The sequence below is a fragment of the Stegostoma tigrinum genome, chromosome 1 (assembly GCF_030684315.1).
Source record: "Stegostoma tigrinum isolate sSteTig4 chromosome 1, sSteTig4.hap1, whole genome shotgun sequence".
NCBI lineage: Eukaryota > Metazoa > Chordata > Chondrichthyes > Orectolobiformes > Stegostomatidae > Stegostoma > Stegostoma tigrinum.
This window is the reverse complement of record NC_081354.1, coordinates 54,001,598-54,230,504: the sequence shown is the minus strand read 5'-3', so window position 1 is coordinate 54,230,504 and position 228,907 is coordinate 54,001,598. Positions and strand designations below refer to the sequence as shown.

At 41.3% G+C, this 228,907-nt stretch overlaps 3 protein-coding genes across 5 annotated transcripts in view; 1 reads left to right on the top strand and 2 right to left on the bottom strand.

The window, feature by feature from the left end:
• Positions 1 to 10,845, bottom strand: part of LOC125467596 (lecithin retinol acyltransferase-like) — a 19,846-nt gene extending 9,001 nt beyond the window's left edge. Inside the window, exon 1 of the mRNA XM_048563711.2 lies at positions 10,265 to 10,845. Within this exon, the coding sequence (XP_048419668.1) occupies positions 10,265 to 10,720 (456 nt within the window). The 5' untranslated portion in view covers positions 10,721 to 10,845. The remainder of the gene's footprint in view (positions 1 to 10,264) is intronic.
• A 15,113-nt stretch (positions 10,846 to 25,958) lies between these two features.
• On the bottom strand, positions 25,959 to 159,843 carry lratb.1 (lecithin retinol acyltransferase b, tandem duplicate 1). Of its 3 annotated transcripts, none has more exons than XM_048528468.2 (20): positions 159,367 to 159,843; positions 156,098 to 156,198; positions 153,990 to 154,059; positions 148,514 to 148,644; positions 137,151 to 137,239; positions 127,047 to 127,146; positions 110,204 to 110,247; positions 107,063 to 107,140; positions 100,683 to 100,879; positions 97,207 to 97,271; positions 94,860 to 94,966; positions 89,125 to 89,233; positions 88,621 to 88,720; positions 53,940 to 53,979; positions 52,615 to 52,666; positions 50,930 to 51,041; positions 37,320 to 37,403; positions 32,110 to 32,233; positions 30,202 to 30,292; positions 25,959 to 26,683 (listed from the first exon to the last, which is right to left on the bottom strand). In XM_048528468.2, exons 1-20 carry the CDS (start codon positions 159,698 to 159,700, stop codon positions 26,606 to 26,608), a joined length of 2,106 nt encoding a protein of 701 aa, XP_048384425.1. In that variant the 5' UTR covers positions 159,701 to 159,843; the 3' UTR covers positions 25,959 to 26,605. The 3 variants fall into 3 exon arrangements, with proteins under 3 accessions (XP_048384425.1, XP_048384433.1, XP_048384441.1); XM_048528476.2 differs by having other exon boundaries at positions 89,131 to 89,233; XM_048528484.2 differs by lacking the exon at positions 156,098 to 156,198 and having other exon boundaries at positions 159,367 to 159,460.
• A 45,934-nt stretch (positions 159,844 to 205,777) lies between these two features.
• fgg (fibrinogen gamma chain) lies at positions 205,778 to 220,686 on the top strand. The gene is made up of 9 exons (XM_048543595.2): positions 205,778 to 205,953; positions 206,043 to 206,084; positions 206,189 to 206,372; positions 206,490 to 206,574; positions 213,189 to 213,319; positions 214,197 to 214,330; positions 214,423 to 214,607; positions 217,412 to 217,689; positions 220,076 to 220,686. Exons 1-9 carry the CDS (start codon positions 205,882 to 205,884, stop codon positions 220,252 to 220,254), a joined length of 1,290 nt encoding a protein of 429 aa, XP_048399552.1. The 5' UTR covers positions 205,778 to 205,881; the 3' UTR covers positions 220,255 to 220,686.
• The last annotated feature ends 8,221 nt before the right edge of the window (positions 220,687 to 228,907 follow it).

The following is a 228,907-nucleotide window of genomic DNA, read 5'->3' as shown; positions in this document are numbered from 1 at the left end:
CTCTTCAGACTCCAGCGAATGTAATCCTAACTGATCCAATCTTCCTTCATACGTCAGTCCTACCATTCTAGGAATTAGCCTGGTAGGATGACATACAACACTTTTGTGAGTCACTAAAAACAAGCAAAACCCCATGAGCTCTCCTCTGCATAATGTCAGCACACACTTATTCTCAGACTAGCACTGAGACACAGAAAATTCACAGTTCAAGTGAACGTGTTCATACAAATTGAGTGCTGCATATTGAAGCGTTTAGTATATGATATTGACTCAGTTAAAGATTGGTTTCAGCTTTGCTGCTGCCTCATACAGAAAAGAACAGTCTACTGTTCGCTGAATCCAAGCCACTTGTTACAGAAAAGTTCTTCAGCGATTACTTCAACTAAACCACAGTTGAGACTTTCAATTAAACTGGTGCCAATGAGTTAATGTACCTCCTGGAGGACATGGTACAGATTTCCAGAGTTGCTATGCCTGCTCAATTTGTCTCTGCCACTTTCACCATTTACCGTCAAAACTGACAAAAGGCTCATACAATATCCAGTCTTAAGGACATAAAGCAAGTTCAGTCACGAGGCAGAATACACGAGACAGAATTCTCAGCAAGGAAAGCAAAATAAGAGGGCCATGATGCTGGAATAGTGATAAAAATCAAGGACTTTAATTGTACTTTGAATAGGAAAGCTGGTGGAGGAGCAGACAGATTTGGATGATAAGGGTTTGCAGAATCTTAAAAGTGGCCTCAAAACTGCACGCAAGGTTTCCAAAGCTCACAAAATTAAAAGTTTGGATTTTGGTAGGAGATGTGAAATAGAAAATTCAGAAAAATGGCAACATAACTTTATAAGAAAACCATTGCAAAATCACAGTTGCAGTGCTGCTTCTGTTTTCAATCTATGCATATAACATGGAAGGCAAAATATTGGGTAAAGCATCGATTCACCAAAATGCTATCTGTTGCAGAAGCACAGCTATAAAAAGAAAGGACAATTGAGATTGTGGAGTGATTTCATAGGAGTGTTTAAAATTGTGAACTGAGAATACAATCAGTTTTCAGTGACGAAGGGATCTAATAAAAAGGAACATGGGTGTGGCATTTGGACCAAGGTTTTCCTGATGCAGGTCCCAATTAAATGCAATTGAGTGAAAGAAATGGAATAGTTGACTTGCTGCATCTTGCTTGCTCTCTAATTATGGGAACATGACTAAGGTTACCATCAAAGTGTTGAAATTTTTGGGACTTCTGACTCATTCTATTACTGCTCAGTTTGAGAAGAAATATTCCTAACTGAAATACAATTTGTGCAGATTCAATTGTCTGGGAGTCCCTTCCTAAACACTTTACCTCTCCTATTGCCCATTCTTCCTTCAACCCCTCTTTCAAAATCCCACTTCTCCGATTAAGCTCCTAGTTACACTGCCAAACAGCTCCCTTCCTTTTTATCTATTGCATTTGATCAACTAAAAATATCTTGATGACCCCAAGCAATATCTTTAATTCCCCAATAACATCTTCTCATGCCTGCCAGAAGTGTGAATGCACAACAGCATTGGAAGTTATAGGTCACATCAGAGTTACTAAGCAGGAATTGAAAAGGTTTCCGGTGACTGTGAAGCCATACCTCAACAATGGAAACAGGTGGAGAAAATGTTATTTCAATTGTTACACTTGAATAGTCAAGTTGTCAGAGTATCTCATTATAAGATACTATACGACAGAAAGTGTGGCTCCATTTAAACGTTAGAAGATAGAATTATTCTGTGGTATGCTTAGTTGCAATGTTGGATGAATACTCTGGTCACCACACTATGGATGTGGATGTCAATGCTTTGGAGAGGGTACAGAAAAGGTGTACCAGGATGTTGCCTGGTATTGGGGAATTTTAGCAATGAATGATGGGTGGATAGACTGGGTTTGTTTTCACTGGGACACAGGAGGCTGAGGGGTGACCTGATAGAAGTTTGTAAGATTGTGAATTGCATGGATAGAGTGGAAAGTGTGAGGTTTTTTTCCCCCCAGGGTGGAGGGGTCAATTACTAGGTGGCACAGGTTTAAGGTGCAGGAGGGCAAGTTTAGAAGCGATGTGCAAGGCAAATTTTTCAAACAAAGGGTGGTGAGTGCCCGGAATATGCTGCCAGAGGAGACAGTGGAAACAGACACAGTTGTAGCATTCAAGGAACACCTCGAAGAATACTTCAATAAGAAGTGAAAAGAGGGATACGGATCCTCTAAGTAAAGACAGTTTTCAAATGGAAAGGCAAAATATATCGGCGCAGACTTGGAGGGCTGAAGGACCTGTTCCAATGGTGCATTTTTCTTTTTTTTTACTACATATTACTGTAATACAAACCAGCTCGTTTGATGTTAACAGCAATCAAAAATGCAATTGTAAATGTTTTATATCAGAAGGTTCCTTCATAATGCATCTAGCCCCAAAGTGACTGGCCGAAGAGACAAGTTTAACAATGCACAAAGATGATAGAGATTTGTCAGCATTACAACAACTAATCTCTTTCCCCACATCACCCCCAATCCCTGGTCAATATCTCCAATCTCCAGAAAATCTCAGAAATGTCAAACCTGGACTGATCCCAGCACAAGAATCCTGTAGTCTAATTCCAAAACTGAATCTTGTAAAAATGTAATTATTGTATGCAGTACTGTAATGAAGATTCAAGAACATGTAAGTGTATTTCTTAAAGGATTTCAAAATTAATTAATTTATTCTTTTTCTTTAAAAGATGTACTTATTTTTAATTTGTCCTTTTGAGTTTTGCAGAAATTAATTCAAAAATGTTTTTACATTATTTTATGAAATAAAAGGTAATCAGGAACAAAGTTTCCATTATTTTGATGAAAATTAGTTAGGGCCTAACAGACAAATGAAGTACAGCTGTTGCTGATTAGCCCCTGACCTCATGTTACATTGCATTAATTTAAATAATGTTCATTAATCTTTATACATATAGTTAAAAAGCATGTTTCCTTTAAAGTAGCGACTGAAAACATATTGTATGTTGAAGGAATTACCTGCCTACCAATGTGTTTTGCTTCTAATATAACGTTGCAGTTGAAAATCTTGTAAACAAACAACAATTATATTTTTGTAGAGTCCTAAACATTGTAAAATGTCCCAGGCCACTTCACAGTAACATTCATGAACTTTGACGAAAAGCCACAGAGACATTGGGCAGGTGAACAAAAGTTTGGTCAAAGAGTTAAGTTTTTAGAAACTTTTAAAGGAACAAAAGTGAAGTTGAGAGACAAAGAGGTGTAGAGAGCGAACTCCAAAGATTAAAGCCTATACACATAAAGGTACAGCTATCAATGCTGGGGCAGTTAAAAATCAGGATATTCAAGAAGTTAGAATTAGAAAAGCACAAAATCAGAAATGGGGGGGGAAGATCCACTGATTTAAAAATGAGGATAAGAACTTCTTTGAGGCAAAGGTGCTTCTTAGCTGAGAGCCTCTATAGGTCAAGGGCTAGAGGGGTGATGGGAAAAGACTTGGTCCAAGGAAGGGCACAAGTAGCACAGTTTAGGATGGCCAGATGCATGGAGATGAATGTGCAAAACTGGTCAGGAAAGCACTGGAATACTCAGGTCTGGAGGTAACAAAGGCATGGATAAGGACGTTTCAATCGCAAATCAGCAGAGACACAGGTGGAGTTCGGAAATGAAACAGAGGTAGAAATGGATAGCCACAGTGATGGCACAGATTGGTGCCAGTCAGCTCAGAAGCCAATGACATCAGGATTGTGAACAGTTTGATTCAACCTCAGTCCATTGCCAAAGGACTGAGATTAATGCAGTGACTAGGCATCATTTTTGTAGCAGGAGTAAATGATAATGGCTTTGGTCTTTCCCAAATACTCAATGTTGCACAAGCAGTCTGACAGTTTAGAGACATATTGGAGATTCAAGAAAGGCAACGGATGTGGAGCTATTGAAATAACTCCACACAGGTTGGTATCCTGCACCAAGTCACCCTTTATTTACACACGGAGAGTCCTTGACGCTGATCCAGCTCCCTCAGAGCCAGCTCTGAGAGTGAAGAAAATCTCTGACACTTCTGTTTATATCTGCCAGCTAGGGCTCTCTGATTGGATCAGAGTAATAGCCACATTCAGGGAACTCATATTCTATGAGGTCCACCTAGCTGAACTCATTACAATCATTGCACTAGATATCCTAATTTTTTGTAGTCTACATTTTACTTGTTAATAAATGTACAATTAATAATTATTCTTCATTAGTAAGTGAACAGTCTACAACTTTCTTAAAGTGTTCTAGCTTCTGGAAACTGTTATTCCTGTACTTCACATTCATAAGACCATAACACATAGGAGTGGAAGTAAGGCCATTCGGCCCATCAAGTCCACTCCACCATTTAAATCATGGCTGATGGGCATTTCAACTCCACTTCCCTGCACTCTCCCCGTAGCCCTTGATTCCTTCTGAGATCAAGAATTTGTCGATCTCTGCCTTGAAGGCATCCAATGTCACGGCCTCCACTGCAGTCCATGGCAATGGATTCCACAAGCTCACCACTCTCTGGTGAAGAAATGTCATCTCATTTCAGTTTTAAATTTACCCCCTCTAATTTTAAGGCTGTGCCCACGGGTCCTAGTCTCCCCGCCTAACGAAAACAACTTCCTAGCGTCCACCCCTTCTAAACCATACATTATCTTGTAAGTTTCTATTAGATCTCCCCTCAACCTTCTAAACTCTAATGAGTACAATCCCAGGATCCTTAGCCGTTCATCATATGTTAAACCTACCATTCCAGGGATCATCCGTGTGAATCTCCGCTGGACACGCTCCAGGGCTAGTATGTCCTTCCTGAGGTGTGGGGCCCAAAATTGGACACAGTATTCCAAATGGGGCCTAACTAGAGCTTTTTAAAGCCTCAGAAGCACATCGCTGCTTTTATATTCCAAACCTCTTGAGATAAATATTAGGATTCCAGAACAAAAGTAAAAAACTAATATATTTAGCACATTTGTTGAATCTTAGACTTAATGTTCACCCAATATGATAGTACTTTTAAAAGTAATTTTAACAAAATGTTACAAGGGTTCTGAGGTTTGCGTTATACATCAAGTGGATATTGTTAAGTGCCTTATACAATTGTCAGGTCATTTATATAGAACATGGTGTTGTCACTTACTTTCCAAATGGACCTGGTGCAAGGTTGATTCACCATTCAAACAGATTATCACCTCTTAATAATGCAAAACACTCTGAAACAGGTCCACTAGAAGTTAAGGCCACATTATTTTATTCACTCACAGTATGTGAGCATCTCTGGCCAGGCCAGCACTTATTGTCTACCCTAACTGCCCAGTTAAGAGTCACCAAAATGTTGTGGGTCAGGAGTCATATGTAGGCTAGACCAAGTAAGGACAATAGATTTCCTTCCTTAAAGAACATTAGTGAATCAGATGGGTTTCTCTCAACAGTCAACAATGGTTTCATGGTCATCATTGGACCTTTAACTCCAAATCCCTTATTGAATTCAAATTCCACCATCTGTCATAGTGGGATTTGAACCCGGGTCCCCATAATATTAACTGATTTTGTGGATTAATGGTCTAGCGATAATACAGTTAGACGACTGCCTCCCATGTAAACTAAGTTACAGACTAAAATCTCACCAATATTGGACTTGGGCTTCCGAGCTTTTTGTTCACTTTCAGCCCAGTCCGCCTCCTCCACGAGCTCACATTACTTTCTTAGCCCATGGTCAGTCCTTGCTGGATGATGCCGTGGAAGTAAGTAACAGATGAATAACTTTGGAGTCACTGCAGGATATTTACCTCTGCATGAAAATGGTGTGGTCCAGTGGAATTTGGGTAGAGATGTGGGCTACAATCCGTGTTCCACAACAATCTGGGAGTTTCTCACTTGGGTATCAGTAACCAGAAACAACAACAGAAGCTGCTGGAAAAGCTCAGCAGGTCTGGCGGTATCTGTGAAGAGAAATCAGTGTTAATGTTTCAGGTCGCTTAACCCTTCCTCAGAACTAAGTTAACCTGAAATATTAACCCTGATTTCTCTTCACAGATGCTGCCAGACCTGCTGAACTTTTCCAGCAGCTTCTGTTGTTGTTTCTGATTTACAGCACACACAATTCTTTTGGCTTTTAGTCAACAACCAGAAACTCAGTATGATCGTGAATCTAATGATCACTGACCACTTTGCTTCTTTTGTCAAATAACAGTAAAGCTGTGGATTACCACAGACTGAAGGAATTGTAACTATTGCTATTGTATTACTTGCATGATTCAGATCTTTCACTGCTACAACATGCAAAGTCCTTTCTTATTCTCCTAATGCAAAAAACTGCTGTTAGGAGCCTGGATAGGTATATTCAGATGAATGAGTCTTTATATATATTTTAAAACTGCATTTGATTAAGAAACAGAAAAGTGTTGTTGCTGTCCTTCTATTTTGTGTTCTTTCTGATCAATTGTTGGATGAGTTAGTCTATCAAAGATAGGTCTGAAAATTATATCCAAGTATGTCTTGGGAAGACCTACTAGCACCTCTCTGATGAAGGGTCTAGGCCCGAAACGTCAGCTTTTGTGCTCCTGAGATGCTCCTTGGCCTGCTGTGTTCATCCAACTCTACACTTTAATATCTAGCATTATGTAATGTTGCTATTGTAGCCAAAGACAAAATGATGTCTGTCATGTAACTTTAGTGCAATTTTTATTTAATGAAACAGTGCACTTGATTCTGAGATGAATGAACAAAGTCATATCAGATGTGAGCATGCGTCCCATGCAATTGTACTCAACTTTCTCCCAAGTGTAAATATCGAAGGAATTTGCAAGCTAAAAATGAATTTCCTAGCTGGGAAGTAGCAGCTGTGAACAGAGTGTTCTGAGAAGAGGCAATGCACTGAAATATTGTACCAACAAAGTGCCAAAGGCAATTCAGAAAGGACAAAAACAAGCTATGATGCAATGATGCAATGATACTTGCGGATCGAAGCAGAAATGGTAACAGGTCATCAAATTCTAACACTGAAAGTTCTCTCCAGGCAAGGAACACCAAAGGGATTATCAAATGAGAGAAACACAAGTGGTTGACTTGTGTGAATCAAATTTTCATTGGTGTGGCTTTGATTTATTCCTATAATGTACAGAGTGAGTATTGCACCCTCAGATGTGCTGTCTCCCAACTGCATGTTAAAACAAATCCCCAGCTGCCTGTCTAGAACATTATTTCACTATGACCCTGGGGGTATTCCCAGCATCCTGGCCAACACTGCTACTCAATCAACACCATGAAAGATAAGTTAACCTGGCCATTATCACATTACAGTTTCAGGGAGTCTGTTGTGTGCTAAATGTGTTTCCTACATTAGTAGAGTGGTTAATCTTCAATGGGTACTTTAATGGTTGCAAGGCTGTTTGGTAACTGCAAAAATTGTGAGTCTTTTTTTTGGTAGAATTGAAATGTAGAATGTTATACTAAACCTGAATGGAAACTTGGTTAGATCACACTCAGCATACTATGTGCCATGTTAGAAAGGAGGCAGCTGTGTTAGTGCGGAGAAAATTTACAAGGATTACACCAGAAATGCAAATACATTCACATTAGAAAGGGACTGAATAGCTGATTCTGTCCTCTCAAAAAGACTGCAGAGAGACCAATTCGAGGTCTTGAAAGTGGTGAAAGGTTCCATGGCGTGGATACAGACAGAAAGTTTCCTCTTGTGAGAAGCAACTTGTCATCAACCTAAGATAATCATCAAGAATTGCAGTCACCCAAACAGTGATGAGAATTTGGATCTCACGATCACAGAGAATAATTGAAATCAATAATATTGAGGCATTTAAGGAGACGTTAGACAAGTAAATTGAAGTTACAAAAAAGTTTGGGCAGCTACTGCTAAGACACAGCTGGTAAAGACCACCATCTACAGTCTTTCTGCCAAATATAACAACGATCTGTTTAAGCTCTGAGACCCTGTTGCTGCCTTTGTGGGAATGTAAATAGTTTCCTTTCACAACTAGAAAAGGTCTTTGACTGCAACAGGATGAGGAATGTCAAATTCCAAGGTATCTTTTTCTGCAAAGTTTCTGCTTTTGACCTGTACTTATAATTTATGAGTATATTTTTGCAATAAAAAAGACAAAGTTACAATAATTGATTTAGATGAAGAAAGATGGAGGAGGCTGAAGTAAAATATAAATAACTCCATGGAGTGAGTGGATGGACGTTATGCTTTTCCTCTGTGTGTATATTTGTATCTCATGTGTAATGGTTGTTGAATTCAGAGCCTGTGATTGTGTTGCTTCAGCCGAATGTTTGGTTTCAGTAAAGTGATTATTGCTAGATCAGAGGTTGGCTGAAGGCATAGCATTGATATCAATATCGATGGTCACATTGCAAAAAACTGCACTCCATTCAATCTGGTTAAATGTGAGGTATTGCATTATGGTACAATAAACAAGAGTAGGGCTTATACAGTTAATGGTAGGGCATTGGGTGGCATTGTCGAACAGAGGGACCTGGGGTGCAGGTACATAATTCTTTGAAGTTTGCATCACATACAGACAGGATAGTTAAAAAGGTGTTTGCACGCTTGCCCTCATTGCTCAGCCCTTTTGAGTGTAGGAGCTGTGACATTATGTTGAGGTTAAACAGGTCATTGGTGAGGCCTCTTTTGGAATACTGGGTCCAGTTCTGGTCGCCCAGTTGTATGAAGGAAATTATTAAGCTGGGGAGGGTTCAGAAGAAATTCACCCGGATATTGCTGGGTATGGAAGGTTTGTATAATGAAGAAAGGCTAGATAGGCTGGGACTTTTTTTCACTGCAGCGTAAGTAACCTTATAGAGATTTATAAAATCCTGAGCTGTACGGATAGGGTTAATGATAGATGTTTTTCCCTCTAAAATGGGGGTTTCAGGAGTAGGAGTCCACATTTTTAAGGTGAGAGGAGAGAGATTTAAAAAGGACAGGCAGGGCATTCTTTTTACACAGAGGGCGGTCCCCATGTAGAATGAACTTCCTGGGGGAGTGTTGGATGTGGGCACAGCTAGAATGTTTAAAAAGATACACAGATAAATACATGATGTGGAGGTGCGGTGTTGGACTGGGGTGGTCAAAGTCACACCACACCAGGTTATAGTCCAACGAGTTTATTAGAAATCACAAGTTTTCAAAGCGCTGCCGCTTAGTGAATAGGAAAGGTTGGGAGGTATAGGGGACGGGAGAAGGCAGCTGAGGGCTAGTTTATTTTGCGATTTTAGACTGGTTGGACCGAAGGGTCTGGTTCCGGCTGTCTGACCCTATGACTCTATATTCCTCTGAGAAAACGGTGCAAGACCAACTGAGACTTTGCTCAGCAGAAGAGTGGAGGTAAAACTTGCAGGACGGATCGGACGAAGCAGAAGGATAACTGCAGCCGGAGAACGCCATTCATTGCTGTCGTGGCTAATCTTACAACTCAGCACCGCTTTCTCCCCTTCCCCCTATCATCGATACAATTTCCACCAGGATCCCATTGGGACGCTGTGTGGTTAAAACACAAATCTTGCTCTTTACCTGCCTGTTTATCAATGAGCTGTCCCTAACATTTCAAGTCGCTTTCCGAATGGTCCACAGCGATCACCAACACTGGCGATAATGCAGCTCATCGCTAGAAATTATTTTGCAAGCCCCTGTCAGGAATCGCTTTGCTCCTGACAAATTGTGGCGGGGAACCCGGCGCTTTGCTGTGCTCGAACACAGAGTGCATTCACTTAGAGAACCGAGTGCGCTGGAGACACGCCGCCGATTTTGTCACGCTTCCCAGTTCCTGCTGCAGGCTCTAGTCTCCGAGGGGAGCTGATACCATGTGCCTGCACTGTTCTCAGTCCCTGCTGCTGGTCCTTCATGGAAAACATAGGAGTTTGCGCTCGGTCAAAGCGGGCAATTTTGGTCTATACGGTCCAGGGAAGCATTCGAGGGTATTATAACTGCCACTTTAGTTTCAAATCCAAAAGCATTTGCCAATCATTAATTACTATTAGAACAGAAAGTAAGGGCTTATTGCATTCAGGACAAGCCTCCCATTGATTCCCCAAACCACAACCTTTCAATAGGCAAACAATCTGAAATGAAGTTAAAGCGATAAATGCCGATGGAAATAAAGTTGGTGAGATTAAGCGGTTAAACAGGATTGCAGAAAATGAAAATGCATTTTATCTAAAGAAGAGACTCAGTAAAGATTAATGCTCAGGCCGGCTGTACCCTGGGGACTGTACCTTGTCAGTCTGGATGCTGACTGCAGTGCCGTACCTACAGTGAGTGACAAAATGTTCACAGTTGTTCCAGAGCAGGCTGTACTCTGTGCTTCCCACCAGTTTCTCTGCTCTCCTCGCCACCTCTTCCCCGGGAAGCACGGGGCTCTTGCACACAGAGTCCATGTGGTTCACCAGGATACAGGCTCCATAAGCAAAATCCTCCACCGAGTCCACCCGGATACTCGCCGTCCTGCAGATAACGCCCAGGATCAGGCGCTGGTTGGTCACCACCTCCCGGATCAGCTTCTGGTCATTGGTGAACAGGGGCAGGATGTCGGGCATCAGGTGAGCCACATTCTGCCCTCCCAGATAAATCCCATAGTGAGTGAAGAGAGTGCGGGACACCTCCAGCAGGTCACCCCGCTTCAGGGAAGAGGGCTCGCACCAGTTGGCATTACTGTCCGAGTCAGAGGCCATTCTCTCTCTCTCTGTCCCCTCAATCTCAGCTCTGAGTGCTCACTCACTGTGTACTCACACTTCCCGCCACCCCCACCCTAGTCCCTGCGCGCACACACACACACACAATCTCTCTCTCTCTCTCTCTGACAGTCCCCCTCTTTTCTCTCTCTGCTCACTCATTCAGTTTTGTCCTCTCCGTGTCATTTATACCTCATACATGGCACTCACCAAAACACAGAAGCTGATTGGTTAAGGCTGGGATATTGGTGCTACTCAGAGAGAGAGAGAACGACAAAATGAGAATCAATCTCTCTCTCTCTCTCTCTCTCTCTCACACACACACACACAAACAATCCTCTCTCTCTCTCTCACACACACACACACACACACACACTCCTCACTCTCTCATACCCACCCAATCCTCACTCTCTCTCACACACACCCAATCCTATCTCTCTCACACACACACACACAATCCTCTCTCTCTCACACACACACAATCCTTTCTCTCTCTCACACACACACAATCCTCTCCCACACACACATACACAATCCTCTCTCCTCACACACACACAATCCTCTCTCTCTCTCTCTCACACACACACACACACAATCCTCTCACACACACATACAATCCTCTCTCACACACACACACAATCCTCTCTCACACACACACATACACAATCCTCTCTCTCTCTCACACACACACACAATCCTCTCTCTCTCTCACACACACACACACTCCTCTCTCTCTCACACACACACACAATCCTCACTCACACACACACAAACATAGAATCCACTCACATTCTCTCTCTCACACACACAGAATCCACACACACGCACACACACACGCGCACACACACACAGAATCCACTCACATTCTCTCTCACACACACATGCAGAGAGAGAATCCACTCTAACACACACACACACATAGAATCCACACACACAAAGAATCCGCGCAATTACATACATACACACACACAGTCTGAATCCACGCATACACACGTACCCTGAGATAGTAAATCAATAGAGCGGGGGGTGGTTAGTCAGACAGTTTACCCATAGAAATACGAAGAATGAGAGAAAGAGAAATGGAATTCACATCGAGAAAGGTGTCCCACGGAAACTGAATCTAAGATAGAATCCAACCAGTGAGTGACTGGAGCAGTTCACTCACAGGCACAGTGTGAAAGATTCTATCTACAGTGACAGTTGGTGAGTATCCATTGAGAGAGCACAGAGAGAGAGAAACAAATCCACCCAGAGAGGGAGAACGACAGAGAGAGACAGATTGCACCACAGAGAGTGAGACAAAGAGAGATGCCACCCACATGGAAGAGGTGATGGCCTAATGGTATTGTCACTGACTCAAAATCCAGGGAAAGGTCTGGCACACCTGGGTTTGATCCCCAGCACAGCAGTTGGTGGAACTTTAATGTAACTATAAAACTTGGAATTAAAAGTCTAATGATCATGGAACCATTACCAATTGTTCAAAAACCCCATCCCTTTAAGGAAAAAAATCTGACATCCTTACCTGACCTGGCCTACATGTGAATCCTGACCCACCACAATATTTTTCCATCCCCACCCTTGTCTGCCTTCCGGAGAGCCCACTCTCTCCGTGCCTCCCTTGTTCGCTCCACACTCCCCTCCAACCCCACCACACCCGGCACCTTCCCCTGCAACCGCAGGAAATGCTACACTTGCCCCCACACCTCCTCCCTCACCCCTATCCCAGGCCCCAAGATGACTTTCCATATTAAGCAGAGGTTCACCTGCACATCTGCCAATGTAGTATATTGTATCCATTGTACCCGGTGTGGCTTCCTCTACATTGGGGAAACCGAGCGGAGGCTTGGGGACCACTTTGCAGAACACCTCCGCTCGGTTCGCAATAAACAACTGCACCTCCCAGTCGCGAACCATTTTAACTCCCCCTCCCATTCCTTAGACGACATATCCATCCTGGGCCTCCTGCAGTACCACAATGATGCCACCCGAAGGTTGCAGGAACAGCAACTCATATTCCGCTTGGGAACCCTGCAGCCATATGGTATCAATGTGGACTTCACCAGCTTCAAAATCTCCCCTTCCCCCACTGCATCCCAAAACCAGCCCAGTTCGTCCCCTCCCCCCACTGCATCACACAACCAGCCCAGCTCATCCCCTCCCCCCACTGCATCCCAAAACCAGCCCAGCCTGTCTCTGCCTCCCTAACCTGTTCTTTCTCTCACCCATCCCTTCCTCCCACCTCAAGCCGCACCTCCATTTCCTACGTACTAACCTCATCCCGCCTCCTTGACCTGTCTGTCTTCCCTGGACTGACCTATCCCCTCCCTGCGTCCCCACCTATACTCTCCTCTCCACCTATCCTCTTTTCTCTCCATCTTCAGTCCGCCTCCCCCTCTCTCCCTAATTATTCCAGAACCCTCACCCCATCCCCCTCTCTGATGAAGGGTCTAGGCCCGAAACGTCAGCTTTTGTGCTCCTGAGATGCTGCTTGGTCTGCTGTGTTCATCCAGCTCCACACTTTGTTATCTTGGATTCTCCAGCATCTGCAGTTCCCATTATCACTGATACAATTTTAACCTGCTCAGAAATAACCTGCTCAGTGACACCCAGTTTGGGTTCTGCCAGGGCCACTCAGCTCCTGACCTCATTACAGCCTTGGTTCAAACATGGACAAAAGAGCTGAATTCCAGAAGTGAGGTGAGAGTGACAGCCCTAACATCAAGGCCTCATTGACTGAGTCTGTCATCGAAGAGGCCTAACAAAGCTGAAATTGATGAGAATCAGGTGGAAACTGTCTGCTGGCTGGAGTCGCACTTGGCACATAAGAAGGTGGTCCTGATTGTTGGTAGTCAGTCATCTCAGCTCCAGGACATCTCTGCAGGAGTTCCTCAGGGTAGTGCCCTAGGTCCAACCATCCTTAGCTGATTCATCAATGAACTTCCCTTTCATTAGATCAGAAATGGGGATGTTCACAGATGATTGCACAATGATAAGTGTCATTTGAACCCATGACCACTTCTATGTAGAGGGACAAGGGCAGCAGGTACTTGGGAAAACCACTGCCTGCAAGTTCCCATCCAAATCAATCCCCACCCTGACTTGGAAATATATCACCATTCCTTCAAAGGCACTCTGTCAAAAAGCTATAACTCCCTCCCTGGCAGCACTGTGGGTCTACTTACAGCACGTGGATTGCAGTGGCTCGAGAAGGCAGCTCACCAACACCTTCTCAAGAACAACTAGGGTTGGAAAATAAATGCTGGCCAGCCAGCAATACCCGCACACCATAAATGAATTTTAAAAAGAGCACGTTTGGAGGCAATACTGTCCTGATATTGTTACTGGATTAGCAATCCAGAGACCCAGGTAATGTTCCGGGGACCTGGGTTCACACCCAACCCTGGCAGATGGTGGAATTTTAATTCACTAAAAATCTGGAATTAAAAATCTAATGACTTGCAGAATTGAATTTGGTTCACTAAAGTCCTTTGGAGAAGGAAATCTGCCATCTTTACCTGGTCTCAGCTACATGGGACTCCAGAACCACAACAAAGAATCTTAACTGTCCTCTGAAATAACTGACCATAAGACCATATGACATAGGAGTGGAAGTAAGGCCATTCAGCCCATCAGATCCACTCTGCCATTTAAATCATGGCTGATGGGCATTTCAACTCCACATCCCTGCACTCTCCCCGTAGCCTTGATTCCTTGTGAGATCAAGAATTTGTCGATCTCTGCCTTGAAGGCAAACTGCTCAATTGTAGCAATTACTGGAAAGTCTAAAAATGAACATGAAGCGAGACATAGCACCTGGCATTGACCTAGGCACAGTAAAGATAATGGCAAAAACAGTCCCTTTGACTCAGTAAAATCATCCTTACTAGTATCTTGGGGCTAGCGCTGAAGTTGGGAGAGCTGTTTGATGGACTAGTTAAGCAACAGCCTAGACATAGTCATACTCAGAATCACAGATGCACACATGATCACAGCCCTGGATATGTCCTATCCCACTGGCAGGACACAGCCAGCAGTGGTAGCAACACTGTGGTATACACTTGGGAGGGAATTGCCCCGGGCATCCCTAACATTGACGAAATCTCACGTCATTAGGTCAAACATGAGCAAGCATACTTCCTACTGATTACCGCATACAATCCCCCACCAGCTCAGTTGATGAATCAGTGTTGCTCCATGTTGAAGAAGCACTGAGGGCAGAAAGGGCACAGTGCATACCCTAACTGGGTGACTTCAGTGCCTTTGGGGAAACAAAATGCCTCCTTCACGTTGCAGAAACCCTCCATCAATTTGTGTGGTACTATCATTATGCTAAATGGGCTAGACCGTGAACTCAAGACTGGGCATCCATGAGGCATGTGGGCCATCAATAGCAGCAGAATTGTGCTCCAGCACAAACTGTAACCTCATGGCCCGGCATATTCCCCACTCAACCATTACTACCAAGTCAAGCAACCAGCTCTGGTCCAATGGAGAGAGTGGAGGGCCAGGAGCAACACTAGGCGCATACCCAAACCAGGTGAAGCTATCAAACAGGATTACCTGCATATCCATATGCATAAGCAGCAAGTGATAAACAGAGTCATGCAATCCCAAAACCAATGGCTGCTTTGGCTTTCCCCCACACTCTGAAGATGTGCAAGTTAGGTGGACTGGTTGTGCTAATTTGCCGAGTAGTGTCCAAGGATGTTTCAGAGATACTAGGAACTGCAGATGCTGGAGAATCTGAGATAACAAGGTGTAGAGCTGGATGAACACAGCAGGCCAAGCAGCATCAGAGGACCAGGAAAGCTGACGTTTCGGACCTTCATTTCTGAAAAGGGTCTAGGCGCGAAACGTCAGCCTTCCTGTTCCTCTGATGCTGCTTGGCCTGCTGTGTTCATCCAGCTCTACACCTTGTTGTCTCAGTTTTGTTATTAACTGTGATCTCTTCTTGTTCTTAGCCACGGGATCCTTAGAAAGCACACATTTTTAAAAAATTAAACAAACCAGATCGTTTGCCATGGTAAAACAGTAGGACATCACAGGGACACTCTCATTGCAAAAATATTTTATCCCTGAGTAAATATCGGACTTCCAAGGTGTGTAAGTTTAAAAAAAGCACTGAAACCTTATAAAAACATAAACATTAGTAAGTTTGGCAAATCAGTAGAGTTTGTACTCGAGGGGTTTGTGATGCAATGGGAGTGTACTCACCTCTGCCAGACTCAAATCCTACCTGTCCCAAACATGTCTGAACAGATCTACAATTTGTACTTCATTCCAGTCAGACATTCATTGGAGCTGATCAAAATGTGGGAAGAGAAACAGACAGCTGGGTTCTAACAAGGCTTGTATAGAGTATTTTTGACGGATTTTTGTGATATGTTTTAGTAAAGTTTTAAGGGTATGATGATTTCAGTGTTCATTTCATGTCCTCCCCTTCCCAGGGTATTAGTATCATCTTTTACCTGAATCAAGTGACAGGACTTTGGAGAAACAGTGATGGAGAGATGTGGGTAGATGTTTTTAAGCTGCTGCAGGTATTACAGTTGAACCCAACCTGTCCTTACACAATAAGAAAGACTACAGGCGAAGGCTGATGCCTCAAGCCACAAATATAACCAGACATTTTGCTGCTCAAGCAGGTTTCAGCCCCCGAGACCTAGATTCTAGTCCCCAATTGCTCCAGAGGTGTGTCAAAACTTCTGCTTTATTTTTCACACTGGTGTATTGGGCTCTTCTATTGTTGAAGTTGAGAATATTTGGGAATGCTCTTCCTCCAGCAAGTTGATTAAATGTGCAGTACCATTCATGACTAGATGTGGCAGGACTGCAAATGATAGAATGATAGAATCCCTACAGTCCAGATAGAGGCCATTTGGCCCATAGTGTCTGCACTGGCCGTTCAAATAGCATCCCACCCAAAACCTCCCAACCCTATCTCCATAACCTTGCATTTCTATGGCTAACTTGCTTAACCTGTACATCCCTGGACATTGAGATAACAAGATGTAGAGCTGGATGAACACTGCAGGCCGAGCAGCATCAGAGGAGCAGGAAGGCTGATGTTTCGGGCCTGGACCCTTCTTCAGAAAGGGGTCTAGGCCCGAAACATTGTTTCTGCTCCTCTGATGCTGCTTGGCCTGCTGTGTTCATCCAGCTCTACATCTTGTTATCTCAGGCTGATTGAGATTAGTTTACCACATGGTCCCAGATGGAGCGAGATCTGTTAGGTATGTTTCATCTCTTTAACTGTGGCTATTCCATCAAACGACAGGGTCATTTTCGAAACACACTTTTACACCGTTTTATTTTTGACAATAATAATTTAAAAATGAGCTAAAATAATATTTCAAGACATTTGGATAAGTACATGATTAGGAAAGGTTTGGAGGGATGTAGGCAAGGAGCAGACAAGTGGGACTAGTTTAATTTGGGATTATGTTCAGCATGGACTGGTTGGACCGAAGGGTCTTTTTCTGTGCTGCATGACTCTAATTAACGAGAAGTCTTTCAGTTTAAAATACAGAGGAAGATTGTATCTTTTTTAGTGTGTCCAAAGTGCTGAGGCCATTTGAACAGAAGAGATCAATTTAAGAAGCCAGTTGATATAGTGTGTACTAACAGTAAATGTGAGATTCATTACAACATTTCTAACACTTCTTAACACTCCAGCAGATGTTTTAAAACATAAAAAAAGGTGCTGAAACAAAATCGGGAAGTGTGGAGAAACACAGCAGGTCTGGCAGCATGTGTGCACAGAAAGCAAAGTTAACGCTGCGAACGGTTCACTGGGCCCATAAGACTGACTGTTTCTCTCTCCACAGATGCTGCCAGATCTGTTGAATTTCTGCAGCATTTTCTGCAAGATGTTTTAAGTGCAGACTTAGTATGCAAATACAATGTCCACAAAATTAACATTTTTTAAACAGTCATTGTATGGACCGCTGTTAAGAACGTTATTTAGCCGTGAAAGTGTACACTTTGTTGGGAGCAGACTAATGTATAGCCAGACTTATTCATGCCGTTAGAATTTGCTATTCAGGATAAATGGAAAGATTTGTTTGATTCAAGTGATTAATCTCATTCCTATATTTAACTCGCTGTTGTCCGTCTAGTTCAGATAATAACCAGCTTCTGTCCAGGCGTGCCATTGTGTTGTGACCGACCACACAATCCAGCTCAGCCGCTGATGGAAGCTAGTCGTTAGATTGCCCAGCTACAAGCAGATACACCATTAGGAAAGGCTTTCTCTTTGTGTCAGGTCCGGCGCTAATCCATCATGCGAGAGGGGAAGTTTGGAAGAATGTTCTCAAAGAGAGGGGCACGTTTAATTCGACAATGACTCTCAGCTTGTAACCAAACATCCTTCAGTAATGCGGCTAATTGACTTGTGACCCACTACGGCCCTGGATCTCCTGCTTTCCACTGTTGAGTGTAGTGATGGATGGCACGGCATTAATCTTACGTTGAGAAAAATGATGGAGCTGTTCTCTTCTCATGGCTTCCAGCCTTTGCCTGAGCTCTGCAGAATAAAAGACGCTGCCACGATTTATTGTCCCATTCGTTCCCGCCGCTGTGCCCCTTCAGAGAGTTTGGGACTAAACTCAGAGAGGTGCCTGGGATTCGGAAATTGGGCTGGGGGGAGGAATGGGTAAGGCACATTTAGCAGTTTATTTACAGTTTGGGGAAACCTCAAGTAGCAATTTCACAAAAAGGATCGGTTTCCAGAAGAGAACGTTCATTTAAATCGACAGAGCAGTGTGAATATGGTCCTGGCCACACCTCCTTTGTTAATCCCAAAGGTAATCTTGCTTCGAGTATTATTTGCGGGCAATGCACTTTGATCCCTGGCATCATGTTGCCCGTTCGTAAAAACAATGTCCCGATCAGTTTTTTAACGGCATAGTTTGAACCACTAAAGAACTGGGAGGCAAAGGGTATTCTAACAATCTGTGTGAGGTCCCTTTCGAATCATAATCGTTACACTTTGACTTTATGATATTTCCTGTAAACAATATAGATGTTGCAAAGATTGAGAGTTTGAATGTGGCGAACGACACGTAATAGATAGTTATCTTTGATAGCGACAACATGCTTGTGAAATAAATGGATTGTGTTGCTACAACTAGAAAATTATTACCAGTTTCACAACGAATCAAGAGGCGGGCCTCAATGTTTTCAAACAGAAAAAGGAACTTAGTTGGTATAAAAACAATGGGCATTGGCAGAGGGTGAAGCAAATGTAATTATCCAAGAGGAGGAAAGTCTCTCTTAAGCGTATTGCACTCTCAGAACAATCGAATAAATGAAGGAAAAGTGGGTTTGAGCCAAACGCAGTTACTGAGTCGGAAATTTTGACTGGTTTCATGCCCAATGTAGCCAGATTTTCTGTAACTGTAAACGGTCACATTTGAAGCAAAATGCACCTACATTATAAATTAATTCCCACGATACACGGCTTATCTCTAATCAATGGTACGTTCAAATTCATTCGGAGACTTGCCCACACTTCTGTTTTTTTTGCGGAGGTTGGGAGAAGAGACGGGAAGTGGATGAGGGCAGATGAAAACACACACCAATGACTGGAAATGACCTCTACACCAAAGTCCGTTTCAAAGGGTGGTTTGAGTAGATGGTGAACAATACAGACTGGTTAATGGTACATTGTTGGGAAATAATTTGAATGCATCATTTGATTGAATAAGCTGTGTTAATCATGTTGGCGTTTAGGATTCTGTTCTGCAGCAGACACTGTCGGAAAGGTCCAACGGTAACCATCAAAATGACTAAAATCAATGATATAAACGGAACCCAATCGTTTCAAGCAATTGACCTGGTTCAGGTGAGAACGGGTTTGCAAAGGTTCACCAGAAGAAAATATCGAATGAAAAGTACCTTTTCTGAATTGAGACGAGGCATTGGCTACTTCCGTCATGCTATCTGACAATAAATAGTGTGCACTTGTGGAACAAAGACAGTGACAGTACCTCCAGGCCAGGAGGTTTAAGTCCTACCATCGAGATGTACATGTGCTTTGAGCACATTGCTTTATGATTTAGTTTTTTATTTTAGCTGAGAAAACTAATACACTATTATTTTCCCTATCAATTATGCAAACCAGTCTCTGCATTGCCAGCGCAGGTAGAGGACTCAAGTGTGAAATATCAATGCAGACTGCACACACTGTCTCTGAGGCTTGATATCAAAAACATAGAAGCTAGGAGAAGTAGGCTATTCAACCCTTTAAGTGCTTCACTATTCAATACGATCAAGATTGATCATCCAACTCAATGCCTTCCTCCCCATTTTCTCTGATCCCTTTAGCCCGAAGAACTGTATCTAACTTCTTTGAACCATTTTATGTTTTTAGCTTCAACTGCTTTCTGGGTGAAGAAATTTCTCCTCATGTCAGTCCTTTATAGCCTACACTGTGACTCTTAGTTCTGGATTCCGTGGATATTGGGAACACCCTGCCTGCACTTACCCAATCTAGTCCTGTTAGGATTTAATTGGTTTCTATGAAATCCTCATCATCCTTTTAAAATCTAGTGAATATAGTCCTAATGGAGGCAAACTTTCCTCATACTGCCATCCCAGGAATGAGTCTAGTAAACCTTTGTTACACTCCTTCCATAGCCAGATCAACCTTCCTCAGATAAGGTGACCAAAACTACACACTTTTGGTGAGCAAAGATGAAATTTGCTTTAACACTTTTTTCACATTTTACTCATAATCCATTTTTTTTCAGTCCCTTGACAATGAACATTAAATTATATCTTTAGCATAGATCACCAACGTCACTCAACAATGAGATGCTTTTAAAATTGAAGTTAAATTTCTCATTCTAAATGGTACCACTGTACAGTAAGTAGTAGATCCTGAAACATAGTTATAACATAGTGCATTTTAAAAATGCCTATAGACATCAACTATTTGTTACTTTTTTGCCATTGTAATTTTTTTTCTGCATTTATAATATAGACCTTTACATGGAAGTGAATTCATTCATTGCACAGTGTTTCAGGAGCGTAGTTGGTGTGACTAAGGCTCAGTGAGTTTCTGACTATATTTTGGAAATTGAGTTCATAGTGGAAACAATTTCCTTTAAGGGTCACTCCATGGTTTCCCTACATGGATGCCGCCAGACCTGCTGAGTGTATCCAGCACTTTCTGTTTTCGTCCCAAAATAATATGTTGTGGATTCAGCCAAGAATCAGACGAGGAGCAAATTATTGCCGATGCTGGTATCTGCATTGAAAATAAAAATGCTGGAAATCACAGTGGGTCAGGCACCAGAGAAGGAGCAAGCTAACGTTTTGAATCTAGATGACTCTTCATCAGAGCAGATTTTTCATCATCTAAAACTACCATTTCAAAGGACTTTGGTATAGAGGACATTCCAGTAAGTGGTGTGTAGTTCCATCTGCACTCATCCACTTTCCTTCCCCTCAGGCCATTTGGATCAGGTTCTCAGGAAGGGCCACCAGTTAACTCTTGATTTTTCTTCACAGATGCTGCCAGACCTGCTGAGCTTTTCCAGCAACTTCTGTTTTTGCTCTTGACTTAGAGCATTTGCAGTTCTTCCAGTTTTTATTTGGACCTGGTGACGCGTAATGAGGCAGATTCAATAAACAATTTCAGACTAAAAGACTCCCTCAGAAATAACAAGCAAAACATGGCAAAATTTAACGTTCAGTTTTAGAGTGAAGAACTTGGGTCAGAAACAAGTCTGCTAAACTTGAATAATGGCAATGACAAAGGAATGAGGGCAGACCTGAGGCTGCAGTGAACTTTAAAAGGAGTTAAGTAGAAAAGATGCTGAGTAACAGCAAATATATATCCCAGTGAGGATGAAGGGGACCAGCCGACCACAGTTAACCAGGGAAGTTAAAGACAATATCAAATAGAAAGAAAAATATATGTAATGTGAAAAGATTTGTGGTAAGCCAGGGAATTTGGTAACTTTTAATAATCAGCAAAAGTAACCAAGTCAGTGATAAAGAGGGTGTAAATAAGCTTTCAGGGTGAATTGCAAGTCATACTGAGGATAGCAAGAACTTCTTTAAATATATGAAAGAAAGAGAGAATCCAAAGTGGACATGGGTCCCTCTGAGACCATGGCTGGGGAATTATAAATGGTGAGCCAGGAAATGGAGGAGTTGAATAAATACTTTGCATCAGTCTTCATTGTGGAAGACAGTAGAAGGAATAGCATTTCAAAATGACTAAATAATTAAGGGGAAAAAAGAGAAGAGGGAATAAATATAATAGCTATCACTACAGAAAGTGTTAGGGAAACTAAAGGAGCTAAAGACTAATCAGTTCCTGGGACCTGATGGGATGCATAATACAATATTAAAAGAAGTAGCTACAGAGAGCACTGGTAGTAATCTTCAAAGAATCCTTAGATTCTGGAACAGTCCCATAGGGTTGGAAAGTTGCTAATGGAAGATCTTCAGTTGCAAACAGGAGACAATAATTAGGTAATTAAAGGCCACTTAGCTTAACATCTGTTATTGGAAAATGTTGAGAATCTATTATAAAGGATGTATTGGTACAGCATTTAGAAATGCATGATAAGATCAAGCAGAGTAAGCATAGCTTCATGAAGGGAAACTCATGCCTGACAAATTTACTAGAATTTTTTCAGGAAGCAACAAGCAGGGCAGATAAAGGAGAAGCAGTGCATGCAAAGCTAAACATTTGGATTTTTCAGAAGACCTTTGCTAAGGTAACACATGTTAGGGTATGTAATAAGAAGTAGTATATTAGCATATAGAGGTTTGGCTAACTGATGGAAGATAGGGAGTTGGGTTAAGAGGCAGAGTGCATTTTCAGAATGTAACTAGTGGAGTATCAAAGGGATCAGTGCTGGGGCCACAATTATTTTCAATATAATGTTAGTAACTTGGATGAGGAAAATGAATGTAACATAGCCAAGTTTGCAGATGATAGAAAAATAGATGAGAAGGCAAGAGATGTGGATGACATGAAGATTCTGCAGAGGGTTATAGACAGATTAAATGAATGGGTAAACAATTGGCAGATAGAATATGATGTGGGAAAATGTGAAGTTATTCACTTTGTGAGGAAAAATGGAGGAGCTGAATATCATTAAAATGAAGAAGGAATGCAGAAAGCTAACAACAGAGGAATTTGAGAGACCTCATGCAACAATCATGGGAAGGTGGCATCCAAGTTCAGTAGGTAACAGGGAAGGCAAATGGAACACTCACCATTATTTCAAAGGAAATGGAGTATAAGTGTAGGAGGTTTCACTAAAACTATACTAGGCTCTAGTCAGACCACAACTGATAGTGTGAACCGTTTTGGTTCTCTTCTGTCAGGAAAGATACACCGGCATTGTTGGGGGTCCAGAGATTTACTAAGCTGATATAGGTATGGAGGGACTGGTGTTATGAGTGGTTGGGCAGATTACGCCTGTACTCATTGGAATTTATTTGATTTTGATTTGATTTATTTATTGTCAAGTATATTTTGTTATGAAATACAGTGAAAATATTGTATAGTGTCTCCACTCTTCACACCATCTTAAAACACAGAAGAATAAACCAAAATATAGAATATAAAGGCAGAAGAATACAGAAATAAACTAAAGGTGTTCAACTTTATTGTCCTTCTTGTTAAGTGCTCCATTACGGGCACTGGGCCTGGTGGCCAGGCATGGGTCCTTTCACCACGCTCCTGCAATGCAAGTCACCACTCTTCAAAACCATCTCACCTCCACTGACACCCTTGCTGGACCTCACCAATGCAGACACTACCACTGCCAGGTACCGCACCAGCCTAAACTCACCTCTGCCACCGCTTCCATGAATCTGCGCCGGATGCAAACACTGCTGGCAACCCAAATTTCATCTCTGCTACAGCAGCCATGAGTTGGCAATAGGACTGTATCGTCAATGCGCCCAAACTCTCTCTGACGCAGCAACTTCGAGTCCATGCTGGGCCTACTTGTCGCCATGAGCTGCCAGAATCTTCAACAAGAGGTAAGTAAATTAAAAGATAAAAGAAAACAAGAGAGTAAAAAACAGAAAAGAAGCAAGAAGTGGATGGAGTGGCTGAGCCCCAGGCTCAGAAGCCCCATTCCACTGCAATATTACCAGAAGATGCTCGGAAGAGCGAGAGGTGACCTTATTGAAACGTACAAGATTCTTAGGGATTTGACAGATTAGATGCAGAAAGATTGTTTTCCCTGTGGGAGAGTCTAGAACTGAGGATATACTCTTAGAATAAGGGGTTGCACATTTAATATATAATTGAGGAAGAATTTCTTCTCTCAAACGGTAGTAATTCTGCAGAATTCTTTACTGCAGAGGGCTGTCGAGGCTTGGTCATTACGTATATTCAAGGCTGAGAGAGACATTTTTAATCAATAGGGAAATTAATGTTATAGGTAAAAGGTAGGAAAGTGGAGTAGAAGATGATCAAATCAGTCAAGATCTCATTGAATGGTACCACAGACTCAACGGGCTGAGTGGCCTATTTCTGCTTCTACATTTTGTGGTCTTAAAGAGGCCACATAAATTTGGCACACTGTGGACAGGAAGCATGATACTATTTCCTGACCACAGAACCCTCAAAGAAAATCATGGTTTGGGCTTGATGATACGAACAGAGACCTGAAATGCTGTGGAATTTCAAATGAGCAATCTTTGATGTGCAAAAGATACATCATTTCCCAGAATTTATCAATGCTGCTGATGAAATAGGTACGCAGGAACATGAGATCATTTAGTCCCTCAAGCCTTGCTCTACCATTCAATAAAATTATGACTGATCTATGGCCTAATCATATGACATTGCTATTGCCCCATATCCCTTAATAAATCTGACCAACAGACATTATCAATTGATCTCAGGTTTGTAATTAACTTATCATCTGCTGTTTGCAGAAGACTGTTTACAACTCCACCATTCATTCAGTGTAGAAATGTTTCTCACCTTCACTTGTGAAAGGCGTGGCTTTACATTTCAGACTCTGTCCCCTTAAGGATATTTATATTTAAAGGAAATTGCAGTATAAATTTGAAAAGCTTCAATTTAGGTGAACTTCATTTTCTTTTTTGTAAAAATAGGTATTCTCTGTCACGTTGGTAGATGGCTTTTTGCACATTTGGTTGGTACTTTATAATTTCATAAAAGATTGAAACAGTGCGATTGTCCTGCTTTAGATTGACATTAATAATGGAATAATGAAGTAAACTAATGATCTTGGCCGTTTCTCTGAGTAAGAAAAGAGGGAACTATTTGAATTGCTGACCCTTGTGAGATTGGTTTCTAATACTAACACAAAGTCATTAGATAATAAAATGTGAGGCTGGATGAACACAGCAGGCCAAGCAGCATCTCAGGAGCACAAAAGCTGACGTTTCGGGCCTAGACCCTTCATCAGAGAGCTGTAATAGCTCTCTGATGAAGGGTCTAGGCCCGAAACGTCAGCTTTTGTGCTCCTGAGATGCTGCTTGGCCTGCTGTGTTCATCCAGCCTCACATTTTATTATCTTGGAATTCTCCAGCATCTGCAGTTCCCATTATCTCTGATACAAAGTCATTAGAGATGGCCAGGCAGCCGGACTGATTGGTTTGCTTCATCTGGTGTAAATGGGCTGGTAATATGATTGTGAAGCCCAATGCTCCACCGAGAGAAATATCGTCTGGTCAATTTTACGGCAAGAAAACCCTGGGAAAGTATGTGGCATGACATGGGAGTCTCTGGACTCCCAGTTACTAACAAACATCAACATTGAGAAAGAGGCGCTGGAAAGTGGGTCAGTGATCGTGAGGCTGATGGGTTCCCAACTCTGGCAAATTCAACTCAATATATTTGTTGGGTTTGGAGGATTACACGGATTGGAGGTTAAATCACGTGAAAGTGGCCAAACTATGGCCTATTCATGAGGACCAAGCTTACAGGCTGAAAACACCATCAGAATTTGGTTAAATTGAAAGGGAAACAGTTGCTGGCTATCTGCAAGTGTGAATTTGGGTTAAATTCATTTCCATTACCATTTTTCTGACCTATACTTTCACTGAAGAGTACAAAATGTAACTGTTACCAAGTACTGACGATAGAATCTGTCTTGAGCAGTTATCGCAAATGGAAAATTGTCTTTTTAACTTCATCTTTTACCCTAACCTCCCATTCCTTTCATCTAAATGCAGCCAGCGAGAATCTTTAAACACTAAAATATTTAATTACTTCATCTGGTACAATTAGAATCACCTTTATTAAATATGTCTATTTACAGTGCATTGAATCTAAATTCAAATGTGACTTTATTAAGACAGAAATGGCCTTGGGTGCATGGAATCCGATTTAGAAAATCATCTCACTGATTCCGTCTTTTGTGAAACCCGCCTTTTCAACTGACCGACTACAATTACAATACCACCAATAGCATCTTGTCCATAACAGGCTTCTGTGCTTTATTTTAGGTGTTTTGTAGCTTTCGATCTGTTATTTAAATTCATTAATTTGAAAATGTCAAGTTACAGAAAATACAAAGGCATGTTTGTTCATTAGGCCTGACAGTGGCAATATTTTAACAAAGCATCCGCAAACTCGATTTACTTAAATACAGAGTGCAAATCCCATATAAAGAAACTGATTCACCATTTAGTTTGCAACTTAATTATTAATATACAAACAAACTTAATTAATGTTGGGTAAAGTGTCAAGATAGTCAAAGAAGGTTTAGAAGTGACAAAACTGATACTTAAAAAAAATCTGCTTGTTCTCTCTATCTGCAGAGAAAATAAAAGTGAAGGTACAGTTATGGTATCTTTGCACAAGGTACACCATCATGTAGGACTGCAGCAGGAACCCCCACAATCTCCTGACATCCCAGATCTTGGCTATTCGTCTATTAGAGTCTTCAGATCAGGAACGTGTTTCAATTGAAAGTCCAGTAGCATCTGTCCATACGCTTTGCCCTGGAAACATCAATTATTTTTCATGAACATATAAGAACATAACAAATAGGAGCAGGAGTGGGCCATCTGGCATCTGGAGCCTGCTCCACTATTCAGTAAGATCATTGGTGGACTCAGCTCCACTTACCCACCTAATCACCATAAACCTTAATTCTTTTACCATTCAAAAATCTCTTTGCCTTAAAAAACATTCAATGAGGTAGTCTCAGCTGCTCCACCGGGCAGGGAATTCCACAGATTTGGGTGAAGAAGTTCCTCAACTCAGTCCTAAATCTGCTCCCTGTAATTTTGAGGCAATGCTCCCTACTTCTAGTTTCATCTGCCAGTGGAAACCATCTCCCTGATTCTATCTTACCTATTCCCTTCATAATTTTATGTGTTTCTGGAAGATCCCCACTCATTCTTCTACATTCTAGTCTAGAAACCAATCTGCTGTAGGATAGCAGAGATAACAAGGTGTAGAGCTGAATGTGCACAGCAGGCCAAACAGCATCAGAGGAGCAGGAAGGCTGACGTTTTGGGCCTAGACCCTTCTTCAAAAATGGGGGAGGGGAAGGGGATTCTGAGCTAAATAGGGAGACAGAGGGAGGTGGATAGAAGATGGATACAGGAGAAGATAGGTGGAGAGGAGACAGGCAGGTGTAGCACTTCCTGTGGTTGCAGGGAAAAGTGCCGGGTGTCGTGGCACTGGAGGGGAGTGTGGAGCGGATGAGGGAGTCACAGAGAGAGTAGTCCCTGCGGAAGGCAGATAAGGGTGGGGAGGGAAAAATGTCTTTGGTGGTGGGGTCGGATTGTAGATGGCGGAAGTGTCGGAGAATGATGTATTGGATTCAGAGGATGACGGGGTTTAGGGCCTGTGTAGGTGCGGAAGAGGGACTGTTCTACGTAACCTACAAAGAGGCAGGCATAGCTTGGCCCATGTGGGCACCCATGGCCACCCCCTTTGTCTGCAGGAAGTGGGAGGAATTGAAAGAGAAGTTGTTGAGGGTGAGGATGAGTTTGGCTGAGCAGATGAGGGTGTCAGTGCAGGGGACCCATCGAGTCTGTGGGACAGGAAGAAGCGGAGGGCCTTTAGGCCATCTGCATGGGGAATTAAGGTGTATGGGGACTGCACGGCCATGGTAAAGATGAGGTGTTGGGGACCAGGGAATTGGAAGTTTTGGAGGAGATGGAGGGCGTGGGTGGTGTCACGGACGTAGGTAGGGAGTTCCTGGACCAAAGGGGATAAAATGGAGTCCAGATAGGTGGAGATGAGTTCGGTGGGGCAGGAACAGGCTGAGACAATGGGTTGACCAGGGCAGGCGGGTTTCTGGATTTTGGGAAGAAGATAGAAGCGGGTGGTGTGGGGTTGGGGAACGATGAGGTTGGAGGGTGTTGTTGGGAGGTCACCTGAGGTGATGAGGTTGTGGATGGTTTGGGAGATGATGGTTTGGTGCTTGCGAGTGGGGTCATGATCAAGGGAGCGGTAGGAGGAGGTTTCGGTGAGTTGGTGCCTGTTCTTGGCGCTGTAGACGTCAGTGCACCATACTTCAACTGCGCCTCCCTTGTCTGCGGGTTTTATGGTGAGGTTGGGATTGGAGCGGAGAGCTGCATGTTCTGCGGGGGAGAGGTTGAGGCGGTTGATGTCACGATGGCAGTTGGAGATGAAGAGCTCAAGGGAGGTAGGAGGACTTGGTGTGGTGCCCTGGAGGAGGAGGTGTGTTGGAGGCAGGAGAAAGGGTCAGGAGAGGGAGGGTTAGGCTCGCAATGAAAGAAGTGAGTGCGGAGGTGGAGGCGGTGGAAAAACTGTTCAATGTCCAAGTGTGAGTGGTACTCATTGCTGTGGGTGGAGGGGGACAAAGGTGAGTCCTTTACTGCGGACTGACCATTCGTCATCAGTAACGGGGAGGTCTGGGAGATGGTGAAGACTCCACAGGGCTGGGTGCTGCTGTCTCCTCTCGAGCTGTTGGCTGTGGAGGCGATGGGCGGAGCGACGTCGGCTATGGGCAGAGTATAGTCGGCGTCAGCGATGGGTGGGGCAAGGTAGGCAGCAGCAGCAGTGGCGTCGGCTGGTGTTGGCCTCAGAAATGGAGGCGGTGGCATCAGCAGCGGTGTCGATGGCATTCGCTGTCCCAGAAGTAGTGTACCCAGTGGCAGCAGATGTGCCATCATCCATAGGTGCTCCGAAAGTGGCCACATGGCCGACGGCGGCAGGCACATTGTGGGGAAGGTCCTTGGTAGGGTTGGGGATTTGGGGGATGGGGGAAGCCCGTTTTGGGTGGTAGGCACCAGTAAGTTTACTGTATTTACGGTTTTTTTTTGTGTCCAATAAAGCTGAGTGGAATTGAGAGTTCAGGCTGTGGATCCCATGAAGAATAAAAAAACAGGAGAGGTCCTTTGCAGGTCTGGGAAAGGGAGGGTCTGAACTGGGCTCGGCTTGATTGTAGTGCCAGGAGATGCCGGCGCATTGCTGCAAGTGTTTGTTTCAGGAGTCGCAGGGAGAAACGTTTTTGAAGGATCTCAATGTTCTGAATGTAGACATTGTTGTGGTTGGGACCAAATTGGGAAGGCCTAAATGTGGACGGTAGTCCATTGGGGATGATCCGGTTCCATAGGCAGGTACTAAGAAAGGCAATGTGGCTGTAGTACCTGGTTTGCTTCAGGACATGGTCGAACAGTTTCAGGGCCAAAGAGATTACGAGAGAGTTGCAGTGGGAGAGAGATCCACTGGGGATTTTCTGGAGGGAGGAGGGTAACTTCTTCAAGGTAGGCATCCTTAGAAAAGGCTTCGCAGTGGTGTTAAAATAGTTTCAGAGATAGTAGGAACTGCAAATGCTGGAGAATCTGAGATAACAAGGCGTAGAGCTGGATGATAGAATAGTGTTCAATTAAAATGGTTTAAGAAGGAATATTTAGGCAGTAAGGGGCTCCAGGATGAGATTATACTGCAGACAGGGCTGTAATATTCACAGTGATTGTACAGATCATGGGAGGGGTATTTGCGATACTAACACAGCACCATTTGGAAGGGCATATATTTACCACATCAGTTGTTATCCTTTTAAAAGGGTCGCAGTTCCTGAACTCTGAACTCCCTCACTACCAGCATCCTGGAAGTTCAAACCTTTTATACTTTACAGCAACTAATTTTGCCAAAACAATTCACATTGCAACAAGGTATTTTAATGATTTGGGTAGGGAAGAAATTTCTTTAAAAATTCTAAAAGCAGTGTTGGAAATGTGTAAATACCAAGAGTTACGTGCAAAATCACATTGTAGATGTACCAGGGACCAACTCTTAGCAAATCCTACAACATTAGGTTAGGAAAACCTATTCAAATGCTTAGCTGGTTCTTTGGCAGCTTTCCACATACTTTCTTTGCAATTAGTAATTTATTTAAAATATCATCTAATATGATGGATGGTTTGGCGATGAAAAAATGTTATGTGCAAGAGCACTTCTGGATATAAAAAAATTCGTTTAGGGACACATTGTCAAAACCAGAAGAACAGGCTGAGGTGTAAACTGGTTTTCATACCTGGGGATCACTCCTTAAAGATGCTACGCCTCCTCCACCTAAAGAATTTCTCAGCACAAAATTTAATCCCTGGATACCTGGAAGGTCAAATCTGAGAACAAAGCAAAACATGTCAAAACACATGGAAATGCACCAGTGCTCATGTTCAAAGTATTTCCTGTCACCAAATTGGGTGCTCAATTCTACTCATTTGAAGTCATAGGGTGTGCAGAGTATTGTGAAGGTGTCTGACTCAGCGGTAGCTGGCAGATTTCACGTCTATGTGATTCAAATCTGTATCTTCACCAATATCTTCTTCCCCCACATTTGACAAATGAACATGGTTTTATTTTCAGCAGTTTGTGCCAAAGACACCAAGACTGAATTGACAGTGTAGCTAATAGTCTAAGAGGGCTGGTGGGACTACAATCCACAGCCAGCAGTATTCCTACACAGACAACAGCTCACTGTACTCAGCTCAAACTGCAATGGAAGGTTTTAAGTAATGCAATCACACATGTTCTTTCAGATACAGTGTAAATATAGTAATGAGCTAAACTTCCTGTCATTTCACAAAAAAGGTTTTGCATACATGAAATAAAAGCCAACTCAGTGGCTGTTGGAGATTTGAAATAAAAACAGAAGATGCTGAAGAAACTCAGCAGGTCTGGCAACATCTGTGGAAAGAGAAACATAAATAATGTTTTGAGTCCATTGTGACTTTTCTTCAAAACTGAGAACCTAACTCTGTTTCTCTCTTTACATTTGCTACCAGACCTGCTCAGTTTCTCCAGCACTTTCTGTTTCTATTTACATTTGTGTATCAACTTCCACAACCTCAGAACACCACAAAGCTCTTTGCATCCAATGAAGTACTGTGATGTAGCTGTTGTTGTAACATAGGAATTTATAATAACAATAAATTTTCTTATTGCAGCAAATGATAAGTCTACTCTTTGACAGGGAACCTTTCCCTTGGCTCCTTGTTGTGGGTTGGGAATTTTTTTTAAAATGAAAACATGGGAGAGCAAACTGACTGTAGATAGCAACTAAAGATCTAGTTTCACCCTTCCACCTGCTCCTGAATTTTGAAGATGGTTGTAAAGTTCAAGTTTTCCTTCAGATCTAATATGATTGCTAACCTGGTTGAGATCGGTACCAATCAAGGACTTAATTTATGAGACTGTAATCTTTTGTGAAGCTGACTGCTGCTAATTACGTCAAGTCTCAACTCCAATGATTTTTTTATTCCTTCTGTCATTAATGTGCAATGAATTTAGACTATATCCCTGTCTAAAAGACCAACTTCATGTTACATAGGTGCACTAGAGACTTGCAGGAGAAGAATTTCAAAATCTAATGTGGGTGTTGAGGAAAGTGCAGAGTTTGCAGAGATCAAGAGTTAGAAGGTGCCTGTTCAGGAACTGTTTTTCACCAATTCTGCCAAAGTTTACTGGGTCAAGAGATATGTCTAACTTTGATACTGTTACTGGGTGCCCAAACTATAATGTGCAATGCCTGGTGGAGATGGCTGGTTCAAAATAGTAATGTGCAATCCAAAGAAGAAAATTCAATTTAGTCTCCTTTGTAAAGATGACTCTAATAAATAACTGAATTTGACAAAAGCTTAGACCTACTATTCCTTTGGGTGCTTGTGTTATAATCCGAATCTGCCATACAAATGGATCCCGGGCTACCTGGCATATGGCAGTCAGAGTCTGTCTTACAAGGCCAGCAGGGGCCTGGGTCCATGTATGATTACATTTTTTGAATCACTGAGTTTGGCTGTTTCTCCATGCTGTTTAGGAAGGAGCTGTTCCTTAACTGGTAGATTGAAGACTTTCCCAACAAATATTTTATTTTTGCTTCTGTGACATATTTTTCCATGACTAGTTAGAGTAAGGACAATTACAAAGACAAAGCACATACCTTGTTACCATGCTTGTGTCAGAATCTTCGCTCTGTATTAGGTGTTGGAAATAGCTTTCAACAGCCTTGGCAGTCACAGCTTTCCGTAGGTAAGGATAATAGAGAGGGTGCCGAGCTATGACTCCTGTTGTATGAAAGTCAACAAAGTAAAGCTTGCAGTTGAGTATAGGTGGCAAGAAACAAATGCTTAGGGGTTACAGATGCACTACATCGACTTTTCAGGATACACATTATGTCTAACTGCTGTTTTTGCCAATATTCAAAATTGCTTTTTTTTCTCACATATTTGCCATAATTTTCCAAGAATTTCTATTTATGCATATTGTAAAGGATCAAGAAAACATAAATCCAAATTCAAAATCACATTCACATGCTGGTGGACCATTACTGGCTTTGATTCATAGTCTGACTACTGATTTAGAACAGACTCACAGACAGAAAAGTGTAGCAAAAATAAATCCAACCATTTTATGCATTTGAGAAGTCAGATAATTGATGAAGCCGGCTGTTATTTGAGAGCAGGCACGACAAGCCTGCCACCCAAAATGTAGTGTGTTCTGGAAATGAAGGACAATCTGCAATCTTATAATCTATATTTAAAAAACAATAATATTTTGTATGGATGACATATTAGTCTTTGGTAATGAAATAATACACTCTCTTAATACTCAGATTACCAGGCTTACATGTAATTTGATTAGAAATAAATTATTATTCACCATACTTTCCCTCACTGTATCGGCCTTCCTCAGCTCTACTATTAAGGAACAGGCCATACTGTGTAATACTACATTTTTCAAATTCTCAATTCAGCCATGTCATGGTTCAAAACTGGATTAAAGGATGAAATGTATTAACACAATTTTGAACAAATGGAAATGAGCCAAATTACCTAAGTAAAAGAAAGTGCATAGGTGCTAAGATTGATGCAAAATATAACACATTGACATAATATACAGTCATAGGATAACGATGACACTAGCAAAAGGGGGTGGCACGGTGGCTCAGTGGTTAGCACTGCAGCCTCACAGCGCCAGGGACCCAGGTTCGATTTCAGCCTCGGGCGACTGTCTGTGTGGAGTTTGCACATTCTCCTCATGTCTGCGTGGGTTTCCTCTGGGTGCTCCGGTTTCCTCCCACAGTCCAAAGATGTGCAGGCTAGGTGGATTGGCCATGCTAAATTGCCCGTAGTGTTTAGCGGTGTGTGGGTTATGGAGGAGATGGGTCTGGGTGGGATGCTTCAAGGGGCGGTGTGGACTTGTTGGGCCGAAGGGCCTGTTTCCACACTGTAGGTAATCTAATCTAAAATGTTTAAGGAAGAATGCGTGGATCATCAATTTAAAAAAAAGAAAATAAAAGTGGGAGTAGATGAGAGAGTGCCTCAAGCCTGCTGTGCCATTCAATAAATTCAATAAAATTAACTCTACTTCATTTGACAAATGTAGTTTCTGAAGGTGCAATTTGTAATGTTGATAAGGAGGAGCCAGTGGATGTGATATACTTGGGACTTCCAAAAGGCATTTAATAAGGTGCCATTCAAAAGAGTATTATGCAAGATATAGGTAAATGGAGTTGGGGATAATATTAGCATAGACAGTGAATTTGTTATCAATTAGGAAGCAGAAAATATGGCTAAATGGAACATTTACAAGTTGGGAGGGTATAACTATTAGACTGCTACAAGGATCAACGCTGGGACCTCAGCTAATTGCAATCTATCTTAATGACTTAGAGAAGAGACCCAGAATAATGCATCAAGCTGGTTGATAGTACAAAGCTTCATGGGAATGCAATCCATAAGGAGGCCACAAAGAGACAGGCAGATTAAGTGCGTTAGCAGAAAGATGACAGTGGTAAACTGTGAGGTTATTCACTTTGGTAACAAGATAAGCAGAATATTTTTTAAAAAGCAGGAGTTTTGAAGTGTTAATGTTTAGATGGATTTGGGTGTATTGATACAAGGTACTTAAGCAGCATGAATTGGAACAAAGAATTACTAACACAAATGACATCTTCATCTTGAATGAAAAGGCATTGGAGAATGAGAATAAGGAAGTCTTGCTCAATTACGCAGAGCTTTGGTCAGACCACACATGGAATGCTATGTATAGTTTTAGTCCCTGGATCCAAGGAAGGATATACTTTTCTTGGATACGATAAACTTAAGATTCACAAGATTGAGTCCTGGGAGAAGAGGCTGAATAACTTGGACATAGACAAATGAGAGATGCTCTCATTGAACCATACATAATTCTGAAGGAGTTTGACAGCGTAGACTCAGGTCGTCATTTCCCTGGTTGGGGTTTTTAGAACATGAGGGCACAGCCTCAGAACAAAGGGTCAATCATTTAAAATTTCTTTCTTCAAAGAGTGTATATATTTAGAATCGCCAATCCCACAGTGTTGAGGCTAGTTAACTGTTGAGCATATTTGAAGCTAAACAAATGGAGTTTTGGTCTCCCATATTTAATGCCAGAGCAGGTCTGATCAGTCGCATGATCCATGTCTACTTAAGTAACTCTCCCAGCCGATCACTCACCCCTCCAAAATCTATTACACTTGATCAAGAATTCTATAAGATTCACTAGCTTTTGAGTGAGGAAATCTTATCTTTCCTCATCTCAGTCCAAAATGCCAGCTCCTTATTCTGAGATTATATCCCATAGATTTAGATTCTCTGACAAAGGCAAATAGCCTCTCGGGATCTACCCTGTTAATTCTGTAAGAACTTTGTATAAATGATGAATGAAAAATACAGTTCCAAATGTAACAAGTAATTCTGTGAATTCTGACAATTTATGTTCCTTACACTGAACTTCAAGTACATTCATAAAGAGGGATTCAGTATTTCGTATTCATTCAGGTCGCTGAGATGAAAGTCTAGTAAACTGTTTCTTGAATTAAGTATTGATGTGGAGTAATCAGGTTCAAAGTTATAAGGAATCAATTTAGACAACTGGAACCTCATGTTTTTGGGACAAACGGCAGTCAAACAATTTTTTTCCCCAGATTCAGGAACCTTCACTGGACTTAGGGATACAATTAAAAGCATTGTTGCTCACAAGATTAATCTCAACATGAACTGCTTTTGACCGATTTGTGAAAATAATCCTCCCTCCCAAACAGACAGGAAATGTCACCTTTATTAAAAGTATGCCAGCACAGTTAGTGGCAATGCTTCCCTTAAAACACAATCTGAAAACACAGACTGAAAAATTGTCACGTCTCCTTTGTTCTTTTCCAATAGATGTTGACTATTTAAAAACTAGATGTTTTGAAAATGGTGGAAATGCTTAGCAGATTCAGCCACATCTATAGAGAAAGAAGCGAAGTTAACATTTAATCAAAATGAGAGAAAAAGATGAAGCAGATTTTAAGCAAACGGGGCAAGCACAGGGATGGAAGACAAAAAGAGGGGGCTGGAGAAATTAAATAACAAAAGGGCGATGATGGAAGGCAAGAGGTAGTGGGGGAGGCGAGGCAAAATAAGTAAAGAAACAAAAGATGGGTTTGAAGCAAGTGGGAATGGGAATAATAGAATGTCCCTGTCTTAAAAAATGTGAACACTGACTATAATCTGAAATTGCTGAATTTATGCAGAGTCTGGATTCTAGGAAGCTGTTAGACCTTAAACAAAACACGAAGAGCTGTTTGCCAAGTTTATCTGACTTTAATCTAAACAATGTAGGAACTCACAGAGGGAAAAGGATGGAAAACTTAAGGGATGGGGAATAGAAGCTTGGGGTCAAACCTGCAGACTAAATGGAGGTATTCCACAAACGATTAACTAGTCTGCAGGGGATTTTCCAAGCTGCATTCTTTGCTCAATTGAAAGGTGTATAAGCAAATCAGTGTTTCAGCTGGAAGGAATGTTTGGGCACTGAAGATTAGGAAGAGTAGCTGTGGGAAAGTTCATGTTGCATTTCCTACTCTTGCAGATGAATGTTGTTGAAAGGAGGGAGATTGTTAGGGTTGGTTGAAGATGGTAGCAGGTCATTGCAGAATGCTGAAAGGGGTCTTAGAAGCTGCTTGCTTCCTTCATTTTTTAGTTGGTGTTTGACAATTGGATTAAACAGATGCAAAGATTATACCTGAATTACTCTTTGGCACATTGGCTCAGTGGTTAGCACTGCTGCCTCACAGTGTCAGGCACATGGGTTCAATTTAAGACTCAGGTGATTGTCTGTGTGGAGTTTGTACATTTTCACTGTGTCTGCATGAGTTTGCTCCGGGTCCTTCGGTTTCCTCCCACAGTCCAAAAACATGCAGGTTAGGCGGATTGGCTGTGCTAAAATGCCCATAGTGTCCAGGAAATGTGCAGGCTGGGTGGATAAGCCATGGGAAATGCAGGGTTACAGGGAAGGGGTAGGGGGGTGGGATGCCTTTCAGAGAGTCAGTGTGGACCTGATGGGCTGAATGGACTGCTTCCACACTGCAGGGTTTCTATAATACATTATAACAGTATTACACTACAAGTGCATAATTGGTTGTGAGCAACTTTGAGACATCTTGAAGGAACAACAGTATAGAAGCAACAGCTTCTCGGAAGGTAGCCTGGTGATTGTTTGCTACTAATAGCAGAAACTGAAGAAGTTGGTCTACAGCATTGTGAATGAAGGTGGGGGGAGAGGAGGCAGGAGTGAGAGTCATCAAGGTTTGAGAGCTCATGCAGAATCTATACAACAAAGAATGGGACTGCATTCCTGGTGAGGCTCAGGTTTGGGCACAAGGATGCAGGAAACGTGCAGGAAGCTAACATGTTGGAGGTGAAGCATAGATACTCATGTTGGGGCAGGAAGAGTGGTTCAAGGAGGTGACATCCACTGCAGGTCTGCTGCACTCTTGATGTTAAGTTAGAGACGTTAGACAATATTTAACAAAATAAAGACTCTAATAATTAGCCTGAGTTAACAAATTTACTAATGGGTGAGGAGTGCAATTGGCAATTTACACATAACTATCAGGAAATGTGTAGTCCATGAGCATTGTCTCACTTGTCATGCTTACGGTTTGGTCTCAATAGCACAGGCATGGTTATCAGCAAAACATTATCATCAAGCCACAGTACTGATATTAAATTATGTTTTATTTTTAAAGTGAAACTTAACAAATATAACTTAGAAAATTGCTTATTGAAAAATAATTATTACAGTTATTTAGTTAAAAACTTATCAGAACAGTTGGACTCAGTCATATTAACATTGAATTACCTATATTGACAGTGTTGCCTTTGTCACCACTTCTCGTGTAGGCTAGTTCTTCTAATCGATAATTGCAAGGGCCAGATGGTAAATCTAAAAGTTACAATAATTTAAAGCAAGTATGAAGAGTCAATATGTAAAGGAACATTTTAATAATTAAAAAAAATTTAAATAAAAATCCTATTCATTTTATAACATCTCAGCATGTTATACAATGTACTCAGAATACCATACAAAAGTATTAGGTTAACAGTAAGCAGACTTAAAGTGTGATCATGATCTTAGAGATAAACAGCTTTTTAGTTACTCAACATGAATCCAAAAGTTTCTTTCAACATGAGAAGAAAACAGCAGGTCACAAGATTACTTTAAAAGGAACTTGTTATATTGCTAATCACTTTAAACTTGATGCATGAAGTTAATTCTGTGTGTATACACATAATTAAGGACACTGATATGCAAGAAAGCCTATTAATGAATAGGCTGGGGGATTGGTAGATTAGGACAAAGTGTCTAAAATATTTACTTTCCTTTCTTATGTATATGTTATTTGATAACAATCCATTTAAGATTGGCTAGGGTCAATAATTATAAACAATCTGTTGCAATGACAGTAAAGATATCACCTGAAATTTTGGGTGCCCTGAAGATTACCTGTGCATACTTGAAAACCTATGATATGTTTTTTAACATGAATTTAATGGACCATTATTGAGTATGGGGAAAACGTTCAGTACAAATGTGTAGTGTATATGTGTGGCTCGCGCAAATTTGTGTGCATGTGATAGTCTTATACAAGTAATTTTTAACGTTTTTCTTGATTTTGGAGAAACTTCATTATCACTACCAACGCTGTTGAAACTGCTTAGAAAATCATATTTAAACAAAAAAAATCAAGTGAAACAAAGAATTAATGTTTGAAAAGTGCCAAGCATTATCTTCAGGAGATCTTGATGGGCATTGTGACTGGAATCACTGTTATGCCAGCAAACATTTATAAGTGACAGGATGGATGATCAAATCATTGATTGTTGTCTGTATTGCCTGGCCAGAACACCTGAGAACTTGCTCTTTTCTGAATGATGGGGATGACCAGGGGATTTTTTACATGCACCAGAATAGGAGACAGGATTTCATCTATACAAGGATATTTCAATGTTGTACTTCAATGTACATTATAGGCTGAAAAGTAAGTGCTGGGCTGGTGCTTGAACAACCAGGGCTGAATCTTTTCATATGCCAGAGGAATACCCAACAATGCAGGAACATCAAGAACCTTCACCACTCCACCAGATATGTGCCAACAGCTTCTCTCTGCTGCCTCATCTTGGTGTATTTTATTTAGATCAGAGTCAGGAGTGTCTGCTGGTGAACACTTCACTGCCACATCCCTACAGTTGACCAAGTAGGAAACATCCCACATCAATGTACTTGAAGAACCACCATAGACCAGGCACCTGCTCAGCCTGAGGAAGGAGAGTAGCCCATGGTGTCATCAAACAGGGATTTGAATACCACTCACAAAGTGACACAGGAACATAGGGTAATTGTGTTAGGGGCACTGGCTAACCTAACAAAGGCTGCTGGACTGCAGACATGTAGTTGAGACTCTGCTGCCACAGGCATCTGTGCCTATGCCTACCTCCATCAACAGGCGGATGACTGCCATGGAGGTCTAACAGTGTCAGTCTGATAGACATATGCACAGACCTGCATTCCATTGCTCGAGCTATGAGTGCTCACCATGAATGGTAGGGTGATAGGGTGACAAGGAACCTTGCCTGGTTCCCTTTCCTCATATGAAGACAGGGTGGTGCCAGTAGGGTAAGGCACTGCAGATGGCGCCCAGAAGATTCTTCCTGGGACACTCAAGAGATGGCCAGGCCATCCACTTGCACCCTGCCTGCCACTCTAAGCTCTGTGGGAACTCAAGCCAACTGCCTCTGGACAGGACACACTCAGCAGGACACTCTGGGCCTTTTAGACAAAAGCACCCCAGGGTGCGTGACCAAACTCCAAGGACAACTGTCCCCCTACATCCTAGTTGCTGAACTTGGCACTGCAGATGTAGTGGGAGGGAATAAAAAGGTAACAACCCTCTGAGGGCACAGGTGACCATCAACGTTTTCACATTTGTAAATAGTATTCATCTTTCACCATCAGCCATAGGTGGAAGTCTTTGTCTAGCTGCAACTACAAATTGAAGGTACACAGCTCACCTGTTCTTAGAGCTACACAATTTTCCACGGTCCATGGTGTGAAGTGAGCAACTCCTGCATCCTGTGCAGGCAATGGCTAAATCACAGGTGATTGCTACTTTCCAGGTGAACAAATATTGTTATTGCATCACAGCATTACTGGGATTCATTCATTATCCTACTTGGCATGGTCAGGGGTGCTTCAGGCAAGCATTTGGACTGGACACAGTAGTTTAATACCTAAGGTTCACAAAGTATCTATAACTCATGGTGTATTTCAGCTTTAGCGTATAGATGTCTGTGTAATGGTGTAGAGTTTTGTGGGGTCTCGCACTGTTCAAACTTCCTCACAGAAAGAAACATGTACCCTGCCCACTCTAGGTGTGTTCATAGACATTTCATTTCCATTCCCTTTAGGATCAATGTTATTGTCTTCTTAAACTCCCAGATATGAACATTCCCTTCTTGGTAACCCTCCACTAAAACTCCACAGACTTTGCACGTGCCCAGGTTCTGAACTAATCCATCGAAGTGCCTGCTCTACCATCGCCCCACATTCCTCAACACTAGCGACAAACTCCATCCCCCAGCAACATCAGTAAATATGCCAGGTCTAGTAGAGTGAACTACCTTATTGTCTGGATTGCTAGTTCATTGTCATATCTTCTATGGCACTATATTTGTCCTAAACAGAAGATGGAAGACAATTTAATCGCATGTAGACATTTTTCTTTCCTCTCTTTCAGTGAAGTAGACTTTCATTCTTTATGTAATGTTTATAAGAAAAATATGACTCAATGGCAATTGGATATTGAGCATAAAAGATTATAAGATGCAATGTGCTGAGTTACAACACATTTTGCCATTGGTCCATTTGAAAATAATTTCAAAGCTCAGTTCATTTAAAAACATGGTGACTTGTCTGCAAAAAACTTTCAAATCAAGAGTGCTTTCTAGGAGCATATCTAAATATCCCATTGAGCTGTGCAACATAAATGTCCCTGCCCTAAGGTGAAAATCCCAGTATTACTAGTAAACTTTTCCAGAATGAAGCAATCTTGTTTGGGACAGATGGCAAAGGTTACTGAGCTAACTTTACAGATAAAGCTAAGCCTGTTGTTAATTATTACTGCATGTTTATAAGTTCACTTCCTAACTCTTTTTGAACTTGTTTGATAATCTTACCACTCATCTTACATTTAAGCAAAAACACTGTCATTCCAAAAAAATGTCATTTTTATATAGTCTAGAAAAATTTGAATTCCTTTTAAAAAATCTTTGCAACTGGTTAATTGTGAAGTTGCACAAAGCTTAGTACTGTAATGAACAGAACTCATCTTCTCGACAGCATTTGTCAGGTAAACGTGCACACTTGGGAAATGGCGCATTCTAACATCAATAATTTGAAATAGTGGATTTGATCGCCAAATAATTCAGGCATTAAAACTGTAAATACTCATCTGAAGAATTAACCAGTGGTACTTTTCTCATTCAGATACCGACCAGCTTGCTATGCAAATGCAGAAAGTTTAATTTAACTTCCTGTATTTAGTCTTTGTTCTTTTTGAACAAAAAAAAAGTTTGTAAGCTCTTTTTTTCCCATTTAGATTTAGACTATTGCCTCTAATCTCTTGACCTCTTTACAGGCTTCTTGCAATCATCAACATTAGAGCTGAACACAAGAGGCCAGCTGTGAGTGACTACATTTGATCATGGGTGGTATCAAGCAGTCCAAGTAAAGCTAGAGTCAAGGGGAATTGGGGAAAACTCCTCGCTGGTTGGTGTCATACCTGGCACAAAGGAAGATGGTTGTTATAAATCAATCATCTCAGTTCGATGACATTGTTGCAGAGGTTTCTCAGGGTATTGTCCTAGGTTCAACTATTTTCAGCTGCTTTATCAAGAGCATACCTATTATGGTAAAGTCAAAAATGGGGGCATTTGCACTATGTTTGGCACCATTCCCAATTCTGCAAGATACTGAAACCATCCATATCTAAATGTAGCGAGAACTGGACAATGTTTAGGTTTAGGCTGATAAGTGGCTAGTAGTATTCACACACACAAGTGTCACACAATGACCATCTCTCCTTGACATTCAATACCATTGCTGGATTCCCCATTGTCAACCTCTTCGGGTTACCACTGACAGAAATGGAGCTGGACTAGCCATATAAATATAATGCTTACCAGAGCAGGTCTGAAGGTGAGAATTCTGCAATGATTAACTTGAATCCTAATTCCCCAAAGCCTGTCCAGAATCTACAAGGTACAAGCCAGGACAGTGATGGAATAATTCCACTTGTCTGACTGAGTGCAGCTCTAATGACATTCAAGAAGTTTGATGCCATTCAGAAAGCCTTGTTGGTTAGGACTCCTTCAACAACTTCAGTGTTTACTCCTCCATCAAGGAGGCACAGTGTACAGAGTGTACAATTTACAAAATACATGGCAGCAATTCACAAGGGCTCTTTCGGCTTCTAAAGCTTCTCCCAACTTCCAATCCTGTGGCCTCCACCAACTAAAATGACAAGGGCAGCAGTTACATGGGCAAACCAACACCTTCAACTTCCCCTCCAAGACATACACCATCCTGACTCAGACTATATATCTCAGTTCCTTGGTAAAAATTCTGGAGCTCCTTCACTAACAGCAAGTGTACCCACACCACATGGACTGCAGCAGTTCAAGAAGGCAGCTCAGCACCACGTTCTCAAGGGCCATAAAAGCTAGCATAGCTAGTGATAAGCAATTCTGTGAATGAATAAAAATAAACTACATTAACAACCTAGTTAAGATTCTCAGTACAGCCTATAATATGGTTGATTTACATCTGCTAGAGCTGACACACATTTTTATCCAGACTTCGGCTCTCTGCAAACAATGGAATATGCTTAAGTCTTGCACCATTTTTGAAATACATCAAAGCTTTAGAGGCCTACAATATCCCTTTGCTTTCTCCATGGCAACCCCTCGACCAATCAAGAGGTGAATTTTCAGCCAATTCGTACCCTTTTCTCCTGAAGTATAATATGCTGTAGTTGTTTGAAATATGGCTTTCTGTTTTTAATCGTAACGCGTACAAAGTGCAAGTTCGGCAACCTGTTCCTTTTCATCAATACATCTCTTTTCAGCAATATTCATGTTCTGTACTACCAACAGACCAATTGCTTCTACTTAAGCTCAGCCCCAATAGGAAACATGATCTACGTTCAAAGCTTTCATAATTTTAAATGAGCCATCAAAAGACCCAACCCGATAACCCTTTCCTTATGTGCATACCCATGAATTTCTAGTATCATAAATTGTAAATCTTCTTTGTACTTTCTCCTGTGCCTCCATGCTTTTACAATATAATGGCCAGAACTACAAGTAGCATTGTATGTGTAATCTAACCAGCATTTGCTATGTGTTTAATGTAACTTCACTAATGTTCAATTCTATCTGTATGGAAATATAATCCTAGTGTTTGGTTCCCTTTAATGACTAATCACTGCAATAACTGCTAATCACTGTCACTACCTTTCATGACTGGTGTATTTGTACTCTGCGATCCCTTTCTTCCTCTGCATTTTCCTAGTAATACGTAACCTCCCGATTTTTCCTTCCAAAATATACAACCTCACATTTATCTGCATTGAACTTCATTTGGCAATTATTTGCTGACAATTCCACCCTCAGGCAACTATCTGCGTGGAGTGGGCACATTCTCCTACATCTGCGTGAGCTTCCTCCGGCTGCTCCAGTTTTCTCCCACAGTCCAAAGATGTGTAGGTTCGGTGAAGTGGCCATGCTAAATTGCCCACAGTGTTCAGAGATGTGTAGGTTAGATGAAATAGCCATGTTAAATGCAACATTACGAGGACAAAGTTAGTGTGGGGGAAAAGGGGTCTGGGTGGAGTGCTCTTCGAAGAGTCGCTCTGGACTTTAATGGCCTGCTTCTACACCGTAGGGATTCTATGACACAGCAAGCTTATTACTGTCCTCTTGTAATGTGCTGCAGTCCTCCTTAGATTTGGCAATACCCCCCATTTTGGTATCATTTCGGAATTTAGAAATTGTGCTTCAAATGCCAAAGTCTAAATTGTTAATGTAAATTGTGAACAGCAATGATACTTGTAGAACACAACCTCCTGCCTTTTACTACACCGTTTTCTATATATACAATTACCAAATTGAAATAACTGAAAATTATTCATTTAATCTCAGCATAAAGGATACATTGTAGCTTTGAAGCCCCAAGACTGGAAAGAATGCATCTGGCAAATTATATTTTTTTTAATATTATCTTATATGCAAGGAGGATATTAATGCTGGAAATCTGAATATTTTCTCCTTTCAAATGAGGTAAAGAATCATAGAGTTCCTGCACAGAAATCAACTACTCAGGGAACCAGGTCTATGCTAGAAATTTTCTATTGTAAGGGAATGAAGGGGAAACCAGCAGATTCTATCCATTTGTAGAATGCATTTGAAAAGGTGCCGCATAAGAGGTTATTATACAAAATTGGAACCCAAGGATTGGAGGCAGTATGCCAGTATGAACTGACATTAGTTCAAGGAGAGAAAATAAAGACCTGGAACGAACAGGATATTGTTAGTTTTACAAGTTATATTTAATAGGGCTCAGCTATTTAAAGTCTATGTTAATAACTTGAAGATGGAATCAGGTATAGCTTAGCAAAGTTTGCAGTTGGGACAAAGTTTTATGGGAGAGTACAAGGAGGGAATGATGGAAAGAGGCTGCAGAGGGATACAGGTAGGTTGGGTATGTGGGCAAAAACATGGCAGTTATTGAGGCAAAGTGTGAAGTTATCCATCTTGGTGGAAAAAAACAAACAGAGTAGTTATTTTAAATAGTGAAAGACTTGGAAATATGTGCTAATAGACCTGTGTGTCCTTGCACACAAATTGCAGACAGTTAATATGCAAGAACAACAAGCAATTAGGAAAACAAATATATAGGACTACGGATAACAAAGTGTGGAGCTGGATGAACACAGCAGGCCAAGCAGCATCTCAGGAGTACAAAAGCTGATGTTTCAGGCCTAGACCCTCCATCAGAGAGGGGGATGGGGTGAGGGTTCTGAAATAAATAGACAGGGGGAAGGCGGATCGAAGATGGATAGAGGAGAAGATAAGTGGAGAGGAGAGTATAGGTGGGATAAGGTCAGTAGGTGAGAAATGGAGGTGTCGTTTCATTACTCAATTGCATTTTTTTGGGAGATGGTCTTGAATTTGCACACTCTTCTCCCTCTCTTGCTATTTACTGGAATAATCATTCTTTATCTAATCATGAAGTGATTTATTCCATGTGACCATTTAACTTATCCATTCTGGTGAACAAATTAACTTTTCATGTTTCACATCAGAGCTATAATCTCTCATGTCCAATAAGAAGATCCTGATCCAGGTGAACCCCCCACCTCATCTTTAATACAGCTTCATATCCTTCCTATAGTGGACCATACAGTTGGCTGGATGGCTAGTTTGTAAAACAGAGTAATGCCAATGGCACAGTTTCAATTCCTGTACCAGCTGAGGTTACCACGAAGGACTGTCCTTCTCAACTGAAGCGTGATGACCCTCAGGTTAAGCCAACGCCAGTCTTTCCTTTCTAATGAGAGAGCAGCCCTATGGTCCAGTCGGACTATGGCAACTTTACCTTTAATAGACCACCAAAATTGCTAATAATTAGCTGTAGTTTAACTAAGGTCTCATACAAATTCAATGTAATCTTTTTTTTTCTAATACATTATTCTAAATATAAAACCAATGACTAGTTACAATTTTTATTGATCTTATCCACTTGTCAGCATACAATTATGTCAAAGTCTCTCGACTCCATTTAAAGCGTATTTTATTTTTCTATTCTTATTTTTAAAAAGAATGTTTCTTTTTAGTTTTCCTTAGTTTTACTTGTGCACTGAAATGGGAAAAGAACTGTGTTAAAAACCAAGGATTGCAGAAGGCTTGCTAGACTCAGAGCCATTGGCAAGCTGAACCTGCCGGGTGCTTACTTCGGTTGCATTTTCCCAATGTTTAGCTTGCTTGGTAATATATGAGTCTGAATTATTATGAGATGATTTAAACTGCTACAAGGTGTTTAACAAGTGTTAATCTCTATCAATTGGCATCTTGCCACTGCCAAGTAAGAACCTCAATGCCACTTCTGAAAAGAATAAAAGGTGGAGTGAGATGATCTTGTCATCAAGGTAGGTATTACCACATTTGTTGCCCAATTCTGGGATACATCTTGCCAAAGGCCAGATCTCTGAAACTCCGGTAAGAGTCTGCCTAGTACTTCTGCATGAATAGTCAATCCATGTAACAAAATCCCTATTCTTCCAGTTTGCAATGTTATTATCTGCTCCTTAAGTGCTGGTTGCATTTTCTTTCTTAAATTTGAGGAATTCATCAAGGAACCTCACCTTCAATTCATCTTATTTTTGCTTGTTTAAGCTTACATTTTTGCATCCCTTTCATCTCCTTTAATTAACTGTACTGACGTAATTGTTGTATAGGCCAACATTTGTCTATGTAATTTTATTTTATTCACTTGTGGGATGTTGGCATCGCTGAGTGGGGCTAACATTTATTTGCTCTTATAAAGGTGGTGGTGAGTTCCTTCTTGAACCACTGCAGTCCACATGCTTTGGTAAACCCACACTGGCAGGGAATTCCAGGATTTTGAGCCAGTGCCACTGAAGGAACAGTTACAGATTTCCAAGTCAGGATGGTGAGTGGATTGGAGCGGTATTTGTAGGTGGTGGCATTCCCATGTATCTGTGCCCTTGTCCTTCTAGATGGAACTGGTTGTGGGTTTCGAAGGTGCTGTCTAAGATGTCTTGCTTTCTGCAGTGAATGCTTTAAATGGTACACTGGTGATGGAGGGAACAAATGTTTGTAATGTGGTGCCAATCAAGTGGGCTGATTTGTCCTGGATGCTTTCAAGCTTCTTGAATGAATTTGGAGCTGCACTCACCCAGGAAAGTGGGGAGTTTCACATTACATTCCAGACTTGGGTCTTGTAGATGGTGGACAGGCTTTGGGAGGTCAGAAAGTGATTTCAAACTTCTGACCTGCTCTTGTGGCCACTATATTTATATGGCTAGTCCCGTTCAGTTTGTGATCAATGGTGACCCTCAGGATTTTGGTGAATTACTGGTGGTACTGCTGCTGACTGTGAATGGATGATAGTTAAATTCTCTCTTGTTCAAGATTGAATGGTATTTGTATGCTATGATTATTATTTACTTATTACTACCACATTTCAGCCAAAGTCTGGATATTGTCCAGGTCTTAATGCATATGGACACAGACTGTTTCCGTATCTGTGGAGATGTGAGTGGTGTTGAACATTATACAATCGTCAGCGAACATCCCAAATTCTGACCTTATGACAGAGGGTAGGTCATTGATGAAGCAGCTAAAGATGACTGGCTGTCCATCTGGCATGGGGTTCTAAGTGATAGTCAGTAGACTTATTCTGATGGTTTGGTTATGCAAATAAGTGGGTGTGGATTGACTGGTTTCTTTTGTGCTTGCTAGTATTAGCCCTGCTGCATTTTCCTGAAGAAAAGAATTGCTCTGATTTTCTTAGAATCAACTTCAATGCCCTGAATGGAATTGAAATCAGGTGAAACACATGTTGAACAACCACTCCAACGTAGCTAACTTTCTGCCGTCAGTGGAAAGTTACTCTGCATCTACTTGGCACATCTTAACACTGGTTGCATTAAGAGAAACTTCAACCACAGACTTTGACTCGCTGGTTATTTCAGGCAGACAATCCATTCAGTGTCAAAAATACAGGTAGTTTTATGATGAGATCTTGAGCTCCCTAAATTCCTTTCCAAATTCAGTTTGAAATTCCCTTGATTGCGTCATGAGCTTATTCAGTGAGTTGTTGAGTTTTCTAGATCAAAGTGGCTCAGTTTATATCTGCTTTCAGCGTCATACAGATCTACAGCACAGAAAATAGCCTTTCGGCCTAACAAGTCTGCGCCAGTCAAAACCAAGTGCCTAACTAGTTACTACTCTGGCTGCAGCATTTTGGCAAGTAACCAGAGGGACTCCACTATCTGTGGTATTGCATTTTCAGCAGAGAACTCCTGACAGGTATGGCACTTGCATATTGCTTAGTCAACTCTAGATGGCTCTCTGATGGAGGGAAGTACATTATAATACTTACACTTTCCTCGTCATACTTGGAGATTTGTTTTAACAGAAGACTCTAAAGGGACTGAAATCTTTTTTAAAAATGATAACAGTCTGGAGAGGAGAAAATCAAGTAAAAAGAATGAGCCCAACCATTGTATTTTAAGAGGATTTGTAAGTAACATGAAGTGGAACAAATTTAGAGCTGCTTCTGCCATCCTGGTGTTCACATGGTACAATAATTTATGAGTAGTCAATTTCTATTAATTTATTTACAATGGAGCCAGAAATTAAATGAGGAATACCACAATACAGGAGACCTTTGGGAAATAGAGATACCGGTCAGCTACTTCCTTCCAAGCACACTACATTTACCACAAATCATATCTCGACTAGCTCATATATTAGATCACAAGATCTTATTTTCTGAAAGGAATTAATCTAACTTGTATATGAATGAATTAATAGTATATACTTTCACTATCTCAAGGAAATCTGTTGCTGGAAGGATCTCAACATTTTGAAGCCCAACAATGGTGAATTGAAGAGGAACTTAAAGAGATTAAAGGGAGTTTAAAGAACATGCCATAACCGAAAATAATAATAAATGACTAGACATCCTACATGATAACAAATACCCCACGTACAGAAAGTCTGCAGATCCTGACTAGCTTCATTAGTGACTTTTGGATGGAATACAATCATCAGTGCACATGGGGGATTGGCAACAGGGAGTTTGTGGAATAGATTGACTACTTACTCAGAAATACTGGGTAAATTTCACAGGGATCTGAGAGATGTGGCTATGTGAGATGTGTAGCAGAATTGGACAACAACTGAGGCAAGACATCTCACTCCATCTTTAATGCTTTTCACAAGCAGCTTGGAGATTCAGTGCAGAGATACCAACTGACAGCGATTAACACTTAGAATTATAAAATGCCTCCAATCTGGAAACAAGCCATTTGGCCCATTGAATCCCCACTGACTCTCTGAACAGCATCCCACCTAGACTCATCCCCTATCCTATCCCTGTAACCTTGCATTTCCCATGGCTAATCCATCTAGCCGCTATATCCCTGCACAATATGTGTAATTTAGCATGGTCAATCCATCTAACTTGCACATCTCTGGACTGTGGGAGGAAACCAGAGCAACTGCAGAAAACTCACACAGACATGGGGAGAATGTGCAACCTCCAGACAGTCACCCAAGGGTGGAATTGAACTGGGTCCCTGGCGCTGTGAGGCAGCAATGTTAACGACTGAGCCACTGTGCCACCCTGAACCCAGGACCCAGGACCTCTCACATGCCTACAATGTACAATTCCCTAAGTGAGAATCATATGCCTAGGTACCTTAACCCACTTGTTAAACACCTTCTCAAAGGCAACTAGGGACAGGCAATAGATGCTGCAAGTGATGCTCATGTCCTGAGAATGAATTAAAAAAAAAAGCAGAAGACACCTTATTATTATTCAGACTCCCACCTTACCAAACAAGCTAGCATTAGGAAAATGTGACAAGAAAACTAAAGCACCTTGTGGATTCAACTTGCTGTTGGCTCTGAATGACCTTCATTGGACACTGAGCACCAACATCTCGCAGTATGTGTCATGGGCACCAGCCACATGCACCTGGTGTCCATGGATACTGGCATCTGACATTCCACACTGTAAGAACACTCACAGGCCATTTACTTACAGTGCATTTCAACTTGGGTTGCACTGGCAACTCTCATTGTAATGCTGCTGCAAGGACACCACATTCAGGGACATCCATCCAGCTCATGGGCCTGACCAGGCTTTTCACTCAATCACTTGCTTTGACCCTACCTGGATGTGTGCAGCACCCTGCCTTGTCGTTTGCGCTTTACTCCTCAGGCTGAGATTCCTCCTGTGCCATTTAATGTAGAGTTAAAGCCTGGCACAAAGAAAGGAACCTTGCCACAGTTATCAGCAGATTTCAGTAACAATAACAGGGTAAAGCCTTTGCTTAGGGCCCCTCAGCATAGTAACTCAAAGGCAGCAATATCAATCCAGATCCTGCTCACAGTGGCAGAATTAATATCCTGGCTTTATAATGGGTGAAGAGCTGAATGAGAAGCAGAAAACCAGCCCTCTGCTCTACAGTGGGCTGTTTTCCTCATGGACCTGGTGAGAAGCTGGTATTATAGAAAATGAAAGCGGGTGGCACTGCCACTATGTGGTGAAGTTGGGGAGATTTCAGAGCGAGTGAGTAGGCAGCACAGAGGGCATGCAGGGTTAGTCATTTCAGGGGTTAGGTGGGTGACAGCAAGTGGGAGATGATATTGCAGGCATTAATGAGAATGGTAGAGCATAAACTTTGGTGGGAGAGGAGTACAGTAACAATGATAGAGGGAGTGAGAGGTATCAGAGAGATGACAATGGCATTAGCATTGGTGATGGAGAAGGACACTGATCTTCTTCTTAAAGCACTGGGCAGCCCTCTGGACTGTAACTGGTTTAAGCTGGTTGGCAACATCAGACCAGGCTGGCATAGTTTGGGACTGCACTCTCCCCTGCTGGGCCTGGGAAAGAGCAAGTTCCAATCAATCCGGTGGGGTGTCCAGGACTCCGCACACAAAACCAGGTGCTGATTTCTCCTCGTGTGCTATGTTCAGGACAAATGTCAGGAACTGTGCAGAGCCCCTCCTAACTGACAATCCTTGTCTGGGTACATAACACCCGTCGAAAGTTGATGTAGGCTAAAGAGATGCTGAGTTCTTACAGAAATAGCACATACAAAGAGAGGCAGAAATTGGACATGACAGACACCATAGGGGCAGGGACGGGGGCAATTAATGAAGCAAGTTTGGTAAGCTACGGTGAGGAAATGTGTTGGGCCTCATAGCGAGGACCCCTCCAAAACGAACTGACGCAACTCAATCGTAACCGAAACAAAAATAAGATTTAGCCAATTGTTTCAACATAGATCAGTTTTGTATTAAACCACTTTCTGAAACATTTCATCTGGTTCTACTATTCTGGAAAAGTGAATTCAAATATCATGTCATTGAGAGAAAAAAATCTTGAATGTTCAAACAGAATGAGTTCATACTTTTTTCTTCAGCGTATCTGGTATTGTGTTTTAAGTTTGTGTTCCCTACATCTAAACCATCATATTATCTAGAGTACAAAATGAATATAGAGCTTAGAGAAATAGAGCACAGGCAAAATACAAAAATGAATCAATTCAGCTAAAAATGAAACACAAGATAGACAAAACACAAATTACATACCTTTTAGATCATCCTCATTCTGTTCTACATCTTTCTCTAAAGGAGGTAACGGTGGATAGTTCAAGTCCTCTTTAAATATTTCAACATGCTTTCCATCCAGAAATATATCAATCTGCAAAAAAAAACATACTGAACAGTTATTAGAAAAAGGTGTCTAAAAAAAAAATCACAGGCTGAAGACACTTCAAGGTTGATCAGGTGAGTGTTACTCCAAAAAAGGAGGACTGCCCACAAGAAATGCAGGTGAAGAGAATGCAGGCTGGCAACCATCACTTATATTTTTGCAGTGCTTTTATACTTGCACATTCAATGTGCAGCTGTAACATAGAACCTAGATATGATGCGAATATTCTTATGCTTTATTCAGACTGAAGAACGAGATCAAGTTGAGAGACTCAAAAGTGCGACAATCTTTTCGAAATAACATCAATTAACTTTGCCAAGAGTTTCAATGCCAAAAAACAAAGTGAGACATTTGGTTGATAGTGTATATATATTGAATGGTAGCATTTTAAAGGCTAGCAAGAACAGAGTCCTGTGAATCCTCGTACACAAATCTTAGAAAATGGGAGGACAGTTTAACAGAACAGTTACTGAAGCAAACACAATCCTGAGGAAGGGTCACCAAACCCCAAACATTAACTCTGATTTTTTCTTCACAGATGCTGCCAGACCTGCTGAGCTTTTCCAGCAACTTGTTTTTGTTGCAATCCTGAGTTTTATAAGTGGAGGCATATGTTACAGAAGTTAAGAAGCGTTGCTAGATCTACAGAAATCACTAGTTTGGTTCTGATGGGAGGACAGCGTCCAATTCTAGGCATCACACTTTAGGAAGAGTAAATGCTTTGCAGTGGGTACAGAAGCTACTTATTAGAAAGGCTCCAACATGAGAGAATGCGGTTATTGGAACAGATTGGAGAATCTGGGTGTGGTATCTCCTCAGAACATGGAAGATTAACAGGACCTTTGATAGAGATGTTTAAATCATAAAGGGTTTATTTTGAGTAAATAAAGATAAACTATTCCCAATGAGTGATAGGTCAATAACTGTAGGAAAGATTTAAGGAGATTGGCAAAAGAACCAGAGGCAACATGTGTAGAAACTCCCTTGCCCAATGACTGGTTAGGATTTGGAATGCACTGCTTGGTAAGGTAATAAATTGAACAGCAGCTTTCAAAGGGAAACTGGATAAATAATTAAAGGAAGAAAAAAAACTGCACTGATATGAGGAAAGAGTGAGTGAGTCTGACAATTAATAGCTTCTGGAATAGTGGTGGTGTTGTGGATGTAACTTGTTTCTATCCCAATGTGTTTTTTAAATGGGACAAGGGATTGTGGAAATGAAAGTTAAACTGAATGCAATCTGTACTTAAAAGCCTCCAAGCTTTTGCACCAGTTACACCAATATTGGTCAAAATGTGCTGAAATATCAAGTGCAGTCAAGAGCAATCCCAAGGCCAGGAATCAAAGCTTCAACTCACTACCTTCTGATTCATAGCAGAACATGCTGAATGCTTAAATAATTTAAAATGCATATCGAATCAGAATTTATAGAAAAGAACCCCAAATGACACACACAATTTGCATAATGCCAATTTGCAGGGCAGATTTAATTTGGTAATGTTGACTGAACATGTTTTTCTACGCAGATTTGGCATTTTAGAATGTAACACAATTACTATACCGCAACGTTCTGTTTTGGATGTAAAAAGAAGAATGGCTTCAGAACAGGAGACCTATGAACAAGTAGAAAGAACATTTAGAGTTGGTTTATGTCAATTTATGAAAGTATAATTTGTACAATGATTTAATTACAAAATAAATCTGCGGGAAGTTGCAGCATCGATGTTCAGTATTGAGACTGTAAAGCTACTCCATGACCCTTCTCAGTCCAACCCTACTTCCTTCAATGCCCACCCTTAGAAAAGTACATATACAACTATAGTTTCAAAATCCCAATTTTCCAGCCTTCGGTGTTCCAATCATTACAACATCTATCAATCTGCTCACCTTTCAGGCTGTAGTTACCAATATAACAATTACTGTCTTTCACCCTGGTCATTCATCTTGGTACACTTCTTGTCTTGTGTCCTTTAAAGCCAACGGCAGATATGAATGATTACAACAGACACCCACACTCCATGGCACCTGCATCCATGTTACACTTCGTTAACGTGTTGACTGTTAATTTGTTTTATAACATGTTTTAGTTAATTTGATATTTCCAGGGAGGTAAGTTTGCAATACTGAATGATGCCAAAAGCGTGAGCTCAGTTCCTGCGCTGGCTGAAGACTCTTCTTCTCCCCTAACCAACGCCAGTCATCTCTCTCGAAGGAGAGAGCACTCTGTGGTCTGCTAAGACTATAGTGACCTTACCTTTATTTCCATGGATCCTTTAGAAAGTACCAATACTCAGGGTACATGCACCAACAGCGTGCTAGATATGATCGATATCCAGTAGGTAGCATATTTTAATTTAAAACAAGGCAAATTGCATATTTCCAGTGGTGTACAATACTTACCACTTTGTGGATTTTGAGAGCAGAGACCTAGATGATGTAAGTCTCTTCTTATTTGTTCTCTAGAAACAATCATCAGTTCGCATGCAACAAAAATAAGAAAGCAGAAAGCGAATGTTGAAGAACTCCACTTCAGAGATACACTCCAGCGTGTCTGGCACTTTTTCTAAAAGTGCACTTATTCTCATAGTTAAAAATAGGCCATTACTGCATTCACTGGGCATACAATAGTTACCTATTCTGAAATTCAATTTTCAGACATCTTAAAATTTTAGAAGTGCACTCTTGCTTCAAAGAAAAGAGTTTAAGCTTAAAATCAATTACAGGTAGCATTCACAGAAATTCTGATCTGATGGAACTGTTTACTGGTGTATAGAGAGTTGTTCTAAGACGCCAAATAAGAATTAATATTCACATTGCATATACTTATTAATTAATTTGGTCTTTGAACTAATCATATTAATATATTTGTCAAGCTGGAATACTTACACCTTGGGTCTTCCTCCAACAATTCCAGTTAGACCTGGTGCTGTACAAAACAAAATAAAATATTTGTATATAACTGAAATATTTAACTGGCGCTATTAAAAGCTTTCAGATTCACTTCCAGTAGATTTGTGTTAGGGTTTCAATTGTCTGAGAAAGAAGGGCATGGTGAGGAAGAACAGGGATAAGGTGTAAAGGGGTTATACTCGGCAAAGGGGAGGGAACACCCAGTCAGCTCTGCTTGAAAATGCCAATGTGTGATTGTCTTGGCATGTGTGATAAAATAACAGCTTAAGAAAGACCATAGCAATCTTACTATTATAAAGAGAGATAAACAGTGAAAACAGCAAGTCATCTAAAGTCTGTACATTTTTAAATAAATCCAATGATACCGAATGATCCTCCTCTTTAAACGATCAGGATAAGACACACCACATATAAGAAGCGCTTAATTTTCCTAACTTTGGTTCATTCCAAATTGACATCCAGGACAGGGAGGATCTAGATCAATAGAATGTAAATGATGCCATTTGAGTAACTCTCCAGTGATACCAACTTTCTAGGGCAACATCTCAAACCCAGCCCACAAACCATCCATTGTGGTTTAGGGTTTCTTTTACATTCATGAATGACATAATTGTGACCCAGATAAAGTCCTATAAAACACTTCAAACTATTCAGCACAATATGTTAAACCATCAATGCCATAACAGCTTGAAATTGTGAGCTGTTTCATAAAGAAAGGCCGAGTGTGTCAATGAAGTTTCAGAAGCTGGATCTTGAAGACAGTAATCTGAAATTATTCTCAGTTTCATATGGAGCAAGTTAGGGAGAAACAGGTTGAAAAATCAGTACATACTTATCCAGATTGTATGCATAGATGGGTCCAGAATTCTGGACCATCTAAAAGGATTCTGTATAGGGAGAAAGCTCTAAAGTCAGGAGAATTCAGGAACATTGTCCTCATAGAAAGGATAAATGAAAAGCTGGGGAAGAGGGTATCTTCGGCACAAGATGGAGTGTTTAGACCAAATACAACAATGGGGAAAAGCAGTCCAGGTAGAATGGATGAATTTGATAATGTAGAGACAATATCTTTGCTGTAATGTCAGTCCAGCTTCTCCTTAAAGCATTGCCTCAAACTTATCAATTTTATTCCATATATTTCATCCAATTAAAAGTATGTTTATTACCTTACTCTCTTCATTATGTTGCTTTTAATTTCTCCTTTACTACATTTTTCTCTTTTTCTTTTCTGACAGCCTTTTGTTTCTCTCTAAACTCTTGTCCTGCCTCTTCCATCCCTCATGCCACATTAGTTTAAATACTCCCCAAAACACCCCAAGAGGTTTCTCAGAGGGGACACTTTGTGCAGTCATGTCGCAATGAAACTTATTGAGCTATGTATAGCCCTTCTGCTCACAACTGACCTCATTTTGATCCATTAAGTCCTGGAGTATGAAACCCTTACCTTCCAGGTCATTTCTCCATCCATATTTTTACATCTTCTATCTTACCAAGGCTCATGACCCTCAGAGAGGAAAAAAAGTCTAATCTTTGCTTTAAATGGACAACCCCTGCTTTTTAAACAGTGACCCTAGATTCTCCCATACAAGAAACATCCTCTCCACATCTATCTTGTAGAGATCCCTCTAGATCAGCTTACGCTGTCCAAATTTTCTTCATAAGCAAACTCGCACATTCCAGGTATTATTCTAATAAAACCTCTCTGGACTAATTTCTCCTACCTTTTTTGATGATATTTTTGCATTTTTAAAAAATATTCTGTCAATTGCTTGAATTGTCACTTAACTAAAAGAGAAAGTAGACAATTGTACAAGATAACACTATCTTTAACATTTCTAGTTATCGATGGATGGTGGGCCTGTCCTTAGTATATTTTTATTCATTGGAACATATCTATTCTGAGTATTCTCAAATATCCTCTTAAATGTCTGCTACTGCATCTCTATTGACCTAACATTTAAATAATTTGCCAACTCTACCTTCATGCCCTCAAATAGCCCTTACTTAAATTTAAAATAATGGTTTCAGATCTGCTCCTCTCTCCCTTGAATGGAATGTAATCCTCAATCTTTTTATAGTCTCTGCTATCCAGGGCACCTTCACTATGAAATCAATAATTAATTCCACCTCATTGAATAACATTAGGTCTTTTATAGCCTGCTCCCGAGTGGGGTCCAAAAAGTACAGGTCTAAAAAACTATCCCCAAAACATTCTACGAACTTCTCGTCTGGGCTATTTTATCCATCTAACTTTTTCAGTTGACACATAGATTAGAATCTGCCATAATTCTCACCAGGTCCTTCTGATAAGGTCTCATTATTTCTTACTTTATGCCAACACTATTCTGTTGTCACTGGCTTGTATTCCACCCTCAAAATAGCTTCTTGCCTTCATTTTTTGGATAGACATTTTTTACCCAAAATGTTTCCACATCTTAGTTTCCTGAACTTAGATCATCCCTCTCTATTGTACTAGTACTTTCATTAACTAGCTGAGCCATCCCTACAAGTTGCCTACTTTCCTTTCATTTCTTAATGTCTGATACTCTTCAAGACTCAAGTCCCAATTCATGTCAGCCTGCAGCAATGTCTCTGTAATGGCTATTGATCGTATTTATTCATTTCTATTTGGAATATCACTTCATCCATTTTGTTTTGAATGTTACCAGCATTCAAATACAGTCTTTAGTTTTATCCTTTTACCCTCTTTTGTAAATTCTAATCTTATTTGCTGGTTGACTCTTAGATTCGCACTGTATCTCCTCCTGTCATGGTCTGTTTATTATTACCCATAACAAGAGCTTTCTCTTTGGCTTGATCCTACACTTTCATTTACCACTGTGGGTACCCTGTGGGTCCTCTTATTGCTGCACATGAATTCATACTTTCCTGTCACTGATTACTGGCCAACACGGACAATTCAACCTTAAGAGGTGTGATTGCCGCTTGATACAAAGAATCTTGATAACTATCCCCCTCCCTGGTGTGTCACAGTGTCTGTAGTACACAGTCCAGTTTCCAGTCCAAAGTTTGAGCCGAAGCCGCTTGAACTTCAAAAACATGCCATAAACGTGCTTGGTCTGGGCTAATCTGGTTTCTGGAAATCCCACATGCTGCAATTGTAACATCTCACCTGTCCAACGTGTTCTAAAGATCTATTCATTATATTCAACATTATATTTAGCTATGTTTTTACATATTTTATGAACCTTACCACTGGCTGCTACACCATTTTGAACCTTCAAAAAGTATAAACCTTCAGTGCTTATCAAACACTCACTATTTTCCACTTTACCATGTAGGTGTTACCGTGATTTTACTGGAATAGTGGAACATGGCTAGTCCTGGAGCACAGGTCTTCAGTGCTACAACTGAATTGTTGGCAGGGACAAAGTCTTTATTGTATTCAATACACTCAACCATTCTTGAAATCACAGAGAATGAGAAACAGAAGTGCAGAAACCGTGGTGCGGGAACATAGGATTTAGAATGGTGTGGACCTCAGGAAAAGGCTGAGATGGATAATCCACTTAGCACTTTTGGCTGAAGATTTTTGTTAGTACTTCTGTCTTTATTTTTGCATTGAGGCTGTGGTATCTAACATCAAGAATGGGATATTCATGAAGTTCCCTTCTCCCATTATTTGTTTCACTGTCAACCAGCATTCAGTTGAGTTTAAGAAGACTGTAGAACTTTGACCTGATTTGTTGGGTGTGGAATTTGTATAGTAGACCTCTGGTCCAGAAATGGCGGCTATGATTCAGGGCTTGGTACTGTTGACGGCATTGAATTCTTCCACTTAGAGTCCATCCTGTTTCCTGTTGCCATAAGTATGAAAAGATCCTAAAATTTTCCCCTTCATCATTTATATGTCCAAGTGCCGTATAACTTCTTGTTTAATCTTTTGCTGCGTGGCTAAAGAACTGAACACAAAACATCTGTGATTTGTTTTTCTGGATACTTTTGTCTAGTAATTGAAGAAATATTTGCTGTGTGTTCTATGTTTACAATTGACAATCTGATTTCATTGTGTAGACAAGTCAGTCATTAAAAAGAAAAAAAAGGTCATGTTTACTGTCAACCAACAATCACTATACTGTAATCTGGCAGGCATTCTAGAGTCACACAACATGTGTGAGACATTTTAAGGAGATACAAGCTTCCAAATACTTGAAGAACATTTTCGGGATTCAATTAAGTCTTGTCCAGTGACGAAGCCACTTCCCAGCGCAATCTGAGTGGAATCAACTGAACTCCACAAAGAAGCAGGAAATTTAAAACCACATATTTTGCTCATACTTTCAGGAAAAATTATGCTGCTCCATGATTTAATTTACCTGAAATAGGCCCTTTTCACAGAACTGGCCCCACCCTTAGGGAAAGCTCAAAATTCATGCCATTGCACTGATTTGGGCAAGCTCTTCAAATTATGTTCATTCTCTTAGTGCATAGTTGGGCACATTTAAAAGTTATACAATATAAAACATACTCAATTTGCTAAGAAGCTGGCTGGTGTACTATTAATGGTTCAGCGACTTTTAAATCAAGTTACTCATAAGTTGTGGACTTTTGAGTTCTTAGTGTGGTTGTTTTCATAAAACAGCATCACGTTGTTTTTCTTACATAAATCAAGGACTTTTTATTAATGAAGATAAAACAATTGTATTCTATTAACAAGTGTGTTACTTTTTGAAACGTCTAAAATTTGTGAATACTTAAGTGAATTTTAGCAGGATCTTAAAATATGAACAACTCATTTTCAGGTGTGTATTGGGCAACATTTCCATTTTGCCCAAAGTTGAAATTTTATGACAAAGTGGAATATCTTAAATTCCCAACTTGCGCTCTCTCTCTCTCTCTCTCTCTCCTGTAGCAGTGACTTATCCAATGTACAGTTCACAATGGAACTCAAGCTATCCAATGCCTTGCCATTTTATCTGTGACTTCAGAAAACCAGCATATCAACCATGACATGGAGAGATGAGGAAACTCAGAATGTACGACATATTCTTAAATGAGATCCATACACTTGCATTTTCAAGCAAGAACCACTGGATAATGGTCAGCAGATGAAACCTTAATTAGTAATTTTTTTGTGACCTGGGGACACTAAGACCAATTATTGTCACAAATGTCACAAATTCCCAGGGTCTGTGGTATCCCAGTGTCAATAATCACACAGGAAACACAATTGAGGACAATAAGAAGTATTTCTCTCACTTCCAAAACTATCACTTTCTGAATAAAGTGGCATGCACTGTGTATAATTCCATGGGTGCCCTCTGGCTAATCAGTATGTTCAGCTACTGTTTGCACACATAAACTAGATTCAGCACAATTGCAGAATATTTTGAACTCTTGTAGACTGTAAAGAACTATTTACAAGTACAAATTAATTTTAATTTTTTACCCATGTAATAACGAAATATTCTGTCAAGTGACCCCAACATTCAAGTTCACAGATGAAAACAGGTTTTAAAAGGTGTCTGTCATTTACAAACAAGGAACAAGAGTAGGCCACTGAGCCCTTCAAGCCTGCTCCACAACTCAGTAAGATCACGGCTGATCTGTTAAAATTCAATTCTACATTCCAGCATATCCTAATAAACTTTCATCCCCTTGGTAATCAAGAATCCATCTACCTCTGCCTTAAAAATGTTTAAAAATTCTGCAATCACTGGCTTTTGAGGAAGGGCATTCACACCCCTCAGAGATAAAAAAAAGTTTCTTCATCCTGTCTTAAATGGATGACTCTTTATTTTTAAAACTGTGATCCCATTATGAACGTTCATCATTAAAATGCACCATTTTATTGCATTTTCCCTCTTGACTGAAGAAAGTGTTTGCTTGCTAAGGTACAGTTTCACAAGAATCACTTGACCTCTGCCACCTTTCCTAATTGCTTTTAGTCATATTTCAATTTTCACCATAAGAGTAATTGTGAGCAGGCTATTCAACGTAAAACCCATCACAGGAGTGCCCAGTCTTATCCTTACCAGTGTTAACCCACAACCACCTTCAACATGATTTGTGGAATCGCAGTAAGAAACCTGGCTGATTTCCTCTCTGTAACCTAGGACACTGGGGCTAAGTATGCACTTAGCAGTAGTCAGTTTCAAGACTGCAATGCTGCCTCAATACCAGGTTCTGAAAAGAATAAACAAAATGTTTCTAGAAAAATCTTACTGTAAATATTTGCAATCATTAAACTGCAAGCAGGTTTTAAGCCAATTAATTTACATTCAGATAAGCCCAGTGGAAGACAAATGTCTTTTATTAGCACTGTGGGGGTAAAAGCCTGCAATTGTGGAATTATCTTGCCTAGGTTTACTTATTTTTTTAATGAAATTAAACCAGATTATTTTTGCCTGTTTCAAGAAATAAATTCTGACAAAGTTTTTTTTAAATTTACCTTGCAATTAGGATATCATTAAAATAAAAAGCACTGGTCATGGGACATCAAATGCTTTGGTTTCTCTCTAATTTATCACCTATGAGAGCGCATTGAATTTCAGTGGGAGCGTGGGGAAATTTCTTAACAGGATTGTATGTAGGTAACCAAAACTTTTTAAACCATTCTGCTGAGAAAGACACCTGCTGTTTATCTGATATGGAGGCCATACTGCATTCACATACTTAAAGGGAACACCAACACTTCAGGATCACCAAGCATGCACAGGAATACTACTGAAATTTAACCAGCTAAAACCATGCAGCCTACCAGCATGGAGCATTTATAAATTCTGGTGAGGGCAGAGAATTGCAAGCAATTAAGAAGAATCACAGTTCCACCAGCTTTTCTGCAGTTTCAAGATGCGTTACTGAGTCAGACCAATGGGTCAATTTGCAAAGTGCCCTGGGTACTACAAACCTGCCAGATACTGTTAGCATACCCTGTAAGATTGGTTTGATTCCAATTCCCCATCACATGTTATGACTTCTTGGAACAATCTCAGGCTCAGAGCTTCCACTTATTTGTCCTTAAAGAAAGACCATGAGATAGTTGATAAAATGAGCTGCAGTTACTTTACGACTGCGAGAATATCTAGGTCTAGGAGACAGTGAAGGAAGAGGAACCAACCTGACGAGAAGTAGCTTAAAATATTCAGGGGATGAGGAGGTGAAAACCTTCGGATAACTTACTCAAAAGAGAACTTACAGTGGAGACACTAATTAAATACAGACATAAAGTCATAAAGTATGGAAACAGACATTTCGGGCCAACTCGTCCACGCCAACCAGAAATCCCAAACTAACCAAGTCCCATTTGCCAGAATTTGGCCCATATTCCCCTAAACCCTTCCTATTTATATATCCACCCAGATGCCTTTTAAATTTGTAATTGAATCCACCTCCACCACCTCCAGCAGCTTGTTCCGTACAAGGGTCACCCTCTGTGTGAAAAAGTTGCCCCTTACGTCCTTTTTAAATCTTTCCCTCCTCACCTTAAACCTATACTCTCCAATGTTGGACTCCCGCAGCCAAGGGAAAAGATCTTGTCTATTCACCCCAACCTTGCCCCACAAGTTTTTACAAACCTCTTTACGGTCACTCCTCAGCCTCTGGTGTTCCAGGGAAAAATGCCCCAGTCTATTCAGCCTCTCTCTATAGCTCGAACCCTACAACATCGGCAAAATCCTTGTAAATCTTTTCCGTAACTTTTTGAGTTTAACAACATCCTCCCTATAGAAGGTCAACCAGAATTTAATGCAGTATTCTAAAAGTGGCCTCAATGTTGTGTGCAACCGCAATATGACATCCCAACTCCTAAAATCAATGCACTGACCAATGAAGACAAGATTGCCAAACTCCTCTTTCTCCATCCTGCGACTCTATTTTCAAGGATTATACATTTGTACCCCTAGTTCTTTGATTGGCAACACTCCCCAAGGCCCTACCATTGAGTGTAAGACTCCTGCTGTGGTTTGCCTTACGAAAATGCAGCACCTCACATTTACCTAAATTAACTTCCATCTGCCCATTGGCCTATTGGATCATGGTCCTGCTCTGTTCTGAGGTAATCTTCTTCGCTGTCCACTATATCACCTATTGTGGTATTATGTGCAAACTTACTAACCACGCCTCCTATATTCACATCTAAATCATTTAGATAAATGATGAAAAGCAGTGGACCCAGCACCGAACTTGTTGCACACCAGTGGTCACAGGAACTTGCAGTCTGAAAAACAACCCACTACTACCATCCTCTGTCTCTCACATTCAAGCTGATTTTCTACCTAATTGGCCAGCTCTCCCTGGATCCCATATGATCTAACTTTGCCAATCAGTCTACCATGCAGAACCTTGTCAGATGCCTTGCTGAAATAGACATAGATAACATCTACCAGCCTCCTTCATCAATCTTGTTTGTCACTTCTTCAAAAAAACTCAGTTAAGTTAGTGAAGCATGATTTCCCATGCACAAAGCCACGTCAACTATCCCTAATCAGTCCTTGCCTTTTCAAATGCATGTAAATCCTAACCCTCGGAATCTCTTGTAACAACCTACAAATGACATAAGGCTCTTTAGTCTACAGTTTCCTAGCTGTTCCTTACAATTTTTAATGATGGCACTACATTTGCTAACCTTCAATCTTCTGGCGCCTCACCCGTGGCTGCTGAAGATACAAATATCTCGGCAAGAGGCCCAGAAATCTCTTCCTTAGTTTCCCACAAAGTACTAGACAACACCTGATCAGGTCCTGGAGATTTATCTACCTGAGACTCCAGCACCTCCTCTTCTGTAATATGGACTCTTTTTGAGATGTCACGAGTAATTTCCCCAAGTTCCCTAGCTTCTCTGTCTTTCTTCACAGTAAATACTGATGTAAGTTATTCATTTCATATCTCACTCATTTCTTGTGGTTCCACACGTAGATGGCCTCACTATTCTTTAAGGGGCCCTATTCTCTCCCTAGTTAGTCTTTTACCCTTAACATACTAATAGAATCTCTTTGGATTCTCCTTAACTGAACTTGATATAGCTGTCTTATGTTGTCCTTTTACCCTCTTAAGTATAATTATACTGCCCTTATGCTCCTCTAGAGATTCAAGATTTTAAATAATTAGTAAGTTAATTTCCAAAATATTCAGGGTTACCACAAATTCCAGAATGAGGAGACATGAGCATCAGCTTCGAAAAGGCAAGATGCAACAACAGTGTGGGTTGTAAATATAGGGCACCCTTTTCCGAGCTGGAAAGATTTTCAGATGTGGATAGACATTTGATTCGTATTTGAAATCGGATCAGCAAAGCCGAAACAGTATTTACTGACCTAGTATTTTCTACATTCCCATGCTGGAATAATGCAATTCCAACTAATTAAAACACAAAATAAAAGCCGAGTAGTTTAATCAGCTCTCTGTCCTCAATTTAACTACAGCATGTACTGGATTATTCATTACTGCGTGATTTATACTAATTTTGCTGATGCATTCCAATTGCCAAAAACTGGTATAAAACAGATTTCGCTAGCATTAATCACCTTGTGAATTCATTACCAAGAGCAGTTACAAATTTGGAGACTTGAAGTTATGAAACCCAAGTTCTGTAACATATTCAGTGAGGCCATAGAAACATTTTCAAATTCACAGAATTAATCAGAAATTACAAAACAGGCTGTTTGCCCAAACCAGTCTGTGTTGGTGTTCATCCTGAACATAAACAGTAATTGTAACGTCCATTCTACTCCAATGACTCTCACCTTCGACCATTAATCTAATCTATTTTTAAGAAGGGTGAAAGAGAAAAACCAGGGAATTACAAACCTGTTAGCCTAACATCTGTGATAACAAGGTGTACAGCTAGACGAATACAGCAGGCAAAGCAGAACAGAGGAGCAGGAAAGTTGACATTTCGGGCCTAGCCGCAGAAAGGTATGGGCCTGAAACATCAGCTTTCTGGTTCCTCTGATGCTGCTTGGCCTGCTGTGTTCATCCAGCGCTACACCTTTTTATCTCAGATTCTCCAGCATCTGCAGTTCCTACTATCTCACTCTAACATCTGTGATAGGGAAATTGCTGGAGTCTATAATCAAGGATGGGGTAATTGAACGCCTTGAAAATTTTTACTTAATCGGGGAGAATCCGCACGGATTCCAGAAAGGTAGGTCATGCTTTTTGAAGAGGTGGCCAAGGTAGTGGACAGAGGAATGACTATGGATGCTGTTTATATGGGCTTTCACAGGCATTTGCTTAAGTACCATGTCAAAGACTGCTGACTAAGGCAAAAGCCATGGAACTGAGGACAAATTACCAACGTGGCTGGGAAAATCGATGAGTGGCAGGCAATAGAAAGTAGGGACAATAAGTAGTACTCTAATTGGCAGGATGTGACCAGTGATGTCCCACAAGGATTGTGTAAGGGCCTCAATTGTTTATCAAGATTATTTACTAACAACTTTGATAATGACATAGTAAGCAATGTATCCAAATTGGCTGACGCCACAAAGTCAGGTGGCATTGAAGATGGTGTAGAAGGCAACATAAAGTTACAAAGGGACATTGGTAGACCAAGTGAATAGATAAAATTGTGACAGATAGAGCTGGAAATAAGCAATGTGAGGTTTTGGACTGTAAAAGTTTAGATCAGGGTGCTTTCTAGATGGTATGAAGCTAAATACATTGGTGGTCCAAAGATACCTTGGGGCTCAGATGCAGAGATCTTTAAAATATCACAATCAGGTGCAATCAAGAAAGCTAATGGAATGCTGGCTTCACATCTAGAGGATTGGAGTATAAGGGTGCAGAGGTTGTGCTGGAGTTTTACAAAGTCCTAGTTAGAGCCCACTTGAAATACTATGAGCACCACACCTGAGGAAGGATATAGTGGCCTTGGAGGGAGTACAACATAGGTTTACAAGAATGATAACTGGACTTCAGGGATTACGTTGAGGAAAGATTGTACAAATTTGGCCTCTTTTTGCTAGAATTCAGAAGGTTAAAGGATGATCTGATCGAACTCTTCAAGATATTAACAGGAGAAGACTTGGTATAAATAATGATAAACTATTTCCTCTGGTTGGCGTTTCTAGAACTCAGGGATATAGTCTGAGAATTAGAGTCAGACTGTTCAAGAGACATGTTAGGAAAAACGTCTACACTCAAAAGGTGGTGGATACTTGGAACTCTCTTCCTGAAACTTCAATGGATGCTGGATCAGTTGTTAATTTTAAATCTGAAATAGATGATTTTTTTAAGCAAAGAAATTAAGGGAAATGGGCAGAAGGCAGCTGTATGGAGTTAGGCCACAGATCAGCCATGATCTCACTGAATGGTGGATAAGTTTGACAGGCTGAATGGCCTATTTCTGGTCTTACATTCTTAAATGATGACATTGTTTCAGCTTCAATCAATAGCTCTGGTGGTCTGTACCACGATCTCACGAACAAAGTAGTTTCCTCTGCTCTTTATCCAAATAATCTTGTATTTAACCTTACAGTTATATCCTCTTACTTTACGCTCCCTACTTGCTATAATACATCAGCTTACATCTACTCTATCTCATTCATAATAAGTAAATTTCTCCATCATATTACAACCTTATCTATACTAACAAAAATATCATGACCTGCTTGGGGTTTTATATCAGGATATTTTAAGAAATTTTTCTGGAGTTAAATATCCAAATATGATAGGGATAAATAAGTCTTGTAAATATTGCACACAACTTTTAAAGAAAATATTGCTAATTAGTCAAATTCAGAATGTAAACAACAATATACAAATTGCAGTAAAGTGAGAGCATTAGGTCACCAATACCTCAAGCCGCACCTCCATTTCCTACCTACTAACCTCATCCCGCCCCCTTGACCTGTCCTTCTTCCCCGGACTGAACCATCCCCTCCCTGCCACCCCACCCATACTCTCCTCTCCACCTATCTTCTCCTCTATCTATCTTCAGTCTGCCTCCCCCTCTCTCCCTATTTATTTCAGAATCCTCTCCCCATTCCCCTTTTCTGATGAAGGGTCTAGGCCCGAAACGTCAGCTTTTGTGCTCCTAAGATGCTGCTTAGCCTGCTGTATTCATCCAGCTCCATACCTTGTTATCTTGGATACTCCAGCATCTGCAGATTCCATTATCTCCCATTTTCTGACCTTTTGTTTCTTTGATTGCACTATAAGTTATTGTGGGCCTTTAAGAATTTTGAAAAATACCCAATTTCTTTTGTTGCTGACATTTTGATTATCTATTTCATTCAAAGATGCTAAAGCATAAAGACTTATGTGGCCATACCACAGTTATCCAAGTCAATCCAATAGTCTTCTTAAATGACAATTACAAGTATAGTACAGTTGGACGAATTATTTCAGGGACAGGGCCAAGAGGACAACTACATCCAGGTAACCAACCCATAATAGCAAAGGAATTAAGTATTCCAGATAATATGTTGAATTTTTAAATGGATTATCAATTAAACCCAAATATCATGCATTCTTTCTTTAAAACTAGTTTTATCGTATTTACGTAGTTTGTAAATTCCACTCTTGATTGCCTCATAAAGGAAATAAAACGTAAAAGGGAAAATATTCCACTGCAGCTGTAATAGCTACCATGTGTGTCAACACTTTTAACTGTGTTTTCTAATTAAGGGTGCAGTGAATACTTCATAAGTGGTAATGAAAACATTGACATTTTACAGTGAATTCAAATATCTTACATAAATTGTGAATCGAATTAATTTTACACTTAACCCATATTTATACTTCACTTTAATCTCCTGATGCACAATTTCAAGATTCAAAGCACTGCTCCTGCTTATTTCTCACCAAAACTTAATTGTTTGTGCGATGTATATGGCTTAAGATCTGCAAGAAATCATTACCCCTAATGAAATGACTCATAACAGAGTTCCTGGTGTCTTCTCAGTTAAAGTAAAACAGTGAAGGTAATGTCGCCGTAGTCCCAGGGGTCCACTGCTACTCTCTCATTAGAGAGAGACGATTGGTGGTGAGTTTAACCTGAGGGTCACCATGCCTCAGGCAAGGCGAGAAGTTGAAAAGGCAGGGCCTTGATGGTGTGTCCGCTACTGTGGGTTAGCTCAGTTAGCAGGATAGCTGGTTTCTGATGCAGAGTGATGTCAAGTGTGTGGGTTCAATTAAGTATAATAACATAGGATTCAATTTAAGGTATAATGCAGAATACCCAGCCAAGGGAATGATAGTGTGTCTGAAGAACAGTAAGTCTGAATTCAAGTGGAGGTATGAGTTTGTGCTCAGTTTAAATAACAAAGGACAGGCACAATGAGCAGAGCAGGAAGGTATCAGTCCAACTAGTTGTTGGGATTATATGATAATTGAGATCAAATGATAGATTGAAAGTGTTCAATGGCGTAGCACAGTATAGGTCTAACAGAAAAGACTTGATGTTATCAAATTTTCTGCCACTTATGGCTCCTTAGTTTTCTTGAAAATGTTCCTATTTGAAACTATAGCATATTGGAGCTCCTGGTATTATGGAATCTACTCCATGCGGCAGAATTTGAAACACTGGCTTTGTACGTGCAGAAGCAAATGACAGCTGTCAACACATTTTTGGCTAATTGGTAATGTTAGAAAACACCTGAATGTTCCTGGGGTTTTAAACACAGAATCACACTATATGTAACACAATATGATTGTTAAAACTGGGTCTGTCAAGTGTAAACTGCTGTAACATAAAGTCGACATGAATCAATCCGTACATTTAGGCTGTTAGTTGGGGTAAATGATAGTATCGAGCACAAGAAACAAGCAAGAAATAGATCCTGAAGGTTTAATGAATGAACAATCGCATTTTCCATTAAATATTATGGGATCTTCAGATCCTAAAGACAGTGAACGTGGAGTTGGATAGGTGTACCTTCTCTCTACTTGAATTAAGTTCTGGGTGAGAAGGCTTAAGACTGACAATCACTCTACCTCATATCAAAATGACATTCTTAAATGGTCAACTAATGACTATTTAAACCTCAATGTTTTTTGTCATTCAATCATGGGATGTGGCTGTCACAGGCTAAACCGTCATTTATTGTTCATCCCTGAATGCCCAAAGGGCCGTAAAGATTCAACGATGTTGCTGTAGGTCTGGGCTCATATATAGGCCAACATGACTGGTAGAAGTAAGGGAAGGCTCTCTCTGAAGAGTCAGCTAAGGCATCTTACCACCCTTTGAGCAAGACACCTGGTGAAAATGGAAGATTTTGCTCACTAATTCTGTTCCACTATTTTGCTGTCGGAACTTACTTTGCAGAATAAAAACAAGGTCAATTCCTATTCAAAGTGGATTGTTGTTTATTTACTTTGAGACCAGTCGTGATTTCTTAGTAGTAAATTTTCTTTGCATTTTGTTCTGTCCATATATGATGTGTAGTTCTAAATTGTACAAAGTTTACAGCATTCATGTTAAATGACTGCGCGCACATCTGATACAAATTACTTCAACTGACTAAAGATCGTGGGATTCAAACATCTATAACCAACTATTTCCAAATGCAAGTTCCCATTAGGAGTGAATTTTTAGGCCCTAAATCAAACTGCACCTTTTAACACAAATTCCATAAGGGTAAAGAATTGAGTTCATTTGGCATGGTAAATATTTACGTGAAAAACTTAAAATTTACTATGTACTTCTGCAACCATATTAATAAGCTGCTGAAATGCTAGGATGATGGGAGGCTGCAAGAAGATAATTAAACTATCGCAGGCTTTCTTAATTATTATATTTAATGGCTTTCTGCCATTAGGGAAGGAATATCCTGGGGCTAGTAAAATTTGCAGGAAGAACAAAATGTTTCCTACTTTGATTCAATATCTTCCCGTACTCCCCTTTATATTTGTTGGTAAACAAACAATAGATGCTTAAAATACAGCCCGTTCAGTTCTCAGGGGCAATTAGGAAGGGCAACAAGTACCAGTCTTGCTAATGAGAATCCCATTTTGTGTTATGTCTCACGGTCAGTATATATTTAAGAGATACATTCATGACATCATGACTATCATAGCATGTGACCCGAGGGTTAAAAGGAGGGCACACTACAAAATGCAGGCTACTCTTTAGGACCTTTTGGCATAAATTGAGCCCAAATATTATGTGCCTGAGGAATGTAATGTTCGCATACAACACTTAGCTATAATAAATGTCTGTTGGACCCTTCAATATCCTGATATTGATGCCTAATTTCTTAAATTATGACGGATAACATATTCATTCCCACATCAGATAAAATATCTTGCTGGAGGCAAAATCATATCTCAAGAATAAATGAAAAAACAGCAGATGTTAAATTGTACACACAAAATATTCATGATGTGACCTAAGACACAAGAACAAAAATGCATGAAGCCAGGTGGAAAACTAGGAAGGCTAAGAAGGAGTGTTTGATGTAAGATATCTTGAAACAATATATTGATAGCTCAATTAGGGAAAGGGCTGTACTAAACTTTGCATAGGGTAATAAGTCTGGTCAGGCTATTTAAGTTTCAGTGAGGGAGCATTTTGGGAACAGTGATCATAGCTCTTTCAGTTTTAATTCAGTTATGGATAAGGATAAGATTGGTGGTCAGGTGAAAGTACTAAACTAGGGGTCGGCTAATTACGACAGTATTAGGTAGAAACTGAAATTAGATTGGGGAGGGGGAAACTGTTGAGGGTACATGCACACTTGGCATGTGGGGATTCTTTAAAGGCCTGTTGATCAGAGCTCAGTATCAGCATGTTTCTGTGAAGATAAAAGCCAAGAACGGCAAGATTCAGGAACCCTGAATGACCAAGATAGTGAAAGTTTTGTCAAAAAAAAAGAAAGCACAAATAAAGCTGAAAAAACTGAAATCAGATACAGCCCTTGCATGATATAAAGGCAGCAGGAAAGAACTTGAACATGGACTTAGAAAGGCTAAAAGATGCCATGAAATATTCTTGGCAAGTAGGATTATGGACAATCTCAAGCCATTTTACACATATACTAGGAGCAAGAGGGTAGCTAGGGAAAGGTCTGCTCGAGGACAAAGGAGGGATTTTATGCATGAAGCTAGAAGGAGTGGACGAGGTCCTTAATGAGTACTTTGCATTAGTATTCACCATGGAGAAGAACATGGATGAAAATAAGATTAAGGATGCAAACGTTAAGGAGGTGTTGGTATTGGGTGTCTTCAAAAGCTTTAAGGTAGGGAAGTCCCCAGGGCCTGATGAGATCTAAACAGGAGGCCTTGACAGAAATCTCTGTAACTTTTTTAGCCACTGACAAGATCCCAGTGGGCTGGAGAACAGCAAATGTTGTTCCTTTGTTTGAGAAGGGCAAGGGGGATAATCTGGTCAATTACAGGACAGTGAGCCTTATATCAGTGATCGGGAAATTATTGTAGAAGGTTCTTAGAACCAGGATTTACTTACATTTGGAAAAGAATGGACTTATTAGGGACAATCAGTACGGCTTTATTCAGGGGAGGTTTCGTCTCACAAATCAGCGTTTCTAAGGACGTGGCGAAGAAGATTGATGAGGATAGGGCAATGGATATTGTCAAATGGACTTTATTAAAGCATCTCACAAGATCCTTCATGGTAGTAGGCTGATCCAGAAGATGAAATCACATGGGATCCACAATGAGTTGGTAAGTTAGATCAAAGTTGGCTTGGTCATAGAAGAAAGTTGTGGAGGGGTGTTCTTCTCTCTGGAGGTCTCTGGCTAGTGGTGGTCTGCAAGAATCAGTGCTGGGACCTCTGTTGTTTTTAATATATGTATAAATGATTTGGATGAAAATGTTGGTGGTCTGATTAGTAAGTTTACAAATGACACGAAAACTGGTGGACCTGTGATTAGTGAGAAAGGCTGTCAAAGGATATAGCACAATATAGATCAGCTGGGTAGTTGGGCGGAAAAACAGCAGATGAAGTTTAATCCAATATGTGTAAGGTGATGCATTTTGTGAGTTCAAATGCAACAGGAAAGTGTACAGTAAACGGCAACTCAGAGGAATCTTGAGGCGCAGGTGCATAGCTCTCTGGAAGTGACAACACAAGTGGATAAGGTGGTGAAGAAGGCTTACAGCACACTTGTTTTCACCCATCAGGAAGTAATTAGGCTAGATTTGGAGTATTATGTGCAATTCTGGTCACCACACTACTGGAAGGATGTAGGGGCTTTGGGGATGGTGCAAAAGAGGTTTACCGGATTGTTATAACACAAGAAGGGTCCAGACCCAAAACGTCAGTTTTCCTGCTCCTCTGATGCTGCCTGGTCTGCTGTGTTCATCCAGCTCGACGCCTTTTTATCCCAGACTCCAGCATCAGCAGTTCCTACCATCTCTTACCAGTACGTTGTCAGGATTAGAGTGTATTAACAAAAGGAGTGGTAATGGCTTAATGGTATTATCGCCAGACTATTAATCCAGAGACCATGGCAAGATTCTGGGGACCTGGGTTCAAAACCTACTACAGCAGATGGTTGATTTTGAATTCAATAAATATTTTAAATTAGGAGTCTAACGATGGCCATGAAGTGATCATCATGAAAAGCCCATCTGGTTCATTAATGTTCTTTAGGGAAGGAAACTGCCACCCTTACCTGGTATGGCTTACATGTGACTCCAGATGCACAGCAAAGTGGTTGACACTTATCTGCCCTCTGGGCCAGGTAGGAATGGGTAATAAATGATGGCCTGGGAATGATACCCACATTCTGTGAATAAGAAAAAACTTGAATTGTTTTCACTTACAGCATTAGAAACAACCTGAGGGAAGCATTAGAGACAACCTGAGGGAAGTATGTAAAATTATGAGAGGCGTGGATAGTCAGAGTCTTCTTTCCAGGGTTGAAAACGTCAAATACTAGAGTGCATAGGTTTAAGGTAAGAAGGGAAATGTTTCAGGGAGATGTGTGAGGAAATGTTGAGGAAAGTTGTTTACACAGAGGATGCACGGTAGCTGCCTGGACCATGCTGCCAGGGGAGGTGATAGAAACAGACATGATAGCGACATTTAAGAGGCATTTAGACAGACAGGTGAACCGGAAGGGAGTAAAGGGATACGAATCATGTGCAGACAGAATGGCATCATGGTTAACACAGACATAGTTGATCAAAGGGCCTGTTTCTGAGCTGTACTGTTCTAAGATTAGGGGGAAAAAAAGGAAATAATACTCATTTTCTGAAAAGAAAAAAGAATTCTGATGTTCTTACCAGGTCTGGCCTACATTTGACTTTAGACCCACAACAATGGGTTGACTCTTAAGTGGACAATTAGGGAAGAGCAATAAATACTAGCTTAGCCAATGATGCCCACATCTCATGAATGAATAAGAAACATCTTCTGCAATAAGAAAAAGGGAAATGGTTAATTTCACTTTAGGGCTGTGAAAAATGGTGTCTTACATTTTGGGAGGTACAATAATAAAGGAATAGGATCCTAAATGGTTAGATTTGTGATGATCTAGGGAAAATAAAATCTTGGGAGTGCAGATAATTGGAGCTTTAGAAGTGGAAGTACTGGTTGAAAAGGGCTTAGAAAGACAAATATGGTCCTGGGCATTGAATGTAAAAGCACAGAAATAATGGTAAATTATTCTAGGGCACTATTTACACCAAAGTTAGAGCAATCCCATTCGGGATTCCCTATTCAGCAAAAGATGTGTGTAAGATTGCTGAAGCCTTCAAAATGTGGAACTCCTTCGCTGGAGCAAAGAAACATAACAGCGTTGGGGATCTGAAATATTTTCAAAATTATGAAAAGTTTTGTCAGAATAAGTTAGTGAAAGATTATTTTTCACTGGCTTTAAATAATGCTCATGGGATACAATTGTCCTAGGATGCCAACACTTGTTGACTTATTTTGAAATAGGATTACAACTAATGACAAGAGATCGAACTGTCATGACCACCAGGTTTGTTTCCATAATGTGGTCAGTCAACTAGTTAATACAGCTTGATCAGCCTCCTCTTTAATTTGTAATGGTTCAAATTAAAGCAGGCCAAAAGTGAAGCCTTTGCATAAACGGCTTAAAGGTTAATTTATTACATGTCATTACTGCAGATGAACGGTTGATTTTTAAAAAAAAGCTTCCAGAGCAGCAGATTTTGGGGTACACAAAGGCTTTTGGCTCCTGGCTAAGCAGACATGGCACTTTTAGCTGCCTAGTTATTTCATAGCAGATAACTAATTGTTTCAACATGTCTCTTTCTCTCACTTCCACCCACACTCCCTCGTGCTTCCTGGCTGGAGGGGTGCTCTCTTCCAGATAGAATTGGGCAAAAGCAGCAACTTGCCTTTTTGAGTCATTCTTAACCAACAAGATAAACTGGCTGCAGATACTGGCGATCTGTACAAAAGTTACATCTTCCATAAAATATGCAAATCAAATCAGTAGCAGTACCATAGGCGAGTATTTCTTTGCAGAGTATATGGGACAGTTTTATGAATCAATATGTTGAGGAATCAACTGGAGAAAAAGCCATTCTGGACAGAGTATTGTGTAACCAGGAGGGAGAAATGGATGATCTTGTTGCGTGTGAACCCTTCGGTGAAAGTGCCCACAACAGGATAAAATTATTCATTAAGATGGAGAGTGACACAGTTGTTTCTGAGACTAGGAACCTGAATTTAAATTAAGGCAATTATGATGTTATGAGATGTGAGTTAGTTATGATAAATTGGGTATCAATATTTAAAGGGATGATAGTAGTTAGGCAGTGGCAAACATTTAAAAAGCCTATGGACGAACTACCAAAACGTATTCATCCCAACCTGCCATAAAAATAAAGAGGATACATGATCAGACCACGGCTAACAAGGGAAATTAGGGATAGTATTAAATCCATGGAGGAGGAATACAAATTGGCCAATAAAAGCAACAGATGTGAAGATTGGAAACAGTTTAGATTCTAGCCAAGGGAAGTGATTAAGAAGGGGAAATAAAGGATGAGAGTAAGCATGCAGAAAACATACAAAATTACAGTAAAAGCTTCTATAGGTATGTGAAGAGAAAAAGAATAGTAAAGACAAATATAAGTCCCCGACAGTCAGAAACAGACAAATCTATAATAGGGGAAGAAAGAGATGGCAGTCCGATTAAATGCATGTTTTTGTTCTATCTTCACAAAGGATGACATAAATAACATCCCAAAATTATGAGGGAGGAGGGGTGAACAGGGCCCAATGGGAAGGAGGCATTGAAAGTAACTAATATTAGTAGTGTGGTGGTGTTGAAGAAAGTGGGATTAAAGGCAGATAACCCTCCAGGGCTTGATAACCTTCATCCCAGTGTTCTAAAAGAAGTGGCCCTAAGAATAGCAAATGCACTAAAGATCATCCTCCAAAATTCTATACAAAATGGATTCCTATGGATTAGACGATAGCTAATGTAACCCCACTACTTAAGAAGGGAGGCAGACAGAAACCAGTGAACTACAGACAGATTAGCTTGACATCAGGAGTGGGAAATATTGTGAAAGATGTAATAAGTTGACCACTTGGAAGATAGTAACAAGACAGGACAGAGTCATGGTTATGAAGAAGGGGAAGTAAGGTTTTCAATAAGGTCCTATATAAGAGATAAACAAGGAAAATTAAAGCACAGGGGATTGAGAGTAATGTAATGACCTGGATAGAGAAGTCCTTGGCAGACAGGAATCAAAGAATAGAAATAAATGGGTCTTTTTCCGAGTGGCAGACACCAAGTTAATGAGGTACCACAGGCATCTGCACTTGGGCCCCAACTATTCACAATATCTGTTAAGTATTTAGATGAAGAAACTACACATCATTATGTCTAAATTTGCAGATGACACAACGCTGGGTGGGAGGGTGAACTGTGAGGATGCAGAAATGCTTCAGTATGATTTTTGAGGAGTTGATTGTATGGGCAAGTGCATGGCAGATGATGTGCAATGTGAATAAATGTGAGGTTATGTGCTTTGTTAGCAAAATTAAGCAGGCTGATTACTTTTTGAATGACAATAGCTTGGGAAAGAGGAAAAGGTGTAACATGACCTGGTTGTCCATGTACACCAGTCACTGAACATAAGTATACAGGTGTAGCAGGCAGTGAAGAAGGCAAATGGTATGTTAGCCTTCTTGGGGAGATTTGAGTACAGGAATGGGGGCGGGAGGGGTTTCTTGCTACATCTGTACAGGATATTGGTAATACCATAGCTGGAATATATTGTGCAGTTTTGATCTGCTTATGAGACAGGATGTTCTGGCGATTGATAGATCACAGAAGAGGTTTACCAGACTGATTCCTGGGATAGCAGGACTAACATATGTGGACAGACTAGCTCAGGTACGACTCTACTTACTTGAGTTTAGATGAATGACTAGACTTCATGGAAACCTATAAAATTCTAACAGGGCTAGACAGGATAAATGCAGCAAGGATATTCTCAATGATTGGGTAACCCAGAACGAGCATTCACAGTATAAGGATAAGGGGCAAACCTTTTAGGATGAAGATGAGGAGAGATTTCTTCACACAGAGAGTGGTGAGCCTGTGGAATTTTCTGCCCTAGAAAGAAGGTGAGGCTAAAATATTAGGAGATAGTAAGGACTGGAGATGCTGGAAGTCAGAGTTGATAAAAGGTGGAGCTGGAGGAGCACAGCAGGTCAGACAGCATCAGAGTAGCATGAAAGTTGATGTTTCAGATCGGAACGCTTCATCAGGACAGTGCCAGTCCTAATAGAAGGTCTCAACCTGAAATGGCGACTTTCCCGCTCCTGCACTGCTGTCGGACCTGCTGTACACTTCCAGCTCCGCATTTTATCGAGACTAAAATATTGACTGTTTTCAAGGAGTTAGATATAGTTCTTGGGGATCAAAGGATATGGGAAAAAGCAAAAACAGGGTCCATAGTTTAACTGATCAGCCATAGATCACATTGAATAGTGAAGCAGGCTTGAGGGGCTGAACGACCTATTCCTGCTCCTATGTTTTATATTTCAATAAAGCATTAGCATTCTGGAAGGAGCTTCCCTTCCACCAGTGGTTTTATGCAATGCTCAATTTACAGTCTGGTAATGAGTAATCAAGGATTTTGTCATCTCCTGATGTGAATCATCACAATTTTGAGGACCGCACTCTTTAATCCAGTAAACTGTGATTGATCGTAGCCATGTTTTAAGATTCTTTTGTCCATTTATAATCAGATTTTTTTTTTTTAAAAACAAATGTGTAAGGCTTTGTATCAGTGATAATGGGAACTGCAGATGCTGGAGCCCTCTGATGAAGGGTCTAGGCCCAAAACGTCAGCTTATGTCCTCCTGAGATGCTGCTTGGCCTGCTGTGTTCATCCAGCTCCACACTTTGTTATCTGTGTAGGGCTTTAGCAGCTTTTCCCCGAAAAATGACTGGGCTATAACTACAGTTGGGAGATCTATTTAATCAAGTCAGTCTCTTTGTAAATAAGAAATGTGTGAAGCATCATCTAAGTTGCATGTATTGTGCACAGAAAGATTTCACATTACAGCTTCAAAATTCAGATAGCAAGGGTATCATAACCTGGCCATGCACTTGGATTCAATTCATGACCAACGTGAATGATATCACAAACAATTTTTAGCAGCTCTTTCAAAATAAATAAATCAGACAAACCTAGATTTTCTTGCCAACTACCACTTGCTTTATCAACCCAGCTGATTGCTGAGTTGTGCAAATGTATAAGGAAAAAAATTTAAAAAACTGACAACTGGGTCCAATCTTAACTAATTTAAAAACATTTATTTAAACAAAATTAAAATCAGGCCTACAAATATTTGGTTATTTTAATAATTCTAAATGAAAGTCCTTGGTGGTTTATGATTAAGGTTTTGTTTCACATATGTTGTCACTGATGTTCTTCTAACAAAGTTCTCATTTTCTACAGAACACAATTCAAACATCATCTGTATAAATATGTAAGTTGCTTTGTGAAACAACAATTTTGTTTGACTGAAAAAAATGCAAAGGAAGCTCAATAATAGTCTAAAATCAAAAATGATCACAGTTTAAAATTCGTTTTTATAGTATATTTGTTTTCCAGTACAAGGCACTGCAATGAAACAGTGATAACAAGGTGTAGAGCTGGATGAACCCAGCAGGTCAAGCAGCATCAGAGCAGCAGGAAGGCTGACGTTTCGGCCCAGACCCTTCGTCAGAAATGCAATGAAACAGTGCCTACTTTTAACATTATGAACGGTCAACATACACACAATAACATCAATGAATGGCCATTTTACTCAATGGTAGTTTGATTATGGTATATCATGTATGAAATGTTACAATTGAACCATATCTCAAAATAGCTATCCCATAACATCTGTGGCTTATGACACTTTGGAGAATTAAACTTTTCCAGTCCACTGTAAGTTGCAGAAATTACATGGCTAGACATGGTTAGACTAAGAATGATAACTAGCTAAATTCATATTTTACAGCAAAAGGTTGAAAACATGTTGGTTACCTGACTTCAACATCTGGAAGTTCTTTCTGCCACAACAATAGAGAGCTTACACCTGGCAATCACACAGTATCAGCATTACTTTACGCATAAACTGAGTTCTTAAAAGTATAGTTAAAGGAAAAGTTACAGATCACCATTTGTTGTAATCAAGTGTTCTATATATTATAAGTTACCTGCTGGCATTAGGTTAACTAATTTATTCAAACCATTAGCCAAATTTCCTGACTGCAGTGGTATGAGAATGCATCTGTTAAATACAGAGAAGTATGAGTTGATGTACTTTGGCAGAAGGGGACGGAGAGAAACAATATGTACTTAATGGATGGCATTTAGTCATGGTGCCATGTGTACAGGTTGAGAAAGCAGCACAGAATGGTCTCCTGTGACCACTGAAGACACTCATGCATTTGTAAAATGTTATAGAGGACATATTGAGTGACTGAACTGAGATGCTGCAGACTGCTCAAAGGTTTATGAATGTTTCTTTGATGTACATGCTCCCGACACTGTTTCAATGAATGGAAGCATAGAATATTGAAAGTGAGAAATGAGGTCTTCTGTCAATTCCCCCAGCCCTTACAGTACGGAGGTGCTGGAGTCCCACTTCAGCAGCAACTTTGTTCCCACCTGTTCATCTTCATGCAATCTGGGTGCTGTGGTTTCTTCTTCCTCAGAGTTCTGGTGCTCAACCCGCTGCCGGGCAAGACTATGTCACACGCACCACACCACAGAGTTGTGAGAGACCCTCTTTGGGTTGTATTGAACAGCTGTATCATTATCCTGCCCTTATATCAATGATACGGGCTGAATATTCTGGCAAATGGCCCACATCATAAACCACTCAAAGACTTTCCACTATCTACAAGGCTCAAATCAAGAATGTGAGGAAGCTTTCACTACTTGCTTAATTAAGTGGAACCACAGTAACACACACTATGCACCTAGCACGGCACAATTCCCTTGAATATTTTACGCTAGATCCAAATCCTTGTATAATTGGCATTCTATGTTTGCAGCATGTGCAGAAAACTGCAGCAATCAACTAATGTTCCTTCCTTCTTTGGAACTTCTAGTACAAAGAAAAACATGAATAGAAATGTAATGGGAACACACCTCCAAAACCTTCATGAAGTCACATACATGACGACTTTGTTGTTACCAGGTGAAAAACTTCGGATTCCCCAAGACCATCACCAAAAAAAAGCAGTAGATGAAGTCGGGCCGTAACACATACCATTCTGGGCAACTTAAGATTAGCAATAAATAACAGATTGTGATCTTCATTCACATCATGAGAACCAGTACAAGTGGAAAGCCAATACAAACAATATACAAGAACGGAAGCTTGTTTTGCCATTCAATATGACTACGGCTTGTCTTTTGACTTTTGCATTCCTGTCTATACCTGATAACCCTTGATGGTCCAACCTAATGAGAATCTATCCACTTCTAATCATAAAAATATTCAAAGACAATGCCTTCTGAGGCAGAGAGTTCCAAAGTGCACAAACATCAGAAAAAAAAATTCTCCTAACTCAGACTTAAAGGGTGACCCCTTATTTTAACACAACGTTCCCTAGCTCTGGACCCACCCACAGGAGGAAACATTCTTTCCACAACCACCCTGTCAAGACCTTTCAGGATTTCATAAACTTCAAACAAGTCATCCCTTGCCCTTCTAAACACCAGTGGAAACAAGCCCAGTTTGTGTAATCGATCCTCATGAGGCAACCAACTCATTCCATTATTAATATAGTAAACATCCTTAAAATGTCTCCAACAACTTGGTAAATAAGGAGACCAAAACTACATGCAATATTCAAGATGCACTCTCACTAATGCCCTGTTCAATTAAAGCATAACATCATTATTTTATGTTCAATTTCTCTCTTAATAGAGGGCAGCATCCCATTAGTTTTCCTGATCATGTGCTGTACCTGCATACTAACATTTTGTGACTCAGAGTACAAGAACAGTTAATTCCACTACTAGAATTCTGCAGATGTTGTCTGCTTTTTTTAAAATCAACTTCACATTTGCCACATTTATACTCTGTGCGCCAAACTTTTCCTTGATCACTCAATCTGTCCACATCCCACTGCAACTGCTGTATGACTTCTTCACAACATTACATTCTATCTACCTTGCCGTCGTCTGCAGATTTAGATACCATGCATTTGCTTCACTCATCTAAGTCACTGTTGTCAATGGTAATAAGTCGAGGCCCATCAATAGACCTCTGCAGGACTCCACTTGTCACATTCTGCCAACTCAACCAAGACTCTCTGTTTTCTGCCAGCCATCAATTTTCTGTCCATGTTAATATGTCACCTCCTTCACCAGGCGCTTTTATTTTCCACAATAATGTCTGATATGGCATTTTTCAAATGCATGATGGGAATCTAAGTATAATACTTTTACAGACACCCCATTATCCTTAGCTTGTGTCACTCCATTAAAGAACTCCAATAAACTGCTAAATATGATTTCCTTCACATGCAACCACAGTGACCTAGGTAAAATCCTGAAGGGGTCTGAGCAACGTGAGCGTTGGTGAGATATATGTCTGAATCAGTCAGGCAATGTTCATCTTGACGCTGAGATCATCTCGCTCTATCTTTAATGCTTTTCATGAGTTGAGTAGCAAGATTTTCGGAAGGCATCGCTCCGATGCCAACTGATGCCACAACTCACCTCATTAATATTCAGCCTCCCATCTGACCAAACAAGGTATGTCAGGAAAATTTAACAAGAAAACCAGAGCTGGTACATGGTGGACTCAGCTTGCTGCTGGCTGAGAACCACCTCCATGATGTCTTCGACCAGACTGCAGCCCATAGCACAATCTATGGGTCCCAGATGGATACACTCCTCCTGTATGGGCACTGGCATCTGCCAGCCCATCATGACTACCCTGGAGTTTCTCTTTTCACCGGAAATGCACTCTGGAAACAGAATTGTATGCAAGACTCACCAATAACTAGTGTTGAAAGGATGTAGCAAGGACAGTCTGCACATAGCAACAGGCACCCAGCTCACAGACTGGACTAAACTGTAAATTAGGGATGCACGTTGGCTATTTCAGCACTTGCTGACTTCATGCCCCCTGCTGGCTCACAGCAGACCTACCTTCTCATGCAGACATGTCAATTAGCGCAGTCACGAAAACAGGCCAATTAGCGCAGTCACGAAAACAGGCAGCCTGCCTTGCTGTCAAGGAGTCCTCAGTCTAGAAGACACATATTCTCCCCGTGTCTGCTTAGGTTTCCTCCCACTATTCAAAGATGTGCATATTGGGTGGATTGGCCTTGCTAAATTGTCTCTGGTGTCCAGGGATGTGGAGGCTAGATGGATTAGCCAAGGGGTTATGAGGTTGGGTATGTGTCTGTGCCTGGGTGGGATGCTCTTTGGAAGGTCTGTGCGGACTCAATGGGCCAAACGGCCTCATTCTGCATTGTATGGATTCTATGATTCTAATTTTTGGGACAGCAGTCCTCACTGACATCACAAAGGCACCGGTCAGTCAGTACAGTGAGTCAAGGGAAGAGAGCGGGAGTGTATGTGTCCATGTACATATGAGTGTACACGCATATGCGCATGCATAGGGCTAATAAGATTGGTGACATGTACAGGCACAAGTCAGTTGGTCAAGGGGGTGGGCTAAAGTCAATCACAGATCCATCCACAGAAATTAAAGGGTGAGGGAGAGGCAAGTGTGATCTTTGCAACGGCACTGGGTCTTGGCCAGACATCCAGCCTCTTGACAAGGGCATTTTATAATTGTGAAGTGGTGCTGGTTCTGTGGTAGGGCAGCGGGTGGGTGGTCTATACAATGAGCTGTCTTATCAAAACAGTTTTGGGCAGTGGAGTCTCAAAGGTATATTATGTTGCACCACTGTATTGAAATATAACTCACAGACACAGCTGCTTTAAATTAAAATGATAATATGAAAGTAATGTTGGAAAACACTTCTGATTATGTCACAACCAGTTTTAAAAATATAAATGAATCTAGGATAGCATTCCTAAAGACTGAAAGCTGACGTAACCTCAAACACTGAAATTTCTCAGAATCAAAATATCCATTGTGGTTCCTTACAGCCAAAATTAACTGATATTAATGAATTCAGATGGCCATTTCTTCACAAGTGCTGTGGAATGACCTTCACATCAAAATGACAAATTCATCTGTAAAAACCAAACAATTTTATGTGCCACGCAACAATCTTGAATGGAAAGGAGAAAAACCGAGGAATGAAATTTGCCTTTCCAATTTTCCAATGTCTGTGTTGCTTAAGTGTCCAAGGTTAATTTCACACCTGGTCTTTATAATTTCAGTGCGCTGCCCAGTACCATGTTAGTATACCATTCATGCCATGGAAATATTTCCCCTCCTTAGAAAGGTTTATATTCCGTAAGCTCCTGGGAAAATATTCAACTTAAGAGTTTTGTAAAGAAAATAAGACTTTTGTGGATTTTAATTCAAAGCTTTTGGCAATAAGTACATTGTATCATTATCTGCTGCACTGACTACCAACAAACACCAGCTCTAGGAATTGACCTATTTCCTTCAGCAACTTTGGATTTATGCCTCACTTCATTCATGGTGTATAGATCGTTCTAATGAATGCTTTTGTGTTAGTAAATGTGACTTATTGCTGAGTGATGTTTCCAGATTTTAATAACTGTGTGGGAACAATCGTTACCCTTTCCCTTTCATTCTTTTAAGGTAATCCTAAATTTATGCCCTCGTTACTAATTGAAGAAACAGTGCAAGCATCTTACTTTAGCAAAACAAAATTTACATAATCCTTTTCATGTGCTTGAACTCGTGTAGCACACAATCATTCCACCCAGAACTAAGCTTATGTTGAAGAGGCGAAGAAAGATCATTGACAATATAAACAGCAAAGTTTAATGAAGTACTCATGAATTTAACTGTAAGTCTTATGACTGGTCAATGATCTATCTCAAGGAAATATTTTCTGTTTCTGCAATTTTTCAGAAGAAAGGAAAAGCTGAAACAAATGGTTCCAAGGGTCTCACAGGTAAAACAAAACTAACTTACAATTGTGATTTGACAACAGACAAAGATTTGTACTGACAAATATTTTAAAAAGAACAATTTCCATACTATGACTTTTAATTCAAACTGTTAAATACACAAATATTACTGAAGTAACAAAGTCTATTACATTCTCTTTCTAAATGTTTCTTTCCAAACTGTCATCTCTAATCACGACAGACATGAAGAGAAGTTTTGAATTTCACCCTTTGGACGTCAACGGAACAGGGTGCAGAAAGTAACTAGCAGGATAGAGAGTTAAGGTACAAAAAATACTTTTAAAGATCTATACGAAAATCTCAAAGGCATTTGTATGGCTGCTGTTCATGGAGGAGGATAATTGGTTTGATCAAAGCCATGTTGTTACTCATGTCGAAAAGGGAGCATAAAGAGCCAAAGAAACTACGCGTAGAATGAGAGTGCTGTGCCTATAAACTTCAACTGGCACCATCTAATCCAAACCTAGTTCCTGCTCTTATCCATATCCTTCAGATTCTTCATTCCCGAGTACTTATCAAAGTCCCTTTGAATTACAATTGCCGTCTCGACCTCGATAGTCACGTGTGAATAAAACTGACAAATTTTAATATCTATTACTAATTAATACTTCTATTTCTCTCAATTTTTGACCGTAATCCTAAATTTACACCTTATTATTAGTTAAAGAAGCTCAAACAATCATGTATTTCCCTTTTATAGCTTTAAAAATCTCTGATTAGATTTCTTCCATGGAACGTCTCTCCCACTATTAGAGCACCATATCTGCAAGCTGATAATTTACCATTTTAGGTACTATTTGGGTGAATACGCAGAAGTGTTTCAGTGGGACTAGACCTATTTCATGTATAATAAGGTAATACATTAGTGGGACAGAGATGAAGTACGTTTGCCTGGCAAGCAATGGAAAAAAATTTGAGAACAAGCTTCTCTGTCCACGTGGCCACTGGAAAGTATTGCTGGCAAAGACTGGAGAGAATAATTTATCTACATCCCGTCTTGGCCAAGCAATGGCATGCATTATGAGAGAAATGTGGAACTAACAAGGAGCAATAAAGATAAGACCATAAAGAGGAAACAATTTGGCTCACTGAATGTGCTCTGATCATGGCTGATCTTAGCTTTCAAGTCATTTTTCTGAGCCTCAAATATCTCTTGATTTCTAGGACATCAAAAATGCCTCTATCTCAGCGTTAAACACAGTTGACAATGGCATATTTATAACTAACTGAGCTAGAGAGTTCGAAAGATTCACAATCCTTTCATGAGGGAGTTTTTTCTCAACTCAGTCCTAAACACAGTGCCAGGGACTTATGTTCAATTCCATTTGTGGGTGACAGTCTGTGTGGAATTTGCATGTTCTCCCTGTGTCTGTGAGGGTTTCCTCTGGGTGTTCTGGTTTCCTCCCACAGTCCAAAGATGTGCAGATTAGGTGGATTAGCCATACTGAATTAGTCCATAGCCTTCAGGGATATATAGGCTAAGTGGATTAGCATGGGAAATATGGAGTTACAGGATACAGTAGTGGGCTGAGTCAGGGTGACATGTTGTTCAGAGGGTTGCTGCGGACTCGATGAGCTGTTTGACCTCCTCCTGCATTGTAGGGGTTCTATGATTCTATAAAGGATTGACCCCTTATCCTGAGGCTGTATCCCCCTCATTGTAGATTTCCCAACGAAGTGCAACATCATCTATGTTTACCTCATCAAGTCCTTTCAGAATCTTAAATGTTTCAATAAGATCACCTCTCATTCCTCTAAACTCTAGGGGATATAGGCCCAGTTTATCCAGCTCCTCACAACAATCCCTTAACCCAAGGGAGCAACCTTATCAGTACTGGCTCCGCACCACGTATATCCTTCCTGAAATAAGGAAATAGAAATTCCACAATTGTTGGTGTATCTGCATGAGGACTTCATCTGGCTGTCTGATCATCAACATTTGCACTTTTTAAGATAATTCTGCTTTTCTATTTAGCACATTTTTGTGGTCCTTGTAGAAATGAGAAATTTTAAGAAATTTGAGCTCCCAACAACCAATTTAAAAGAATACACAAGAAAATTTCAAGTTTTAAAATCTTTATTGTAATGGGCAAACTAAAAGCAATACTGACCAAACATTATCTTAGTCAGTAATTTACATTGTTTTGACTGTTTCTGGAAGAATGAGCTGATAATCAAGTCCCATTCCACAATTTACAAAATGTTTAAACTCAAACATCAAAATGGCCAATTGCTTTCCCTTTAGTACTCTTGTGCATAATAAAGAGGCTTTCACCAGGCTTCTTCAATAAACTCAAAATAATCTATTTTTAAAACACAAAACTTATTCTTCAAACAATAGGCAAAATATCTAACCCTTAATTCAGAATTAGAATTATATCCCCACTGCACTGCAAATAAACACATACAGAACAAGAATTGTTCTGCAGAAATCATACTTCTTTTAGAAAAGGGGAAAATACCCTAACAGAGATTGATAGGTTTTTGTTAAGTTCGTGGGGTTGTGAAACATATCAGTTATAACCGAATGGCAGAGCAGATTTGATGCGCTTAATGGCCTAATTCTGCTCCCATGTCTTATTGATCAATGGTCTGTAAAACAAAGACAGAGGTTTATGAATTGTCAGTCTGCTGAGCTTCTTGTTAGCAAAATTGAATTGCCCTCAGTGATATACCAACAGAAAATCTTGTAAACAAAGTTCCAATTTGAATGAAAGTCGAGCTGGATTCAAATTACTGGACAGTGATCACAGTTTAGCATTTCAGGGTTTGCAAAATAGCTAAATTACTAAGGTGTTAGCTTTGTCAGGTTCTCAAATTTTAAACAGGAGGAAGAAAAAAAGAGATGGCGCTGTCTGACTGCAACTTGCCATTTTTTTTCTTTCCAACTCCTCATGTTTGGAGCAGAAGCCAAAGCCAGACACAGTTGCTAAGCAACCATCAACACAGAGGACCCAGTCTCTTCCAAAGACAGGCAATCCAGCAACTAAGCATAATAAACCTTTTAATTACAGGAAGTGTCCAAATAGTTCAATATCTTAAAATGCAGGGTTTTCCTACACGATCCATAAAAAAACACACACATATTCCTAACAATATCTGGATTCAAGATTCTGACTTTTTCATTCCCATTGCATTTTCCCCACCTTCTTCTCCCATGAGGGGTAAGTTCCACCCTGACTCTTAGCTGGACACCATATTCATCCAGGACGAGTACAAATTAACTCTGGGAGGCTCGATTCCCTTCTTTTCCTTTCTCAGCTTGATAACTTCTAATCCCTAAGCTGTATTTTATGGTTAAGGTTAAGCTTGAAATACCTCCCTCTTGTCAATTTTTTGTCTCTTCCAGCTTTTAAATCCTTACAAACAAGGGCGCTTAAAGTTGTGATCTCCCTCCCTCACTGTTTTGTGGTCAATTTCAGCGGAACTTACTATCTCTATCCTTCAGCACTCTCTTCTGCTTGGATTCTGGTAGGCTGGCACAGTCTGTGAAGTTCAGAAGTATTTTAAGAAAACACCCTGCAACACACACCAATCTTACAATGACTTTATTAGACTCTCTCCCTCTGAATATCTATTTCCATGGTGTTGTGAACCCATAGGCCTTGCGTTCAGGTATGAATACTAAGTAGGTATCCTTTAAGTTCCTAGTCTTGTTCGATCATGAAACCAAGCGGACAGTTTCAATTATAACCAATTCCAAAGCCGGATATTAATGACTTTCCTGGGATTTTAGACATTACGCATGAATTTTCACTCTTGGGTTGGAAGTGCAGGTTAGGGACAATTCCAGCCTCCACAAATCTGACCCAGGAAAAACTGTCCTGTATAGCTGGATTTTAGTTCCAGTGGTAAGTGTAAATACTGTGGACTAGCGGCAAATGACATAGAAAAGGTTTGGGCACTTTCTTACTGCCTTGTGTGGAGGCGGATTGGGTGGAAGACCTGAACCAGCACATTGTCAAAGCAGTGAAAAGTAATTATAGAAAACAAACAACTTCCCAGCCCTTACCTGTCACAGCCTCTCACCCTCATGTGACATTCTTGATAACATATGGTATCTCATGCCCCAAGACCAATTCCCTTCGTCCCATAGGTCCCTGATTCCATGTCATCCTATACTCCTCTACGTACTCCATGCTCCTTTATACAATTCATGCCAATCTATGCCCCTCTACCCAACTCTACGAAAACCCTTCACAGCGCCAATTTGCCCTAATTAGCCCAGGGATCAATTTAGTCACGATGCATGTCAAATGTTGCCTTCCAGCCTCCCCAACTCCCCAACTTTGTCCCCTTCACCCACCACACCAATTCAACCAGTATTCACCAAGGAAAGGTCTCACAGCAAATTTGAGTTAGGATAAAATTCTCAGGAATCCTAGGTTTAACTATCCAAAAAATCTCAAGTGGATAAAAACTAAACTACATTTAATATCTCTAAATTTTTTGCAAAAACTGGCACTGGCATTCAGACACCCCCGTCAAAGAGTTTATAACTACTTGCAGCTCATCAATCAACACGTGAACTGACAGACACTGATTGTGTAACTCGCTGCATTCTCATTTTACTCTTTAATGGCATGATACCAAAACTTACAAAGCTTTGCATTTCTAACAATAAATATATCAGTAAACAGAGCCATAGAGTCATAGAGATATACAGCATAGAAATAGACCCTTTGGTCCAACTCTTCCATGCTGACCAGATATCCTGAATTAATCGAGTTTCATTTGCCAGCATTTGGCCCGTATCCCTCTAGAGCCCTCCTATTCATGTACCCATCTAGATGCCTTTCAAATGCTAAGTGTACCATCTTCCACAACTTCCTCTGGCAGCTCATTCCTCTGCGTGAAAAATTTGCTCCTTGAATTCCTTTTAAATCACTGCCCTATCACCTTCAACCTATGCCCTCTAATTTTGGATGCCCCTATCCCAGGGAAAAAGACCTTGGCTATGCACCCTCTCTATGCCCTTCACGATTTTAAAACGCTCTATAAGATCACCCATCAGCCCCCAATGTTCTAGGGAAATTAGCCACAGCTTATTCAGCCTCTCCCTTTAGGTAAAACTCTCCAACTGTGGCAACATCCTTGTACATCTTTTTTGAACCCTTTCAAGTTTCACAACATCCTTCCCATAGCAGGGAGACCAGAATTGAATGCAGTATTCCAAAAGTGGCCTAACCAACATCCAGTACAGCTGCAACATGACATCCCATTTCCTACACTACTGACCAGTAAAGGCAAGCGTACCAGTCGCGAAGATGATGCAAGCTTTAGTGCAAAGGGATGAATGTATCACTCCAGATAGTGTCAGTGCAACCCAGGGAGATATGGATTTCTAAACAAAGCTGTTCTTACCTCAGAAACGTGAAGAAGTATTCATACATCCACCAAGCCCGTTTCCTCTTGCCAACTTTTTCCATTTTCCCATTCTTCTCAAGGCAGTGAAACCTTGATGGGATGTAGTTCCATAAATACTAGTTGTCCTCAAGTATGTCATCCAAGTAGCCATAATCTACACCTAAGCTCTAACAGTGAACGCTACGTTGACAATTACATTTAGATGAATGGAAACATTTTAAAAATTACAATGCTGAAACTGGACACTTGCCATTAAAAACTTTTACATTCAATAAGAGGTACCAATCAAAGCAATAGGAAAATATGAAGCATCTTGAATTCCCTTACTAGTTTCCTCGCTCAAGTCCCACAACAAATACCTATCCACAAATGGAGGGAATTAAAATGACAACCCATTCTGCAACTGCACAGAGAAAAAGATAACATAATGGCAAACTGTGTGTTGAGGGCATGGGAAAGACCTTCTGCCTACTTGTTTAGTTGTGTAATATTAATCAATATTGACCTCAACCCTGGTGCATGTTACATGTTAATATTAACATGTGAAATTATATTGCCAATGTCCGATCCCATGGTTGCAATTTCCAAAATGCCAGTACCATAATTGCAAGAAACAAGCTTTTCTTGTTTTCTTTGTCTCTCTGAAAACTTAAAATGAATGATTATTTTTCAAAACATTTCATGAAATTCCCACAACAATTTGTAATTTATTTGTATTGTTTAAATTTCTACAATAAAATTTATGGGAGGTTTGAAATAAATCTAGATTTTACATTGGTTAATTTTTTCCAAGCAAATACACAAAAAAGTAATGCCCACTTACCCATTCCAGTACCAGCTGGTGCAATTTCACGGGAAAAGATTTCCAGGGCTTTCTTTTGCATGTGATGAACAGCCAGCCATATTACAGCTTCACGAGAACTCTGCACAACCAAAGCACAGCACTTCCACATTAACTGGTGACTGTCCAGATGACAGGGACAAAAGGCGATGTTTAAATTAATATTCCACTAATTTCTGCACCCAATATTATTAGACAAGCAATATTTGTGAAAGTTTACTTTGTAAAAAGGGAAATATTTGGTTACAGTTTAAAAATAGCATAAAGGTGTGAATTTTAAAGGGACAAATGTGTGACAAATCAGTAAAAATACCATAATAAAGAGAAAGAGAAGCTTAAAAGAACTGTCAATATTCATTGCATGGACGTTTGCAAATTTGATCATTTTAAAACCCAAATTGCCAAGATGATGCTGGCAATAGTTGCAAAATGTTTGAAACATTGATCACTACACCCATATATGGTTTATAAAATCACTTCACATACACCTGCCTTGTTTACTGCTTGCTTTCCATAGATTTCTTCAGATCCCAAAATCTGAACATTAACTGACTTGAAGTCATCCAAACCCATCTGTTGGAATATGCATCGCACCCTGCATGAGTCAACAAATAAACAGAAAGGCTGATTTAGAATCACAAATTTCACAACATACATGTATCCATGCAAGTAGACAGAATTTTACGTTCCAATGGTGTAACTTCTGTTTCTTAGAAAGTGGGAATGGAAAAAGCTGGCAACAAGGATAGCGCAGCGGATAGTGATAGAAGTAAAATGAATTCTCTGCTGCAATAAGGCTGATCAAATGTCAAGTTCAATATTTTGTGTTTTTTAAAATTCCTTTTTAATTTGGGATGCTCTCCAGCAGAATTTGTGGCCTGTCCCAAATTACCCTTGAACTGTGTGGCTTGTCAGGCCATTTCTCATGGCAATTAAGACTCCAGACCCATGGCAGATGATGGAGAACAAGGAGAGAAAGGGCATTAGTAAACTAGACGGGTGTTTACAACAATCAATTATAGTTTTTTGGCCACTATTGATCCCCAAAGCATTTGTCTTGGCCTTTGGATTATTAGTCCAGTGACATTACCCTTATGCCATTATCTCCTTTTATACTAACTCTTACGAGTCTCATCATTCACATCTCAATCTTTTCCCAATAGTATTTATCTTCTACAATTAGATATAGTGACTATGTTACAATCTAGTATCCCAGGGGTCTGGACCAATTTGCTGGAAACCCAAATTTAAATTCCACCAAGTAGCCAGGGAATTTAAATTCCATCAATTAAATAAATTCATTTCCTCCACCACTGGTGGCCAGGTTGCCTGTCGTTAATAAATCCATAATTTTCTAAATGTGAATAAATCCTGCCCAAACCACTAACCTAAGGATCACAAGCTTGTAATTTCCCAGATTACTTGTTGCCCTTCTTAAACAAAAGAACAACATTGGCTGTTCTCCAGTCCTCTTGGACCTCTCCTGTGACTAAACAGGATCAAAGATTTCATACAAGGCCCTAATAATTTCCTCTCTTGCCTTCCTCAGCATTCTAGAATAGATCCCATCAGGTCCTGGGGACATGTCTACCTTAATGCTTTTCAAAACACTCAAGAATTCCTCTTTTTTTAAAACTGATATGCCCTAGCCACCATGTTCTTCTCCTTTGTGACTGTCGATGTAAAGTATTCATTAAGGACACCATCCACTTCCTCCGGCTTCGCGTCCTTTGTCCTTGAGTGGACTTACACTTTCCCCAGCAATCGTCGCTCATTATATATGTGAAAGTGGGTTATATATAATATAGGATTTCCCCCAAAATCCTGTTTGCCAAGGACATTTCTTGGCCCCTTTTTGCCTTCCTAACTACTTCTTTAAGTTCTTTTCTGCATTCTTTAAATTCCTAGAGGAGTCTGTCAGTCTGCAGTTTCCTAAGCTTGCACATGACTTTTTCTTTTTGACAAAGTTCACAATCTCTGTTGTCATCCAGGCTTCCTAAATCTTACCATTTTCATCCTTCATTGTCACAGGAACATGCTGGGTTTGAACTCGAATCAACTGGCCTTTAAAAGATTCCCACATGATTGTCCAAACTGCTGCCCCGAGTCTACGTTCCCCTGTTCTTACCTAATATTGTAATAGTTAGTCTTTCCTCAATCTAGTACTTTCACCTGAGGACTACTCTTATTCTTATCCGTAAGTAACCTAAAACTTAGAGAATCATGGTCACTGTTCCTAAAATGTGTTCCCACTGTGACTTTGATCACCTGGCCAGGCTCATTTAACAATACCAGGTTGAGTATGACCCCTTCCTCAATTGGACTATTTACACATGTTTCAAAAGAAAGTCCTGGACACACCTAACAAATTCCTCCCCATCCAAACCCCTGAATTAGGAGATAATACCGGGCAAGTTAAAATCACCCACCACAACAAACCTGTAGTTTTTACATTTTTCCATAATGTGTCCGCATAGCTGTTCCTCAATCTCCTGCTGCCTTTGGGATTGTACTATATGCCTCCCAAAGTATTCATACCTTTCCTATTCCCATATGGCCTCACTGGATGAACCCTTCAAGGTATCCTCCCTCAGCACTGCCGTGATATTGTCCCTTACCAGTAATACAGCTTCCCCACCTCTTTTACATCTTTCTCATGCCTGAAATATCTAAATCCTGGAATGTTAAACTGCCAGTCTTGGCCTTTTCTTAACCAAGTCTCTGTAATAGCTACAATATCTTGGTTGTATGTATTAATGCAAGCTCTAAGTTCTCTGCATGACCTGTCATACACCTCATATTCAAACACATACACTTCAGACTGCCAGTCCCAACATTTAGTAACCTCCCAGTCTGTCCTTCCTTTTAGCCTTATTTTTCTTAGTCTCTAATTCCTTCTCAGTCATTTCACTTGCTGACCTATTGCTCTGGTTCCCAAGCCATTCCTTTTTGTTAATTCAAAATCCTGGAACTCTTTTCATAACAGAACTATGGGCATGTCTGTATCATATGTACGGCAACAACATTCATAATCATATAACCAGAATCACCACTGCAATCTCAATGACATCTAACAATGGGCAAGAAACACTGGCCATGCCAGTGACATCCAGTTCACAAATACGTTTTAAAACTCCTCCTTCAAAGAAACAGAAACTATGAGCCATTCCATTAAAGCCTGTTGCAAAAGTAGAAACGGCATACTGCCAACATTGCCATTTGCTTTAAAGCTAAGGTAAAATCACTGTGGTCCCAGAAGACCATAGGCTGCTCTCATTGAAGAGAGACGACTGGTGGTGAGTTTAATCTGAGGGTCACCACACCACAGTCGAGGGGCAGGACTGAGAAGGTGGGACCTTTATGGTGACTTCACCAGTAAGGGAACTGAACCCCGCTGTTGGCATCACCCAACATCACAAGCCTAATTAGCCAACTGACCTGCCACTCCCAGTAGCTGGATATAAAATAGCATGTTGAAAGTGACTGTATTACCTCGTGATTCTCACTTGGTATCTGCTCATATGCTATCGAGATTAAGAAAAGCTTCCCCATCATGCCTGCCTATTCGAAACGGAAATGTAGGTTGATCACCTACGATCTAACACCGTGCAGAAATTGATCATTCTTCAATGTGCTCTGTCACATTACTTTCAAAACTACTGCAATTTAATAGAGGAAGTATTCAGGTTAAATAAAAGAAATTTAACAACAAAGTTCATTTGAAGAAACTGGAGGTACAAACTTGATTTGTTCTCCTAAGATTTTTATTTATTCATTCATAGGATATGAGCATCACTGGATGGGTCTCAATTTATCGGACTTTCCCAAATACCCTTGAAAAGATGATCGTGAGATGAGTTCTTGGACCCTGCAGTCCATTTGGTCTTGGTAAACCCACAATGCCATTGGGGCTGAGTTCCAAGATTTTGACCTAGCAGCAGTGAAGGAACAGCGACGTACAATAAGATGATGAGTGGCTTGGAGAGAAACATGTAGGTGATGGTGTTGCCATGTACCTGCTATGGTTGTCTTTCCAAATGGAAATGGTCATGGGTTTGGGATGTGCTAAGGAGTCTTGATGAAATTCTGCACTGCATCTTGTAGGTGATACTCAATGCTGCAATCGAACATTGATGGTGGAGCGAGTGAATATTTGTAGATGTAGTGTTAAGCAAGTGAGCTAGTTTGTCCAGGATGGCGTCAAACTTCTTGGGACACTGTTGGAACTGCATTCGTCCTGGCAAGTGAGGAGTATTTCATCACATTCCTGACTTCTGTTTTGTGGACGGTGGGCAAGCTTTAGGAGTCAGATGATAAGTTACTTGCTGCAAGATTTCAGGCTTGCAGCCACAGCACACATATGGCTAGTCCAGCCCAGTTTCTAGTCAATGATAATCCCAGATTACTGTTAATGGGGAATTCATTAATGGTAATGCCATGAAAGTCATGGGGCAATGGTTAGATTCTCTGTTGCAGAATGCAATTGGCTCGTACTTTTGTGGTAGGAGTGTTATTTGCCACTTGTCAGCCTAAACCTGGATACACAGTCCAGGTCTTGATGCATTCGGACATGGACAGCTTTATTATGTGAGGAATAACGAATGCTGAGTATCCCCACTTCTGCCTTGTAATGGCAGATCAGTCACTGATGTAGTAACTGAAGATGGTTTAACTCAGAAATAATTCTAAGGAATGCAAACCTCTAACAACAAAAACCATCTTCCTTTCTGACAGTCATGACCCTAACCAGTGGAGATTTTCTCCCCAATTTCCAATGACTTCAATTTTTCTAGGGCTCCTTGAAGCCACATATGGTGAAATGTGGCCTTAATGACAAGGGCTGTCATTCTCACCTCATCTCTGGAATCCAGCTCTTTTGCCGATGTTTGAATCAAGGCTATTCTGAGGTCAGGAGCTCAGTGACCCAAACTGAGCGTCAGTGAGCAGGTTATTGCTGAGCAAGTTCTGCTTGATAGCATTGTTGATAACACCTTCAAACACTCAGCATAAACTGATAGCGCAGTAATTGGCCGTGTTTTTTTTTGTCCTGCTTTCTGTATACAGGACAAACCTCAGTAATTTGGGTAGATGGCAGAGTTATAGCTGTACTGGAAGAGTTTGGTAGGGGTGCAGCAGGTTCTGGAGCACCATCTTTAGTGCCATTGTTGGAATATTTTTGGGGCCAACAGCCTTTGTAGTATCCAGTGTCTCCCCTGATTTCTTGTTTTGATATGGAGTGAATTGTATTGGCTGAAGACATTTGTGACGCTAAGGACCACTGGAGGAGGCTGAAGGTTGTTGCAAATGCTTCAGCTTTATCTTTTGTTCCGTTGTGCCGTGTTCCCCCATTATAGAGGATAAGGATATTTGTGAAGCTGCCTCTTCCAGTGAGTCAGTGATAATGGAAACTGCAGATGCTGGAGAATCCAAGATAATAAAGTGTGAAGCTGGATGAACACAGCAGGCCAAGCAGCATCTCGGGAGCACAAAAGCTGACGTTTTGGGCCTAGACCCTTCATCAGATGAAGGGTCTAGGCCTGAAACGTCAGCTTTTGTGCTCCCGAGATGCTGCTTGGCCTGCTGTGTTCATCCAGCTTCACACTTTATTATCTTCCAGTGAGTTATTTAGTTACCCACTATTGTCAAAACTGAGTGTGGCGGGACTATACAGTTGAGATCTGAACCATTGGTATGGAATTACTCAATTCAGCCTATCTCTCGACACTTATGCAGTGTGGCACACAAGTAGGCCTGTTCATAGGCAAATGAAGTCAATCTTACTTGGTATTAATCATACGTTAATCAGCACATTTCACTTGTGAAATGATGAACTGAGAATGAATTATTCAACTGTAAACACATATTAAAGGCATTTTTATAGATAGTGACTATCTGGGAAGTGACTGTGAATTGGGTGTGCAGGTAATCAGAAGCTGGAAGTGCCTAATCTATAGTGAAAACTGACAGCAGCCAAGATTACATAATGTATTTTGAAAAAAAAAGCTAATTTCTGCAGTCAAGATGATTTTAAAAAGTTTGAAATATATGTACAAAGTAGAAAATTTATTTTTCTATAAGAACAATTTTCAGTCTATTAGAATGGGAGTAACTTCGAAAATATCATCTTCATTCTGGTGCAGACACAAGAGACTGTGGCCCTTTTCTGTCCTGAAATTTGCATGTTTGTATGTGTAAAATAATTTTCTAATTTTTGAACATACCTCTTCAAAATATTCTCTGCTGTTTTTCTTCCCTTTTCGACAGCTCGTGATCCTCCAACTGGGCAGACAGCTGTGGCTCGGTACCCATCTAAATATGTAGCACAAACCTAAATACCAAGTAATTCAAAAAAAATGAACAAATTCTGATGCGAGTTGTTATTAAAAATATTTATTCAATGTCATTGCATCATGCTATTCCAGCCCAAGATGGCAGTGGAGTGGGGCTCCTCAGCTTTCTTTCTTCTTTCCTTGCTTTTTCCTCTTGAATTTTTAGTTTTCTTTTTCTCTCTACTTATCTTCTGGGGGAAGTTTGGTTGTGGAGGCAGTGGTGGTGACAGCAATGGCTGGGGTCCCAGGGTAGGGACTTCGGTGGTTGGTGTGCCCAGGCAGAACTCTGGTGTTTGGCGGCATTGTGGGAGCAGCTGGGGGCCCAGAGCATGGGTGCATCAGAGAAAGACTCTGGCAGCCTGTGGCAAGGCAGCTGGTGAGCCCAGATGGTAGTTGGCAGCTTGGAGGCTCAGGGATCTTGAGATCAAGCCCAGTGTGGGAGAGAAAGGATGGTGATCAGCAGTGAGACAGCAGTGCGGAGGCATTGGGATCTAGAGATCGAGCCCTAGTGGGGATACCCTAGCATGGAGTGACTGCAAACCCAAAGCTAAAGGAGTGCTATAATTTGGAACTTTTAACTGTATTTCTTATTTAGTATACACTGACAAGAACTGTAAGGTTGAACTTTTAACTTATTTCTTCATTTTTCTACTTTTACCTAAGATTTTGCACCTGGCTACCTTGTACCTAAGATGGTGCCATGAATGGCAACATTATAAATTTTCCACTATTCTCCCGTATCTCTTTACTTGAGTACACATGACGATAAAACCTAATCCTTATTCATTTAAATTGAAACTATTCGAGGGATGATCAAGAGGAAGGAAAGCAATGAAACATTAGATCAAAGAGCACAGAAATTAGGATGGTCTAATTGTGAATAAATATGGAGGTACCTCACAAAGCTGATACCAGGGATATGAGGCATTTTTATGAAAAGAGAGCAAGGAGAATCAGGCTCTTTACTCGAGAGCAAAAACGGTCAAGAGGCGATGTAAGGGAACTATTCAAAGTTACACAGGGTTTTGGCAAAGTAAAGCCAGGGAAAACAATTTCTACTCATCAGTGAGTCTGTAAAAGTAGAGCAAAATACAAGACCATCACTAAAAAGTAGAAAGGAGGCAGGAAAATTATGTCTTTTTAAAACATAATTTACAACATAAGTGAACATTTACTACTTGAAAAACATAGCTTTATCATTGTGTGCTGGCCAATAGCCCTTACTCAGTCAACACCACATAAAAGAGATAAATTAGATTTCAGTCGTAATAGCATTTGCAGGGTCTTGCTGCGTACAAACTGCCTGCCATATATATCCAAAATAGTAACAGTCATTGCAGAATGTGGTTTATTCTAAGCACAGCACTTTACACGACACCATCCATTACATAGTGCCTGAATGCCCTCTTCATAGTTCATCATCTGCCAACATTACTGTTTTCCACAGAACACATAACGTTATCTTTCACAAAATGCATAGATCATTCTACACAGAAGTCATAATCAATCCTGATACAATGAATTTCAAGAAATTGTCTGATTTATTCTTTTTTGAACTCATTCACAACATATGGGCATTGCTGGCTAAGCAAACATTTATTGGTCATCCAGAAATTGCCCAGAGAAAAGTCATGAGTCAACAACCTTCTGTGGGTCTGGAGTCATATGTAGGCCAACTAAGGAAAGCTTCTTTCTCCCCTTGAAGGGCATTAGTGAACCAGATGGATTTTTCTGACAATAGACAATGGCTTCATTGGACCTTAATTACAGATTTCTCATTTAATTCAAATTCCACTATCTGCTATGATGGAATTTGAACCTGGGCCCCAGAACACTACCCGAGTCTCTGCATTAATAAAGTTGCTGGAAAAGCCCAGCAGGTCTGGTAGCTTCTGTGAAGGAAAAAACAGATTTAACGTTTCGGGTCCGGTGACCCTTCCTCAGAGCTGGGGAGGGTCACCAGACCCGAAATGTTAACTCTAATTTTTCCTTCACAGATGCTGCCAGATCTGCTGGGTTTTTCCAGCAACTTTACTTTTGTTCCTGATTTACAGCACCTGCAGCTCTTTCGGGTTTTTTTCTCTGGATTAATAGTACAGCTATAATACCAGTAGATCATCATTTCCCCTATATTATTTATATATGTAATTTGCATTATAGAACAAAACTGATATGTTTGTAACTGCTCCTCCCCCATATATTTTGCTTAAATACTTGCATGCAATGACTTTCACAGCACCTTGTAATTGTCAGATGGAGGCATTCCCCTTGCTCCCTGAACATGTACTGCTCCACCTTCTACATCTGCAAACAACAGCAAAAGCAGTTTGCTTCAGTTCTGGCACAGTATCATAGGAAAACAATTTGAATGGATTTTGTCATATAAATAAAAATATATTTTATAATATGTTTGCACACAAGTATTACAGAACTTAGCAAGTTTTTACAGGTAAATATGACCATAAATGAAAAAAAGACTAAGGACTATACACTTCCTCATGTGATCAGTATGAAGGATTTAATAAATGCTAAGTTTCCTTTAACTCAGATGGCCAATTTACATTTTGAAAGACAAGTAATAAGCTTACGCAAGTAGAAAAGGAAATCACAACATAATCTTGGAACCAGGAACAGGTGCAAATATTGCTGTACCTAAAGTTATAATCATATTGTACTTCTTGGTCTGAAATCAGTAACTGCAGGCACAGCTTAAATACCTTGTCTGAACTGCCAAGGAGCAAACATAATATGAAGAACTCTGATTCATATTTGTATACTTTAACTGTGTTCAGAATACAACTGCAAGGTTTACACTGTCATTATGTCTTCCTCAGCTCCATCGGATTGGGTGCATGGTGAAGAGACTAGTTTGAAAGGGCATTCTTTAAAAAGTCAAACCTTTCAAGAAGGAAATTAAGAGGGAATTTCAGATATGAAGCAGGGTTGGAGTTTGGAATTTTCTTGATCAAAGAGCAACTCACATTAGATCAATTGACTTTCGTTATGTTAAGTTTTTAAGGGAAATGAACAAAGATTGATTTTTGGCATTTGATCATAGATCATTGATTTTTTTCCTCACATGGAGGAACAAAATACCTTGTTCCTGTTCCTATAGCTCTAGGTAGCTTGATCATTTATCCAACAGAACCAAAAAGCCATAGGTACCTTTAAGCATGATTTAAACCACCACTGAAGATATACTGAAGTAATGTCAGGTCAATCTGGGCAAAGACTTCCACTAGCAGGATTTCACAGCATTTGCTGTTACAATTCTCTTGAATCAGGCAAGGGCCAAACTTTGGAGTCATATTAACTGCTGAAACTACTTTTTCATTATATGAGAGTCATGATACAACCTTAACATTTAATACTTATTTCCCCCTCTTAAATCTTTTCATGGAGATGCAATGACAAGTGGTTGATCTATCACAGTCTTAAAGTATCAGAATTTTGCTACAAGTTGATGTTTACAGTTGCAAAAATATCAGGTTTTTCACCGATTTCAGAGAACAAAATAGTGTTAAATTCATATTAAATGCTTATAATGCTGCTTAAACAAACATTTACATTGGTAACAGCTCACAGTAAACAACAATAATTTCCCAAATAAGAGCACATTTTGCTTCATTATCTGAATGCCAATTTTTAAAACAAAACTTCTGCATTTTTCCCACTTAGTTATTTTGACAGCATGTAAATAGAGAAGTTCATGTAGAAGTTCAGCGAGAGTTTAAATGCTATGAACTCGTTCATTAAGAATCTGAGGGTTCAGTTGCAGTTCAGATCCAAAACAGACTTCACCTGGTCGGCTGAAAAGTGGAACATGCAGCTCTTATCGTACTGTTTATTCATTTAATTATCCACAGCAGCTGGCTGCATCTAAAATAATTACAGCCTACTCATAGCTTAGAGCTTGTTAGCCACAGGAAATGGGCTGATGATTCAACTGGTTTACTATCAATGTTAATATATTTGTTGATCGTAGAGCTCTCATGACATTGCTTATGGAGATGACATGTGGATAAAAGAGCTGGGAAGGATCATGAAAATGTCGAATTTGTGACTGGGGGTTGGCAGTTGGTTGAGGTTGAGAGATTGGAGTGAGGCAACAGAAAGATAGCTCATCGAGTTAGGACACTATTTGGGCGGTAGTTAGCGACTAGACCATCAATGAAGGAACAGGGGTTAAAATTGAAGAGGTCAAAAAGTTGAGAGCCAAGAGAAACTCCTGCTAGGAGCCCTGCATCAACACAATGACAGAGAAGTGTTTACATTGGAAATTCTCATTATGTTTACATAATTCTAATTATAAATTAAATTTTGACATATGAAGTACTATGAAAATTGTCACAACAGGAAGTTAAGCTATTAAATGCTCATATTCAGAAGGTTCTCCATAATATATATTTGCAATATTTTGATTTTTCCTGAATTAAGCCCTCCGTAGAGAAGGATTAAAACCTCCCAAAGAAACAGAGAAAATTAGGTGAATGGGTAAAAAATTTTGAGCTAGAATTTCCATCCACTCATTGGCACTCGGTGTACAAACCTAGACCAAAAGCCATGTTGTATATTTTCGAAAGATCCTGCAATCACAATCCCCTTTCTGGAGCCTAGTAAATAGGTCCTGTGACTCTCCTTTACCAAAAGGGCTATATTTCAATGGTGGCAACCTAATGTTGGTCATTCCCCTCTCCCACTATCACAGTATCAATATCACCGCACCTTCTTGACAATACTGTACTTATGTACATTTTCTTAAAAAAAATTAACAGAGGAAGGTTTTCCAAACTGTTTGGCAGACTTATCCCAAAAATACAGACATACAAAGTAAAACATATCAAAAAAAACACACAATGCATCAATTTGTTTTTCATTTATAACCTCCCTTCTAAGTCACATTGGCATAGACTGGTTGGGCTGAATGGTCTGTTTTGTGCGATATACCCTATGTACACAATATCACCAGTCATGATGATGAGTGGTCAAACTGTTCCTGTATCTGTGAATGTAACTGCAGAGCTAACCATTAAAAAGTACCTTCTATCGTGCTGAAGTGGCAAGCATCCACATAGTGTGGACATTTAATGGTTCAGATCTTCTTGCCAAAGCAATGTTAAGGCTATGTGCATACCATACAGCAGTTCCAGGGAAGGCTAAGAGCAAAAGTCTACATATTATAGTACAAAGTATACTGTTTTGCTGTTAGCCTGGTGAAATAGTATGTTGTCTTGATGCACCAGTCAAATGTATGAAATATCATATGATAGATATTAACTAAACAGCTCACAGAAGGTTAAGACTATACATTTCAGTCCAAGAATGTTTTTTGATGGCATGATACTTGTTCATTACTGTCAAACAATGCCTCTGAACTAAAAAATGAACTACTACAAATGTGCAGTCTCATTCCTTCAGTTTTTAATTACAGTGTTTAAAAAAAAATGAACTTTTTAATGTCTTTAGAATCACTGGCTGTTGGAGCTCTTATGCTGTGGAGTTTTGCCCAAATGAAATAAAACTGTAAATGCCAAGACTCATCTCTGTGTGTAGGTATCTTAAAACTTGAAATAAGCACTTTTTCCATGTTTTCATGATATGGAGATCTTTTATGCACAAATCACAATTTTAAATGAATATTGGTAGACTGAAATGATATCAATTTAAAATATAGTTAGTTCTGTGTACATGGAAATGGTGATAGAAATAGCAGACCTGGCACTTCAGACAGGGTGACCTGGGAGAAATCACAGATGACATCAGGCAATTGGTAATGCCGGGGATCACCGATTTCATAAACAAGCTGCTCGGCAACAGTACCAAATGAAACCAATCCTCCAGTTTTAGGTGGTTTAGAAAGGACAAATCTTCCATCAGAGGCACACTCAACCACTGGAAAACCAATGTTATCCCTGAAAAATGGATGTGACATGGATTTAAACAGGTTAGCAGCTTTTTATTCAAGTTAAACAAGCAGTACTATCTCATCAAAAAACCATGAACTTGTAAAAAAAACTAACATATTCACAGATTGAATACACCATACAATTCAAAAAGGGACTCCATATCCTTCTTACTAGAAGATTAATTTAGAACAGATTTTTTAAAATGACCAGATCCTGATGAGAATGAAAGGTTGAATGCTATTCCCTCAAGTTCTGAGTGTTTACAGTTCATTACTGTTCTGATTCTGATCTATAATCTTTCACATTTACTTTCTGGCTTTCCTTTCAGACAGAAGCTCAAGACAAACTCCACAAGCAGAGCAATTCTTTGGTGCCTCAGAGAGTGATCACCCTTTAATATTGAACCCAGGTACTGAGTCTTTGATATCTGGGCATCAAAACCAGCCCGTTCATGCTCTCAAGTGATATCGATGTAGGTGTATTTTTGCAACACTGTGGGCAATTATAGCTACCTAGATAATAAAATGTGAGGCTGGATGAACACAGCAGGCCAAGCAGCATCTCAGGAGCACAAAAGCTGACGTTTCGGGCCTAGACCCTTCATCAGAGAGGGGGATGGGGTGAGGGTTCTGGAATAAATAGGGAGAGAGGAGGAGGCGGACCGAAGATGGAGAGAAAAGAAGATAGGTGGAGAGAGTATAGGTGGGGAGGTAGGGAGGGGATAGGTCAGTCCAGGGAAGATGGACAGGTCAAGGAGGTGGGATGAGGTTAGTAGGTAGATGGGGGTGCGGCTTGGGGTGGGAGGAAGGGATGGGTGAGAGGAAGAACAGGTTAGGGAGGCAGAGACAGGTTGGACTGGTTTTGGGATGCAGTGGGTGGAGGGGAAGAGCTGGGCTGGTTGTGTGGTGCAGTGGGGGGAGGGGACGAACTGGGCTGGTTTAGGGATGCGGTGGGGGAAGGGGAGATTTTGAAACTGGTGAAGTCCACATTGATACCATTAGGCTGCAGGGTTCCCAGGCGGAATATGAGTTGCTGTTCCTGCAACCTTTGGGTGGCATCATTGTGGCACTGCAGGAGGCCCATGATGGACATGTCATCTAAAGAATGGGAGGGGGAGTGGAAATGGTTTGCGACTGGGAGGTGCAGTTGTTTGTTGCGGACTGAGCGGAGGTGTTCTGCAAAGCGGTCCCCAAGCCTCCGCTTGGTTTCCCCAATGTAGAGGAAGCCACACCGGGTACAGTGGATGCAGTACACCACATTGGCAGATGTGCAGGTGAACCTCTGCTTAATGTGGAATGTCATCTTGGGGCCTGGGATAGGGGTGACGGAGGAGGTGTGGGGGCAAGTGTAGCATTTCCTGCGGTTGCAGGGGAAGGTGCCGGGTGTGGTGGGGTTGGAGGGCAGTGTGGAGCAAACAAGGGAGTCACGGAGAGAGTGGTCCCTCCGGAAAGCAGACAGGGGTGGGGATGGAAAAATGTTTTGGGTGGTGGGGTCGGATTGTAGATGGCGGAAGTGTCGGAGGATGATGCGTTGTATCCGGAGGTTGGTGGGGTGGTGTGTGAGGACGAGGGGGATCCTCTCTCGGCGGTTGTGGCGGGGGCGGGGTGTGAGGGATGTGTTGCGGGAAATACGGGAGACGCGGTCAAGGGCGTTCTTGATCACTGTGGGGGGAAAGTTGCGGTCCTTGAAGAACTTGGACATCTGGGATGTGCGGGAGTGGAATGTCTTGTCGTGGGAGCAGATGCGGTGGAGGCGGAGGAATTGGGAATAGGGGATGGTATTTTTGCAGGAGGGTGGGTGGGAGGAGGTGTATTCTAGGTAGCTGTGGGAGTCGGTGTGCTTGAAATGGACATCAGTTACAAGCTGGTTGCCTGGGATGGAGACTGAGAGGTCCAGGAAGATGAGGGATGTGCTGGAGATGGCCCAGGTGAACTGAAGGTTGGGTTAACGCCCTTGACCGCGTCTCCCGTATTTCCCGCAAACGCCCTTGACCGCGTCTCCCGTATTTCCCACAGACGCCCTTGACCGCGTCTCCCGTATTTCCCGCAACACATCCCTCACACCCCGCCCCCGCCACAACCGCCAAAAGAGGATCCCCCTCGTTCTCACACACCGCCCCACCAACCTCCGGATACAACGCATCATCCTCCGACATTTCCGCCATCTACAATCCGACCCCACCATCCAAGACATTTTTCCATCCCCACCCCTGTCTGCTTTCCGGAGAGACCACTCTCTCCGTGGCTTCCTTGTTCGCTCCACACTGCCCTCCAACCCCACCACACCCGGCACCTTCCCCTGCAACCGCAGGAAATGCTACACTTGCCCCCACACCTCCTCCCTCACCCCTATCCCAGGCCCCAAGATGACATTCCACATTAAGCAGAGGTTCACCTGCACATCTGCCAATGTGGTATACTGCATCCACTGTACCCGGTGTGGCTTCCTCTACATTGGGGAAACCAAGCGGAGGCTTGGGGACCGCTTTGCAGAACACCTCCGCTCAGTCCGCAACAAACAACTGCACCTCCCAGTCGCAAACCATTTCCACTCCCCCTCCCATTCTTTAGATGACATGTCCATCATGGGCTTCCTGCAGTGCCACAATGATGCCACCCGAAGGTTGCTGGAACAGCAACTCATATTCCGCCTGGGAACCCTGCAGCCTAATGGTATCAATGTGGACTTCACCAGTTTCAAAATCTCCCCTTCCCCCACCGCATCCCTAAACCGGCCCAGTTCGTCCCCTCCCCCCACTGCACCACACAACCAGCCCAGCTCTTCCCCTCCACCCACTGCATCCCAAAACCAGTCCAATCTGTCTCTGCCTCCCTAACCTGTTCTTCCTCTCACCCATCCCTTCCTCCCACCCCAAGCCGCACCCCCATCTACCTACTAACCTCATCCCACCTCCTTGACCTGTCCGTCTTCCCTGGACTGACCTATCCCCTCCCTACCTCCCCACCTATACTCTCTTCACCTATCTTCTTTTCTCTCCATCTTCGGTCCGCCTCCCCTTCTCTCCCTATTTATTCCAGAACCCTCACCCCATCCCCCTCTCTGATGAAGGGTCTAGGCCCGAAACGTCAGCTTTTGTGCTCCTGAGATGCTGCTTGGCCTGCTATGTTCATCCAGCCTCACATTTTATTATCTTGGATTCTCCAGCATCTGCAGTTCCCATTATCTCTGATACCAATTATAGCTACCTTGCTACTTTCTTAACTGAAAGCTGCTTAATTCCATTAATCTCCTGCCACAACTTCTGCAGCAGATTGTCAGACCACTCAAGAAGAGGCCACTTTCAGTATCCTATGCCAGTTCCCAAGGAGTCTACTGATCTCTCAAGAGAACAACATGTATGGAATTTCCAGGCACTGCAAACCAGCATGGGAACTTCTTGATCTCAGTAATTCCACACAGCATCCCATTATATTTAACAGTTTCATCCCCTCTATTCCCCCAAAAATTCTGTTTTAAGTGTGTTGCACTTCCAGAATCTGGAATATTAATGGGTTTTAGCAGTTTTAAACTTTTTTTCAGACTACCAAAGACAATGATACTTGTGTTTTTGTGCTTAGATCTGCAAAGTATAAGTATTGACACACCAGCAATAGTAGTCATCTCAGAAGGTTAGATTCCTCCCACAGTTTCTTGTTCATTATACAATGTAGGATAGATCAAACATTAAGAATCAGGTGAGCAGAAGTGATTGAAGGTGGTCAAAAATGGTCACAATTGCAAAGACATTCATAAAAATTATATTCTTACATGTTAACAGCAAAGTGTGGAGCTGGAGGAGCACAGTGGGCCAGGCAGCATCAGAGGAGCAAGAAAGTTGATGTTTTGGGTTGGGGCCCTTCTTCAAAAATGGGAGAGGGGGAAGGAACATCTGAAATAAATACAGGAGGGGTGGGCCTGGGGAAGGTAGGTAGAATGGTGATAGGTGGGTACAGGTAGGAAGTGGTGGGGATTGGTCAGTGAGGTGGGAGAAGCAGATGGGTGGGAGAGAAGACGCACATGTTGTGTCAGGTCAGGGAGGCGGGGATGAGAGGGAGGGTTGGTCATGGGATGAGGTTGGAGGTGGGGAGATTTTGAAACAGGTAAAGTCGATAATGAGGGTTATAGGCTCCCAAGGCTGAATATGAGATGCTGCTCCTCCAGTTTGCAGGTGGCATAATTGCGACACTGGAGGAGGCCCAGCATGGACATGTCATGCAGGGAGTGGGAGGGGGAGGTGAAATGGTTCGCGACTGGAAGGCATTGTCGTTTGTCGCGAATCGAGCACAGGTGCTCTACAAAGCGGTCTCTGAGCCTCCACTTGGTCTCATCAATATGTGGACTTTACCAGTTTCAAAGTCTCCCCACCCCAGCCGTGCTCCTCCAGCTCCACATTGTGTTATCCCTGACTACAGCATCGGTAGTTCTTACTATCTCTGATATTAGTAGCAAAGCCTGATTTCAACCAAGTTAGGGATTCTCACATTTGTTATGGATTCTGAGAAGACTGATAACTGCTAAAAAAACTCTTGAATTCCAGTGACTTATTTAAAAGATCTCATAACAAGATTTCACATTTTAAGACTGATCAACAAACTAAAAGCAACAGTGACAAAATACTTTTTTTATAGGCAATTTATACTTATAACTAGAGAAAGGTTTCCCCATTCTACCTTGAAAATGACCAAACTTCCTCCACCATGGTTATACTTTACCCCTTCAACAGACACTTAATTTTCCCAGAATCAGTCCAAAGCTATTTTCCACTTCCAATAGCCTTCTTCCCTTTATCTTTCCTACGACTGACTTTCATGAGCAGGGTTCCCCGAGTTTTCCTCCTTTAATGCAAGATAGGCAAATTTTCCAAAATCATTCAAATCTTCACAAATCTGGTCTCTTCAGTCAGAGTGTGGGTTAATTTAGACAATACATAATAAAGACAGCATTTTGAGGTGGGACTTGTCCATCCTCTTTGTTCTTTCCCTCCTTTTGTCTCTTGCAGGGCACAGCTATTCTGAAAGGCTAACAGTTATCCAGGCTGTCAGCCAAAAAGACATAATAAGTCTTTAAAGGGTTTAGAGATTGACACTTGGACTGGGAACAATGAATGGAGCTTTTATTAAAAAAATGGCTTTAACTTGGTGCAGACTTATGAATAATTTTAAAAGCTTTGTTTTACACATCCCTTTGGCACTCTAGGATTCATGCATCTACACAGTGCATGGTGGGTAAATTGCATAAAGGTATCTTATCACGTTATGGTGATGAGGGTCCATGTAGGGTGGGAAGAGGGGCATACTTTGGCATGGAGAAGAAGGGCCATGCTTTGCTGTTTGGAGGAGTATACCTTAGCAAGGTTTAGAAGGGTCAACAGTGTTGTTTGATGATCATAGCCTGCCACACGTAGGCATGAGGGACTGTGGAGAGTGCTTGGGGGAATTTTTTTAAAGCATGAACTGGGTACTGTGCATCATCAGGTTACGTGAACATGTTGAATTGCGAACCAAGCTCGAGGGCTGATTGGCCTATATTCCAGTTTTCTATGTTTCTACGAAGGATGTGAGTGGAATGGAATGTATTTTGCGAGCACAACTTCATCAAGGTGAGCATGAAAAGCCACGTGAGGATGTTTTGGGAGCGTACCTTGGCATGTGGGGGTTGTGGGTGTATAGATTTCAGGAGTGTTTTAGAATGCCTGAGGAGGACCTTTTGAAACCTCTGTCCACCTATATTGATCAGAAATGCTCTTTCCATTGTCTATTTTCCTCTCAGTAAAACAAAGTGGGTCCCTTTAAAAAAAATGCTTGCTGTTGGGAAGAAGACAGAAAAGATCACATGGCCCCCATTCCTCCATTTTATCCTGAATTAAACAGTCCCAAAACATCATAACCTCATAGAATTTCATATTTATATATAATTACATACTAAATTCCTTTTCAAGTTATTAAATAAGCCAAAATATACTCCAGTGTATAATTACATCTAAAAACTGGCTTCTATTAAATTGACATTGGTTCATTTATACAATCTGGAAACAAACAAGGCAGCAATCAGAAAGACAAATACAGCATTTTTAGCTGAAATGTCTAGGATTAGCGTAACGGTACGGACATTACACATATATTTAAATCAAGAAACGAGTTGCGGATTTTTGTTTTGAAAAAGAGGTAAATATAAAGATTAGTTTAATACCAGCCAGGAACTCGGTGCCAATCAGTAAATACTCCACCTGTAGACTGGGCTCCACACTCTATCAGGTGACCTGCAAGACTAAACATCAAATTAAACAGTGTGTACCCACAAACATATTTGTGAGGTAAATAAAACGAAAATTCAAAGTTCACAGATAAAAACTCAGTTCAAAAATCCCTCCATCACTTCTGAAACTGTGTTAAATCAAGAACAAAAACAGAAGTTGTTGGAAAAACTCAGCAGGTCTAGCAGCATCTGTGAAGAGAAATCAGAGTTAACGTTCCGAGTCTGGTAACTCATGGAATGGAAGGGACAGCGGACCTGAAATGTTAACCTTTTTTTTTCTTTCACATATGCTGCCAGACCTTCTGAGCTTTTCCAGCAAGTTCTGTTTTTGTTCCTGATTTCTTGCATCCACACATCTTTCAGTTTTTATTGTGTTAAATCAAATCCTGATGAAATAGTTGGAAACCTTCTCCCCCTGCTGACTGCAAGATGTATTTCAATATTAATTTCAGGAATCTTAATGGTCTCCAAAAGTCTGTGCAAAATTATCCTTGAATTAACACAATCTGACAGTTTTATTCAAAGAAGTTATTCAGCAGGGCTAGTGTGGGCAACTGGAAAAATGGCATGTAAGTCAATCCTTCTTTGAGGCTGTCAATATATAGTCTAAACATATTAATCTGGATTTAGTCTGTATCTTTCATAAGATGTAACGCCAATAGTTGGGCATCTTATGGGGAGGGAGAGAGTGAGTGATGTTGCATGCAGATGCTTTTTTATCTTCCACTTCCAGTTCAGAAGGCCATAAGACTATTGTCCTGGCTTGCTGTCAGGCAGAAAGGCTAAGTGCAAGGGGCTGCACCTCAACCCCTTTCAGGACAGTGTTTAACAAGTGAATGAATTTGAGGGTGAGAGTCAAATTTAGGAGGAAGAAAAGCACAGGGTTCAAGGTTGGGTGTGGGTTGGTTAGACGACTGGGGCAACCAAGGAAAAGCAAGGAGGAGGGAGGCCAAAAGTTCTCTAAGGAAGCTTGAGGGATCACTCCTGCTCCTCCTGGCTCTCTAAAAAGCACATAGCTAATTAGTCACATCTCCATTTAGGTGACAAATTTCCAGAGCCTCAGAAAATCATTTCGGTTACGAGGCTGCCAACTCATTACAGAAGCCTGATGATACAAAACATGGCTATGTCGTTAATAAGAAAGACCTATATTCTGCTTCATTTTTTAAAAAAAATCTTCCAGTTTTCTTTCTTTGAAAAGCCACTAAGGGAGAAAACCTTTAGCCAAAAAACAAACGAGTGTAATTTGTTCAGGTTTCTGATGACAATACTACAGAATGGGTTAATCTCAAAACAGGAAGAGTACGTGTACTTTCAGCATCACGTTCATTCAGCTTTGAAAGTCTTTGATCATACAACCTCATATTGCACCGTCTCTTCAACCTCTGTAACATTGTCCAACTTTATCTGTTTCAGTTCATCAACTGCTGAAGCCTCATTTTTTACCTTGTTACCTCTAAACTTGACTATCCCAACATACTTCTGGGTGGACCCTTACATCCTACCCTCTGAAAACTTGAAGTCATCCAAAACTCTGCTGTCCATGATTTAACCTATAGCAAGTGCTATTGCCCGTTTCCTCTTTACTTGCTGACTTGCATTGGCTGGGAGTCAAACTTAACAGATTAATCTTAAAACAGTTACGCTTGTTTAATATCCTTCAAAGTCTTGGCTCCTCATCTATGTAATTCCCTCCAACTCTGCAATCATTTTCAATACCTAATTCTTGAGCATCCTCAATTTTAGTTGCTCCAGCATTAGTGGCTATGCCTTCAGTTGCCTCTGCCCTCCTTACGACTTTCTGTCTCTCTGTCTTACTTTCCTTCTTTTACAAATTATCTCTCTAACCGATCGTCTAGTGAAATAGCTCCTTAAGCGGTCGTATTTTGTTATATGATGCTGTTGTAAAGTACCTTGGCACATTTTATTACATTAAAGGGACTATAAAATATTAGCATTGGTCATGCCCTGGTTGTTAACTGCAGTAGTTCTAGGTCCATGGGAAATAATGAAACATGAGCAATCTAAAGAATTAAATTATACCTGTAGACACTTCCATCAACACTAAGCTACAGCTCAAGTGTGCAAGATTTATTGACCAATTCTAAAGCCATTATCCAACTTAATTATAAGTTAAAGTTAGAAGTACAATGATGTTCAAGTCCCACATGCTCCAGAAGTGTGTAATAACAGGTCTGAATAGGATGATTAGAAAGTCAGGTTAAACAAAAAGGCAATTTATAAGCATAATGGTCTATTGTCCAATGATATGAAACTATAAAGATTAGACATTAAGTGATATCATTATGTGGCACCAGATTGGTATCAAGATAATCCCTTTAATGAAACAAGGCCCCAGATTATTCAGAGAAGATTCCTCCTTGCTGTATCAATGTATGTTTTATCATTTTCCAAACTGGTTAACTTTATAGCATCTGTAAAGAAGTGTGTAAAATCAGTGACCATAACACTTAATAACATGGTGTGGAGTTGGAGGAACACAGCAGGCCAGGCAGCATCAGAGGAGCAGGAAAGCTGACGTATCAGGTTGGGACCCTTCTTTTCTGAACAAGGGTCCCGACTCGAAACATCAACTTTCCTGCTCCTCTGATGCTGCCTGGCCTGCTGTGTTCCTCCAGCTCCACACTGTGTTATCTCAGATTCCAGCATCGGCAGTTCTTTCTGTCTCACAATATCACTTAAGTTTGGGGATGTACTGTACCAGTGGCAATAGTGCTGGGATATATGCAAGCTGGTTAAACAGTAATTAAAGAATGAAAGACCAGCAATAAATCAACTGTTAACTTCAGATATGCATATTATTTTAAACTGCATCTGACAGAGATCAGCAGTGCTCTTACTATGTCACGTAATCACATTCCAATATTTTAACACGCAAGTTATTTTCAATTAGAAGTGAAGAAAATGTAACCATTTTTAACAGGAATAATTTCCCAACAGACCATCTTTCAAACACCAAGCTGGCAGTAATAAATGTCTATCAGAAAAAAATAACTTTAAAAATGAAAACACATAATCCAAAAACAGAAAGACGTAGCACAGAACAGGTTTTACCTTCCAGCAGCCAACAGATCAAACTCATTTTGCTTCCAGCCAAACTGAAATAAAATATAAACTCAACATATTACCAAAACAAATGAACTTGGAAACACAATGAAAAGTGAAAATAAATACGAATGAAGGAAAACTTGTTGACCAGTATTACAAACAAGGTGCAAAATCAAAATACTGCATAATGAGTAATATATGGTACAACAAGGTGTGGAGCTGGACGAACACAGCAAGCCAAGCAGCATCAGAGGAGCAGGAAAGCTGATGTTTCAGGTCTAGACCCTTCTTCAGAAAAGGGTCTCGACCCGAAACATCAGCTTTCCTGTTCCTCTGATGCTGCTGGGCCTGCTGTGTTCGTCCAGTTCTACATCTTGTTGTTTCAGATTCCCCAGCATCGGCAGTTCCTATTATCTCTGTAACAAGTGATATATGCTGTCAAGATAACAACTTTCAATGGATGGGTCCAAATATTTACATTATAGTGATAGGGGCTTCAATTGTAAGAGGAATAGATAGGTGTTTCTGTGTCTGCAATAGGGTTAGGGTTAGGGTAACCCTATCGCAAACGAGAGTCCAGGATAGTATGTTGCCTCCTTGCTGCAAGGTTAAGGACATCGCAAAACAGCGCAAGACATTCTTGAAGGGAAGGGTGAACAGCCAGCTGTCGTGGTGCATGTACGGCACCTACAACATAGATATAAAATGAGATGAGGTCTGACAGACTGAATTTGTAGCATTAGGAATTAAACTGAAAAGTAGTACCTCAAAGATAGTAATCTTACGATTGCTACCAGTGCCACGTGCCAGTCAGAGTAGGAATGACAGGACAGCTAAGACGATTATGTAGCTTGAAGGATGATGTAACAGGGAGGGATTCAACTTGTTGGGACATTGGAACCAGTTCTGGTGGAGGCGTGACCAGTACAAACTGGACAGTGTGTGCCTGGGCAGGACTGGAACCAATGTCCTGGACGGAGTGTTTGCCCGTGCTGTTGGGGAAGGTTTTACCTAATGTGGTAGGGGGATGGGAACTAGTGCAAGAAGTTGGACAGAAGTAAAGTGGGGACTGAAACAAGAGACAGTAAGGGAAAAAGTGAAAGTGGAAGGCAGAGAAACCACAAACAAAAATCAAAAGGTGGGGGGTCACATACACCATGATTCAATGTGAAAAAACACAACCTGAAGGCTCTGGGTCTCAATGCAAGCAGCATTTGTAATAAGGTGGATGAATTAACTGTGCAAACAGTTGTTAATGGATATGATGTAATTGAAATCACAGAGACCTGGCTCCAGGGCGACCAAGGATGGGAACTCAATGTCCAGGATTATTCAATTTTCAGAAAAGATAGACAGAAAGGAAAGGGAGGTGGGATGGCACTGCTGGTTCAGGCGATTATCAACACAAAGTAAGAGAGGACATTACCCTGGATGATGTGGAATCTGTATGGGCGGATCTGCGGAACACCACAGGAACAAGATGTTGGAGGGAGTTGTGTACAGACCACTGAACAGTAGTTGTGAGGTTGGGGATAGCACCAAAAGGGAAATTAGAGATGCATGCAGTAAAGATAGAGCAGTTATGGATGACTTCAATCTACATATCAATTGGACGAATCAAACTGGTAACACTGCGGAGGAGAAGGATTTCCTGGAATGTATGAAGGATGGTTTCCTCAACCAATATTTTAAGGAACCAACAGAAGAGCAAGCCATCCTCGAGTGGGTAGTGTGTAATGAGAGAGGATTATTTAGTAACCTTGTGGTGCGTGATCCTTTGGACAAGAGTAAACATAATATGGTAGAATGCTTCATTAAGATGGAGAGTGATACAGTTAAATCTGAGACTAGGGTCCTGAACTTAAAGAAAGCTAACTTTGATGGTATGAGGCATGCATTGGCTAGGACAAGCAGGCCGAGGATACTTAAGGGGTTGACAATAGGTAGGCAATTGCAGATATTTAAGGAACACATGGACGAACTTCAACAACTGTGCGTCCCCATCTGGTGAAAGGGTAAAACAGGGAAAGTGGCTCACCCATGTCTAACACAGGAAATCAGGGGGTAGTGGTAAAGAAAAACAGGAAGCATATAAATTGGCCAGACAAAGCAGCAAACCTGTGGACTGAGGGAAATTTTAAAACTCAGCAGAGGAGGAGTAGGATTTAATTTGGAAGTGGAAAATAGAATATGAAAGTTGCGGAAAACATAAAAACTGATTGCAGAAGCTTCTATAGCTATGTGAAGAGAAAAAGACTGGCAAAGACAAATGTAGATCTCTTGCAGTTAGAATCAGGTGAATTCACAATGGACAACAAAGAAATAGCAGATCAGTTGAATAAATACTTTGCATCTGTCTTCATTAAGGGGGGCATCCTGCAGAAATGCTAAAGTACAGGAGTTCAAGCATGAAGGAGGCGCTGAAGAGAATCCTTATTAATTAGGAAATGGTATTAGGGAAATTGATGGGGCTAAAACCCAATAAGTCCTTAGGGCCTGATCTCTGCATCCCAGAGTACTTAAGGAAGTGGCCCTAGAAACAGCAGATGTATTAGTGATCATTTTCCAGGGTCCTGTAGAGCCTAGAAGGGTTCCAATGGACTGGAGGATAGCTAATGTAAACCCACTTCTTTAAAAAAGAGGTAGTGAGAAAATGGGGAATCGCTGGTTAGCCTGACACCAGTGATGAGCAACATGCTGGAGTCAATTATTAAGGATATAATAACCGAGCATTTGGAAAGTGGTGACAAAATTCGTCTGAGTCAGCCTGAATTCACACAATCATGCTTGACAAATTTTCTGTAATTTTTTTGAAGACGTGTCCAATAGAGTGGTTGAGGGTGAATCAGTAGATGTCATGTATCCAGACTTGCAAAAGGTATTTGACAAGTTTCTACACAAGAGATTAGTAAGGAAAATTAAAGCTCCTTGCATCAGGGGTAATGAATTGATGTGGATAGAGAACTGGTTGGCAGACAGGAAACAGAGAGTTGGAATAAACAGGTCCTTTTCAAAGTGGCAGGCAGTGACAAATGGGCTGCGGCAGGGTTTAGTGCTGGCACCCCAGCTGTACATACATTAATGATTTGGATGAACGAACTGAATGCAATATCTCTAAATTTGCAGGCAACACTAAGCTGGGAGGCAGTGTGTGCTGTAAGGAGGGTGCCAAAAGACTGTAGGGTGACTTGGACAGGCTGGCTTCGTGGGCAAATACTAAGCGGAAGCACTATAACATGGATAAATGTGAGGGCATCCAATTTGGTTGCAAAAACAGGAGGCAGATTATCTGAATGGTTACAATTTAGAAGAAGGCGAGGTGCAATGAGACCTAGATGTAATGGTGGAATAGTCGCTGAAGGTTGGCATGGAGATGCAGCAGGCTGCGAGGAAAGCTAGTGGCATGCTGTCCTTCATAGCAAGAGGATGAGTATAGGAGTAGGGATGGTTTGCTGCAGTTACACAAAGCCTTGGTGAGTATTGTGTGCAGTTTTGATTCTCTAGTCTGAGGAAAGACATTCTTATTGTTGAGGGAGCCCAGCGAAGGTTCAACAGACTGATTTCCAGGATAGAAGGACTGACTTATGAAGAAATACTGGATCGACAAGGCTTGTACTTGCTGGAACTTAAAAGAATGAGGAGGGATTTCATAGAAACACATAAAATCCTGATGGGACTGGACAGGCTAGATGTGAGAAGAATGTTCCTGACGTTAGGGAAGTCCAGAACTAGGGGTCACAGTCTGAGAATAAGGGATAAGCTATTCAGGACTGAGATGAGAAATAATTTTTCACCCAGAAAGTTGTGAACATGTGGAATTCTTTCCGACAAAAACACAGGTCAGATCTCAGTCTGGATACTGTGCACAGTTCTGGGATACACCCTGTAGAATGGATGTGAATGCACTGGAGAATGCGCAGAAGGAGGTTTACAGGAATGGTTCCAGGGATGAGACATTTCACTTATGACGAATAAGTGGAGAAATTGAGACTATGGGTAATCCACCTAAACCTGCACATTTCTAGACACTACAGAGCAATTTAGTAAGCCAATCCACCTAACCTACACATCTTCGGGCTGTGGGAGGAGACTGGAGAACCAGAAGAAAACCAATGCAGACACAGGGAGAACTTGAAAACTGTGACTTGGTTGACTGTCTAAGGCTGGAATTGAGCCTGGATCCCTAGCATTTTAAGGCTAACCACTGTGCCACCCCACCTTGATTTCCTTATAATCATATCTCCATAATGGCTATAAGATCATACCCGTTAACTCATTTGTGTCATTAATTCATTTACCTTGTTCAGAATACTAGACACTTTTAAGTGAAAAGTCATTGATATTATCTTTTCTACATTTTTTCCCTCTTTGACCTTATTTGCTGTTTTTTTATGCTTGAACATTCTGATTTTTCCTGTTCCACTCTGGGTATCATTATCAGAACAGTTGCCCTGAAATGCTGCCAAATCCTTTTGCTTTGTAAGTCTAAGCATTCCCCCTCCTGAACCTTACCCCCATTTTAACTAATTTAAAGGTTCTCTACAGCTCTAGTTACGTGATTCACCAGGACACTAGTTCTAGTATGATACAAGTGAAGCTCATCCAATCAGAACTGTTCCCTTCTACCCCAGTACTGGTGTTATCGCTCCATGAACTGAAACCCATTCCTACTACACCAAACTCTGAGCAACATGTTTAACTCCTTGACTTAATTCACCCTGTAGCAGTATGCTTGTGGATCAGGTAAAAATCCTTAGATTATTACCTAGGAGGATCTGCTTGTTTTCTTTAGCTCTTACATGTTCAAAGTCTTTAGGCAGGATCTTCTTTCCAGTCCTATCAACGTTGTTAGCACCAACATGGATGACAACAATTAGATCCCTTCACCCCCACTCCAAGTTCTCCTCCAGCCCTGAGGAAATGTCCTTAACCCTGGCACCAGGACGGCCACACGACCTATGGAATTCACCTTCCTGTCTGCAGAGATCAGTATCCATTCCCCAGTTTGTACATTTCCCCAGCCACCACTGCTATGACGTTCCAATTTCCTCCCAAACTTGAATGGTTTCTTCTACTCCCAACACTCCAGGGTGTGGAAAATTCTGCCCCATTTATCTAAAGGTTTGATTAATGAACCACACATACACAGAGAAATGTAGGGATATGTCATCTACTAAGCAGTTAAAACAAAATGAATTGACGGAAAGATGGTTTGTCACTGTATGTGTAGAACAACTTTAGAGCAAACCATAATGTAGAAGATATGGAGTTTACATTTCTAACTCAATTCAACCCATAAAATGGTCAAGGGTAGGAACTAAAAGCAAACAAGATATTTCTGTTTTTGAAAAACTGCAGCTTATGCAAAAAAAAATTGTAACATGCATCTATGATATTCAGTTGCACACACAGATTATATGCAGTTTCTACACTTATGCCTCAGATTCTACAAGTGTTTAATCCCACAGGCTAAACAACAATAAAATCACACTTTTGGTTCTCTATTGGGAAGCTCTTCAAATTTCCTCCCCAAAAGATTCAAAACAGGTTTCTTTGATTTGTCACCTTGAAAGTTCAACTTTCAGGAATCAGAGCAGAGTGCTTCAATTTCAATGTCTCTTCTCTACTTTTAAATTAAAACAGAAAAATAAAAGATTGAAAGAAATCAGTATTGGGGTCTAAAGGACTTAAAAGCATCAGGTTATGTCTGGGAGGTCTTGAGTTCACAACCACCCTAAAGAATCACAGTAAGTCAAAGCGGGATACTGCACAGTAATTCCAAACTTCCCTCTCAGTTAATTGTCCAGAAATTTGAAAAATGCTGGTGAGCTGGTATTACACACTTGGTGCAAATGTACAAGAACCTTAGACAATCAATGAAGAACATTAGTTCAGACGTCTGCAGTAGTATTGTGTTTACAACTTCCTAGAAATTTTCTGTCGTCTTGGAAAGCTGAACAATTTTTAGCAAAAAGTTAAAGCATTGGGTGTACACCACAAAAAAAGTGGTCCTTCATAATGGAAATAATTCTCATGTGCCTGATGGCTCTTAGAATGAGAAAATGAAAAATGCTTCAGACAGTAAATCTAAACAATTGCTGGGATAATTTCTTGACAGAAATCTCAGCTACAACAGATGGCAATTATCAACCAATGATCATAAAAAGGAGAGAACAGTAATTAGGTATACTGTTAGGGAAGCCACACTTTCTGTTCCATTTCTTAGCACAAGTCAAACAGATTGCCAGCAGGAAGCAATACTGGTGTTTACAGCTAATATCCCAAAGCTTCAACTTCCTTGAAGTCTCCTGTTTCTTTGATCTGTTGTTCTATCCTGAACACTGAAGCTTGCTGTATGGATTGAGTAAAGTATACAATCAGTTTATTTCTTTCCTGAAACTGCTGTTTGTAATCACATTTCATTGCAAAGATTTATATGCTGTCAGCAATCTCTACTGATCCAAAACAAAAGTGGAAAGTTTGATCTACCTATAAATTCAGAGAAATGTGCACTGGATATATGCAAGTTATGCTAATCACTAAAATGGATAGCCAGAAGTTATATTAATCATTACAGGCTACAATAGAACAAGAGCCAGACAAGAATTTGTGACTCCTTTAGGCAGGAAGTTGTTGTAAGAGATTAAAAACGAAAGCTAGTGGAGAATGGGGGCAAATCCAGAACAAGATGAACACAGAACCATATGGATCTTTGTGCTTGTAAATGACAGCCCACTAATCAAAATTAACACTCAAAGTAAAAGGAGCTTTCACAAGTTCAAGATGTCGCAAAGAACTTTACCACCAATTAAATATTTTTTGAACTGCAATCGCTGTTCTATTGTTGGAAACACAGCAGTTAATTTTGCACAGCAAGCTCCTAGAAGCACCAATTAGCTAATGACCAGACATCTTTTTAATCATGTTTTTGCAATGGTTGGGGGATAAATATTGATCAAGATCAATCTACGGAGTACCAGCAGGGACGTTATGCTAGGATTCAATAAAACACTAGTTATCCACAGCTACAGAAGTTCTGGTTACCATTTTATTTACAAAAAGGATGCAATTGCATATTCGTGTTACATATTCTTGCATTTTGTAGCAATAGCTTCAAATCAAAAGAATAAGCATATACTTTTGCAGAGATAAGTACTAGGGCAGCAAAAATTATCAAAACGAAGGGGACAAATTACAGTATGAGAGAAAGCTTGCTAGAAATATAAACACAAACAGAATAAGCTTCTATAGATATTCAAAGAGGAAAAATGTAAAATGAGCTTTGGTCCTCTAGAGACTAAGTACAGGGAAATAATCACAACAAATAAGGAAATGGCAGATGATTTAAACAGATATTTTGTGTTTGTCACTGATGTAGTGGATACAGTTAACAACCCAGAAATAAATAATTCAGAATCTGGAGGTGGAATGGGGGGTTGTGGGGGTGAGGGGGTGGGTGTGAAACTTAGAGTAATGACACTCACCAGGAAAAAATGAGAAAATTATTATAACTAATAGCTGACAAATCCCAGGTGCTGATGGATTTCATCCTATGTTCTTAAGAGAACTGCTGCTAAGATAGTAGATGTATTGGTTTTAATTGTGTAAAATTCCCTGGAAAGATCCTATCTACCTAGAAAATAGTTAATATGACACTTTTACTCAAGAAAGTAAAGAGCCAGAAAGCAGGAACGACATGTCTGGCAATCTAATGGTTAACAAAGGCAGTCAAGGAGTGCATTCATTAAAAACATTCAAAGCAGTGGAAATAAGTGGTAGGCCACAAAACTAGAATTTATTTTAGGAACCGACTACTGATGACTAAAAAACTAATAAAAGTTTTCGACTGGTAATGAAAGAAAACTGGCAAGAACTTTAAAATGAAACAGCGAGAGCTTCTACAGGTACATAAAAAGAGAGCAGCTAAAGAAGTATGGGAACCTTGGAGGATGCAACTGGGAGGGTTCAAATTATTTGACAAACTAATGGTAGCCAACTGAAGGCTGACAAGCCACCAGGACCTGATGGCTGCATCCTAGGGTTTTAAAGAAAGTGACCACAGAGAAAGTGAAGGAATTGGTCAAAATATTCCAAAAATCACTAGATTCTGGCAGCATTCCAGAGGATTGGAAATTTGCTAGTGTGACACCCCAATTCAAGAAGGAAGACCAACAGAAAGCAAGAAACTATCTTCGATAAGGCATCACATAAAAGATCACCAAACAAGATAGGAGCTCATACTACCAGCACGGATTGAGAATTGGTTAACACACAGAAGACAAAGAATTGGAATTAATGAGTCTTTTTCGGATTAGAAAGATATAAGAAATGGAGTGCCAGAAGGAACATTTCCTCGGCCACACATATTTACTATTTATATTAATGAATGGAAGAAGGGTACAGTATATTGTATCTAAATTTACTGACTATACAAATATTAGTGGCTCAGCATATTGTGACGAGGACATAGGATTCTTCAAGGGGATATGGATAGGTTGGGTGAATGGCAAAATCTTGGCAGATGGAGTTTAATGCAGGAAACTGAGAGGGCATGCACTTTGGTGGGAAGAATCAAAAGGGAGCCTATTATTTAAGTAGAAAGAGACTATATTAAGTACAGTAGGATCTGGGTATTCTTGTGCTCGAAACAGTAAATGTTAGTGTGAAGGTGCAGCAAGTAATTGTGAAGGGAAATGCATTTTTTCCTTAATTGCAAGAACATTAGAGTTTAAAAAATAGGAAATCTGCACAGTGTGTTTGGAGTACTGTGCACAGTTTTGGTCCCTGTATTTAAGGAAGGTCATACTAGCATTATCGGCAGCTCAAAGGGACTCACTACGCTGATTCCTAGGATGGAGGGATTGACTTATCAAGAACAGCTAAACGGGTTAGGCTTGTATTCTTAAAGTTTAGAAGAATGGGAGTAACCTCATTGAAATATACAAAATTCTAGGTGGGCTGGGAGGATAGATGTTGAGTATAGTTTTAAAAATTGAGATGCAAAGGAAAGTTTTCTTCCAGAAGCTAGTGAACGTCTGGAATTCTCTGCACTACAGAATCACTGGAAGTATTTAAAGAGGAGGGAGATAAACCTTTTGAAATAACTGGGATTCTCTGCACTACAGAATCACTGGAAGTATTTAAAGAGGAGGGAGATAAACCTTTTGAAATAACTGGGAATTGTGATCTTTGAGGAGCTGGCCCAAAATAGGAGTTGAGGTCTGTAGCAAATCAGCCATCATCTTATTGAATACCAGGACAGGCCTACATGGAAAAATACAAATAAAAAGGAGCAGGGGTAGATCATTCAGCCCTTCAAGCCTGTTCTGCCATTCACTATAATCATAGCTGTTCATGTAACCCAATAGCCTGTGTTAGCTTTTTCCCTATATCTTTTGATCGCTTTAGCCCCAAGTGGTATATCCAACTTCTTCTTGAGGGGCTAAGTAGACACTTCTGCTCCAATTTATTGGATGTGAGTTTGCTCGCTGAGCTGGAAGGTTAGTTTTCAGATGTTTCGTCACCATTCTAGGTAACATCATCAGTGAGCCTCCGACGAAGCGCTGGTGTTGTGTCCCGCTTTCTATTTATCTGATTAGGTTTCCTTGAGTAGGTGATGTCATTTCCCACATTGGTGATGTAATTTCCTGTTCTTTTTCTCAGAGGATGGTAGATTGGCTCCAAATCAATGTGTTTGTTGATTGAATTCCGGTTGGAATGCCATGCTTCTAGGAATTCTTGTGCGTGTCTCTGTTTGGCTTGTCCTAGGATGGACGTGTTGTCCCAATCAAAGTGGTGTCCTTTCTCATCTGTATGTAAGGATACTAGTGATAGTGGGTCATGTCGTTTTGTGGCTAGTTGATGTTCATGTATCCTGGTGGCTAGCTTTCTGCCTGTTTGTCCAATGTAGTGTTTGTCACAGTTCTTGCAAGGTATTTTGTAGATGACGTTCGTTTTGTTTGTTGTCTGTATAGGGCCTTTTAAGTTCATTAGCTGCTGTTTTAGTGTGTTGGTGGGTTTGTGGTCTACCCTGATGCCAAGAGGTCTGAGTAGTCTGGCAGTCATTTCGGAAATGTCTTTGATGTAGGGGAGAGTGGTTACGGTTTCTGGGCCCATTTTGTCTGTTTCTTTTGGTTTGTTGCTGAGAAATCAGCAGACTGTGTTCATTGGGTACCCGTTCTTTTTGAATACGCTGTATAGGTGATTTTCTTCTGCTCTTTGTAGTTCCTCTGTGCTGCAGTGTGTATTGGCTCGTTGGAATAATGTTCTAATGCAGTTTCGTTTGTGGGTGTTGGGATGGTTGCTCCTGTAGTTCAGTACTTGGTCCATATGTGTTGTTTTCCTGCAGACGCTGGTTTGGAGGATTAAATTACAACTTCCGGGGTGCAGACAAGAAAGATTTCTTAGCAGCGTTAGAAACAACACTGAAAGACAACAAACTCACAGAAGAAACCCATTATCTTAAACTTCAGTGAATATAGTCCTAACTGATCCAGTCTCTCCTCATATGTTGTCGTACCATCCCAGGAAACAGCCTGATCATACAGTCAGAGTCATACAGTACAGAAATAGACTCTTCAGTCCAAGCTGAACATAATCCCAAACTGAACTATTCCAGCTGCCTGTTCCTGGCCCATATCTCTCCAAACCTTCCTATTCAAGTGTCTACCCAAATGTCTTTTAAAAGTTATAATTGTATCTGCATCTACCACTTCCTCAGGAAGTTCATTCCACACTAGAACCACCCTCTATGTAAAAAAATTGCCTCTTGCATCTTTTTTTAAATCTCTCGCCTCTCACCTTAAAAATGTGTCTGCTAGTCTTGAAATCCTCCATCTTATAGAAAGGACAATCACCATTAACTCTACCTATACCTCTCACTATTTTATAAACTTCTATCAGGTCACTTCCCAACCTCCTACGCTCCAGTGGAAAAAGTCCCAGCCTATCCAGCCTTTCCTTATAATTCAAACCTTTCATATCCAGCAACACCCTGGTAAATCTCTTCTGAACCCTCTCCAGCTTGGTAATATCCTTCATATACCTGGGTGACCAGAACGGGACACAGTATTCCATTAAAGGCCTCACTAATGTCCTGTACAATCTCAACATGACTTTCCAATTGCTGTACTCAAAGAACTGAGCAATGAAGGCAAGCCTCCCAAATACCTTTTTAACTACCCTGTCGATATGTGATGCAAACTTTGAAGAATTATATACCTGTACCCCTAAGGTCCCTACGTTCGACAACACTATCCAAGGATCTACCTTTAACTGTATAAGCTCTACCCTTGTTTGTTGTACCAAAATGCAAGACCTCACATTTATCCAGATTGAACACAATCTGCCATTTTTCAGCCCATTGACACTTTCAATCAAGATCCCTTTGTAATCTTAGAAAACCTACTTCATTGTCTACTATGCCACCAATTTTGGTGTCGCCCACAAACTTACTAACCATGCCTTCTATATTCTTATCCAAACCATTTGTATAAATGACAAACAAAAGAGGATCCTGAACCAATCCCTAAGGAACACCTCTGGTCACAGGCCCCCAATCTGAAAAACAACTGTCCACAATTACTCTTCGTTATCTGCCATTAAGCCAATTATGTATCCAATTGGCAAACTTACCCTGAATCCCAGGCAAGGTAACTTTAGTAATTAGTCTTCCATGCAGAACTTTGACAAAGGCTCTACTAAAATCCAAATAAACAATATGCACTTCTCTGCTGTCATCAATCTTCTTGGTAATTTCGTCAAAAAACTCAGTCAAGTTGATGAAACACGATTTTCCTCGCACAAAACCATGGGACTATCTCTAATCAATTTTTGTCTCTAAATGACTATAAGTAAACCTTTATTACACTGTGCTCATAGCTAGATCATCCTTACTTATATAGGGAGACTAAAACTGCACACACTACTCCAGTCTCACCAAGGCCCTGTACAATTGCAACTAGATACCCCAACTCCTGAACTCGAATTTTCTTACAGTGAAGCCCAATATATCATTTGCCAACTTCACTGCCTATGGCACCTGCATGTTTACTTTTTTTCCTATTCATTTGTGGGAAGTGAGTGTCACTGGCTGGCCAGCATTTCTTGCACATGCCTAGTTGCCCTTGAGAAGATGGTGGTGAACTACCTTCTTGAACCACTGCAGTCCTCCTTCTGTGGGTTGACCCACAATGCTGTTAGGGAGGGAATTCCAGGATTTTGAAAGAACAACGATATACTTCCAAGTCAGGATGGGGAGTGATTTGGAGGGGAACTTGGAGGCGGTGGTATTCTCATATGTCTGCTGCCCTTGTCCTTCTGGATTGAAGTAGTCGTGGGTTTGGAAGGTGCTATCTGAGGACTTTGGTGAATTTCTGTAGTGCATCTGCTACTCTGCTACTCTGTATCGGTGGTAGAGGGAGTGAATGCTTGTTATTTCCAGTAACTAGTGCAAGCATACCCAGACCTCGGTATAACTCCCCTTTACCCAATTATCACTATTCAGATAATAATCTGCCTTCTTGTTTTTGCTACCAAAGTGGGTAACTTCACATTTATTCACATTATGCTTCATCTGTCATGCATTTGCCCACCCACTCAATCTCTCCAAATCACTGAAGCATCTCCATATCATCCTTACAATTCATCCTCATACCCAGCTTTGTGTCATCTGCAAACTTGGAGATATTACATTTAGTTCCCTCATCTAAATCAATATATATTGTGAGTAGTTGTCTCTAAGGACTGATCTCTACAGTACTCCACTAGTCATGGGCTGCCATCTAGCAAAGTATTTATTTATTCCTATTCTTTGTTTCCTGTTTGTCAACCACTTCTCTATCCACACCTGTCTATTACTCCCAATCTATGCACATGTTAATCTCTTATGTGGGACCTTATTGAAAGTCCAAGTAAACCACATCCACAACCCTCATCAACTAGTTTTTCTGCTAATGAAATTCTGGAACCTTGTGTGGCAATGTTTCAGTGAATGTCATTAATGTCAGTTGAACTAAAATGATCTATCAGACTAGAATTCATTCTGGGATCTGGCTCAGTGATTAGTACTGTCACCTTACAGTGCCAGGGACCCAGGTTCAATTCTATTCTGGGGTTTGTATATTCTCGCAATGTGTCTGTATGGATTTCCTCCCTCAGTCCAAAGATGTGCAGATTAGGTAGATTAGCCATGCCAATTTACCTGTAGTATCCAGAGATGTGCAGACGAAGTGGATTAGTCACAGGGAATGTGGGGTTACAGAAGCTGGGTAGGAAGTGGGTCTGGGTGAGATGCTCATCAGAGGGTTGGAGTGGACTCAATGGGCTGAATGGACTGCTGCCACACTGTAGGTACTCTACCATTTTATATGGACGCTGCTGACTGGCATTTGAAGGTGTTGAATAAAGATTGTCTGTGCCTCTTTTAAACAATTGGGTACACAGAGGTGTTGAATATTGTGGTAAAGTCTACTGTATCATATGATTCATAAAATGGTTTTGGACATTGCTAAGAGTCCTGGGTGTAGATGACATAGCAGTGGATTATGTGGAATCTTTGAATAAGACTAAACTGAGAAAGTTAGCAAATAAACTGAAGATAGGACTGAAAGCACAATGTTGTAAGTAGGAGATACTGAAAGCAATTTTGCATTTGAGTAGAAAACTGAAGTTGAGATGTCATAGCTGGAATACGCAAAGATACAGTGAGAAATGAAAAAGAAAATTATTAAGAAAGAAACATAAAAATACTTCAGTTAGAGAAAGAATGAGAAAGTGTAAAGATTTGAATTGAAGAAAAAAAAAGAAAAAAGTTGGAAAAGTAAGAGAAAGAAACACTAATGAAAAAAGAGAAAGGAAAACAACTGAAGACAAGAAGGGAAGAAAATTGAAACAAGACAGTGGGATTTAACTTGTCCAGTAGTACTATCAGCTGTGATCATACAGCATTTGATACCACATCAATGGTTACTACGTAAAATAACAGATCATGGTGTAGGGGATAACATGTTAGAGCGAACACAGGATTGGTCAGCTCACAGAAAATGACAGTTGGTAATAGATGTGCTGAGCCCAAAGCCAGGTTATTTGTAGAGTCTGGCTGGGATGACTGTGACCAAATGCAACTAGAGGACAGGTGATGGTTGTATATTAATAATGGAATGATTGGATTAGAATTCGGTTTTTATATGTGTGAGGAGGAAGTAATTAAAGTGTTAAAGTCATATGATGTTTAAATTGGAATAAATTGTGTCAAAACATATGTGCCTGGACTCTGTATGGCCAACATTTAACCTGTTATTTAACGTACCACAGGGATTGATGCTGAGGCCTCAATTTATCTCAAGGACTTGGACAAAGGGACATCAAATATGGTTACTAAATTTAGTGATGACATAAAGAAGGTAGAAAGTAGACTGTGAAGAGGACATACAGATAAGGGTTTAGATAAGGTGAATGGCAGGGGTCTTTTACCTAGGGTGGGGGATTTCAAGACCGGGGGCATTTTTTTAAGGTAAGCGAAGAAAGTTTAATAAAACAAAGACAGTGGTCCTTTTATTTTATTTACTCAGGGAGTGAGTCATGTGCAGAATGAACTTCCAGAGGAAGTGATGGGTGCGGGTACAGTTACAACATTTAAAAGACAGGTGGGACTAGTTTAGTTTGGAAATGTGGCCGGCATGTACTGGTTGGACAGAAGGGCCTCTTTTCATATAGTATGATTATGACACAGAGTCTGCAAAGGGACTTAGATTCACAGTGGGACAAAAATTGGCAGCTGGAGTATAAAATGGGAAAATCTGAATTTGTGTACATTCGCAGAAAGAATTTTAAAAAGTATATTATTCAAATGGATACTTTAATTAACATTAGAAACCACTGCAACAAATGCAAACCTTTCCCTTCCCTCAACAAGATAAATTTTCTGACAGTAGCCCATATTTTGGAAAGCTTTTCCTTCTTAAATTTTCCATTCTAACTTCACCACTCACTTCTTTATCTCCTTTTCTGAAGGCAATGGCACCAGCTGCCTCATAATTCCATGGGCAGTGAAGCTCTTTCATACCTGACTTACGTAGTAGGATAAGCCACTGATTATTATTATTGCTGCCAAATTCCTTTCTGCTCTCACCCAATGTTTGCATCTATGTTTTTGAAGGAAGTTGCTATATAATTGTAAGAAAGAAGGAACAATATTAAGTTTCCTATTTACTTCACTCAAAAAACTAAATTTAACTATAATAACCTAATCCAAAGTAGCAAACCCATCAAATAGTTCATTATTGCAAGAAAGAAACAAGAAAAAAAATTGTATTTATATACCATCTTTCTCAATCTGAGGATATTTTCAATTATTTTATAGCTAATAAAGAATTACTAGTGACATGGGAAATTCAGCAGTCAATTTGCACGCACTGATGTCCCACATACACCAAAATCAAGAATAAACACCCTCTTTCGTTTTTGGTGTCAGCTAATGTATAAAACAAATTAACCAATTTACTTGGGAAGATTCCTCTGCTGTTTTCCAATGGTGTCATGAGATGTTTTAGAGAGAGAAACTGCTTTGCTTTAATGTCTAATTCAAAAGATGGCACCCCTCTCAGCTTATCACTTCCTCAACACTGCGCAGAAGTAACAACAGAAAGCTTGTGCTCATTTCTTTGGCGTGGGGCTTGAACCTTTCTTAATCATAGGTGATATGTTACATAAGGACGTCATGAAACTCATCCAAAACATGTGGCAGAAAGCTTGGTTGAAGCCAGAAGTTTATTTGGGCACAAAATGTAGTATCTAAGTTGATAATTAATTTATATTAGCAGGGCCAATGGGCCGTTTCAGCGCCAAATGAATTGAAGAAAATTAAAATATCATTAATTTTTCTACATCAAGGCATACAGTGTTTTAGCTTTTATTAACAGAGGGATCGAGTTCCGGAACCAAGAGGTTATGGTGAAGCTGTACAAAACTCTGGTGCGGCCGCACTTGGAATATTGTGTACAGTTCTGGTCACCGCATTATAAGAAGGATGTGGAAGCTTTGGAAAGGGTGCAGAGGAGATTTACTAGGATGTTGCCTGGTATGGAGGGAAGGTCTTACGAGGGAAGGCTGAAGGACTTGAGGCTGTTTTCATTAGAGAGAAGAAGGTTGAGAGGTGACTTAATTGAAACATATAAAATAATCAGAGGGTTAGATAGGGAGAGCCTTTTTCCTAGGATGGTGACGGCGAGCACGAGGGGGCATAGCTTTAAATTGAGGGGTGAAAGATATAGGACAGATGTCAGAGGTAGTTTCTTTACTCAGAGTAGTAGGGGAATGGAACGCTTTGCCTGCAACGGTGGTAGATTCACCAACTTTAGGTACATTTAAGGCGTCATTGGATAAGCATATGGACGTACATGGAATAGTGCAGGTTAGATGGGCTTGAGATCGGTATGACAGGTCAGCACAACATCGAGGGCCGAAGGGCCTGTACTGTGCTGTCATGTTCTATCAGTGTGGTTTTCTTGTGTACTATATTGTAATATGCCTCTCCTTCTCATTGCATCAACCACTTAACAGTGTAGCAAATATCATTCCAATTCACATTATTGATCTGTTTGGATCAGCAGCACTTCAGTTAACAATGTACTAGATTGCTATTTTTATATCTGTAAGTTTGTATGTTTAATTAATTAATGGTTAATTTTAAAATAGTATAAAACACTCTCACTGTTCATGAATTAATTAAACAACTTTTCTTTAAATATTCTGTCAATTTATCTTTACCACAATTGAGAAATGCATGATCTAACATAATAATACACGATCAGTGAAAAGCTAGGAACCATAATAATGTACAGTGTCTTACAGAATGAATAAGTGGTCCCAAAGCAATGCCACTATCGATGCATCTGCCAGTTACGACTATGTTGGCTCCAAGATCCAGAGCTCTGCTGATTGGTCGGGCACTGTGCAAATATAAATTCAAAAATACAACAGCATATTTAATAATTCATCATTTATGCTGACGAACCAACTTTACTCAACACCGAAAACAATGCATTTTGTTGAAGCTTTTTGCCTTGTACTCATCAAAACTCAATAGCGTAATTCTTTGCACACAAGCTTATTTAGCAAATGTTGTCCAATCACAGAATTACACCTAATGCTGGGCACTGTTGAGTTTTGCAAGCACAGGCTGTTTGGAATCAATCACTACTTTTTCTGCAATAAACAGTCATAGAAACATACTGTTTGATATTATCCGCCAATATTTTGTTTTGCTCAGTCTACATGCTGATCATTGCACTGACAACTAATTTAAAATCACCAACTGATGCCACCACCAGACACATATTCCCCTCCCCTCCCCTGTCCGCCTTCTGCAGAGATTGCTCCCTCCAGGACACCCTGGTCCAATCTTCCTTAACTTCCAATACTCCCCCACAGTCCCAGGACATCTTCCCTACAATTGTTGAAGGTGTAACACCTGTCCAGTTCCGTCCCCCCTCCTCAGTATCCAAGGGTCCAAACATAACTTCCAGGTGAAGCAGCATTTTACTTGCACCTCATGCACTCTAGTCTACTGCATTTGCTGCTCACAATGTGGTCTCCTCTACATTGAGGAAACAAAGAGTAGACTAGATGGCCGCTTCGCAGCAGAACATCTATGTTCTGCTTGCAAAAAAGATCCTGAGCTTCCAGTCACCTGCCACTTTAACACACCACCCTGTACCCTTACCAACTTCTCCGCCTCTGGCTTGTTGCAGTGTTCCTGTGAAGCTCAGCACAAGCTGGAATAACAGCACCTCATTTTCTGCTTGGGGACCCTGCAGCCCTCCAGACTCAATACTGAGTTCAATAATTTTATGGCCTGAATTCTCCCATGTCCCAGCCCCTACATCACACACCAGGCCTTGTTACCACATAGCCTGCCATTAGACACTACCTACTGTTAGACACTAACAGTCCCCAATAACAACTATTCACCCTCCTAGCCAGATCATTATCAACTTCTTTGTCTGTCCAACAGCTCTTCTCTCATCTTTGAGCTTTATCCGCACCTATCATTCACTTCTAACCCCCTACCACCACACCCCCCCCCCCCCAAATCTGCTGCATATAAAGCAATATTTTCAAAGCTACCATCAGTTCTGAGGGAAGGACACCAGACCCAAACATTAACTCTGATTTTTCTTCACAGATGCTGCCAGGCCTGAACTTTTCCAGCAACCTCAGTTAAAATCATGGAACACTCTCTTTAACAGCACTGTGAACATATGTGCAGTCTGCAGCTGTTCAAGAAGACAGCTCACCACCCCCCATGAAGACTACAAATTAATCAAAACACTATTAATCATGTTGTGGAGGTGCCAGTGTTGGACTGAGATGGACAAAGTCAGAAGTCACACAACATCAAGTTATAGTCCAACAGGTTTAAGTGAAATCATAAGCTTTCAAAGCACAGCTCTTTATCATGTAAAGTCTTTGAAAGCTTGCGATTTTAACTAAATTTGTTGGACTATAATCTGGTGTCATGTGACTTCTGACCATTAATCATGTATCATACCTTTAGAAATTTTGTGCACTTGCTTCATAATCATTATAATAAACTAGGGTAAGCAGCTGTTCCGCTGTTGGATATGAATGTGCATGTGTGTGGTTGGGGGGGAGGAGGGGGGGGGAGTTGGGAGAGGTTTGCGGAGGCGTGTATACGTGTGGTTGAGCAAGGTGTTTGTGTGTTCACGGGCGTGTAGTTTGGCAGGGTTTGTGTGTGCTTGTGTACGTGGTTTGGAGGGGTGTTTGTGTGTGGAGGTGGAATTTGGGAGGAGGGTTTTTGTGTGTTGGACAGTCGCACACGCGCGTGTGTGTGTGTGCATGCGCGCATGCATAAGTATGAGTGTGTAAGTCCTTTGAAACACATATGACGCTTCCTCATGACAAGAAACTGCACATGGAGTTTTACAGAAGGGAGATTGTTGCACCACCACTATCATGCAGCACTTTGTGAACAGGAAAATCTCCTACTCTGCAATCCGGAATTGTGAAATGTCCAAAGGCGTCAAAGTAAAGGACTAAAATGTTCAAAGATGTTAGTGCTGGAGATCAAATACATTTGTTTCATTTCTGTTGGCAAAGATTTTGTAAGGATATTTCTAAGTCTTATGAGAAGGTAGAAATGGTTAATGCAACAAAAACAGAAGTTGTTGGAAAAACTCAGTAGGTCTGGCAGCATCTGTTCTGAGGAAGGGTCACTGGACCCGAAACATTAATTCTGATTTTTCTTCACAGATGCTGCCAGACCTGCTCAGCTTTCCAGCAACTTCTGTTTTTGTTCCTGATTTACAGCATCTGCATTTCTTTCAGTTTTTATTTGAATTGGCTAATGCACTTTGTTTTGAGTTTAAGAAAAAGGGAGCTATAGGATCTTTTAAAGTTTATTTGTCTTGATAGTTAAAACATTTGTGTTTAAGAGCTGGTACAGAAGAATTGGCATCAACGTCTGTTCAAGAATGTTACTGAGGTCATCTGTAATGGACAATATCATCTCAGATAGATAGTGTCCACCTACATCTTTAAGTGCGTTGGAGAGAAGAAATAGGGCCTTTGAAAATAAATTGTAATGTTGAGTGCAGATTGATATATAATGTGAGACTGCACTCAACATACTAACATTTACATAGACAGTAGATAATTTTTTGGGATTTTACACAATTTACACAATTGAATTGACAGGACACATCACCTCAGGAGGGAGGGCAGACACAGAATGACAGCATAATTCAGGAATTTGGCAAACTGTTGAACTACCACTAGAGGCAGCAGTGAGAAAGATGAAAGCACATCAGAAGGGAGCGGATCCCATTCAATTAGGCAGTCGATGGGCAGATGACATAACTAAGAAGGCAGGTAGAAGCAGCAACAATTGGTTTGGAAGAAATATAAATGTTACATTCACACAGGGATAAGGCAGAGGAAGAGATATGTGATTGGAAGACCAAGGATTTGTAAAAAGTGCTGATGACATCTGGGAAAGGGAAGGTAGGGTGGTAGCACCACACTGTACTCAGCATCACCTCACAAACTATACATGGAAATTACACGTAAGTGGGGAGCCATGCTGGAGAGGATGGAGCAGATGCTGGTGCTGCTAAGAGACATAGCAAAACACTTTCAGTATTGCCTAGTATATGTCGAACATAACAGGATGACTAGTCAATGTTTGCAGATTACACCAGCCCAATCCAAACAGATAGTGGGGACAGTTGGAAATTGTTCCAACATAAAGGGTCCCTCCTACTGAGTTGGGAATAAACATATTTTTTGGTTATTATCGACCAACTTATTGGGTGAATGGAAGCCTATCTCTCCTGAGACTATTCAGCAACAAATGTTGCTTGAATAATGGCGGAGAGATAATCCCAAAATAGGGAATACCATTACAAATGGATTCAGGTGACAGAACATATTTTACAGAATGAGTGATTAAGGATTAAGGATTGATTAAGTTACAGCAAATAACTAAAAAAAGCACATGGAACTTTGGCTTTTATTATTAAGGAGTTTAAAAATAGGGAAGTCTAGTTACAACAGTACAGGGTGTTGGTGAGGCTGCACCTGGAGTACTGAGTACAGTTTTGGACCTATACTTTTTAAAAAAACTGGACATACTGGTATTAAAGGCAGTTTGAAAGAGATTCAATAATCTAATTCCTGAGATGTAGGGGTTGATTTGAGAATAGTTAAATAGGTTAAAATTTTATTCATGGAAATTTAGAAGAATGAGGGGTGGTCTATTGAAATATACCAAGATTCTTGGCAAAGTAGATGTTTCCAATTGTGAGGAAATCTTGAACTAGGGGAGATAATGTTACGAAGTGGAGGTTGACTATCCTTTGAAAACTAAGACCAATACACCCAAAGAAGAGTGTAAAAAGTGGTGTAACCTGCCTTTCAGCAACTTCTAGTGGTTAAGTAAAACAAATCCCTGATACTTAATTTAAAATCAACAAGTAACAATTTATTTAGCTAACTCTAACAATGAACAAATTAGCTCAACTATTAAGAAACCAAATAAATCTCTTCCAACTACTAACTACTCCCAAATAAAGCAAGATTCTAATTGTATGCGATTCCAATAAATAGTCCCTCTTACAGATAAAAAAATTAGTGCCTCTCAAAAATACAGCCAGGTTATGTGTGTTCCAGAATGTTCTGTACCTTCCCTATCAATTCTTCTGTCAGGAATATTAACTAGTTGTGCCATTGGTACTATTATTATTTGAATGGTGATTTCTCTAAGACATAGAGGAGGCTGTGACAGCTGGCGATTCTCTCTTGAGAGCTGAGAGCCGTTAGCTCTGGCAGATGGCAGCTAGCTTTGGGCTTTGTCCAACTGCCCACTTTTTATACCTTTGATGGCATACCAATATTTCTTGCAATAGGATTGGTCCTATGTTGTCAAAACCATCAGACTTAATTTTAAAAAGTTTTTGGTATCCAGGTGCCTAGTTCAAATTGATTGACTGAATTCAAAGCATGTTTTCTTGGTAAAAACTGCTGCTTAGCCTGCTAATTGTACGGCCTTTCATTGCAAATATTTCAAAAAACTTTCAAGCTGCTGCTCACAGATATCTATTTTAAATCTCTAAGCACAGAAAAAGCACATGATTTTTTAAAGGGACCACATAATGCTTTCACCCATAGCATTTTACAAACACCACATTCTAACTTCCTGACTCCCAATCCACAAGTACTCTACCTACTTCTCAACAATAATTACAGAATAAAGGGACATTCATTTAAAACTGAGACATGAGGGAATTTCTTCTCTAAGACAATAGTGGATGTCAGGAATTCACTACCCCATAGAGTTATGGAGCCCAAACAACTGAAATTAATAAAATGGTAGATACATTTGAATTATCGAGGACTTGATTCCTGCAACAGGCTTCAGAGACGTAGAATGGTGTACTCCAAGAACAAGAAACAATGCAGCACAGAAACAGTCCCTTCGGCCCTCCAAATCTGCACCAAACATTTTGTCCTTTCATATTAAAACTGTCTTCGCTAACAGGATCCGTATCCCTCTATTCCTTTCCCATTCACGTATTTGTCCAGATGCTTTTTGAATGCTGTTATTGTGTCCGCTTCCATCACCTTCTCTGGCAGCGCATTTCAGGCACTCACCACCTTTTGTGTGAAAACCTTGCCTCATACATTTTTAAACTTCCCCCCTCACACTTTAAACCTGTGTCCCCTGGTAATTAACTCCTCCACCCTGGGAAAAGCCTCATACTTTCCACTCTATCCATGCTATTCACAATCTTATAAAATCTTCTATCAGGCCACTTCTCAAGCTCCTGCATTCCAGTGAAAACAAACCCAGTCTATCCTACCTTTCTTCATAGCTAAAATCCGTCATAGAAGGCAACATCCTGGTAAACCTTTTCTGTACCTCTCCAAAGCATCCACATACTTCTGACAGTATGGTAACCAGACTGTGCACTATATTCTAAGTGTATCCTAACTAAAGCTCTATAAAACTGCTGCGTACCTTGTCTATCCTTGTACTCAATGCCCCTTCCAATGAAGGTGAGCATGCCTTGCCTTATCTACCTGTGCTGCCACCTTCAGTGATCTGTGAGCCTGCACACCTAGATCCCTTTTCATATCAATACTCCTAGGGGTTCTGCCATTCACTGTATAATTTCCACCTGTACTTGACCTTCCAATATACAGCACCTTACCTTTGTCCAAATTAAACTCCATCAGCCATTTTTCTGCCCATCCCTCCAACCGTTCTATATCCTGCTGCATCCTCTAACAATCCTTGTCACTGTCCACAACTCCACCAATCCTAGTATCGTCCGCAAACTTAATAATTAGATCAGATACATTTTTCTCCAGATCGTTTATGTAGATAATGAATAGCAGAGGTCCTAGCACTGATCATTGTGGAACATCATTAGGCATAGCCCTCCATTCTGAAAAGCATCCTTCCACCTCTGTTTCTTATGACTAAGCCAGCTCTGTATCCATTTTACCAGCTCACCCTGATACCATGTGACTTCACCTTTTCGACCAGTCTGCCATGAGGGACCTGGCAAAAGGCTTTAGCTTTACTGAAGTTCATGTAGACAACATCAACTTCTATTCCCTCTTCAATCATCATTGTCACCTCCTTAAAAAACTTAATCATGTTAGTGAGACATGACCTCCCCCTCACATAACCATGCCGTTTATCTCTAATCAGTCCATTTGTTTCTATTTCTTTAATCCTTATGAAGTTTGTAAGTTCCTGAGAATCAAACAAAATTTCATGCCCCCACCACACTCAGAGCTTAGCTGTTGTACAGCAAACGAATAGGATATTAGAGAATGTATGAGTGAGTGTGAGAGACAGATAGAGAGAGAGGGAAAGATAGGATTTGTAAGGGAGTGGGAGTGAAACAGAGAACATGTGAGGGAAAGGGAGCAAGAGAGAGAATGTGTGATGGAAAGAGAGAGAGAATGTATCGGGTATGTGAGAAAGAGAATGTGAGAGTGAATAGAAGAGCGAAGGAATATGACAGTGCAAGAATTAAGGACAGAATGTGAGACGGGGAGAATGGCTGAGAGAAAATGAGGGAGTGAGAGCGACAGAGAATATGCAAGGGAACGAGTGTGTGCAAGTGTCAGAGAATGACAGAGGGAGGGAATGTGTGAGGCCGGGTGTGTGTCTGTGTGTGTGTGTGTGTGTAGAGAGAGAGAGAGAGAGGCAGTAAATGAGAGAAAGAAAGAGAGAAAATGTGAGAAGGAATCAAGCTTAGTTCTCAGTCTCTCCCTGGATATGTGTGCTCTCCTCTACTGTGATGAGACAAAGCAGAGAGTTACAAGTTTGTGAAGTAGCATATATATTGAGGTTGGAATGAGCTCTTTTGAGGAGAGTTCTGTGAAGAATGACTGTGGAGGCAATTAGATGAGGGTCAATGCGAGTGTTTGTTGAGGTGAAGGCTGGAGGTGGCAGCTGGAGAAAAAGGAAAGCATCCTCCTGCAAAATGTGTCAGTCAGAGAAGTGCTATTCAAGAGAAGACTAGGGTGATGAGACAGTGGTGATTGTAGTTGCAAGTGATAAGACACTTGTCTTTGCAGAGCTAATGAAGTCATTTAACTTCTGGCAGCAATTGTCCAAGTCTTCAGCATCACACTCCTGCTGCTTACAGACTCTGCTGTGTACAGGTATATTGGTTTCAAAAGATTGATAGGTCTTCTCCCATCTTCACTGAAGAGGATTTATTTCATCCCATCCACTGTTATCTCCAGTAACAAATCAGAGAATAGACAGTAGCCTTCCTATGTTTTCATTCTATTATCGTGCCATTTTACTACCTCTGCGGTATACTATTCTGCAGCCAGGGTCAGGTGAAATAGAGAGCCTTCTGTAACAGAGCTTGTGTGTGATTAGACCTGAAACCCACATGAGGGATGCTAATATCATGGCTGCTAAACAGCAAAGCCCACTCCTTGAAATAATCACATTTGTAACCTGCTACAGGGTCCATAGGTTGTGTAAAGAGCTAAGATTTGAAATTCCTTTCTACGTGTCAACAGCCAACTGTAGTATGCAATTTACTTTTAAAAGCTCCTTAGCAAAAAAGATGCTTACAACATTGCATTTGTTTATGTTATTCCTGATTTAATCTTCTGTTGGGAGATATTTTAAATTAACCTGCCAAAATCTGAAAAATTGTACAAATTTCCACTGGATCGTCCTTATTCTTCTCAGATACAGTGAAACAAGAGCCAGTTTGTTCAAGCTTTACCTGATATGTCCTATTCCTGACATAATTCCCAGGTACTTTGCAGTACATTTTCTGTGTTTCAATACTTTATTATAAGACCATAATAAGGTGCAGAAACAGAATTAGGCCATTCAGCCCATCGACTCTACTCCACCATTCGATCATGGCTGATAAGTTTCTCAACCCCATTCTCCGCCCTCTCCCCATAACCTTTGATTCCCTTACTAATCAAAAATCTATCTCTGTGCTAAATACTCTCAAATGACTTGGCTTCCACAGTCCTCTGTGGCAATGAATTCCACAGAATCAACATGTTCAGGTTGAAGAAATTCCTCCTCATCGCAGTTCTAAAGTGTCAACCCTTCACTCTAAGGCTGTGCTCTTGGGTTCAAGTTTCTCCTGCTACTGGAAACATCTTCTCCACATTCACCCTATCCAGGTCTTTCAGTATTCTGCATGGTTCAATGAATTCCTCCCATATCCTTCTAAACGCCATCAAGTTCAGACCCAGACTCTTCAACCACTCCTTGTAGGACAAGCTCTTCATCCCTGGGATCATTCTTCTAAAACTAATCTGGATCCACTCCGACATCAGCACACCCTTCCTTAGATATGAGCCCAAAATTGCTCAGAATGTTCCAAATACAGTCTGACCAGAGTGTTATACAGCCTCAGCAGTACATCTGCGCTCTTATATTGTAGTTCTCTTGAAGTGAATGCTAACATTGCATTTGCCTTCCTAACTGCAATCTGAGTCCATATGTTAGCTTTAACAGAATCCTAAACCAGGACTCCCAAGTTCCTTTGTGCTTCAGATTTCTGATGTTTTTCCCGATTTAAAAAATAGTCTAACCTCTAATCTTCCTACCAAAGTGCATAACCTTACATTTTCCCACACTGTGCTCCATCCGCCACTTTGCCCGCTCGCCTAGCCTGTCCAAGTCCTTCTGCAAATTCCCTGCTTCCTCAACATTACCTATTTCTCTGCCTGTCTTTGCATCGTCTGCAAACTTAGCATCAGTACCCTCAGTTCCTTTGTCCAGATCTGGCTATAATAGCACAGCCAGAATTGTCCCAAGCAATATCAACACCAGCAATTCTGACTACAGTCAAAATGTTATGGGTTCAAATTCTACTCCAGGACGGGAATACTTAACTATGCTGATACTTGGAGAACAGCACTTGAGAGGAAACAATACAATCAGAGGCGCTTGCTGGTACAGAACTTAAACAATGCTAAAAATGACACAAGGTTGAAGCTTTTCATCTTGCACGAAACTCCGGACTAAAACGCAACCAATGTTTATTTGAAATGTTAATCCAGGGACTCATATGTGAAAAACTCCAAGGAACAATTCAAAGAAATGGTTGGAAATACTCTCAATGTCTTGTAATACATGTTCTTCAAACAGCATGACAATGAATCCATTAACAGATTAATGATTGTATTTTCTGTTTATGGAACTCACTGTTTGTAAACAGAATGCTCTGTTGGCCCATACAACACAACAACCACATTTCAAATATAACTAATTGGCAGTGAAAGGCTTTTGGACATTCTGAGAACATGCAGCCACTGTATAAATGCCAGCCCTCTCTGTTTTCAAATTCAACATCATTCTCGCGCCCAATATTTTACATATATATAACTAGAAATCATATTTACCTAGTCTTAGCATGGTTGATAGATACTGTTTCACTTACTTCTAGAAGTTAATTTCTTCGAATTAAATCACATTCATCATATATCTGTCCATACCAAGAATCATTGTCCTACTTCAATTTCATATACTCTTGCTCAGTTTAGCATGCACTGAAAACTGGTATCATTATAAACGTCAATGCCAATCCACTTGGACCGGTGTCTACAACTATACAAGTTCCAGAGCTCAGGGCTACTCACATTCCATCAATTTATACAATATAAATTTTGGTACCCTTTTTTTGCTTTGAAAACATCTGCCCCATAAATCTCCCTCTAAATCCAAACTCATTTTAGTCAATATACTGTCCGTTAATGAGGTTTATTTCTAAAATGATAATGCACAGACTTCTCAGAATTCAGGCAGAGACCTTGTACTGACAATGTCTTCGCTCATGCCAAACAGCAAATGTAAAACTGAACTTGTTAAAAACGTGATAAAATACATTATTTAATCCCGGGAATCATAGCAAAAGTAAGTACTCACCCTAAGTATGCATTCATACTTTGAACACTTTCAGGGAAAGGACTTCCATTGTCCATGTCGGTAATGCCTGCTTCTTTCAGCAGATCTTTCTGGCAAAAAGATAAAAAGGTATATACAATTCACAACTGCTAGCTTCAAGAAAATCTTTTTTTTAATTAAAACCTTTCTTTAGTTCCAGTTAGAGACTGAATTACACCTTGATACCCTGATTCAATTATCCCTAAACCTCTATCGCCATCACTTAGAGACTGAGCATGGTTGCACATTTTAACCCCTTGGCTGATCCTAGTAGTTGCAAGTGGTACAAAAAAAGTGCCAAGAATTTCCAGCTGTAGTAATAGGAGGCAGATCTCTCAACATTAATACACGCTACAGAAAAATGTGACAGTTAATTCTGCAATTTTAAATTGACCCTGATCAATTTAAACTAATTCTTTCACTTTGGAAAAGAGGTTAACTTTACATGACTACAGCGATTCTACGATAAAAGTACCTGACTGACTGCAAAGTACTTTGGTACATTCCAAGATTGTGAAATGCACTTCTTTAATAGTAATGGAAACAATTTTAGTATACAAGTAAGTTAAAATACATAACAAAAAGGATTTGTAGTTGTAATAGAAAATCTTGTGTAATTTGTCATTCACACGATGGGGCCATTGTTTCAACCGTTGATTCAGTTGATGGAATTCTCGGCCCCTTTTCCCAGGTCACAGCGATTTAATCAATATAATTACTCCTCCTATCTCAAAGAAATGATATGCATTAAGGATTGACAGAGGTATCTTTGCATTCCTAGGTGTGTTTTAGAGGCCACCTATAAGCGGCAAAGATGAGGCATTTTGTTCAAATATTGACTTTATCAGTAGTTGCGTAAAGGACCAGAGGTAAGCCTTGTGTTTCAGTGAAATTTCTTCATCAGTATGTTTCCAGTTAAAGCACGAAAGACACATTGCTGTTTTTAACATTCGTTCATGGGATACGGATGATATTGGCCAGGCCAGCATTTATTGTCTGTTCTTAATTTCATTGGCTTTGGAAATGAGGTCGAGTGGATCCAGTGCCAATGTGGCAATATTAGGAGCTAGTAATCATAGTGTAATAAGGTTTAGATTACCTATGGAAAAGGAAAAAACAATCCAAATTTAAAAAGTAAAAATTAATGACTGAGCTTAATTTCAATGAGCAGATAATGTTTCGAGCCCAAATAAGATGGAATTAAAGATTGGCAGGAAAAACTATAAAGAAAGAATAATTTGTCTTCGTAGTAGTAGTTTGGATATAGTTGAGGTGCATTCAAACAAAGGGAAAAGGTAGGACCAACAAATCTATGAACGACAAAAGACATGGAATAAAGCTGAAGCAGTAAAATAACGCATGTGACAAATGTAAAGTTGATAAAATAATGGAGAACCAGCTTGATTGCAGAAAATTGACGAGAAAATAAAAAATGAAAGAAGCAAAAACACTATGAGAAGAGACTGCCAACAAATGAAAAAGAGGATCTGAAAGTTTTCCTGACCAATATAAATAAAAGAAGTTTGGTAAATGGATGAGTCAGGCCAATTAGGGACTAACAGTTTTATACTTGGAAGTTGAGGCTATGGCTGACATGATTAAAAAATTAGTTAGAACGTCTTTTACCAGAGTTATAGTGGAGAACATGCTTATTGAAACACTGTACAGCAAGTTCTGCAATAATGCATGTTCCAGCAATGCAAACTGGCTATAATGCGACTGACTAGGGGAATGCTATTTCTAAAACACAAACTTGTGTTGGCTATAACACAATTCCCTCAGAGCACAGAGGAAATGTGTCAACATCACCTGATTGTTCTGCAAGCTTTGTCCTGAGCACGTGCAATGTTAGCACCGAAAGAGTCTCCACTCCAGTATCACGTGATCATCACATTTTCTGTGAGAAGTACAGTACTCCAGTTTTTTGTGCAAATTCCGACATGTTACCCACAAAAATGCAAGGACAAAGTGACAAGAATGTCAGCAAGAAGTGTTCTGTTGGATAAAATTGCCAGTAGTGAACGTAAAAGAAAGGCTATAACATTGGAAGAGAAGCTAGATGTTATAAAGCATTTTGAGCGTAATGAGAGAACATGTGACATAGCTCATGTAATAGTAATAAAGTATAGTAATAACCTTACACACCATTAGAGACAACGCAGAAAAGGTTAAAGCAAGCTGCATTGCTGGAACAAGTCTGAGTGTGAGCAAATCTGAGAGGTCATGGACAAAGGAACTTGAGCAGATGGAGAGGCTTCTCAGTCTGTGGATAGAAGATCAAACGAAAAAGCAATCTGGGACCACTTTTCTCACCATAGAATAGAAAGCCTTAACAATTTATGAAGATTTAACAAAAATGGCAGAAAATACAGCAGATATGCCTGCCTTTAGTGGCTTGCTTTAAGAACTGCTATGTTTTTCATAACGTAAAGTTATGTTGCAAAGCTGCCAGTGCAGACTAGGAACACATGACAGCATTTCCTCCCATAATTAAAAAAAATAAATTGAAGAAGGCGGCTACAACTTAGATCAAATTTGCAATTTGGATAAGTCAGCTTTATACTGGAAGTGAATGCCATCAAGAACCTACATTTCAATGAACGAAGCACATGCTCCAGGTATTAAGGTAGCAAAGGATCATATGACAATGCTACTGGTGCCCACGCCAGTGGAGACTTAAAGCTTAAGCCTGTGGTGGTGTACCACTCTGCCAACCCACGAGCCTTGAAAAGTTACCTTAAGTCTACTCTAGGTGTCCAATTTAGGTCAAGAGAAAGAGGTTGGATGATGAAGCAAGTTTTTTTCTGACCTTATTGTTGATGCTTTGGAAGATGTTTTTAGAAAGTACTGCAGGAAGCAAAAAAATGGATTTCAAGATTCTCCTCATCCTTGATAATGGGCCAAGCCATCCTCCTACCATTGGTGAGCTTCCTGAAAACATCGAAGTGCTATTTCTACCCCCAAACACAACTTCTCTCCCTCTAGCAGCTGTTAAAGCTTGTTATTTAAGGTGCACATTTAAGAGGCTGATAGCAGCCACTGAGGGAAATAAAGACAATGCTCTTCAATTTTGGAAGAGCTTTAACATCAAGAATGCAACTGACATTATTGTGGAGGCCTGGGGTGATGGCAGTAAGGACTGCTAGGATGCAGGGATAAAGGGAACTGCAGATGCTGGAGAATCCAAAATAACAAAGTGTGAAGCTGGACGAACACAGCAGACCAAGCAGCATTTTAGGAGCACAAAAGCTGATGTTTCGGGCCTAGACCCTTCATCAGAAAAGGAGGATGGGGAGAGGATTCTGAAATAAATAGGGAGAGAAGGGAAGGCGGACTGAAGATGGATAGAGGAGAAGACAGGTGGAGAGGAGAGTATGGGTGGGGAGGTAGGGAGGGGATAGGTCAGTCCGGGGAGGATGGACAGGTCAACGGGGTGGGATGAGGTTAGTAGGTAGGAAATGGAGCTGCTGCTTGAAGTGGGAGGAGGGGATAGGTGAGAGGAAGAACAGGTTAGGCAGGTGGGTACGAGCTGGGCTGGTTTTGGGATGCAGTGGGGGAGAGGGGAGATTTTGAAGCTGATGACATCCACATTGATATCATAAGGCTGCAGGGTTCCCAAGCGGAATATGAGTTGCTGTTCCTGCAACCTACGGGTGGCACCATTGTGGCACTGCAGGAGGCCCAAGATGGACATGTCATCTAAAGAACGGGAGGGGGAGTTAAAATGGTTCGTGACTGGGAGGTGCTGTTGTTTATTGCAAACCGAACGTAGGTGTTCTGCAAAGCAGTCCCCAAGCCTCCGCTCGGTTTCCCCAATGTACAGGAAGCCACACTGGGTACAGTGGATGCAGTATATCACATTGGCAGATGTGCAGGTGAACATCTGCTTGATGTGGAAGGTCACACTGCGGCCTGGGATGGGGGTGAGGGAGGAGATGTCGGGGCACGTGTAGCACTTCCTGCGGTTGCAGGTGGAAGTGCCGGGTGTCGTGGTGTTGGAGGGGAGTGAGGAGCGGACAAGGGAGTCACGGAGAGAGTGGTCTCTCCGGAAGGCAGACAAGGGTCGGGATCGAAAAATGTCTTTGGTGGAGGGATCGGATTGTAGATGGTGGAAGTGTCGGAGGATGATGCGCTGTATCTGGAGGTTGATGGGGTGGTATGTGAGGACAAGGGGGATTCTCTTTTGGCGGCTATTGTGGGGACAGGGTTTGAGGGATGAGGTGTGGGAAATGCGGGAGACATGGTTGAGGGTGTTCTCGACCACTGCCGGAGGGAAGTTGCGGTTTGAACACTGCGGGGGACGAGAGAACACATCCCTCACCTTCCTGGACCTTTCTGTCTCCATCTCAGGCAGCCACCTACAAACCGACGTCCATTTCAAGCCCACCGACTCCCACAGTTACCTGGAATACACCTCCTCCCACCCACCTTCCTGCAAAAATTCCGTCTCCCATTCCCAATTCCTTCACTTCCGCTACATCTGCTCCCAGGATGAGGCATTCCACTCCCGCACATCCCAGATGTCCTCGTTCTTCAAGGACTGCAACTTCCCCCTCGGAGTGGTCGAGAACACCCTCAACCACGTCTCCCGCATTTCCCGCACCTCATCCCTCACACCCCACCCCTGCAATAACCGCCAAAAGAGAATCCCCCTAGTCCTCACATACCACCCCACCAACCTCCGGATACAAGGCATCATCCTCCAACACTTCTGCCATCTGCAATCCGACCCCACCACTAAAGACATTTTTCCAACCCCACCCTTGTCTGCCTTCCGGAGAGACCACTCTCTTCGCGACTCCCTTGTCCGCTCCACACTCCCCTCCTACACCACCACACCCGGCACTTGCCCCTGCAACTGCAGGAAGTGCTACACCTGCCCCCACACCTTCTCCCTCACCCCTATCTCAGGCCCAAAGATGACCTTCCACATCAAGCAGATGTTCACCTGCACATCTGCCAATGTGGTATACTGCATCCGCTGTACCCGGCATGGCTTCCTCTACATTGGGGAAACACTCAGTTCGCAATAAACAACTGCACCTCCCAGCTGTGAACCATTTCAACTCCCCCTCCCATTCCTTAGACGACATGTCCATCCTGGGCCTCCTGCAGTGCCACAACGATGCAACCCGTAGGTTGCAGGAACAGCAACTCATATTCCGCTTGGGAACCCTGCAGCCTAAGGGTATTAATGTTGATTTCACAAGCTTCAAAATCTCCCCTCCCCCCACTGCATCCCAAAACCAGCACAGCTCGTCCCCATCTGCCTAACCTGTTCTTCATCTCACCTATTCCCTCCTCCCACCTCAAGCGGCACCTCCATTTCCTACCTACTAACCTCATCCCACCCCGTTGACCTGTCTATCCTCCCCGGACTGACCTATCCCTCCCCACCTCCCCACCCACACCCTCCCCTCCACCTATCTTCTCCTCTATCCATCTTCTGTCCGCCTCCCCCTCTCTCCCTATTTATTTCAGAATCCTCTCCCCATCCCCCTTTTCTGATGAAGGGTCTAGGCCCGAAACGTCAGCTTTTGTGCTCCTAAGATGCTGCTTGCCCTTTTGTGTTCAGCCAGCTCCACACTTTGTTACTGCTAGGACACAGTTTGGCGGAAGTTTCTCCCAGATTTTTTTCAAGATTTTAAAATTTTTGATCTGTCAGAGGGGCTCTCAGGAATCAAAGAACATTGTGTTGATCTTGTAAAGCAAGTTGGATTTGAAGAAGTGGAGAGTGAGGATATTGAAGAGCTGCTTGAATCCCACTGTGAAGACCTCTCTACAGCTGATCTACAAAATTTTGTTGCTGAGGGGGATGTAGAAGCTGGAAATGAAGAAGATAAAGTTCAGGATATAGCACCACGGGAGCGTTCCACTTCTGCTTTGTCTTCTATTGTGAGGAAAATTGATAAGTAGTTTCACCTCTTAGAGGATAATGATTACAATGCAGAACACAGCAGGGTAGCAGTTCATGGAATAAGATCTTACTTGGCACCCTATGAACAGCTTCTTCACAAAAGAAGAAACAAGGCAAAACAATAAAAATAGGATTTATTTTAAGCTAACCCCCAAGAAACAGTCAGAAGACAATGAACCAGAGCCATCCACTTCTGGATTAATTAATTTTCACCCTAACTCTGCAACCAGAACTGCACCTGAAGATGATGGTGACCCTCAGCCCCTGCATTAACAACAGAGCAACCTCAAAAACTCCTCCCCTATCAAGTCATCTTAACATTTTTTGAAGATAAGGTGTTAAATTTACTTTTATTTCAATATTAGATATAATTTAAACATTCATTCAAATTGTGCTGGAGTCAGGGCTTTTGAGTGGCTTTTCAGCAATTTTGAGTAATATTTTCCGGTGGGTCTGCCCTAACTCTGCTTTCCCCACAGGGCCTGTTATTTCTATAGCACAATATTGCACAGGAATGCAACTGTTGTGTTATAGCAGAACCCCCAATATGGGCTAAAAAATCTTAAGGAACTTCAATCTTAGAAAGACTGAGTACGCGTAAAGTTGTGCCGTCAGCAGGACCAGATAGACACCTGTGAGAATGCTGAGGGATTTAAAGTTGGAAACTATGAAGACACTGGTCATACTACATGAATCATTCCACCCCCAGATACTGGAGTGATGTCAGACTGCAGAATTACAAATGTTACACCATTGTTTAAAAAAGGGTGCAAGAACAAGCGTAGAAGCTACCGACCAGTTATCTTAATCCTTGTTGTGGGTAAAGGTAATGAGACAAAATTCTTGAACAAATAATTGTCTCTTGAACAAATAATTAGAGAACAACAGCACTGATTTGTTATGATTGAGCTTTTTCATATGGTAGCAGAGGGGATTAATGAAGATAATGCAGTTAATGTGGCGTATCTGTACTTACAAAAGGACATTTGTTGAAATACTACATGCTACTGTTAGTAAAGTCCATGGATTTAACAGTACAGTCACAGCATGGAAACAAAGCTGGAAGCAAGAGTAATCAGATGGCAGTGATAAAATAACATTTTTCCAAATGAGGAAAGTATGTGGTAGAGTTTCAAAAGGATTGGTATTATGCCCACTACATTTCATGATCTTGTTTATTAAAACCTAGAGCTGGATATCCAAGGTACAATTTCAACATCTGTGAACAGCATAGAAATCAGAAGCACTTCAAAATCTAAGGGGGATGGAAGCAATAGATTTTAAGAGGGTATGGACAGGCTGGTGGAATGGACAAATGCATCACAGATGAAGCTTAACACAAATAACTGTGGAGTGATACATTTCGGAGGGAGAAACATTTTGTGAGGAAGCCTATTTTCTCATATCTCGCTTGGGAACCCTTGCAGCCCAAGGGTATCAATGTGGATTTCACAAGCTTCAAAATCTCCCCTCCCCCGACCGCATGCCAAAACCAGCCCAGCTAGTGTCCGCCTCCCTAACCATTCCTCCCACCACAAGCCCCACCCCCATCTCCTACCCACTAACCTCCTCCTGCCCTCTTGACCTGTCCGTCCTCCTTGGACTGGCCTACCCCTCCCTAACTCCCCACTGACATTCACCTTCACTGGCTCTAACCCCGCCTCTTTGACCTGTCTGTCTCCTTTCACCCTATCTTCTATCCGCCTCCCCCCTCACCCTATCTTCTCCTTTATCCATCTTCTATCTGCCTCCCGCTGTCTCCCTATTTATTTCAGAATCCCTCCCCCTTTTCTGAAGAAGGGTCCCAACCCGAAACATTAAGCATTCCTGCTCCTCTGATGCTGCTTGGACTGCAGTGTTCATCCAGCTTGACACCGTGTTATCTCAGATTCTCCAGCATCAGCAGCTCCTACTATCTCTGTGACAAGATAGATTCAATTGTGGCTTTCAAAGAATTTTAGCTAATTATCTGATGAGAAAAGAACTTGCAGGACATTTTTCCTGTTCACACGGGCAGCTTATTTGACTGACACTCTATCTAACACCTTCGACAATCATTCCCATTACCATCAACGCACAGTTGTACAGTGCTTATCATCTACAAGATCTACTGCAGCAACTCAACAAGCCTTTTCCAAACCTGTAAACTCTACCAACCCAGAATGATTACAGCAGCAACTGCATGGGAGCACCAGCACCACCACCCAGCGAAGTCACACACCATCCTAACTTGGAACAATATTGCCATTCCTTCACTGTCACTGGGATAAAATCCTGGAAGCTCCTCCCTAACAGCAATGTGTATGTCCCTATAGACTACAGCAGCTCAAAGAGACAGCTCACCACCAACTTCTTCAGAGCAATTAGGGATGGGCAATAAATGCTTGCCAAGCCAATGATGCCCTTATCCCATAAATAAATCAATAAAAGGGTCTTCAATATTCTGGACACCCTCGTTAACAATGGTCCAGTTAAATGTTTCTGAGACAGGGACAATACTCTCTCTAATTTTTCTTCAAAGCATAGACTTACAAGTGGAATGTCTAGAACCTAGGTGTTACCACAGAACAAGTGTAGTTTAGACAGAATGCTGGATAGGATGAAGGATACAGCCAAGCATGTTCTCTGTTTTGTTTGGAGCAAAAGAGGATAAATTTAAATTCCTGATTCTTGGTCAGAATTAATGGGTTGTGGTGAAGTATCTGTCTGAACATCTTGACTAACATCAGCTTGCTCATCTACATTGCCCAGGACCTTACTGTCACTGGTTACTAAACAATGACCATATCTGTTCCTAAATGATTTCACAGGAACAGTGGTGTCAAGTAACCCTTTAAAAAGAAACTGTAAAGGAATCTAAAAAGTGCCTACTTAACTGTAGAAATGTTGCATTTATAGTGATAGGCTATCAACCGATAATATCAGACACAAACTAGAGCGTTCATCTGTTGGAAATAATCCTGTGCACTTGTGCTGTTTGTGTGTTTCTTTCTTTGCCACAAGAACAAACCTCATTCAACAAATAATAACGATGCCAGAAAGCAGAACAGAAAGACATTGTTCCTAGTATAGCAGCAGTGGTTGCTGAATTACTGAAATATTTTCAAATGCTCTTCGTTAAGTCTGATTTTCTGCAGTTAAATGATGCAAGAAGATGATCACCTTCTTTTGCTTTCAAGTCCTGAAAATAAGATGAAAATCACAGTATACAATTGTGGTTACGAGGAGGAATAAGGGCACTTAGAACCACACAAGTTCTGAACAGAAGCTATATTGAACTGAAGCATTAAGTCTGTTTATCACTCTCCAGAGACGTTGCCAGATCTGCTAAATTTTCGGCATCCCTCAACTTCTGAGAATGTTTTAAAACTGCACCAATTTTCTGTGTTGCTAGAAACACAACAAGTGCAATAGTGTTTGAATTTACTAATCGATCAGTGTTTTAAAATGTAAAAGCAAGGAATGTATTAAAATGTAATAGTGAAATATTTATCCCATGAGCAAAGAAAGTTCATAATCTTGCAGATATGAAGAAATGTTACCTTCAAACAAGGTGAACTTGGTAAACTCATTCCATAAAGGTTTTAAAATTTGTAACTCGGGTTGTAGATGAGGTTGTAGTCTTGCTCACCAAGCATGTATGTTTGGTTGCAGAATTTTCATCACCCTGCTAAGTAACATAGCTAGTATGCCTCCAGTGATGCTTCACCGGAGGCACCCTGACGATGTTACCTAGCAGGGTGACAAAACATCTGCGACCAAACATACCGTCTCAGTGAGCAAGACTACAACCTCAAACTCATTCCAAATTTATTTCAAACAATACTATTTATGACAGTGTAAAATTTGAAATCTTATATAATTTCAAATAACATTGAAATATACGAACAGTGACCACGCAACAGTCAGGCTGCAAAATTCGACTCCATGCAATCCATTATTTTAGTTCTTTAGTTACATATTACAAATGTTAGAGGCCCCAATGGCTTTATTGTGGGTGTTAATGTGTGGTGGCTGCATGCACTCTATACATACCAAGTACGCAAGTTGCGATGTTCATCAATGTGCAGCACTGATTTGTTGCTTGTACAGATATTTACAACCTAACTAAAGGTTATTTCTTAAACACAACCAGTTAAACATGTATTCAACAGAAGAAAGGACACCTTCTAGTACTAAAGGATATCAACCATTTTCTGATTAGTTGCTGACTAATTTCTACTAGTTCTGCCTGAGTTTGTAGAAATGTTGGGAGCTTTACACTGCTTTTTAAATTGGTGAAGTCAATATGGAGTGAGTGATGCCGCACATAGAAAAATTCTTGGTTTGATTTTAAGGGTTTTGGAAAGCCACTTGCTCCTGAAGCATGTTCTGTCATTCAAAAAGATCATGGCTGATCCACATACTCATTTAACTCCAATATCCTTTGATTTACTGCCTAACAAAGGGTGGCACAGTCAGATCACCTGCTTCCAATTATGGTTATTATCCTCCTTGGCCTGAAGCAATAACAGTGGTATTGAGAGCAGGCTAAGTTACTTCCAAAGGGAGGAGAAAGAAATGGTTGGGAAGTGCTCTCAATAACAGATCTCATCCACCTAGGGTGTCGGGAGAACATTCCTCTTACCCCAGTCCATGCAAAGAACAGTGTGTACATCATTTTCATTCTATGAATGATGTGTTCTCTGACATCTGTCCCTGCTTACAGACAGATTTTCAGCTTCAGAGAAGCCAGAGGTAGTACTGACTGCTGTTGCAAAGGTAACTGTAGCCATGAATTTCATCATTCAATGCTGCAGCAGGAAACATCTCTAACTTCTCCTGGTTTGGCATTCGCTGCTATACTAGGGAGGTGACTAGCACTACCGCTATTGGTTTCCTTTATATGCCCCACGAACTCGATTCTCAAAAATTCTTCTAAAACACAACTGTTCTCTTCTGAGGAAAGTTGGACTGACTGAACTATTTCCACTGGAATTTCCAAGAGTGAGATGGGGAACTTAGCATGTAAGATCCTTAATATGGTAATATGGCGATCATAGATATGATATTTCCTCTTGTCAGTGAAGTAGAACCAGGGAGTGGTGCTTTAAAATTTTGGGTCGCCCTTTTAGGACAGAGATGAAAAGAATTCTTTTTTTCTCTATGGGAACTCTCTACTTCAGAAGGCTGTGGAGGTTTGGTCATCGAACATTTTAAAGGTAGAGGCAAGTAGATTCTTGTTAGGCCAAGGCAATAAAAGTTATTGGTCGTAAATGGGAACGTGGAGCTCCAAAAACAAATCAACCATGGTCTTTTTAAATGGCACAGCAAGCCTAAGGGGTCAAAATGGCCCATTCTTGCACCCCAGTAAAAAGCTTGTAATTGTACCGAAGAAACGATTTTGACATTTTCAATCTTTGTTGATATCCTATTATTTTCAACATACCATCAACATTAAATCATCTCCTGTCACGACGCCAATCTTCAAATCCAGATCTGCTTTCTTCACGACCTGCTGTAGAGCCGCAGCACAAGCGTGAGGATTCACACCTCCAGCATTGCAGACTACACGGATACCTGAAGCAAAAGCTAAGTACCTTTAGGGGACTTGTTTTTTCACTATGTTTGAAATTAAAATATAAGTTTTTACTGATTATTGTTTTGACTTACTTCCTCTTCCAAAATGTGTACACTTTTTTTTGTTTTGCAATTGCCTCTGATTCTTTGACATTTTGGAACTTTTGCAGTTGTGAAACAAGATAGTAAGAGTCAGCCAAGTATCTTACTGTGGAGTCATCATGGTTGAGCCTGATTTGGTTCTTGTTCAATATATACATGCTTTGTAGCAACAGTCGCAGAATAGTTATCAGCAAAGAAAGAACAAATAACCTTGCAATTTTATAGTGCTTTAGAATACACTCATTACCAAAAAGTGCTGTATTGCACCTGTTTTAAGAGCAGTTACTTCTATTTTGTACGTAAATGCAGCTGCCAATCTGCACTCTGCAAAATTTCACAATCAGAAAATTAATCTGCTTTTGGTTGAGTTACTTGAAGGAAAAATACTGTTTAGAGCAGTAGGAAAATTTCCTGCATTCTTTGAATAATACCACATGGTATTTTACACCTATTATAAGCAGGCAGCTTCTCCAGGAATCATAGCAGGGTCAGTGGAGATTGTGCAGGAAACAAATCTGTAGAGGCATGAAATTAAAATCTTCCAAACTGAAACTGAAAGAGATACCAACTGATGCAAACTGGGGAGGAAATGTTGATTTTTGCTTTTCTTTCAAAGCACAGAGTGAGTGCCAATTTGAATTGCTTGAACTGTCCCAGTTGACATCAGTCAGCTTAGTGTCAGCCTGTGACAAAATGTTGCTAAGCTTCAAATGAAGCAGTACATTTTCCAGTTACACTAGTTAAGGAACTGGTAATTTTCTGTTTTTCGGAGAAGGATAATAGTTCAAAAATTATCATTAACTTGTTGAATTTGATTGAAATTCAACTCATTATGGATGCACCTTGTAAGTGTCACTTCGGTAAAAAGAAATTTGGTGCATATTGTAAATAAAACAAACATAAAGTTGTCAAAGCACAGGGCACTGTAGGATGGCTCTCTCCTTAGAGAGAGAGAGAGAGAGAGAGAGAGAGAGAGAGACACACAACTGATGGGCATTGAACCTGAGGGTTACCAAGCCTCAGGTAAGAGGCAAAGTCAAGAAAGTGGAACTTTCACGGCAACTTTGGCCAGTACAGAAAGTGAACTCATGCTGTTGGTGTCACTCTGCATCACAAACCAGCCATCCAGCCAACTGAGCTAACAAACCACCTATACCATATATATGTTATTTGTTACTGTAAGAAACTTGTCCTGTGTTTCATATTTGCTTGACTTTGTTTATGCAGGAACATAACAATGTGCATAAATTGTGTAAGATGGCCCAAAATGAGCAGAAAAATCATGAGTTGGAGCACACAATAGTCTTCAGTGATTTGAGGTTGTGGGGTTGGGGGGGGGGGGGGGGGGTCCATTTCTATTTCTGCTCATGAATATATCTGGGACCATAATTTATGTTATAATCTAATATTCTGCGTTGGGGAAACCAAGCGGTAGTAAGGGAATGGAAGGCTTTGCCTGCAACGGTAGTAGATTCGCCAACTTTAGGTACATTTAAGTCGTCATTGGATAAGCATATGGACGTACATGGAATAGTGTAGGTTAGATGGGTTTGAGATCGCTATGACAGGTCGGCACAACATTGAGGGCCGAAGGGCCTGTACTGTGCTGTAATGTTCTATGTTCTATGTTCTATGTTCTATGATTCACAGGAATGCCCAAGACCTATAACAATGACAGAACAGCTGACAGATATATTAATTCAGTTTAGTTTCGTGAGAATTGGTTGCATAGATATGGCCAGCTAGTAATGCAGTAGTGGGGGCTGAATTTTACGGAGTGTTGTTAACTAAAAAAAAAAGTTGTCATGACAAGTATGGATTCGGAATTTCCTTAAACACACTTACATTTAGGGCGCAACAGTTCAAATATCCCACAATAAAAGACAGATCCAAAATTTGCCGGCTATCTGTGAATAGGTTAGGGCCATTAGGAAATATTTATTTGTTCATTGTTAAAGTTTTTTAAATGAGGAATATCAAGTCTAATGCAAGTCAAATGCAATTCAACTTTAGGCTCTGGTATATTGTTTAATTTCCTTCTATTTTGTCTCAAAATACTGCTTCAGCCTCAGAGGAGCACTTCATACTGCTCCAGCATGAATTTTTCTCTTCTGTCATACCAGTCATCACAATAACCCTTCCACATGATATTGCCAATTCAGTGCTAATCTGTGCTGAAGTCTGGGTGGTGTGAGAGAGAACTAGGGGAAACAAATTTGTAGGTTTTGCAATTTTCTTGAAAAAATAACATAGAAGACGACTCGTAGACTACAAATATGTTTACTACCCCATTCCCCTGCTTCCATTTTTGTAAATCAACCAGAAGGATTTGCTTCTTCTCCCAGCTTACAAGCAGAAGCCGAAGCATGAGGATCTGGTACAGAAACCTGTACACATTGCTGGTCTGATGTAACAGATGAGCTCCTAGTGACTGCTTGGAGTCAGTGGACTGGTGCATATTCAAAAACTCAGTGGCAACTTGAATGAGTATGCCACTACCTTCACAGACTTCTTCAGTAAGTGCGTAGAGGAATGCATGCCGAAGAAATTAATCTAAGTGTTCCTAAACCGGAAACCATGGATGAACCAGGAGACTCACTCCCGACTGATGTCTAGGTCTGAAGTTTTCAAGTTGGTTGACCCTGGGCCTATACAGGAAATCTAGATACAATCTTCCCAAAGTCATCAGGGACGCTAAGAGACAATACCAGACTAAACTAGACGACTAGGCTAACCACATGAACAAATCAACTGTGGCAAGGCTGACACGATATAACAGCCTACGAAGTGAAGTAGAATTGCTGATAACAATGTATCCCTCAATAATGAGCTCAATATATTCTATGCTCGTTTTGAACAAAAGGTCAGTGAAGTGACACCACCTGCCCCCCACAGCCTTGGGTGCTCCTTTACCCACAGTCATCGCCGCAGACGTCAGATTGGTCTTCTTGAGAGTGAACCCACGCAAAACAACTGGCCAAAATGGAGACCCCGGCCATACACTCAGATCCTGCATGGACCAGCTGGTGGAAGTATTTGCAGATATCTTTAACCTCTTCTTACTCTGACGTGAGGTTCTCATCTGCTTCAAGAAGACTACTTGGAGATGGTAAAGACTGCAGATGCTGGAAGCTAGAGTTGATAATTATGGAGCTGGAAAAGCACAGCAGGTCAGACAGCATCTGAGGAGCAGAAAAGTCAACATTGACTTCCCTGCTCCTTGGATGCTGTCTGATCTGCTGTGCTTTTCCAGCTCTACATTTATTGACTCAAGAAGACCACTATCCTCCCAATGTCATAGGAAAACTAGGCAACGTGTCTTAATAGCTATCACCCAGTGATTCTGACATCCATCATTATGGTTAGTAATGGCACACATCAAATCCAGCCTCCCAGATTGCCTTGATCCTCTACAATTCACCGACAGTCATAAAAGGTCTATGGCAGACACCATATCCCTGCCTTATTTCTGGAAATATGGGTAACAAGAATACCTATGTGAGACTCCCATTTACTGACATTGGCCCCACCTTCATCACCACGATTTCAATAAAACTCATCCCCAAACTCTGAGACCTAGCAGTCTGCTCCCCACTCTCCAACTGGATTCTTGGCTTCCTGACCACATTCAGTAAAGATAGGCAACAGCACAACCTTCACAATAATCCTCAACACCAGTGCCCCACAATGCTGTGTACTCAGCCCATTACTATATGTCTTGTACACTCACGACTGTGTGGCCAAATTCAGCTCTAACTCCATTTACAAATTTGCTGATGACACCACTGTAGTGGGTTAAATCTCAAACAACGAGAGTACAGGAAGGAGACAGATCACTTAGTGGCACGGTGTAAAGACAACAATCTCTACCTCAATATCATCAAAATGAAGGAGCTGGTTATCGACTTCAAGAGGCAGAATGGAGGATGTGCCCTATCTATATCAATGGTGCTGAGATGGAAATTTTTGAGGGCTTTAAATTTCTAGGTGCTAATATCACCAATGATCTACCTTGGTCGATCCACATTGATGTCATAGTCATGAAAGCACACCAACACACTCACTTGCTGAATGGTCTAAGGAAATTCAGCAGGCCCACAATGACTCTTACCAATTTTTATAGTCGCACCATAGAAAGCATCCTATCTGGATGCATCACAGCTTGGTATGGCAACTGGTCTGTCCAAGGCCACAAGAAGTTACAGAGCTGTGAACAGCCCAATCCATCACGAAAACCAGCCCTCCTTCCATTGAAATAACACGGTGTGAAGCTGGATGAACAGATTCAGAAGAGACCCGACCCGAAATGTCAAACTTTCCTGCTCTTCTGATGCTGCTTGGCCTGCTGTGTTCATCCAGCATCACACCGTGTTACTTCAGATTCTCCAGCACTGACAGTTCCTACTATCTCTGTAACTACTTCCATTGATTCAGTCTATACCTCCCACTGCTTTGGGAAAGCAACCATCACAGTCAAAGACCCCTCCCACCCTGGTTATACACTCTTCCAACCTCTTCCAGTGGGCAGCAAATACAAAAGCTTGGAAACACGTACTAACAGACTCAGGAACAGTTTCTTCCCCGCCATCATCAGGCTTATGAGCAGACCTCTTACACAGGCAGCATGGTGGCTCAGTGGTTAGCACTGCTGCCTCACAGCGCCAGGAACCTGGGTTCAATTCCACCCTTGGATGACTGTCAGCGTGTAGTTTGCATGTTCACCCCCTGTCTGTGTAGGTTTCCTTTGGGTTCTCCTGTTTCCTTCCAAAGTCCAAAGATAAGCAGGCTAGGTGGATTGGCCTTGCTAAATTGCCCCATAGCATTTACAAATGTGCAGGTTAGGTGGGTTATAGGGGGATGGGTCTGGGTGGGATGCTCTGAGGGTCAGTGTGGACTTGTTGGTCTGAAGGGCCTGTTCCCACAATGTAGAGATTCTATGATCTATGAATTAGAGTTGATCTCTATGCGTGCCTTCTCTGTAGCTGTAACATTATGTTCTGTATTCTGTATTCTATTACACTGATATACTTATGTAAGGGATGATTTGTTTGGATAGCACACTAAACAATACTTCTCATTGCACCTTGGTACATGTGACAATAATAAATCAGATTAAACAGAGGATACATTCAACTTTGTAGCTTTTCACCTTAGGTTTTAAATTACAACAATGAATTTTTGAAAATTACTTTTAACTAACTTATAAAGGCAGTAAGAAAACAAACCATGACTGTCAAAATTACCTCTTTTATGAATATCCTTAATGAATGGGACCATAGCAACCTCCACAAAATCTGGCACATATCCATGATTCTGAAAAAAAAGACAGGTTTTAGTGTTTCTGTACACATGGGAATGCATCATAAATTAAAATGCAAAGACATTAAAATGAATACGAAGCACAGAACATTGATACAGTGCACTGTGGTACACAAAAGAACAGAAATGTGTTCAAATCATCAACCTGAAATGCTAACTGATTCTTTCTCTAAAGATGCTACCAGACATGTTGGGTACTTATAGCATTGTTTGTTTTTACTTCAGAAATGCAGCTTGGGTTTCTCACCTGTGATCAGTTGCCCAGTGAAAGTGAGGTGCCCAACCCGTTCCCATTGTGGGAGAATGAGAATGAAAGGAGAATTGCTGCAGATATGTACTTCTGGAAAAATATCAGAAAAATATAGAAACGAGTCACCTACCATTAGCCAAGGGAGATGTATAATTGACAAAATCAGGGATGTAATTTGGATCTTGAGTGAAAGATTTGAATGTGTAATTTGCCAATTTGATCCTTAAAAGGTGAAGAGACAAGTGGCCTTGGCTAAGGGGCCCAAGGAGCTAAACCTTTAGAGGACAAATGGTTCAGACAGCATATCTCTCATATGGAGACAATTTACTGTGTAACCTGTTAAGATGACAGGACAGCAGGACAAGTCTACTATCTGCATCTGCAACACATTGCGGAAAACTTTGCTGAAATGTGCAAAATCTATAAGATAGAGGAGCAGAATTATGCATTTGTTTAATCGAGTCTGCTTCGCCGTTCTATCATAGCCGACACATTTCTCAATATTCTCCTGTATTCCTCCCATAACCCTTGATCTCCTTACTAATCAAGAGTCTATCTCTGTCTTAAATACACTAAATGTCGTGCTCACCACAGCCCTCTGGAACAATGAGTTCCACAGGTTAACCTGTTAACTTAACAGGTGGCTGAAAGAACTCTCAGCTCAGTTCTAAAGGTCATCCCTTCACTCTGAGTCTGTGCCCTCAAGTCCTAACCTCTCCTATTAGTGGAAATATCTACTGTACATCCACTCTATCAAGGTCCCTCAGCATTCTGTAAGTTTCAGTCAGATCCCTCCTCATCATTCTCTTGAGTGCAGACCCAGACTCCTCAGCTATTCCTTGCATGACGAACTCTTCATTCCCATGATCATTCTTACAAACCTCCCCTGGACCCCTTCCAATGCCAACACATCTTTCTTACATACAGAGCATAAAACTGCTCACAATATTCCAAATGTGGTCTACCCAGAGCCTTAGACAACATCAGCAATACATTTCTGTGCTTGTAATCTAGCCCTCCTGAAATCAACGCTAATATTGTAATTGCCTCCCTAAGCACCAAGCAAGCCTGCATGACAACCTTAGGAGAATCCCAAGTTCCTTTGTGCTTCAGATCTCCAAAATTTTTCTCAGTTTAGTAAATAGTCTATGCCTCTATTTTCCCTCCCAAAGTGCACAGCCTCACTCTTTCCCACATTGCATTCTATCTGTCACTTCTTTACCCACTCTCCTATCCTGCCCAAGTTCTTCTGCAGCCTCCTCACTTTGTCAACACTACCTGTCCCTCCACCTATCTTTGGGTCATCCGAGAACAAGCTTGAGACAGTAACAGTGCCAGGAAATTCATTCAGCAGTTAGGGTAGGGACGGCTTCTACTATTACTTCACTAGACACTTTGGGCTGGATATTTTCACAGGGCTTCCAGGACCTGACTGGGAATATCTGGTCTGTAATTATATTGGCAGTAACACTTTTAAGTATGCGCCTTGCACAGATGAACGAGGCAGGATTAATCACTGCTCCTAGCTGAGAATCTCTGTGCTAGATGAAGAAAACATAAAACTCATGCCACCATAAGAGAACCAACACCTGTCATGAAACACTGAACAATAAATAAACTTTGCGAAGCATGGCCTAGAATTAATTCACCTGCTTCCCTAATGATGCTCAGGTACAGACTGTACACTAATGTCCCCTCAAACACCCCAAATAATATTTGGATACGTGATATACAATGACCTGGCTACATTCCAATTATTTAATGAGAGAAACACATTCTTACAGAAGATTTGGCTTTAGCAGCAGCGAGCAATGACATGGTGATTTCAGACAGGTAATCAAACACCAGAAAATCCAGGTTTCCACCAAACACCAGCTGTGGAACTGAAAAAAGACAAATGAAAATTCTCTTTGAATATCGACTTACAAATCCCTCATTTACAGCCTCCTCTCACTATATGGCATATTATTGTGCTCACTGGATACTGGAGTTTTGCATTTCAGAACAGACTACAAATGAAAACGCTCCTTGCCAGAAAAAAAATACTTTACTGGGAGACTAATATATTTGTAATTCTTTATTTCTCTGGTCTCCATTTTCTGTCTGGTTTCTATTTATCTGATCTCATCTGTTGTGCCCCCACTCCCTTCTCTCCCAGTGTTATCAGCCTTCATTTACACCAAAGCTGGGTTTTAAGACTCATTTTCTTTCATGAACCTTCAAATAAATATCCTTGGCTGACAAGTTAAACACACTGTGGAATTTAATGGTTATGTTTATTTGAGATTTGAACTGTCACATTTTCCTAAAGTGGACAAAAACACAAAACTACCAACAGTGTCACGTAGAATAACATTTCAGGCCAGGGTCACTGGAGCCGTAACATGAAATAAAGCTTTGGCTGCACTATTTACAAAGAGTTGCAATTTTAATAGACAGAAAGTGGTGGAATTTCATTCTAAAGTCTTAAAACTTCTACCTTAAAGACTCTCTGCTTCTTTCCAGATGGAAGCATAATAGTGCTGTTCTTAACAAGTAAATGGTCCAGCAAGATGTACTGAGGAAGAGATACCCAGCGAATTGACAGTTTACACTATCCTACCATTGGCTACTTAAGACAGCAGGTTATGCTGAACCTCCCCATGAGTTGTTCTGATTTCACATCAAACCCACAAAAGTTAGGGCTGCACATTGAGTATCATTACCTTTTTAACAATACTCATCAAGTGCTCCAGGACTGAAAGGGAACAAGTTAAACCATGGAGGCTCATTCCTACAAATAGTAAATTGTCGCCAATTTTTACAGTTTAAATGATTTTTCTACATTTCCTTTCAGCTTTTTTCTTTGGCATAATCTAATTTTTTTTCTTCCTCACCTTTCTATTTTTTCTATTCCTGATTTGATTCTAATTTAGCATTATTCTGTCATCCCTCAATTTTTGTCTCAACTACTCAAATCTCAATGAAGGAAACAGTGTATTAGTCAGTTGTTCACTGATGTTCTACAAGCCCAGTCACCCTTCCAACACTGTTAATAGCCCACACTACCAGTAATCTACACATCAAAATATTTGAGCTGATGAGCACAGACGTAAATCTGCACAGCCATGAGATGTCTCTCTTCAGCATATTCAAGGCCTGTGCTTCTTTCAAGTGATGTCGTTTTCTTCATTTTACGAAAATCATTCAATTTTTGACTCTTAAAATCATACTTAAGGGAAACTTAAAATAGATCCTTACAGATAGATTGAAACACTTGCTAAACAATCATGGTCTTCATCATTTTAAAACATCTTGAATTATTATTTCAATTTATATTTGGTGTTATGTATTTTTAAAATGATAGTGTACCTCATGTAGTTAGTGCAACATGTAGTTGGTACAACACACATCAAAAATAATTTCAGACAATGAAGACAGAATTTCTACCTTCTTCAGGTATTTCAACACACATTAACTAAGATGCACAAGGGAAAATAAATGGAACTGTAATTTCACAACACACTGAAGGAAGTGAATGACCTTTTATTGAAGATTGAACACAACAATCTACTGGGGAATGAAATTAGTTTGCGTCAATGCCTGAGAACAGTGGTTCATATATCTCAATGGTAGAAAATTTCACTTTCCGTATCAATCATCAAGCACCAACTACACTATTAGTCATATTACCATAGTGGTCTCTGACCTCCACATGTCTACGGATAGTCTTCAAAATGGTCAAACAATCTTCATTGGTACAATTTTGAGGTTGAGTATTTTGCAACTCAGTAGCTGACATGCTTACTCAGACTTCTTTTGCAGACAACTTTATAGAACAAATTGTAACATTGAAAACTAAGTGATTGTTGTAATTTCAAACAGCCACAAACCTTGTTACAGGAGAAGAGTTCAAGGTTGACAGACCAGTGCAATACTGAAAATAATCACCTAAAAACTGATAAATGAGAAATAAGGGGAAAATGGTCCTGTGCTTTTGAGTATTCAATGAACTTGCATTGTTTATGAACTTGTATTGTTTTATGACAATTCTATCACATGCAAAACTTCAGTCATTATCTCAAAAGCCTTACAGCAATCATTTTATCCACATAGGACAACCAGGTGTAAAGATGAAACAAAGATCCTATGAAGTAGACAGATGGTTAGGATTATGTCACAGTGTAGAAAAAAATTATGAGAAACTGTGTAACTTGTACACTGCAAAATCAGTTGACTGCACCCTCCAACTATGGACACATAGGACAACCAGGTGTAAAGATGAAACAAAGATCCTATGAAGTAGACAGATGGTTAGGATTATGCCACAGTGTAGAAAAAAATTATAAGAAACTGTGTAACTTGTACACTGTAAAATCAGTTGACTGCACCCTCCAACTATGCAAAGATCCCTATCATCAACTATTCCGAATTGATAGTTTTGAAGAAATAAAGGCAATCTATAACAAACATTCACTTGTTGCTCATAAGCCACACAGAAAATGACTTGAAATTGCTATAACAAATTCCATAACTATTATGTTGGACATTGACATTTTAGACAAATTATTTACAAAATGGGGCTTGCCAGAGATCATTACTACTGTATGGATAATGGACTTCGGTTTGTTTCCAGTCATCATGGAGTTCCTAACAAGTTATAGCAAGTTACAGAATTTGACCCTAGCTGACATAGTAACATAACCCACAATCAAATGGTATCATCAAACAGTGCTCAAGGGCAATCTGCTAGATAGAAATGTCCACCTCAGATTATTGTGAAAATGGAGCTGTGACAGAAGCACATTAATGCATGAATACTATATGGTCCTATTTTCCGCTCAAATTTATGTTCTTAGGATAGTCAAATCAGCAGTTAAAGCTTATTACCAACTTTATCCCAGCCTTGTGCCTGTGATGTAACGCAATCCAAAATGATTCATTTCATTTTGTTTTCGAGGAGGGTGTGGTGTTCAGAAAAAACTAGGTGATTTGAATTGGGCAAGCTAAAAGGTCAGTAAGATTCACAGCGCAAGCAGTGATAAGGAAGAGAGCCGGTGTCGTCTCCTCACCCGAAATCGCAGTGTCCCCCCAAAATCCGGATGCACAACCAATCCGCACAGTTTTCCGCTCCGTTGTCACAGACCGAGTATTCACACAACGGAATTGGGAATTCGGATTCCAATGGGAATGGGATTGAAAAAGTGGATGCCGATAGGTTTTAGTTTCTGAATTCTGATGACAGTAGGAAACCACAGTTGGACGGGACTGGGAATGGGAATGGAATTGGGATTTGCAGCGGGAAGGGCCCGGCTCCCCGGGCGCTGAGACACTGACCGGGCTCAGGGCCCGGGGCCACCACATGTAGGACCTCAGTCGGTGACATATCTCCCAATGTCTCAACATGCCCGGACCCTCGGGTGAAATGTTTTAAAAAGAGAATCGATCAACTTCCGGCAACTTTTTCTTTTCGCCGAACTCCTCCTGAGCCGGAGCCGGGCTGTGTCCGTGCAACAGCGCAGAGCCGCCCCCGGCAGTAACACCCCGTCTCCTTGGTTCCACTACAATGTGACTTCGCAGACAGTAGGTGGCAGACGAACACCACTCCACGTCCAGTCACTTCGAGCTGGCACTGCTCTTAGTCCCTGCCAAAAAAAACACAGCACCAGGATGCCTGCCTTGAAGAAGTTACCCTCCTCCCTCCTGAAAGACCTTAGTGGATCTCTCCCCCACTGCAACTCACTGATATTTCAGAATCCCCTTCCCCTCCCCCATTTCTGAAGAAGGGTCCAGACCAGACATGTCAGCCTTCCTGCTCCTCTGATGCTGTGTTCATCCAGCTCTACATCTTGTTATACCAGGTTAGAGCCCCAACAGGTTTATTTGAAGACACAAGCTTTCAGAGTCTCGCTCCTTCTTCAGGTGTCAGTCCCTGTAATTGCTGCCACCACTCACAATCTGATATTTAAAAGTTACTAAGTCCTGTATATGTCCTGTTCCTGAAAAGATGGTGATTCAGTGAGGAAAATAAAAAGTCCAAGGAGGGTGTGCTGGCAGAATGTTTGACTTGATTATTGTCACATGTATTAAGATGCAATGAAAAGTATTGTTTTTCGTGCTATCCAGGCAAATCATATCATGCACAAGTACTTCAGAGTAATAGAACAGAATGCAGAATATAGTGTTACAGCTGCAGAGAAGAGATCAACTTTAATGTGAGAGGTCTGTTCAAAGATCTGATAACATCTGAGTGGCACAATCCATTGGTAACATTGACTCATTGAGTGCCATATACTCTCTTTACTTCAAATGGACCAGAATAGGATGAAGGAAACATCCTGAACCCTGATTAGCCTGTAATCCTCCCTGTAACTGAATCTGTATTTGTTCATGAAGATCAAGGTATTGAGGGTGTAAAGGCCAGAGGATTGGAAGGAGGGACACCTTAGAATTTTTTGGGAGATACACCCTAATCGCAGCTGCCAGACTTCATTAATAGAGGAGACTGACTCAAGAAAAAAAAGTCTGATATCATCCTTATAAATTCATCAGGAAGCAACATATCTGCCCATGGCAGTGTGATCTCTTGAGATTACATTTCATCTTCACTCCGAGAAAACTCTCCAACATGTGGGCTAGCACAGTGCTCCCTGTTCCCTTCACAGTGCCACAGGCAACTTAAGAAGAAAGAATGGAGCAAACACATCAACATAAATGAAGTGGAGAACTTTCTGAAAGATGAGCGACTGCAGAAGCAGGTGGCCATTGGTATTCTATCTGAAAAGACATTTCCTTTAGCAATGAAAATTATCAACTAAATAATAAAGGAAAATTAAAGTCACTGCAAGGAAGGCTGAACTATTTGGCCCTCAGGTCCAATTCCACCATTCAATACAATCCTGACTAACTTTTGTCCGACTCCACTTTCCTGCTCACTTCCTACATCTGTTGATTCCATGACATACTAAGAATCTGTCAATCTCAGCCTCTAAGTACACACAATGATGTAATATCGACAACTCCGTGGGGTAGACTATTCTGAAGATTCATAGCTCCCTGAGTGAAGAATTCTCTATTCAGCTCCCTACTCCTGGAATTGTGCCCTGCCTCCCCGTACCCATGTTCTAGATTCACCAGACCAGAGAAACAACCCCAGTATCTACCATGTTAAGTCCCTTCAGAAATTTTTATATTTTAATGAGATCCCCTCTCATTGCAATGCAATTTGAGTTTGTGAAACCTGGTTAGCATGGATGAGTTGAATCGAAGGATCTGTTTCTTTGCTGTATGACTGTATGATTTTATGATGTGCATTTGGTGAGCCAGTGCAGACATGATGGGCAAAATGACCTCTATTTGCATGTAATATATCTGTGATTCAATGACATGGAAACCAAAACCTCACACAGTATTCCAGGCATAGTGTCAACAAAAATCCAAGACACCTGTACAAAATTCTTTATTGCTGTATTCCAATCCCATTACAAATAGGTCAATGTGCCATCTGAGTTCATAATTGCTTCTGTACCTCCATGCACAATTCTGTATTCAGGTAGACCAACGTATCGTTCAACATCAATATTTACAAGTTTTGTGATTTACCTTACGCATGGTACAGTACTGATTGGCTGTTGGAAATCCAAACATATTACACCGTTATCCTGCTCGTTACCTCCTCAAAGAATTCTAATAAATGTGTCAGGCATGATTATCTACCTGCCCTGTTGACTTTAAGGTTATATGGACATGCAAACCAAGGTCCCTCAAGATTCTTTGTACTTCCTAAGGTCTTACTATTCATCATGTATTCCATTGCCTTGTTAATCCTCCCAAAATGTATCACCTCACATCTTTCAAAACTAAATTCCTTATATCATCCTGTAGTCCATTGGATGAAGGATTCTGGCCCAAAACGTCAGCTTTTGTGCTCCTAAGATGCTGTTTGGCCTGCTGTGTTCATCCAGCCCCACACTTTGTTATATCATCCTGTAGTTTGGTCTTAGTTATTTATGATGCCGCCAATTTCATCTGTGAGCTTACTGATGATACTTTCTACATTGTTATTATTAAATCATGAATTTAACCACAAACACAAGGGACTTACTACTGAGCCACCTGACACAAGCTTCCAGACAATGAACAACCTTTTGATCTTTACCTTCTGCTTCCTGTCTCCAAGTTTATTTTGGATCAACTTTGCTAAATTATCCTGGATCCCACAGATCCCTAGATCTTCACCATTCTTAGCTACACACCTAGTCACCTCCTTGAAAAATTCAATCAAATTTGTTAGACGTGATTCACCCCCTAACAAAGCCATACTGACTTTACTCGATTAATCTTTGCCTCTCCAAGTACTGATTAATTCCGTTCCTCAGAATTTTTTCCAATAATTTCCAGACCGGACCACTGATATGAGTCTCACTGCCCTGTAGTTTCCTGGTTTATCCTTATCACCTCTCTTGAATAATGGTATGACATGAGCTGTACTCCAGTCCTCTGATACCCTTCCTGTGGTCAGAGAGAAATTGAAAATTAATAACAGAGTCCCGTGCAATCTCCTCCCTTGCCTCCCATAGCAGTCTGGAATATATCTTATCTGGTCCTGGGGGTTTATCAAGAATTTTGTTCAAGTACATCACTGTCTCTCCTTGGTTCCTACACCTACATTGTCCTTCTCTTCGATCAATACAGATGCAAAGTACAAGTTTAAAACCTTAACTATATCTTTTGGCTCCACACAAAGATTGCCACCTGGGTCTGTAATGGGCCTTACCCCTTCCCTGGTTATCCTCTTGCCCTGAATATACTTATAAATGCCTATGGTTTTCCATTGTTTTAATCAGCTCATGTCCCTCCTTCACTCTCCTAATTTATTTTGTAAGTAACCCTCCTCACATTCTACACCAGTGTCAGGCTTCCACTGTTTTGAGGCCATGCTAGCCGCCATAAGCTTCCTTTTTATTCCTCATCCAATCCTGTACAACCCCTGACATCCAGGGTTCTCTGGATTTGTTGGTCCTGCATTCTCAATATTACCTTTCTGAGTGGTACGCACTCCACTGATGTAGAGGTTCCTACAACTAGCTGCTCCCAGTCCACTTACACCAAATCATGTCTCATCAAATTAAATTCAGCCTACGCCTGAATTCAGAATCTTTACTTCAGGACTATCTTTGACCTTTTCCATAAATATCTTAAATCTGACTGCGTTATGGCCATTATCACCAAAATGCTCCTTCACTGATATTGAAAACTTGGCTTCATTCCCTAAAACTAGGCCTGGAACCACCCTTCTATTTTTTAATCATTCATGGGATGAGGGCATCACAGACCAAGCCAGCATTTATTGTCCAGAGGGCAATTTTATGTCAACTATATTGCAATTTGATTGACATTAAATGTAGGCCAGCCTAGTTAAGGACAGCAGTTTCACTCCTTAAATGACATTAGTGAATGAGGTAGGTTTTCCCACCAATGGATTCAAAGTCAATATTAGACTCTGAATGCCAGAATTTTTTTTGTTGAACTCAAACTCAGTCATCTGCTATGGTGGGATTTGAACCCAGGTCCCCAGATCATTACCACATGTCTTAATCAACAGTCTAGGAATAATGCCCCTAAGTCATCATCTCCTTCTTGCAGGATTTTCTTTGAGTTGGCTTAAAAAAAAGTTTTCCTTGATTCATATTAAGAATTCCACCTCCTAACCATTTTTCACTTTGTCTATCCCAGTTAATATTGGGGAATTTGAATCCCCATCCTACTATTACCCTGTTATTTTTACACCTCTGGATTTTGCCGACATATCTGTCTTTCTATCATTTCTTGGTTGTTGGGGGGTCTATAACACTCTTGCAAAAATGTGATTTCCACTTTTTGATTTAAGTTCTACCATGTAGTCTGATTTGATGTACCTTCTAAGAAAACATCCTTCCTCATTACCGGAACTGACTGCTTGATCAATACTGCAACACTAACCTCTCTTTACATATCGCTCTGCTCCCATACCCATGTGTGCCCTGAAGACTCTTCATCCCAGAATATTGAACTGCCAGTCCTGCCTCTCCCTCACACATGTTTCCATGATAGCAAACCACCATGTGTTAATCAACATTCTCAGCTCGACTGCCTTACTCGCAAGACCTTGCATTAAAATAAACACTATCCAGCCTGTCTATGCCATCTTGTGCTTTAATTTGACTGTACTGCTCTGCCTTTCAGATTGACTCTATTAAACTTGACTGACTTGATTTGCCACTCAGTGATGAAAAGCCATGTTGATTCCATTTCTGAAGAAGGGTCCTGACCTGAAACGTCAACATTCCTGCTTCTCTGATGGTGCTTGGCCTGCTGTGTTCATCCAGCTCTACACGTTGTTATCTCAATACCACCATGACTTTTTTGTCCTTCTCAACTCCAAGGATGTCTACAAAGAGGTGATAAAGGTACAGCTTTTATGTAGGTGTATGAACTCATGTATGATACCTTTTTTTGTGCAGCATGCCTAGTGTTCTCTGTTTATCACATCTATTTGGCCACACAACAAGTATATTGTGATGCCAGCAATGCAAAATGGATCTATCTCCATTTGCAGAATAGATGTACAATTGCTAATTGAGAGTGATGCTTCTTTTACAATGTTGCTGGGGTGTGATTTCTGCCAATGTAGCTCACAATTTTGCAGTATCAGACATGTAAAAATATATTCAACAAGGTGTTCTTTGAAATTTCTATCTCTTCCTTGTGGATCTTCAAAAAAAAGGAAGAAGATTAGGTGCTTCTCCCAACTGATGGGATTAAAGATGAAAAGAAATTGGGATTGTAATTTAAGTTTTATTACGTAAGTATATTTCAATAGGATTTATTTTGGATTCTTGAATTCTGAATAGGGTACTGCAATAGGCTGTCAGATGGAAGATTCTGGAATTCTTTTGGGGCCAGGAGGGGAAAGACTCATAGCTTGAAAAAATGCCTTTGAGTTTCAATCAGGCAGTTTGCTCATGTCTTGGTTGAAGCTGTATGCTAAAACAAAAAGTTGCTTCTGAAGAAGGGTCCTGACCTGAAACGTCAACGTTCCTGCCCCTCTGATGCTGCCTGGCGTGCTGTGTTCCTCCAGCTCCACACCTTGTTATCTCTGATTCCAGCATCAGCAGTTTTTACTAACTCTCCTGAGAAAGCAAGTTAGTTTTAGGACAGTTAAGAAAGATGTTACTTCAGTGTAAGGAGTTGAATTTAAAACCAGAAGTGCTTAGTCAAAACCTTAAAGGGGTTATTTGAAGCTGAGAAAGTCTAAGCTCAGTTGTATAAAGACTCCAAGAGGGGACTATCAGATTTTCAAGAGTAGGATTTGAAGTCACTGTTAGATTTAAGCCTTAGAGATGTGAAGAAGGCGGCCTCTGGTGCTTGAGAACTGTAATGAAATGCTGTTGGAATTAATGGGATTGTATCTTTACTGTGTTTCAAAATCTTTAAATATGTACTATACCTAAATTGTTTGATTTACTATATTCAATCTCCATTTAGTTTATACAATAAACTTTTTTAATTGTTAAGCCCAAATCTATAGCATTGTGTGTTTGAGTTTCACCAAAAAAAATCTTGTTAAAATGGGGGAAAAAGCAAAATGTAATCTAACAAACCAGATTTCTGACTTGTCCAGTATTTATATCAGATGGTAACATAATAGGATTCTTAAAAAATGCAGAATTGGAAGATTGAATCAACAGTCCAGTAGAATATTTAAAATTGTAATCCCTCCCCTGTCAGCCACAACAATGTTGACTGGCAGAACAACATGGTACTCCAAACATTCCTACTGTGTTGCAAAACCTGGGAGATATCTCACTTGATGCATCCTTGTATTTACTTTTATGCGTGTTATTTCTAAAATTGCTTTTGAAATGTCTATTAAACTGTGTGAAGGTGCTCAAGACTGGCACAGTGAACTATTTTATGTTTTAATCACTTTTTCAGAGCACTTAGGTCTTTTAAATTTTTTTTTTGGGGGGGACAGCAAAAAAGCAATGATTGTTTCTATATACATTGTTCCCTCAAACTCAGTTTCATGATTATGAAACTAACCAAGGTTTGAATCTTTGTCCAAATGTGTTGACTTTTGTCAAAGAAAATGTAGGATGTCCAACATTCTATTTATTCTTACATAATTTTAAGAGGGATTATTGATATATTCGCTTAATATAAAACTGAGCAGTCGAAGGTTAATTTGTTTTTCTGGGCTGATATGAACCGATGACTTTGTCAATATTTGAAGTTTTTTCACAAATTTATTTTCTTACTCTGACATCTGATTTTGCTGCTTCACTAAACATTTATTTAACAAACAGAACAAAAGTTCAATGCTACAAAAAACAACTTACAGTGCACTGCTGTATGTGGTTTAAAGGAAACCTCATCACTTGTACATTTTGTCCTTGTTCTTTTTGTCAATAATTCACTTGATATCTTTTGACTAAAACCCATAATAAATAAAAAGATTGCACAAACATGCTTTTCTTTTTATTCATTTGTGGGATGTAGGCATCATTGGCTGGGCCAGTATTTATTTCCTGTCACTAGTTGCCCTTGAGAAGGTGGTAGTGAGCTGTTTTCTTGAGCTGCTGCAGTCCACCTGCTGTGGGTTGACCCAAAATACCATTAGGGAGGGAATTTGTTATTTATTTGATAACCATTTTAAAGTTATGAACTCACTTCCTCAGTAACAAATCCTTTCTTCCGCATGATTGTTAAGTTCATTGCTTATATTTTCTCAGCATTTCCTTCTGCCTTTCAAAGGCATCTTTCAAACCATCTGCTCCCAGGTCTTTGTTAAATTTGTTCTGCAGTTGGTTGCTGCAATGTGAAATGATGGCTCAGTCTAGCCCAGTCTATCATTCCTTCTCTATTCCTGCGAAAAAGTGACTGGTGACTGCTCAGCCTTTTAACTGGATAACTCCACTGGACAATAAGGATTTACTATGTTAGAATTAATGTCCAGATTGGGTTAGAAATTAATGTTGTGCTATTAGACACCATCATATTGGGTGTCAGTTATATTGTATTGATATTCAGTTCTGTTGTCTTTATAAAGAGGGGCTGGAGGACTGTAGAGTGGATAATATGCCTTTATTTGAGAAAGACTGTAAGGAAAAGCCTCCAAACTAAAGACCTGAGAGCGACATCATTGTTGGGAAAGTTTTTGGAGGGGATTCTGGAGATTTACATGAATTTGGGGAGGCAAGGACTGAGTAGGGATCGTCAGCATGGCTTTGTGCATTGGATATTGTGGCACACAAACTTGATTGAGTCTTTTTCAGGATGTAACCAAAAGGATTGATGAGGGCAGAGCGGTAAATATTGTCTACATAGACCTTAGTACAGCCTTAGACAAGGTTCTGCATTATTAAAGTTAGATCACATGGAATACAAAATTGGCTTAATGGTAGGAGATAGAGGGTGGTGAAGTGTTGTTTATTGGACTGGAAGCCTGTGACCAGCAGTGTTCCACCAGGAATTAGTGATGTGTCCACTTTTGTTTGTAATTTATATGTAAACAATTTGGATGAGAATTTAGGAAGCACGGTTAGCAGATTTGTTGCTGACACTGAAATTGCTGGTTATAGTCAATGGTGAAGGCGGCTGTCTAGGATTACAAAGGGATCTTGATCAAATGGGCCAATGGGCTTAGGAGTGGCAGGTGAATTTAATTTGGATAATTGCGAGATATTGTATTTTTGTAAAACAAACAAGGGCAGGATATCTGCAGTTAATGGTGGGGCCCTGGGTAGTGTTGTCAAACAGAGAGTCCTAGGGGTTAGATACCTAGTTCTTTGAAAGTTGCATTACAGGTAGACAGGGTAGTTAAGAAGGCATTTAGCATGCTTGCATTCATTGGTCAAGCCACTGAGTATAGGAGTTGGGAGATCATGTTGAGGTTGTACAGGATGTTGTTGAGGCCACATTTGGAGTACAGTGTACAGTTCCAATTGCCCTGCTATAGGAAGGATGTTGTTAAATTAGAAAGGGTTCAGGAAACATTTACTAAGACATTAGCGGGACTGGTGAGTTTGAGTTATAACGATAGTCTGCATAGGCCACTGGAGGGTAAGAATTTGAGGGGTAACCTTACAGACATAAATAAGATGAATAGCAAAAATCTTTTCCCTAAGGTAGGTAAGTTCAAAATTAGGGGCATATTTTTTAAGGTGAATGGTGAAAGGTCTAAAACGGACCTGAAGTGTGACTTTTTCACACATTGGGTTGTTCACATGTAGAATGAATTACCATAGGAAGTGGTAGATGGAGGTATAGTTAAAAAATTTAAAAGACATTTGGATAGGTACATGAATAGAAAAGGTTAGAGGGATATGGGCCAAACGCAGGCAAGTGGGACTAGTTTAGTTTAGAAAGCCTGGTCAGCATGGATGAGATCTGTGCTGTATGACTTTATAACTAAATAGAAGGCTGGGCATAAAATAGCTGACCGATATAATAGTGCCAATGGAGAAATACCCTCCAAGGTAAGCCTCTACCCAATATTTCTTCAAAACAATAGATCCCTGACTTTACTTAACACTTTAATCACTGTCACTTTTGGCATCTAAACTCTACTGAGCTTTTCAGTATTAACTCTGAAAGTATCAGTGACATTTCCAGACACACTGCACAAATTATATCCAATCCAATAGCATGAATCCAACCAGAACTATATGAAAATTAAATAATAGACATTTCTATGTCTTAGTAATGGAGAAGGAATGAGTTAAAGAGTTCAGTTAACCCCTACCTCAATGAGATGATGTGCAGAAAATCGGATAATTGCTATTCAGGGCCTTTGTACCAACAGGGGGCAGATTATGGGAATTAATTGTGACAAACAGGATGGTTGCAGTATTTTTAAACCTTTGCAACCATCAAAACTGATCAATGAATTTGTCTATGCCAGTTCTAATTGAGATGCCAAACTGTTTCAGCCTTAGCAGATTGTAGAATGTTTATGGTTTAGTTTACATCTTTTGGTCTGTACAATTATCATCCTGAAAATACAGTTAATGTCTGGCATTTTCTTTCTCCTCTGGAGAGCGTTAGGAAAGTGGTCAACAGAGCCACTGAAAATCTGTGATTAAAACCTCTTAACCTCTTCAGTCATTTACATCATCTTAAAGAGTCATCGTCATGGTATGAATGATGTTTGGTATTGGGTTTTTAAAGATATTTCTAAATAATGCATACATTTCTTTAGTTATGATTGTGACTTTGATCTATATTTTGATTTTGTCAGCATCTGTACCCAAGTACAAAACTATAGGAGCACAGTAAAAAGTGTAAAATGTCGTCGCACAAGGCACCATCTTAGGTACGAGTACCCAGGTATAGAATCTTAAGAACAATCTGGGAAGAAAGAACAAAGTTACAAGTTAAACATTGCAGTAGTTATTGTATGAGTAAAATGTACAAAATAAGATCAGAAGTTACACATTTCAGACCTTCTTAACTTTAAGTTGAAAACTAAGGAATAAAGCTACAAGTTCAAATATTACAGTCTTCCTTATGTCCTTAGCTATAGTGGGTCTGCACTTCAAGGAATCACCTCCAGACCAGAAGCCCACACCAGGCCGAGAGAGTGCCACATGCTGCTGAAAGTCCACAATGCCGCACGGAGAGACCAACAAGCTGGACCAATGAGACTACGCCATGCCGGGCTGTAGATGTGGCATGGTGAAGATTGGAAATAGTGCTTTAGAAAATGTAGAAGAATGGCTGCCAAAGGCTCAGAAATTGAGCTAAGTAACCGAGCAGTTCAAACGAGAAAGGATTTATTTCAAGATCTTGTCTGTACTGAGTTATCTGATTTCAACTTCCCTGTGCCACAGTGGTAGTGTCCCTTCCCTGGACCAGGGAGGCCCGTGTTCAGGATCCACCTGCTCCAGAGGTACATTATACCATCTCTGAGCAGGTTGATTAGAAAACTGGTTAATAAAAATTCAACTTCCATGGCAGTGAAGGCAACATAATCATTTCCAGTATATCTGGATTAGAGGCAGGAAATTAGCCAAGGCCCTGTCCATTCAACCCTGGTAAGGACAGGAGTGTGGAACTTGTGAGGATGATTGTATCATGTGCAGTATAATGGCTCCATCAGCAGAACACAAATGAAGAGTGATCACTTGTACAGGAAACAAAAGGGCAGCTGCCTTTCAACAAGGAAGACTGAAAATTGGCAGAAAAGGATGAAACAATGCAACACCACAAAACAAGTTTTGTTTAAAACACAGGCAGGTGCCATTATTTTGGCTGAATCACATTGTAAATTGTAATCATTATATTCATTCCATTTCAGTTTACAAGGCCTTTTTGACCATCTACGGCTTAGTAAGAGGCCAAAGATAAATTTACAGAAAAATAAAGCAACCTAAACCATTTATCTCAAAGGAAGAAAATCTGGAGTAATATTGCCCCTGTCTACAATATACATTAATGATATTGATGAAGACATTAAAATTAATATTAGCAAGTTTGCTGACGACACAAAGCTGGGTGGCACTGTGAAATGTGAGGAGGATGTTATGAGAATACAGGGTGACTTGGACAGGCTAGGTCAGTGGATGGATGCATGGCAGATGCAGTTTAATGTGGATAAATGTGAGGTTATCCACTTTGGTGGCAAGAACAGGAAGGCAGATTACTATCTCAATTGAGACAAGTTAGGTAAAGGGGAAGCACAACGAGATCTAGGTGTTCTTGTACATCAGTCAATGAAAGCAAGCATGCAGGTACAGCAGGCAGTGAAGAAAGCTAATAGCATGCTGGCCTTCATACCAAGAGGAATTGAGTATAGGAGCAAAGAGGCCCTTCTGCAGCTGTACAGGGCCCTGGTGAGACCACACCTGGAGTATTGTGTTCAGTTTTGGTCTCCACATTTGAGGAAGGACATTCTTGCTATTGAGGGAGTGCAGCGTAGGTTCACGAGGTTAATTCCCAGAATGGCGGGACTATCATATGTGGAAAGATTGGAGCGACTGGGCATGTATACACTTGACTTTAGAAGTGAGAGGGGATCTGATTGAGACGTATAAGATTAATAAGGGATTGGACACTCTGGAGGCAGGAAGCATGTTTCCACTGATGGGTAAGTCCAGAACCAGAGGACACAGTTTAAGAATAAGAGGTAGGCCATTTAGAACAGAGTTGAGGAAAAACTTCTTCACCCAGAGAGTGGTGGATATATGGAATACTCTTCTCCAGAAGGCAGTGGAGGCCAACTCTCTGGATACTTTCAAGAAAGAGATGGATAGAGCTCTCACAGATAGTGGAATCAAGGGTTATGGGGATAAGGCAGGAACAGGATACTGATTGTGGATGATCAGCCATGACCATAATGAATGGTGGTGCTGGCTTGAAGGGCCGAATGGCCTACTCCAGCACCTATTGTCTATTGCCTATTATCCATACCACTTACAGAATAAACTGGAAAAGAAGGTACTTTACCTTCTAAATTTCCGGTTGAAATGGTGTATGAGAGTTTCCACCCTGTGAGTTCTATTACAATGGAAGCCCCTCAAGCAGCCTGTTAATTCCTTGATTGGCCCATAATTCCCCCGAAGGAGGCACCATGGGTCATTTGGTAGCTCCCTGACAATAATACATCTTCCTCCTGAAGATTGTTACAATGGTCACATTTTGAAGCGGGGTGATGGAGGGGAAGGAAAGTTCTTTTTCATCCCAAAGCTGCAGGACGACTGCTCAGAGAATGGATGTGAACAAAACTCAACAACTTTGAAGTATTCACCTGGAATATTGGGGCTGCAGATTGTTGGTTTTCTCATCTATTTGCAACTCTTCTGCTGGTAGTGGCTCACCAAAGGACTCAATTGCAGGGTAGGGAGAAGATTCTGGAGTCAATAAGCCACCACAAAATGTCACTATCTGAACAATCAGTAGCCAGCTCCTAAAAGTGAGTAATGACAGTGCTGTTATACATCAGAGAGTGTCTTCAAAGCTGTTTCTTCCTTCATGTACTAGAGATTCAGAATTTCATCATTTATACTAACAACCTAAATGAAGAAAAAGAAAATTCCGTATTTAATATTATAAATGATCTTAATTAAGAGTCATAGTAAATTGTACAGATGGTAGCAAGAAATTACAAAGGTGAAGTCCCAGACTAATATTGGTTAAGTGTGCGATCACCCACAATGAATGAAAGACAAATATAGATTTGTTGCTGGTGAGAGTGCGGATCACTAAACTTTACCTTCTGTTATGTTATTAGGATCCCAGGAGAGATCACCAAGTTATGTGCCAATCTGATTAAGGGCCAATCAACTTTATTTTTAATAAAGACAACAGTTGTGATCCAGGGACGTAGTAAGCAAATAAAGCCACAAGACTGCATGGTTTTGCACAAGCAACAGTAAACTTTGCTATACAACATTAGAATAATAGTACAATCTACAATACAAATACAACTTATATCTAACACCCAGAATTTGCATATGGTAAATATGGGTAATATGCTGTGATTGAACTCTCCACGGTGTACATCAAAGAGCAATGTAATCAGGACAGATCCCATGCATTTCTCAGCAACTCTCTCCAGATGTTAATGACACAGTGGATCATTCAAACCATGTTAAACTTCACGAAGGATTACAATTCTTGGCTTTTGTTAACCTGATCATGAAATCCCTCTCAAGTGCTTTTCATACGCTGCCTCAACAACCATATTATTCTGACCCACTCCACTTGGACCTCAGAAACTGCATTCGGTGTTTATTCACAGGCACACCTCTAGCATTTTGCTGACAGCTAGCATCACTAAGCTAAAAGCTGCCCCTTGGTTTTCCCTGAGATATAATCTTGCTCAGATGCATGAAGCAAAATCTGTTTGTGGCATTTCAACCCCACCCCACACATTCTCAACAATACTGATCAATTAATGGCTTAGTCTTCTTCTGATTATGCATGACCTCCAGAGTTTTCTCAAAATCTGACCATCCAGAGGTATTCAATGACTGTAGGACTTCACCATGTACTCCGTCTGAGCCTGTGTAGTTCAGTTGCCTTTAGCAGCATTGCTAACAGCATCAGCACCCACATGGGGTTTGTGTCTGTTCTTGTCTCTTTCCTGAGTTTTGTAGACACTTAAAAGGTATTCAACATGGTGCATACAAAGAATCTATTTCCTTTGATAGCTAAGTCACATTTGAAGGGAACGTAAGTTCCAAATTAAACCAAAACAAAATCACACCTATTGGTAATCCTGTAGAATGGGGGCCTTCCTGAAGGAGATGGACTACCTCTGTGCCAGCAGAACCTCCATCTTGTTTGGTACACCTTTACTGATAATCCTAGGTAGGGTGCTGCTTACCTTAGCATTGCTTGGCTGGCAGTTCCTAGACCAAAAATTGCAAAATGGACCAATTTACCGATTTTACTAGATTAGTGGGGAGTAGAACTAGGAGGAGCTAATTCAAAATGCAGAATATATTGGATTACATTTCATGTAAAGAAATGTACAACACTAAAGAAAGAGTGAAGATGAGATTTATACATCATAAATGTTGTCTAAAAAACAAAGAAGGACTTTATAAAGTGATATTCAAAATATTGGATTGTCTCCAAATGTTTTACAGGTGAAAATATGTCAAAATTGTAATGCATAAACACAGCAATCAATTAAAGTCCCACAAACTAACATAATAATTAGCAAGAATAACAAAGTGTGGAGCTGGATGAACACAGCAGGACAAGTAGCATCTCAGGAGCAGAAAAGCTGACTTTTTGGGCCGAGGTCTAGGCCCAAAACGTCAGCTTTTGTGCTCCTGAGATGCTGCTTGGCCTGCTGTGTTCATCCAGCTTCACACTTTGTTATCTTGGATTTTCCAGCATCTGCAGTTCCCATTATCTCTGATAATAATCAGCAGATATGTTTGTCTTTTAGTGAAACAAAAACAGAAATTGCTGGAGAAACCCAGCATCTCTGGCAGCATCCATGGGAAGAAAGTAGAGCTAATGTTTTGAGACTGGTGACCCTTCATCAGAACGGCATTCTTCTCACAGATTTTGCCAGACCTGCTGTGTTTCTCCAGCAAATTCTGTTTTTGTTTCAGATCTCCAGCATCCGCAGTTCTTTGTTTTATTTTTGTCTTTTCGTGGTGTTGGTTGAAGACTAAATATTGACCAGAGTACTAGGAAGAATTATTTCATCATTCTTTAAGATAGATTTGAAATCTTTTTGTTTCAGCTGTAAAAGCAGACAGTGCCTTAATTTAGTGCCCCATTCAAAAGACAGAATATTCAACACTATAGCACATTCTTGGTTTTATAGGTCAGCATCAGACTAAAGTTTTAATATCAGGTGTCTAGTAAGGGGCTTGCATCCACACCTTCTCTTATAGTGATGCAAGTGCTTCTACCGAACCAAGGCTGATGCCTATTGACTGCTGAGGTTAGATCGCTAATGGTGGAGTTAAAATAGACTAAGGAGCCTTAGTACATTCAAGCAATGCAAAAAACAGGTTTATTAATATGAAGCACCTTTAACATATTAAAATGCCCCAAGGTGCTTTACCCAAGAATTATAAAGCAGAATTTGGCATTGAGACATATGCTGTTAAAGTACATGACCAAAGGTTGGAACAAAATGTAAAAAAAATCTGAAAGGAGAGAGAGAAAAAGAGGTAGAAAGATTGAGGCATTGAATTTTAGAATTCAATGAGAGGGCATGAGAGGAGATAGTCAAGATATTAGCAAAATATGTGAGCTCAGGACTAGGGCAATGACAACAAGTCCAAAACCTAGAATGTAAGCTTAAGGTGGCTATCAACTTTATACTGCTCAGATTAAACTTCAGTTTGAACGTTGCGTCTAAGAAATGGGAAAAATATTTAAGTTCTAGGGGCTGTGCAGAAAATATTATGCCTAAGTTGATTCTTACTGTAAGGAGACCTGACTCATGAGGATACTGGGGATTTCATATGGAAATTCTGGCTTAGAAAGGAAGTATGTGGCAGGTGATCTTATGGAAGTATAAAGGACTGGAAATTGGATAATTTGTTTTTTGAGTCACGTTTTATAACTTGCCCACACCAGTTCTAAATGAGGAGACGAGAAGATAAAATCAGTGCATCCACTTTGTTCTTCTGCTTGCAGGGCAGGCCTGAGCAGCTCCAAGGCTGAATATCTCTCTCTTTGCAGTTCAGCGGCTGACCTACATTTGGAGAACGTTGCATGCTTCAGTCAGCCTTCTCTTTTCTTTAAAAAGAATTAGCTTTTGTAAAATCGAAGCTGCAATAATGCAGTATCATCATTTTGGAGCATTCAGGGTCCAGGAAGATATATATTGTGGAAAATATTGCAGTGAGTCTGTGCTATTAGGGAAAGATCTTCCTGCTTCAGTGATGCCATCCTGGAGCTAGAGATCAGGGAGTGACCAGGGCTGGAAGTTTCTCATTTGATGTTAAAAGTGAGTGAATTTGATAGCACGTCATGCCCCAGGCAGGAAATCTTATGCATTCACAGGCTTCATTATTTATTATTGAAATTTTGAGTGTTTTACTCTTGAATGCCACAAGGAGAAAGATCTGAAGACATTGGGAACGATGAGATGGAGTGCAGGCCAGTCTGCTTCCTGACTGACTGCAAAACGCAGCCAACCTAGCAGATGTAGACAGCCAGGGCAAAGACAGCAACATGGGTCTCATCCATCAGTGACCTCCTGCAGGCAGTAAGAGTATGTGGCTTCTTCGCCATTGAGTTCCTTGGCTGTAGAGAGGAGGACTGGAGTGTGATCTTGATATGGCGAGTTCGAGAATTAATGAGCTGTAAATGTATGGAAATAAGTTTCTTACCATCCAACACTGAGATTCTGAACACTCCACCTAACATGTGAGGACCTAAACATGAGAAATTTTCTCTTTGACAAGAATCTGACTTCTGATTCTCTCCTGATTAACTCCTCTTCCTTGCCATTGTTCTCACCACCTCAGCGTGTTCAACCCAATGTTTCAGTAAGGTTCCAGGAATCTTCCAGACAGACCTTCTGAAGGACTGGAGCAATGGCGGGCGTGGGCTGCCCGGTAGTGAAAGTATGTCTCATTTCTCTGACTTGAATGAAAATGTAGATGTGCAGGTGAGTAAGTTTGCAAACTATACAAAGGTTGGTGGAGTTGTAGATAGTGCTGAAGGTTGTCAAAGGATACAGCAGAAATAGATCAGCTGCAGATGTGGGTGGAGAAATGGCAGATGGAGTTAAATACGTGTAAGCATGAGGTGCTGCACTTTGGGAGAACAAATGTTAAGGAGAAGTATACAGCTAATGGCAAGACCCTGAACAGCACTGATGTACTGATGGATCTTGGGATTCAAGTTCATAACTCCCTAAAAGCAGCCACACAAGTGGATAGGGTGGCAAAGAAAGCATATGGCATGCTTGCCTTTATTGGTTGGGAATTGAGAACAAGAGTCAGGATGCCATGTTGCAACTTTATAAGACTTTGGTTAGGTCACACATAGAGTACTGCATTGACTTCTGGTTGCCACATTACAGAAAGGATGCGGAGGTTATGGAAAGGCTGTAGAAGAGGTTTACCAGGATGCTGCCTGGATCGGGGGATATGAACAATAAGGAGAGGCTATAAAAACTTGTGTCATTTTCTCTGAAATGACAGAGGCTGAGGGGCGACTTGACAGATGTCTGCAAAATTATGAGATGCATAGATGGGTTTGACTGTCAGAATCTTTCTCCCAGAGTTAAAATGTCTAAAACTAGGGGGCACGCAATTAAGGTGAGATGAGGAAAAATTCAAAGGAGATGAGAGGGGCAAGTTTTTACGCAGATAGTGGCAGCATTGTGGAATGCAGTGGCAAGGGTAGTGGTGGAGACAGATACAATGGGAATTCAGTTCTGAGGAGAGGTCACCAAATCCAAAACGTTAACTCTGATTTCTCTTCACAGATGCTGCCAGACCTGCTGAGCTTTTCCAGCAAATTCTGTTTTTGTTCCAAATACAATACAGAGTTTAAGAGATTTTTAGATAAGAACATGAATATGCGAGGAATGTTTGGACATGGATCAAGAGCAGGCAGAAGAGATTAGTTTAATTTGGCATCATATTGGCACAATATCATGGGCCTAGGGGCCTGTTCCTGTGCAGTACAGTTCTATGTTTTATGTTCTCACACATCTCAAAACCCACCTTTCAACATTGCACAATCCCCATGAAAGCCATCATTCTAGAAGCAGCACACCCTCACACCCAGGATTCAGCCCTGATGTTCTTCCACCACACCTCAGTTACATGCATCTTCTGCAGACATGAGCTGTACACAGCCCTAAACACACTTCCATAAACCTACAGCTGTTCGGCTGTAGCAGGCACACCAGCCAAACATAGTTGTGAGGCACTCACTCTGTTGTACGTGGCGCAGGTCTGGCCCATTCCCCAAAATTGTGCTAGTCCAGTCACCTGAGTCATCCTCCACTTCATCTGGAAGTCTAAAGTGGACCATGTCCGCAGGGACACCATGTACAAAACTCTGGATAAGGGGAAGAATAATGTTCCCAATGTCTCCCTTATCCTGATGGCCACCTTTGTGTGTGGCTTCATCAAGCTATACATCGACCTTCGGTACACAAACACTTCTTGTCACTATGAACTGAGGTTCTACCTGTTCCTGGTGTTATGAAGGATGGGACTGGCTGCGGAACGCTCCAAGTCATTTTGTATCCCTGTCCTTTGTGGAGAAAGTTGCAAAGTAAGACACCTTTGACCACAAGTCCATCAGAAAGTGGTCTGCATGTAGCATCCTCAAGACGCTGTGGAAAAAGCAGAGGGTGGATCCTGTTGGGTCGTTCCCTGAGCAGACTGTCAAAGCCATTTGGCAGAATGCCTCATCACCAGAACTTTCCGACAAGCACCAAGACATCGTTTGGCTGGTGGTGAGATGGGCACTACCCGTGAGGGTCTTCGTGTCTGCCTGGACTGGCTACACCACCACACCCTGCCCTTGAAGCGGCAGGGGGAAGAAGTTGAGACTGTCACACACGTCCTGCTGAAATGTACCTTTGCTAAGGAAGTCTGGAGGAAGACACAATGTTTTTTGTTGAGTTTTGTCGCGAGTAGCTCTGCGATGTCGGAGTCACACGAAGACAAACACTGACAGTGCATAGAGGACCATCATCTTTGTGAAAGGCACTCTTTGGTTGGCCCAAAAGGAGACAAGGAGTTGACCTTGACCGAGACTGGCATATTCCAAGGGCCAGGACTACACGTTGAGGGATTCCACTAAAGCTTGGGGCAGCTGCTGCCTAGGGGGAGTGAGGAAAGACCACTGTGTGAGATCTTCCTGCTGAATTTAAATAGGGATCCGTTCAGTTATTAGACCCTCCCAGAGCCTCAAATATATGTAAATATAAATCTTGTACCAGTAAGGAATTGCTTTGGATTTGTTTGTTGGACAGAATCAAACTCCAATATTTGTTTCTTCATTTGCTACTGTACAGGACTGAACTGCTTTAGTGACTATGCATGTATATAAAGACATGTTTATGAATAAAGCATATGTCTGAAATATAAAAAAAACTGACAGACATTCCCTGAGCTTCAGCCCCTGTCTCATGCAGGAGATGGAGGAACGTAACATGTGGGGACATGGAAGGTTGGTGGAGGATCTCTCTTCTCCTGTATTCTCTGGACTTTCAAACAAAGATTGGTGATCACAATGAAACCTGTAAAATACTTAAAGGGATGGAGAGGGTAGATGAAGTAAGACAGTTCCCCTCGGTGGGGAATCTACAACCAGGGGACATAATTTAAAATAAGGGAGATGCCAATTAGGTTTGAGATGCTGAGAATTGGTTTAAAATCAGAGGGCAGTGAATCTTATAATTCTCCACCCCGAGGGACTGCAGAAGCTCAGTCTTCGAGAATAATTAAAGGTTATGTAATTTTGACGATCAATGGCTTAAATGATTATGGGGAGAGGGTGGATGAAAGGCATTGAAGTGTTGAATCAGCTATGATTGTTTTAAATGGTGAAGCAGGTTTGATGGGCAGAATGTCCTACTCCTGTTTCCATGTTGAATGGTGGCAGTTTAGGAAAAGGTGAGATGCAACAAGACCTGGTGTCATGGTGGAACAGTTGCTGAAGGTTGGCATGCAGGTGCAGCAGGCGATAATGAAGGTTAATGGCATGCTAATGGAAAGCTTCCTGCAATTCTGTTTACAAGACTCCCACCTCCAGTGGAAATCAGCAACCGTACACCAGCAATGCTGCAGCCATTACAGAAATGTTGTGTCAGATCATTGTAGAAAGCACAGAAAATGAACAAAATCTTCAATGAAATAATGCCATATCCTCGTTTTCCTCACACTTGATCCCAAAATATATGCCTTGCGTTAAAGTGATTAGATGCAAAATGAAACAAAGAAAATGCAGAAAAATTATAGCTTTTTACCTTGTACTAGCATTTCCAGGATTGTAAAAGTGATTAAAAGTGTAGGCACAGGTATGTGTGTGTGGATGCAATAATGTGAACTCAAAAGCAAATGAAATGTTCATTGTCACTTTTGATTAGTACTCCATTAGACCAAATGTCCTCTATTGTATAATTTTGACAGAAGGATCTAAGCTGCCCCACAGTCAATATGGGCAATGAAATCTCCTACTTATTATCACCAATCTCCTTCAGTTGCATACGATGATTTAGCAGAAGCACTGATGGTTGCAAAGGCACAGAATGTATTTTGGTTGGAGAACTTTAATTTCCATCATCAAGTGTGCCTCAGCATTATTGTTGCTGACTGAATCCTAAAAGACTTATCTGCCAGACTAGGCCTGCAGGAAACAGTAAGGGAACCAATAAAATGCAGCAACCTATTTAAGTGATAGTAGAAACTACAGATGCTGGAGAATCTGAGATAATAAGGTGTAGAGCTGGATGAGCACAGCAGGCCAAGCAGCATCAGAGGAGCAGGAAGACTGATGTTTTGGGCCTGGATACTTCTTCAGAAATCTAAAGTAGGGTCGAGGCTGAAAATGTCAGCCTTCCTGCTCCTCTGATTCTGCTTGGCCTGCTGTGTTCATCCAGCTCTACACCTTGTTACCTCTGCAACCTACTTGTCCTCAGTGATCTATCTGTCACAGATACATCTGTCATGATAGCTTTGACAGAAGTAACCACTGCACAGTCCTGTGAAGGCAAAGTCCCAGCCTTTCAGTAAATATTCCCTGTCTCATGTTGGCTGACATTACCAGCATGTTAAATGGGTTAGATTCAGATTAGATCCAACAATTCAAAGCTGGACCTCAGTGAGGGGCTATGGGACACCATTTTCAGCAGAATTATATTTAATCACAATCTGTAATCTCCTGTCCCAACATTGCCCTCATGCTTTCATTACATTGAGCAATAATTGGTGAGTATTCCTAAGGTGTCAAGGCTGGAGCAATGAAAGGTGTAGGAGGAATGTTGATTTACTGATTGGATATATCTTGAGATGTGGGTGTTCTTGGCAAGGCCATGTTTATAATCCAATCTGAACTCAGTGGTTTGCTAGGCCCACGTCACATAAGCATTTCAGAGCTAATCACTTTTCTATGGCTCTAGAGTCAAATAGGTGAGGATGACAGATTTCTTACTGTGAAGAATACCAGTAAACCTAGATGGGCTTTTGCAACAATCAGTGACTGTTGTCATGGTTACTGAGACTAGCTTTTAACTCATTTTATTAATTACAGTGGCAGTATGCCACTCATCTCAGTACTAAATGGCCTACCCTGTGTCCTTAGACTGTGACCCTTGGCTCTGGATTCCCCAGTCATCAAGAACATCCTTCCTGTGTTTGCTCCCTCAAGGAAGGTGCAAGAGGGGCCGACAAGGGACAGTGGGGAGATCACTTTGAAAAGGGGTGGGGGTATCAAAGCTCAGGAAGTGGAGGCAGAGGCATTTGTAGAGGTGGAAACAAAGACATTGAAATGGGAATCTCAAGGTGCGTGCCCATGTGCTATGGAAGGGCAGAGGGTGTTGTTGGCAGTGATCACCAGTGTGCCCTCTGGGGGGGGGATCATAAAGGACCAGTGATAAGCATTAAGGTTCAAAGTTGTGATTAAGGGGCAAAGAAAACCATTGGAAGTGAAGTTCAATGTAGTGAGTTATCACATTTGGGTTAGAATGGAAATGGGCTATGTGAGGGTAATGTGAGGTGAAAGGGGATGTGGAGACTCGGGATGGGTGGTAGCAGTGGTGTTACCTGTTGACCAGGCAGAGCCCAGTGCTGATAATACTGCATCCCCTGCCATCATCTACCATTCTCTCACTGTGAAAGTGCTTCTGGAAAATAGCAGGCACAATACCCAGAGTGGGCAGAAGCTTTATCACTTTGGTGGGTGAAAGTGTAAGATCCACATTTGCTGAATGCGAGGATATCAAAGAGGCAGATACATAAAGCAGACATTTGTGAACTGTAGCTACGTTTAATTTGCAATTATTTTACCCGCTATTTGCAATGGATACACAGTGAAGTTGTTTCAGGGTTAACTGCTGGTCAAAGGTGGTTTTTATCATCCCATTGGTCATTGCAAAGTGAACTTTGGGATCTCAGTGATGGTGAAGTCAGCAGCAATAACTTAAAAACAGGTTGATTCCTGACCAAAAATGTCCCATCACTTTTGCAACTTCCAAGTAGTCCATTGCTTCAAGTAAGTCTAATAATGGTCCTTACTGAATACAATGAAAAGTCATTCAATGGATGAATGTCTGGGATGGGATGCAAATGGGATGGATTGCAGCACACATTTGGTTTTGATGTTATGTGTTGGTCACTCAGCCAGAACAGTGCCTTTACTAAGTTACTGAGCCTCTGAGGCCGAAGTTGAATGATTGATGGAGACATGGCTCTCATTGTCTGGGTGCAACCTGTCTTAGTGTTTGGAGGAGTCTGAGCAGTCCTCATCTGCTCCTGTGGATACACCACCATTAAGTCTTCGAAGACCAAAGAAACTCTTTTGCTTTTATATTACCAATGATGGCCTCCTTCTGTCCTGTGAATGTCTATGAATAGTCTTGCATGGGTGATGAAGGTATTAAGCATGCACAGTTGTCACTAGGGTCTTGACAGACATTTCTTGCTCGGGACATACAATAGTGAGCAGTTCATGAATCTGGTTAATTTGTACAGACATTTTTCTTTCCAACCTTCAGAGGCAGTGCCTGATCTCACTCTGAATTGTAGAGCATGCTGTATCAGCCTGTGTTACAGTCAATTGCACCAACAGACAGTACGGCAAGGCAACAAATATTTTCCATTGCTTTTCCAAAACAGGACATTGGTGCCGCATTTATAATTATAATTTGCCCTATTACCAAAATTGTTCTGGATAATTTAGAAAAATGCTGTTTTTGTCATACCGATAATTTGAAGGATTACACAGCTGTAACTAACTGATGGTAGGATAAGTTAATGTGGCTGCCAAGTGGACGTTGCAATTGAAAGTGCAGTGTTTACACAAATTCAAATATTCTACTTGTGTAAACTGTCTAAACAAAGTTAACTCTGATTCTGTATGTAATTTACAGAGCTGTCTTCAAATGAAATAATTCATCATATCAATTTTCAAAAGGAAATCAGTCAGAGCTGTGATGGCCAGCATAGCACCGGCTTGCATTGTAACATTTCTTTCCTGTGACATTGCGAACACCTGGAGGAGTAATTGTGAAGAAATAAGCCAATATTCACATTGGTTTCACAATGTACTTCCTGTGTATTATTTAAAGAGCACTTGACCTTACCTGACAAGACCACAAAATCATTTGACATATATTGAATTATAACATCCAGAAAGATCTGAATGTTTCATAGTAGATTTTGTAATTTCTGAACAGAGTCTCGGTTTTTCACTTGCCGCACAGGAATTTCAATGGCTTGTCACCTGCTTCTCAGTTGAAACGTGGACAATGAAATTCTATTGGGGAATCTAGTCTTGTATTCCTGCATCAGATTTAATTCTTTAGGCACATTGTTAACAGGCACTTAATGACAAGCTATTTAAATGTGCAAATCATTATCCTACAGCCAGTTTTCAAAGGGAAATGGGAGGCTTGTGGGAAATGCATGCTGATTACATTTTTTTGAAATAAGCAATGGTACAGGAACTCGTAATGAAACTCAGGGACTGACTGTTGCCCACTCCCAGGCTGTAGTCAGATATATCCCCGAGCATGACCAGCTTGAATGGACCACTGACCACAGGCAAGACCCTGGGCGGTGTGCAGACTATGCCATGACTGATGGTAAATGGACCCCTTAATTGATGGCGGCCCCCAGCCCTCCACCTGACTGGATTAAGGACTGGCCTCCACCCATTTGCCATTTTGCTGATTAAATGTAAAGTGTGTCTGCTTTGCAGGCAGCTGGCACAAGCTGTTGCCATTAATTTGATGTCTCGGTGTGCCATACAGTGTGATATTATTCCCACCACCTTCAATATTATGGGGCTGGCAGAGTATCTGGACCCCAGATAATCTCCCAGCCTCTTCCCATGCATCCTGCTGCCTCCTGCAGAAAGTCACTCATTCTTCATGATGCCAAATCAACAAGATGCATTAGATCCTTAGTTTGATGTTCATGAGTACAAATGAAATAGAGTTTGGGCCTGAGAATTGTTCAGCCTTCCTGTGTGCAGCCTATGATAAGCACTGGGAGGCAATAGCCTAGTGGGGTTATCGCTGGACCATTGATCCAGAGACTCAGATAATGTTCTGGGGGCCTGGGATCGAATCCTACCACAGCTGATGGTGGAATTTGAATCCAATGAAATATCTGGAATTAAGAATCTAATGATGACTATGAGCCCATTGCCAATTGTTGGGGGAAACCCCCTCTGGCTCCGTAATGCCCTTTAGGGAATAAAGTGCCATCCTTACCTGGTCTGGCCTACATGTGACTCTAGACCCACAGCAATGGGCAATTAGGGATGGGTAAGAAATGCTGCCTCTTCAGTGACACCCTCATCCCAGGAATGAATAAAGATTAAAAAACAAAATACCAATGTTGTGGATAATTTACCATAAGTCACCTTTAATTTGGCGACATGTTAAAAAGTCTTATGGACAATCACCACTGAACCAATGATTTAAATTTTGTTGCATGTCACATAATAAGACCCGTCAAGTAAACAAGTTAAGCCTCACAGCCCAACTTTCTATTAGCCAACTAAGGTGGAATGTAGCTGTAACCAACAGTGTCTGTCTCTAATGTTTAGGGCTCAATCCTCACGTAGTGTTGTTCTTTGAAGTTCTCCCACTGAATTTTTCTGGTGTTGGATTCTTGTACAGTTTTATCATTCTTCCATCTTTTGATGTGATATTGTTGATGATTCTTTAGATTCTTTCATCCAAATTATTGACTGTTCCTCTGAAATCATCAAGGCTGCAGCTTGCCTTCTAACCAGATGCAGCTTCCCAGTTCCCTGTTAGAGTTAGCATTGACTGGCTGTTTGAAGACTCAGCTTTCCTGTGATTAACTCCTCAAATTCCTCTGCAGGCATCAGGCTGCAATTTATCAAGCAGATGAGAAAACATTATTTTCATGTCACTTTGACACCTCCTTTTCCTGGAGGGTAATTGAGAGTCACTCACATTGCTGTGGGTCTAAGGTCATATGTAGGCCAGACCAGGTGAGGATGGCAGATTTCCTTCTCTAAAGGACATTAGTGAGCCGAATGGGTCTTTCCGATGATTGTTTCGAGCTGATCATTTGATTCTTAACTCCAAATTTATCCTTTTATTGTATTCAAATTCCACCAACTGCCTCAGTGGGACTCAAACCCGGTTTGTTAAACATCTCACTAACATAACAACTCACCTCATTAACATTCTACCTTATCCATCAAAAATGTCAAAAAGCGAGACAGTGAGCAACTTTGTGAAGTTCATCATTAGCTCCAGCCGGCCAGCACCAAGCAGCATCTCACGGCACGGCCCATGGGCACTAGTGGTACATGCCCCTCGTCAATGGACATTGGCATCAGACATTTGTCAACCTCTCAACCATTACAATACCTCTCTGACCTATTTACAGACCATTTAGGGAACACTGACCTGCATTGTAAGACACGTTAGCTATGCGCTAAAGGCTACAGCAAGGACACTTTGCATGCAGGAACTGGGACCCCGCTCGCAGATTGGACCAGGCCACATCTCAGGACTGCTCAAATGGTCTCTTAGCGCTCACTCACTTAGCACCTAAATGCATGTGCATAGCATCCATGCCTTGTCTTGCTCTCTCATGACTGTGAGCACATGGGCATTTCAGACAGAGCTAAAGGCTATCAGTGTCAACTAGTTCTTTAGCACAGATGGACTGCTTGTCAGTAGGGATCTCTCAAAAGAGTGAAGGGGATGGGAGAAATGTTACACTGTACGGCTCACTGAGAGTCAAAGTAATGGCACTAGTATGTGCCAGCTGCCTGCAGCGCCAACACATTTTACATTTAATAAACAAAATGACAAATAGGTGGGGGGCAGCCTTTAGTCAGGTGGAGGGCTGGGGGACACTATCAATCAAGGTGTTCATTTAGCATCAGTCATGGCACAGTCAGCACACCGTCCAGGGTCTTGCCCATGGTCAGTTGTCCATTCAAGCTGGTCACGGTCAGGGGATATACCTGACTACAGCCTGGGAGTGGGCAGCAGTCAGTCCAGTCAGCACCAACAATCAGGGAAAACATGTGTACCAACTTGGTAAAGATGCCACCTGGGTGAATGAGGAACACATTACATTAGAAAGGGAGTGCTGGCTGCACTCTGACCCCCTCCCAATTCCAGACCCACATCAACAATGAAACTCATCATTGCATTCAGTAGAGTCCATCATTTCCAGTGTTTAATTCATGTGACATGTGACGAAGTGATGGTTTGTGTTTCTTACTATGCTTTTGGATGTTCACAATTAATAGTTCGCTTTTATCTACTGTTGAACTTTTTCAGGTCATCGCTGCTAACTTATCCATCACTGAGACACCAATGTTCAGTTTGCAAGGTTCAAATCACCTTTGACCAGCACTTGAACCCTGAGCGCTTTCACTCAGCCTGCATTGAAAATGGATGCTGGAGTGCCTGCAAGTGAAGTGCAGCTTGAGTTCTCAAACTCTTGCCTGCATTTGCCCGCTCAATATCCTAACATCCAACAAATGTGGATCCACTCTTTCTCCCATCAAATTGACACTGAGTTCCTCCTACCCGGGTATTGCCCCAGCCAGCTTCCAGTTGTTTTCCATATCTCAAGAATGGAAAGGGATTGCAGGAAACATAGTTCATGGTGGGTAGTGTCAATACCAAGCACTTCCTGGTCTACAGGTGCTGCCCCCAGAGTCTCCATGCCCCCTTTACCTCATACTAAGCTGAATGAATGATGAAGACATGGCCCTTGTTATAGGGATGCTAATGGCTCACTTTATGGAGGAGTGTGACCAGCTCTCATGTGCAGACTTAGCCACCACTAATGTCCTCGAGGCTCATACCCTGCTTCACTTCTTTCAATCCATGTTGGTAGTTTCTGCTGAGAGTGATGGTCCCTGCCGTTGGTGAGTAGGTGGTTGCTGTGGCTGCCCTCCCACAGTGCCCAGGGCCCAGGCCAAGCCCAGGAGCAGAAGGAAGAGCACCCAGCTCAGGCAGAGCTGACAGCTGCAGGTCCCCCTCTCCCCTCAATGAGTGGGGTCCACAGGAGGATGTAAGCTTTTTGGCTCGATGCCATTTGCTGGGGTTGAGAAAGGTGCAATGTTGACACAGACACAGTATTTCCTGGGACACTGTGATGGAACGATGTGGGATGCTGGAGTGGGACATGTGGGTGGTAGGAGTGGGAGGCCATTCTCCCTGAGAGGCTGTGAGGGTGGCGGTCACCTTGAACATCTATACAACAGGCTCCTTCCAGGGAGTGACCGGTGACCTGTGTGGGAGCTCTCAGTCATGCACCTACAAATACATCAGTGCAATGATTGATGCCATCTGTGCAAGATCACACCAAGCTTCCTTTCCTCGTCCTATTGCGGGGTCAGTGCTGTAGCCTGGGCAGTAGGATTTGGGCTGGCTTCCCCCAGGGAAGGGTACCATCGATGGCACACACATGGCACTGAGAGTATGGTGTCACAATGCTAAGGGATTCATAACAGGAAGGGATTCCAGAAGATCTGTGATCACCAATACCATTTCCTGGAGGTGTGTGCCCACTGCCCTGGCAGCTGCCATGACTCCTATACTCTGGAGTGCTCTCACGTACCTGGCATATTTGAGGGTCCAGGTGCCTTTCAAGCTGGTTACTGGGGACAAGGGCTACCCACTGTGACCATGACACATGATACCATTGCGCAGCGCCCTGCCTGATGGGAAGCGCTGGGTTAATGCTGCCCAGGCCTCAGCCAGGGCTGTGGTGGAGCACACGATGGAGCTGCTGAAGATGTGGTTCTGCTGCTGGGACCCAGCCCAGGGACGGCTCTCCAGTAATGTCCATACAGAGTGTGCCCCCATCATCCAGGCAGCTGTGCTCTGTGCTGTTACAGCAGGCAATGGGGTGATAGATACTGAAAACCTGGGACAGTTGGAGCAGTCTTCTGAGCAGGAAGAGGTGGACATTGGAATAGAGGGAGCTCTCCTTGTCCATGACAGAGCTCAGCTGCATCAGGCACTACAGGGCAGACAGGACCAGACTGACACCCGGTTCCAATCAATGAGAACGGAATGCAGCAGATCATCATCGACTGTAAAATGGCTGTTGGTCATTATGCAGCATTTTGTTTGCAGTGGGCATGAACTTCAGCCCCTTTTGGTTTTGTTTGTATTCACTTTTGCTTGTTGTAAATAAAAGTTCATGTTTCGTATTGCCTGATTGCTTGCCTGGACGTGACAGGATGTGGGTCTACAGAAGGCACTGAGGATAAACTAGAGTGTGTAGATAGAATGCCTCTGCGGACAGGTAAACTGTGTGGTGTGGTGTTAAACGCTGACTGCATGAGAAAATAGGGTTCCAAGCGTGAGGGTGTGTCAGCGGGTGTGGGCAGTGTGGCTTTGTGGCTGTTGTGCCACTACATCACCAATCGGGGCAACACTGGATTGTCATTGCTTGCACAATGGCCTATTAAAGATGGCGGAGGTGCAAAGGATGCTGGTCCTACAGCGGATGTGTGCTAAGTGGCCAGTTATTCCCGGAATGGTGCTTGGTGAAACAGAGACATGCTAGACATCATAGGGCCAGGTTCGGTCATTAATGAGGAATATTTGGTAAGATTTATTATTAAGCCTAACATCATTAAGCCTAACAGTGAAAAAACATCCAAAATTTTCTACACAACTCAGGCTGAGCCAAAAGATTCAACCCAGGGACATTGTCATTGCACCAGAAGATCCCAGTCTAAAATTTATATCTATATTTATATTTTGAATCGGTGTTCCCTAGTTCTGATCCCGCAATTTAATTCAAGGTCGTTTTCTGTGCCATTTCTCCATTCCCTTAAATTCTACCTGAAAGATCAAACATTACCCATTTTCTTGTATTCATACACAGGATAAGGGCATCACTGACTGGGCCAGCATTTGTTGCCCATCCCAGAGGGCAGTTAAGAGTCAACCATTTTGCTACTGGTCTGGAGTCACATGTAGGCCAGACCGGGTAGGGGTGGCAATTTCTTTCCCTGAAGGGCAGTAGTGAACCAGGTGGGTTTTTCCTCAACACACAACAATGAATTCATAATCATTAACCCATTAATTCCAGATTTTCTTTATTGTTGAATTCAAATTCCACCAACTGTCATGGCAGGATTTAAACCCAGGCCCCCAGACCATTATCTGTCTCTCTGGAATAACAGTCCAGTGATAACACCACTAGACCATCATCACCCCTTCAGACTCCCCCTCCAGAATCAGCCCAATAAAACCCAGCAGATGCTGGAAATCCGAAACAAACACAGAAAACTTTGGAATAACTCTGCAAGCCTAGCAGCGTGTGCAGAGACAGAAACAGAGTTAAAATTCCAAGTGTGTTATGACTCTAATTCATAGATCAGTGGTTTTTCTCCAGATATTTCTCTAGAAATTGGATAACTTCTCTTATTTCCTGGCACAAACATCACTGACCTTTAAGCCCATTTCTCCCCCCTGATTGTGTGATAAATGGACATAAATTAGTTGGATTACCAGCAAAGGTTTTCTGATTTTGCAGGTACTGTACTTGGACCTTCACCATCACGAAGATGACCCAGGTGGATGATACTAGTTGGTTGAACTTTTCAGAGGTTTTGTACACAATTTTCCTAGCCCACCTTCCCACCAATGTTCACCTAAATTTCGGTGTCAAGGCTCCAGGAAGCTTTGAGAGAACTCTATAGTAACTGTTATAGCTAATTCTAAGAATTGTGCTTTTCCCACAGACTCAGCTCTGCTAATTATAGAACCCTTACAGAGCAGGAGGAGGTAATTTGGCCTGCCGAATTTACACCAACCCACTGAAGATCGTCCTACCCTGACCCTGAATATATTTGCTAATCCACCTAGCCTGTACGTCTTCAGACTGTGGGGAGAAATTAGAGCGCCCAGTAGAAACCCACCTAGAGAGGGGGAGAATATTGCAAACTCCATGTAGACTGTCTGCCAAGGCTGGAAATGAACCTGGGTCCTTGGCGCTTTGAGGCAGCAGTGCCAACCACTGAGCCACTTTTAATTATTCCTTCATGGAGTCTCAAATGTCTTAGTTTCTAGGGCTTTTGGTGTCTTCATTTTCCTCTCCTAGAGGCTGCGTGATCTTACTAGGCTGCTGCTGTTACGAGTACCATTTATCTCTAGCTTGTCCTTACAGTCTCTCTCCATCTCCGTAAACTTCATTTCCACTGTGATATACTGTCTATTTGAAATTACAAGTTTTGGAGCGCTGCTTCTTTGTCAGTGGTTCTTTCTAGTCATACCTCCAAAAACCTGGCATATTTCTCTTATTTCCTGGCACAAACACTACTTACTTTTAAGCCAGATAAAAAAAGGTGTAGAGCTGGATGAACACAGCAGGCCAAGCAGCATCAGAGGAGCAGACAGGCTGACTTTTCGGGCCTAGACCTTTCTTCAGAAGAAGGGTCTAGGCCCAAAACATCAGCCTTCCTGCTCCTCTGATGCTGCTTGGCCTGCTGTGTTCATCCAGCTCCACACCTTGTTATCTCACATTCCTCAGCATCTGCAGTTCCCACTATCTCTCTGACAAATTACTTTTAAGCCCTTCTTTTTTCTGTTTGCATGATAAATGAACAGAAATCAGTTGCATTACCAGCAAAGGTTTTCTGATTTTGCAGATACTGTACTTGGACCTTCACCCTCCACAAAGACTAGTTCACCTGATGAAGGAACAGCGCTCTGAAAGCTTGTGATTTCAATTAAACCTGTTGGACTAAAACCTTATGTTGTGTGACTTCTGACATTGACCACCCTAATCCAACACCAGCACCTTCACATCATACATTCTACTGAATATAGTTCTTCAATACAGTGTGTCTCCTCTTTGAGTTTTCACCACGTCTTCCTCTTTGTTGTGTTGATGTCAGAGTAGCATTTCATCATGTACATCATCATCACAAACATATTCTGGATCCAAATTACTCCAAAATGATTTCAAATCATTCCAAAGATGGAGACAGTTAGACGGCTATTGGTGAAATTAGTAAATTCATCGATAAAGAATTTACAGATCGCACATCAACTCTACCATCCATTTTTGTTCATTATAGAAAGGTAAAAGACAGGAGTGGGTGTAGGCCATTCGGCCCTTTGGGAATATTTCACCATTATTTATGATTATGGTTGATTATAGCCTGCTCCTGCGATCCCCCCCCCCCCCCTGCCCCCCCCCCCCCACCCCCCACCGTATGCTTTGATCACTTTAGCCTCAAGTGCTATGTGCAACTCCTTCTGAGAAACCCTCAATGTTTTGGGCTCGACTGTTTTCTGTGGTAGTGGAAACAGGGGGTCAGATACTGAGGGGGAGAATCAGAGGGGGCAGAAACAGTAGTGGCAGAAACAATTGGACAAGATGCAAAAGGTGGAAGCAGATGAAGAAACAGAGTAACCTTTTGACATGAGCTTGTGGTATTTGCTAAAATAAAAACCCAAAAGAGCAATGATGCTGTAATTCAGAAACAAAACAGAAATTGCTGGAAAAGCTCAGCAGGTCTGGCAGCATCTGCGGAGACAAATCAGAGTGAATGTTTTTGGTGGAGTGACCCTTCTTCAGAACAGTGGTATTTGCTGCACTGTTATGTTTTAATTGAAATGGTGCTCCAGGTTTACATTTTCTTTAATGTTTATTATCATGGAAACTTCCATCATTGGTGCTTCTTTACAAAGCTGAAACCACAACTACAGCTCTTATTTACTCATGTCTTTAGTTAAAAGCAATGTCCCAAGGTGCCTCACAAATGCACAAAGAGATACAAACACTGAGTCAAAAAAAAACGGGACTGACCAGAAACTTTATCAGAGATCACTTGGATCATTAAGCAAGGCCAGAATCCCTGGAAAACCAAGAAGAAGTACGGAAATTCTGTATTGCAGAGGAATGGGGTTAAAAGACTTGAAAGCAATAAATTTCTATAGAACAGCATGTAAAACAACTTAAAGCTCTATTGAATATTTCAAACAGTACTACAGAAATATAGCACAGAGATTTCTTTGCTGAGCCTCAGTGTGGAGGTTATAGAAAGTAAGCGGGACTTCCACTAAGGTGCTGGATGGCTTCTCCTGCACAATTACATTCTTTTAAGCTCAATACATATTCCTAGCATGTGTAAATGCCAAATTTTAGTGGCAGGCGTGGATAGGAAGTACTGAAGTCCACCAGGATCTTCCAGGCTTCAAATTCTGGTCATCGTATTTGAAAGTCACTCACACAACCCTTCATTCTCTGCAAGTCAGGACTGTCAGTGGAATTTGGTTCATCACCATCCCTGGAAATGTCGGAGACCTGCCGAGTTCAAATGAACCTAAAGGTTCTCCTGCAGGTTGACTTGCAGAGATGGGATATACTGTTTGCAAGGGATGGCAACAAGAGGAAACAGGGGCATCCAAACTTGAGAAAGGAGGTACTGGCACTGAGGGGGTGTAAAGGAGGTTCACTAGGTTGATTCCAGAGTGGAGAGGGCTGGTTTGAGGAGAAATTGAATAGTTTGGGACTATACTTACTGGAATTCAGAAGAATGAGGGAGAATCTTATTGAAACATATAAAATTATGAAGCAATAGATATGATAGAAGCTAGGAGTTTGTTTCCACAGTGGGGTGAAACTAGAACCAGGGGACATAGCCTCAAAATTAGGGGGAACACATTTAAGACTGAGTTGAGGAGGAACTCCCTCACCCAAAGGCTTGTGAATCTATGGAATTCCCTACGTAAGCATTTGAGACTACCTTGTTGAATGTTTATAAGGCAAAGATAGATATTTTTTTGAACAGCAAAGGAATTAAGAGTTATGGTTAGTGAGTTGGGAAGCGGGGCTGACACCATGAAAAGCTCAATCATGATCTCATTGAACTGTAAAGCAGGCTTGAGGGGCTAGATTGCCCACTCCTGGTTTTATTTCTAATATTCTTAAATGAGGAGTGTCTAGTGGTCCGTGCCCATGCCAACTGGTGATGAGATTGGACATAATGCCTTAAGAGGACGAATGGTCTCTTGCACACTGCTAGGATGAGAGCCACTGCCTACTCAATGGTTCCTGCCCGTATGAGTGCGAGTTAGCATCGTAAGCTTGCTGATGCACAGAGCCATCATGCACAAGATTAGTTGCCAATTGTGACATGCCTCATGTGCAATTATTGTCTGCCACCTCATTGCACCTGCCTTATTGTACTAATTCCAACTTGGTGCTATTGTCTCTCTCACTCTGACATGGTTCTTCCTTCATCTGAAAAGGAACTAAAGACGAAGCAGCTCACAGGCCACAGATCATTGACCTTTCTTCTGAACCAGGGGAATATATACATCACATTGCTCCTCACTGAAGGCTTGTCTGTCATCGTTTTGTAGTACAGAACTTGAATATTGCTGAAAGAAACAAGATAAATGCTGAATCAGAGATTGGCTGTCACCTATTTTGCTGTCATGTACACAAACTGCATCTTTTCCAGTTCAACGAAACAGGTGACTGGTTTTTCTCAGGCCTTAAATAATACGGATCAGAGGAGACAGGAGCACCCAACCCTGCTGAGTCTTCACTATCGCACCGAACCTCCCCCTTACTGATGACGAACGGTCAGTCCTCAGTAAGGGGCTCACCTTTGGTCCCCTCTACCCACACATCAACGAATACCGCTCATGTTTGGACATTGAGCAGTTTTTCTGCCGCCTCCGCCTCCATGCTTACTTCTTTAATAGTGAGCCTAACCCTCCCTCTACTGACCCCTTCTCCCGCCTCCAACAGACACCCTCCTTATGGACACCACCCCAAGGCCTCCTACCCTCCCTCGACCTCTTCTTCTCCAACTGCCATCAGGGCATCAATCGCCTCAACCTCTCCACCCCTCTCATCCACTCCAACCACCCCCCCACAGAACGTGCAGCCCTCCGCTCCCTCCGATCCAATTGCAACCTCAGCATAAAACTCGCAGACAAGGGAGGAGCAGTTGTAGCATGAGGCACTGACCTCTACTTCTCCGAGGCCAGACGCCAACTATACAATACCACCTCCTACCGCCCCCTGGATCATGACCACATGCCCGACCACCAAACTATCATCTCCCAAACCATCCACAACCTCGTCACCTCAGGTGACCTCCCACCCACAGCCCCCAACCTCATTGTCCCCCAACCCCGCACCCCCAGCTTCTATCTCCTTCCCAAAATCCACAAACCCGCCTTCCCTGTTCGACCCATTGTCTCCACCTGCCCCTGCCCTACCAAACTGATCTCCACCTATCTGGACTCCATTTTCTCCCCCTTGGTCTAGGAACTCCCTACCTATGTCCGTGACACCACCCACGCCCTCCACCTCCTCCAAAATGTCCAATTCCCCAGTCCCCAATGCCTCATTTTTACCCTATACACCTGCATTGCCCATGCAGATGGCTTAAAGACCCTCCGCTTCTTCCTGTCCCGCAGGCCCGACCAGCCCCCCTCCACTGACATCCTCATCAGCTTAACCAAACTCATCCCCACACTCAGCAACTTCTCTTTTGATTCCTCCCACTTCCTACAGACAAAGGGGGTGGCCATGGTTACCCGCATGGGCCAAACTATGCCTGCCTCTTTATAGGTTACGTGAAACAATCCCTCTTCTGTACCTACACTGGCCCTAAACCCCACCTCTTCCTCCATTACATTGATGACTGTGTCGGTGCCACCACATGCTCCCATGAGGAGCTGAACAGTTCACCCACTTCGCCAACAACTTCCACCCCAATCTTAAGTTCACCTGGACCATCTCTGACTCCCCTCTCTCCTTCCTGGAACTCTCTGTTTCCATCTCTGGCAAATACCTTGAAACTGATGTCCATTTCAAGCCCACCGATTCTCACTGCTACCCAGAATACACCTCCTCCCACCCACCTTCCTGCAAAAATGCCATCCCCATTTCCAATTCCTTCATATCCGGCGCATCTGGTCCCAGGATGAGGCATTCCACTCCTGAACATTTCAGATGTCCTCATTTTTCAATGACCGAAACTTCACCCCCTCTATTGTCGAAAAAGCCCTTGACCATACCTCCCGCATTTCCCGCAACTCATCCCTCACACCCACTCCCTGCAATAACCACCAACACAGAATCCCCCTCATCCTCACACACCACCCCCCCAACCTCCAGGTCCAATGCATCATCCTCTGACACTTCTGCCATCTACAACCCAACCCAACTATCAAAGACATTTTCCCTCCCCACCCTTATGTGCCTTCCAGAGGGATCACTCTCTCCTGAACTCCCTTGTCCACTCCACACTCCCCTCCAACCCCACCACACCCGGCACCTTCCCCTGCAACCACAGGAAGTGCTACACCTACCCGCACACCTCCTCCCTCACCCCCATCCCAGGCCCCAAGAAGACTTTCCACATGAAGCAAATGTTATCCTGCACATCTGATAATGTGGTATACTGTATCCGCTGTTTCTGTTATGGCTTCCTCTACACTGGGGAGACCAAGCGGAGGCTTGGGGACCACTTTGCAGAACACCTCCGCTCAGTTCGCACTGAACAACTGCACTTCCCAGTTGCGAACCATTTCAACACCCCCTCCCATTCCTCAGATGACGCGTCCATCCTGGGCCTCCTGCAGTGCCACAATGTTGCCATCCAAAGATTGCAGGAACAGCAGCTCATATTCCGCTTGGGAACCCTGCAGCCCAATGGTATCAATGTGGATTTCACAAGCTTCAAAATTTCCCCTCTCCCTACTGCATCCCAAAACCAGCCCAGCTCATCCCCACCTCCCTAACCTGTCCTTCCTCCCACTAACCCCTCCTCCCACCTCAAGCCTCACCCCCATCTCCTACCTACTAGCCTTATCCTGCCACCTTGACCTGTCCATCGTCCCTGGACTGACCTATCCCCTCCTTAAATCCTTACCTACGCTCACCTTTACTGGCTCCATCCCTGCCTCTTTGACCTGTCCGTCTCCTCTCCACCTATCTTTTCCCTTATCCATCTTCTATCCGCCTCCTCGTCTCCCTATTTATTTCAAAACCCCCTTCCCCTCCCCATTTCTGAAGAAGGGTCTAGACCTGAAATGTTAGCTTTCCTGCTCCTCTGATGCTGCTTGGCCTGCTGTGTTCCCCCAGCTCTACACCTTGTTATCTCAGATTCTCCAGCATCTGCAGTTCCTACTATCTCTGGATCACTCCGCCTGGTTTAAAATTGAAACAAAACTTGGCAGTTAACTATCAGTCATCATTAATGGGTGCACTATCCATAGAAATGCCTTGAACAGTAAGTGTCTGCTTAACCACCAATCATCACTTTCCTCTCATACAGCATATATATATATCGATTTTCCTTTAATACTTCTTCTGAATTGACCTGATGAGTGCAACGTGAAGAGCATAAAAAAAAGTCACCTTTTTGCAGCAACATCAAGGCATTCCACCACACCCTGCAGCAGTGCAGATTCTGTTCTCTTCATTGCTGATGTGTTGGTGCAGACTCAAGGATCACATGCTGGGGAGTTCAGTGATGCCATGGGCCTTCAGCTAGAGGAGGAGGTCTCTGACACTCAGAGCACAGTTGGGAAACAGGCCTGTGCTGAGCCCAGTATAGATGACAAGCCTCTGGATTCGTGAGCTGGTGATGACCATTGAGGGGAAGCAGTAGAACATCCGGCAGAGATGCCGAAATAGAGTGAAGCCAGACAATTCTGCCCACACTTTGTCTTGGTGCCATGGCTTGGTGAGAGGATGCTGAGGGACATTGCCTCTTCTCCAGTGCCCCATCCTCTCAATCTCAGGAATGAGGAATGCCAGCCTTCTTTGGATGCTCCTGAGAACCCTTATACATATCATGTCCCTATCCGCCAGGCCCCCAAACTATTCCGCCTGCTCCCACTGAGGATATACAGGAGACTGCCCCACCCCCAATGCCCAGCAGGCTGGAAACCTCTAGGTTACTGGACATAGGGGGACACCTGCCTAAGCCATGAGAGGTAAAGCAGAGAGACAGTCAGTAAATCTCCAGCAGATCAGCTGTGGCTGCTGAGGCCCACAGTGTAAGAAAATTAAATGTTAAACACTTTAGGCACACCAATGTAAACCGTATTTTTTTTATTCATTCATGGGGTGTGAGAATCATTGGCTAGGCCAGCATTTATTGTCCATCTCAGAGAGCAGTTAAGAGTCAACCACATTACTATGCATCTGGAGTCACATGTAGGCCAGATCAAGTCAGGCTGGCAGTTTCCTTCCCTGAAGGACATTAGTGAGCCAGCTGGTTCTTAAAACAATTGACGATGGATCTATGGTCATCAATAGACTTTTTAAAAATTAGATTAACATAGCAGGGTTCAAACCCAGCTCCCCAGCACATTAGCTGGGTCTCTGGATTAACAGTGCAACAATAATACCACTAGGCCATCACCTTCCCTGCTTCCCAATTTTTGACCAGCGCTACACTGGAAAGAAATACAAATATCAACATTCCTTTCATCTCATTCAATCAGTTAACGTTTCTAACTGTTCATTATTTCACTGCGGCCGTAACACTTGCTTACATCCATATTTGTTTTAACATTGTAAAGAGCTCCGAGAGATTCGATTACAGCTGGCAGCTGTCAGATTGCTGAGGTAATCTCACAATCTCGTTCACTTTGAGTTGATATTCACCAGGAAGTCATTTAAAGCAAGTTGTAACATCTTTGTAAACTCTAAAGATCTTTTGAGCTGACAATGGGATGTGAAATGCAGCAATTCTCTTTTAACATATTTAACATTACAAGTTCATGTTTTGGGTGTGTTTCAAATGATCTTACTTAATGGCTGCTATCTCAAACTGCAAGTCTTTGATGTTGCACTGCAATAGGCTGTCAGCGTCATTGGTCCTCTTGCGACAAATTTGTTCTATGGTGAACCTTAGCTTTAAGGTCTTCATTTTTGCATTCACAACCTTGAGCCACTTTACACAGGACTGTGAAACACATGGTGTTCCACAAAACACTAGTGTCCACCTGGCACCTCACATGTGCACAGTCCCAATACATTTGTCATATTATTATTTACTTTGGACCCAATGATGCCAACATATTGCTCAGTGGAGAATGATTCATCAAAGTCATTGACTCTAGCAGCCACATTTTCGAATTGCTTTATGTCTTAGCTAAACACTTGCAAGCAATATGATTCAGTTTCTTGCAGTTGGGCCACTGCTTTCCCAATATTACACATCCTTCCCATTTTTATCAATATGTTGGTCCAAGTATGTCTTCAATGCCTTCAAAACCTTTCCTGTCGGTGTTCTCTACTATTGAGTGAGGTTTAGGTTACAGTACAGCTTGCAGCACTCTTTCTATAGCACTAAGTACATGGCTGTTACTGTTGTTTATTCAGTCTTTTTATTTATCTGGAACTATTTCATAGTACTACCAGTGAAAGCAGAAAGAAAATCCAGTGCTTTTTCATATCACCTTTCATTTTCACAGCAGCAGAAAATAGAAACTTTACAGTCAATCTTACTCAACCAACATGCCAAGGTTGCAGAATGCATTTTTAACAATTTTCTTTAACAGCAGCTAGCTCCCTTAGAGCTCAAAATTTTCTCAGTATCAGCATCCGACTCCTAATGTTAAGTATAGGCTGCCAACAATAAAGTGAAAGCAAGCTAGAGCAGATACAGCAGTCATATGACGACAGCAAGTCAGCTTGTACATTATGTACAAATATGCTTCTTCAAACAGGGACTGTTTCTTGTTATCAACTATGTCAAGATTCTTTGTGATTTTTTTAAACACTTTGATCAACTATGCTCTGAGCCTTCATTTTAGCATGGGAGACAGCCGCTACTTCTCTAATCCATCTAGTTAAAGAAATCCATCATCACCATTTGAAGCAGCAGCCTGCTCCAGGTCAATACTTTTTGAGATACAATGACACCATTTCTAATTAAATCCTTACCACGTAAGGCGTTGATTAAATTTCAGTAGATTTTCAGTCTGGTCATCAGTTGACACCCATTTTAGACCCAAGAAGAACCTTATTATTGAATATGCCTGGGCCAACAGCAATCCTAGAAGCCAGGGGCAGTGGCAAACCTCTTCATTTTGTTTTAAATAGATTGGCCAGTTCATACAGATATAGCACTTTGAAAGTGGCATCCTCAATGACAAAACTCCCTGATTTTTTTGCAACCTAGAGAAACTTAACATCAGAGCAGGCAGTCCTGAATATGAGGCAGACTGAGAGGAGTGTGCAACCAAGGTAGGATTTGGAATGTCTTTAAGGCTCTAGCCTGAGCCTTTCAGTTGGCTAGTGCCCACCAAATAAAAAAATAAGGAGCCTGCCAAAGTTAGGAAAAGGCGGAAAGCACCATTTTGAAGGATTGACAACTTGACGAACCGTGGCATTGCAGATGATAAGAATGACCATCTGGTGGCACACCATGGTTTCACTGTGACAGAATTGGTCATTTTCAACAATTTTATAACTCACAATTACCTGGTAAAAGCAAATAGGCTTATGGACTCGTTTGCAGCACTGAAGGGGGCTATCATATTTGGCCTAGTCAACGATCTGACCACACTGAGCCCATTTCTAACGTTTGGCCCATTTCCCTGGAAGCTACAAAAATGCAAGTGAATATCTGAATATTTCTTTAACATTACAAGCTCAACTGCCCTTTCAGACATGGAGTTCAAATCTCCCACCACTCTGCCAGGAAAAACCATTCTCCTTATCTCCCCTCTTGACATTCTTTTACCTTAAATCTATGTCCCTGGTTATTGACCCCTCTATCAATGGAAAATATATCTTCCTATCCACTCTGTCCGTGTCCCTTATAACCTTATACAAAGCTGTCAGACCCCACTCAGACTTCACTGCTCCAAAGAAAATAACCCCAGCTTATCCAATCTTCTGTCTTGCTCAGGCCCCATGCAGCGTTCTGGTAAATCTTCCCTGCAGTCTCTCTGATTCATTCACATCCTTCCTACAATATGGTGACCAAGATACACACAGTACCTGCCCAGCAATTTATACTGTTTGGATCAACCTTATGTACCCTGTACATCATTTATTAAAGGCAAACATTCCAAATGCATTATTTACCTGCTTTACTGTCTTCAGAAATTTGCGGACTCGTACATTAAGGTCCCTCTGATCTTGAGTGTAGGGTTAGCTAGTTGCATTTATATGCTTCTAATACAGAAGGTCTAGCTGTCCCACTTACAGACGAACTGGCATGAGCTGCTTCTTTGATTAATTATGCTCTAACTGGTTGTTGTAACCTCGCTTAAGGCTGGGAACTTTGGAATTTAAGCTGTAACTTTCAGTTGTAAGAACTAATCTACTGGCAGTGTTAAAAGGTTCAGTATTGCAGGCATGGTTATGTTTGGTAAGGTTAGCAGCATTGGGCAGGAAAGTGAATGAGAGAATAGATTGGGGCAGCTGGGGTTGCTGCTCAGATGGAAGTACCAATGTACCCAAATCTACAGTGACAGCATTCTGCTGTGACACAACAAGATAGCACAACCTCATTGGGCGTGTTGCTTGGATCTCACCCTGTTTTTCACAATCATTTTTCTCTTCTGGAAACCCATGTTACTCTGGTGAATCTGCAGGAAGTGAGAGCACAAATAATGTAAAACTAAAACTAATATGATATAAAAGCAAATTTTAAAAAATCCTGAACTTCTTGAGAAAGTAGTGGATGCAGGTACTGTTACAATGTTTAAAATAAATTTAGATAAGTACATGAATAAGAAATGTTTGGAGGGAAATAGGCCAAGTGAAAATGGGTGGGACTAGTTTAGTTTGGGATTCTGGACTGGCTGGACCAAAAGTTCTGTTTCTGTGCTGCATGACTCTATGACTATGACTCGAAATGAATTAGAAGAGTTAGAATTAGATTTTATTGTCATGTGTACTCAAGTACGGGATACAGGAATACTGTGAAAAACGTACAACGTGGCAGTTCCCAGCCCCGTTTTAGGTACAAACACGTCTAAGTACAAAAACGTATGCACAAAGTAGAAAAATAAGGAAATAATGTTAAAAATTAAACATTAAAGTCTTTCTAAGTATAAAGTTAAAAGACGTAAAGTTAAAAGTTCAACATGATAGGCCCTTCGTAAGTACTTAGCCATGTTGGGCTCACACTCCCCACAAGGTCTCGTTCTCCCCGCTTGACATTGCCACAGATGCTGGAGACCTTAGGCTCCCTTTCCCCCGTGCTCCCTCCCGGCCAGCCATCTCGCACCCCCCCACCCCCCAGTGCTGGGCACAATCTCCCCCACGCTAGGCTCAATCTCCCCCCTACACTGGGCTCAATTTCCCCCCCACCACTGAGCTCAATCTCCTACCCCCCCACCCCATGCTGGGCTCAATCTCCACCCACTCCCCACACTGGGCTCAAACCTCCCCCCCATCTCTAAGCTCAATCTCCTCCCCCCTCACCTCACGCTGGGCTCAATCATCCCACCCCACACAGGGCTCAATCTTCCCCACCCCCCCCAACACTGAACGCAATCTCCTCCCCCCCACCCCATACTGGGCTCAATCTTCCCCCCCAACACTGAGCTCGATCTCCCCACCCCGCACAGTGCTCAATCTCCCCCCCCATGCTGGGCTCGATCACCACCCCCCCAACCCAACACTGGGCTCAGTCTTCACCCCCAACACTGAGCTCAATCTCCTCCCCACCCCATGCTGGGCTCAATCTCCCTGCCCCCCTCCTCGCTGGGCTTGATCACCGCCCCCCCCATGCCATGCTCAATCTCCCCATCCCCAATACTGGGCTTCAATCTCCCCCCACCACACTGGGCTCGATCTCCCCCCCACCCCCATGCTGGGCTCGAGCACCACCACAGTAAAGTCAACTCCCTCGACTGCCACCATCTGGAAGGACTTTGCCTCATGTGCACTGGGCACCAAGAAGCCACTGCTCTCTCTGCAGAAGGTAAGTAGATTGAAGTAGGACAAAGAAAGCTGTGAACGAAGTAAAAGCGGACACAGCAGATGAGATCCGGGCAGGAGCCCATATGCTGCACTGCACTCTGCCGCTATCTTGAAATGAAGGATGGATGAGAATCCTCCATCTGAGACTAAAGGGACAGAATAACCAGGCCTATGCTCAGATGGTGCTAGGGTCCAAAAACAGAAGTTGCTGGAAAAGCTCAGCAGGTCTGGCAGCATCTGTGAAGAAAAAATCGGAATTAACGTTTCGAGTCCAGTGACCTTTCCTCAGAATTCCATCCAAACTTTTCTTATTCATGTACTTATCTAAATGTCTTCTAAACATTGTAACTATACCTGCATCCATCACTTCCTCAACACAGATAGGGTGCAGACTAGTTTCACTGAGTTCATCAATTTAGCAGCTCGCGCAGTTGAGTTCACTTCCAAATGCTCAAATAGATGACATTGCTACAGGATTCCCTCTAAGCCCAGCTCTTGCTGACATTGTCATGAAAACGCACCTTCAATAGAATGGCAATCAATCTCCTACTCCTAGCACATTTCTGTTATGTGGATGACATATTTGAGATATTTGAATTTATGTCTGCATCAGAGAAATTCTTTACAGACCTTCGTAAATTCCATCCTGTGCTCAGATTTCCTGTTGAAGTGGACTGATCAAATAAGCTCCTATTACTTAACATATTAGTTGTAAAATCTGCCAACGCATTCTCTATTCCCATCTCCAGCAAGGCTACATTCACTTGTCAACACATGTGTTTTGATTCCTACTGTTCCAGGCATTGCAAGATCAACCTTTTTTGGTAACTTCATGAACGGGGCCCTAGCCCTATACTCATTCTGTTAGACTGATGTTGAAATTAGAGCTAACAAAGATGTCCCATAGAATAGTGGTGACCGTGTTCAAATCCTTACTCACTGTATGTTGCATTAACTCATAAAGAGTCTGATGGCCTTCAATTTTTGCCCAGAAAAGTACCGTGCCAACCTCAGGCTATCCTGAGAGGGAAGGGTATCACAGAAGTTTGAGCAACAGGCAAAATTCACCACCTCGTGCCGTTGCATTGCAGGAAGCCTACGATGTTCAACAGCACCTTGATGCTGTCGTCAAGTCAAAAAAGTTGTTCTGCTTGCATTACAAATGAATAATGTGGTATTTGAATTTCAGTGTTGATGTATTGCCAGGTATGTAGGCTATACATCCTAGTGACTGGCAGACCGAATCAAATAACACCTTCCTTGGATAACAAAGTGTGGAGCTGGATGAACGCAGCAGGCCAAGCAGCATCTTAGGAGCACAAAAGCTGGCGTTGTGGGCCTAGACCCTTCGTCAGAAAAGCTTTTCTGACGAAGGGTCTAGGCCCGAAACGTCAGCTTTTGTGCTCCTAAAATGCTGCTTGGCCTGCTGTGTTCATCCAGCTCCACACTTTGTTATCTCGGATTCTCCAGCATCTGCAGTGCCCGTTTTCTCTAACACGTTCCTGTCAATAGGAGGCAGCCTGCCAATTATACCCAATCTGTTTCCGAAATTAGACGTGATTGTGCTTTTTGACAGAATTTACTGAAAAAAAGACCTGACTGTGATAATAATTTCACTGGGAAAGAATTTAAATTAATCAGTCTTAGTGTTGCCATAAACTGCACATATTTACTCATGGGAGTCTATTCTGTACAAGCAGAAGAACTGTGTCAAAGTTTGTCTAGAGGCTTGGTCTGAGTTTCATAAACTGACTGAGATTGACAGTGAACAGTGCTTGCTGCATCTCCATGGTCCAATCAGTCAGCTTTGAATTTACATCTCTTTATAATGTTTATTTAGACCACCAACCAATTAATGGCCAGTCTCCATCACAACTGCTCGCCATTGCTGCCACTCCTCGTCCCTCTTGGTTCCCATCACCGTGTCTCTCCACCCCTAACATTCCGCACCCCTACTATTGGCCATGTCTGTTACACTCCTTCGCCTACTCACCCCATCGCCTTCTCTCCCCATTCCTCTCCCCATCCCCCCCTCCCCATCCCCACTACCCATCACCCCCACTCACTGTGCCCCCTCTCTCCCTCTTCTCCCCACTCGCCTGTCCCACCTCTCCCTGTGTCCTCCTCTCCCCTTCCTTCTTAACCCTCATCACCCCCATTCCCCATCAACCCCTCTCCCTGTGCCCTCATTCTCCCCATCACCCCCACTCCCTGTCACCTGCTTCTCTCCGTCAGCCTCGATCATCCAGTCTCTATCGTCTCCACTGCCCAGTTTAGCCATCTCCTGATCCTCAGCACTCCCTAGTTCCATCATTCCCATTTGCTATTACCATAGCCCAGTCTCCATCATTTCTGATCCCCATTCAGGCTTGGTTTGTTCGACATTTGATAAGGTTCCCCATGGCAGGCTGATGGAGAAAGTGAAGTCACTTGGGGTCCAGGGTGTGCTAGCTAGATGGATAAAAAACTGGCTATGCAATAGGAGATAGAGAGTACTAGTAGAAGGGCGTTTCTCAAATTGGAGACCTGTGACCAGTGGTGTTCCACAGGTATCTGTGCTGGGACCACTATTGTTTGTGATATATGTAAATGATCTGGAGGAAGGTGTAGGTGGTCTGATCAGCAAGTTTGCTGATGACACTAAGATTGGTGGAGAAGCTGATAGTGAAGGGGACTGTGAGAGATTACAGCAGAATATAGATAGACTGAAGAGTTGGGCAGATAAATGGCAGATGGAGTTCAATGTGGGCAAATGCGAGGTGATGCATTTTGGAAGATCAAATTCAAGGGCGAATTATACAGTAAATGGAAAAGTCCTAGGGAAAATTGATGAACAGAGAGCTCTGGGTGTTCAGGTCCACTGTTCCCTGAAGGTGACAACGCAGGTCAATAGGGTGGTCAAGAAGGCATATGGCATGCTTTCCTTCATTGGGCAGGGTATTGACTACAAGAGTTGGCAGGTCATGTTGCAATTGTATAGGACTTTGGTTCGGCCACATTTGGAGTACTGTTTGAAGTTCTGGTCACCACATTACCAAAAGGATGTGGATGCTTTAGAGAGGGCGCAGAGGAGGTTCACCAGGATGTTGCCTGGTATGGAGGGTGCTAGCTATGAAGAAAGGTTGAGTAGATTAGGATTATTTTCATTAGAAAGATGGAGATTGAGGGGGGACCTGATTGAGGTCTACAAAATCATGAGGGGTATAGACAGGGTGGATAGCAAAAAGCTTTTTCCCAGAGTGGGGGACTCAATTACTAGGGGCCATGAGTTCAAAGTGAGAGGAGGAAAGTTTAAGGGAGATATGCGTGGAAAGTTCTTTACACAGAGGGTGGTGGGTGCTTGGAATGCGTTGCCAGCGGAGGTGGTAGATCCAGACACGTTAGCGTCTTTTAAGATATATTTGGACAGTACATGGATGGGCAGGGAGCAAATGGACACAGACTGTTAGAAAATAGATGACAGGTTAGACAGAGGATCTTGATCAGCGCAGGCTTAGGGGGCCGAAGGGCCTGTCCCTGTGCTGTAGGTTTCTTTGTTTCTTTGTTTCTTTGACCTGTTCACCTGTTCCCACTTTTTGGTTCGGTGTGTCTTCCAACTTTGGGTACTGCCACTGAACATCACTTAATGTTAAACTTCTTTTCACAGCAATGTTATGGATTTTGCCCTAAAGTTGTGAACCACCCTAATTTAGCTGGCAGCTTGAATATGTTACTGCATTTCAATTCTATACGAAGCAAAGTGGAAATAAAAATTTAGTGGTCCGTTTTGACACATACTTCCGCTTGCCTAATTATTTGCAACAGCATGTGTGAGTCAGAGGTTATGACCCGATCGACTGTGTGTTCTAGGTCTATGTCTCTTTGGCAATCATTGTGAACTGTTAGCTCAGGGAGTCAATAGATAAAGCTGCTCTCCTGCAGTCAGTTCATTCATCTTGCACAGTGATTTGGGACCTACTTTTCTTCCATCATACCATGTCAGGAGCAAAGGGAAAAGTTTTACCTTTCCTGCAAGTTTTGCTACTTGCATTTTCATCTGCTAAAGCTGTAAGTGAATTTATGGATAGGCTTTAACAAACGTTTGGTCTTACTGTTGTGAACATATGATGACATTCTGTTTTTTTCTTTTATTACAGTTTATATTAGGTGAATCCTGCTGTATCTTAGATGCCAGATTTGTAAGTATGATTTGTCATACTGAGTCCCTTGCAATTATTAGTAATGTGGCTCTCTAGTCGGAAATATAACATTGCTGAAATTTCTCTCTGCCATGGCAATTTAGGGAGAATTCTGCCCCACAACTTGTGGAGTTGCTGAATTTTTTCAAACGTATCAAACAACTGTTGATGACTCACTTGGGACAATTGAAAAGGATTTGCGTGACATTCAATATAAGAATAGTTTAACAAAAAATAAGACCGAGACCATTGAGCAGTCCAATCTTATCATTCAGAAACAATTGCCAGGTAACGTTTCTGTAGTAATTTAATACATAAGCTGAAACAGCAAGCTACATATTTAAAAACAATCACATTGACCCTCCCACTAAGTTGATTTTTTTCCTGTATTCTTATATTTTGAAGATGTATACATTCAAAGGACCCGCGAAATAGAAGCAGAGATTCTCAGGTTTGAAAGGACCACCGAAGACAGAGATCAGGAGCTACGGTAGGGACAAAGTTACAAAGTTCTTGAAATGGAGAGATCAGGAAATCAGATTTGTTTTCTTTATGTGTTGATAAACATCTTAAAGGTGACTCTATCTTGTAAATTGTCACTTTCCCATTGATAAGAATAGCAAACTACAAAAGCTATAAGCCTGAAATGAAAACAGATTATAATAAAATACAGTACTTTTTAAAAAGAGAAGCAGAGTTATTTACCATGTGTTGATTTATGCTTCTAAAGAGGGTACATTTATTTTGGACCAGATTTTGTGATATGAATAACATGTTGGAAATGGATGGCTAAGTCCCCTGCCCCCATACGTGCAGTTAAATGTGAAAATGTGGAAGCCACTGTCTGAGATGCCTTACTGCACCAAAAATGTTGAGAATATGAAAGCAACACATCTGGCCACCCATTCAAAACTATTGTGTGGTCTAAATATGCTGAAGTCCAGAGATACATGAACTAAAATCACTAACAGGACATTGCAATTATTGCATAACAACATGTCTGGTGCTGAAAAATATTTTTTATTAATGTGAAACCTAATTTCTTATGAGTAGAAATGAAGCTTGGGAAATAAAAAAAACTTTGCTTTCTTGTTGCTTTTATAGGCTAATTGTTCTTTTCCTGATTATAGTTTACTTTCTGTAATTGATTTGATGTTGAATTAAATATTTTAATTGCCACTTCCTAGTTTAGGCACTGCACTGATGTTTAATAGTTCGTTAACTGAAATGGTTCAGGAGCTGTATAGTCACAGATTTTATTTAAGCATGTCTCAGATTAGATAAATTTAGCTGTTACATTTTGGTAAGATGAACAAAGGCAGGACATATACATTTAATGGTAGGGCCTTGGGGAGTGTTGTTGAACAGTGAGACCTAGGAGTTCAGTTACATAGTTCCTTAAAAGTGGTGTTGCAGATAGTCAGGGTGGTGAAGAAGGCACTTGGCACATTTGCTTTCATTGGCCAGAGTACTGGCAATGGGAGTGTGATATCATGTTACGGCTGTACAGGACATTAATGAGGCCACTTTTGGAGTACCGTATACAGTTTGGGTCACCCTGCTGTTGGAAGTCTTTTAATACGTTGGAAATGGTGCAGAAAAGGTTTACAAGGGTGTTACCAGGAGTGGACGGCTTCAGTTATAAAGAGAGGCTGGATATGTTGGAACTTGTTTCCCTGGAGTGTAGGCAGTTGAGGGGTGAGGAGGGTAGGGGAGTTTAAAACTAAAACGCATAAATTTAAGGTGAGAGGGGAAAAATTTAAAGGGCCTTGAGGGCAACATTTTCACACAGAGGGTGATTCATGTGTTGAACGAACTGCCAGAAGTGTTAGATGCAAATACAGTTACAAACTTTGAAAGGTATTTGGACGTGCATCTAAATAGGAAAGGTTTAGAGGGATATCGACCAAGCGGGTCTGGTTTAGTGGGAAACTTGGACAGCATGCGCAAGTTGGAAAGGATTGGTTTCCGTGCTGTATGACTCTAGGTGGCCAGTAGAGGGCACGGTGTTCTTGTAACATTGGATGGATAACAAATGTTCAATACAAAGGCCAATAGGGAGTGTAGAAAAATTGTTCACAGCCAATCACAATATCATTGTAGATAACCATATCTAGATTCCTTCAAATAAACTCAAAAAAAGGAAACAATGCAACACTAGTTAATGCATTTAATTATATGACACAAACATGTGCAGGCAGTGATGGTGAAATGGCTGGCATTGGGCAGATTCTGACCGAGATATGAGCAATGTACCCCATGGCAAGATGTGTTATAGAATCAGGCAATGAGTCTAGCGAGGCCTATGGTCATGTCGAGATCACCTCACTCCATCTTTTATACTTGCCACAAGTGGTCTAGCAAGATTCTGACTAAGCAGTGGCAAATTGCCAACTGATGGCAATTAATACTTATTAAATATCTTATTAATCTTGTCTCGTTAATTTCCACACTTCCATGTTACAAATTCACTAATCAGGCTCAACATCAGGAAAACTTGACATGGAAACCAGAGCAAGCATGTGGAGGATTCAGCTCCCTGCTTGCTCCCAGTGAATTGACATTGGACACTGGGGAACAACACCCCAGGGCACATCCCATGGGCACCAGTGAAATGTACATCATGTCCACAGGCATTGGCATCTGATATGTGTCAGCCTCTAAGAACTCTTAAAGCACATTTCCAATCCACTTGTAGGACACTTCCATCCTTTAACAGTGTACTCCCGGCAGTACTGGTAACGTTCATTGTCATGCTGTTATAGACACCTGTGTGCTCATGGACACACACAGAGCTCATGAACTGGATGAGGCTGCAGACTCCAGACTCTTTCCTCACTGTCACAGTGCTCAGTCATGCAAAGTGGTAGTGATTGTGGGTTTGGAAGGTGCTGTCTGAGGATCTTTGGTGAATTACTGCAGTGCATCTTGTAGGTAGTACACACTGCTGCTACTGAGTGTCAGAGGTGGAGGGAGTGAATGCTTGTGGATGTGTTGCCAATCAAGCGGCTACTTTGCCCTGGATGTTGTCAAGCTTCTTGAGTATTATTAGAGCTGCACCCATCCAGGCAAGTAGTGAGTATCTCATCATATTCCTAATTTATAGATGGTGGACAGGCTCTGGGAGAGTCAGAAAGAGAGGTAATCTACGAAGGATTATAAGCCTCTTACCTGTACTTAGGTATGGGTATAGTATTTATACGGCTAGTCAGGTCAATGGTATACCTAGGATGTTGATATTGAACATTCAATCTGGTAATACCATTGAATGTCAAGAGGCAATGATTAAATTGTCTCATATTGGAGGTGATCATTGCCTGGCATTTGAGTTGTGTGTTACTTGCCACTTGTCAGCCCAAGCCTAGATATTGTCCAGATCTTGCTACATGTGGACACAAACTACTTCAGTATCTGAGGAGTCACGAATGGTGCTGAATATTGTGCAATCACTAGTGAACATCTCCACTTCTGACCTTATGATGGACGAAAGACCATTGATGAAACAACTGAAGATGGTTGGGCCCAGAACTCCAGCCTGTGGAACTCTTGCAGAGATGCCCTGGACCTGAGATGACTGACCTCCAACAATCACAACCATCTTCCTTAGTGTTGGGTATGGCTCCAACCAGCAGAGAGGTTTATCGCCTGATTCCTATTGACTCAGTTTTGCTTGGGCTTCTTGATACCATTCTTGATCCATTGTGAACTTGATATAGAGGGCTGTCACTCTCACCTCACCAAGGTTGGAATGAGGTCAGGAGCTGAGTGGCTCTGGCGGAACCCAAACTGGGTGTCACTGAGCAGGTTATTGCTGAGCAGGTGCTGCTTGATAGTACTGTTGATGGCTCCCAGGGATAGGGCCGTGGCAGGTTCTGGAGCCCAAGCCTTCAGTACTATTGCCTGAATGTTGTTGGTGCCCATAGCCTTTGCAGTATCCAGTGTCACCAACTGGTTTTTGATATCATGTGGAGTAAATTGAATTGGCTAAAGACTGGTATCTGCAATACTGAGGACCAACGGAGGAGCCCGAGGTTGATCATCCACAGGGCACTTCTGGCTGAAGATTGCAGCGAGTGCTTCAGCCTTATCTTTTGCACTGATATGCTGGGTTCTTCCATCACTGAGATGGGGATATTTGTGGAGCCTCCTTCTCCAGTGAATTGTTTAATGTCCACTACCATTCACTTCCGAGCGTAGCAGGACTGCAGAGCTTATATCTGATCTGTCGCTTGTGGGATTGCTTAGCTCTGTCGATCATTTGATTTCCCTCTCAAGTATACTCCTACTGCCCCTGTACTCTTCTGGGAATTGACTCAACCTCTGCTGTCTATGCCTGACATATTCTTCCTTCTTATTTTTAACCAAAACCTCAATTTGTCTGGTCATCCAGCATTCCCTGCACCTACCAGCTTTGACCTTCACTCTAACAGGAACATACTGTCTCTCGGCTCTCGTTATCTCTTTTCTGAAGGCTTCCCATTTTCCAGCTGTCCTTTTACCTGCGAGCATCTGCCCCAATTAAGTTTTGAAGGTTCTTGCCTAATACTGTCAAAAATTGCATTTCTCCAATTTAGAACTTTAACTTTCAGAAACAGTCTATCCTTTTCAATCATTATTTTAAAACAAATAGAATTATGGTCACAGATCCCAAAGTGCTCCCCCAATGACACTACAGTCGTCCACCCTGCCTTATTTCCCAAGAGTAGGTCAAGTTTTGCACCTTCTCTCATAGGTAATCCCCATACTGAATCAGAAAATTTTATTGTACACACTTAATAAATTCATCTCCATCCAAGCCTTTAACACAATGGCAATCCCAGTCTGTGTTTGGAAAGTTAAAATCACCTACAGTAACCAGTCTATTATTCTTCAGCTAATTGAGATCTCCTTACAAATTTGTTTCTCAATTTTCCGCTGACTATTGGGGGTGGGGGTCTATAGTACAATCCCAATTAGCTGATTAAGCCTTTCTTATCTCTCAGTTCCACCCAAATAATTTCCCTAGCTGTATTCCCAGGAATATGTTCCATATGTACAGCTGTAATGTTATCCCTAATCAAAAACGCCACTTACCCTCCTCTTTTGTCCCCCGTTCTATCCTTCCTATAGTATCTATACCCTGGAACATTTACCTGCCAGGCCTGTCCATCCCTGAGCCATGTTTCCCTAATTGCTATGATATCACAGTCCCATGTTTCTAGCCATGCCCTGTGTTCATCTGCCTTACCTGTTAGGCATCTTGCATTGAAATAAATGTTGTTTAATATATCAGCCCTACCTCGTTTTCTGCTTTGTTCCTGCCTGCCCTGACTATTTGACTTAATCCTCTTCTTAACTGTACCAGTCTCAGACTGAGCTCTTTTCTCACTGTCTTCTTACCAGTCATATTACAGAAAACCAACATAGGCCTATCGAGGGGAAATCATATTTAAGAAACCTATTTGAGGACATAACTAGTAGGATAGATGAGGAAAACTCCTTGGATGTAGTGTGTTTGGCTTTTTGGAAAGTTTGACATTAGAGGGTATGTGTGAAGTCAAAGCATAGTGGATCGGTGGTAATATACTGTCATGCATTAGGAAATGGTTAGCAGTGAGAACACAAAGAGTAGGAAGTAATGGGTCAGCTTTGTAGTGGAAGGCTTTTACAATCGATAGCCTGCAGGGATCAGTGATTGGGGCCCAGCTATTCAACAAAAGTCAATGATTTGGGTGAGACAACCAAGTAGATTATTTTCAAGTTCGCAGATGACAGAAAAGTCAGTGGTAGAAGATGCAAAGAGGTTTGGTGGTAAATTAGACAAGTTGGGTGAGCGCAAACACATGACAGATGCAGTACAATGTGTATAAATATGAAGTTGTCCACTTCAGTCGGAAAAGACACAGTGGAGTGTTATTTAATTAGTGATAGATTGGACTTGGGTGTCCTTGTATGGTCTCAAGATACAAAGTAGACAATGTCGACCAGAGATGAGGAGAAATCTCCTAACTTGGAGGCTGGTGGAATTTTCTACCACAGATGACTGTAGCGACAAAGTCAGTGAACATATTCAAGAAAGAAATAGATTTCTAGACATTAAAGGTGTCAAGGGGCATGTGGATAGAGTGGGAGGATGACGTTGAGATAGAGGATCAACCATGATCATTTTAAACAGCAGAAATGACTCTGTGGACCAAATGGCCTACACCTGCTTCTTATTTCAATGTTTCTAAGTCAACATCAGAGATTCTTTTCTATATGTTTCAAGAAACCGGGAATTGTACATGGTAGTTTAAACTTTGCAGGCAATTACAACAGAGTCAGTACATCAATGTTTTTGTGAGGGGTCCCTTAAGTATCCTCTGGGATAGGTACAGCCTGTGACCATCTGGAGACCTTGTCCGTTCCAGTCCAACACTGGCACTGCCACATCTGGAAACCAGCAGATCTAAGGCAGCCTCACAGGGGCACCCATCAGGTAAAGTTGTCTGTGTGCAGTCTTAACCGATTTACATTCTAAAGCTAGAAACTTATATCCCACTGAGCTTGTATAATTTAAACCATTCAGAGCCAAACTATATTACAGTTTTTTAGTTTTACGAGGGTATGCACGTCATATTGAGAAGTGTTCAGTAAAGCACATAGTTTGCTGGTTGCTTTTGATTGGCACAGACTTGATGGACCAAAGAGCCTTTCTATTTTCTGAGCTGTGGGCCTCAATGACATGGACATTATGGCTCTGAAACAAATGGAATGATTAGGCTCTTCCCCATCTGACTCCAAACCTGTCTAAACTGAGAAGATCCTGAGGTGGATTGTCAAAATGGGCAAGCCCAATGAGGTCTGATGCTGATAACGAATGGAAAATCAAAAAGCCAAGCAAGAATTTTTCAACCAGAGCTCCCTGCAAGCTCTCAATGCTCGCTTCAAGAATTAACTTCCATTTCCAGGATTCAGAAAGGCATGAAAGAGTTCTACCAAAAGTCTGTCAGAAATGATAACCCGTCTTTTAATTTTATCTAAATTTCAATTTTTGTTTTGATTTGTTAAGATCCTGTCATTATTGTTAATTTTATTGTTTTTTTTCGAGAGATGATCATGCAGTGGTCTTTTATTTTTCTACAGAGATTTGGAACAGCTTTTAGTATCGAACAATGAAATTATCATTGATTTAAAGAGGATAACCCAACAACTTCAGGACAGGTGCAGTGAGCCATGCCGTGACACTGTTCAAATAAATGAAATCACAGGGCAAGGTTAGCATCCCCTGTTCAATAGTGACTCTCTTCAGTTGGGTAGTTTAAAGTTTTGTCATCTTAACTTTCAACAAATCCCTTTTATTCACTATCAGTTGACTCACCAACATAACTTGGTTCTACTTTCAGCATATGGTTAAAGTTTAAAATTTTCATCTTTGTGCGCAAGTCAAATCATGGTCTCACCTTCCTTTATCTCCTCCAGTCCTGTAACCTGAGAATTCTGCATTCCTCCAGTTCCGTCCTCTTTTGAATTCCCAATTTCCTTTGCCATATTATGGGGTGGCACAGTGGTTCAGTAGTTAGCACTGCAGCCTCACAGCATCAGGGACCTGGGTTCAATTCCAGCCTCAGGCAACTGTCTGTGCAGAGTTTGCACATTCTCCCTGTGTCTGTGTGGGTTTTCTCTGGGTGTTCCAGTTTCTTCCCACAGTCCAAAGATGTGCAGTCTAGGTGGATTCTCCATGCTAAATTGCCCATAGTGTATAGGGGGGTGAGATGCTTCAAGGGGTAGTGTGGACTTATTGGGCCAAAGGGCATGTTTCTACACTGTAGGTAATCTAATCTAATTATTGATCATTGTGCTTTCAGTTCTAAGCCCTGAAATTTCCTCACTATCTTACTTTTTTGTTTCCTTTTTAAACACATACTTTTAATGACCTCTTTGGCCTAAAATTTCTACGTGTGACATAAGGTTAAATATTTTCTGATAATAGTTCTTTGAAGCACCTCAGTTATATTATGTTAATGATAAGTTGGTAGGCTTATTAACAATGATTAATTTCGGAGTGTTCCAACTCTGAAAAATTGAGCTGTTTGACAAAATGTTACACTAAATGTGGTTCAGTTACAAGCTCTGTAATCTGATCCTATTCAGACTGTCAAGAGATTGCTGACAAAGGTGCTACAACAAGTGGCCTGTACTACATCAAACCAGAGAAAGCTCGGCAGCAGTTCCTAGTTTATTGTGAGATTGATGAATTAGGGAGAGGCTGGACAGTGATCCAAAGGGTATGTCACACCATGTTGATGTTATTGACAAACAAACCTTTCTCAATTTGGTGCAAGGCATGATCAGGCAATGCTTCTCTAATTTTTTTCAGCGACTTGACGGCAGTGTGAAATTTAACAGAAACTGGATTCCATATAAGGAAGGGTTTGGATACTTGTCACCTGGTGGGAACGCAGAGTTCTGGATTGGGAATGAGAAAATACATTTACTAACTACACAGACCAATAAACAGCTTGTACTCCAAATAGACCTGGTGGACTGGTCAGGTCAACGGAGGTAATCATTGATTTATCGTTGCAAGCAAAAAAAAATACCTGGTACAATTCATAAGGATTAAAAAAAACTCACTCAACAATAGTAGTTAAACGTAACAATCATTTGTTGAAGTGCCAAATATTGTGGGTTTTTTTGTGGATTTTTTAGCATTGTTGAAACTGCTATACAATTTTATTTCACTGGCTTGAGTTGAGGTTACTCTCAGTCTGAACTCCTTCTGTCTGGTCCATTCTCATGTTATCATTCTTTAATCAACTTGGCTCTCTTGGGCCTTTTCCAGAACTGCACTGTCAATCACATTAACAGCTCATTGCAAGTGACAAGAGATCACTCCAACTGTTACTTTCTCTTCTGCCCTCTAGCATCCTCCACTCAAATACATCAACAATCCACAGCACCAATACAATAGTCTGAATATAAATACTATGATATATTTTTAAAAATCTTTCATGGGCAATGAGTGTTGCTAGCTCAGTCAGATCATATTGCCCTTGAGAGGTTGCTGATCAGCTATTTCTGGGACAGCTGTTGCTTTTGTATGCTCATAATGCTGCTGGGAAGAGAACTCCAATGTTTTGACCCAGTGACAGTAAAAACAGCATATTTCTGAGTCAGTATAGTGAGTCACTGAGAGGGAAACTTGCAGGTAGTAATATTTCCATGCATCAGCTGCCCTTCTCCTAGTAGAAATCATGGGTTTGGAAAGTGGTGTCAAAGCAGCCTTGGCGAGTTGCTGCAAAGCATCTCATAGATGGTACACACTGATGCCAATATTCATTGATGTTGGGGGGAGTGGATGTTGGTGATTGTGGAGCCAACCAAGCAGGCTGCTTATATTGGGCTCATGCTGAGCTCCAATAGTGTTGGTCGAGCTGCACTCAACCAGGCAAATGGGAGTATTCTATCACACTTCTGACTTCTGCCTTGTAGATGGTGCACAGATGTTGAACAATCAGGAAGTGAGTTGCACATAGTAGGAATCTCATCCACTGCCCCTGCTCTTGAAGTACTTATTTGCCCAGTCCAGTTAATTTTCTGGTCAATGGTAATGCCCAGGGAATTGATAGTGCAGGATTCAGTAATGGTAACATCATTGAACATTAAGGGGAGATGGTCTCTTCCTCTCAGGGAAGGCAATAGGTAATGTTCTGGGAAGCCTGGTCCAAATCCTGCCACAGCCGATGATGGAATTTGATTTCAAAAAAAAAGTGGAATTAATTGTACAATGGTGCCCATTAAGCTATTGTTGATTGTCATGAAAAACTCATCTGGCTTACCAATGCACTTTAGTGCCATCCTTACTCAGTCTGGCCCACAGCAATATGGTTGGCTCTCAACTGCCCTCTGGGCAATTAGGGATTGGCAATAAATGTTGACCTAGCCAGTGGTGCCTACATCCTATGATTGAATTTTTTTAAAATGGCAGTTGAATGGCATAAGTGTGATGTGCCTCAGCTTTGTCTGCCGTTCTCACTTTGCTTCAGTGCAACAATGAGCAGACCCGTTACCAATTCAATAGCGTTGAAAAACTGCGCAATGAGCAGACTCTAAATGGAAGTGGTGGGGTGGTCTTGCCTGTTAGCCAGTGAGAGACCTGCATTTTCTTCGCTGTGTGTTCCCACTAGGTATAAATTGTTGTGCTGGAATTTTTTTTAGTGACTGGCAGACCTTCTCTGAATCAAAGGCACCACAGATGAAAATTCCACCCACCAACAGTTACTAGCCAATCAGAGACCAGGGATTACAGCAACTGCCTGAGCTTCAGGTCAAGGAGCCATCAAGGCCAGAGAAAAGCCACATTTGGGGAGAGAGGAGCAGTGTGGGTAACAATGGGACAGTTTAACTCTCCACAACTCCTCTCCCTTCTGGGAGATGCTGGGTACCTCCATCAGGTACTGAAGGTCTTTAAACAAGAATTCCCCACCTGTACCCACCGTCACCTCTGGAATATCACCTCTGCGTTATTATGTAGAGGTGCTGGTGTTGGACTAGGGTGGACAAAGTCACATGACACCAGGTTACAGTGCAACAGGTTTATTTGGAATCAGTTTATTTTGGAGCTCTGCGCTGCGAAAGCTTGCATGATTCCAAATAAACTTGTTGCACTATAACCTGGTGTCGTGTGACTTCTGACTCTAGAATATTACAAACAGCTTGCAGAGGTTTACTTGTCATTTTCTCAGAGTCTTAAAAGCCTTACCTGCTTTTGGGCTCATTGGCCACACAAAAGTCTCAAATATCAATGGCTGGACTGAAAGTCCGATCACAGACTGAAGGTGGGGAAGAGGTAGATTGCTCACACACTGCCAGATTAAATACCCTTACCATCTCTGAGAACAACACAGAGACATTATCACAGAATTAAGAATACCACACACTTTGAACAGTGAGTTCTCATTTTCATAGAATCTTAGAATCCATACTGTGCAAAAAGAAGCCATTAAGCCCATCAAGTATGTACTGGCCTTCCAAACCCAGACCGAGACCCCTACCCTATCCCCACATTTACCATGGCCAATCCACCGAACCTGCCCATCTTTGGTCTGGAACATCTTTTTCCCAGAAGATCCAATTTTTCCAGTGCAAAAGTCAACTGGCTGAGAGTCCTATTAGATGCAGGCCTTTCAACTTTGCGTTTACATTTTCACAGCACATGTATCCTTTCAGCTCCTCACTGCACCAAATATGTAGTGGGCTATTGATGCCTGGGGTGTGAAGCTTGATTCTGCTATGTTTATACTACAGAAGGGCAAAGGATTGTTACTGCATTGGATGAGTGTTGACTAATTTCTCTTTCCCTCCAGACATGCTAAATATTTGGATTTTAAAGTGGGAAGTGAGGAGGACAAATATCGATTGCGTTATGGCATGTTCCTGGGAGGAGATGCTGGAGATGCCTTTGCTGGTTTTGACTTTGGAGATGATCCCAGTGATAGATTCTATACATCACACAACTTTATGCAGTTTAGCACAAGTGACTTTGATAATGATAAGTATGAAGGCAACTGTGCTGAACAAGATCAAAGCGGCTGGTGGATGAACAAATGTCATGCAGGAAATCTTAATGGCATATATCACAAAGGTAAAACTTCTCATCCACTGTATATTTTTGTGAACAATGCTCAAACACATTTCCTATGAAAACCAAAAGAACTGCGGATGCTGTAAATCAGGAACAAAAACAAAGTTGCTGGAAAAGCTCAGCAGGTCTGGCAGCATCTGTGAAGGAGAAAACAGAGTTAACGTTCTGAGGAAGAGTCACTGGACCCAAAATGTTAACTCTGTTTTCTCCTTCACAGATGCTGCCAGACCTGCTGAACATTTCCTATGAAATTGACCAAACAGCAATTCATTACAGAGGCTAAAGAAATAAACTGCTAAAGCAGAACACTGCAGACGATGGAAATCTGAAATAGGACCAGAAAATGCTGGAAATAGTCAGGCAGTGTTGGCAAAGAGGGAAACTGAGCTAATATTTCAGGTCAACAACTTTTCATTAAAATGTTGTGCCATTGCCACTGTTTTGTTCGGGAAAGGAACAGACAGAGGCTTATTGGCATATCGCACTCATATCCTGGCAGTCTGTACAATACAGCAACTATGTGCCCCAGTTGAAGCTCTTTGGTTGAATTCTGAATTACAGATAATCTGTGATTGCAATCAATGCACACTTTTGGTTCGCAGGCAGAGCATTAAATGAGGGTCCTTATACTATTCCTACATGAACCTGAAGGAACAAAATTAACAACAAGACATATTCTGTTATAAGCATTTGTAAAGTTAACAGCAAAGGATGGTAACCGCAAAAATCGTAGAGACATAGAGCTGTACAGCATGGAAACAGACTCTTTGGTCCAACTTGTCCATGCTGACCAGATGTCCTAAATTAATCCTGTACCATTTGCCAGCATTTTGCCCAAATCCCTCTAAACCCTTCCTATTCATATGCTCAAACAAATGCCTTTTAAATGTTGTAATTGTACCAGCCTTCATTACTTCTGCTGGCAGTTCATCCCTTACACGCACCACCCTCTGTGTGAGAATGTTGCCCCTTAGGCCTCTTTTAAATCTTTCCCCCTTCATCTTAAACTTATGCCCTCTAGTTTTGGACCCCCAACCCCAAGGAAAAGACCTTGGCTATTCACCCAAGCCATACCCCTCATGATTTTATAAACCTCTGTAAGGTCACCCCTCAGCCTATGACATTCCAGAGAAAATAGCCCCATCCTATTCAGCCTCTCCATATAGGCCAAACAACCCAACCTTGGCAACATCCTCATAAATCTTTTCTGAATCCTTTCTAGTTTAACAACATCTTTCCTTTAGTAGGGAGAGCGGAATTGCACGCACTATTCCAGAACTGTCCTAACCAATATCCTATACAACTGCAACATGACCTCCCAACTCCTGTGGAGAAGCTTATAGCCCATCTAGCAGAAGGGTACACAAACAGGCACTTGCCTGCTGCTCGGCAGTTGTGGTTAGGATAGAGATTCGAATTGTTTGTGCATTTGTCATTCCTGACAGGAGAAGTGATCCAAGGATGCAAGGTGGGAGGTGCCTCGCAGCAGGATGAATTTTTTTTATTGGTGCCCAGGACAAACGCTCTCACAGAAATTGCTTGAATAATTTCCTTAGCTCGTTACTGGCCAATTTTCAGCCACTAAACCTGTGGTACAAATGGGCAGAGTGTACACAAAAAAAAACATGCCTATTTATACACTAAAATTGTAGTCAGGGACTTTATTTGCAATTTGCTGAATTAAACAGCACCCTGGTGGCAGGAGGTAGACAATCTGTTCAATTAGTCAAAGTGGGCCTTGGCAATCAATGGGGTCAACTAAGGAGCACCTTCAAATTCTCGAGCCCACCTGTTCATTTGGAAGTGAGAACAGGCAGATCGCTGCTGAAAATCACTCTCAGCAATCCAGGCCAAACCTTGGGGAGGAGGTGAAAAACGTCCAGATTTATTTCACCACTTTGAGAGAAGGTTGGCCCTAAGCCACCACCTTCATGAACTGTGCAAATGTGCACAAGAGGAATTTCTACCATTCAGTCTCCCATGTGTGTCAGGGACTGACCTCAGCCAGGACAGAAGTGAGTGTCACAACTGAAGTGAATAGTTATGAGATTGGAGGGGACAAATCAGCCCAGATTTCTGCTGCTTATGAAGGGGATGGAAAGTGGGAAGGATCAATTGTGATTCAACATCTCTCTACTCCAGTCCCAAAACCACTCAAGTATATTTATGCTAATTTCCTCTACATGGTGGTTTCAATCCTGGCCGCTCTCTGGGCAGAAATGTTTTTCCTGAATTCTTTTTGAATTGATTTGGTTACTTTCTATAAATGATTCGCACTTTCTGAGGAGAAATGGTGGAAAGAAAACCAGAGCGATATTTTGTGATTCACTGTGTTTTCGTGACATTCCCACTGCAATGAAATAAAATTTATTTGCCTTTGTTTCAGGTGGCAATTACACAGCATCGGACTATGGGTTTGACAATGGTATTATTTGGGCAACGTGGCACAGTCGCTGGTACTCCCTGAAAGAGACCACAATGAAAATCATCCCAGCAACAAAATACAATGAATTACAAAGGATGGGACAGATAGAGCAGTCTGAATCACGAAGAGGCGATTACTAATTAATTCAAACAAAATCATCACCAATGCATTCATATAATTTGACTTCCAGTTCATTATATTGTGAATGTTTTTAAGCTGTAAAAGTTCAAAACAGAAATGAACTTGCCATATGCTAACGCCAAACTGACAGAGACCACAGTAAAGGACCGATTCCAATGCAAAACCCTAACTTCGCTCTTTTGATTACCACAACTCTGTTGTCATGTGTGTCTAGTGCGAATGAAGGCATGAGTTACTTTTAACCCAGATTCCCTGAATTGATAATTTTGTTTCCTTAGAGGACATCCTGTACCTGAGAAGCACCAAATCCTTGAATCGTTTCCATTTATCTTTATTAGCTGATTCACCTGCACTTTTCCTATGTCTAGCAATTTTGTAATTTCTTTGGGTGCTTTTATCAATAAAGTTACAGTAAATACTGCGCCACAAAAGGTGACTCTGAAGGTTCTATATTCCTTACCAATTGTGACTCTCCTCTAAATCTCTGAAGAAGCCTTTGCCCAGATATCCATGACTCATATACCCACTTCTTCACTCTGAGGTGGTACCACCAACTCGCACTGGGTGTAGCATCCTTTTAATGTGCTTGTGTCTATTATGGACCAGACCAGACCTCCTCAAAATATTTTAAGGAGATAGCCTAGACCTTAACATTTTCTTATATTAAAGATATATAAGAAGTGCTTTTTCTAGATCTGATGCAGCTGGTCAAATTATTCGAAGTTAAGCAAAACACAATGTATTTAAACACTACAGTTAAAATACAAACAAAAGAAGCAGGAATTTAGAAAAACATAGCCATTGGAAAACTTAACCAAATAATAGATACATTATGTACTACTAAGTAACTGTTCCAAAATAGTAACATCCCATAAACACACCTTTGGCAAAAAGGCAAATTCAGACACAGATTCTTATGTGCAGTTCTGCAATCCAGGAGGAAAAAACATCAAGAGAAATTTCAGAGGAAATAGCAGCTAGTAGTCACTTACTGAAGCTGCCAACTCATCTGAGATCCTAAACAGCTTCTGATGCGACTGAAAAAAACACGAAACCCAGAAATCTGGATCGGTGAGAGCTGGCCACACCCATTCAGGCTGTTAAAAAAAACCCAAAGGCCTCATGAGCTGTTTACTTAAGCTGTCTTCAGTAGCCAGTTTTGTACATCTGTACAAACTCTCTTCAAAAAAACTGACAAAATAATCTTTCAAAGTGACAGCATCGTCACATGTGGGAGTTGGCAGAGTGGATTAGCTAGAGGTGATGCTGCCTCCTTGGATATTCCCTCGTGCTCCTGATAACCGAAGAATGATCTGGATCAGATGAGTGAGAGAGAAGAGCTGGGACTGGTGTAGAACACAAAAATGGGTGTTTTCAACACAGCTTTCACATTCTGTGAGTATTCTCTGAGGTACACCATTACCTTTGACCATGCTCACACATTTCACATCATACAACCCAATTCTCAGACTCCTGACCATGTCAATGCCCCATTGTGCTCAGTAAACCTCCACTAAGATCTTGTTCCAAGATTCCTTTACCAGCACCTTCATCACAATTTGATATGGTCAGACAGGTATCCTGGCTATGTCCATGGCTGGCTCTTTTACATTCCAAATCATCACCTCTCAACACCACACCCAGACTGGGCCACCTCTTCGCAGTTCGAGGAACTCCTAAACCGTAAGTAATGCCAGCCTGATACGCAAAGCAGACAGGGAGAGGATGCTTCAATATCTTTGAATCTAAAGGTGCGATTCATGCATGATGTGTGCATATTCAGGAGCAGCTTGAACATACATGGTTCCACACAATTGTACAGCTATGTGGCAGGTCTCACCCCTTAGCTGCAGCACATAAATGTGAATTGTCACTTGAGCCTCTGCGCGTTTGTGCTGAACAGATCATCTTGCTGGAATCTTGATAGATTTGTGGTATGAGAGCAGGTAGATGGGCAAAAGTCCTTGGCAATGGTGGCATTCCCTGACCCATAAATGTATGAGTGAATGAATGAATTTAGCTAAAAATAATAGTAATTATAGTATAATAGTTATTATAGAATATTGATAGTTGATGGTGCAATGAATCTACATATCCATGGTTCTCTTGTTGTCCCTCTCCATGTTTGCAGTAATTCAGTGTACCCCTTTAGTACCCTTTATTACACAGTAACAATGAGTATTTCCTCCTATGGAAAGTCCACAATAGTCCATCTGCCCCAGTGTCGGAAACAAGGTTTTCTTCTAAATTCAGTTGGAGGATGAGGGCATTTATATCCAGGCTAATATTTATTGCCCATCCCTAATTGCCCAGAAGGTGGTTAAGAGTCAACCACATTGCTGTGGTTATGGAGCCACATGTAGGCCAGACCAGGTAAGGATGGCAGTTTCCTTCCCTGAAGGACATGAGTGAACCAGATGGAATTTTCTGGCAATCGACAATGGATTCATGGTCATCACTCGACTCTAATTTGTGATTCTTTATTGAATTCAGTTTCTAACATCTGCCATGGTGGGATTCAAACACAGCAGACTAGAACATTACCTGGGTCTCCGAATTAACAGTCCAGCAACAATGTCACGAGGCCATCCTCTCCCCTGGTGAGCAACTACTGCAGAGGTTGTATTTGCCTGACTGCTGCATGCCATCTCCTCCAGGCCATTGACTCAACACCACCAACTTCCTTCCATTTTTCTTTTCATTCACAGGATGCAAGAATTGCTGGCTGAATCAGCATTTCTTGCCAATTTCTAAATGCTCATGAGAAGGAGTCAGTTGCAGGAGATACCTATAGCTGGCTCTAGGTTCTGCAAGGACCTTCTTTAGGTAGATATGCTGTCAACAACATTTCTTGTAATACTAGCCTATGGGACTAGCTAGAATTAAATGGTGAAGGATTAACAGTCAATGAGGTGGCAGCTGAAGGGCCGTGTCCTTGAGTAACGAGAAATTGCTTATTTTGTTGTCATCGCTGTTGCCTCACAGCGCCAGAGACCCGGGTTTAATTCCACCCTCGGGCGACTGTCTGTGTGGAGTTTGCACCTTCTCCCCGTGTCTGCGCGGGTTTCCCCCGGGTGCTCCGGTGTCCTCCCACAGTCCAAAGATGAGCAGGGTAGGTGGATTGGCTATGCTAAATTGCCTGTGGTGTTCAGGGAGGTGTACATTAGGTGGGTTAAAGGGAGATGGGTCTGGGTGGGATGCTCTGAGGGGTGGTGTGGACTTGTTGGGCCCAAGGGAATGTTTCCACACTGTAGGGATTCTATGAAAATGAAAAAAAATGTATTCCAACACAGTCTCGACTTGTTTTTTTCAGATAGTGGACGACCTTCTTTGTGTGAGAAATTGAGTTGGTAACTGCAGAATTCTTAGCCCCTAGCTTGCTCTTGCCCTCACAATATTTATACGGCTGGGCCATTTCAGCTATTGGACATTGGTAATTTCCAGCATGTTGATAGCGGGGAATTCAGTGTTGGTAGCCTCATTGTATGTCAAGAGACGATGGATAGGTTCTCTGTGTTTGGAGATGGGCATTGTCTGGCACAAATAGAAAGATCTGTGGATGCTGTAAATCAGAAACAAAGTCAAAAATTGGTGGAAAACCTCAGATGGTCTGGCTGCATCTCTGATGAGAAATCAAAATTAACATTTTGAGGAAGTATCAATGGCCCCAGAACATTACCTCTGATTTTTCTGTGCAGATGCTGCCAGACCTGCTGAGCTTTTTCAGCAATTTCTATTTTTGTCATTATCTGGTAATTGTGTGGCAGTGAATGTTACTTGTTCCTTACCAATCTAAGCCTGGATATAGTCCAGATCTTGCTGCATTTGGAAATGGACTGTGTCTGTATCTGAAGGGTCTTAAATGGTGCTAAATATTATGCAATCATCAGCGAACATCCCCATTTTTGACTTTATGATGGTGTGAAGTTTATTGCAGAAGCAGCTGAGATGATTTTGCCCAGGACACTCCAATGCAGAACTCCTTCAAAGATGTCCTGTACCTACAACAACTCCAGCAACAACAATCATCTTCCTTTGTGCTGATTACAACTCCAAACAGATTTCCCTTTGATTCCCATTGACCCCGGTTGGCTAGGGCTAGTTTTGAACCTTGATGTAATAGGCAATCATCAGTGCTCTCTCTAAGCTGCACAGCCATTCTGAGGTTCCACGTATGTTGGTCAGAAAGACGATGCATTGGTTTCAAGTCTCTGAAGTTGCTGCTTTCAGAAAACTTAGAGATCCATGTGCTGAAGAAAGAATTAGAGGGAGTACGCAGTACTGGGTCACTTTCACCTCGCCTCTGTAATTCAGCTCTTTGAATTACATAGAGGCTAAACGGCCCTGGAGCAAACCAAACTGAATGTCAGTAAGCAGGTCATTGCTGGGTAAGCACCATTTGATAATGTCACAACTTTTATCACTTCATTGATGATCAAGAGTTGACCTTGTCAGGTTAATTTGTTCTTTTTCCCTGTAAAAATGGAAGCATGGCATCTAACCTGTTTAATAGAACAGTGTTAGCTAACTCCACAGTAGCTGTTTTGATTTGGGAAACGTTTAGGCCTTCTTCCTATTTTCTTTTATTCTCCACTGTCCTTACTACCTGACATAAAGTTGTGGCATCTCCTTCTCCTTCAACACATTGATGTGCCACAGCCACTTCTTTTCCTGTCAGTCTGGGATGTTAATTAGATCACTTAATTTACCAGTCTTTTTTAACTACTCTGTATGGACCATTGAGACGTGCTCTCAGTGGCTCATCTTTTAAAGACAGTAATATGAACATCTCATGCCTGAATTGAAGTGTTTAGGCCATAAACAAATTGAAAAGAAATGAAACCAATAGATTCACTTGATCAATCCCATGTGGCAAACAAAGGAAATTGCAGTCCTTAACAATAAGGATATTCATGAAAATCAGCTCTGGTCATCATTTTGAGGATTTGATTTGTCCAAACCTCCATGTTTCTGTTAGGGATGTGCAGAAATTTTTACCTGTTTTATACCACCCAACTACATATGACTTCTTGATAAACTGTCTATGATTGGGAAATTGTTGAAATCCATCATTAGGAACTAGCAGTATGAAGCTTGGAAAGTCAGAGTGCAATCCATTGCAGTCAGCATGGTTTTATGAAGGGGAAATCATGTTTGATTCTTTTACCAGAGTTTTTTGAAGATGGGTGACACAGTGGTTCAGCAGTTAGTGCTGATGCCTCACATCGCCAGGGGTCTGGATTTGATTCCAACCTCAGGTGACTGGTCTGTGTGGAGTTTGTACATTCTCCCTGTGTCTGCATGGGTTTCCCTTGGGTGCTCCAGTTCCCTCCCACAGTCTAAAGATGGGAATTTTAGGTGGATTGGCCATGCTAAATTGGCCAGCGTCAAGCAATATGCAGGGTAGATGGATGAGCTGTGGGAAATAGAGGACTACAGGAATAATATATGAGGATGGGGCTGGATGTTCTTTGGAGGGTTGGTGTGGATTTAATGGGCTGAATGGCCTGCTTCCACACTGAAGGGATTCTATGTAATGAACAAAGTGGGCAATGGGTGCGCAGTAGATGGCGTTTCTAGACTTTCAGAAGGCATTTAAAAAGGTGCCACACAAAAAGTTAATACACAAAGTATGATCACTTGGGGTTCACGGTAATATGTTAGCTTGGATAGAGGATTGACTAGCCAACAGAAAGCAGAAAGTCAGGATAAATAAGTTTATTTCTGGTTGGCAAACTGAACTAGTGGGGTGCCAGAGGGTTTGATCCTTGGGGCCCAACTATTTACACACTATATTAATGATTTGGATGCAGGTTAGAATATATCAGAGCCAGTTTTGCAGATGACACAAAAATAGGTGGGAAAGTAAATTGTTCTGCATAAGAATTTTACAAATTGATTTGATAGCTTAGGTGAATGGGCCAAAATTTGGCCCACTCCAGGAGAAGTTAAACATAAATAGGTGAGAGGATTTTCCATTTTGGTCACTAAACTAAAAAGGGGTAACTTGTTACCTAAATGAAAAGAAATTTCAAAATGCTTCAGTACAGAGGAACTTAGGTGTGTTTGTACACGAGCTGTAGAAAGTTAGCATGCAGTTCCAGCAGATGATAAGGAAAGTAATGGAAATTTGGTGTTTATTGCCACAGGAAAGGAGTGTAAAAATAAGGAATTGTGCTTGCAATTAATCAAATTGCAAATAAAAAGAGGCATTGATGAGACCATATCAGGAGTACTGTGTGCAGTGGGAGGTAAGGTGCAGGGGAAGTGATGTCCTAGTTGCATTATCAATAAACTATCGATTTCATGACCCTGGTGCTGTTCTGGGGATTTGGGCTTACATCATGTCATGGCAGATAGTGGAATCTGATTTCAATAAAAGTCTGGAATTAAGAGTCTACTGATGACCACAAAACCATCGCTGGTTGTTGGAGAAACCCATCTGGTTCATTAATGTCCTTTCGGGAAGGAAATCCACCATCCTTATCTGGTTTGACCGATGTGCAACTTCACAGCAATGTATTTGGTTCGTAGGGAAGAGTGATAAATGTTGGCCCTGCCAATGACATCCACATCCTGTGAATTAATTAAAGAAGGAGTTTGGTCCTTTTTCTTGAGGAGGGATATTGTTTACACATGGGATGTGGGTATCACTGGCTATGCCTGTCTCTAGTTGTCTTTGAGGAGGTGGGGGCAAAATCTGCCCTCTTGAACAGCTGCAGTCCATGTGTTATAAGTTGACCCACAGTATCTTTACAGAGGGAATTCCAGGATTTCCATCCAGTGACAATGATACATTTCCAAGTCAGGAAGATGAGAGGCTTGCAGGGAAACTTGCAGTGGTGGTGTTCATATTTATCTGCACTTGACATCCTAGATGGAAGTGGTCATGGAATGGGTAGCCATAGTGAATTATTGCAGTGCGCCTTATGGATAGTACACACTGCTGCTACTGAGTGTCAGTGGAGGAGGGAGTGAATGTTGGTGGATGTGGTTCTAATTAAGCGAGCTGCATTGTCTTGCATGATATCAACCTTCTTGAGTGTTGTTCGAGCTGCAGCCATCCATGCAAGTGGGGAGTATTCCATCACACTCCTGACTTGTGCCTTGTAGATGGTAGTCAAGATCTGAGGAGTCAGAAAGCAAGACACTTACTATAGAATTCCTTCCTCACAGCTTCCTTCAAACATTTCCCTTTGGGAAAGTGGCATCAGTGGATTTACATCAACACATGAGAAAACTGAAAAAGCCTGATTTGTTTTTTATATGAAGGAGCAAGGCTCAAGGTCTGTAAATTAATGAGTGCCTTGGACAATAGTTCAGTCAGTTATTTAGCTTATGGTATCACTTAAGATTGAAAGGACATCTTTGCAGATTAGCATGTCTAGACCAAACATATTGATTTCTTACACAAACAGTAGTATATTTGTGAAATAAACTCTGAAAAATAAGTAACAAACACTGTGTTCATTAACTCAGAAAAAGTTGATGCTGTATCTACTTCGCAATAGAATTTGAAGGCTACAGTGATACGTTAACACAGAAAAACATTACAAAATCCACAGAACACAGTAATTCCTGTGCTTTTGTAATCATGGAAATTCTATTCATAAAATATAAATGTCCATGGTTCAAAACATAATGCTGTAATAATTAATCTTTGGATCAGATTATCTTATATAGGCATTTTATCTTCCTGAATATTTACTATGGTTACTGATCTTGTTCATCATATTTGTTGTGTTTGAATGTGCAAATTGTACCATGTATGCTAGAAAGAATACATTTAATGAAATGGGCTTTTCTCGTTCATACATTTTATCCTTCTGATTTTATACTGCTGTGTTTAGTCACTGACGTCCGATGACTTGGCCCTGAAGGCAATGCTCTGTGGATGTTCACAATCCAAGAAAAAGAAATGGTTGTGGTATTTCTTGTGTGAATGGGTGTTCAACTGTTATTGTCTGTACAAGAAGAAAATGCTTAAAAAGTGCCGACTGGTACAAAAATTGCTCTAGTGAAGGATTATGAGGTAACAATAAATCAGTACAGAAAAGTTGCAGGTGCTTGTCAAACCAAAATGTGTTCTTCCAGGGAGAACCTGGAAGAATGCTGATCCCAGGAGGAGATGTCAATGAGAGGAGTTAGGTTCATATTAATGTCAGAATTGCCCAAATAATTGCCTACACTGCAGGAACTGTCTATCATGGATCTCCCATTAGAGAGTTTAGAGATTACTGGAGTCTAATTTCCTTTTAGTGAAGGAGTGCAGTTTGGAAAGCTAAGGTTGGAAAGGCTTCACAAGCCATAGTTACAGAGACATCAGTATCAGCTATTCATAATGTTCTGGCTTAAACAGATCCGTATAATACCTCAGGAGACAATTGTCAAACAACCCAGCAGGATCTGTGCCTCTTTTACCTAATCTCTTGCTACCCACCATTCAGAGTGCAGCCAGATAAATGACCCTTGACTAGAAGTCTCAGATAGGCATTTGATCATTGCAGGCCAGCGTATGAGTCAGAGAGAGTAAGTCACCAGGGTAATTTATGTTTGGGGAGTACAGCTTGCCATGTTGGGGTTATCGGAGTAGACATCAGAGCACCCTGCATTCATATAGCCCTCCAATACTCAATAACAAGTGTTACTGAA

What these genes read in the sequence shown, in the direction of transcription:
- lratb.1 (XM_048528468.2), bottom strand. Translation starts at nt 159,700, where the DNA reads ATGTTGAGACATTGGGAGATATGTCACCGACTGAGGTCCTACATGTGG. An exon ending in CTGCTAAAGCCAAATCTTCT is followed by an intron (nt 154,060 to 156,097) that starts GTAAGAATGTGT and finishes CTTTTTTTTCAG; the next exon opens with AATCATGGATATGTGCCAGA. An exon ending in GATCTGTTGGCTGCTGGAAG is followed by an intron (nt 107,141 to 110,203) that starts GTAAAACCTGTT and finishes TTTGATGTTTAG; the next exon opens with TCTTGCAGGTCACCTGATAG.
- fgg (XM_048543595.2), top strand. Translation starts at nt 205,882, where the DNA reads ATGTCAGGAGCAAAGGGAAAAGTTTTACCTTTCCTGCAAGTTTTGCTA. An exon ending in CATTTTCATCTGCTAAAGCT is followed by an intron (nt 205,954 to 206,042) that starts GTAAGTGAATTT and finishes CTTTTATTACAG; the next exon opens with TTTATATTAGGTGAATCCTG. An exon ending in GACTGGTCAGGTCAACGGAG is followed by an intron (nt 214,608 to 217,411) that starts GTAATCATTGAT and finishes CTTTCCCTCCAG; the next exon opens with ACATGCTAAATATTTGGATT.